The following is a 288,358-nucleotide window of genomic DNA, read 5'->3' on the forward strand; positions in this document are numbered from 1 at the left end:
ATAACAAAAATGACCTATAGGTTTCTCTGCAGGAATCCCTACAGTCAGCCTCTACTTTCCAACCCTGGGCTGCTTCTGTGTCTCCCCATCTCCCTAACCATGGCAAGCAGTATTTTGGATTTTCTCTTTAAGGGCTAGATGCTAATACCCATGCTGAGTAGGATGTTGCTCCACTGAGTTCTATGGGATAATTCATGGAGTAAGGGTGGCAAGGGTTCCAAGTGATTTGGTAATAACATTTTATTAAGTTAGGGGAGACAGAATTTTCAGTGATTTTTAGACTCCCTTTCCGGGCAGGACCTGAAGAGGGGCAAGGAGCCCCAAAAGGGCCAGGCATCCTCCTCAGAAGGAACAGGGGAACCCCAAAAGACCAAACAATATTTTGGAGAGCATGTTCCGCTTGCAACTTGCCTGCTAATTCTCAAGTGAGTGCACAGTCTGTGACTATCATCTAGTTACAAAAAAGAAGTCTTCATTTCATTTCATTGGCTCAGCTTTCTCCCCTGATGCTCAGCAGAAAAACAAACATTAACAGAAATAATTTCTGGACAAAAAATTAATCGGAAAAGGAAGTCATTTCTCTATTTATTAAATTTTCCTCTCTACTGGATGGGCCCCCTTTGTCTGTTGATAGGTGTTCTGGACTGCCCTAAAAGCTCCTGTTTGACATTTCCCCTGCCTTGTTTTCCCACTCACTGAGCCAGCAGAGACTGGGAATGCAGATTAGGCAGCATTCTCAGCACCTGGAGGAGAAGGGAGTGGCTCACATCACTCAGCTGTTGATCCTTTTGCATGATTAGGGAGCATTGCTGACAGGCTCTGCAGGCAGCTCTGACCCATTCTCTTTAGCTGGAAGCAAGGACTGTGAGGACAGGAGGGAATGAATGCAGTATCAAGTGGGCGATTGAAGAGAGGATCCTCTGAGAGTGGGGGCTTCCTCTGTTATTTTTACAACCCATAAAAATACACATGCTTATTCAAAAATAAAACTATTCCATTAAAGTGTAAGCACAAGTGCCTGAGTGTGGGACTATTATCACCAGAGGTTCCGTTTGGAAACAACTTGCAGCCCTCTCATTTTTTCCTACTCAGAGTTATAGGCCAGCGTTCTCCAACTTTTCCATTAGAGAGGGTCCCACGCATAAGCCACGCATCAGAACTAGACAACGAGAAGCGGCCTGAACTCCATCCTCGCCTACGCAGGCCATGCATTCTACAACAGAAGTTATACCACAGGTGACGATGGAGGCATAGAACAGCTGCCCTTGATAGTCAGATTCCAAGCTCCGTGTGGTGCATTAGCTCTTAGAAAAAACATCTTCGGCTGGGAGTCCTTGAGGGAGAATATGCCGTCATGTGATGTCCAGTTATTTTCTTTCTTATCGAGTTTCCTTTTGGACAATTGCCTCTTTTTGCTGAAGTCAATGCGAAGTTTTTTAGAGTCTGGACCGGGCTCTTAAGAGAAGAGAGAGAATTAATTTTTGAAAGGGAGCTACAAATGTCTTAATATGGACTAGACACTTGATATGGTATTCACTGAATAAACTCCCACCAGGAAGCGGTGCACAGCAGCTAACCAGTTTCAAAGCACACGTTGGAAATGCAGCTGACATGACGCTACTTTATTCAGATTGTTGCTCTAGATATGACGCTTTGGGTACGTTTAAGCCACTCTTCGTCCTCTGCTGTTGATGTTACTCTGCACACTGTAAAATGATTAAGCAAGGGGTCACACAGGGAATCTTCATGTCTCAAGAAGGCAATAATTCCAAATGCTCAGAAATCACATGTAGCAGTTAGCACATGCCTCGTTACTATTAGCTGCTTTAGGGTTTTTAAACTAAATTTAAACTATATTTAAACTAAAGGCTTACACGAAACCAAATTAATGCTGCTTTAATTCTGAATGAAGGTGTCCGCACAGGGGTTTAATGCAGGGTCTAACTTTAAATTCACACCTTTAGTGAATTCGGATTAATTTTCCTGGCTGTCCCAGTGTGGACAAGCCCCTAAAGAGGAAGTCAGTTTACAACAGACATGTTTGAGACACAGTCCTGAGCTCCTTTCACTTCTTGCGAGTGACTGCAAGAAGAACAAAGGAAAACGCCAGCACAAATGGAGAGTGGGACTTTTCCATGCATCAGCGGCACTAGGTATGTTCAAATAAAATGGGTGGAACTGAAGACACGCATGGGCAAGACTGAAAGAAACCAATGCCTGAACCAAAGAATCCTTTACACTGTTGACTTTTATTCCAGATTACTTCATTGTGATGTGAAAGCTACGCCATCATTCTGGAAAAGTCAGCAACACAGCTATGTACCTGATTTGTTTCTTGGCGTATTTTCTCACTACTTGGGCTTTTTATAACTATGTCTCTGATCATTTATACTTTATTTTGGATTTCCTCCAGTGCTGGCTGCTCTGTAATGAGAATGGAAGCTAGCATCCTATTTTAAGTCTGATTTTTAACCCTTCCCTGACTTCCCCCAAAAGACAGCCATCATATGCCACATATCACCCCATGATCTTTCCATTCTTCTACTGTCTTTTAATAGTTTAGATCTTGAAAAGCCAATAGCTTATATTACTTTTTTGAAAAATAAAATGCATATATGTTGCAATAGCACCCCAAATATACTAGATTTTGTACAGACATAATAAGAAGGGCCAGTCAGTCAGTTGGTGTAAATCAGCATAACTCCACTGGCTAAACTGGTTTACACCAGCTGTTTATACACATTAGGAAGATGTGGAAAGACCCTTGTCCTGAAAAAACACATTCTAGAAAAGACAAAACGGATGAAGTGTGTGGCAAAAGGCTAGGGCATTGAGGCAGCATGATGTAGTCACAATGGACAGGACATTGGACCAGCAGTTAGGAAACCTGGATTCTATTCCCAGCTCTGCCACTGACCAACTGTGTGACCTTGAGCAAATCACTTCCCCTCTCTTTGCCTCTGTTTCCCTTTCCATCATTTGTCTGGTGGGAAAGCCAGGGTAAACGCACTTCTGTAACAGATACAATAATACAGTCAAAGAGATCAGGCCAATGAGTGAAACACATCCTGCTTGTGTGACCCACACCCCTCAGTGTGGTGCTCTCTTCCCCTCTAGAGGTGGCTACATCTTGTGTAGCAAGATGTCATATGAGGTTTATGAGCCTGTTACAGCCTTGGTTAATGGAGCTGGGCCTTTTAACTCAGGCAGCAGAGGCTCTTGCTTTAGGTCTAAAACCTCTACTGAATCCTGGACAAAAAAAGGGAGAAACAAGATGCTGAGTTCTTCTCTAGGCACAATCTCTCCCTAAAATGCCATAAGTTGTCTCTGATTTAGGGCTTGTCTACATGGGGAAATTGCTGGAAATAAGCTAGGGTGTGAATTTAAAGTGCAATTGTTATTCTGGACTAAATCCCTCATACGGACATTCTTATTCAATACTGAGGAATGGCGGTTTTAGGTTAATTCCCTTTAAAGTGGACCTAAGCTGCACTGCACAAATGTACTCTTAGCATGGAATAAGAATGTCCAGACAAACCTTTATCTCTCGTCTACGTTTGGGGGTTTTAGCCACCTGTGCTTCCAGCTCAGTGGAAATGCCTAGCGTAGATTTGCTACACTTTTTTTTAACTGACTTGCTCCAGCTTATCTTGTCCTGCTTTGAAGCCTACCGTGTTTCCCTAGTTCTACAGATGCCTTGCACAGAACAGAAAGCTGCTCTCAGGCTCTCTCCTGAGCCAGTCATGTTTTGGGTAGATATTGCTTATTTCAGGGAAATCTCAGGCACTAGCTTGGAATTTATTTATTTTGAGGTAAATAATAACTAAAGGGAGGCTTATCCAAGGCTGAAAATCCAATACCACACCATTAACAGTACAATTAATCTCAGTAAAATAATCAATTCAAATCGGAACTCAGCCAGCCAGTCACTTCCAAGAACTCCTTTCCATCCTTTCATCACCTGGGACTCAAACCCTTAGGTTTGTCAAACAGATGTCCTCTGCAGTGTGCCTAGAAGGTGGCCAAATTTAAAATATTTCAGATCAGGGGAGAGGTGAGAGCAAGTTCTGGAGTCCCAGACCCCCTCAGAGACCATCTGAGCAGCTGCCCCCTCTCTTTTATAACTAGAGGATCCAGCTCGAGTGCCTTGGCTGACTGCAGCTTTGGCAGTATGGCATGGTGGGGTGGGGGAGAGGAGATCCTTCAGGTAGCCTGGTCCTGGGCCATTTAGTACCCTATAGGTCATTGAACTGAGAGAACACACACACCAGGGCACAGTTTTCACCTCTATAACCTGTAGTTTTGTCGCTACACAAAACTGAGGCAGGCGAGGCTTTGTTTAACAAGGAGTGACTCATGCAGAACTGGTTAGTGGTAGATAAGTGGCACCATGGAGACGGAAGTCAGGCAGCATTTCTACAGTGAGGTCTCAAACTGCTCCAGGCTTCTCCTGTGCCATCCAAGTTAAGTATGACTCCAATCTTCATCCCACTGATAAGATCAGGCATTGCCGCACGTCAGGATATGTAGCAAGATGTCAGAAAACCTGGATTAGAGCTGTTGGTGTGTTTGCAAACATGAGCCTCATGATTAATCACTGTTTCTCCTTTAAAAAATGCTATCTGCACTCTCAGGAAGATGATAATTAACATTGTCTGCTATTACTTTAAAATAATACCAAGCATTAGTGTGAGCTGTAGCAGGAATGTACTGCAAAATGACAGGTTTCAAAGTTAATCCACCTCCTTTCCTGCTAGGGTATTCTATCCCTGAACCAGTTTAACATATCCTAACACCCATAGGTCTAAATCCAGGGCTGGTGGTCCATGGAGCAACAGCACCTGAACCTGTAAGAGGTGCAAAAATTGGCTTTAGAGCTCTGAAGGAGTAGAATACAGCAGGAGCAGCTGTAATAGTAAGGGTTAAAATAAGGGGGAGCAGGAGGGAGCACAGGGAGACCTAAAAGCAGAGGGAGATCTTCTCCCAGATTCACCCTGATTTGGATACACAGTGCTCCCCACAGCTACCCCTCCTTTTGGCTGGTTCACTGAGAGCTCTCCCTCTGGAATTTACTCTTAACTACTGCTGAAGGGTATGTTTGAACTGCATTGTAAATCCAGGACCTGACTCATGTTTGAGTCCAAATCCCGCTGCCATCCACACACAAATCTGTTTGGCTCAGGTCAGCAAGCACTCGAGACTCAGTTCCTGGAACCCACCCGAACATATAACATAAGAACGGCCATATTGGATCAGATCAAAGGTCTGCCTAGCCTAGTATCCTGTCTTCCGACAGTGGCTAATGCCAGGTGCTACAGAGGGAATGAATAGAACAGGTAATCATCAAGTGATGCATCCCCTGTCACCCATTCCCAGATTCTGGCAAACGGAGGCTAGGGACACACCCCTGCCCATCCTGGCTAATAGACATTGATAAATCTATCCTCCATGAATTTATGTAGTTCTTTTTTGAAGCTTGTTATAGGCTTGGCCTTCACAACATCTTCTGGCAAGGAGTTCCACAGCTTAGCTGTGCAATGTGTGAAGAAATACTTCCTTTTTCTTTGTTTTTAACCTGATGCCTATTAATTTCATTTGGTGACCTCCGTTTCTTGTGTTATGTATGAGAAAGAGTAAATAACACTTCCTTATTTATTTTCTCCACACTAGTCATGATTTTATAGACCTCTATCATATCCCCCTTAGTCGTCTCTTTTCCAAGCTGAAAAGTCCCAGTCTTATTAATCTCTCCTCATATGGAAGCGGTTCCATACACCTAATCATTTTTGTTGTCCTTTTCTGAACCTTTTCCAATTCTAATATATCTTTTTAGAGATGGGGCGACCACATCTGCACGCAGTATTCAAGATGTGGGTGTACCATGGATTTATATAGAGGCAATACGATATTGTCTCTCTTATTATCTATCCCTTTCTTAATGATTCCCAACATTCTGTTCACTTTTTTGACTGCTGCTGCATATTGAGTGGATGTTTTCAGAGAACTATCCACAATGACACCAAAATCTTGCTTTTGAGCGGTAACAGCTAATTTAGACCCCGTCATTTCATATGTATAGGTGGGATTATGTTTTCCAATGTGCATTACTTTGCATTTATCAACACTGAATTTCATCTGCCATTTTTTTGCCCAGTCACTCAGTTTTGTGAGATCCCTTTGTAACTTTTCGCAGTCTGCCTTGGACTTAACTATCTTGAGTAGTTTTGTATCATCTGAAAATTTTGCCACCTCACTGTTTACCCCTTTTTCCAGATCATTTAAGAATACGTTGAACAGTACTGGGTCCCAGTACAGGCCCCTGGGAAACACCACTATTTACCTCTCTCCATTCTGAAAACTGACCATTTATTCCTACCCTTGGTTTCCTATCTTTTAATCAGTTACTGATCCATGAGAGAACTTTCCCTTTTTTCCCATGATGGTTTACTTTGCTTAAGAGCCTTTTTTGAGAGATCTTGTCAAAGGCTTTCTGAAAATCTAAGTACACTATATCCACTGGATTCCCCTTGTCCACATGCTTGTTGATCCCCTCAAAGAATCCTAATAGATTGGTGAGACATGATGTCCCTTTACAAAACCTATATTGAGTCTTCCCCAACAAATCATGTTCATCTATGTGTCTGATAATTCTGTTCTTTGTAAAAAGAAAAGGAGTACTTGTGGCACCTTAGAGACTAACCAATTTATTTGAGCATGAGCTTTCGTGAGCTACAGCTCACTTCATCAGATACATACCGTGGAAACTGCAGCAGACTTTATATATACACAGAGAATATGAAACAATACCTCCTCCCACCCCACTGTCCTGCTGGTAATAGCTTATCTAAAGTAATCGTCAGGTTAGGCCATTTCCAGCACAAATCCAGGTTTTCTCACCCTCCACCCCCCCACACAAATTCACTCTCCTGCTGGTGATAGCCCATCCAAGGTGACAACTCTTTACACAATGTGCATGATAATGAAGTTAGGCCATTTCCTGCACAAATCCAGGTTCTCTCACTCCCTCACCCCCCTCCAAAAACCCACCCCCATACACACACAGACTCACTCTCCTGCTGGTAATAGCTCGTCCAAACTGACCACTCTCCAAGTTTAAATCCAAGTTAAACCAGAACATCTGGGGGGGGGGGGGGAGGAAAAAACAAGAGGAAATAGGCTACCTTGCATAATGACTTAGCCACTCCCAGTCTCTATTTAAGCCTAAATTAATAGTATCCAATTTGCAAATGAATTCCAATTCAGCAGTTTCTCGCTGGAGTCTGGATTTGAAGTTTTTTTGTTTTAAGATAGCAACCTTCATGTCTGTGATTGCGTGACCAGAGAGATTGAAGTGTTCTCCGACTGGTTTATGAATGTTATAATTCTTGACATCTGATTTGTGTCCATTTATTCTTTTACGTAGAGACTGTCCAGTTTGACCAATGTACATGGCAGAGGGGCATTGCTGGCACATGATGGCATAAATCACATTGGTGGATGTGCAGGTGAACGAGCCTCTGATAGTGTGGCTGATGTTATTAGGCCCTGTGATGGTGTCCCCTGAATAGATATGTGGGCACAATTGGCAACGGGCTTTGTTGCAACAAAGCCCGTTGCCAATTGTGCCCACATATCTATTCAGGGGACACCATCACAGGGCCTAATAACATCAGCCACACTATCAGAGGCTCGTTCACCTGCACATCCACCAATGTGATTTATGCCATCATGTGCCAGCAATGCCCCTCTGCCATGTACATTGGTCAAACTGGACAGTCTCTACGTAAAAGAATAAATGGACACAAATCAGATGTCAAGAATTATAACATTCATAAACCAGTCGGAGAACACTTCAATCTCTCTGGTCACGCAATCACAGACATGAAGGTTGCTATCTTAAAACAAAAAAACTTCAAATCCAGACTCCAGCGAGAAACTGCTGAATTGGAATTCATTTGCAAATTGGATACTATTAATTTAGGCTTAAATAGAGACTGGGAGTGGCTAAGTCATTATGCAAGGTAGCCTATTTCCTCTTGTTTTTTCCTCCCCCCCCCCCAGATGTTCTGGTTTAACTTGGATTTAAACTTGGAGAGTGGTCAGTTTGGACGAGCTATTACCAGCAGGAGAGTGAGTCTGTGTGTGTATGGGGGTGGGTTTTTGGAGGGGGGTGAGGGAGTGAGAGAACCTGGATTTGTGCAGGAAATGGCCTAACTTCATTATCATGCACATTGTGTAAAGAGTTGTCACCTTGGATGGGCTATCACCAGCAGGAGAGTGAATTTGTGTGGGGGGGTGGAGGGTGAGAAAACCTGGATTTGTGCTGGAAATGGCCTAACCTGACGATTACTTTAGATAAGCTATTACCAGCAGGACAGTGGGGTGGGAGGAGGTATTGTTTCATATTCTCTGTGTATATATAAAGTCTGCTGCAGTTTCCACGGTATGTATCTGATGAAGTGAGCTGTAGCTCACGAAAGCTCATGCTCAAATAAATTGGTTAGTCTCTAAGGTGCCACAAGTACTCCTTTTCTTTTTGCGAATACAGACTAACACGGCTGTTACTCTGAAATCTGTTCTTTGTGATAGTTTCAACCAGTTTGCCTGGTACTGAAGTCAGGGTTACTGGCCTGCAATTGACAGAATCACCTCTGGAGTAAAAATTGGTGTCACATTAACTATCCTCCAGTCATCTGGATAGCTACCTAGGGGCAAGAGGAGGCTCAGCCAGAGTTCTGCTGAGTCTCGGGTCCAAGCCCGATCAGTTTGCAGTGTGGATACAGCTCCAGCCACAGACCCACGTTAGAAGGTCTGCGTAGTACAGTATGGACATGTTAGCACAGTTGTAAAACTCAGGTCCAGCAATTGAAAACCCAGTTTACAATGCAGCATGGACACTCAAGTGTGGGTCCCCCCAGACCTGGGATTATAATGAAATGTAGACAGACCCTAAGGGTAATTCCCTTAGGCAGATGGGTCTGGTGGAAAGGCTGGGGAGGGAGTAGCTTTGGGGAAAGGGCCCATGGATTAGGTTGTTGATGGCCACTTCACCTCCTGCAAGGTACGTTAAGGGAAAGAGCTCAGCTCATTAACTCCAAGCTAGACATGAACAACCACATTGCCAATGGCAAGCGCTCAAAAATTGCGAGTCAAGCCTCAAAAATCATGGAATTGGCTTAAAAACCATGAGATTAAAGAAAATAAATATTCAGTTCTTTTTTATTTGCCTTCTGGTTTCTTATCCGTTCAAGTGGGCTCTCTTCCCATTTTCAAAGTTTTCTCTGCAGGTGTGAGGACTAGAAATGTACTTTTAAATGAAAGCTGAGATTCCCATGCAGCCTGCAAAGTGCAGTGGATGGGTCATCAAATATTGCGAGACTCACAATAAAATCATGAGTGCTGGCAACAAAACTCATTTTTTTTCTGATGGTGCAAGTGACACCTGCCTCCACTTCTGCCCATGCAATGTGAGAATTTCTGTGCTGTGCTGGGAGCAGAGACGTGGGCTGACTGCCGTGGCCCTGCATATCTGCTATGCTTCTTCACACTCTGATGCATGACGTGCCCACACTGCTTATTTAAATTCACATAATGCATTCAGGGTGGATTTGCATAACATATAAAACAAAGTAATGGTGGCTGTAGTTTACTCAGGATTTTGCTTCCGAAATTACTTCTATGGCTCCCATTACCATAGCATCCGAGTGCCTCACAATCTTTTAATGTATTTCTTCCTCACAACACTATAGGAAAATACCATTGTACCCATTTTACAGATGTGCCTAAGTTAGGGACAGAGAGATTAAGTGACTTGCCCAAGGTCACACAGGAATTCTGTTGCTAAGCAGGGACTTGAACGCTGGTGTCCCAAGTCAGCGACCTAGTTACTGGATGATCCTTCCTCTCTAGGAAGGATTCCAACTTAGAAACTGCCTCGAGCACTAAATCTATTCACAGGTAAGCCTCTTTCCTATGGGAGTGTCATCAGATTCCTAGCACTGTAAGAAATCAACATTCAAAATGTCCTACTCCTGGACATGCTTCAGCAAACCAAATGTGTACACCAAATACCTGTCCCCACCCTCCCATCAGAAGCTGAAGCACAAGACTGATCTAAAAAGGACTGAATGAGTTGCCAGGGAGTTGTGTGTGTCTGAAGGCATGAGTTATAATAAGGCTGAAAGAATATGAACTGCAGGGCAACCTCAGAACATTTACACAGCTCCTTTGCAGTGCAGATTCATAAGTAGTTATAAGTGTGTCACCTCTGAACAAAGTTAGGAGATTAACTAATGTGTGCTATTGCTACAGGTCAACATTGATTTATTTGGGACATCTATGGGGGTAACAAACAAGAAGTCATAGGAAATCATTTCACCTGCTTCCTTCCACCAGAATAATTTGCTGTACTCCATCTCCCTTCTGGCCTGGACATGCCCTAAGAAAGCAGTTCAGGTGTAGGATTTCACAGGAATTCCACCTGCGCTTACTACAGCTATTCTCTCTTAGACAGACTCTAATTAGACAGGGCCAATAAACTGTACGGCAAATGGATGATTTCACTTTTAATTACATTTTCCAAAGTGTAATGAATAGCTCCATTAAAGTGAATACGAAATCCAAGGTGCCATTTCACAAAACACTGTTAAGTGTCACTTTTAGAGGCAGGCCATTTGCACAGCCCCACGTCGGCAGGTCTAAACACCGAGAAATGCAGATTGCCTCTTGCGATGAACTATTCAATTGCTATTTATTTGTTGCAATTATGTGCACATAGCATTGTTATTCATGACTTAATGCACATGGTAATTTTTGTCTCTGATGGGCTCTTCAGTCTAGCAGAGAAAGAGGCTGGGAGTTGAAGTTAGACAAATTCAGATGGGAAAGACGCTGTACATTTTTAATAGTGCGAGTAATTCACCATTGGAACAATTTACCAAGGGGCATGGTGGATTCTCCATCACTGGCAATTTAAAAATCAAGAGTGGATGTTTTTTCTAAAAGTTATGGTTTAGGAATTATCTTGAGAAAGTTCTATGGACTGTAAAAAGAAAAGGAGTACTAGTGGCACCTTAGAGACTAACCAATTTATTTGAGCATAAGCTTTCATGAGCTACAGCTCACTTCCTGTAGCTCACGAAAGCTTATGCTCAAATAAATTGGTTAGTCTCTAAGGTGCTACTAGTACTCCTTTTCTTTTTGCGAATACAGACTAACATGGCTGCTACTCTGAAATCTATGGACTGTGTTATTCAAGAGGTCCAACCAGATGGTCACAACGGTCCCTTCTGGCCTTGGACTGTATGAATCAATGATTCATGTGGTTGTTTTTCTCCTTGATCATATGAAATATTTGTCTGAGGAAGAAAATTTAAAATAGACACCAAATCACATTCATTTACTAATGTTTGCAGTGTTGTTGTAACTGTGTTCGTCCCAAGATATGAATGATATTACTAAGACACTTCAGATGGGGTTATCAGAATCATTTGAGTTAGGAACACAAGTCCCATTGGCTTCCAATGAGACGTGTGCTCCTAATTCACTTAGGTGCTTTTGAAAATCCCACTCATTATGCTTAGAGAAGTTTTGCCATCTCAGATTAGAACATCAGATTAGTCAATACCTTTCATCCTCCATGGGAGAGCTGTGAAACAGGCCCTCAAAAATAATACATTGGGGGGAGAGGGCGGGTCAGAAAATGTACTTTCTTTTTTCAAACTTTTCGGGTGCACTAGGGTCATATTTGCAAGCTTTTCTCCACAACAATGATATAAAAACCTACAGGCTGGAACCTGGGACCATGCGTCACCACTGGAGGCTGAGGTGGGGCTCCCATAGGAGGACCCTGTGAGGCTGGGCTTGGCAGGAAGTACCACCAACAGGACCTAAATGACAGCCCCTTGCAGTCCACTGAATGGCTGGTACCAGTACTTAAACCAGGAAGTCATGATAGGAAGCTGTCTTAGCAACAGTGAAGACTGCCTGCCTGCCTCTGCTCCAAACCCTGCCTGTGACAGACCACAGACTCTAGCTTCTGACTCTGGTTTATCCTTGGCTCCTCTTCGATTGCTGTCTGTAACCTGGTGCCTGACCTTGATCTCTTGGTAACCTGACCCTACCTGCCTGACTCTTGATTTGCCCTGTAGCCTGTCTCAGACTCTGACCTCCCAGTACCTCACTCTCGACTCCTGCTCTTACCACTAGGTCTGACTGCCTTCGTCCCGGTCGTGACACACGGGCACTCAAAAGTTACTCTCAAAAGCAGAGACTTTCACAAGATCTCTTGATTCCACCAACTCGGACTTTAAGAAGTGAACCAAATAGTGCAAGACTCACGATAAAATAGCAAGAGTTGGTCACACTAACTGAGCATAAGGCAATCTCCCCAGCTGCGCTCCATAACGTCTAATCAGCTTTCTATCTAAGGTACTTTTATGGCACCTATCGCCATAGCATTTGAACACCTCACAATATATTTATTCACCCAACACTCTTGTGAGGGAGGGATTTGCTATTATTCCCAATTTACAAATGGGTGACTGAAGCACAAAATACCTCTTGGCCAGAGAGGCTAAATTACTGGCCCAAGGTCACATGGGAATTCTATGGCAGAGCAGGGCCTTGAACTCAGGTCTACCCAGGCTAATATCCGAACGACTGGACTATCCTGTTTCTGTGTAAAGGTGGCCAGTTTGGACTGTCACCTGCAAAATCTTAGCACGTATCTAACATTGCTCATGTAAGTAATGGGGCTACTTACATAAGAAGAGTTATACACAGGCTCTAGCATTTTCAGGGTCTGAGTGTCTGCAAGCTTGGAACCCTTATGGCATGAAGCAAGAGTTTTAAGTAATAGTATTATAACCATCACAAAATTACACTGTAACTTTGGAAGAATTGTACTGCGCTGTCAGTTACAGCAACCAAAATCCAGCATAATGCCACTGTCCTCAGTGGAGTTACATTAGTATAAATCTAGAACAGAGCAGAATCAATGAGATCCTGGGCAGGCCCTGAGGTCTTCTTGCATCGAGCTCATTGCTGGGTTGGAGCCCAAAATATTAATGTTCACGTTAGACAAGTTAAACAAGTTCTTTAAGGTAACCTTAAGGGGCCAAACCTGAATTCACTTATGTGTAACCCCCTTGACTTCAATGGAGTTGCATGCCTGCATGATAAACAAAGGCAGGATTTGGCCCTTAATTGTGAAGCAAAGCTCCCTTTACTTTTTCTACCTCGTGAAATTCCCATTTTTTCCAGGGGAACGAATGCTCATGTTTCATGCAACTACTCTGATAGACTGGGGGGGAAAGATGGAATGAAGGGCCTTGATCTCTTGTAGAATCTCAAAATATCTCATTGGGCTTCCAAGGAGTTGGAAAGCAAGGTCACTATAAACAATTTTGTATCCCAATGCTGTTTAATGAAAACATGCTTGTGTTTACCAGCCTGCTGCTTAACAATGATCCTATTGACATTGTGCTAACTGGAGGATCCTATTGACATTATGCTAACTGGAGAGCAAGGAACTCCTGTGTAACGACTCCAGACCCAACCGAATTTCTGGCCAGGTATCTAGGTCAAACTGAGGGTCTTATTTACCCTTAATCCATCCAAACTTTACCCTTTCATATTAAAAGTCTCCCCTTCCAGCCGATACTCTATATTTTAAAATACATGCTAGTATTTTTTTAAGTGTTAACTGTAAGGACGTGACCACAAAACCCCAGTGGAGTTCTTACTAATGGGTGTCACTCAATCTGTACCACATGCATACACACTGAGCTGTTACGGCAGGGGTCTCAGAATTAAAGGTTAAATCACCTACAAAAATGAAGCAAGTCAGTGTCATATCTGTACTGAGAGAGTGGAATTCAGGCGGGAGGAAGCTAACTAACTGAGTTGGAATCTAGCCAGATGACATGGGCAGACGGTGCTGATCTCAGGACAAAAAGATGGCTCTCACCACAAGCTCGCACAAGTTCTTGTCATGGATATGAAACTCTTTTAGGTACAACCACAGAGTCTAGTTTTAGTATGTGAGAATAGTGCCTACACATAGTGCAGTAAAGCCAGTATCACGTAAGCCCTCTGTACACAGAGCTCCCATTACCATCAATGGATGTTCCACTCATGGAGGTCTTGAAATGGCAGCTTATGTTTAACACAGTGCCAAGGAGAAAGATTTTGTTTTGGTGGAGTGCAATTCTGAAAATGACAGCCAGCATTCTGTTCACTAATTTGCAAGCTTTATTTTAAAATCACTGGTCACATAACATCCAAATCGAACTGTTTAGTTACTTAGAGTTAAAGCTACCAATAACATTTCTGTGACTTTTGACTTTATAGCCTCAGCAGGATTGAATCACCTCAGATTCTCAATTACCCACTAACAATTTAAAATTACAAGACAAAAGACAAGTTTGTTACTCTGTCTACACAAGCTTTGACCTCGCTGACCTTTTGCTACTTAATCATCAGAGAGTGCTGCAGGCCTGTCTGGACTGTATTCCCAAGAATTTACAGTGCAAAAGACTGAAACAAAAACCACTTTCTGTATTCGTCCTTTCAGCTTCAAATCCTTCTCTTCTTATGTCATGAGACAATTAATGTGGCTAGGCAGGTTTTCCCATGCTTTAAGATTTGCAAAAGAGAGGTCAAGCCTTGGAGAGAGAGACGCTTCCAGATTTCTGAGAAGGAGGCTCGTGTGTATCAAATAATTATGTTTTGTTGTTGAGATAAAATAAATCAGTTCTCATGTTTACTCTGGAGCACCGTAGTAATTACTGTGTACTGAGAAATAATACACCATTCTAGAGTATCCTTGCTCATAATCTTCCATTGCCCCACATACCACCTAAGGGAGACCTCCAGCCGCCAGAGTAGACTCCCTCCATCTCAAGAACCAACAGCAACCCATTCCCCAACTGACCACCCAGCTCAACACCATAGGAGGACCTGCTTCCCAAAGCTAGAGACCACGGTGCAGGTTTCCTGCCATCACTCCTGCCAGCATGGGCCTCAGGACAACCCCTCTACTGCAGCTGCTGTGAAGAATTTCAGCCATCCTGTGGCAGTACACTGATCCTGGTGGGTGCTTGCTCTTTCCATCTCATTCTCTCTTTCTTTTCCATATTTGGCAGTCCTACCAGGGGGATCAGTGAGACACAACAAAGGAAGAGAAAGAGAGGCAGCCTTCTCTCCAGCACACCAGTGGCCCTTTGGTGACTGGGAGGAGGATCTGTGTTCAAAACACTGCTCAAACTGATGGAACAGAGGCTGCTGCCCAGGTGAAAATTCTGTTCTCAGTTACCCCTGAAAACCCCCAATTACATGGGTGCAAGAGAGAACAGTATTTGACACAGTGAGCTGAAAATCAGGACCATCCTGACCAAAAACAGGACCATTGCCAATTATTTTCTTCCTAGTTTTGCTTGCTGCTAGTCATTTCTGTATCTGGAACAAAGTCAAATGCAGGCTTACCCTGTTGTACAAAGTAAGGTGTGTCACCTTGGATAACAAACAGGGACGTTAACAAGAAAATGCTGTATCTATTATAGCTAAGAACCGATTAATCATTTGGTCCATCCTGTATTAAAAATATAGTTAACTTTCAATTGCAATATTTATCATGTTAAGCCAAATGCTCTCTTCTTTAAGTTCTCACCACTTAATTATAGCGCCTGCTACCACTTAGACAACCATTTCCCTCCCTCATCCAAATTTGGAGTTGTGAGAATAATTAGTAATGTGTGTGGGCATAATTTTGACCACTGCTTTGTTAATGTTTGGGGACACTTAAAAACTGATAAACTTTAAATGTTCACACTTGGTGTGTAACTAAACTGGGCCAGATCCTCAGCTGGTGTAAATCAGCATCAGTCTGTTGATTTAAAACTGATTTCCAACCCTGAAACAGACAAGTCTTATTTCAATACATCAGTGGTCTTCAGAAATACCATTCTACTTTTTGCCAGTGGTGAGTTCATTTAAATGCTTTGTTAAACTGTTTCATTAACAAGTTTAAAGCCGACTATCTGGAGTTATATTAGCAGTTCAGCACAGTAGTTGGGGTAGGAGTATTTGGAGTTATTAAAATATATTTATTTTTGTACATGAATACAAATGTGAATGGTTGGTAAGACTTGTGACCTTTTTATGCCCATGTTTCTGCAAAATTTCATAAGGCTTTCATGGAAGCCACTTCCTGCCTTCACAGAAAGTTGATGTGCCTTGTTATTTCCCCTATTGAACTATATAGTTTGGCATCAATAACTTCAAAGTGATAGCTGCTGAAGATCACCTTTTAACCATTTCCTTTCTGAGGAATTTAATCATTTGTTGAAACAAAGTCACCAGAAAACAGCTGAGAACTTCTGCCATCTCTCAAGTTATTTTCCATGAGGAGTAGGTTTGCGTGTTCATATAATCATTTGTCAGAGAGGAAAGAAACAAGTTTTGAATGGATTGACTGTATCAGGGCAAGGAAGTATTTCAGATGCATGTTGTAAATTTAACCATTGCATATGTAACTCCCCTTGGCATTTTTTCCTCCCACTCCTCTATAGACAAATAATTAAAGAAAAGCCAGCCTCTCTTTCAGAGCCCATTAATACCTCTCGTTGACCTGCCAAACTGAGTCATTGTTGAATGAGTTGAGGCACTCCCTCCTTCCAGGAATGAAAGGAAATGGCCCAAGGGTGAAAGACTGGAGACTTACTGAAGTAAGGTGCTGATACTCACAAGTACTTGGCCACCTGGCAGCCAGGCTTTTCTTTATTTGTTTCAGCGTTAGTATGATTTTTAGTGGGGTTGTGAGTGATGGGCAGATAGCACTGAGAAAAGCTTGGCAGGTTGGATCCAGACAGCATGCCCCAGTTCCCATACAGCTCAGTACCAAGGCTCTTCTGGCTTTGCCTGAAATATCCTCTGCTGTTGTGGGCCTGGTCCACTCCTAAGCAGAGTCTACCAGACTGCATGTGGTGTGTATAATATGGACTTTAACAGGTGTTTACACTGAACCCAAAGTAAGGAACATACCTCACCCCACTGCCAGAGCTCCTTTGGAATGGGGAAAAAGTGGTCTTTACCTACCTGCCTACTAACCCCATATCAGAAGTTTGGAGAACAGCTATCTACCACCTTCTGAAGACCAGTGAATGGGCCACCAGGCTTTAGGAAGGAATGGGAGGGTATTCTGGGCATGCGGCCTGCTGAAAGGTAAAACAGAATCCAGACTTCCAAGGGTGCCTGCCAAAACCCATTAATAGGCTTTGCTAGGACACAGCTAATCCATCCCAATAGGGTAAAGTCAGTGCCTTTTGCATGTGGATACATTAGCTCAATGACCCATAAAGGCATCCCATGATTTGTCACAGCCGACAGCTTTCAGCCAGAGGAGGCTGAGAACAAGAACAGCAGAGGTGCTGCTGGTAAGGACTGAACTGCATTTGGCAGAGTTGTCTGCGCAATCTTGTACAGCACCTAACTTCTGCTGTGCGTGGCTGTAGGCAACGCTATTAGTCCACCCCTGCAATGAGCATTAATCATCACCAAAAATAAAACAAAGAAACCAAGCATTTAGACATGCAAAAAGGGCAGAGCAATAAACAGATGAGAGAGAAATTGCTCTTTACATAAGGTGATTGACTATATTTTTGCAAAAAGAAAAGGAGTACTTGTGGCACCTTAGAGACTCACAAATTTATTTGAGCAAAAGCTACAGTATTTTTAACTGCATGCATCTGATGAAGTGAACTGTAGCTCACAAAAGCTTATGCTCAAATAAATATGTGAGTCTCTAAGATGCCACAAGTCCTCCTTTTCTTTTTTGCGGATACAGACTAACACGGCTACTACTCTGAAACCTGACTATATTTTGTGCACTGGGGCAACGGGATGGGATTGTTGTTATGCCACAAGACGTATTCTATGAGAAGTTGCAGGTACATTTCCCATGGCAGAAAAGAATAATAATAATTATTGGAATTTTTGAAGTAGGCCAACCATTTGTCCACAGGGCAAGAAAATTCCTGTTTAACTGGCTCCCACCTGAGACAACCTTCAAGTTCTTGACCTATGAACATCCTCCCCTGAAAGAAATAAAAGAAGCAAAAACGAAAGTTCTGTTTGATAGCTCTGTTGCTAAAATTACATTTTTAAAAGCGGCTGCATGATGGTTTAAAAATAAATACTGTGCAATAGAGGGGGTTGTTGGCTTTCATTAATAGAATCAGAACAAGTTATTATCTGTATTCCAGTACCACCTCAAACCCTTATCCACGTTTGGGTCCTATTGTGCTAATACCTGTATGTACACAGAGCAAGAGGCAGTTTCTGCCCCCAAAGAGCTTACAAGAGGGTCAGTACTTTTATCCATAGCACTGAAATTGTAACCCCTTAAAGTGTAATTGTCTGAGTTTTCTTGTTCATCATTTCCCTTCATGAACTTAGCAATATTGGGAGACTTTTTAAAAACAGTTTCATTTTTCACTTTGCCCCTCTGTAAATTCTCCAGAGAGTGACCGTAGCAAACAGTAAAATGAAATGAAAAAGTGGAAAGAAAAAAAATCCTCACAGTGGCTCATTTTATTGCATTCTGTGGAAAAAAGTGTGTGTCAGGGTGGGGTGAGGGGGAATGGAAGAGAAAGGGATGAAGACAAAAAATTGAAAATTTTAAGTTTTCCAAGAAGACAAAAACTTGAAAATTTTAAGTTTTCCAAAAAGGATTTCACTAAAAAGTTCTAAAAAAATTGTTTTGTTTTGAACCATGCACAACTGAATCAACTTTGATGTTTCAACTTATTTTGAAAATTGCTTTCACATTTTTCAATCAGCTTGGGTAATTTACTTCTACTTCACTTCCCTGCGCCTCAGTTTAGCTATACTTAAAATAGGTATAAAAGGGTAAACCAGTAGACCAACGCACCAGCCTATGCCTCATGGAACTCTCAGTACCCACTAGATTTCAGGCCCTTTCCTCAGGATTTGGCTTATTTTCCCAAATAAGACAGTTGAACGGACATTCCACCTCTAAACCACAGCCTTTCCCCTGACCTAGGGTCTCCCACAGGAGCCTCTCTACACCCTGCACGGCTTAATGCCTGAGGGTTAAGGAGAGTTTCTCTTCTCCCTTCTGCTGGAGTTTTCCTCTAAAAAACTGCCTTCCAGCCAGCTCCTTGCAGGGTTGCACTCCTTAGCTGCCTACCTCAGCACTAAAGAGATCCTCTGCTCCTCTCTTGTCTCTAACTTGCTCCATGAACTCAGGCTGCCTTTTATATCCCAGCAGGCCTGGTTCTGAGTCACAATCATTTACTGCGGGACCCCAAGGCTTATTCCCTTTACCTCAGAAGTTCACTTGATGCAGTGAAGGGCCTGCTCAGCCCATGAGAGGGAGGCTTAGCAAATATTTGTGAAAATGGCTCAAATTAATAGTGTTGTGTAAGTAGCATTTTACAATGTGCAAAATATTAATAAAGTTAGCTGGGAAATAGGGAGAAAAGCCTGGATTTTTTTTTCCTTTGCCAACCACATTTTAGAAAGCTGACATATTTCTAACTAGCTCTCATTATTATATACCAGGGTGCCATCAATCATAGAATCATAGAATATCAGGGTTGGAAGGGACCTCAGGAGGTCATCTAGTCCAACCCCCTGCTCAAAAACAGGACTAATCCCCAATTTTTGCCCCAGATCCCTAAATGGCTCCCTCAAGGATTGAATTCACAACCCTGGGTTTAGCAGGCCAATGCTCAAACCACTGAGCTATCCCTCCCCTGAAATCAGTGTCTACTGCATATAAACCTGTGCATGCAACAGTGTCTCAGCTACAAGGTTCCAGATGCAGTTGGTTAAGTAACTCCTTTCCTCTCAGGTGTTTCCCCCCAACTCTTCCCCTTCATAAAGATGTTTCATGGCATATTGCAATGCTTCCACCTCTACTCAACCAAGAGCAAAACTGTATGCATGGATGAAACAGCCAACCCTGCCCAGGGATGCAGTGAGTGACCAAAAGCTGCCAAACTCTTGTGCCTGTTAGGTGAACTAAGTGGAATGAGTTTTTTTTCCCCAGTCCACTTCATCATGAACAGGTGCTGACCTGTGAAAAATCCACCACCCACCTCAACTAATACTGTTTGCTGTTTCAGCAGAGGTAAAAGTTCTAAGGGGCCAGACCCAAAGCCCGTTGAAGGCATTGTTTTCATTGACCCCAAGTCTTCTCACCCCAAGTGCTGATTTCTTTTGGACAAGGTTGAGGCCGGGTGATATGGAAGTTGCTGTTGCCATTTCAGCTCGTCTGTTGAGATCAGGTGTCTGTAAGCTACCTCATTAATTCCTCATGATTGCTGTGGGGATGGACACAGGTGAAGCTTGGTCCTTCTTGTCCTTTTTATTGAAGTTTCCCTTGGTGTGTGGGTAAAGTAGAGGCTAATCGTTTTATGTGAGAAAACAGCTGATGCAGCCAGCAGGCCTTCAGTATATGAGATGCATGGATGGCAGATTGTGCTGTGACTGATTATCATGACTGATCATTGTCATGTTTTCTTTATTAATATTCCAAATGATTTAACTGATAAGTTTCTACTAGTGGCAGATACAGCAGCTAGGGGCTTCTGTCCAGATCTAGATATTTCAATCATGTAAGACTAGCCAGGGGCACATTAATTACCGGTGCTTCAGAATCTATGAATCCCTTCACAAACTAGGCCCAACGGAATTTTTCTCTGCACTCTACTGGTCACCAGTTCTTGTTAATTGATAGATATCTCTACTTCGGAGCAACTGTGGGTCACAGATGTCCACATCTCTCGCTCTCACACCCACTCACGCCACCAATGGTACCCGGCATCAGCCCCCGCAAGGCCAAGTTTTCAACAAGCATAAAGACTGAACTACCTCTCACTCCTCAAGGTGATCTTGCCAGGTCAGGTGTGAAACATATTGGAAGAACCATGTGGGAAAGACTGCATCCTCATACTGTACTTGCAGTGTGGACAGAGGACTTGAGTCTCCAGAGCATTTTCATAAGCACTACACTGAATTGTCACATTATTTTGCCAACATTAAAATAGCTAAAATGATTTCATAGTTTAACGAAACTCCAGTTCTTGTCTCAGTCCGGACCCTAAGTAGAACACCAGATTAAGACAAGGAGTTTTGAATCTTACGATCATGGGAATAGATTACTCTTGTTTCATTTCCTCTGCTCTTTACACTAACCAGAAAGAATTCATGCTGTGCTATTTCCTCTTCTCGTCACAACCTCTTTCACAACAGGGAGTTCTCAGAATTTTAATGCTTAATAATATATTTGACCTTTTCATTAGTCCACGTTTTCATTGGCTCTCCTCTTGACCTCATCCTTTCTGGTGTCACAAGCTGTAAACAGGAGAAGCAGGTGGATGGCCAACGATTCCTAGTAGAGAACACTGAAAAGGTCTAAACAACACAGTGAGCAATTAGCTTTCAAAGAATATAGGAGTTGTTACAATTCAAAAAACTTCATCCTGCTGACACAGACTATCAAAATAGAAATGGTGCCAGCAGAATGCATTCCTTTGGCATTGGCTAAAATCAGAGGAACATAGTAAAACCGTTAAAATCCATTCATTAAAAAAAAGAAAACAAAAAAAATTACAGGTTTCAGAGTAACAGCCGTGTTAGTCTGTATTCGCAAAAAGAAAAGGAGTACTTGTGGCACCTTAGAGACTAACCAATTTATTTGAGCATGAGCTTTCGTGAGCTACAGCTCACTTCATCAGATGCATACCGTGGAAACTGCAGCAGACATTATATACACACAGAGATCATGAAACAATACCTCCTCCCACCCCACTGTCCTGCTGGTAATAGCTTATCTAAAGTGATCATCACTTTGATTGTCACTTTGGATGGGCTATTACCAGCAGGAGAGTGAGTTTGTGTGTGGGGGGGTGGAGGGTGAGAAAACCTGGATTTGTGCTGGAAATGGCCCAACTTGATGATCACTTTAGATAAGCTATTACCAGCAGGACAATGGGGTGGGAGGAGGTATTGTTTCATGATCTCTGTGTGTATATAATGTCTGCTGCAGTTTCCACGGTATGCATCCGATGAAGTGAGCTGTAGCTCACGAAAGCTTATGCTCAAATAAATTGGTTAGTCTCTAAGGTGCCACAAGTACTCCTTTTCTTTTTAAAAAAAATTACGTATACTTGGGACTTATGGTTTGCCACTGGTGGAGACTGTTCTTTAGCCACAGAACAGATCTAGCACAAAGAGCAGCAGTGCAAACACTGAATGATATCAGGATTACAGTAACACCAATTCCTACAATACCCCATTGGGCAGCCCACAGCGCAACAGTTTACGATTCATCATTTTCTTTCTTTACAGTCCTATAACCTGTTTTCAGTCCCCACGACCGTGTCCTTGTCCCCACAAGCTGAATTCATTTGACTAGAGGATCTCCAGGAGTTGCTGTGTTAAGTGCTTTACAACAATCTACCACTTTCCTTTCATCTACCTTTCAGGCTAGATTTTTAACTGTTGTAAATCAACATAATCTCATTGACTCCATTAATATTGATTCACACTCCTACAGAATCTAGCCCTTTATTTTTTATCTAGTGCAATCAACTGTATCTGGCAAAGTTTATAATTCTTTACAAACTCAGTTTACTTGTGGCTCATGGTTCCGTTAACTTTTAGATGTTTAGTGATTTCCCTTCTGCCCGCTTCATTTTCCATTTGTTCCATTACTGTAACAGGAATAGCAGCGTGACTTACCGGATACTTGTCACTCTTCCGTCCAGCTTTATTTTTGAAGATCCTTTTGTAAAATCCATTTTGCCTTCTCTGGTCTTTTGGTACCTCTCAATTTTTCCATAACTTCTCATTAAAGTATAGGACATCCTTACAATGGAGCAATTTTCTGTCAGGCTGCAATTTATACCTGTGCATAGGGCAAATATGAGGCCCAGGCATCAACTCAAGTGCCACTAAAGCCCTCAAAACAATGAGATTTGAGTGGTACATAGCCTCTCTAGGACCTTGACACAAGGGCAAATTTCTTCTCCAAAAATAAAAATATATCCATACTATCTTCCGTCCTTGGGGCCGTTGATTATTTTTTATTGCGTTCAATATATGTATCCCCAATCCAGAGAGTCTATTGTCCTTTCATACCTCTGAAGAAAATGTACAGAGTTTCCCAATTTTACCCATTTTGGTTATGTCTCTATGTAACTAATAATAGTATATTTTCCTCAGTTTCAATATTTTCTATTAGTTCAACATGAGTCTATTTTAATACCTGCTTCTGTGTGCACCCTCACCCTTTCCTCAGACAAAGTATGTGAGCTGAAACCTATTCCAAAGGGTTAGTTTTTACTTTATTTTTGTTTGTCTGAATTAAAATTAAAATGGTTTTGAAAAAGAATTTTTTTGTAAAAAAAGAATTGTCAGCGGTTCCAACAGTTTGTTTGGCAATTCCCCTGACACCATAGCATGAATGTTATCTGGCTCTGTTGCCATGTGTGGGCCAGATCCAGTGTCATTGACTCCCCTCGTGTTGCATCATACCCTAGCTGCTGAGAATTTTTCCCAGTATTCTCTTATGTTTCCATGAGCTCTGTTTTGATCCCTGTTTGTTGTGTTGGTGTGTTCCAGTTTGCTGTGCCTTTCAGTATATCTGCATGAATACTATAAGGTATTGCAAAGAGATAAAAAATGGTGAAGAGGGTAGAGAAGCAGCATGGTGCCAAATAAGAAATTAAAATTAGTTTGCATTATACCATGTGACACACTTGCCTTGGGAACATGGTAAAAGTGCAGGCCTAGATCTAGTCACCACAGGCTTCCAGAGGCCTCAAGGACCTTATTCACCTTTTATATTTTCTGTGGCACAACAAATGGAATCGGTTACCTAGGTAGGAGAGGAATTATTTAAGCTCAGTACCAATGTGGACACAAGAACAAATGGATATAAACTGGTCATTGGGAAGTTTAGACTTGAAATTAGAAGTGAAGTTTTGGAATAGCCTTCCAAGGGAAGCAGTGGGGGCAAAAGACCTATCTGGCTTTAAGATTAAACTCAATAAGTTTATGGAGGAGATGGTATGATGGGATAACATGATTTTGGCAATTAATTGATCTTTAAATATTCATGGTAAATAGGTCCAATGGCCTGTGATGGGATGTTAGATGGGGTGGGACCTGAGTTACTACAGAGAATTCTTTCCTGGGTATGTGGCTGGTGAATCTTGCCCATATGCTCAGGGTTTAGCTGATCCCCATATTTGGGGTCGGGAAGGAATTTTCCTCCAGGGCAGATTGGAAGAGGCCCTGGAGGTTTTTTGCCTTCCTCTGTAGCATGGGGCACAGGTCACTTGCCGGAGGATTCTCTGCTCCTTGAAGTCTTTAAACCATGTTTTTAGGTCTTCAGTAGCTCAGACATTGGTGAGAGGTTTTTCGCAGGAGTGGGTGGGTGAGATTCTGTGACCTACGTTGTGCAGGAGGTCAGACTAGATGATCATAATGGTCCCTTCTGACCTTTCTATCTACGAATCTCCTTCCTTAGAGGTTTTTAAGATCAGGCTTGACAAAGCCCTGGCTGGGATGATTTAGTTGGGGATTGGTCCTGCTTTGAGCAGGGGGTTGGATTAGATGACTTCCTGAGGTCCCTTCCAACCCTGATATTCTATGATTCTATGAAATGTCTATTTCAAAATGTTCCAGCAGTGGTTTGAGGCTTTCTTGCTTTGGTCCCTTAGATAAGCACTTTCCCAGCTACTGCACTGACTGTGAACAAATAGCCCGGCAATATACCATTGCTTACCCAGTAATGGATACCAACTGAAAAAGGAACTCTCTCCTGATCTTATCCAGCCAGCATACGATATGTTAAGTTACTCCACATTCACATCCTATTTCCCAACATTGCAAACATCCTTGCTGCGTATTCCTTTCTAAGTCTCTGACCGATGTTATCTTCAGCTTATCTTTTTGTCATGTCAAGAGAACTGCATGTGTGGATTGAGGCACAGAAAGGCCATAATGCTTTAACTGTTACCGTTTCCATTTTTGTGGCTTTGGCTTATTCAAATGGATATTTTACTAATGCGCTGCCATGCATTTCAAGGGGAAGATTTTCCAAAAGCACAAATGGGAACTGGTTCTCTAACTGCGTATAGTGCCTTTGAAGCTCTCCCCCTAAATTAGTTTTACAAGGCACATTCAACTGCTAAATGCCAAATATAATGAGACACGCTCAGGAGACATGCTCCTTCAGCTGATATTCTCATTATTATATGAATGACGGTAGCATATCAGTAGCCCAAGACATGCATCTGGACCCCATTGTGCCAGGTGCTGCACAAAAACAGAACAAAAAGATGGCCTCTGCCCCCCAAGAACTCCTTATCTCTTCCTGCTTATCTTTACAGACAAAGGTGCAGTGCAATATTTGGATGACTGTCCAAAGAGTTCCCTGCTTTGTTAAATACTTCATAGAAGATGGTATCAATTCTATTGATTTCTATGCATAATTTTTTAAAATAAAACATCAAGCTGTGCCATGCTTGCAGAAGATATAGGGCTGTTGCTGGGAGGAGCAAGTGATTAGCAACAAAAAAGGGCAAATAAAAGGGTGCAGTGACAGAGAGTGGTAAGACCTTGGGAGGTAGTGAACAGGGCATTTGTGACACATGACTGCAACTCAATGTGCTGGGATGGTGATATAATGACTCTACAACTGGCTAAGGACAGTTTCTAAAAATGGAGCACATGGAAAAATCAAAACTGACAAGAAGAGATTATACACGGGAAATGGAGGGTGGAAAGGTGACAACCTCAGAATATGGGGTAATATGATAGTGTGAAAGGCCATGTGTCTTCCCAGGACATTCATTGGTTGCAACTGACTGGGTTGCTTGCTTAGTTTTCTAATTGCCCTCTCTCAACTGCTCATCTTTGTTGTAAGAAGTTCTTTACAAACACGTCAAAACCAGAGCTGGGTGAAAACTAGCGGTGGGCAGGTAAATTCACTTTGCTATCTTCCCCCCAACCCCCATCCGTGTTCCCTTAAATGGTAACCCTAAAGTGAATTTAGTGTCTATAAGCCAGATCCTCAGTCCATGCTAAGGTCCTTTAAATCAGCTTTTGAGGGAAAAAAAAATCCAACTTTCAGGCATGAAAAATTAATTGACGATATTTTTCACACAAATGTTCCACCAGTTTCATCTAGCTCTCCTCTTATGACTTTGAAGAGTCAGACAGCCAATTGTGACTTTTAATTCAACTATAATGTCTGTACTGATTCAGAACCACAAGATAATCATGTTGGTAGAGTGAGAGAGTCCATATTTACAAGCTATGTCCAGCCCACTTCATTCGTACGTTCACTTCCCAGCTTCAGCTCCAGGCACCATGATGAGTCTCTGAGTTCTACATCCAGAGTGTCCCAGACTTTAGGGGTTTGGTAAGCACACACAGTCACCCCACATTTCTGATAGCTTCATGCACTACAAACATGCGCTCCCCTAAGCTGTGGTGGTACATATTACCTCGGAAGTTACTTAGATGGCACTAGAATCCTAGTATGTTTTACCACATTGGACTACAGCCCATTCTGTATAGCAAATTTCTCAACAGATGATGCTGTTGGTCTGTCCTAATTACAATATATAACTATTAATCTAAGCATATTTAGGGCACCCATCACCACTGGCCTGAACAAAACACGTGACTCCATCATCATTCTTAGCCCATAAATCACTCCACAACATACTAATATTTTCTTGCCTTCCCCATTGGTCAGGTGAAGAGGGGAAACCAGAACTATGGTCAAGCCAAAGCAGGAGAACAATATGAATTTATTACCAAAAGGACAGGTTTGAAGAAACAGGGAAGTGAATCACTGGGAATAATATCCGTTCATGTCATTACAAAGTGTTTTATTATTTTTAAAGAAAAATATTCAGGCTGAGAAACTGTAAAATTTGTAAAGTACTTTGAGATCTAAAGATAAACAGTCAGAGCCTCGACTGTTGTAAATGGTGCAACTATATTGACTCTCATGGAGCTATGCATATTTACACCTGGTGAGGATCTAGTCCCATATTTACAATGTAAGGTCCCAGACCCATACAGATTCATGCACATGCTTAAATGTATGTACTATCTTCAGTGGGGCTACTCTGATGTGTAAAAGAAAATATTTGCCTACGTTATTGTAGGATTGGAACCTATGTGTTAAATATTATTAAATATAAATTTGATGGGGGACACCAAGGTTAACATCACCTTTTTTGTTTTTAAAGTATGGTGGGGGTTTTAGAAACCACAACGAGTCAGAACCTTGTTTTTTGTCAAGGGAAGTCATGCTTCACCAATCTATTAGAATTCTTTGAGGGTGTCAACAAGCATGTGGATAAGGGTAATTCAATTGATATAATGCACTTGGATTTTCAGAAAGGCTTTGGTAAAGTCCCAAATCAAAGGCTCTTAAGGAAACTAAGTAGCCATGGGATAAGAGGAAAGGTCCTTTCATGGCTCAGTAAGCTCGCTGAAAAAAAATAGGGAACAAAGAGCAGTTATAAATGGTCAGTTTTCAAAATGGAGAGAGCTATACAGCAAGGGTCCTCTAAGGATCTGTACTAGGACCTGTTTTTTTCAACATATTCATTAATGATTGATTAATTAATTAATCAATCAGTGATCTGGAAAATAGGGTGAACAGTGAAGCGGCAATGTTTTCAGATAATACAAATTAGTCAAGATAGTTAAGTCCAAAACAGACAGTGAGGAGTCATGGAGGGATCTCACAAAAGTGGGTGACTGGGCAACAAAATGGCAGTTGAAATTCAATGTTGCTAAGTGCAAAGTAATGCACATAAAAAATAAAAATCTCAACTATACATATAGTGATGGGTTCTAAATTTGCTGTTACTACCCAAGAAAAAGGTCTTGAAGTCACCAAGTTCTCTGAAAACTTTCTGCCCAGTATGCAGTAGAAGTTAAAAAGGTTAACGTTATGTTTGAAACTATTAAGAAAGGGATAGATGATAAGACAGAAAGTATCATAATGCCACTATATAAATCCATGATATGCCCATACCTTGTATCATGTGTGCAGTTCTGGTCTTCCCTCCTTAAAAGGATATAGTGGAACTGGAACAGGTTCAGTGTAGGGCAAAACATATAATCAAGGATATGGCACAACTTCCATATGAGGAAAGACCAAAAAGATTATCACTGTTCAGCTTAGAAAAGAGACAACTAAGGGAAGATATGATTGAAGTCTATAAAATCATTAATGATGTAGAAAAGTGAGTAAAGAAGTGTTATTTACTCTTTCACATAATACAACAACCAGGAGTTATCTGCTGAAATTAATAGGCTGCAGGTTAAATACAAACAAGAGGAAGTACTTTTCAAATAATGCACAACCTACCTGTGGAATTCATTCCCATGGGATATGGTGATGGTGAAAAGTATAACTGCGTTTAAAAAAGCATCGGAGAAGTTGATGGAGGATACGTCCATCAATGGCCTTTAGCCAAGATGGTCTAGGACATAACCCCATGCTTGGGGCAACCTTAAACCTTTGATTACCAGAAGGAGTGGAAGGCAGGTATGCATCACTCCACAATTGCCCTGTTCTGTGCATCCCCCTGAAGCTCTGCTATGACCACCTTTGGAGTCAGGATATGGGGTAAGATGCCCCATCGTCCGACCCAGTATGGCAGCATTTATGTTCTACTCTGTGTTTAATGTATCATCCAGTGTGACAGCACTCTCGCAGTACCATACCTCTCATCCGGAGTTATTTATTCCATACAGGCCCCGTGGGGAAGAGTGGTACTTATTGAATCACCCATTCTATCTCTTGTAGTACCTGGGGTTTTTTTAATTGGAAGTCATGTAGTGAATCAGCTCCCACCATGCTTATATATCCATAAAAGGTAGCACATCTTCTAGTGACTGCAAGCAGTAACTCTAGTTAGTGCCGGTTGATGTAGCTGTTTTGTTTGGTGGAGAGCATTCACTGTGAAGTAGTCTAAGACCTCAGACTTAATGTCAGATGGGCTATCAAACAAGTATGTGCTGGCTACATCTTTCAGTCATCACCAAATGACATCCTAGAGAGTAGTGACCCTCTCTGTCTTATTATCAATGTCCAGTCCTCTTAATTTATATGTGAGGCTCAATGCAAGAAAGGCAGATCGTGACACCAGATAGTACATTGAATTCATGGAATCCATTCTGGATATCAGAAGGGGCAGAATCAATTTATTTAAACCCAGGCAAGGTTAAAAAACCCAACAGATGAATGTGCTCAAGTCCTATTCTTAAAGAGATTCCTGTTGTTTGAAAGTGGAGATCCAAAGGAGCTACAGAAAACCAGATTGTATGAACCAAAGCATGAGAGAGAAGTTCTTAATGGTTTCCCCTTTAGATGATTTCTCTGTTGATTATGAGTAGAGACTCTTTCCTGCCCCTCTCCTCTGCCCCAATGCTTGTAAGCATGGAGAGGCGGAAGAGCTTTTAACATTGCAAAAGAGAGAACTTATTCAGAAAGCAAGTTTTTTTTCACAAGTCCTCACAGCTCTGCTGAAAACAAGAAGTGAAATGGGTCAGGAAAAGAGTTATGGTTAACGCTGCAGGACAACAGATAAGCCACTAGGCAGTTAGGAGGCTAAACATTTTATCTAGAAGTGCAGGCCTGGCTTTGTTTCCATCTTGATAAACGTTAGATTGGAGATTCTGCTGATGTGCAGCTTGGGATAGGGGACTCACCGTGGAATTGTGGCAAACCACTAAAGGGAAGATTGCATCAAGGCTTTGTGCTTCCATGATCTTATTCAACCTCTGCCTCAATTGCCTTAGCTTAGGGCCATATACAGATCAAACTAAAAGAACAGCAAATGTTGCTGTATTCTCCTTAATAGCATGAGGCTCTAAACAGCCTGGAAACATTATATCTTTAATATGAGTATTTGTTGTGAAGTGCAGTGCACTGTTGATATTGTATTTGCCTCCATTTTGCCTTGTAGGAGAGTGAAAGAGCTATTGACGAATTAGTGACTGTAAATTTTGTAATATGTAATTAATAGTGTTGCAAATTTCAGAACCACTCCTTCCTTAACAGGTTGGTTATCTTTTACCAAAGATGACTAAGACTGTAGGCACATTAAACCCAGAATACCTTCAGCTTTTATCAGTTATATAAAGGTGTCTCCTAAAACTGGTTGAGGTATACTGTATGGGTTGCATCATTCTAGCTTAATGAAGAAACTCATCTTCCAGTTGTTTTCTAGCTGATCTGATCATTATAAACATGGAATTCAGGGTCAGTACCATTCTCACTCTCTCTAATGGGAGAGGACAAAATCAATGCATATATATTAAACGGATTAAAAACTGGCTTCCCTGATAGATCTCACAAAATCATTGGAAACTGGAAACCACCATCCAGTAGGGGATGTTTCTAGTGGGGTCCCACATAAATCCATTCTTGGCCTAATGATACTCAATATCTTTATCAATTATCTGAAGAAAATATGAGAGCATTACTGGTAAAGATTACAGGTGACAAGAATTGGAGGAGAGATAAATAATGACAGGACAGTTATAGAGACCAAACTAAATCTCATGGTAACCTGGGCTCACTTGAAGAACTTATGTTTCAATCCAGCTAAAAGCAAAGTCATATTTAGGAACCAGGAGCATAGGTCATACTTATAGGATATGGGAAAGCAGGGACTCAGAAAAGGATTTAGCAGTCATGGTGGATAATCAGCTAAACACGAACTAACAGTGTGATGCTGTGGCTAAAGCAGCAAATGCAAATGCAGGGGAATACTGAGTAAAAACAGAGAACAGTTTTTATCATTGTATATGGTATTAGTGAGACTAATTCTGGAATACCACATCCAGTACTGGTGTCCACACTTTAGAAAGGACATTGACATCTTGGAAAGCCTCAGAAAAGAGATACAAGAATAATCTGAGGTCTGAAAAGACTGCCTTACAATGAGACACTAAAGAAGCTCAATCTTTTATAGATTGTGAGCTCTTCAAGGCAGGGACCCTCTCTTTGTCATATGTTTGTACAGTGCTTAGCACAATGGGTCCCCTCGGAGCTACTGTAATATAAATAATAATATAGGGCAGTTTGCTCTTCTCTGTTTGGCAAGCTGTACTACAGAGCTTACTGCTAACTTCTCCATTCCCTAAGGAAGAAAGAAAGAAACCTTGCATGGCTAACAAGTGCGGAACAACAGGAATTGTATTACTTGGCTGAAGACATGAGTTTTAAAAGGCTATCCAGGGAAAGTATCATTTGCACCTTGCTGTAACAAGTAAATGGCAGCACAAGTTGGATGGGGAATAGAACTGAGGAACGGCTGGGCCAAAAATCACAGACTTCTACCACTTGAGCAAACAGACAATTTCCAGTAGCTAGCAGGAGAATTAGGGCTCCTAAATCAGCCTCTTTGTGGACCAACCATTGGAGTATGATATTATCATAAATACTGAGCAGGATCCATTCAGCAAAGAGAAATAGTCCAGATGTACATTAATCAGCACATTGCCTAGCCACTACAATTTCTGACCCTGCCAAGACTCAGTGACACTCCTTGCCCTTTTAACTCTCTCCCATTGTTATATGCAGCACTGTGGTAATTAAGTAAACAACATGCGGTCATTTTTATAGGAGACACATAGGCCTAGATCCTCAAAAGTATGTAGGTGCCTAAGTTCCAATGATTTCAAAATACCTCAGGTACCACAGTGATATTTTCAAGTGCAGTAAATGTGATTTTTACGTCGCTAGATCTGGATATACACATTGATGCTAGTCTGCATCTTTGTGCTTTTCAAATGATACTGGCCAAAATTTGCAGGTGTGTCCACTCGTTTTGGGTGTCTAACCTGAGATACCGAGAACATTGTTTTCAGAGGTTCTGCGAGCTGCAGGTGGCAAAACGCCAGGCAGTCAGGCCCTAGGTCTCAAGTTGAACACCCAGAAACTGAGCGTCTAAAACAAGACTTTATAATTTTTGCCTCTGCATCTATGACATAATCTTGATTGGAATCTAGAAGTTAAGTTCCATGAAAATGTGCAGCTGTGATCTCAAAAGGACCACTTAAGGAGCTCATATATGTGATATAATCCACATATACATCGTGCACAGATAAGAGGTCTTAATAAAGCTCATCTTGTAAGAAGTACACAGTGTTTGCAATCTGCATGTTGCATATGGTGCAATACTGAAAGAACGCAGCCTGTAAGGCACTGGGACAGAACGTCAGATGTGGAAATCGACACATTGCTATTGAAGTCAATAGAGCTACATTGATTTGAGAATCTGGCCCATTGTGTGAACTTTTCTCATTCACTTCCGTTATGAAGGCTCTTGATCTCACAACTGCATTACAATAACTATAAAACCATGTTATAACGCTAAGAAACATGTTTACTGGAAATGTGTCTAAAATTATTTTTGGGTAGATACTGGGACATAGAAAGTACCTCCTAAAATATATTTCAAAAGCTAATCTAAACATTCCTGTAAACATACTGATACTTTTAGACATGCCTAGCATAACTATTGTAAAGGAATAGAAAGTGAACTGGCAACCAAGATCAGCATCAAGAGAAGACTAGAAAGTTTCTTCTCTTGTATTACCCCTGCTTCTTACTAATTGTGACTAACATGCCGAGGTGATTTGTTTTTTAAAGTCAAGGGCAACTATTAAAATATATTGTTGTTGAGAAGCTTCAAGTTGAAGGGTGGTAGGACTTTGCAACTACCTGATAAAAATATACGATAGAAACAAGTTAATTTTATTTCAAAGAGGGTGAAAGCTTCAAATAAGATGTTTAGAGATGGACATTTTAGGGTCAGCTTAGTATTTATTTGATTTTATTTTAGGAATATAAGGCTTCTACTTGATAGATCTAACTCTCCTCTGCTGTGAAGATAGTGATCAGCTAGTAAAAGCCACAAAATAAACAGTTAGAAGGGTTGAAAACAGGAGTCAGACCTGAACAGCTACCACATCTATGCATAATGACAGGTTTCAGAGTAACAGCCGTGTTAGTCTGTATTCGCAAAAAGAAAAGGAGTACTTGTGGCACCTTAGAGACTAACCAATTTATTTGAGCATGAGCTTTCGTGAGCTACAGCTCACTTCATCGGATGCATACCGTGGAAACTGCAGCAGACTTTATATACACACAGAGATCATGAAACAATACCTCCTCCCACCCCACTGTCCTGCTGGTAATAGCTTATCTAAAGTGATCATCAAGTTGGGCCATTTCCAGCACAAATCCAGGTTTTCTCACCCTCCACCCCCCCACACACAAACTCACTGTAACTCACGAAAACTTATGCTCAAATAAATTTGTTAGTCTCTAAGGTGCCACAAGTCCTCCTTTTCTTTTTGCGAATAAAGATGAACACGGCTGCCACTCTGAAGCCTGTACAGTGTCACAGTGAACTAAACATAACCAGCCCTACAGTTGGAAGAGACGCTGATGTACGCAACCAAAAGGAAATAATAAGGATTAGCAAGTTGGAGCCCAGAAAGAAACTTGAGTGGCCACTTGATACTATTACAGCTGGTGAGAAAACAGCGGTGAATGGTGGTGGTTCCCAAGGACAATGTTGACTTTTCATTGAAAAAACTGAGAAGTGTCTGGCCAAAACCAGAAAGCTTTGCGGGTTTAATGTTTTCAAGTTTTTCAATGAAAGGTTTAATGTTTTCTGAAAAAACGCAGACACTTCACTTAACTGGGAAAAGAACTGAACAACAGTTTAGACAGAAAAGTTCAACCAGCCCTCAATATTAGAGAGGGCAAAGTTTTAGCCAATAAGAAAGCACAAGGGCTAAACATCCTTAACTAGGGATGGTGCATAAGGGTTAGAGGGGATGGATCAAGATCTTTCTCCCTTGTCTAGTTGGGACAGTCCCCCATGCCCTGGGATGAGTTTTGATGGCAGATTGTGGAGGAATGGAGGTTCTAGACTTATGTGGAAGTCTTGGATATCTTGTTCCTATTTCAGTCTGAATATGGGTTGTAATGTGGAGTTATAGGTGTGCGTGAATTAATAATAAACAACAATAATGAGATAATACTTAGCACTTCTATAGTTTCATCAGAGAGGTTAGCCTTTCTTTCTGCACTAAAACGCTGATAAATGTTTTATTCAGATACCTCACCAGTATTACTTGTAATAGGCATTAATAGGACATGCAAGTTATTTCATAAGCGTATTAATTTTAAAAAAAGCTTTCATTCCAGCCCCAAGTTGCAAGCAAACTTACACATTAATCCCTTCAACTCGTATTTCATTGTATCCAAAAGTCATTATAGCTCGCAAGGTACTCTGCTGTGAAAAATTATGCACTGATAATACCATGCTGGAAATCATGGTCCGCCCATATGATACAGCAGCAAGAGACAAAAATATGTTCTGAAAGGCAGGAGGGTAAAAGTGGAGTTTACTGAGGACTAAATACATTAGGATTGACATAAAAAAAACAAACAAAGAAGTTCAAATTGCAATGCAAGCTAAATTTATTTTGAGTCCTTCAATTATTCCAAATTTTGCAATACTGAATGTAGAGGGCATATCGGTCCCTTATATTAAAAAAAAATTCTGTCGTACTCCTTGCGGCGTCGTACTTAAAAATGATTCAATATAGGTACTCAGGGAGCTAATGTTCCAATAAAGAGATAAAATAAAGGAAGACTCTCTTTGCCCACTCACCACTTTTGAGGAGACAAATACACATCCAGGTTCAGTTCTGGTCATTTTCTTGGCCTGCTACACAACAAAGATACTGTCATGTTAGAAACATTGGTGCCAGAGGGAAGAAAGCCAGAGACTTAGCTAATTCTTATTGATTGGGACAACTATGCAGCTTTAGCAAAGCTGTCATGTGCTGGGTTGATCGTTACACTATATGGGTTTTTATAAGTCAGGATTCTAATCTCCTTATTTGTCTGAAGTGGCATGAACATATTTACTAAAAAAAAATAGCTCAGAAAGGCCTTGACTCATCGGCCACAATTGTGAAAAATTTCACGTTGATTCAAATATTCTGGATGGGCAAGCCAGACACGTATTATATATACGTACTGTGGGAGTGAACAATGGGACGGGATGGTTGGTGCACAAGAGCTCCCATCCATCAAGAGGAAGAGAGGAGGTTGGTTGGTGCAGGACCGAGCATGGTTATGTTTGATTCAAACAAGTAAAAGCAGACAGGGCCATGAGCTATAGCAAGGCTTCCATCCTGCAGCAGACAGAATAAGGTTGTGCTGAAGACACAAGTAGGTCACACAATGGCTCAATATTACAGTTGCAAACACTTCACAATACTTTTGCCACTATAATATCCTTTTGGGAGCAGAGGAGGAGCCATTTTTAAGTAGATTGAAAAACTCCTTGGTTCCCTGGAAAAGTAAGTAATGCAGAAAATGATTCAGTCCTACAGACTTTATTTCCATAGCCTATCTTAAGGTGGAGACAGCAGGGTTGTTCTGCTGCTTTGCTTTTAGCTATTGTCAGGGAAGGCATCAGAAAAGGGCACTCTTACACCATTATTTGAATCTCAGCCAAAAAACGTATGCAGGTGTAATAGTATACTGTACTTAAGGCATTGATAATAGACTTCCTCAAGCCCCTTCCTTAATGACCTGAGACCCTGCATGGAATCTCCTTTAAATAAGAACTCACCAGGCTTTCAGGTTTTTCTTTTCTCCCCCTAACCTCTTATAACCTTATCCAAAGCCCACCCAAAGTCAATGGAAAGACATCACGGACTCCAATGGGCTTTGGAGCAGGCCCCTATTTTGCCCCTCCCACCTTCTCCATCTCATCACAGTGTGACACGACTTCTCTTTCAGCTGTGAGGGCAACTGTTGAGTGAAAAATGTGCCTAGAGCGTAACAGTCCCCGGATCGTTGAATCTTTCAAAGTGAAAATCGGTAACTAACAGTAATGAACACACTATGAAAAAACACAGATGAAAACCTTGCTAATGAAATGTAAGCATGTGTCTCTGAGACAATATCCACCAGCAGCACTTAAATTAAGGTGCAGATTCATCCAGGGGATGCTCAGAGCTGTTACCAGTATGACAACATTGATGAGCTCCTTAAGGAGACGGGATGAATGCTTTTTATAAACGGAACCAACATTTTATAAGAACTTTAAAAACAAAAGCAACCCACAACTTATGGAGTTTCATGAAGTGGGCTTTTTAATTTTATTTTTAAAAACATTTATTTGAAAGTGAATCTAGTGCTTGTGAAAGCTATTGGATTGACTGCTCTGAAAACCAAAGTGCTTTATCATTATCAGGAGGAGTAAGGAACAGGTGCAGGCAATGCAAGCTTTCCCACCAAGACAACCTGGCAGGAGCACGTCTGGATATTGGAGTATTTCTACCTCCAAATCCAGTCAAGTGGCCTCCCTGGTGAGGATGCCAATATGGTGACTAATTTAAATGCGAGTCCAATAGGAATTGGACTGAGATAAACTCATATGAAACACTGCCAGCTAAACAACAATTGTCAGTTGCCACCAGCTTAGCTTCCATGTGAACTGTTGCTCTCAAAGGTGTGACAAACTTCCTGCTCTACCTTGGTGGGTCTTGCGCTTATTGGCGGATTTGCTTGCCTTGGAGTTTCACAGCAGCCCTCAGCTTGGCCGTTTTTCTGAACCCACAGTCCAGGTCGATTCCTCCTGCGTCTGACTAGGAGTTGGAAGGATTTGGGGGGAACTCGGGTCCACCCTCTACTCCGGGTTCCAGCCCAGGGCCCTGTGGAATGCAGCTGTCTAGAGCGCCTCCTGGAACAGCTGTGCGACAGCTACAACTCCCTGGGCTACTTTCCCATGGCCTCCTCCCAACACCTTCTTTATCTTCACCATAGGACCTTCCTCCTGGTGTCTGATAATGCTTGTACACCTCAGTCCCCCAACAGTCCGCTTTTTCACTCTCAGCTCCTAGTGCCTCTTGCTCCCAGCTCCTCACACGCACACCACAAACTGAAGTGAGCTCCTTTTTAAAACCCAGGTGCCTTCATTAGCCTTCCTTAATTGATTCTAGCAGCTTCTTGATTGGCTGCAGGTGTTCTAATAGCCTGTCTTAATTGTTTCCAGAAGGTTCCTGATTGTTCTGGAACCTTCCCTGTTACCTTACCCAGGGAAAAGGGACCTACTTAGCCTGGGACTAATATATCTGCCTTCTATTTCTCTCCTATAACCATCTGGCCCGACCCTCTCTCATATTCCCCCCCCCACTCTGCTCAACACTACGGGGTTGGGCAACTTGGAACGTCAGGCAGTGTACTCGTGACAAGCCATCTGCATTGCCATGGTGGCTTCCAGCCTGGTGTTGTATGGTGAATTGGAAAGGTTGTAGGGACAGGAACCATCTGGTCACCCTTGCGTTCTTCTCTTTATTTCGCTGCATCCACTGGAGGGGTGCATGGTCGGTCACAAGGGTAAACCGTCATCCCAGAAGGTAGTAACTTAGTGTTTCCATGGCCCATTTCACAGCTAGGCACTCTCTTTCAACCACGGCATACTTCTGCTCTCTCGGGAGGAGTTTCCTGCTGAGGTAGAGAATTGGGTGTTCTTCATCTCTGACCATCTGCGATAGGACAGCTCCCAATCCAACTTCAGATGCATCTGTTCGTAAAATGAATTCTTTGTTGAAGTCTGGGGCTATAAGCACGGGGTTACTGCAGAGGGCTGTCTGTAGATCCATGCATGCTTTCTCTGCGGCATCTGTCCACTTCACCATGTCTGGACACCGGGCTTTTATCAGGTCTGTCAGGGGACTCGCTCTGGTAGCAAAATGGGGAATAAATTGTCGGTTGTACCCCACCACACCCAGGAATGCCCAGACTTGCTTTTTCCGATTCAGCCACGGTCAATTTTGGATAGCCTCTAGTTTGTTTAGTTGGGGCTTGACCATGCCCCTTCCTACAATGTAGCCAAGGTACTTAGCCTCGGCTAGCCCTATAGCACACTTGGCTGGGTTGGCTGTGAGGCCAGCCTGTGTTAGCGTGTCCAGAACCGCTTCCACCTTTCCTAAGTGGGTTTCCCACTCGGGGGTGTGAATAATCACATCATTCAGGTATGCCACTGCATAACTGGTATGGGGCCATAGGAGCTTGTCCATAAGATGCTGGATGGTGGCAGGTGCCCCATGCTGTCCAAAAGGAAGAACAATATATTGAAACAGACCTTCTGGTGTAGAGAATGCCGTCTTTTCTTTCACATCTTTGGCAAGGGGAATCTGCCAGTATCCCTTTGTTAAATCAAGGGTGGTCAAAAATCAGGCATCGCCCAGGGGATCAACTCATCGATACGGGCTATGGGGTATGCACTGAATCTGGATATCTCATTCAGCCAGTGAAAGTCATTACAAAACCTAGTGGCACCATCGGGTTTGGGCACCAACACAAACGGGCTTGACCACTGACTGTGGGACTCTTCAATGACTCCCAGCTCCAACATCCTTTTTACCTCTGCCTTGATCTCCTCCCTTTTTGCTGCTGGGACCTGATAGGGCCTTAAAGTTACCTTTGCCCCAGGGTCTGTGATAATGTGGTGATATGCTTCCGTGGTCCGGCCTGGTTTGGTTGAAAACACATCCTGGTATCGGTTGATCATCTCAGTTTCTTCCTTCTTCTGGTTTGGTGTCAGATCAGTGGATATCTTGATCTGCTCCTGCATATTATTTACCTGGATCAGGATTTCTTGGGCCACTACACATGCCTCTCATTGGTGCCAAGGCTTTAAGAGGTTAATGTGATAAATTTGTTCTTGTTTCTGGTGTCCTGCCTGCCGCACCTTGTAGGTTACTTCCCCATGGGTTCAACCACCTCATAGGGCCCCTGCCATTGGGCCAAAAGCTTGCTTTCTGCCATGGGTACCAAAACCATCACCCGATCCCCTGGTTGGAACTGTCGGACTTTTGCCTGGCAATTGTAATGGGTTCACTGGGCCTCCTGCGCCTTTTCCAAATGTTCCTGTACAATAGGGGTGACCCGGGATATCCGTTCTCGCATCTGCAACACATGGCCAATTATATTTCTCCCCTCATTGGGTTCCTTTTCCCAGATTTCTTTTGCAAAATCTAGTATGCCACGGGGGTGGCGTCCGTATAATAATTCAAAGGGGGAAAACCCAGTTGAGGCCTGAGGTACCTCCCGGATTGCAAACATAAGGTAGGTAGCAGGGTGTCCCAATCCTTCCTGTCTCGACTTGCCACCTTCCTTATCATTGCCTTGAGGGTTCGGTTAAACCTTTCTACCAGCCCATCGGTCTGCGGATGATAGACTGAAGTTCTCAACGTATGTATATGGAGAAGCGTACAGAGGTCCTTCATTAGCTTCAACATAAATGGGGTACCTTGGTCTGTTAATATCTCCTTTGATAGCCCCACTCGGGCAAAGATCCCCACCAATTCTTTAGCTATAGTTTTAGAGGCCATGTTCCGCAGGGGGATGGCTTCTGGGTAGCGAGTAGCATAGTCCAGAACGACAAGTATATATTGGTGGCCCCAGGCTGTCTTCTCCAGGGGTCCCACTAGATCCATGGCTATTCGCCCGAAGAGGACCTCTGTGATGGGAAGGGGTACTAAAGGTGCCCTCAAGTGGGGACGGGGACTGTGCAGCTGACACTCCGGGCAGGACGCACAGTACCTCTACACTTTTTCATGTGCTCTGGGCCAGAAGCATCGTTGCAGGACCCATGTCAGGGTCTTCTCTACCCCCAAATGCCCCCCCCCCAAAGATGACTATGGGCCAGACTTAACACAGCATTCTGGTGTTTTTGAGGTACTTGGATCTGCTGTACCTTCTGCTCCTGTACTGGTGCCACCCGGTATAAGAGGTTCTTCTTCATTATGAGGTAGGGTCCTGGTCCCTGGGTTTTCCTTTCCACAGGGACCCCATCTATTTCGGTCACCTCCTTCCTAATGTTGTCGTACCTTGGGTCTTCAGCCTGGTCCCGTCCAAAATTTCCTCTCCCGGGGCTAATCTGCCCAAGATCTAGGAGGCCAGTCTTTGTTACCTCTACTGGTTCAGAGGCGTTAGGGTGTGGGTCAGACTCGGGTGCTTCTCCCTCTTGGGTGGCCTCCTTTTCAGCTGCTCGGGTCCGCCTACCTACGAGAGTGACCCTCTGGCTTTGGGCCAGTATTTGGGTTCCCAAGGCCTTAGCTGCCCTTCTTTCCCTTTTTGTCTTTCTATGCTGTCTGGGAGCGGAGAACAAATCTGGGGATATTTCAGAGAAGGTTGGGGGTTGACAGTCTACTGTGGATGCCTCACTACTTTCAGTGCTTCCCCTTTCTCCAATTCCCCTCCCGGGAGTAAGTCTCCAAATCCTGGAAAGTCCCTCCCTATGAGCACTGGGCATGGGAGTTTAGGGACTACACCTGCTGCTACCTCAGTAGTGTTCCCCTGAATCTCGATTTTTACTGGGATGGTGGGGTAATAACCAACTGTCCCATGGACGCATGTTATCCCTGTATGCTTAGCCCACGGCAGCTGACTATGCGTCACGAGCTTCCCCGAGACAAGCGTGATAGCACTCCCCGAATCAACCAGTGCTGTGGTCTCTACCCCATTTAGCTTCACTGGTCTAGTGTACATAAGTGGGGTTAGTGAGACCCCCACAAGATGGATCAGGGAGCATGGGTCTGCCCAGTTCCCCAGGTTACCCTGCATAGGCTCCTCGGCATTGGGACACTGTGCAGCTAGGTGTCCCCACTCCCCGCAGGCGTAACATCTGTATAGAGACCTAGGCATTCCCCGGTCTCTTGGTTTGGGTAGTCTAACATCACGATCCTCTTCCCCATCAGTGCTCTGATGCTTTGTGGCTTCTGGTGGGCTTTCAGCCCCTCTCTTTTTCCACCTGGGCTCTCCTGGTGGCCCAGTCACCCGAGCTCTAGGGCTTAGTGCTGCTAGTTTAACCCGGGGTGCTTCTTCCTTAACTGGTTGGGTCAGCTCCCTCGCCGTCCTTCGCCTTTCTACTAGCTCGAGAACCTTGTCATAGGTGGAGGGTTCGTTCTGGCTTACCCTGGCGCGAAGGTCTGGCAGTAGTCCTCTCATGTACCGGTCGATGACCAGAACCTCTAGTATCTCCTCTGGACTCCGGGACTCAGTTTGTAACCAATTTCATGCGAGATGGATGAGGTCATATAATTGGGACCGCGAGGTTTTGTTTTCCTGGTACCTCCACTCATGATATCGCTGGGCCCGCACTGTGATCATTTCCCCAGATCTGGACAGGATCTCTGCTTTCAGCTGGGGGTAGTCTGCCACAGCCTCTTCAGGCAAATGATAGTTGGCCTTTTGGGCCTCCCCACACAGGAATGGAGTGAGGGTGCCAGACCACTGTTCTCGGGGCCAAGCCTCCCGCAGGGCTGTCCTCTCAAAGGCCAGGAGGTACGCCTCTACATCATCCTCCCACGTCATTTTCTGCAGCCGATTGCTGGCCCGCATGATCTGCGTCCCATTATGGCCACGGTTCAGCTCTGTAAGGGCCTTTACCTGGTTTACCAGTTCCCGGAACATAGCCCGGTCTTGAGCAGTCTGGTCCATCAGCAGGCGATTAGTCTCTCGCTGCAGCCGCACTGCCTCCTGTTGGGCGGCTGCCTGGACACGAGTAGCCTCCTGCTGGGCAGCCGTGGCTTGTATCAGTGCCCGCACTACCTCCTCCATTGCGGTGAAAAAAATAAAAATAGACCCTCTTCCCTTTTATTTTATTCTTCCTTCCAAACACCCTCCTTCTTCCGCTGTGGACACTAGATCCCACTTCCGACACCAGTTGTGACAAAGTTCCTGCTCTACCTTGATGGGTCTTGCGCTTACTGGCGGATTTGCTTGCCTTGGAGCTTCACGGCAGCCCTTAGCTTGGCCGTTTTTCTGAACCCACAGTCCAGATCGACTCCTCCTGTGTCTGACTAGGAGTTGGGAGGATTTGGGGGGACCATAGGACCTTCCTCCTGGTGTCTGATAATGCTTGTACACCTCAGTCCCCCAACAGTCCGCTTTTTCACTCTCAGCTCCTAGTGCCTCTTGCTCCCAGCTCCTCACATGCACACCACAAACTGAAGTGAGCTCCTTTTTAAAACCCAGGTGCCTTCATTAGCCTTCCTTAATTGATTCTAGCAGCGTCTTGATTGGCTGCAGGTGTTCTAATCAGCCTAATTGTCTCCAGAAGGTTCCTGATTGTTCTGGAACCTTCCCTGTTACCTTACCCAGGGAAAAGGGACCTACTTAGCCTGGGGCTAATATATCTGCCTTCTATTACTTTCCTATAGCCATCTGGCCCGACCCTGTCACAAAGGGAACAGCCCTGAACAGAGGGGGCCCAAACCTATATGCACTGAAGATAATGGACAGACTATCCTTGGCTTTAATGGGCATTGGAGCAGGGCCGTAGTTACCTGTCTCATAGCCCATCCAGTCTTTTTCATGTTTTCTGTATCGTATGAGAATTTTTTCCAATTACTGAATACGATTCACCATCATGTGTGTGATTCCTACTACACGGTTATTCAGCTATTGATGTTTTCAGTTGTAGAAAGAAACGTATGTGAACACCAATGGCACCAGAAAGTTTGTATGGAAAACCCTTTCATGTCAGAAGTTTATTTTTATTGGTAAAATATTAAATAATATACAGAATTAAAAACTGCACTTACACTTCTGAGAAGAAATAAGTCTTGGACAAATTATATGCTTGTTCCTGAGATTCCCTATGTTTATTCCAGTAGCTGTGCACTCAGACAGTACAAACCTTTATAATATAATCCTTTTCACAAAGTATTACAAAGTTTCTGCAGCTTCTTCTTGTATTTATACACACATACAGACTCGCACTCTCACATTGCTGTACAACACTCACACACTTACACAGTATACACACACACAGGTATGATGGAACCATATTATGCACATACGCTAAAGGGAAGAAAAAGAAAATACAAGTCCCATATTTCAGTCTGCAGTGGCAAAACTGTTTAGCAGGGGTGTATAGATTTGCATTAGAGTGGCTCACGGGTACCACTGTTGTAAGGGTTGTTTCAGAACTTCTGTCATAAGGGCATATTCCCAAGTCCACTGAAGGCAGCAGGAAGATTCACAATGACTTTGAATCAGGCCTCAACCCTGATGTTTAGAGGTTTAAACGAGCTTAAACTTCTGCACAGAATTGGAACTCAACCTGGAGGAAAGCTGTTTGCCATACTACTCAATTGGTTTGCCTCTTCCTAAATGACAGATGTCAAATTCAGCCCTAGGGTAAGCAGGGTAGAACTCCACAGAAGTGATTAAAGGTGCATTCATATGCACCAAGCTTCAGGGTCAGATTCTGACACTCCTCCTCATGCTCAGCAACTTCTTGCTCAAGAATGATCCCATTGACTTTAACAAGACCCTCGTGGAGTAAGGGGCTATTCAAAATGCCTTCAGTATCAGAATCTGGCCCTACGAGCATGAAAAATAACCTGTGGAGCTCACGAGGTTGAACGTGTTTTGCTTCTTTTAATTCAAAAGCGTCTTGGAAATAGTTTTGACAATCGGTTGGAGCATGATAAAGTCTGATTGCCCTTGCTATTATTATAAGGAAACATCTTAAATACAAACTGAAAAGACAAAAGTGGCTCCTGTGCATGCACTGTAACTGCCTGTCCAAGAACTCTCAGAAGGATTTTTTATTTAGTACCTAAATACATATTTACACAACAGCGGCTTCAGTCTCCTGGGAAATAGACATTTAAAAATTAGATATAAATATGTATGATATGTAAAACAAGCCCCATCTACACCTATATAAGACAACTTCAGCTCTAAAGAAGCTCTTCTGGTCTCAAGTCCTGCACTTCTTATACAGGCAAAACTCCCACTGGAATCAGTGGGAGTTTTGCCTTAGCTAAGAGGTTAGGGTCTAATCCAAAGCCCATCATGAAAGTCAATAGGAGTCTTTCTATTGAGTAGGCTTGGGATCAGGCCCCACGTGTTTTATAAATGTCCAGGATAAGTGCTTTTCTTAAGAAAAACTGTATTTAAAAAGGAACAAGAGAAACAGAGGCAATAAAATGTCTGTCCTTAGTTCAAACCATTGTATATGTTTTGATGTCAAACAAAAGCAGGGAATAAAAAAATCGGTTTTAGCCTTAGCTTTTAGTTTCTCACCTTTTGTCAGTCTGCTTTGCAATTTTAACGTATGTAAATATTTGAATCTTATCCTTTAAGGGATTTAAGATAGAGCATTTTGGTTTTTTTAATTTGTGTTGACTGAGGAAAGAAAAAGAAACTACTGTACACTTTTAAGACGTCAGGAAAATATTGCACTTGAACAGAAAAATAACCAAAAGTTTTTGTTTGTCTTTTTTTTTTTTTTAAACTGAGTAATATAAGCAATCTTCCATGTTTGCAAGAAGCACGTTCTGAAAGCAAGGTCTAAGAATGAAGCATCAAGAGCAATTTTGTGGTCAGTGACCTCAACCCTGGAATACAACAGTAGCAAAACTTCTTTTAAAGCATTTTTTTCCAAAAGGAAAAAAAAAAGTTATATGACTTTTTACTTTACAATTTTAAATCTTTCCAAACATTTGCATTAAAAGTTTCCAGTCTCACATAAAAAGATATACATTTTAGAGGAAAAAATTACAACCCAAAAATAAAACTGACTAAAAAGGAAGGCAAATATACAGTATTACAAGTACATAGGTGTGGAGTCATCTCTTTAGGTACCCTAGTTTTGACAGTGTTACAAAGATTATGTACCTTAATATTTTTTCTCAAATCAAATATTTTCTTTTTTCCCCCTCTGTTTTTAATATAAAAACTACCCTTGAGTACAAAATATGTAAACAGCCTGTACAGCCAACGAACAAACAGAAAAAATAATAATAAACTAGATGGGCCAAAGCTATGGGAGATAAGAGTTGGCCCAGTCTTTAAGCTAAGAAAAGGAGGAGGGGAAGAGAAAGCAATAAAGAAAAAACTTTGCTACATGAAACAGGAAATGAAGATGTTCAAGCTCTGAGAATGCTTGACAATTAGTCAAATAATTGATCACAGTTTCAGAAGTTTGAACTACTACAAAAATAACCCAAAATCCTTCCCTTGTTACAGTGTGTTCAGAAATGAACATCCATTTCCAGTAAGTAATGTCAAATCTCAGTAAGTGCATAGTAGGGGATTCAGTAATCTCTGCCCCTTCACAAAGCTTTTCTTACTCTATGTCACTTGAGGTAAAAACTAAATGGCCCAATTCCCTGCTCCTTAGTTCCCACTATGGAGTCATGCTCTCGATTCTGCTTTTGCATTGGGCCTACATATTTTCCATTTGATTCACAATGAAAAGTACCGCCTACTAGTCATTCATGGATGGGGTGAAGTCTAGGACACAAATTTAAATGAATACATATTTACCGTAGAACCTCACTAATTTGTACTAGTGACTGAGGCCCAACGAGAGAGATTGAACTTTACAAGTTAGCAAATAAGGCTCTCATCCAGTAAAAGAAATTAAGCACATGCTTAACTTTAGTCCTCAACAAGTAGGCCTATTGATTTGAGTGGGACTGCTCAGGTGCTTAAAGTTAAGCATGTGATTAAATGTTTTGTTGGACTGAGGCATATGGGCTTCATCCAAAGCCCACTGGAGTCAAAAGGAGTCCTTTCAATTGTCTTCAATGGGTATGTCCACAATGCAGTGTGAACCCAGGGTTTGAACTCAGGCTGAAGCCTACCCCCCACTCCTGTCTACATACAAACTGTGCAAACCCTGGGCTGAAACTCAGGGTCCTAGAAGCCTGTGGGGGTGGAGGGTCCAAGCCTGAATCAACAGGCTTCAAGCCCTATTGCCTTGTAGTGTAGATACAGTTCCATTGGACTCATGCTCTGAGAGTATGCCAAAATATTCCACAATCCCATGGGCCAACTTTCTTTGTCCTTTGGCCAGTCAAGTCTGGTAGAAAGTCAAGTTTTTCCACACTGCACCATGAACAAAGTGGTACAGCAGCCACAATTTGGGAGGATGCCTCCAGTCTGGAATATCGGTGGTTGGACATGAGGCTGCATAATGCAATGTAGATTCTGGAGCCCCATTTCTAACTTGGTGTTACAAATGTTTGTAGACACTCAAGCCCTAGGTTAACAAACCCAGAGTCTGCTAACTCGAGTTCTACTAACCCTGGGCTTACATTGCAGTGTAGACATACCCAGTGAGTTTTGGATTAGGCCCTAAGTGAGCGATATAAAAAAAAAAAAAAGAGCTAAAGCACCTCAGAACATGCTTTGAGCATTTAACTTGACAGCTGTCATTCACTTGGACTTCATAATATTTCAGAACGTGCTAGTAAATACAGCATAGTATTTTTTTGTAAAAATATTGAAGGCTTGAGTAATGATAGACTTCACTGCAGCAACCTATTGTTACATTTTTGTTGAGCGAGAGAGAGAGTCTTTTTGTATGCAGGTTAGCTAGGTTCTATGGTATGTATGAAAGGGAAAAGATCCCATATAAGGATAGAGGGTGATGAATTTATTCCCAAATGGAATGCCTGTGTGAGATTACTTCTCTCCACCCTCGTAAGACTGCGAGTGAATTGTTGGAGGCAGGAACACACATTTCCATGAATACCAAGTGAAAGGTTTAGCAATTTACCCATTTATAGAGGTATCATTTTATTGTTACACTGGCCTAGTGTTAATAACCCGGCGTGGAGGAAAGTTAGCATATTACCACCTCATGAGCCTATTGTGCTCATTTCATAGTTTAAGTGTCATAGTTTAATATTGGAAAATAAATCATACCCTCCCAGGAATGCGTCATGTAAGTTCTGCATGAAGCTCAGACAACACCAAGTGATATTCTTTTTATACAGTACTACAGGAAAGTTCCCGATGGGATGTAAGGGCTCTAACTTTACATTCCAGGAGAGGTCAAATATTTGCTATATGGGGCAAACTCTTTTATTTATCTCCCACCCAGCCACTGTGAGCATGGAGGGTCCTGACCACAGGGGAACCTCTGCGTTTATTCTGTGTGGGGCCTGCTTATGTCCCAGCACACAGAGAGATTTGGGGCAGAGCCAGGGTAGATCAGCAGATCGGTGTCTACATGTTTCCAGTGGGAACTGCCAGCCCTTCGGGGGAGGGGGGAGTTACGTGGGGGCTGCAGATCCCTGAGGCTACCATAGCAGCTATGGAAAGCCCTATGGTGTGATGGAAGGACTGCTGCCTTACTGACCTCTGTGGCACACTTCAGTTATTCAGGCTGTGTGCTGGGACTAGAATCCAACCCTATAGCAATGCAGGGTAAACTGTTGGGAAAGTGGCAGGAATGGGTCAAAAGCTAGGTCACCGGTCCCATAAGGCAAGTACCAAAAACTACTGATTTTTTCACCAAAGTATTCTGCTAATACAACCCCTAATATGAAAAGGAGGACTTGTGGCACCTTAGAGACTAACCAATTTATTTGAGCATAAGCTTTCGTGAGCTACAGCTCACAAAATTGGTTAGTCTCTAAGGTGCCACAAGTACTCCTTTTCTTTTTGAGAATACAAACTAACACGGCTGCTACTCTGAAACCCCTAATATGACACACAGCTCCGCCTGACTTGAGAAACAAATCACACTCCCTAATGCCTTTCACAGATGAGTTTTGTTTGTTTTACTCTCTCATCTTATCTGAACAATCGGCATAGCAGTGGTCCCGTAGTCTTCAAGCTTCCACCCTCCTTTTTTTTTGTATTATTATTTTTTTTAAGCTAAGCAGACTTTTGCAATGATACACTACTTCAAAGTATATTCTCATTCCATCATGCTGTTTGATGCTGTGCAATATAGCACTGAAATACACGGAGGGTTAGATTCTCAAGTTTGCAGCCTTGGTGCAATAGGGTGCAGAGAAAGGAGAAAGGTGGTATTACACCAACTTTCTGCCCCAAACCTCTTAAGTTCAGGGGGCAGGCGGGAACTTTTTCAGCCCCTGGCATTGTTTAGAGCAGCATTAGAATCTGTTTCTAAACTATGGCCATTATCCATGGCCCCAAAAGGTGCTGCCTGCCAGCTGGGGATTGCTGGAGCACACTGTGCCCTGGACATTTCCCTTCCCTTTCCCAAGACCAGGTAGCGTAGAGCCAGCTACACCACTCAGGGATTTTCCTACTCAAGGGGAAACCCCAGCTTCCTCTGTCCCACTCCGTAACATTAGTGTTTCTTTTAAATGCATTGTGAAAGGCTATGATATGAAACAGCAGCTTTCAAAATGCATTTGAAAAAGGCACGTGTACAATAAAACTTATTTGAATGACATGATACAGTGTATATACTATTTCAGAATCATAAATCTCCAGATGCTTTATGCGACACATCATCACGGATGTTAACTTTTTTTAAAAAAAATAAGACTATATAAAACTAAAGATAAAAGCCAACTAAAACAGAGCCAGTTTCATCTCACTTTTGCAAGAGCCTGCGATATTGGCTACTCTGTTAACAAATATTATCCTTCTTCTTCCTGCATATCTTAATGAAATTACAAGAAATAGTTGCTTCAAAGTAGTGAGGTAAAAGGAAATTAACTAACTATGGAACCTTATAATTGCTACTCAGGCCCTTAGTTCAGCTCTCAAATCTTCTGGTAGGTACAACTGGAATAAATCACTTTTTGGAGTTAGAAGCTGTTTGTTCTTTTGTGGACTCTTTTTTCCCCTGTGCATCCATAAGAAAAGTGCAGAAGGCCAGCCCCTTAAGTCCTATAAAAGCCCAATTTCAAAGGACTGAATTTCATTCAGACTGGATCCTGCAAAGCAACGAGCATTCTAGCCCCTATCCAGCAAAGCACAAGTTTAAAACAGCAATTTGGAGAGTTAATCAAATGTTGAATTTCTGTACTTGGTGATGTATGAACTCTGTGACTGGTGCCCTAAAGTTAGATAGGCTAATACTGCAGGTAAGAGTCAGGGTGATTTACAAAAACAGGTTCTCTAAGTAGAGACCAATATAGGTTAATGTTGAGACATCTTTCATGGATGGAAGCACTTTTTAAGGAGAATGCAATTGCTTTAATCTCCTTAAGTATGTGGTAAAGAGCTGGTTTTATACAAAAATCCTATATATTTAGTTGTGGATTCCTAAATCAATTAAAAGGGCTTTGGCTGTAAAACTCATTAGCCACAATGATGGACAGAATCGTAACGAAAGCTCTGTGCACCCAGTCCTGGGTCATATCAAAACCAGAACTTGCACCTGTTTAGACCGAGTCTGAATCTGGCTCTCTTCCCCCTTACAAATCTAGGTAAAGAGTTTATTGGCAGGGACATTTGAGGAAAAAGCTACTTGTAACCAAATATGGGAAATGCTCACAGAAAGCAAATTCTGAATTTTTAAACACAAGTATTGGAATCGAGTTTTGAGTCAAAAGACTTATGTGTGTCTACCCACAACTAGCCAGCGTTTAGCACATACTTTGAACAAATGGCTAGTGATCAAGAGCAAATACTTGGAGCCAACTGCTCTGCGAGGGGATAATCCCCAGACTGCTGAAATTTCTTAGTAAATAATTTTGAATAACCATTGAATTTGATGAAGTCAATAGCTGCTCTTAGAAATCCGCAAACAGCAAAAGAGAAAAAATCATCATCTGAGGTCCCAGTCCTGCAGGCTCAGATTTGTGGGCAGACCTGTAAGTCAGTAAGGAACCCCACTGCAATCTCCATTGAGTCGTCCTTGGTATGTGAGCTTGCAGAACTGGAGCCTACATTATCGACTGCGTACTACTCTCTTCACTGTAATCCCCCATAGACATGCATTTGCTGATTATGCTAAAATAAGATTTAGCCCAAACCTTTACTCAAAACTTGAACTGAACTTAAACCATTCCCCCTAAAAGCACCCTGAAGAGATGAAAAACAATAGTGAGTTTTAAGAAAAAATGACAATACATATTAATGTGTTCCCCCCACCCCCCCGCGGTTTTGATCTAGACAGGAATTTCAACTATCAAAAGGTGATGACTAAAATTATGCTGTCCCTCTGACACTCCTGCACAACCCCAGTATGACAAAGATGTTCTCTGTGCGTCTCTGTGGTATTAGGGGCTAGTGCTATGTCATGGGGCGTTCCTGCCAATATGCACTTCTCCCTGTGACAGCTTCTAAAATGGCAGCACTCAGGGTTGATCTCACAGAGCTGCACTGACCTGTCAAGTGATTCTTGAATAGCACCCTATAAACTGCATTGACTGCAAAGAGGAAAAAAAAGGGTTAAGGTCACTGAAAGGGACAAGAGACACACTGGGCTGTGGAGAATGCATCATCAATTAAGAAGTGTACTGGCTCACGCTGGGTCAGACTATGGCCAGCTCCTGGGTGTGTACACAAAGGGATCTTCCCACTCCTTTCCCTCTCCTATGCCCTTGTGTTAGCTATCCCAAGGAGCCCACTGTCACCCTGGCTACAGAAGCAACCACAGTTTGCACTCCCTTAGAGGTGCAGCAATGGGCTTGACATCCTCCGTTCTTGCCAGCTCAGGCAGGGCATTTCTCAACGCCTTTCCATGCTCCACACCGCCCCCAGACGGGGCCAGCGACTTCGAGAACTTTTTATTTTACAGATTGTTCTTCAAGCAGCTGTCATGGTTGGGCAGAATTTACGATCACCTATTAAAAGAGAGGAGACCACGCCACAGCTAGGGAAAATGCACATGGGTCCAGGAAACCATTCAGGGAACATCCCAATTGTCACATTGGGGATAGGCGGGAGGGATAGCTCAGTGATTTGAGCTTTGGCCTGCTAAACCCAGGGTTGTGAGTTCCATCCTTGAGGGGGCCATTTAGGGATCTGGGGCAAAAAATTGGGGATTGGTCCTGCTTTGAGCAGGGGGTTGGACTAGATGACCTCCTGAGGTCCCTTCCAACCCTGATAATATTCTATGATTCTATTCTATTCTATGATTCTACAGAGGAGGCAAGGGACTGGTCACGTCATGAGAGAAATCACATGGATCTCAGGTTATGGGCAAAGGGTGGGGACAACCACATATAATACCTTTGTCAATGCCCTGCTTCCTAGTCCTCCCTCTCCACAATGGGAACATGGCTGCTTCTGGAGCTATGCCATTGTGGTTGTGCCCAAACCGTGCCCCTGCACCCCCAGCCCAGACAGTGGGGTTTTCAGAGTGTGAAGGGGGAACCCAGAGGACACAATGCTAACTTGATCACTGCCATCTCCAGCAAGGTAATCCCCATGGGTTTTCATGGGGAAGATGTCACAGAATACAGCCATCTCTCAGTTCTGTTCCTAGCGCACAACCTCAACAGCCACAGAGAATCAGTCCTACCGAGCAGAGGTGGGGCAGAGGAGGAACTGCTATCCTATTCCACATCCCCTGGCTGATTGCAGTTCCCTTCTTTTCCCATTAATAAAGGAGAATGTATGCCCTTTAATAACTAACCTTGGAGTCAAAGAAAGAGTTCAGTGGTCATGAGCAGGATATTAGCTACTCTGATTGTGCCAGGCACAAGAGAATGAGAGAAATAGGGGCAGCTAGTCTTGCCTGAGCTTTATCTGTATCAAAATTAATAAGGGCAGAAGAAAAAAAGATGTCAAGGACAATGTTGGAACCAGCTCTTTGTATCTGTCTCTTCAAAGTCCATTCTTTCCCATCCTTGATAGCTCTCACATTACATAAGGCGACATTTCTATCCATACTGTATTATAATTAATAGGCTACTGCTAAACTTTACCAGCTCCTACTTAATAGCATTTCAGTGCCGGGAAACAGTCATCAGGTAATCTGGCCATGATCTACTGTATCCTTTCTAAACACAGGTTCTAACTGCCAAGTGTGTCGCCATAAAAAGATTTCAATCAATACCACTCAGCTCCTACTTTCTAATGCTGCAGGTCTGGCAAGATAAGAAAAACAGACTGAAACGAGCAAATGGGGATTCATTATGGCCTCATCTTGCAATTGCGTATGCACTTAAGTAACTTTACTCATGTGAAAAGTTCTCATTGAACTCAACGAAGGTACCCACGTGGAAAATGGCTATGCACTTGTGCAAATGTTTCCAGGTTAAAGCTCTATTTTTGCAGTTCACTTTCAATAATGATTGATATAAAAAGAGTTGGGTTTCATGTTGGCTTTAAGCTTACTTTTTGTAGAGCTACTCAACCTACAGGATTTTGTCTGGGGCTTCTGTCTTGCATTGTCAGAAAAAGAAAAGGAAAAAAAAGAGAGTTTGCATTGTTCTTGTTTGGTCTGTACCTAAATGGCCTGATCACACCAGCTTTTTTTCCCCCTGCAGTGAAATTAGTAAGTGTCAATAATACTAAACCAAACTAACCTTAGTGCCTCTAGCTCATGTACCCATTTTCCTAAAGCGTGAAGTGATATCAAATCAAATTAGCAATTGTTTTTCTGCATGGCTTTTACACTCTCCTAGAGCAGAGGGTGTGCATCAAAATCTGCAAGGGCTTCTATCCAAAAAATAAAGAGGAATTAAGGATACTAGGTAGTCACTGATTCAACAAATCACAAAGCAAAGGATTCATTGGAGAGGTGGCTAGCTAGGGCCAGATCTTAAGCTGCTGTAGCTCAGAGTATTCCACTGAAGTCAATGGAGCTCACAGCAGCAGAACCTCTTGAGTAAACTGCAGAATTTGTATTCACTCCTAGGATATCTACTGCCCTAGAAGCTAGGTAAAAAAGTGTTATTTGTAAATGCTGTTTCTTAAAAACACATGGTGCCACTAAGTAGGTATGGATACTAGGAGGTCTATAAGAAGCCAGTGAGTCAACACAATGATGGAATAATAGCAAATCAGCAATTCTAAAAACGTGCTTCATAAGTTAAGTAAAATAACATCACAGAACCTCAAACCTACCACAGGAGGTCCCAAGACTTATGAAACTAAACTCTTGTTATGTGGTACAGTGTTACACATACATATTCTATACATTCCACAGGGGAAGTAAACACAGAAGCCATGGACATAGCTCACCCATGGAAGTAATTTTGCAAGGAATATTGACTTTGATTCGTGCTCCTAAATCCCTAAAATAAAAGAGTTTTGCTTTAAAAATAATTGTTCATTCTGTAGAATACAATTGTCCACTCCCCCCATCTTCCCCACCATAGCTATACATTTGAAAGGGCTTTCCTCTGAAATGTTTCTACCTATTTGCCTTAAATTATTAATCTACAATTGGGTGGCAACTCATTATGACTTTAAAACACCTACCAGAGTTGAGCCATATCCAACATATGACATGATGTACAGCTAACTGTGACAGATATGGACTGCCTTTCAATTCCCACAAAATATGCAAGACAGATCACCAAAACAGAATGACAGCAACAACACAAAACTCTCTCATCCCTTCCCTTCCTTCCTTCCATTCTTAAACTGGGCAGAGAGACTGAGGTTGGGTCCATACAATAAGGTTAATAATAATAATTAAACAACAGCAACAAACAAACAAACAAATAACAACAACAAAAAGGTGGGTCAATGAAAAGTGGGATTGTAAGTGCAGTACTTCTTCATGTGCAGTTCTTCTACTTCATAAGAGTCCCCTTTGGATGAGAAGGCCTAGTGGAATGTATGCTCCCCTCGAACAATGTGCGATGAGAACTCATAGCGGTCCTGGCTTCGATACCCACAAATGTTGCATTCTAATGGGTCCCGGTAGCCATGACAACCCATGTGGATGGTGTACATGACGTGGTCTAGGAAAAGAACTCGACAGTGCTCACATTTAAAAGCCCTAATCTGCTCCCCTTCTCCATTGAAGACCTTATAGATATCCTTTAAAGAGCCCTTAGAAGCCTTTGTGGCATCCAAAGCCTTGGTGTCCTCCTTCATGTAAGCTGGGCTTTGCTTCCTCTTGGGATTTAAGGCAGGGTTTCCTTGGTAGGATTGGCGGTCTTCATGGCTGCTCTCCGAGTCAGTAGAATCCAGGCAGCTATTGCTGGGGGAGGCCTCTCTTTCCTGGGGTCGACTCTTTGGTCTGATGAGGGAGATAGGGCCATCCATGTTGTTTTCATGACTGTCAGCTGTTTCCCTGCTAATGGGCCTTTCTATCCTGTTAGGATGATAGACCTGAGCATAAGCTGAGCTGATGACCGGGGCCACCTCTGCAATTGTGCTTGGTGTGTGGTGCATCAGGGGGTGAAGTGCGTCAGCTCCAAGGTAGTTGATTGCATTGTTGATGGCTTGGTCCATCATGTGAGACTGCATCAGTTCAGCCTCTTTCTCATAGGTTAAGTTCATATCAAAGTGAATATCTGGATAGCCAAATCTCATGATCTTTTCACCTAAAGGTAAGAACAAAATGAATGAGAAAAAGAAAGTCACCTAGACATTCAACTGTAACAGAGAAAAACCCTGTGTTAGGCACAGAGTTTAAGGCAAGAAGGAACCATCTGATCATCTAGTCTGACCTGTATATCACAGGCCATTACACACCACCCAACCATCTCCACACTAAGCCCAACAATTAGACCAAGGTATTACAGCCCTCAGGGGACTAAACTATGGTGGGCCACAGGCAAAAAACAGGAGGGAACAAGGTGCACCAGCGCCTAGACCTCTACAGTGGCAGGGAAAGGATTAAGTGAGATATACCAAGATCATCCTAGCAGGTGATCCCTGCCCCACGCTGCAGAGGAAGGCAAAAATCCCCCAAGGTCACTGACAATCTGACCTGGGGGAAAATTCCTTCCCAACTCCATATATTGTGGTCAGTTAGGCCCTGCACATGTAAGCAAGAACCAGCCAGATGAGCACCTAGGGGGAAAAAAAAAAAGCTCTGTACCACCTCAGAGCACCACCCCATTCAGCCCAGTGTCCATCTGTAGTCATGGCCATTTCTGATGCTTCAGAGGAGTGAGCAATAATCAAACCAAACCAAAAAACCAATCCAAAACCAAAGAATACACTGGAGAAAAAAAATCCCTCACTGTCCCCTGCAGATGACCGGCTGTGTTCTTGACTGAGGGTGAAATTCATCCCTGGGCAGAGGGACAGCACCAGGCACCATTCAAGTGCCACTTCAGCTCTATTTATGGTGTTTTGGTCTTACGTGAGCCCTCTGCCCAGAGATGGAATTGCACCCTCAGCGCAGGCAGTCTTGAGTCTTAACTCTAGATAAGCCTATGGCTGGTATGAATTCCAGACCTGCTGGAAACCATCAGATGATGTCCTCTGTGCTCCAAATGAGGAAATATGGGACCAGCTCCTCGACTGATGGAAAAGAATGTAATTCTATTGACATCAATGGAGCTACACCAGTTTATATCACCAGACTATCAAGCCAAAGGTGTTTTATTTTTCAACATAAGATTAAATCAGCCATGATGCAGAGGCACCTGCATGAGACACCCATCATGGCTCACATCTCACAGTGAGGCTGTATTGAGGGGGATGTCTAAACAATGGCCTTACAGGACAGCAATACTGGGGCCTAACAAACCTCCAGACCCGTAAGTGTGCAGCTGCAGTGGCCTGCAGAGGTGGTGAAGGGTGGTTGCATCTGCCCATAGACTGCAGTAGTGGATGCAGGAAGTGGGAGGCTGAGCTGAAACCACAGGTCCTAGGTTGGGGTTGAATTTTGCATTTCACTCAATTATTCAGGCAGAAAGAAACATCTCTTTTAGAGAACACAGTCTCTATATATCAGGTTACTGATATAACAAAAATAACATGTATTAGTTTAGTTTATCCACAGCAGAGGCTAAACGAGTATCACTTTTGCTGACATAAGTCAAGTCTATAAGGTATGATTTAGCACTGTGTTACTCCAAATGTAGACTTATATGACCCTGTTAAAACAGTTGAGGTACAGCAGTATAAAAATGGAACAACATAGTGGTGAATCATGCCAATTATGGGGCAAATTCAGTTCTGACACAAGGTACGTCTCCACTGATATGAACAGTGTTACTTCTAATTATACCTAGGCTGAATCTGGCCCCACTTCTTTTCCAATTATATTATTGTATGGCATCATATAAATGGGAAGGTCAATTAACAGCTCTTTAAAAAGTTTTGTTTCTGTTTTTTTAGTTGAAAAGTTAAGGTTATGTTTTAAAGGTACTGGATAGTGGATTTTATAAACTAAACAACTTTGTTTGTTTTCATTCTCTCACCACATCCCACTCTATCACCCGACAGAAACACATGTATCCTCACCACTGCAAATAAATTAATTCAGGCAGCCACAAATGTCACTACTTTGTCTGTCCAGGAACTTAAAAACCTCAAACTTCTCTTTCAATTTTTGGAAAATCTGCCTGGGGCAAAAAGCATACACACAAAAGAAACAGGCACAATCTCAACTCTCCTGAAAGGCATCAGTACCTTTCAATATAGCAACACTTTATTTTCATCACCTGTAATAATAAATACCAGATATTCCACTCCCTTTGCCTTGTCTTAAAATGATGTATATAAAGAGAAATGATTTTACATTATACATGGAACAATTAAGTTATATTCTCAGAGTCCGCACATCACTTATGCTTGGGAACTCAGACCCTGAGTCAGCAAACTACTTATGTATGTGCCTAATCTAAAGTATGCAAATAGTCCCACAGACTTCAATGGCATTACTCGTGTGCTTCAAATCAGGCAACAAGTTAAAGCATCTGGGGTGAATCAGAGCCTTACTATGGTTCTCCAAGGCTGACCACAGTGACATTATAATTTAGCACACAAATTAAAAACAAAAACAAAAAAACAGGAGCATAAAATACGCCATTTACTCAACAATGTAGATGTCAGAGAAACAGGATGAGGAGAGGTAAAGCACAGGAAAATGACTGGCTTAATTATATGCAATAGGTTTTAGGTTTGTTGGTTGCCATCAAAAAGTCTCTTTTTAGGCTTTACGAACTGCAGGATTTTCTAAATTGACATCATAGCCTTGCGCTGAAAGTGCTGCCAGTTGTGATTATTATCTTGCTCTGTGGTGAACTCCTCAGACCTCGTTTTTGTTCCTTTCACAGGCCTCATTTATTAACTTCACCAGACTTAAAGCAAACACTCAAGTTGCTTAGGACCTGCATTGCTCTGTTCCTTCAGTTACGAACCAGAATGTTTCACCATAACTGTAAAGATCTTGGGCTGAGTTTTAAAAAGGGAACGTGACATACAAAAATAAATAATAATGCAAAAATGTACAGGGACAGTACATTTTAATTCACCATATGCGCCACACAATACAAAAGAAACATTTGACACCCATATTTCAACACATGTTAACATGGCTTTCATTTTAAAATCATTTCTTCTTGGTCAAATAAGTATTGAAAAGTAACTTGTCAGATTTATCTGTTGAGGTTCTTTAGGACTATGAGATCTTTCATTCTAATTATGCTCACTCTACATTAACTGAAAGATGAAACAGTTTATCTTACTGTGTATTACCAAACAAACCATATATTTATAGCCAGATCAAGGAACATAAGAACTACAATACTGGATGAGATCTGTGCTCCATCTAGGCCACTATCATATTTTAGTACCAGATGCTTCAGAGGAAGGTGCAAGAAACCCTACATAGGCAATTATGGAATAACCCAACCACAGAAAAAGTTTCTTCCTTACTCCCATTAACTATAGGTCGGCTTATGCTTTGAAGCATGAGAGTTTTTATCTCTTCTGTATTATTTAATCCTTACTATAACTATGCTGGATATTATGTAAACCATACAAGTGCCCAGTTCTCTTTTGAATCCTGATTAGTTTTTAGTGCCAGTGACATCACGTGGCAATGAATTTTACTATCTAATTTTGCATTGTGTGAAAGTGTGTTTCCTTTCATCGGTTTTAAATGTGCTGCCTTTTATTTTCATTGACGACCCCCGCGTTCCTGTATTATGAGAGAAAGTGAATAGAAGTGTTCTATCTACCTTCTCCTTACAATTTGTTATTCTGTATACCTCCACTATTTCAACAGATCTCTCAAGAACTTCTGTGCCTCAACACTGGGTGCAACCATTCTCTCTCTCCGCAATTACTAGCACCATTTGCAGCATACCACTTTCCCTTCCTTCTGAAATTTCAGTCAGAGCGCACGTACTGTGGTCCATAACCAAGGCTCCTCAGAGACTGCTGACCACAAAAGTGCAGAAAAGCTGTGATAGATACAGCATGGGAAAATTCAAGCGTATGCTTTCATGACCTTCTCCTAAATACCACTGTACGTCCTTAAATTTCACCCAGTTACCCCTGTATTGAACCCAAAAACTTGTGTATGAGCTCTGAAGGATCAATAAATGTGCTGTTTCACTTGGAATACGGGCTTCTTTCAATAAAAGCTGCAACATATCACTTTCACACGCGTGCATATCAGGGAGGCAATTTCCATGTTGCCAATTCTCACAGTTGTATCACAAGTCTTGAGGGCGTTTTTTTAGCCTTCAGCTCCTGGAGTCAGGTGATTACATAAGAATCTCGGCTTTCACTACACAAGTAAGTCTCTAGCCCTCACAATGACTGAGAAAAGTTCGAAAATATGACCTAAATGCACCCTAAAGGCTCAAACACCAAAAGGTATCATTTAAAATCTCAAGATTTTGGGGGCCTGACTCATGAGTTTTAGGGATGACAATATTGTAATCCAGCTGCTTTCAGGTTGTTTTCTGCTTTGATTTAATCATCTCTCAATTGTTTCCCCCTTCCCCCTCCCCAATCATGCTCAATTCTGAGAGTGCAGTTTTCCCCTTAGATCTTTTGACTGTTCTTAGGTGTTAACAAATAACCTATTCCTACTCACTAAGAATAATAAAAATGCTCTCTCAAGCTTACCCACAAACTTCTGTGGGGTGGAGCTTTTACGCTTTCCCATGTTGCTTGTCAGCTTCTCTATAACAGCAGGTCTCTCAAAAGGCACCAGAGAAATATTGTTGTCCATCCCAGGCTCTCGTTCCTTACCATCTTCCATAGGAGGTACTACGTAAAACCAAAAAGTCACATCAGACAGGTCTGTCTACACTTAAGAGATGGCACTAACTATTTTGAGCCCTGTAGACTACAGTGCATATTAAAATACCAGTGAAACAAGGTGCAAGGAATACAATTGGCAATGAAACAGCATTAAAGTTTGAGCAGTTAGGGCCAAATTTTCAAACGTGGGCCTCTGATTTTGAGTGCTTCCTTGTGGGAGCTGTCACGTGCGCTGCACTTTTGAAAATCAGCCTTGAGACCTGATTCTCCGTTGCCTTCCACTTTGTGTATTCAGTGACACCAGTGCGTAGTGAGAGTGAATTGCTATCCTTCTGTCTTGATAGCATTTTATACTCCCTTTGCTCCCATGTCAAAAGGCGCATAGCAATGGAGATTCAGGCCTCTTCTGACTGAAGCTGAGCACCCAGAAATGGAGGCTTACAAAATCAAAGTCCTCTTTTGAAAATATGGACTTTAGTGTATATGTCCTTTTTCCATGCTACTCTTCCAGGCATAATGCATCTAATTTATAAGATCATCATCTCATAATTTTCCGGTTCAGGTGAATAGCATAAAACAGAGGTTCTTAAACATTCTCAATCACCAGCGAATGTCAAGATTCCCTTGTGGACATCTACCCACCCTTTGCAATCCGTGGACAACCTCCTTACCCACGGAATAACATCCCTGTGGCAGCTACCGGAACTACTTACATGGAAGAGGAATACTTGGAAAATAGGTATGTATTTTCAGCTGTCTTTGAAGCAAAAAAGAGACATTCATGACACCTTCTGTTATTGCTTATTTCACCCTCCATCTCATGCCTGGTCTGATTCTCTCCGCTGGAAATAAGGGGCAGGCACCAGAAACACATGAACAGCAAGTACTCCATGGACCACTAACTACTTTTATATGCCTAGCTGAAAAAAACCAAACCTTATGACTGCTCACCTAATACTTGAGTAATACTTGGTTTTCTTGGGGCTTCTTATTTACAAGCACAAGAAGCTAAGTTAATTTCAGTGGAACTATCTGACGGGCACCAGCTGAGGATCAGGCCGACAATTTCTGAATCATTCCAATTCATCGCAGTAGGCTGAAGAATTTATGGATGACAAAAGGCAATGCCAGTTGTTTCAATTGTTCCATAGCATTGAATCTAACAAATAGACTCATTGTCCCAGATTCATTCACAGAAGGTAGCTTTGGTTGAAAAGGTTCAACCATCAGTGTCCTTGTGCTAGTTGGAGGTTAGTAGGAGCTATGGTTATGATTTATACTTAAGGATTCCTGGGCAGCAAACCAAAACAGGTTTCTGGAATGGCAGAGCAAACAATTGCTCTCATCTGTATGACCTGTGGGCCCCATCCTGCTCTCCTTACTTAGGCAAAACTCCCACTGAAGTCAAAGGAAATTTTGCCAGAATAAGGAGAGCGGGATTGGACCCTAAATCTTGTATTGTTCCCTTCTTTTTCCTCACACCATGGCAACTTCCTTAAGACTCAGTTCCCAAGGACTTTATCGTGTACTCCTCACGCATGAGTGTAGTGTGTGTGGAGACTGCAAGATAGGGCCTGACTCAGCACTGCAGTACTCCACTGTGACTCCACTGACATCAGTGCTAATGAATCTCCTATTCTTAAACATGTGGCTATTTGGTAGCACAATACACATTAAAACGAGTTAGTCAAAGCATTGCCTTCGCCTCCTAAAAAGGAAGAGCAAATACCCGGCAATTACGAAATAAAAGACCTGTTCAGGTGAACTTCTCAACTCAGACATTCAAGAACATGGGACAGTTTATTCTGTTGATTCCATTTGTGTTTTGTGCTGCTAGAGAAAGCTCAATGCTTTGAGTCTCAGAATTCAGCATACGCTGTAAAATGATTTACTCTGCTGCCTTTTTATTTGTACAGGATGCTCCTACTGAGGAGCACAATGATTTCTCATTTACCAAGGAATCCTGCTGGCACCAGTGAAAATAATGGAAGAGAAACAGCACAAATACAAAATGCAATCAATGTTTACAAAAATGGTGTGTGGTATGCAAGTGACCTAATTAATAACCAGTGCAGACTTCAAGGCTTGGGGTAACAGTCAGCAGACTGGATTGAGGAAGACTACTTAGGTCACTTGGGCTGCTCCAAAGAAACCTACAATAGGCCTAGTTAGGGATGTATTGAAAACATGGGGAGATTTTCAAAGACACAAGTGGCAGCAAGGAGACCCAGTCCCATTGATTTTCAATGGGAACTGGGTGCCGAGCTGCTCTTTGTGCTAAAAAAAAAAAAAAAAAGTCACCATGTACACTACGGATGAAATCCTGTCCCTATTGAAGTCAATGGGAAAACTCCCATTGACTTCAATGGGACCAGAATCACACTCTCTGTTAAGATAAACCGATGACCGTCTGCCCCTGCTATACATTACACGAGACTTTCTTGGGAGAAAATCCTGGGAAGTGCTCAGTGCTCTCCATTCCCATGGTAAATGGGTGTTAAGAGCACTCTGCACTTCACAGGATTGCATCCACATAGGCCTGAAAGACTCCATTGACTTTAATGGTCACTTGAGTCCCCGGCTCATCACATTCATTGATATATCATATAAAGGCTAAATAGTAGCTAAAAAAGTGCCAACACCCCTGTCTTGGATAAAGGTATGTGAAATGTCCTAGGTGAAATTTGACCAACGTACAACTGGACTTCTTTCTTCCATGGAAAGCGAGAAGTCTTCACCGAAATTCCTTACAATTAATAAATTAGGCAAGGATTTTGCTCTGACTCCTCTGTGGAATATCACAGTCAATACAGTGCCTGCTTTCATATTTCTGAAACTGATAGTAAGAGAGGGTTGCTCCACATTTAACAACACGTGGCGACTATTATCTGGTTCAATACGAGACTAGGGGATGGGACCTTTGCCAATACAGTCAAGTTCCAAGTGGAAACATTACTGTTTCTGACCCTCTCCAATATTTATGTTACTGGGAAGATAAATTGCCAAGATGTGCTTGGTTATGTAGATTTCAGGAAAAGGAACAGCAACAAAAACAACCAATCCCTGAATTTGTTAAACCACAGACAAATCAAGATTAGATTGGTTAGATGTTGCCAGAGTGGAAACTTGAAGGGTGAAACTGAACATCATGCCATTGCACATATTTAAAATCGAGATTTATTATTTGACTTTTTCTTTAAAAAAAGGAATGCATCATATATGTTAAGAAACAACTGACAAGAGATTATGTCTATTTCCTATATGCTGTAACACGAGGCACCCTGTTTTGATTTGCTTTTAATTTTAGGGAAAAAAAATCAATACCTAAGTAAAAGCCAAAAACCAAAGTCCACATAATTCACCGAGGAATATCAGTGTTATAAAATAGAAAACCAAACCAAGGAAGATAACACACACTCAAAACTAAGGCCCAAGGTCCACAAAGCATCTCTATTCAACAAAGACGAAGTACTGCAAAGGATATGCTTAAGTGCTTTTCTGAGAGGGGATGGACTTAAGCAGGCACTTAAGTGCTTTCCTGACCTGGAGCCTAAGCAAAGATGATGAGTTTCCTCTGACATTTGCAAGAGAGGATATTCGAAGTAACACTACCTTGTTAGCCCATCCTTTCAGTAAACAGACCTAGACAGTGTTCAGGGTGACAAGAGTTGAGGAACACTGCTTCAGAGCCTCCATTTCCTTGAAACTAAGGGAACTGTAGATCAAAAGGCTGGACTCAAAGCAACTTTTAGTTTGGGGGTTTTTTTAGTTGTATGAAATCACACACATGTAATAAGAGTCTGTGCATAATTCAAGCAACAGAGAACACTGCATATCAAAAGTAAAAACAGTCACTCAGGAATTTTTTGGTCCCTGAATGTTGCTTGAAATAGTAACGCTATGCTGGTTTACATCAGCTGAGGCTCTTGACCCTAAGCCTTCTTTGCTCAGCTCACATTAACGATATTAAAAAATATGACAGGGAAAATTCTCATGGATCCTGGTGAGAAGAACTTCCTGGAGTCAGCATTGAAACCAGAATTCTACTCAATTATTTAGGAATAAAAGGACCCATCATCTGTAATGTGTCAAGCTGACTTTTGGGAGGTGCAGAGGACTGGACTCCCTCTCTCTCTTATTTTTGGGGTCCTAAATAAGCAAACAGAGTAACCATGAAGCATCTATTTTGAAGAATTTCTCTAGCCTTTTTCGCTGTCAAGATAAGAGCATAAGAACGGCCATACTGGGTCAGACCAAAGGTCCATCTAGCCCAGTATCCTGTCTTCTGGCAGTGGCTAATGCCAAGGGCCCCAGAGGAGATGAACAGAACAGGTAATCATCAAGTGATACTTCCTGTCACCCATTCCCAGCTTCTGGCAAACAGAGACTAGGGACACCATCCCTACCCATCCTGGCTAATAGCCATTGATGGACCTATACTCAATGAACTTATCTAGTTCTTTTTTGAACCCTGTTAGAGTCTTAGCCTTCACAACATCCTCTGGCAAAGAGTTCCACAGACTGACTGTGCATTGTGTGAAAAAAAAATACTTCCTTTTGTTTGTTTTAAGCTAGAATCATTTACTGGTGCAAATGTGTAGCTAGGGTTGAAAGTTTGTCTTTGATTTTTCTTAAAGATCACAGATTATTCATGATCACTGCTATAGACATCCAGCACTGGTCTCCATTATACTCACACAGGGCTGGGACCCAGGAAACCTAGACTTAGAGGTCCCCAGACCAATTTTTCACCTGGGAGGGCCAGCACTGCCCAGCCTGCTACCTCATGGCAACTTTCTTCTGGCAAGTTGTCTTCAAGTGAGCTATCTGCTTTGCTGTAGCAGGCTGCATGGTTTCTAGCCACAAGGAAGGGCACATCAGTGGCATGCTAGTGGACTAAGCAAGAGACTGAGAGCCAGAAACTTCTGCATTTTAACCCATGCTCTGATAACCTAACCCCCTTTGTGGCTTTAGTTAGGTGATTTATCTATCTAGAAAACAGAGATGATGATACTTACCTTCTTCACAGGGCTGTTGTGAGAATGAATGAGTAAATGAATGAATGAAGGACCAAATTGAGCAGAATGCATAAACACCCCTCCAAGGGGTGCCCCCAGCTTATTAGAACAGCTCACCTTGGCAAAAAAAATTGTTAATCGTTGGCAAGGATGCACGGGTTCCAGCACAAACAGCTGGGCTCCCCTTCCTCCCATAGCAAGACACTGGTGGGGACCAGAAAATCCCCACCCCCATCTTTTTATAAAAAGCTCATCGCAGGACCACCCCAGAGAATCACTTTGCTAATTGTAGGTAGGAGTCAGTTAGGCGCCAGTGGTTTCATAGATCCAGGCAAATATATTATGGCTCATTCTGGTAACATAAACTAAGAAAAGCACGGGGTAATCCCATACTGGGTATACCTCCAGAAACATAGTAAATGAGAAAACAAACAATTACAAAGACACACAAGAAAGCTCAAGTTCAGGGTGGTGCTGAGTAATTCCAAGATATCAAATGCCCCAATCAGTTAGCTCACAATAATACCGATCCTGAAAACTACACAGTGTGGCAAGGGACAGAAGGAAATATGGGCACATTTTTGCACAATACATTCTTAGGGGTAGACTAAGACCTAACTTTTAGCCCTTTCGTAAGGGGCACTGCATAGCTGCGACGCCTTCGGGGAGGCTGTGGGAAGGAATTGTGTCCCAGTCAGTCACAAATCCTTGGTTTTCCCTGTGCTCCAGGGAGGAGGTAAGTTGCTGCAGTCACTTTTATAGGGCAGTGATTACATCCCTTCTTTCGCTGGCTAAGCTACACTGGCAGGCATGTTGGTAGACCAGACTCTGCTCACTGTTGGGTCAAGCTGTGGATTCGAAGAGCCTGCTGACCCAGCTCCTCCCCACCTTGCCCAAAGCAGAAACAGGTTGGCCACATAGTGGGGTGGGCCTTGTACTCCCTTGCTCACTTGCATGGCAGGAGATTTAAACACAAGGGACTTGTCTACATGAGAAAGTTGTGCTGGATTCACTTAAGGTGTGATTTTAAACTAATTTAATTAAACCATTGGAAAGGTTGTGTGGATGCTCTTATTTGACTTTAAACCAGGCTTATTCCAGATTAATTTAAACCCATTAAGAACAGACAAACTAAATTAAACCAGACTAAGGGCTTGTCTTCACTACCACATTAAATTGGTGCCCCTGCATTGATGCAGCAGCGCCGATGTAGCGGGCCTGGAGAAGACGTATTATGTTGATAGGAGAGCGCTCTCCCATTGACGTAATTATTCCACCTCAATGGACAACAGTTTAGGTCGATGTAAGTTACGTTGCTCGGAGGGGTGTTTTTTTCACACCCCCTGAGCAACATCACTTACATTGACTTAAGCGGTAGTGTACAAAAGCCCTAAGAGTGTTCAGACAGGGGTTTGGACAGGTCTAACTTAAAATTGGTTGAAAAACTGATTTAAGTTAAACCAGTGAAACTTCTTGGTGTAGAAAAGGCTAAGAACTTGGCCGGCACAGTCTATGTTTCACCTTTAAGTAGTTCCTTCCAAGCAAATCTAAAACTGTCTCAACACTGGCAAAGATAAGTGTTTTTGACTAGAAGTGGAGTAGAATCTGGAGAGATCTCTCACAACACAATCCCTGAAGCACTTACTTGTAGCTTTCATAACTATGTTTTACGGAGAAAGCTCACTAAAGACCCAGTTCTCAAAAGAACTACACACACCGACTTAACTTTAACCCCTGAAAGAAGCCCCATTGAAGTCACAGGTGTGTATGCCTTTGCAGGGCTTGGCGCCCAAGACTCTTCTTGGGAATGGCGTAGCTGGGTAAACTCTTAGCTTCCAACTAAACACCATGAGTCCACAAAGATCATGTATGTCTGAAACTCAAGGTACAAAAATGCCCTGATCCAAAGACCACTGAAATCAGAGGGACTATTTCTACTGACTTTTATGAGCATTAGATCAGGCCTAAAATGTCTAGTCACAAACGTCAATCTTTCTGAATGTACCAGATTTTAAATGCTTATTTTCTTCTCCCTGGCATTTATGGTGGTGGTATATAATTGAATTTATTGAACAGAGCAGCTGAAATTTTTCCAGTGCAACTTTGTTGTGAAAAAAGAATATTTCATGAAAAAATTACCCATTTTGAAACATTCTTGGGGTTTTTTTCCACCAAAATTTTCTATTAGAAATCAATAATTTAAATTTTTGTTGTTGTTGTTCTTGGCTTCTTGTTATACATTTTTGAAAAAAATTCTTTAAATGTTTAAGTAAATGAAAATCCCACTGCCGGACGAAACTGACCAATGAAAAGTTACACAGGAGCAAAAAACAAACAGAAAGGGGAAAGCAGGCCGCTTTTAATTTCCTTCCTTTTTTTTCCATTTTGCAACAGTGCAAATTTTGACTGGTTAGCTCAGTCGCACGGCAGGGTTTTCTTTTTAAAACCAAATTTTTAAAATATTATACCAAAAATCAAAAAAAGAAAATTATCAATAAAAATATCTTTAAAAGGATAAGCCATTTCATGAACATTTAAAAAAAATCAAAAAATTCCACTTCAAAACCTAAAACCAAAAATAATTTGGAGAGTCTGAAAAAAATTATGTTTTTTTTAAATTTTACAACCCACTAAAGATAAAACTACATTCTCATAGCGTGTTTTTTATATCCTCTTTTGCAAGCTCTTTATACTGCGCAAAAAGCCTCAATCTTTTTCAATATACTATTTACACATCCAGCATGCCTATTATGTAAAAATATTTACATATACACATTTTATATAGATTGCATTTAGCAATCTTGCCAAATGCTACTTTCATACTTGCAACAGGGAAGCTTTGTTTTTACGAAGACTACAATATTTTTAGTTTTTCTCATAATCAGTTATGTTAAAGGGTGGGCAAACACCACATTTTATACAATTTTTCATGATAATTTTGCAGGGCTGATTTTATATATATACATATACACACATATATAAAATACACCCTCCCCCCCCATATAGGTACATGTACACACAATTATGAAAAATATAATATATATTACACACACACATACATATCCATATAGGTGTACACACCCACATACACATACACACACACACACCACACAGTGTAATCCCTCCCCCCCACACACGGTGAAATCCTGGCTGCTCTGAAGTCAAAGGGAGTTTTGATGTTGACTTCAGTGGGGCCAGGATTTCATGCACGGTTTCTGTCCTTAAGAATATTTAAGCGTAACTGTTCTAGGAAGAATGAGGTTATTTGAAATATAGAAAAAAAAAAAATGGAGAAAACCAAACATGAAATAAGTGCAGAAGTCACTCTAAGGTACAGGAGGCTCCTGAACATGGTTTCCACCCACCATGGTGACTCATGACCTGCCCAGCAGCCTCCATACTGACATTCTGAAGATAGTTGTGGCAGCGTTCCTTGTGTTCCTCCAGAGAACTGCGCTGTTTGTAGCTCCGGCCGCAGTAGTTACACTTGTGAGGCTTACCCACTGTGGAAAGAACAGAGCTTTCGGTTAAATTGTCATCTGCACCAACGTTACATCTCCGTTACAAGCAACAAAGGGGATGGAAAGACATTTACAAAGGTCATTTAAGTCCCAACCCTCTTCCCCTTGCCCTGTTTTCCCACCCCCCACACACCTCCGCCCATCTACCCCCCCACCCCCCCCACCCACACATCACCCTACTGATTATTCACACTGAAAAGGAGTATCACCAGACATTCACAAAAAGGCTGACTTGGTAGAAAAGTCAATAAGTAGACTGCACCCATGAGGAGAAACAAGCAGTTGAACCACAACCAGCCTATGACTGTGTGTCACCAACGCTGGTGGGAAAACTTCTAAACAATTTTGTCCATAGCGTCAGCATTTGCCCTCACATAAACTTGCTGGCCTACTGCAACATCAAAGTGGTGGGGACTGAGTTACATGACATGAGCAAGGTCACCTTTGGGTCAGCCTATTTTGCCAAAACAAATAAGGTAAGAATTAGAAAGAGACAACAGCAAGTGGGTTCCATTTTTTGAGGTACGCCAGAACCGAGCAGTCACCAAGGGTATATAAGGACTGGATAATTAAAAACAAAAACAAAAAATGACAAACACACAACCAGGGAGGCTCCACAGTAAAAACAGACTCAATGAAGGCAAGAGACAATTCCTATATTATCTTTAGTTTCACTCAGGAGCAACATGATCTGGCAAAGGTCTTAACATGCACAAAACCTGGCACCAGATCCTAGTACAGTGAAGTCCTTTCATAGCATGTCATGAAGAAACCACAAGAATAGCTTAATCCTAGAGCCAGAAAGCTAGCCAAATGGTGTATTTTGCCAAAACCATGTTAATAATTTTGTACAATACATAAAAAGGAAAGGAGTACTTGTGGCACCTTAGAGACTAACAAATTTATTTGAGCATAAGCTTTCGTGAGCTACATCCAATGAAGTGAGCTGTAGCTCACGAAAGCTTATGCTCAAATAAATTTGTTAGTCTCTAAGGTGTCACAAGTACTCCTTTTCTTTTTGCGAATACAGACTAACACGGCTACTGCTCTGAAACCTTACAATACATAGAACATGAACATATCCTCTAATAATTAGAGGGCTATTTATTCAGTACTGGAGGTCTGGCAATCACATTAGGCGGAGACTTTCAAAGCTGCCTGGGGGGGTTAGAATGTTCAATTCTCAAATGCCTTATGCAGCTTTGAAAATCTAAGTCATAATTTTTAAGACCTAAACAAAGACCAGGCAAATATGTTCTTTGGGATAATATATGTGTATTCAAAATATTTGTTCCAGTATAGGAGGGTGGATGTCTCCCGGGCCTGATAATAGGATACAGTCCTTCACCTTTCAATTACCAAATGAAATCAAGGTCCTACTAGTTGTAGCCAGAAGCTACTATTACCATCTCATGACTGTTGGGTGTCTCACATGAAGTACAATGGTGATCTCAGTCCAGTTCTTACTTAAAGGTATCCACAGCATAAAACCCACCTGCACTGGGTATTTGGGTGCGCGGATGTGTTGGCCTGGGTCCTTTAAAACTGGGAGCTGTAGTTGTAGGGCACATGACAAGGAGCAAGCATCTGTTCATTCGCTCTGAGACACCTGGCATTGGCCACTGTTGGAAGACAGGATACTGGGCTAGATGGACCTTTGGTCTGACCCAGTATTGCCGTTCTTATGTTCCCTACAGAAAGCCAGATAAAAGGCTTCCTGTCTCTGTGGCAGAGACAGCAGACAGAAGAGACACGGGGTCAGGAAGGTCATAGAGGGTCTCGCTCCATAGTAGCCAAGAAATAAAGGGAGTGTGTCCCCTCTCCCCTCCTGGCTGGTGGAAGCAAGGAAAGCTTCAGGTGGTCAAACATTTTCCATCAAAACTTTTCTTTTTTTTAAATAGAAAATTGGGTTTTCAATGAAATGAACATTTTTTTCAGAAAGTCTCTGCTTCCCTCAAATATATTTGTTGAAACATCAAAATTTTCTGCAGGGTAAAAAGAAATTCCAACCATCTCTAGCTAGTCCCCAGGACTGTGAGTTTGTTTGCCCTTGTGCTGGAACGCCTGTTTGGAATGTATCCGATGAAGTGAGCTGTAGCTCATGAAAGCTTATGCTCAAATAAATTGGTTAGTCTCTAAGGTGCCACTAGTACTCCTTTTCTGTTTGGAAATAAAGGCAGTTCTAAGGAAAAGGCCTTGGACTGAATGGTTGTTGACGGGCATTATTCTACTTACACCCCAGCAGGTGACTTTGCCCACCAGTTTACACCACCGTTGTAACAGGCACTTTTGCTGGTAGTCTCAGCTGAGACCAAGGATTTGGGGGCCGACCCTAAGCCTGCTGAAGTCAATGGAGCACACTGATTGAAGTCAATAGGTTTGGACCAGGCCGCAAATATTTATGGATACTAAACTAGCTTCTCACTCCTGGAAGCGGTTCTTATAGAACACCTTGGCTGGGCAGAATAGGAAAGCTTCTTTTACCACAACTCATACTATCCTTGTTGTGTAGGGAAGAGATTTCAGTTTCCTACACTCTGGTAACTTTCCTGAGAAATAAACTGCGCTCAGGGCCAACTGAAGTCAAAGGGATTGATTACATTGATTTGAGTTAGCACGGAGTCTGACCTCCAGTTTTTCAGAAGTTCAGATATCTAATCAATTACACATTGTAAAACAATTGGCTAATCCAGATAATCAGATTCCTTATATGCACTGTAAGGCACTAAGAAAAAGGCCAGGTACCTTCAACTCTCAAGAAGCATCAGTCTCTAGTATTCGTTAAATGTATTATTGCTTAGTGTATTCAATTTTTTTGCTATAATTCTGAGACACTAGATAACATGTCTTGACTCCTGTAATTATAACAAGAACAAGCAAAACTGACAAAGTCATCGTTTGCATTCCCCACTTTCATAAGGACCATTTGACAAATTGCATCTGATCAGTGAGGCTGAGATTTTCAACGATGTCTAAGATGTTTATGGGCCCAAATCCCATTGAATTGCAAGGCTTATAAAAGATGCTAAAAGCAATAGTATACAGTGGATTTCCCACTTAATGTCATATTGAAATCCAATGTGAACCTTTGGCTTGGGCCAGCCCCCATTGCGGGGGCAGGGAGGGAGAACTACCCAACCCCACTCTGCCCCTGGCCATGGTTCTGCTCCTGGCCACGTCGCCCAGCTCCTGCAGCGCTGGTCCCATTCCCGGCTCCCACTCCTGGCTATGGTTTGTAGTTCCTGGCCGTGGTTCCTGGCTCCTGGTTCCCAGCCATGGCCCTGCTTCAGGCCCCAACCACAGCTCTGGCCCTGGTCCCAGCACCGGTTCCCCATCTCAGCTCTGGCTCCGGCCCTGGCTCCCCACTGTGGTGCTGGTCCTGTACCCAGCCCCTGCTCCAGACCACAGCTCCGAAGAGGAGGGAGGCGCATGGACCAGGTAAGGAGGGGTGGGCAAAAAAGTTTGGGGACCACTGACTTAAGGAAATTTCTTTTAAGTCATAAAAAAGGTCAGCACAAGCAAAAGAGTCGGTAAGGCATTCACTTTGCATTTTGTTCTCAAATGAGCTGCAAGTACATAACAGAATACAAAGTAAGTCAAAGGGAAACTACTCATGGAAAAGAACAAGGCATCCCAGGTGCCATAAGCACAAATGACAAAAATGTATAGAAGATTCTAAAAGCAATGGTAACATGAGGGGTGAAATCCTGGTCCCACTGACTTCAGTAGGCCCAGGATATCAGCACACATATCTACATGTTGGCAACCACGTTCTGTTCTCTGCAGCAGCCTGGAAGAGGATTCCTTCCTTTCCACCCGTTCCTAGTTCTACCTGCTGTGCATAGCTCAGCAGTTAAGATGTGTGTTTGAAGAAGGCACTGGCCCACTACATTTGTTAGAGATGTAGGTCTCGACTGAAAGCCCACTGAAATCAATGGGACTCTTTCCACTGACTTCCATGGGCTTTGGATCAGGCATTTAAAGTCTGAAAAATTATGCAGCAGTCTGAGACAGGAATTAAGCTCCAGATTTCTGAATTCAGCCTTAACATTTGAAGTTGTCTGGCTTTTGGCTTGAGATGCTCTGCTCGTATCACATCCTGGTGGTGAAGTTTAAACTACAGCTGAAACCCTGACACCTCATGGAAGGTCTGCAGCTGCTATTTTATCATCACCATTGTTGAACCAGCCAAATACTGCAAAAATATTCAAGAAATTTAATTTTAGCAGCACACGTTGTCAGGGACAGGGTCACAGCTGTGAATTACTGTGATCATCATTTAACATTTATATTGCAGTAACACCTACAGGCCACAAGCAAGTTGCACCTCCTTGTGTTTGCTGCTGTGCAAATAGTAAATGATAGTCCCGGATTCAAAGAGAATAATTAAGTAAAGTGCTGAATTTTTAGAACCACATTCAAGGTAACGTGGCTATAGGCAATTCCAATAATGCTACTCAAATAGGCATATGTAATAGTTTCCATTCAGGAACGTGTCAGCATGAAGTGCATGATGATTAGTATCAGTTTATATTTAAAACAGAGCCTTTCATCAAACTTACTTCTACAGATTGTGTATTGTTTGAGAATCACCACTGAAATGTAGCTCTCTCAGATGTGGGATTTGGCAGCTGTTTCACAGCACATCAGAACTCTATACAACATGTCAGGGAGGAAAATGAAGGACACTGTTCTTACATACCCAAGTGTAATGTCTATATGACATCGTTGTTTGATAATTATAATAAATATCAGACATTCAGTTGTGTTCAGGCCCGGGCACTTCCTTATGAGACAGATGTTTACAATTAAGAGGGAGTTCTGATAAGAGGGCTTAACATTTTAGGAATGATTTGGACAGAATTCTGCACTCAGTTACACCCGTGTAAAACTAGAACTACTCTACTGAGATCAGTTTTTACCAAAGGTAGGAAGTACGGTTCTGTGGGTAAGGCCTGGGTCTGTGACTCTAGAGACCTAGCGTCGATTCCTGGCTCTACCAAAAACTGATTGTGTGACCTTGCAAAAGTTCCATGGTCTTTCCTTGCTATTGTTCCCTATATGGAGATAATTCTCTACCTCTCAGAGGTGTTATGAAAATAAATTTATGAAAGTTGTGAGCTGCTCACACACTAAGGAAACGGAGGTCATACAAGGATGTAGAAGAATTTGGACCATATCTACAGCTTGACAAATCAAGGACTTAAAAGGAAGGGAGAGAGATGACAACAATATACCGGATCGTGGAGTAAATGTCAAACAGAAGAGGAAATATTTAGGGTATTACAGTTGAGGGTAGGGCATGAGTAGGAGTAAGGGGATTGAATTAGAAAAAAAAAGAAAATTTAGGCTGAATAGCAGGAACATTTCCAGACACATTATCCTGTTAAGCTGGGAAGGGTCATATGGTTTAGGGGGTACTAAGGATTAGTTTGAAAGACATTGTCAAGATAAGACAACAAAGCCTTCCCAGTAATGTACAATATCTTTGGCCTGTAATTAAAACACACTTTATTTTCTTGAGCTGCATGTCCCCAAAGCTTCCCACAGACAAATATTTGCACGAATAACAGACCCTGAATAAATTATCGACAAATTAAAATCAAACCTGAATGCACTCAGGCTCTGAGAAGTACACAGTACACTCCTGCTTCCCCTTCACAACCAGCGCTGCTCCTTAATGATTGTAAATGTGTTCACTGAAATTAATGGGGGCTCTTTGATTTTCGCCTGGGAGATTACATACCCACACCAATCTGCAAGATCCAAGACATCGGCACCCAGAAGCTGGCGAGTTTACAGAAATAAATGTGAACATACAGAAATGTGACTAGTAACTTGGGGTGCCTCAATTTGTGAGCATCCAGTTTAACACATCCTTCACGGGGTCTGATTCTCAGAAAAGGGCTGAGCACCCACCCCCTGAATGTCAGGCCTTTTGTAAGGCATCTCGTGTTGAGCACCCAAAATCACTAGTCTGTACTGAAAATCTTGGCTGGTGATTTTTAAAAGGGTTAAAGTTTTGCACTTGTCAGTCCAAAGCGAGGCAGCAACATGTGGGATAAATTCTAATGTCTGATCCACCTGGCAGATCACTTTAAGGCTATTCTGTTCCACAATGTGGATCAAAGAGAAAAAACTTTAGCTCTGAACACATACTAGTCCCATCACTGCACAAGAGCATGAGTTGGGAATAAAAGACCTGCTTATTAATGAATTGCAACACAAAAAAGCAACATCATAGCATTGCTTGGGAAAAAAAGATAACAAAAATCTTATACCAGGTTCTAAAACATGGGCCAATTTTTCAAACTGTTACTCACGTGAGTGAGGCTTTGGAGGAACAAGGCATTTATATTTGCTTTTGTTGTTGTTCTCTTTTCATTCAGGAGAGTGGACAGATGGTGTTTCACCTTGGAAAGTTTCAGTGTTGTTCTAAGTTGGATGTATAATGCAGAGTTTCTCCACACTTGGGAAGTTTAATTCTAAAAGTACAGGTTCAAATTTTCTAGTGTAGTATTACAAAGACTGTAGCCCTAAACACAGTTTATACAGCTGCAACAACTTTCTTGACTTTGAGCTTGAAAGAAAAAGAGAACTCCTATCACTTCATTACTTCCTGGCCTAGTGTCACAGACCTGAAGGTTAATATCAATTACTTGGCTCACAAATGCTTTGCAAACTACAAGGCTGTTCTGTATTTCATGCCCTTGCTGGCAATTGAAAGACGGCCCACCCTAACTTTCAGTACCAGAGTCAACAAGTCACGATTCTGGTCTTTAATTACTACATGCTGTCCTAGCAATCCTATCCTGGAATAGTGCAGTCTGTCCTATAACACCATCCATAGACTTGTAGTACAGCAGCCTGTATTAAAACAATGATGGAACATTTACACTTATTTTCACTCTTTTGTTTTCTAGACACACCCACCTTGTCTATAAATACCTTCGGGGCACAAAACAGCAGCCGACACCTGCGCTTACCTGGCAGCTGTTTATGGTTTTGTAAACCAAGCAGGCTAGCAGTGAAATACTGTACAGCCAACATTTAGTCCTGCCTGATCTTTTGCAATGAGAGGTGCTAAACATCAGGTTATATATTAACTCTGGAAACTTTATCCCTGTCACAGTTTGGCAGAATGAACGGATAAAACAAAAATAGGAAAGAAAGTATATTGTTCAGAACACATTGTTTCACACAACAATAGTTTCTTTATATAAAATATCTGGGCCAGGTTCTCAGATGGTGTAAATCAGTGTGTGCCAATGCCAATTTATAATTCGGGATCTACTTACCCCCTTATTTATTTTTAAAGATACTTCCATCTACAGACATTCACGCTTTACTCTAAAATTTCGCTTGCATTTGCTATGGATTATTAGCTCTGTTATTTAATCTGATCAATCAGATTACATGTTTATTCATTAATTAATCTGCACTGTTTTAGAGGTACAAAAATGATCCCAACTACCCTCAGGAATAGAAACAAGTAGGTGGAGTGTATGCCAAAAGTAAAAAAAAAAATTAACAAACAAACATCCATTTCATTGGCACAGTTCCTCTAAGTATCTACATCTGTCTATCCATCCAGATACTTACATGGCCACTATCACCAAATCTCCAAGAACTCCATAAATATTTTAAAATAGAACACTAATAATCTCTTGCCACCTCTTTGTCCTTTCCAGGCCAAAGGAGAAATAGCTTGATTAGTTTCTAGGCTGGCTTGTTTGTATGCTGTGTGTTTGTATGTGATGTCTCTCTGTGAGCGGTGCTTGCAAAGAACTTATTGAGAGAAAGCTCAAAGAGATGAATTTTGCCATTAGTTCTGAAAATGAAGAGATCTGCTCTCATTCCTATCTGTTATGGAAGTAGGTTCCATAGCTTAGGTCCAGCTCTTGTGAAAGTTCTACCTCTCAAATTCATGAGTGGAACTAAAGGCATAGAAGCACTTTCTTTGTGGAGGGCGAGGACTATCCAGAGAAGAGTAACAAACATGATTACTGATCTAGAAAACATGACCTATGAGAGAAGATGGAAAAAAATTGGGTTTGTTTAGTCTGGAGAAGAGAAGACTGAGGAGGGACATGAGTTTTCAAGTACATAAAAGGTTATTATAAGGAGGAGGGAGAAACATTGTTTTCTTTAACCTCTGCGGATAGGACAAGAAGCAATGGGCTTAAATTGCAGCAAGGGCCGTTTAGGTTGGACATAAGGAAAAACTTCCTGTCAGGGTGGTTAAGCACTGGAATAAACTGCCTAGGGAGGTTGTGGAAGATTTTTAAGAGCAGGTTAGACAAACACCTGTCAGAGATGGTCTAGATAATACTTAGTCCTGCCTTGAGTGCAAGGGACTGGACTAAATGACCTCTGGAGGTCCCTTCCAGTCCCACGATTCTATGATTCTATCCCCAAAGTGTGTTTGTTTAAATCAAAGAATCCATTTTACCATTAGCTGTCACACTACCAGGTGAAAGAGGGCATGCAATGCTCCAGCTTTGGAGATGCCTGCTAACCTGCATTTCCTGAAAGGTCCTGCAGTTCCCCTCTGCGTCTGCCTTTGCCAGGTGGTGTCTGAGATTACACTGCCATGACCAGAGGGAAAATGTCTTGTGAACAGCTCAGGTGTAAATGGCAGAGAGCTCATCACAGGGATGTTCTCCATTCAATTATGCAGAATGGTGGACAGACAGGCCTGATGGCATGGGAAGAGCTGGATCCATTTGGAGGGGGGATGGGTTCTGTGAGAGCATATGGCAGAGGTCGGGGGGGAATTAAGTCTCTGCTGATCCCTCATGATGGAGAGGGGCAAGGATGCTCCCTCCCAGCTGGATACCTGCAAAGCATGATGGGAAAGGGAAGGAATAAAGAGAAGCCTCACAGTTTACTTTCTCCCTGTTTTAAATGACTGCAGGGGACCACAGAGGCTTTAAATATGATTTGCCATTGAAGGTAGCTACACTCATCCAACATGCCTTTTAATGGATAGAAACTCTTCCGGTGTATTTTCCTTTGCTTGTAATCCCTCCCCCGCCCCCGGGTATTAAGAGGGAGATTTTCAAAGCTGCCTAAAGGATCTCGATGCTCCTGTCTCATTCAAAATTAATGAGAATCAGGCCCCCAAATCCCCTATGTAGTTTAGGAAAATCTCAACCCAAAGGTTTAGTGAGTATGATTCAAACACACTACCTCATTCTTTGCCAGATCAGAACATTCTCCCAGTCTCTCAGGTATACCCAACTTCTGTAAAGCTCCCATGAATTTTATAGCAGACACTCAAAGGGTTAAATGCTATTAAAACCGCTGTTTAAATAGCACTAAGGTTGTGAGATAAACTAAGTAACTGGGCATTTTTCAGATTGAAAGATGACCGTTATTTAAATGCTGTGGGATTTCTTCTTCCTGGCTATAACTTTCCTTTGAAGTTGGAGAACCATTGCAGGGGATATATAGGATCATTTAAAATTTGGCATTCCCCACAGCAAGTGGCATCCCTATGTACAATTCTTAGGCACCAAAGGTGCATGGGAAGGAGTGTGTTAAGGATAGAAACGAAGCCTTAACAATTTCCTGGCTCTGGACTGTCTACTGCATTATAGTACTGTGGCATGACCGTTAGCATTATAGTACTGTGGCATGCTGCATGTAAATCTATTTACATAATAAACCTTTCGAAATAGACCAATGAGCTTCTTTTGGTTTTAATCCAGTTTCAGCAAAAATCAGCGAGGAAGAAAGGAAGTGCTTTGATTGTCTTATTTTTCTGGTCTGTGTAATTAGTGCATCCGCCTCTAAGGAACTTAAGGAGCTGAGTCTTTACCTCATCTGAAACTGAAGGTTTGCGTTTACCAATCCCAACTGGAGATGAACTGCTCATGCATGCAACACAGAGTGTGGAATCCGCAGATCATATCAGGAATGCTGTTGGACAAACACTTCTTGACAGGTGGTTTTCTCTCTCTCAGAGAAACAAATGTAGACTATGGCCCAGATACTCAGGCGACATAAACTGGCATAGCTGCACTGGAGTTAACTTACACCACTTAAGGATCTGGTTCTTTTTTCTTTAATCTCTTGTACACCTTACTGAGTCCCTTAGCACTTTACCATAATGTCCACAGCAAGTATGTTTGCTGTCCTCACAATTCTGGGCAGTGAATTGTCCCAAAGTCAAAAAGGAAAGTCAAAGGCCAAATTCTGTCACCCTTACTCAAGCTGAGTAGCATTTTACTCCACAAGCAGTCCCACTGACTTCAGTGTCAAGCAAGGTACCACTCAAGGTGAGTGAGGGTAGCAAAATCTGGTCCAAAGTGTTTTCAGAATACAGAAGGCCTATACAATGAGGCTATTGAATTGGTGACACAAGAAATGAAAGCTTGGACCACTGACTGACAGTGGCCAGTACCAGCTGTCTCAGAATAAGGTGCAGTAGGCAAATGTCGGATAATCTATCCTCTGTGATGGTTTTGTCCCTTCCAAAGTATTTTTTAAAAAAGCACTATAACTCTGGATAATCTAGTTATTCACAGAAATGCCCAATCCTTCCTTAGATCTTGCTAAATTCTTAGCTCCAATCACATCATGTGGCAATGAATTCCATGGTCTCAATTCAGCGTTCTGTAAGGAAAATATTTCATTGCATCAGTTTTGAACTTGCTGTCTTTCAGTTTCACTGAATGTACCCTTGTTTTTGTGTTCTGAGACAGCGAGAACAGACACTCTAGACCTATCCCTCCTATGGAGGGCAGGGATAGCTCAGTGGTTTGAGTATTGGCGTGCTAAACCCAGGGTTGTGAGTTCAAACCTTGAGGGGGCCATTTAGGGATCTGGGGCAAAAATTGGGGATTGGTCCTGCCTTGAGCACGGGATTTGGACTAGATGACCTCCTGAGGTCCCTTCTAACCCTGATATTCTATGATTCTATCTTCATGCTCTGGTTTTCATTTCAATAGCTTCGTTTCCCCTCTTCCCAACATTAAAAGATCAGTTTTGAAAACAGATTTTTAACAAGTTGTCATGGAGATGACAGTGACAGGGAAAATACTGCCAGATCCTCGTTTCTGCTAAGCAGTAGATTAGGAAGTTTTTACCTACTTCGATCAAGGGCGGAATCCAACAAAACCAGCACTGCTTCCAAAAACAGGAGAGACTCTATAGTTATAATTTCTCTCCTCCCACCGCCCAATGAGCAGCTTAGCACAAAGTTATCCTCACAAACATCAGCAGCTCAAGCATTCATATTTGTCTTCTCTTCCATATGTCAAATAAGGTTAAAGAGAACCCAATCTGATTGAGTCCCTCTGCCCTTAACCCACTATTCCGGTTGCCCTTGGCAAACAGATCTCATAAAAATACAATACAGGGAACTTTAAAAAAAAAAAAAAAGTGGAATATTCAAGAGCACTCAGCACTGGACCTAACTCAGCTTTTGAAAATCCCACTCTAAAAGTTCCTCCAGCAATAATTTGAGCTCTCTTATCTGCTGCTGGAAGCACAATTAGGATATAGCCAGTAGTTTACTGTTCCAGCTGGGAACAGTGCTCTCTAAATAGAGAATTAACGACTAACTTGGTCTCAAAGAACCCATGCGTGTGCTCAGAAGGCACAATGCCCACAATCATGAACCGAGGGCACAAGACTTTGGGCATTTCATTTTTAAAGTTGCTTGTTGCTTTGATCTTGCCAAGCAGTCTGTTTCTGAAAGCTCTTCCCTTAGCTGTAGGCATGGAAGTGCTCTCTGAGCACGCTCAGATGACTGCCCTGGGTATCATTACTGAGGGGTTCCCTGTTATGGGTGGGCATATGGCGCATAGGCCACAGACAGCTCGGGACAGAATCCCTCTGCTACTCAAAGGGTAGCCCCAGATGGGAACAGTGCTGGAGTGAGGTTGTGCCGCCCTTGAGAGAAAAATTAGGATCAGCTTTTGTGGGTCTAATTCTGTGGAGCCGCCAGAATGGAAACAAGAAGGACGTATTTTAAAAAGGGGGACAGGCTCTTAACTACATGAGAAATGAATCTGGGGTATCGGACAGCCTCTGTTCTACTGAAAACCTCAAGTGCCTACCTCTGACAGGAAGGCGCCATTAATCTGCGTCATAAGAAAAATGCAGCAATTCCTGTTTGCCTGAATACTTTTCCCAGTTCTTCTGGAGAATTTGCAGTTCCTTAAAACACACAAAGTTTGCTTGCTTACCAATGCAATTAGTTTTGCAATACAAGCACTAGATGAATTCAAACTGCAAAGGAAAAGGAAATAAGATACAGGTGTAAAATTAAACCAAAAGACTAACCCCCGCCTCCCACATGAAACGGTCTGCATTGAAAGTTAAGGCAGGGCAGTTACAGAAAACAAAACAGCGACCTCTAAACCCATTGGTACACTGTGTGGAAACAGAGAAGTTAAAACAGGGAATTTAGGAAACTCGAATGAATTAACGGAATTTCAGGATCATGGAGCAGCTAAAAAAATATGCACAGGAGACGTTTCCATGAGAAAGTTCAGAGCTGGTTGCTTCTTTCCTTAATTTTAAATGCAGTTTGAGGAAAAGTATAAAGCTTATCATTTCCTCAGTATGCTGAGGGGGTAAAACATCTTTGCTTTCACCAGGCTTTCTTTCCTCTTCTTTCCTATTCTACTTTTTTTTTTTAAAATTAAAGTTTGAGGAAAAGTAGTCTTGCACTTAAGGCATTCGTTGGGACTTAGGAGATCTGTGTTCAGTTCCCAGCTGTGTCACAGACTCCTTGTGTGCCCAAGGCACTTAATACATCTGTGCCTCAGTGAATCACCTGTAAAATGGGGATAATGAGCCTTCTTTCCTCCTATCCTTTTCCTGTCTTTTGTAGGGAGATCGTCAACTCTTTCGGCAGTGACCGTCTCTCACTAGGCGTGTGTACAGCCCCTAGCAGAATGGGCCCCTGCTTTCGTTTTGTGGACTTTAGAAATAATAATCACGATTGTAATGTAATAGAAACCGTAATAATTTAGTTAGTAAACACATTCAAAACAAAGGGCCTGATTCTCTGAGGTACTGGGCACCACCAACTCATACTGAAGTCAACAGTAATTCAGTAGGAGCTTGGCCTGTATTAACTCCACCACCCTGAAGAATATTTACACTGCGATTCTCTTGTGATCATCTGACTTCAGGAGCTGTGACTTTAAGAAAAAAACGCTCTTATATTATAGCTATTTACATTTTTAGGTGCTCTTATTACATCACCTTATTTCCTTAGCTGCAAACCAAGCCTGCCCAAGGACTAACTGGGCACAGCATGCCAAGGGCCAGTGGGCCACACAGAATTTGGATGTAGATATGCACTCTTCTTTTTATCAAAAACCAAGGCTCCTCACCAAAGCGTTTGCTCCTGCTTGTGCTTTCCTTGATAGGCATATAGAGATGCCTGGATGTTTCAGTTCATCGGCAATACAAAAATAAAGGCTGAAGCTGATCAGTCAGTTGCAGAGAGAGGGGGACCAACTGGCAGGGTCTGAGGAGTCAGATCCTCACTTGCACCAGGGCACCACTTGGTTCACTTAAGTCAAGGGGAGGCCTCAAGGCTGCTGTAGCCTATGCCAATTTCTAATGTTGGTTGAGAACTGTCGGACTATAGTGCCATCCAGGCACATCGTCCTCCTCCAGCGTGCCCCTGTCCTATCGCTGGCACAATGCTATGTTAAGTGGCCAGCAGATCATGGTGCTGCTGTCTCTATGGTGGACTGAGACTCATTCCCACCAGTGAGAGCAGGTTTAAGGCTGATTTGCCCTTCCTGGAGGCCAGGATCTGGCTCTTATATGAATATCTGAGAACCTTTAATTAGGGATGGATTAATTGGTTCTGCAAAAAGACTTGCCAATCCCTCCTTTCAAGAACTAAACTGAATGCAAACTTTTTGGAAGGTTCTGGATAGTTCCCATAGGTCTGTTCATAGACGTTTCAATCACGATTGGACCTGAAAGCCCCAAATAATACTAGAAAAATTGTTCTAATTGTATTTTCAGCATAGACTATAGCAGAAGCGGTGGCAACCTTATGAGAGAGCCTGTTCTTGCAAAATTTTCAGCAGACTCTGGAAGTTAGAATAGTGTACACAAAATTTGAATATGAAACTGAACTGAACCCAAACTCCAAATCCTTTGAGGCTCACTCATCACTACCCCTTTGGGACAAATGAATCCCTTACATAAGGCCATGGACATCAATGGAGTTGCATTCTCTTAGTATGTCTAATATGGACAGTTACACTGTGGTGCATAAAGGTTTGGCTATGTTGCTTTACTGAGAGATGCTCCACTGCTAGGAGTCAAGTGGTTTCGTTCCACACATCATGCTGAAAATGTATCCCTGCATTTTTCGCAGGGTTGGGGTAGCTACCTATATTGAGCCAGATCTGATGGCACTGTTGCCAACTCTTTCCAGTTGTACTGCAAGTCTCACAATAATTGGTGTTTTTTGTGAAGTTCCAGTTCCTGCAATTAGGTGATTATAGAAGAATCTCAGGTTTCATTTTTTTGAAAGGAAGTTTCTAGCCCATGGGATTGGGGAGAAGAGCTTGGAAACGTTAACCCTAAAGCTCCAATACCAGAAAGCCAATAAAAAGAACTTCAAATGCATTATTTTACAATCTCGTAACTTTTAAGCCCATCACTGATTTTAAGAGTCTTGACTCTTGATTTTGGAACACTTGGCATTTGCAGTGCTGCAAAACCAGAAGAATTCCATTGAAACCAATGGATTTTTTTTTCAGATTTGCCCAACCATAATAGAGATCAGAACCTCACTCCTTCTGTTTAAAAGATTTATGTAAATACCTTATCCCTTCCTTCCTCCTGTCATTTTAAGATGTAGCATAGTTAAGATTAAGTTTCTTAAATCTCCATGAATGTGCTTTACTTTTGTCTTAAATCATTTCCCCATTCCACACTGGCACTTTAGAGGAAAAAGAGCAGTGTTGCAATATGAAATTCAGAATAAAAAGCCTCTTCCAAAAGCTAGCTGTCTTTATTGAGCTCATTTTTTAAATCATGTATTTACCGTACACTGTCTTTCCTTTTACAGTATAGCTGTACAGGGATACACTGTGGACAAGAGTTTTTGTTTTCATAATCTATTCCTGACACCTAATAAGAATGACGAGCACTGTTCCAAGATTTGGCAAGAAGGGACAGGTTGTGGATGAGCAGGTTTCTCTGACTCTCCTATACGGATCAAGGAGGAAAAAGAAAGGGGAGAGGGTGGAGACTATAAAGAAAAGAGAGGCAACCTGTTCCTTTGGAGACAGAGTGAGTAATGCAGCTGGCACACGGCCTCGCCACTGCCACAGAGTTCCAAACATACCAATCCCGCAGATTCAGCTATTTGGACAGAAAGAAGACTGGGTGGACAGTTCTGATATTTGAGGGATGGGATTAGCCATGAAACAAACTCAAAACCCCACACGTCTAATGCGAAATATGCAAGATGTGCTAAGGTGGGATGAAACAGGGCAAGATGTTCAATAGGGAACGTTGTACCGAACTATTTTTGCTCTAATCAGATCGTACAAAAATTTCACTTTATGTCCGTTGCAAGTTACGGCAGCAGAGCTCCAGCTTCGCTCCCCTCCCACAAACTAGAAATGCCAGGCCTTCTACAGTCAAGGTTAGCTGTTCTGATGCAAGCCACAATCTCCAAGGAGATAAGCAAAATGCACGCAGATGAACAGCACACAAATGAGGAAAATTTTATGGACCCAAGGCCTTTCTATATAAAAACTCCATCATCAATTTCTCAGCAATGGATTCTTTACAGGTAATGGGCCGGTCTTCCAGTAGGAGTTTGAAGCCCAAAATAGCCTGGGATCGGCCTGTCTGAGAGAGCATCCGTCTTCCCCTGTCACACTAGCTCAGTTATAGATGGTCTTACAATCTGAATAGGCAAGAGGTGAGAGAAAAGGAAGTGCTATAATACCCATTTTACAGATGGGGGACTGAGGCACAAAGAAAGCGAGTGACTTGCCCAAAGACTATCCATGTCAGGTTCTTATCTGGTCCGCATCACCATCGTATATCTGCACCTCACAATCTTTTTTAATTTTCCCCCCTCTGGGAGGTAGGGCAGAGCTATTATCCCCATTGTACAGATGGGGAACTGAGGCACAGAGAGGCTAAGTGACTTGCCCAAGGTCACACAGGAAGTCTGTGCTAGAACCAGGAACTGGACCCAGGCCTCAAGCCCCACTCCAATGCTTTAACCACAAGGCTATTCTTCTCAGAGATCAGTAAGACTGCTCAAGCTTGACCTACCTCATTATAAGAGAGAGGTGGCAGCTTGTATTCTCCACGAAGGTCAACTGGCTATAAAACTCATTCTCCCACTCTTGAATCAAAACAGCTGGAATTTACCAAAAGTACAAAACCTTCTCTCTTCTGAGATGGGGCGTTATGCCGCACAGGCTGGTATGTGAGCTTTTCTCATTGTATTGTGCTGCTGGGTGACATCTTTGCTGAAAACTGTCAGGGTGCCTAGAACCCACATAAAGGTATTTTTTGTGTTTTATTCTTTTTTAAAAAAAATCAAAAGAATGAACATCTTTTAATGATCACTTTTCTGGAAAAAACAAAACAAAATCCACAACCATTTTGCAGCCTATGAATAATTGTCTGGTTGGTATAATCATAACCAGGTGCTCCTTGTGAAATTTCAATGGGGCATGGTGTAAGCAGTGTTCCTCTTGGTTCAGGAATGAAGATATCTATCTCACCACTCTGTTGCAAAGCATGGAGGAGAACTTGGTGCACTATATCTGAAATCAGTACTGCACAGTTATGCAAAACATCTGTGCAACTGACACCTCTTGTGTAATCCGCAGTGTAATCAACTATCAACCACCTCCAGGAAAGAAGGAGGGGCATTAGGTGGGGAGAATTCACAGTTAGATCAAACAGAAAATGGGAAACTAGCCAGAGAGGTGCAATCCGGTGAAAATATAGTTCCCCTGAGAGCAAACCTTCAGGATAAATTTCATTGCTTTTCACGTACAATTCCAAGTAGATATGCAGAGAGTCACACAGGGTTCACAACAGGTTCACTATAAAAAACTCTTCTCCCTCTCTCTCTCTCTCATTTTCCTTCGCCAGTGATATCCATCAATATCTTAGACCTGAGGCAATTCGTAACAGCAGGTTGCTGAGTGCATGGGAGAATAAATCAGTAGAAGCCTTGTCCAACTCCACCGTGGTATGGTGTTAACTAGGTTAATTTTTTTCTCCAATCTCTCTTAGCTTCCCTCAGAATGGCAAAAATACCTTGCTCACCTTAGCGGTCTTGCTTATTATCAGAGTCACTGACCAGTTTCTGGTCTCCATTTTACATGGCCCCATAAAACGGCTAAGTGATAGCAGTGAAAGCTGGGTCCAAAGACACACACTTCAGATCCAGAGCCAAAGTGTCCTAAAGTGAGCGGTTTTTCAGGTCCTTGTAAGAACTGTCAAAGCCTAGCTGACATGTTAGATTTGCTCCCAACGTAGGCCATGCTGAGAAAGGCTTTTCCCAGTGAAAATAATGTTTCCCTGCTTTCAAAGCAGCTGTAGCATCGAGCTGCTCAGATGGGACAGATCCAAGAAAATGTCTCGTTTTTCCTCCGCTCCAGCTTACTTAAGTGAAAACCATGTTTTATCAACAACAATAAGGGCAGGCTCATTAATGCCATCTTGGGTTGTCTCCTCTGAAAAAGTATCTGCAGCCAGCTAAGAAATTTGTGGTGTGGCAGGATTGTGTGTTGAGCCGATCACAATTTTAATGCAACGACAAACCCAAATCTCCAAAGAGGGCCCTATACAAGATGTTCAAATGCTTAGAGCAGCATTTAGGAGCTTAAATTCCTGCTTATGTGCTTACGTGCCATTTTGAGCATTCAAATACAACATTTGTGTAGCGGCTATCATCTTGGTTCCCACCAACGATTGACCCCTACATCCCCCAGAGCCTCTACAGCTTGAGTTAAAGGACTCAGGCCCTTTTAAAGTTTGTCCCTAAGTCTTCTAGCTGAGAGACTGTCCTTTATATATCAGGCACATGGAGAGACACGTAATATACAAATCCTCCTTCGGTGCCTATGTTTGCCAAGTGGGCCCTGTATGTACAAAGGCAAATGTTTTAAACTGGGATGGCTGAAAACTGGCCCTTAAATCCAAACTAAGGGAGACAAGCTGTCTGATTTTCAGAGGTGTTGAACACCCCCAGCTCCTCTTGAATTCAACTGTAGATGATCAGATCCTTAGATTTTCCAGTTCCATTTCCCCTATCTGCAAAAATGGGGTAATAATATGTATCTACTTCCCATGGGTCTGGTAAGGATTAAATAGTTAATGGTTGTAAAGTGACTGAAGATGAAAAGTGCAGCCTAAGTACTTTATTATTTAAAATAACTACCTTTACTATTTTGCCTGAGATAATCAGCCAGTTATCAGAGTATAATACTGAAGTGGTGAGGGTAACACTATGAAGTTCCTTCCACTTAGTAATTAACGCATATCACTGTTGCACCAAGGATATGTAAAACTAAGGAGATAATACATAGATCTTCATAGCCTTGGTGTAACAGACACTGAAATATTTAAGTACTTATAGGACTCTCCTTATCACAGAATCCATGCACCTCACAATCATGAGTGCATCTTACCCTCACAACCCTACTGTGATGTAGGGAAGTGATATTATCCTCATTTTTACAGACAGAGAACCGAGGCAGAGAGTAGATTAAATTAATTTGTCCAAGGTCACAGAGGAAGCCTGGGTCTGAGCTAGCTCTAGCTTAGCATTTACCCACAAGACCATCCTTCCTCCACGGTTACCACCTCTAATTTTGCTGCCCCACTCCCAGTCTCGGCTGGAAATACAAAAGTAGAGAAAATTTAAAACAGGGCAACAAAAAAGGTAAAAGGATTGGGAGATAAGATAGAAGACCAGATCAAAGAATTTATAGGGTGGAGAACAGAGATGACTGAAGGGACACAAAGGATATAGTCTGTAAAAGCTATCGAAATCACAATATAAACAAAGTAAAGGAATTATTCACAGTCCCAGATGATGGTATTACAGGGAACAGTAACCTGAAACTAATGAAGGGATAGTGTAAGTTAAATATTAGGAAGAGATTCATAGCTGCAAAAGCAGATGGGTAGGGGCCTGGCATCCCAAGGGAGCTGATAGAAGCCCAACCACTTCAAATGTTAAAGGTATGATTAGATATTCTGTTAAGAAAGACCCCTGCACCATAGGTAACAGTCTGATCACGTTCCTTTGTCTGTCTGTTCCCACTGAAATTACACATACTGTATTGGGGTAGCACAAAAGCCCAGAAGAGGAAGATTTAAACTGGTTTACAGAAGTCAACTCCCCCCGCCAACCCATAAGTAGATTTTAACATATGTTGGGCCTGGTTCACTACCGGGTTACAGGGTCCCACTGGTGTAAAGCTGATATAACCCAGTGGTGAGTCAGGTGAGGCCCCGTATTCTCCATCTAAACAGCAGCTCTAACAGTAGTGTGACAAAATCATGCAAGGGATCAAGGGCCAAGCTGTCTGCCCTGGTCACAGACCCTTTGTGCTGCTTGAGCAATGCAAAGTGGTCAGAATCTGGCTACTGCTGCCAGGCTGAGAACTGCCCAGGTGTGCGTGTGGGGGAACTGTCAGCTGGCACTAAGCTAGCAGAGACCACAGCCACACCAGCTGCCTTATCCCGTGCTGGCACAGGCGGTGGGGAGAGGGGAATGACATTTGAAAGGTAGTGAGTGACATGCTGGTGGAAGAAAAGAGTGCCGCTCCTCTCTGCCAAGTTACAAACGGCACTTAAGAGACCATATTCAGCTGTTGTAAATTAGAGCAGCCCCTCCTTAGATTGGGGCAACCTGAGAGGGAGCCATAACCAGCTCCTTGGATCTACCCTCCCCATGCTGAGCAGAACAGATTGCAGGAGAGAATCTGGCTTAGCATTACCAATGCACCAAGCAGCTCCATAACTCCCGTTTTGTGCATTGGTTGCTGTTCCCATCTATTCTCTGACCCAATGGCCTTCCAGAGGAGTTTTGGATTACCTGGCCTTTACCACACAGCCAGGTAAAACATGTTTATGAGCATGACCATGATCCTTAGAAGATTTGCTGGGGGGGGGGAAAGTGGGAAGAGGGGAGCGGTTGTTGGACTCTTGAATAGTATCAAGTATCTCTCCTTCAGCCCCCTGACCCTAAAGCCCAAACGTGCATGATGTTTTATTTTCTTAAAATCAACACTCATCATTATCAGACAGCGAGTGTTTGGTAAGCCCAGTCCACAGTGCACTGCCCGCATTTGCCAAGGCACTTCTCCTATTTGTCTGTCTTATCTGTAAGAAACAGATCTTCTGGGTTTAACAGCTGGCAATTGACTCATAACTTCTGCAACTATTAGGGAATCTTTAAGAAGGTTTATCTTTTTAAAAACACGATAAGCAAAATAAACTTTCGTCTTATAGTTTGGGGCGAAACTGTATCTCCTTCAGAAAAAGTTGTACAATAAAATCAAAATGTGGTTTTTTTGGGGCTGGGTGAAGGTTCCCGTAGCACTTTTAGAAAACAGTGGTGTGTGATGCTATGGTCACTCAAGAGAAAAGGCTCAAAGGCCCAGATCCTCCAACTTATTTAGGCTCCTAATTTCCGCTGAAAAATCAATGGGAGTTAGAAGCTTAATTGGTCCTTTGAGAATCTGGGAATGACTACAATTTAGTATGGGAGATATATCTCAGTACATAATGGCTGCTCGTGCTAGGGTAGTTGCTGCACTATGAATACTTACTACCATAAAAGTACTCTGAGGATGAAATTCCTCCTTGTGCAGAGGGTCATGCACCACTTAAGCCTTCAAAATTGGGTCTCAGCTGGAAATAAGTGAAGTATGAGCCTTGTTCTGGAGCTCTGCTCAGGAGTGAATTTCACCTTGGGATGCCGGAAGTATGGAAGGCCTTATATCAAATCAACTCCTCTTCCTTTTAACATAGTTTAATCCTTTCACCTTTTCAATTCATATTTAAAACAAGGAACCAGGCACACAGGGAACCTAAGGTTTTACAGACACTACAACTGAGCGCAAGGCTGACTGAAGAAGGTACTGCAAGCACTAATGGGAAAACAGCAGCCATCCCAATGCTGTGTATGAACTAACAACGTTTAAGACTCCAAAGACTAACAAGCAAATAACAAAGCTATTTCATTAAGAGTAAGAGATTAATTCCACTGACTTTAACCGAAACTACACAAGCAAAACAGGCAGAGAAGGAGAGAAAGTCCTGCCTCATTCTGCAGAAGCAGCACCCAGTAAATAGAGCTACATGCATTAGATCATCAAAACAAACTCTCAACAGGTTATCAAACCCGGTTAGTTGGTGGCGGAAGCAGTTCCTTAACGGTATATAGGCACCTACCTCCCACTGAAAGAAACAAGAGATAGACACGTACATAACTTGGAGGAACTGAGCCTTACAAACCAACCCCTGCATGCATATCACATATTTCTTCTCTTTTCCATAGGGCTGACTCTTGGCTCACGTGTAACTTCTTTTCCATCCATAATGTATTCAACGCAGGCAAGTCCAGCTTAAAATACTGGGCGAAATCCTGGCCCCACTGACGTCAATAGCAAATCTCCCACAGTGGCAACAGCACCACGGACTCAGAGACTTTAAAGTCAGAAGGGACCATCATGATCATCTAGTCTGACCTCCTGCACATCACAGGCCACAGAACCTCCCCCATCCACTCCTGTAACAGACTCCTAACCTCTGGTTGATCTATTTTTCAGTGCTATGCTTGTTCTTGCAATATTCCAGCTGGACTGATTGAGACACTAGAAAGCTCAGACTGAATCATTAGCTCAGGCAGAATTAGAATTCCTCCTAGCTCCTCGTCCACACATGCCCATACCCAAAATTTTACCTGCTCCGTTCCACTGTGAGCGTGTTCCAATGACTAGAGCCCAAGGTGTCACATAAGACTGAAATGGACAGCCCTTGCTCCTCCCTGAAGAATGCTCATGCAAGTAGACCCACTGGTTTCAGTGAGATTACTGGCATGGTGAATGTTCATCAACATGAGGAAGGGGTTCGCAATCAAGGCCCTAAAAAATGAGACTTCAACCCAAGAAGTGTAAAGCAGAGTAAGAAAACTGCCTTTCATGGCTATTTTCTCCATCAGTCATGCCATTTTTCTTGGATGCTGTATGTATTTTGCTAAGATGCAATTTTTTCTGGGCTGTTCTTTTTAAAACAAATGCTCCACTGGCTTCCTTTCGCAAATAAAAAGGATACCATTAGCTCAGTGCTATTGAACAGCTCTTGAATAACAAGCCAGCATTCAAGTACAACAAGGGGAAGAAAGAAAACAACAACAAATATTGTTACAAACAATCATGATAAAAATATTAAAAATGAAAAAAATACCTTGGAAGCATACTTTACATTTCCACCAGTAATCCTTTATGCTATAGACTTATCTATATCTCTCTATATCTATATAGTGCAAAGAATATATATAAAATGTTCTTTTTAACATAGGCTCTTTTGTTATCTATAACACAAAAAATTGAACATTATTTAGGCTGCAAAGTCAAAGCACTCAAAAGTTAGGAAAATGGCAGTATAAAGGCTGCCTGTGTAACCTTAATTCAGACCCCTTGTGCATATGCATTATGACACAGTCCGTAATTACATGATTGCATACTATTTCTTCCACAGGACCCGTCTTATTCAGTGCACAAGATGGACGCTTAAAAAGCAGCTATTTAATATTATATTTTCTCCTCGTTGCTCTATATGTGGCCCCAGGCCTTATTTACTACTTACAGTTTAAGCCCTACTCTGAAGACAGAATTATGAATTTCCTCATAAGCTCTTCTATGACATTCATCACTAGAGAATCTGAGTGCTTCACAGACATTAATGAATTTACTTTCACAAACACCTCTGTGAGGGAAGGGGTGCTATTATCCTTATTTTACAGATGAGGAACTGAGGCTCAAAGAGATTAAGGTCCAACGTATTCACTAATTTTGGGTGCCCAATTTCAGATGCCGAGGATTTGATTTTTCAGAGTACTTAGCACTGAATCTCACTTTATATGTTCAAAGTACAGTTCCCATTGACTTCAATTGAAGCTACGAGTGCATAGCACTTCTGCAAATCAGACTCCCAGAAAATGAGGAACACAGTGTTCGTGACCACCTGTGAAATGTTAGTTTAAGTGACTTGTCGAGCACCACTTAGGAATTTTGCAGCAGAGGCAGGGATAGAATCCAATTCTCCAGGATGGCATTCAAGTGCCTTAACCGTGAGATCGTCCATTATCTTCCAGTAATCCTCTACCTCATTCACTACTCACCTGCCAGCTTCTGCAACACATGATGCAGGGGTCTTAAAGACGACAGCCTCCTTCACTGCACAACCCTGATTCATCCCCGGAGCAAGTCCATCCACATACTGAATGAGACAGAATTCCTAACAGTATACGATCATGTAATTAAAAGACAGTATTATAATGTGTATGTCCAAGGAGGCCACATTAAGGTTGCTCCGGCAACCTTAATTCTGGTATTTCCTAATTTTTGAGTGCTTGACTTCGCAAACTTAATGCTCTTTTAACATATGAGTTTTTTTGGGGGGGAGGGGTAAAAATGCATAACACAAAGCTGAGGATCTCAGTGCACTAGGTAAACACTACTTTGGCCTAACAGCACCTTTGAGAGGTAGGAAAATATTATGCCACTTTGTACAAATGTAAACTAAGCCATAGGGAAGTTAATTATGGCCTGATTTTCAGAGGTACTGAGTATCCAGCCTAGCAAGTGAGTTTAATAGAAGTTCTAGATTTTCAGAATCTCAAAAATCAGGCTATAAACTATGTGCCCAAAGTTCTAGGAGAAGTGTGAGGAAAAGCCTGGAACAGAACCCAAGCTCCTGACTAGCACTGCCATGTCATCACCTTTGTTTCCTGTGAAGTCTTCCCTGGGTACATAAACTGTACAGAAAAGTACGTGTTTAGACTGTGCCCAGAGTCAGAATTCTTGGGCTTTATACCCAATTCTGCTGGACATCTTGGAACAACAAACCTCTCTGTGCCCCAATTTACTTAGCTTCAAAATGAGCATAGAACAGCATATACCTGTGTCACAGCGGTGTGGTGGGACTGTGGGTCCAATACTCCAAATAGTTACTATCCTATTGAATTCCCATGAGTCTCTCTAGTCCCAGTGAAATCCAGTGCATGAGTCTACTCCCATGCATAAGATTATGGATATCCTGTATGGACATCATAACCTTCCTGAAATCAAAGGGGCTACAGATGGGAGAAAATATATACACATAGTTTAGAAGAACTGCAAATGTCAGTAAAAGATAAATAATCACAATAGTATATAATTGTAGGCTCAAACCCCTAATTATTTAAGGCTAAATTATGCCAGTACTACACATGTTCAGTGGTACCTATGTGTTGAGTAATACTTTCATTTTGGGGATACTTGCATTGTAAAGTACTAGTGAATAAGGGTGGGACAGTATAGTTTTTAATGTTTTTAAGTACTCCGAAATCCATGGATGAAGATATTATGCAAGTACAAAGAAAACAGAAATGCCAAAAAAAAAAAAAAGGGGGGGGGGGAATAAAAGGGGAAAACTTTCAACTCAAAATCTATGTGCAGTGCAGTTGTAGCTGTGTCAGGCCCAGGATATTAGAAAGACAAGATGGGTGAGGTAATATCTTTTATTGGACCGACTTCTGTTGGTGAGAAAGACAAGCATCACAGCTAAATGCACTTAGGTGTGATGCTCTAAGTACCTTGCCCAGACCTGAAGAAGGGCTGTGTGTGGCTTGAAAGCTTCTCTCTCTCTCACCAACAGAAGCTGGTTCAATAAAAGATATGAACTCAAAATCTATTCAGTTTAAAAAAAGTTAAAAGAAGTTCCAGGTACTTTAGCTGCTGCTGAGATGCTAATTTCTATGGGTTTACAATCACATTTTCCTATTTTTAAAATGTCTTCCTTTCCTCCTTTGTTGTGTGAAAGACCCACACACAGAAGAGGGGAAAACTGACTAACAGACTACACAGGGGAAATAGTGAAACTGTCTAAGTGGTGTCATAAACACAAAGTGCCGCCAAAATTGCAGACTAAACAAGCTGAAAAACTAGGTGTTTAAAAAAATTCACCAGTCTCTTTCTCCTAAAGTACTCCTGGGTATTTCCTGTTATGAAAAGTATGTAAACAATATTTCAGAGAAAAATGTGATTTTAATTTGATGGTGTCCTTTTAATTATTAAAAATCATTTTAAGGGTTAAGAGTTTCACACACACTGAAATAATGGGCCAGATCCTCAGCAGTGCAAATAAATCACGAGAGCTGTGCTTAAGTGGAGCAGTGCTGATTTAAACCAGCCCAACTTGGATCTGTAGTGCTTTCACTTAAGACCAGACTGAGGTCTCATATTTCATCATGATCTTCATTCCCAGGTTTCACTTCTGATGTATCTAGTTTTATGACTAGAGAAGGGAAAAGAGGCAAAGACTCTATGAAGTCTACTAGGCTTCTGTTAGACCTTCTAGATCAGCTTCTTTTTCTAGACTATCAGGACAGTCTATTAACATATAGTTAATATGTTGGTGCTCATATAGTGCAGTGAGGGGAGCTAGTAAAAAACAAAATAAAAAAACCCACCTCTTAGATAGAAGACACTCCCTCAAATGAAGCTGGAGTTCAAAACTAAAAAGGCAGAACTTGCAAGTGCAAGTGAATCACTGAGGAGCACAAGACTTAGGCAATTTTTAAAAATCTCACCACTGAACAGCAACATTTCATTCTCATGCAAAAAGTACAAGATCCGCCCTATATTTTCACACAGGAAATGTGAAGAACCTATATCTAGGTAACAATATCTATAGTCATCTTATGAAAATGATCTTAAACCATAATGAGTGTGTTTTTGTAATATGGGTTATTTTTTGCCATGATTCATTTTTGAAAATAAAAATATTTGTTCTTTCTACTATATTTCAAGCGGTTACGGTCAGAACAATGTGTGAAATTCATCGCATGATACTCCATATGTATTTTTTGCTGGGTACTTCTGTGTACCAAGAATCACATATTACAATTCATTAAACAAGTTCATCAGTAAAAAGGTAAGTAGAACAGTTTCCAGACAGTCTAATTATCTCTGGTCATTCAGCAATTAAAACACAGTCTCCTGTAAATGATATCCCCCCAAAAGATGAACATTTTAGGGGGACAGATAATGGTGGGGGATTTTCACTTTTTTTCAAGGGTGAAGGGGTGGATTGTGTCTGGCTACCCCATAAGTGAGGAAGTTGGGCAAAGAGTGTACAAGTAGTCTGGCCCCTTGAGATGCCCATGTGCAGGGGCCAGACACAACATGCATGACCCTCAACACAGGGACTGCTACAGTCAAGTGCCACTGACAGCACTGGACTCCTTAGCGGGAGCCAATGGGGGTTTGAAAGGATGTGACCATAGCTCCAGTGGAGGTGGTTTGAGCGGGGGGAGCATACAATGCATTCTCTACAATGGGGGTGCAATTGCTGCATCCTCCTTATACTTTAGGAGGCATTGTGGCTTAATGGCATGCCTGAGGCCTACAAGTAACTAGTATCTATAAATCTTACCAACGTATGGAAGTTACTAGATGTCAAGAGGGAATGTGACATGAATAGTAAAATACATTATAAAAATGAACTAATTTGTTCTGATCCGTCTTTGAGATTTTACAGATGCTTAGGGCTTAAGATGTTGACGCAATCTAACGCTGAAGTCAAGATGCATCTAACGAGATGTGCAAAGGGAAATGTGTCAGCATCCATGCAGGAGCTCATTTGTACAAGAGGTAGGTCTGAACCACAAAGTTCTGATTTGGATTTTGGGTTTCCCCAGAGTTCAGGACTCGGTGTGTCGGGGAGCCCAGAACTAATTCACCAGGAAACGTGGTTGCAATTTCATAACCTACTTTGATTTAACAGTTACAAGGAAGAAAACAAGAAGGAAGAGGAGACATTCAAGGCTCACCAGAGTGCGTCCTGAGGTGTCCTGTGAGGGCGTCCCTTCTCCGGCAGGCATAGCTGCAGAAGGGACATTTGAACGGTTTTTCCCCAGAGTGCAACTTGATGTGCCTCAGCAGGTTCCCCTTCTGCGTAAAAGAAGCTCCACACTGGTTACAATGGAAGGGGCGCTCACCTACAGTGGAGAGAATCATCAAGAAACCATCGAACACAGAACACACAGACCCAATATCCTATTGCTTGTAACGGAATATAGTGTAGCCATGTCAAAGTCCACTCTATCACCCAATTTTAACCCACAAATCCTTTGTCTAATATCTTTGTAACATGGGACTTGCTGATGCTAGGGGCTCGCACTTCATGATGATTGTTGGCAATGTTTTCAAGAGTGGTTTTGGGCACTCAACCTGAGATGCTTTAAGAGGCCTGATTTTCAAAAAGTGCTGAACATCCACCCTCTAAAAAAGGTGTCTCAAGCTGGGCGACCAAAACCACTAATCACCATGGAAAATTTAAGCCCACTGCTATGCTGCTATCTCTCTGGCTTGTAAATATTTTTATTATAGGACCCATCCTCGGAGGGGTTTAGAACAGTCACAAAAATTTACTTTGGATAGCTATCACGGTCTCAATGTAAAACAAATTACACATTCTTTCTTATTTTTTAAAATAATTAAAACCCCCTTTTAAGGCTCCTCTGCACTGCTAGAGTCATGCAACGGGTCTCTGGTGTAAATGAGAATCCGGCCCAAATAGCTTTGGTAAGTAGCAAACACGGGGAGAAAAGCTGCACCCTAGAGAAATGAGAAGTAAACAGAGTTGGTTTTTAAATAACATTTATTTAAAAGTTATCTCTATTATGAGAGTTTTGTCTTAAAGTAGAAATTAATAAGGCTTTAATAAATGTATTTGTGTTGCCATTAAAGGTTTGATTTAACCTGGGATGGTTGTGCTTTTGTTCCCAACCTAAAAGACACAGTTTTTGATTAGATAAATAAATAAATAATAATAAAGTAGGAAACCTGAAAAAAACCACAAAGGTTTTGTGAAATGAAACACAAAACATACACTATGTGATCCACTTTGTAACATACTTAGTCTATCTCAATTCAACACGGCATTTAAGCATGTGCTTAACTTTAATCATATGCTTAAGCCCTATTGGTTATAAAGGAAGTCAAGGGGATCGAAGCATGTACTTAATATCAATCCTATGCTTAAGTGCTGTAGTGAATTGGGGTCTTAGACACTGAAACGCTTTTATTAAGGCCTTGATTCAACAAGATACTTAAGGATATACCTAACTTTCAGCATGCCAGGAGTATTGTTTATTTTTTAAACTCATCTCCTATTACAAAGCTTTGGCCAAATTAGTCCCAATGTGGTAAAGGCATGTTTGGTTCGATAATGAGCTAGCTAGAGAGGAGTATTAATCTTTTAAAAAAAAATTGACAGCATTCTGTAATCAATTGTCCAGTTTTCTAGTATTTTAGTTCCACAGTTTTGCCCCCTTTTGAGGCAATGATCTGTGACACAACCTCCTTCCCAGACATAGATTTAGGGCAGAATCTTGACTTTCATCTGTAAATGACAAAAGAGAGGGAAGGAACTCAACTATGCCATCAGCCACATTTCAGCTTCTTCTCCCCATTCTGGGCTCAACGTATGACCTTTGTATTTAGGATCAGTCATGTTGGCTAAGTAATGGAAATGTTCCATAGCTTCACTGAATCATTTTTCCAATTTTGCTGTGTGTGGTTCCATTTTGTTGTTGTTAATTACATTAAGACACATTTACATGGCATCTGCAACAGGACTGTCATCAACCTGTAATCTGTCACATCCCTTTAAAACCTTTGTCAATTGCTTTTGTAAGATTAATGGCCCCTCTTTGCATAAAATGCATGCTTTGTTTTCATCAAACTACTTCTTATGTCTACTGCAAATTCCATCATGTGTGTTGGATACCAATTTAGAAATGTAATCTTCCTGAGAGCATGACTGAGTGTTATTAAGAAGCTGGGCCATAAATCCTCATTTTTTCAGTCAACCAACCGCTGATGGTAATTGGGGACTCTTTTTTTTGAACTTTCACAATGTGCTTTAGGGACTGGGTTGGGTGTTACTTTTCTCTCAGCAAGGTTGAAATAGTGTGCTGAACACCCACAATTGAGAAGTCTAAGATTCTATTTATAAATGGCTTACGAAGCGTTAATAAATGAGTAATAGATGCAATAAACATGTTACAGACATGAGTTGTATATATTATTGATGGTTATAAACATGTCAGTAGAAGGCAATATCGATTGTTATAAGTAATCTCTTGACCTTTTGGACTCTATAGTTATGTATAATAATTGACTAGCCACTTATTAAAACCTCTATTCATTATTTAGTAACCCTTTATAAACTATTTAGAAATGGAACATTAATGTCAAGTGTAACCAAAAAAAAATTTCTAGTACGAAAAAACTTAAATATACATTATATTTTTAAAAACATCTCCTCGCTCTCATCCCAAGCAAAAAATTAAAACTCCTTCAAACCACTGGATTATTTTTTCTGAAATATTTTTTCACACCTTGGACATAGACCCCCCCCACCCCCCCAAAACACAAACTAACAATCCAAATTTCTGAAGTGTGTGGTTCCCTAGAAAAGTAAACTGAAGTGTCTATATGCTCTCGGATTAACTGTAGGTTCCGTACATTCATTTCAACCCCTTGGCACAAAGAAGAGATAGACTTGGTAATAGTTACAGATTATTCCTTTTTCTGAGGTCCTTCCGCTTGTGGACTAGTCTGATGATACCTCAAAAATTTCATAAATGATCTGGAGGATTTTGTGGATTGCACTCTCAGCAAATTTGCGGATGATACTAAACTAGGAGGAGTGCTAGATACGCTGGAGGGCAGGGATAGGATACAGAGAGACCTAGACAAATTGGAGGATTGGGCCAAAAGAAATCTGATGAGGTTCAACAAGGACAAGTGCAGAGTCCTGCACTTAGGACAGAAGAACCCAATGCACCGCTACAGACTAGGGACCGAATGGCTAGGCAGCAGTTCTGCGGAAAAGGACCTAGGGGTGACAGTGGACGAGAAGCTGGATATGAGTAAACAGTGTGCCCTTGTTGCCAAGAAGGCCAACGGCATTTTGGGATGTATAAGTAGGGGCACAGCCAGCAGATCGAGGGACGTGATTGTTTCCCTCTATTTGACATTGGTGAGGCCTCATCTGGAGTACTGTGTCCAGTTTTGGGTCCCGCACTACAAGAAGGATGTGGATAAATTGGAGAGAGTCCAGCGAAGGGCAACAAAAATGATTAGGGGTCTGGAAAACATGAGTTATGAGGAGAGGCTGAGGGAACTGGGATTGTTTAGTCTGCAGAAGAGAAGAATGAGGGGGGATTTGATAGCTGCTTTCAACTACCTTAGAGGTGGTTCCAAAGAGGATGGTTCTAGATTATTCTCAGTGGTAGAAGAGGACAGGACAAGGAGTAATGGTCTCAAGTTGCAGTGAGGGAGGTTTAGGTTGGATATTAGGAAAAACTTTGTCACTAGGAGGGTGGTGAAACACTGGAATGCGTTACCTAGGGAGGTGGTAGAATCTCCTTCCTTAGAGGTTTTTAAGGTCAGGCTTGACAGAGCTCTGGCTGGGATGATTTAGTTGGGGATTGGTCCTGCTTGGAGCAGGGGGTTGGACTAGATGACCTCCTGAGGTCCCTTCCAACCCTGATATTCTATGATTCTATGAATTCTTTGGCTTTTACAAAGGCAAAACTCAACCCAACAGTCATGTGGCTAAATATTTAACTCCTCACATGAGCCAAACTCCCACTGAAGCTTACTGCCCTATTCACAGTTGACCTGCAATTTACGTAAATCATTAACACCAGTGCAAAGTGGATATAAAATGTTACCACTCTTGATCTGTTACTGTTCTACACCCACTTTGCACTGGTGTAAATGACTGCACAAGGTGTAAGGTGAATTGGGCCCTGGGAATTTGGACCAAGTGGATTTGGCAGGCTGTGGCCCTTTGTAATGAATTTTAACTATATTATATATAGAAGGCGTGGCCAAACTGTGCCTCATGAGCCACATGCGGTTCTTCTACCGTTAAAGTGCAGCTCTCCGCCTACCAGATCGTGGCGGGGGAGCTCGGGGCTTGTGTCCTGCAGCAGGGTGATGGGGCTAGGAGCTTCTCCCAGAGATGACTGGTGCCTTCTGAAAGCGAGGGGTGGGGCACAATTTAAAGGTTCAAGCCCTATAGCTTGGGCCCACCCCAAGCATCCTCCCCCTCTTACCCTCAGTGGCCCCTCCCTGCAGCTCCCAGGTGCTAGCTCCCTGTGGACAGGCAGCCGCAAACAGCTGGGAGCTGCAGGGAGGGGCAGCTGCTTTAGCTTCCTGGGGAAAGGCAGTGGCAAGAGCAGCAGTTCTCCCTGCAGCTTCCAGCTGTCATGCAGGGAGGTGGCCTGGTGGTACCATGTCTCCGAGGGGGGCCAGCAAACCCTAGCAAAAATCTGAGTGGGCGTGCGAGTCCACATGCCCTCCTCCCGCACGTCACCTCTGGCTTCTACCCAGCAGGGAGGGAGGTCTCAGGGCTTCAGCCTTACAGAGCTCACCTCCTGGGGCTCAGCTGAAGCTCCGAGCCCTGGCAGGTGCACCCCGGCTCTTGAACTTCTGAAGATCATCATATGCAGCTCGGAGGGTCAGTAAGTTTGTCCACCCCGATATATAGCACCTTTGCTATAGACTTTACAATAGCACAAATTAGTACTGCTGATCATTTGAAATTATACAATCTGAAACCAGGACGATGTACTGATGAACTTCCTATTAATGTTTTCAATCTTTTACAATATAAATAGTTCAAACATTCTCAAGAAGCAAACCTGCTCCTTCTCTGCTTAACTGGACTGCTTCCACGTACAGTCATTCCCCTTAATCACTTCAGCACGCAAGTGATGGGCAGAAGTTTCAGTCTGAGTTATCCTCCTTTATATTTCATCCCACCGTGAAATACAACCATGACATTCTCAGCATCAAAACAGCAGTTTAACTGAGGACCAGGGGTATATCCAAAGCTGATCTGCTGCTTTTAGTGAGACTCCAGTCCAAACAGCTTGCAAAGTATTGAAGACAATATGAATAGCCCGCATAAGAAGACAGGTAAAATAAGTTTCCTTCAAATTCAATGAATTGCTTCCTGCACAGAACTGCCACTTGCTTTTTAAAAAAGCTCCATTCATTCTGGAGATTTTAAATGGGGAATGAATGAGATGGAGGCATGGCTGTACCAAATTGCTGTTATCTAGGTTTCCAAACACATTATACCTGCATACTCTGAGCCCAGTTTAGCGCTAGAGTCTAACCCCTCTGTTAACAATGAGCAACACCTCTCTCCATAACTTGTCTCACTGAAGTCAACAGAACTGTCTGCAAACTAAAGCAATGGGCTTAATTCTCATTTGCACAAAGGACCTTTTTACATTGCTACCAGCAGTGCATGTTAATTAATTAAAATTAATTGAAGTGAGTGTTAATGTAATTATTTTGCACCTGCCCTTAAGGCTCCTTTTCCCTACTAGAATGGTATAAAGCAGCCTTTGTGTAAATGAGCCTCAGGATCAAAATAGTCAGGATCAGACTGACTAAAGGTGTCAAAGTCTGGACCATAGAAATAAAGGGATTTTGATTTTGACAATTGTTTATTTTGCAGACAAGTTTGCTGTTAAAAGAATGTATTACGCACTGAAAGATGGATACTCACAAAACAGCCCTCTTCACCTCCTCATGCTAAATTGCTATGCCCAGGGAGGTATGAAAAAAAGTGTTCGTTTAGCGTTAATGATCACGTTAATTTTTCACATAAAGTTGTTTTGGGTTGTTTTAATTAAACTATCTGAAGAAATATTTCCTCTGGTGCGTTCGTTGCCTCAACTGCTCTGGGAGCACAAACAAAATGGTAGCTGTATTGCTAATCTACCAACAGCGAAAGCAATCAGCCTTAATCTGAGCAAAATAAAAAGTGGATGAACTCATTCCATTTCCATATTTGTTGTTTTGAATCCTTCTGAGCTTCTTGGTCTAGATGTTTACCTATTGGATTGTATTCCATTAGCTAGTTAAGCGAGGGGGCTAACCATCACTTTAGAACCCTGGTTAACTACAGAACAAGTACGGGAGTAAGGAAATTGAGGGTTTTATTTGCCTTTATTTTGGATAATCCCACCTCCGGGGCAGATTTTATTTGAATTCTGTTATTAATTTCTCAGTAATTCCTGAGCTCAAATAATTTAAGGGCCTAGATTTTCCAAGAGCACTCGGTACCCACATTTTGGGCCAGATTTTTAAAAGAGCTCAACTCCCAGTTAGTCCCTTAACATGAAGGGGAAACATTAAAAAAAAAAAAACCCACCAATTTTCATTGTTAACAATAAGAGCTGCTGGGCACAGAGCTATTTAGAAAATCCAACCTCTTCATTTAAATATTAAATGGGAGATGAGCTCTTCTGAAATCTGGCCATTTATTTAGATGCCTAAATAGAAGATGCCAAATTCTTGGGAAAATCTAGCCCTAGAACTTTTGCTCCATTTAACCAGTGCGAAATAATGTCACGATGCAAGAGGCAGTAGTCGGCAGTAGTCTAGGAATTAAATAAAGTTAAGCCTTTCTATACAAATATTTGACAGTCCGATGAAATTAATTCTAACCAGGGAATATGGCCATCTATTTAAATTTGTGTGTGGTTAACCATATTAAGTATGAATGTCTTGAATACCGAATAGCAAATTTGGGGTTTTTTTGGTCCCAAATCGATTGTGCCAAAACAGCCTTATCCCTGCATAAAAGAAAAAAAAGTTAAACAGCATTTTCAGTTGTTCCAATTTCTGTATGTGCATCTGCAATGTTATGAACGTGACAGTAGGATTTGGTAAAAATTCCTTCCCTGGTACATCAAATATACATTGCGGTATTAACATGCAGGTGGGATGAAACCAAAGGCTTGAGAGTTTCCTGAGGAGATCACCCAGAACAGCAGAAATGCAAAATTTCGCCAAGGTGGGCTAGATTGTGATACCCTCATCCACGTTGAATAGTATCTTGCAATATGAGTAGTCACATTGAAGGGAGGCAGTATGGCCTAGTGGATAGACCACTGGCCTGGGACTCAGGAAAACTGGGTTCTATTTCTGGCTCTGCCACTGGTCTGCGGGGTCACTTGGGCAAGTCACTTCACTGCTCTGTGCCTCAGTTTCTCCATCTATAAATGGGGAGAATGATACTGACCTCCTTTGAAAAGCACTTTGAGATCTACTGATGAAAAGTGCTAGATAAGAGCTAAGTGTTATTATGGTGATGGATTAAGTTACTATTCGGTGTGTGTAAGGGTCTCACAAACCTCACTGAGGCTATAGCATGGCTACAGAAGAGCATCAATGTACACAGTATGGTATCAGCTCTGCTGAAAGCGGGAAGATAAGAGAGGGTTTGGTTTTTTTCATTCCCATAAAGGGCCAAGCCTAGAGAGATGACAAATTCACTTTTAACACATTCGAATTCTTTGTTATTTCTGTAGACAAATTGGATTCTTAACCCTACTTTTTTTTCCCCCCCTCTCTCCTCGATGCCACCAAACAAGAATGCCTGGAGTACCCGATGACAATATTACCTGATTATCCAACTACTGCAGTAATACAAAACTCTTAGAAAGATGTTGCTACCGCCCCCCACCCCTGGTATGCAACAGCATGGAGAATGAGGTTACTGAAAAGAAAAGAAGAGGATGAAAGGGGAGGAAAAGAAATTAGCCCTGATGTGCTCTTGTGAAATGAGCTGGAACGCTGAAGCTCAGTGAAACTGTTCCACCTTCGCATCGCATCCCTATGCCGAATGTTACTGATACATGACAAACAAACGGGAAAAGCCGCCCTTGTACATTTGGAACTTGCTTTACCTGAGTTATTAATGCCTTAAAAAGTGCAGGGTTCTGCAGTAATGGTTGCTACCTCGGCAGGAGCATTATGCGCTCCATTGTGGGGATACCACAAGCCCTGAATCAGGGGCATCGTGAAACTGTGTGGTCACGGGAGCAAAAATCTGCGCCAGCCCTATGCCTGTCACAGCTTACTGCCCTTTTTCCACGTCTGTTCAGCCGCATTGGCTCGTGTGCCGTGGGGAGAAGGGACCTCATCAGTAAGGGAGGGGGAGGCTGTTGTGCCCTTTATGATTAAAGCAGACCATGCCAAAGAGTAAGGGGCCATCTTGCAACCCCTTCCCCTGGGCGAGGCACAATTTTGCCTTGTGCGTGAATTATGATTATTATGGTAAGCTGCAGTGTTTGGGACAGAATGGCATCGGGCTTTAGGGACGGGATCTACCATTTTCTGGAGGCGAAGACAGCTGAAGTTTCTGCAAGGCAAACAGCGGGCCAGACTGTGCCTTGCAGTACACGGGACATATCGGCCAGGCAGGAGAGGAAGGGGAGTCAGGCCCCCACGTATGCATTGGCCAGCAGAGCTGGCTGGGGGGCAGTGGGATGAGGAGCAGGCTACGTCATGGAAGGGCTGATACAGAACCCTCTGCCCCTCGCCAGTGGAAAAGGGGAGGTGTCTCTGGGGTACAGTTCCTCCCCAGAGTTCCCTTGGGGGCTGCACAGCCACACGTAGCTTAAGAGGGCTGAATCCAAAGGCTCAATCTAGCCCGTTAATAGCTACTGCTGATGAAATGGCAGTACAATGTTTTAAATACTAGCCTTGCTCTAGTATTTTTAACATTTGCTTTTTGCCATTAAAGACAAGGATGTGGACATCCAAGCAAATTCCTCCTTCCATGGACATGCCACTGTGGACAGTGAAGCAGCAGCATCTAAAATAAAACAGCGGGCCAGCTAGTTCACTAAGAGCAGCGTGCCCAGCTACATGGTGAAAGGAATGCCCATTTCTATATGCTCGAAATCATCTGTATAGAGCGGTTCATCACAGCCTCTCTGCCCAGGGGCAAAGAGCTGGAGCACTGCAGAGAAGCTCTAATGGCTTTACAAAACCAGCAGTGTGTTATGTAATCCTTAGCTACACGTGCCCATAACGTGGCATTAGTCTGCACAGTAGAAGGCAAATGTTGTTGTTTAAATGTGGGTGCCTAAAAAGTTAGGCACCCAAATCACCCATATGTTGAGGCACCTAAATAAGGACCTGCCAGTCCTCAACACCTCAAAACCTCAGGCCGTTTTTAAATAAGGAGCTTAAACTAGGGTTGCCAGGTGTCGGTTTTCTGACTGGTCACTAAAAGTCTGGTTGGTCGCAGTAACCGGCCTCCTCCAGCATTCCACATGGAGGAACTGCTCAGCTGCTGACGTCTGACAGAGACTGGTGGCAGGCTTCGGGACCGGGTTTGCAGAAGTAGGTGCCGCTGCTCGGGCGGGGGGAGGAGGGTGGGATCCTGTCCACCTCCCCCTCTACTCCACCATTCCCTGATTGCCCCAGGGACCAGCCCCCACTGTGCCCCAGCTGCCCTGGCCCCTTGGGTGAAGAGGTGGGGCGGGGCAGGGCCTTTGGGAAGATGCGGGGCAGGGGGTGGTCGGTTTTTAGCAGCTAGAAAGTTGGCAACCCTAGCCTAAATATAAAATGTAGGATCTCTCATTTGGGCACTCAAGGTAGACAGTGTAGCCTTTGACGTACCTACTGTAGATATACTCGCCTGTGTGCATATGCCACTGAAAACTTACAGGAACTCTTTAAAACCTGGGGGCTCAGTATGCTGCACTTTCCACTTGACCTTTCTAGTAGTGGGATGTCAAACTGTCAATCAATCAATCAAGATTTCAGTTCTCTAAGTAGGGCTTTTCCTCTGCTGTAGCTGCCAATCTGTCTGAAATCATGAATGCACCATATATGATACTGCAGTGCTTTGCATTATACATATATGCTAATTTTTATCAACACAACTTCTGTAAAGAGCATTAACTTATAATTAAGGTTAAGATTCTGTCACAGGTATTTTTAGTAAAAGTCATGGAAACTCGCAACCTGTCCCTGACTTTTACTAAAAATACCCTGTGGCAAGGGCTGACCACTGCTGCTCCAGCCCCAGAGAGACTGATCCAGCCCTGGCTGCTGCTCTAGTGGGCCGGGGATTGCTGATCCAGCGGCGGGCTGCCAGCCAGCTGTTCAGCGGCCCAGGACTGGCCACCGGACAACTGTTCTAGTGGCCGCTTCTCTGGCAGCCCAGGGGCTGATCGCTGCTCCAACCCTGCCCCAGAAGAAGACACAGAGGTCCCGGAAAGTCATGGAATCCAGGTCCTCCATGACAAAACCATATCCTTACTTATAATATGTATAGTATTGCTCTGTGCAAAAGTTCTATTGATCTCTTTGTCATCAGTTGCTCATTACTGCACTGCAAACTACTCAGTTCTTAAAGGGATAATACAAAAAGTCTTTTCTTACTCTTCCTAACCTCCCCGCCCCCCACTAGTTCCTAAGTACAATATCTGAGTGTGGACTGTCTGTCACACCATTAACAATATCAAAGGCATAAGGCAAGAAAGAACCTTCTTCTTCCCAGAATCTGTGAGGAAAGCATGAAGCACCTTATGTATGTGCTTAACTTTAAACATATGCTTAAGTCCCAGTACAGTAAGCACATGCTTTAAGTGCTTTCTGGAATTGGGGTCCCAATCTGAGTGTAACCCAAGGCTTTCCCCAGATACTTACACATGTCCCATCTTGAAGCCTAGTCACTTTAGCCACTTAGCTTTGAAGAAGAACGTATGGGATCACACACACATTAAAGACATGGAAAAGAATGACACCTGTCAATTCTATTTGTGCTGATCATTCACCATATTACTGCTAGGCAAGAATGATGAAGTCTGATTTCCAGACTTCTTTTCTTTGCTATTCCTAAGAACGGAAGGCCGGCACTCAATGCCAAGAAAGCTTTTTGCTTGCCAACAATAGAGTGCCACCGGAATTTTGAAAGAGCAAATCCACCCCAATCCCCCTACAGCACCCCACCCCAACATCCTCTATTGTCACCCTTGAGTACAAAGGCAAGAGAAGAGTTGTCAGGTAATATCAACATCAGATGCCACAGGCAGTCATCAGTTTTTCTTTCAGCTGCTTACCAGTGTGGCTCCTTTTATGTACCATAAGCACATTGGGCCCAATGCAAACCATGCCACAGACGTCACATTTCAGTTTACCATTCGGAAGCCGGATTCCTCCCTCGCCTGACAGCTCCTGGATCTTTCTGTTGTCCGCCATCTCGCTGTTCTCAGAGAGGGGTTCTTCCAAGCTGCTTCCTTCATCATGACCCCTGATCTCATCTTCACGGCTTAGGGGTTTCCTGTCAGACTCCTCATCGCTTTGCATTTCTAGCTTTACTGAATTTGCTGAAATGTTAAAAAATATATAAACAAAAAAAAATCAGTCTTTTCCTCATTACCAATTAACTAATATCGTGGCCAATTAGCATTATTGCACAGTAATGTCTAGAGGCCCCAAACATGATCAGGGCCCCGTTGTGCTAGGTGCTGTACATGCACATAGTTAAAGACGGACCCCCAACCCTAAACATATACAATCTATTTCAAACAGACAAACAGTAGGAGAAAGAAAGAATTTTTATTCCCATTTTGCAGATGGGAAACTAGGGCACAGAGAAATTAAGTGACTTGCCCAAGGTCACCCAGAAATTCTGTGGAAGAACAAGGAACTGAATCCAGATTTTCCACTGCTTTGACCACAAAGTCATTCTTCCTTTCATGGATCCACTGAATGCAAGGAATACAAAGAGTCGCGTACCACAGGGAATGAGCAGTTAAAAATATTTACTCCTCCACTCGCACCTAATTCTAGCGGTTGCACATCAAACTATATATAGCAGTCTTCCAGATAGAGAATGCTACATAGTCATTTCACAGAAATGAACTCTCCTTAAAGGGACACTTGTTCAAAACAAATTAGTTTAATGAAGAAGGGCGTACATGGTGCAAAGATAATCTCCAAGTCATAGTTCTTGCACAGACCTACTATGCCAGCTGTGTTCTGGTTTGCAGTTCACGTATACAAGTGGGGTAAGGGCATCCCATTGTCTGTATACTCTGTTAGAGCCTGACACACAGTCAGGGAGTCTTTCATTGACTTCAGCAGACTTTATTTTAGACCATTAAGGTGTCACCCAAATTCCATCAAAGCCGATGAGAACTGAAAAAAATCAGACCCCTTGCTGACGTGCCTCAATGCGAGTGTAGATCCCTAACCTTCGGCACCGACATTTGAAAATGTTGTCCAGTTAGCGAAAGCTGCTGTAAAGAATGCCCCAGAGTTTCACTGTCTATCCACAGAACAGACATAGGTGTGTCAGAACCTGAAGACCCAAAGAAGAGTTCTGTGGAGCTCAAAAGCTCATGTCTCTCACGAACAGAAGTTGGTCCAATAAAATGTATTCCCTCACCCACTTTGTCTCTCTCATATAGGCTATAGGACAGCCATCATATAGGAACAATTTCAGCCCCTACAGACTGAGGTTCGAGTTGAACAAGAGGGTAAAAGCTTCCTCCATTTCCCATTACAAGTACCCTGAGCTACCCAGTCCCTCAGCATTAACCTCATTAGTTACCCTTCTATGTCCCCACCCTAAATAGTTGATAGGTTCAGAAATCTGTGTTTCCATGTTGCCTAAGGCATGTACAGTGCTAGGAACAAAACCAGGAGATCAAAGGCCAATTAAAGGTGACTTTCTAATTGTACAATTGTCAAAATACATCTCCCACTGTTCACCAGGGCATTAATGGGAGCCAAGGAATGCATATACTGTAGTAAGGCCCATGCAGAAAAAGGAGACAGATCGACCATGGTAGCCGTACGTCATTGTAAATCCAGCCATCAAAACATTAAGCATTTTACATTATGAAATATTTTTGCTCTTTATTTGCTGAACGGAAATGATATTTTATTTCCACAAAGATACATTTGCTGATACAAAGATACCATGTCGCAACTGAGGGCTAAACGGTGACTTTGCCTCAAGTTCTGGGTCTGGGCTCCCGCTCATTTCCTGCCCCTTCCCCATGCACAGGAGAGAGCAGGAATACAGCAGCCCAAAGAAGCAGCTTTCTCCAGCACGCTGCTAGCTACGGTATGGGTAACTGGCACAGAGGAACAAGGGGAAGCCTTACTACTCTTTACTCACCTCTGTGGACATGAAGGACAAACCACAATCTGGCCCCAAATATGTACAATTCCTATGTTTTACACAGAGTTTTTCAAAGAAACCATGAAGATAGACATTTTCAAGAAAATTTTATAAACATCTCACTTTTTTTAATCAAAACTGCAAATTTCAATTTTTATTCTAACCTGCCCCAGTTTTGTTTGTTTGAATGATGTGAAATGATTCAAGGTAACAAATTAAGAGCAAAAGACCCGGGATCAATTCCTAGCTATGCCATTAGCCTCCTGGGAGACCTTGGGCAAGTCATTTCCCTCAGTGTGCCTCAGTTTCCCCATCTGTAAAGGATACTGACCTCCTATGTAAAGCACTTTGAAATCTACAGATGAAAAACACTGTATCATCACCATAATTATGCCGAGCTCTTACTCTGTACTTTATATCAGAGCTCAAAGCGACCCACAATCTTTGAATGTGTTTACGCTCTCATCACTCCTCTAAGGCAAGGCAGTGCCATGGTCCCATTTTACAGATAAAGAAACAGAGGCACAGCAAGGCTAACTGACTTTCTCCAAGTCACACAGGACAGTTTTAGTTTATTGCAAGGTCTTTGCTTTGGGAATGAAAGGGCCAAGGTTCTAATCCTGCCTTGTCTTTGAAAGTATCTGTGTATGATTTATGCGGAGCCGAATTATTAAAGGTGCTGAGAACCAGCAGCTCCCGTTGACTTCCACTGGAACTGGGGGTGTTCAGGGTATCAGCGCAACAAGCCCAAAGTAATTGTGTCTGCCGTCTATGTGGATTTGTTATACAGGAAGTCTGTGGCAGAGTGAGGAGTAGGACACTGCTCTCCTGACCCAAAATACTGTGTCTTAACCACAAGATTACCCTTTATCCCTGTAGAGTAGGAACAATATGCAAAATAGTCACAACACACTTTGCACCAAGTGAAGGGGTGTATGTCTATGTGAGTGACCGAGTGTGTGCGTGTGCACATGCAAGAGAGGAGTGTAATTTGTATCCAGGGTATATTTTTATATAAACTGTATCTCGATTGTATTTATTGTATCTGGAACGTTCATTGGTGCTGAGCCTTCACAGTTCCCATTCAAGTCCATGGGAGCCCTTGTTGCTGAGCACCTCTGAAAATAAGTGACCTGAAAATAAGGTCAGAAGTGCTTAGAAACTGGGAGATTGTTGTCAGTGGCTTATTTTATCTTAACCGAGTGTTGCCTTCTGCTGAATGCTGGCTTGAATCCAGTAGGATAAACAGCAAAGCAAAACAGAGCGAGTTGTTTGCTGCAAAACAACCTTCCAGACACACAACCCTCTCAACTCCTCAGAACACAGCTCAGTAGAACCCTCCAAAGGCTGTATACGGAGAGTTGCTCATTCCATCTCATCACTTAAAAGCACTCTGGCTATTGTGCAGAATTGTTCAGCCTGTTGACAAAAGTTCATACCCGCACCCCCTTTGACTCTGTCCCTGCTGCTTTCAGAAACCTGGCATCATGTGTTTGTTGCTCTGTGAAGGTTCCCTCTTCAGCTGGGACTAGGGAGAGTTGCAGGTCTCCAAGGAAGGGAATGCTGCTACTGTGGGGATCACCTCAGCTCTTCATGAGGACTTTGCTAATCAAGTCATCCTTGCTGCTTTACTTCATGTTTATACATATACCAGATATGTACAATATTTTACAAACACACACAGTTCAGGGGGTGTATTTATTTCTTCTATTTTATTCAGCCCGAAGACAAGAGCTATTTACATAACCTTTTCTGTGATTTCACCTATTGCCACAAATTTAACAAATAAAAGAATTATGTTAAAGAGAGAAAGGATGTATAAAGAAGAGTTTGGTGCTATCCTGTACTGTATAATGTCTGCAGGTAAACTGCACCACAAGGCTCTTCTTTGCATACTTACTGAAAACTGCAATCATTCTTGCACTTGACTATGCAATAGATAAATACATATGCACAGAACAAAGTTGAAACTTTTCAGCACCTCTTCTACAAATCACAACAATACAGCAAATGAGTCGAAAATGTCAAACACAATCCAGAAGGACAAGCTGGGTGAGTAATCTCTTTTATTGGACCAACCTCTGTTGGGGAAAGAGAGAAAACTTTTGAGTTTATACAGAGCTCTTCTCCAGATCTGAAGAAGAGCTCTCTGTAGGCTTGAAAGCTTGTCTCTTTCCCCAATGGACGCTGGTCCAATAAAATATATTACCTCACCCACCTTGTCTCTTTAATATCCTGGGGCCAATACAGCTACAACCACACTGCAAACTAATTATTAAAAAAAAACAAAACAGATTTTTTCAAGGAGCATCAAGCCTGAAGCCAGAAGTTTTTCCAGTTTAACTTTTCTTCATTTTATCACCATTCACTTTATTGTACTGTTCAAGACCTCCTGACACAAACTGAGACAATCACCCACCATAAAAGCACCATCCATAAACCTGATGCTAACAGCATGCATTCAGTGGGGCATACAACTGCTTTTCTTTCCTTCTGAGTATCAGTATTCAACTGACCCTAGCTTATACTTGGAGTAATTATTTTCTACAGGGAACTCTAGATAATGCAATCTTGTCTCATGTGCTAATTAATCAACAATGCCATATTAAGCAGTGCTCTGGTAAGTCCTTAGCACCAAAATATTTTCTTTATCCATGAATAAGCATAACAATCACCAGCAAAAATATTAGCAGATGTTATGCTCCTATTTTAATGATTTTTCGAGCTTGAGTATTGCAAGATGATCCTGCTGTGCATTTTATCCTCTATTATGGAAGTTATCTCCCCCAAAAATGAGATTTAGAAAATCCCTAGTGTCTCATTAAAAGTTTTGATCCTCAGCTGGGGCTACAAGGTACAGTACTGAAAAGTAAAGGTCATTATTTAAAAAAAAACAAGGAGGTAGTAATGCACAGTGGTACCCCACTGCAAGACAAAGGGAAGCACAAAAACTCCTGCTGATAGAATATCATGGGGCAGACACAGTGTAACATACAAAATCAAAGAAATTCTAAGTTAATGCTGACAAAATGTGTTCTTAACTCAGCATGGATCTAAACAGTGTAGAGCAGATGCCAAATTAGCTCACCCAGTGTTTGTTCTAAAAACCCTTGTCCAGGCACAGTGAACAAAGTCATGGATATATTGCTCGCCTTATCTCAATATTTCAAAGACCTGAAGAAATAAGTAAAAGTTAGTAAATACAACTACTCGGGTAAGACAGACTCAAAGCACTAACTAGAGAAGGAGATATTACAGGTAGGCACAGTGGGAGCTTTTCCATAAAGTCCGGTCAATGATCTATAACAGGGGAGGCCAACTTACTGATCCTCCAAGACTTATATGACAATCTTCAGATGAAGAACCTGGGCATACCTGCTGGGACTTGGGGCTTCAGCTGCTGCCACTCCCCAAGGAGCTAAAGCAGAGACCCCTCCTTGGAGCTCCCAGCTGTTTGCCACTGCCTCTCCCAACAAAGCTAATAGCTGGGAGCTGAAGGGAGGGGCTGCTGAGGGAAAGAGGGGGAGTGTGCCTGGGTGTGTGTGACTCAAGCTGTTGGCAGGGCCAAACCTTTAAATTGTGCTGCCGCCCTCCCCACCACTCTTACAGGCAGCAGTCGTCTCTGGCAGAAGCCCTAGCCCCACCACCCCGCCACAGGGCAGAAGCCCTGAGCTCTGCCCCCAGTCTGGTAGATGAAGAATGCTGGGCGAGGAGGGCTCCAGGAGCCACCCTTTAACTTCAAAAGAGCTGCACGTGGCTCACGAGCGGCAGTTTGGCCACCCCGATCTATAACAATTGGTCTGTTCCACTCCCAGCTTCTCCTAGGTATAATTCACGTGTAGTAGTTTGGGGATATGGCCAGCTGTCCGCTATGGATGATCATGCAATGACCTAACTCCTTCCGCATCTGAACCTGGGCTTATGGACTGAAAGATTACTACATGAAAGCACTGTGCCTCATGTCCATCCAGTTGAGAGGGGGTGTATGTGGGGGAGAGGTAGGTTTAACTTTAGAAACATGGGCGGTGGAACGGCAAATGGTTTTGACACGAAAGAAAGACAAAAAACAGTTTTGCTAATTACCTTAAATTTGAAGAAGAAGAAGAAGAAGAAGAAAAAAAGAGCAAGTTTCAGCCTGAAATGATTCTGAAAGTTCAAGGTAAAAAAACGCCACAAGTATCTTTTTTTTCCATGGAAACAAACAATAAGGCCTGATTCACAATTAACTCTACAGTTATGTCTACACTGCACAGTTAACTCAGGAGACTGGAATCCGGATCCAAGCACCTGAGTCAGCCCAGCCGGAGTGTAAGCATCCCCACTGCCAAACCTTACCTGAGTTACTAGGTCCTCACTGTTTCTGCACTCACCCATGTGTGCCTGGGAGCATGTGCCCTGGTTCTTTGGGCAGAGACACTCTAGGCTTCCTTCCCCAGTCAGCTGTGTCCATTTTAGGAGACCTTGTCCATCCTTTGAGTATGGAGGGGAGAACTGTCAGAAGGGGACTGGAGGACTAGCAGAACTTGACTGGTCTCTAGCCTACGTCCTCACTGCAAAGTAGATGGGTTCCGGCCTGAACTAAAGCAGAGCCTGGGCTCTGACCCACACCCCAACTGGGAAAGCGAGCCTGGGTTTAATGCACTTCCAAACTGGGTCAGAGGATTTTCTGTGTGGGCAGCAGGAGCAGGGTGGATAAAAATCAATTTTTAAAAATAAATGGATTTTTTATTTAAATCTGATTTTTTACACATTTTAATCAAATACCGTTGTGGGGTTTTTTTTAAAAAGAAAACCTATTTAAAATTACATTTGAAATTGACTGCCTATGTTAAGACCTAAACTTACTATCTATTAAAATAATTTAAATTAAATTAAAAATATGTTAAATAGTACATGTTTGCTTCCAAGTTTTAAAGAAAGACAAAACCATGGAACTGGTGAAAGTCACTGGCTAAGCATCTGGAGGAACCAGAGTTTGTTGATGTGCTAAACTACTTTTGACAGCAGTAGCCTCTTGTGCAGGTGCAGAGAGAATGTTTTCTTCATTTCAGTTTATTCAACTAGTTCAGTTCAATGATTAGTTCATTCAAAATTAAATAATCAATTGGGAATTGAAAAAGCAGGCAAGCTTGTTTTCCCTCTTCCAATTTATGAACAAACACTAGATGCACGTTGATCAGATGTTTTCAGAGAACTATCCATGATGGCTCCAAGATCTCTTTCTTGGGTAGTAACATCTAATTTAGACCCCATCATTTTGTATGTATAGCTGGGATTATTTTTTCCAATGTGCATTACTTTGCACTTACCAATATGAAATTTCGTCTGCCATTTTGTTGCCCAGTCTTGTGAGATCCAGTCAGCTTTGGACTGAACTATCTTGGAGTAAATTTGTATCGTCTGCAAATTTTGCCACCTCACTGTTCAACCCCTTTTCCAAATAATTTATGAATATGTTGAACAGCACAGGTTCCAGTACAGATCTTTGGGGGACCCCATTACTCACCTCTCTCCATTGCGAAAACTGGCCATTTATTCCTGCCCTTTATTAACCTCTCTTTTAACGAGCTACTGATCCATGAGAGGACCTTCCCTCTTATCCCATGATTACACTGCCAGAATGGCAAAGAGGCTTTAATGCTAGTGTAAACATAATTTGATGCTGGAGCAATGCAAAGGGGTCTCATTATAAAGAAGAGCCATACCCTGAGCTTCTTCTTCAGGACAGAATTTGGCCCTTAATTAAAGAGGCTTTATAATCAACTTTGGTTCTAACAATAATGTGTTGCCAAAGGTTTAAACAAGGAGCGCCCACAAAAATTCTCTCACTTAGAAAGTCATGGGTATCCGGACAGAGCAGAGGGATAAGGGACTAGGGAATCTATTTATCTGTTTCCGCATAGTCAAGGAGGGAGGCAACTCCACTTGGCAAACAGACGTATATTAAAAAGTGTACTTACTGGAAACTTTGCACTTTGTTCCTGAAAAATGCACGGGGCCTGATTCTCCTCTTGCTCACACCTGTGTAAATCAGGAGTGACTCCAAAGTCAGTAGAGCTACACTGGTGAATGCTGACAAGAAAGGCGAATCAGGTCCACTGAATGTATGGATAGTATACTGCAGCGTTCAACATATCCAATGGGGAAGAAGGGGCAAATGAAGATATTTCAATGGTGTCTATGGGTGGTATCTTCCTGCAGGAAATTTTCTGGAAAAATATTTTGACACTTGTGCAAATTGGTACATTCCAAAGGGAAGTCCAGTTGCTCTTGAATAGTATTTTTTTTTTTTAAAAAAAGCCCCAGTGATAAGTCACTCCTGATTTACACAGGTGTAAGCAAGAGGAGAATCAGGCCCCATGCATCTTTGGCTGAATTGACTGAGCTGTATCCAGGGAAAAGGGTGAACTCCATGAACAAAGGAAGAGGAATTACCCCTCTCTCCCTTCAGTTTTCAGTAGAGGCTCTTGTACATGCACAAAAGCCTCTCCCACTACATTACTGAATGTCAGATTTGTTCACCAGCTGACACAGCATGAGCTACCAAGACGACACTTTTGTGCACATGACAGCCCAGGTCCTCAGATGGTGGGAATCCATGTGACATCACTGATTTCAATAGTGCTTTGTCGAGATATACCACAACCCAAATGCTCCTTCACCTGTCCACGTTGATTCAAATGGTTAGAAGTAGATTACAAAGTTTTTATCTACACTATTGCTTGGATTTAGCAATAAGTGTAAAGGGACTAGGTGCTCATAGTCCATGGGAATTGGGTGCCTAATTTAGGCACCTTTCAAAATCCCAGACGACAAAAGGATTTTATAAGGACATTGAAGAATCACGGGTTTAATCCTGCTCCAATAAAATCAATGGCAAAGCTTCTGTTGAATTCAAATGGGAACATGATTGGGCCACGCATTTCAGGTCTGTGAGAGGGGATAGTTTCATTTACAGTTCTGTTATACCCAGTTGGTTTAAACTGGTTTCTCTGCAGTGTCGAAACAGAGTTTTGATTGCTCTGTTTTTAACACCACCCTCTTTCTCCCAATTGGATTTTCCAATGCCACATACAAGTGGTGGGGACAGTGGTAGTGAAACCAGTGGAACAACTTTCATAGTGGTCTATATAAGCTTATATAACTATTCCAACTGACATGAAAAAACGTTATAGTCATGGCAAGTATTCGGACTCAAACCTACAAACTCCCAACAAGTTCAGCATTGAGATGAAATGCCATTTCTAAAAATGGGGCCAAATGCTGACACCTTTACTCACTATGAATAGCACTTTATTCAGTGAGTAGTCCTACTGAAAGGGATTACTCAGGAAGAAATTACTCAGCACAAGTAAGGGTGGCAGAATTTGTCCCCAATTTTGGACCTGACCCGAAGGCCTTCAGAGTCAATGGGACTCTATCTATTGACTTCAATGGGCTTTGGATTAGACTCTCTGTGCCTGGATTTTGCAACTCATACGACAGGATAGATAGATAATCACTCAGTGTTGGGCAAACCTTCCATAAAAGATCCTGAGGTCAAATTTTGCCCTTAAATGCACACATGTAACTAGATGAATGAAAACTGCATGTTCATATCCAAGGCAAGCCTTTGGACCTTCTACAATATGTGTAGTGAACCCAGCAGGCATGATTCCCCTCTCAGCTCAGTTTAACCTTCGTTACTTTGGTAGAGTTACTCCTGATTTACACCAGAGAATCAGCCCTAATATTTACAGTGAGTTTTCTCGAATCTCACAGCATTGGTCTAACATTAAGGACTTCAAACACTTTATTTTTTTTTAAGAGGTTGGTTCTGAGCTATAATAAGGAGCACTTACTCATTGACCTGTGACACTGTCTGCTAACGTTCACTCCCAAGCGACTTGTTAAGATCCTACTGTGAATTTTATACCCCAAAACTTAGAAATTTGTAATGGAAATGTTGACAGATTACAGCTATATCGGGATCATCAATAAATATATATAGCACCACTTCAAATTACCAAAACCTCATAGTTTCACTTATCATCATCTCTACTTCTCAAAGAGCGTGTGACTTCCTAAATGCTTTCTAAAACACGCAATGCATAATAATTATAACAATAACAAGGATTTCATTTGTAAAGAGCCCTGTCCACCAGGGGAACTGCACTAAATTAAAAAAAAAAAAATTAACAGAAACAGTGATCCAAAGCCAAGTGAAGTGCCTAAAGAGATTCCCATAGTCTTTAATGTGCTTTGGATCAGGTGCTTAAATAGCGGCTGCTCATTTTCTGTGTCTACTATTGTATATGTTTTAAAACTAGTATTTTTAAGAAGTGTAAGGCTTTCATCACAAGTTACACCCTTTGGGCTACTTAAATGGTCTTAGCTCATGGAAACAAGCTTGCTTTGTTTTTAATTACGAAACTCCAAGTGCTCTTAATACAACTTGATCTATCGGTGTCCTCTTCTAGGAAATAACTATAAATGACACAGCAAAGATACTTCTCCCCAACAGGACACACCTCGACTGAGTCATCCAACCACGGAAAAATTTTTGGAGAAGCACCTGTCACAATCACAAATATTTTGTATGCCTTCATCTATGAACTGCAAAAGGAATCTTAACATTTTCATTTTGTTTCTTTATTTTAATCAATGCTTTTCCTGCATCTTGTCAACGTCCCATTTAATTGACCATGTTGGAGTAAAAATAATGGGGCTAGATCCTTAGCTGCTGTAAATCAGTGAAGATCGAGTGACGTCAATTGAGCTTTGCAGATTTCCCCCAGCTGAGGATCAGGACAGCGACATGACAAAATATGAGCAAATTAATTTATTACACACCCTGTGCTCTCTTAAAACAAATTTCTGTGGGCCGCTGAAAATCCTTGAATGGTTGTATCATTAATGTGTTAACCCACCAATACGATCATTATGCATTGTCTTACTTTTTTCATTCTGTATAAGTAGCATGATGTGGCTGAGTGTACTACTCAATTCTTGTGGAAAAGTTTCCAAAGTCAGTTAAAACATTTGTTTTTTATTTGCAGAGTTCAGACAAGAAGTTGTGCTGCTTTAAGAGACCTGTTTCATTGGACATAATTTAAAAATGTGTTTTTCTCTCCGTTTTCACTTTGTTGGTTTCAGACAGTCCATGAAGGTCAAGGTACTGGACTCTTGGGAACTAGAGAGTTCCGCTTATGCTCTGAGACCCTAGTAACACATACAGTCAGAACAATGTAACGTGCCAAGGATGGAGTACAACTACCAAGGGCCAAATTCTTCTACTCTTCCTCAGTTATCAAAGGGGCTATTCACAGAATGCACCACTGCTGAACCTGAGTAAGAGTAATACAATCTGGTCCTGAATTTCCTTGCTTTTGCAAATTCAAAAGGACAAAGCGTGACTATAACTGTTTACATCCTTTTACCCTTGAACACTGTTTTAAACATAACTTCAGTTATCTATTTACATCAGAAATTAGATATTAAAGGTTCAACTCCTTTCTACTGCATGATAGATTCTGATGTCACAGCAATAGAAATCTGGAGTAACTAAGCCACTGAAGTCAATTTAAAAAGAAAAGGAGTACTTGTGGCACCTTAGAGACTAACAAATTTATTTGAGCATAAGCTTTCATGAGCTACAGCCCACTTCATTGGATGAAGTCAATTTATGAGCCACAGGTTCTGATCTCATTTATACTAGTTAAAACTTGACTAACTACTCTACTACAGAGTATCCTAAACTGCTATAAATCAATGTAACTCCAGTGGATTAGTTACACCAGCTGAGGATCTAACCCAATATTGTTCACAGATGTAAAATTGTCTAAGTGAAAGGAGAATCAGACCTGCTGAGTCTAATTTTGAAAATTCTTATATACACAGGTAATTCTTGCCCATGACCGAAGCCCCATTGAAATCAATGGGATGTTCATTTGTGCAAGGATTATTTATGATTGCGGGATTGGGCCCAAACTCCACCAACATAAAACAAACCAGATATTAAACTGGAGAAATATTTAAATAAATATCCCTTAAAAAAATCTAGAAATGTTACGCTTTCACCTGTATTATTAATGTAGGCAGTGACAGATGGCAATGGAAAAAGATATAAAATAACTCTCGAAGTATTAACTTATTTCAGTAGCATGTGTGTCAGATTCTTTAGCATAAAAACTGGCATTACACAGTCTCATTAAATCTATGCATCTGTGTAGCAACTTGCAATTTCTGGATATTTTCTGACAGTGTTCAAACCAAAAGCTTTTGCCTCACATTTCTTTTCTCAAGAAAGGCAAACAAAAGCAAAACCTTATGGTAAATATTCCTGAATAACTCTTAGAGAAGATTTGCTATTCATCATCTGTACATTTTTCCCTTTTAAGGAAAGATGAGGGGAAGGGCAGGTGATTATATACATGGAAATCTAAATATTTGTCAGATAAAGAAATGGTTACTGATTTTAAAGCGAAAACAATCATTTTCTCACTTTTTATTGCTTCCAGAGCCAAACTGTACATCATATTATTCAACATTGTGCCAATAAAGTGGCATACAAATAGTCCCATTGACTTTTATAGGACTACTCAGAGAAGTAAGGATTATATGTTTAGGGGACTGGGTCCAAAATCGGAGACATTTTAGACTACTGTAGAGGTGCAATAATGTACAAACAGATGAAGAGTTTGAGAAAATTGGAACCCCCTTAAAATTCTACCCTGAGTGTTCTCCCAGGGGGCTCAGCATTGCTCAGGAAGGCAAAGAGCTAGCAGATTTATGCAGACTAAAGTTCCTGCATATTAATTACAATCTTCTCCCTGCCGCATCTGTTGTTTTCTATTGCTCCCATCCCATGCCATTGATGGAGCTGCTGCTGCCATCAATGGAAGTGTAGCAAGCCCTCCACCCATGCATACAGCCCCTGGCTCAATGAGGCCCTGATGCTGATTGAAACCTGGGGGTACTACAACAGCACAAATACGATACAACAGCAGCATGCACTGCAGTCACTACATATTCACTAGAAATTGACAGGGAGAAGAAGAAATCAATAGTAGAGATGGAAGACCAGAATTTTACCTGGAAGAAACACAGCAGCTCTGCCGGTATTTGCATATTCAACTCTAACCTCACAAATGGTCATTTCTTTTCAGCTACTCTTATGGTATCTTAGACAGCACTGATCTCTGAAAGACCTGGTAATATCTCATGGAAAACTAAAATCTATGTACTCAGAAAGATTTCTGCCTAAATGCCAAGCCATGCTGTAGGGCCAAAGGGCCAAACTCAGGCCTGGCATAAGTCATTTCGGTGTTGAAGTATTTTGTTTCCTTGGGCTATGGACTTGTCTAAAGCTATTTACATGCCAGCACTTATTACAGGCAGGCTGGTTGCATCACCTATTATTGCCTGATACTTCTCATAAGTCCCGCCTTTTGAGTTGCTTGTAACTTTGCCAGACTTCAGCTGTTTGAGCTGAAATTCTCCATGCCAGGTATCTGCCTCAGGCTGAATTTTGGGGAAAAAATAAGAAATCAGTCAAAATGGTTCATTTCCAAGAACAAGGCTAGGGAAAATAAATATGTTGTTTTGCCATGTTAAAACAATTCTGGCAACCTTTTCTTTGAAAAGCTCCAGTGCCCCCATGATTTGGAGAAGGAACATGGAATTTGGCAGGGGGAGAGCGAAGAGGGGCGCTATGCATCAGGGATGTGTCTTTTGCTGCGAAAATCTGCCCAAATTTGGCTAAGTTATAAGACTTTGGCAAAATCACAATTTGCACATGCTCAGCAGAGACTTTTGATTTTAAGAGCAAAAATCTCTTTAGTTCCCATCTTCACTGTGTGTGCTTTAGCCTTTCACAGCTCCTACTAGTGACGATGCACATGAACCATCCCTACAGAATGATTGAGAATGCTTCCTCCAAACCAGGGATATAGTGTGTTAAGCCAGACTTTCCCTGCAATGTCTGCTTCCAGCCAGAACCAAGACCCAGGAGCCCATCTCTCCTGTGCTCTCAATGACTTCTCTGCTGATGCCCAAGCAGTGTGGAAGAGGAAGCTGCCTGACTCATATGCAAAACGGACAAAAGCCCTACCTGTGGGGATAGGTGGTGAGGGGGGAGGCCAAGAGCAGTAGCTTAGGATAAAGAGACTGGGAGGTAACTGGGACTAGAAGATGGGAGGAGAGAGAGACTGGGACTGGCTGGGCATGGAAACTAGGTCTGGGAGCCAGGGATGGAATGTGGTGAGACTAGGAGTCAGTAGGTGAGGGGAGACTGAGATCAGGTGAGGAGCTGGAGGGAGACAGACTGTATGGGCAAAGAAACTAGGAAGGGCAGGGGAAGTGGGTGGTGTGGAGAGGGAGTTGACATGGGGCCAGGTTCTGGGGAGACAACTGACAGTGGCTGGGGAAAGAAACAGGGGCAAGAAGCCAGGGCATGAGGTGGGACTGGGAATGGCTGGGCAAGGAGAGTTGGAATGAGTGTGTGGTGTGAGGACAGCAAGAGTAGGATGGGGAGTTTAAAGAGGTGAGATGAGAAGCCTAAATTGTGGAGACTGGTACTAGGATGAGGAACCTGGGATGGGAAAAAGATAGGACTTGGAGATTGTGGAGGGAACATAGTAGAAGAGCCTGCGCCCTCCACAGCACATTCCTGAGCCTCACCATTCCTCTGCTGTCAGCAAATATCTGTGAAACTTATTGTTAAAGTGTCCATCCCTCTCTAGTGCTGGTTCTCAATGAGGATGACAACCTACTGCTGCTACTCCAGTTCCTCCATTAACGCAAGTCAGAGGCAGTGGATCGAATGGTTGTAATCCATGCTTATGAACCAAATGAGTGTCACTATGATACCATATAATGGAATTTCTGGTTATTTTAGTTTTCTATTTAAAAAAAAAAATCTAGGAAATTACACACAAATCTCCTACTTTAATTACTTGACCACATAGTATTTGTTCCACAAGACCCCCTGCTCTCGTTCGATGTACAGAAAGGACTTGCTCTGGGGATGGATCAGTGTTGCGCAGAAAATGAGGCTATTCGCTGTAGGAACTCCTGACTCATTTGTTGCAGAAGTTGGAAGGTGTGTGATACATTAGACGGGGGATTGCAGGAAGGAAAAGTATGACACTTGAATGCTGCTCTGGAGAACTGAAGTCTCTCTCTGCCTCTACTGCGGAGTTCCTGGGTAAGACATTTAGACCAAACTTTTCACAGATAGTCACTAAATGCGTGTTCATCATTTTCTGGGTGCCCCACTTGAGACCTTGAGGTCTGATCTGAAGAAGAGATGAGGACTCTTAGCTGCAACTGAAGGAACATATAAAGTGCTTATCTAATGCCAAGTGCTCTGGAAAACAAAACAAAAACAGGTCCTAGCTATCTGAGATTGGACACCCAAAATTAGTGAATTTTTTTTAACTTTATCTCTCTGTAACTCAGTTTCCCAACTGTAAAATGGGGATAACAGCACCCCCATCTCTCACAGGGGTAGTGTGAAAATAATTTTTTTTATGTTTGTGAAGCACTTGGATACTATTGTGATGAGCGCCATTGAAAAGCCCAGCAGGAAATTAATCATTCTGTCTTCAGCACATGGTTTGAGCGGTGTACAGCCAGGGTGCCACCAGAATTTTCCTAAGGCGGGGATCCAGGTAGCATGCGCTACATTCCCAAATTTCCTTATTGGTGGGATCTGCTTTATGCACATGTTGCGTTCTGAGAGACATGCAAGCATGTCTGGGGCTCCCCCCTTTGCATTGCCACATGTATGTCCTTGGCTGGAGCAGATCTGGAAGTGGAAGAAGTGGGGGAAGTACCATGAGGAAATGGCTGTCTGGCGTTCTGAGAAGAGGAGAGCTGGGTTCGGGCAGTCCCAAGGGCTGAAGTCCCAGGAGGAGCCTCAACTCCAGCTCCAAGCAGCACTGGTCACTGGCAGCTTCAATTGTCACTTCTTCCCTGTCTCTGCGGGCCATGTCTGGCTGAGAAGAGACTGGACGGGGCCTCTCCCTCCCTCCATTTCCTTCCCACTCTCGAGACTGGGACCATGAATTTGTATTAGCATCTATGGCCAATGGAGAGGGGCCTGGACCTCCCCTTTGCTGAGTTCCTGGTGTGTATTAAATAAGGCCTAGGGCCACACAATGAACAAAGAGAAAACAAAATATTGAATTAAGTGAGCGCTGTCAATCCTGTGTGCTGAATGAGGCACAGGTCCTGAAGAAAAAGTAGTGTATGATCATGGAATTAAAGACTGTATCATAAAGCATACCCACAAGCGGGCCGAATGAAGGTTACACAAGCTACCCTTAATTCCATCATTTCCTTGCTTTTTGTGTGCTTGACTTTGCAACCTTAATAATGTCCTTTTAATGTAATTTTTGTGTAATTATATTAAATGTAATTAACTGTGCGTGATTTGTATCTAATATATTAAGCCCTATTCAGCCAAGCACTTAGGCACAGTCTTGAATTTAAGCATGTGAATAACCCCCTTGCTATCGGCACAATGCTTAATCATGTGCTTACGTAGGGTGGGAATTGAGACAATGCTAAAGTATAAGTGCAGGTGTAACGCCGACAGACCCCAGTCGTCAGTGGGCAGGATCAAACCTGGGACCTCTGGAGCTTAGTGCATGAGCCTCGACTGCATGAGCTAAAAGGCAACTGGCTGTTACCTAAGGCTGTAGAGCAGACTCATATTTCTCTCTCTCTCTAAGTGGTCTCAGTGCCACCAGATGGGACAGAACACCGCACCCAGAAGGTGCGTGGGTTACACACACTTAAGTGTTTTGTGTATTCTGAGGGGCAACGTCTGCTCACGTGTACACTGGTGTTACTAGAGCAGGGTTGGGTCCTATTTTCACGTTTTTAATTCTATAAAGTATTGAATCCCCTGTACAGAGTGTGTTTTTCACTGGTGCAGAATAGGAGATGGAGCGTAATAAACAGTTGGAATAATTTTTGTCTCTCGTGTTTCTTTTGTTTTATACTATCTAACGCTGAATTACCTTCCTTCATTTTTCCCAGCCTGGGGATGGGTTGCGTGCCTTTTAAAATGGTTACCTACTGCCCTGAGAGAGAGTTTGACATGCTCACTAAGGCTCAGTTAAGTGCCTCATTCCATCACCACACTGTACACAGCACACAACCTCCATGAGGTAATTATCCATGGATTGGAAAGCAATGTGAATACGGGCACAGTCGGTCAATAATACGTTGTGCTTACTTTTTTTTTTTAAATCAATTTTAATTGTTTTGGATCTCTTTCTGCTCATAAAAGAGAGTGAACTGATTCCGCTTGGATAGATTTCTGGGTACAGAAAATGAGCGAGTAAAACATGGGAAAGTACTTACTGTTTTACCAGAAATATTTATAAATAGCGCCTCTTTCCCTGGGCTGTCAAGATATTAAAGCACTATGGAAGAAACATGTATGACTTCTGAAGGGGGAGAAAGGGAAAATCCTGTCATTCTCCATCTACCTCCTCTACCGAACAGAAGGAGCAACACGGAAGGGCTCCATATAAAGCCACGATCAGAATTTCCCATTGAGGGTGAAGGTGACCACCCATATTAAGTCCCACTTTAGCCCTATTTTGGAATGTCCTCTGAGTTAGAAGGGATCTCATAGGACCCCTTGGAAGAGAAAATAGGAAAGAATGTGTTACCATTTTGGTATCATAATTTAAGACACCCATTGTTTTAACAGGGGCCCCAAACTTTCTTAATTCAAATGAGATCCCCAGGACTAGAACCTGTTTACTACAACATTAACTGGATTAGGGCATGATATACATACACAGAGACCCGAACTCTTCCTACATTGCTAGGCCTTGAAAGTAATTTTCTCTACACGTTCTTGGATTGGACCTATAATGCATAGGATGCATTAGATATCTTCGTGCTAATAATATGCAGTGAGGAAAAACATCACATTTTTAAGAGAGGCATATGGAACAGCGTGCATGCACTTTTGTGTGAACTCAGCTCAGGCCCGTGCAACCCCCAGTGCAAATACAAGCTGGGTTTGCATGCATGCACTCACACACACACACACACGCGCACACGCGCGTGCACAGCTATGAAAGGATGTAAATCCCTGGTTTGCATGTGCACTTTTGAATAACCTGCTTTGCAAATTTGGAGCTAAATCTACTTTATATTTTAAGATTTTGCTTTTGGGGGCTGGGACCATCTCTTCATTCTGTGCTTGTACAGCATCTCGCACCCTGGGGCACTGGTCGATGACAAAGGCTCATAGGCACTACAGTAATAGAAATACTGTAACAACCACCACCAAGAGTGACAGAGCTCTGAGTTGTTATTTGTTTGTAGCAGGGCCCATGCTGTGCTAGAGGATTTCTGGACAGGAGTCTCATACCGTGCTGTGCGAAAACCTAAGAGGATGACATCACTATGTCTCCCACCCTAGAAATGGGAATGCTGGGGTTCCCAAGGTAATTTGTGTTCAAACTGGTACATGCCTGGAGCCCTGAATCAGGAAAACATCCCTATTCAGGACAATCCTTAGGCAGCTGCCTAACTTTAAGTATCTGCTTATGTCCTTAAGGACATGGTTAAAGGACCACTCTGAATTTCTCCTTGCTGCGCTCCAACTCTCAGAAGTGGTGGAAGGACATGGTATGGGAAGAACTAAAAGCCTCCAGGAAAGGAGTAGTGGAGTCGAACGTTAAATATCTCTGCCCTGATGATAACACGCAAGAAAGGGTGGTGAGATTAGGACACCCCAGTCATTCAAAGAAGAAGAGTCTAGTGTGATCTCAGAGACTATGCTAGTCTGCTCATGCTGATGTCTGTAACAGAGTTTTAGATAACTAGTGAGCATTTATGTACAATAAGAGATAGTTGTAACAATTTCCTGGTATGTAAAAAGTGTTTTCTTTCTGCATTAAGTACATGCATTTCCTCGTCCAGGATCTCATACACTGTCTCTTTTTACTTTTTCCAGCAGACTTGGGTATTATAAAAAACAATAAACGTCTTTTTGTCATCAAGCCCTGCAATCTTGTGAGTATAAAAACCCCATAGCCAAGTAAGGATACAGCCTAATATCAATGTGGGTGCTGTAAACACTCCATTGAATTCAACTAAGAATATAAAAGGATCCGAGAGGTAACCCTTTGCATTCACTAAGTTTATTCAAAAAAAGAGAGTGTTCTGGTGGTGCCAATAAATAAATTTCAGTTACCTTCTAGTGAAAACCCAGCCACAAGTAAAAATCTCTATTAGTAGAACGCATTAATTTCTCAATTTGTCTTAAATTCACACTAAATATACAAGTGCCTCAGATGAGTATGTATTCTTTTAAGTACAGGATTTACAGTAGGTCATCGAGTACACTAGCTTACAGCAACTACAGGACAGGCCTAACAAAGAAAATAACAGAACGCCACTAGCCGTCACCTTCAGCCCCCAAATAAAACCCCTCCAACGCATTATTAAGAATCTACAACCTATCCTGAAGGATGACCCAACACTCTCACAAATCTTGAAAACAGGCCAGTCCTTGCCTACAGACAGCCCCCCAACCTGAAGCAAATACTCACCAGCAACCACATACCACACAACAGAACCACTAACCCAGGAACCTATCCTTGCAACAAAGCCCGTTGCCAACTGTGCCCACATATCTATTCAGGGGACATCATCACAGGGCCTAAGAACATCAGCCACACTATCAGAGGCTCGTTCACCTGCACATCCACCAATGTGATATATGCCATCATGTGCCAGCAATGTCCCTCTGCCATGTACATTGGTCAAACTGGACAGTCTCTACGTAAAAGAATAAATGGACACAAATCAGATGTCAAGAATTATAACATCCATAAACCAGACGGAGAACACTTCAATCTCTCTGGTCACGCGATTACAGACATGAAAGTTGCGATATTACAACAAAAAACTTCAAAACCAGACTCCAGCGAGAGACTGTTGAATTGGAATTCATTTGCAAATTGGATACAATCAACTTAGGCTTGAATAGAGACTGGGAGTGGCTAAGTCATTATGCAAGGTAACCTATTTCCCCTTGTTTTTTCCTACCCTCCGCCCCACCCCTCAGACTTTCTTGTTAAACCCTGGATTTGTGCTGGAAATGGCCCACCTTGATTATCATACACGTTGTAAGGAGAGTGATCACTTTAGATAAGCTATTACCAACAGGAGAGTGGGTTTGTTTGTGGGGGGGGCGGGGGGGAAACCTGGATTTGTGCTGGAAATGGCCCAACTTGATTATCATACACATTGTAAGGAGAGTGATCACTTTAGATAAGCTATTACCAGCAGGAGAGTGGGGTGGGGGGAGAGAAAACCTTTTGTAGTGGTAAACACCCATTTTTTCATGCTTTGTGTGTATAAAAAGATCTTCTATACTTTCCACAGTAAGGTGCCACAAGTACTCCTTTTCTTTTAGCAACCAGAAAGTATTTCAGCTGGCACTGAACTAATTGTCAACTAAGGAAGAGATAAAGACATAAAACAAATTTATTAACTGCCTAGGAGACTTTACGTTCAATTTTCTCTTGCCACTTTCACATCAAGTGCGTGTACCCGCATGATTCCAGCTGCAACCAGATCCCTGTCTGACTCAACTGCTGTGGTGCTCAAATCTGAGCCTCCCCAGGGTTCAGGGAGCTGGTGTGTAGTGCCCCATGTACAACGCACCAAATGGAACCAGTGGATCTAGTCCAGGCACATGGCAGATGAATGAAGTGGTGTGTGTGTGTGTAAGAATATGTGTGTTGTACATGGGGCACTACACACCAGCTCCTGAAACTGGCCGATCCTGAAACGAGCCACAGCTTGTCAGCTCCCAGAAGGTGGTCTTTATCCAAACTATTCAGGACCTAATACTCTACATCAGGAAGCCGGAGCACAGATGGGTGTCAACGTTAAAAAAAAAAATCCCAAACATTTGAAATACATACACACCATCTGAAAGCACGGAAGTGTAGAATTTAGAAAGGCACCCCAAATAACCTTAACTCTGTCCTTGGATCCCCACTACCACGTGCACCCATCATGTAAGAGAAAGGACAGGGAGGTCAGTCCTGTGGTTATAGCACTAGACTGGGACTCTGGATACCAGTGTTCATTTTCTGGCTCTGCCACAGACTCCCCATGTAACCTTGGAGAAGTCCATTAAGGCTGTATTTACAAAGGCAGTTAAGGCACCTAAAGACAAAAATAGGTGCCCAGTGGAATTTACAAAAGAACATAAGCAGGCTAGACACCAAACTCCCATTGAAAGCCAGTTAAGCTAAATCCCACTGCCTGAATCTTTAATCACTTAAACAGCGTTGTAAATCTGGTCCTAAACCCAGTTGCCTATCTATAAACTGGGGATGATACTTCCTTACCATAGTGGGAGGGAGTGACTATAAAATCATTACTGTTTGCGAGACTTTCAGGTGATGAAGTCCGTAGGAGCAGAACCAGGTCCTCTTTCAGTGTAACTGGTATTCGCTGCTTAGAGGAAACTCAAGACTAGAACAGTAGGGGTTTCAGCCATCTGGACTTAGATGCATGTGCTCACACTAACGAGAATTTGTTCAAAACGAGTAGGGTAAAAAAGAAAAAAATCCAGTGTTCAAGTCTTATAAACATGGCCATGCCAGCACATGCAGAGGAGACACATGTCTTGCAAAGGACATGCCACATGCTGTTGTATTCATGACTCATTATTTCCACTGAGGCTTGAGGAAAATCACGCCAGATACGGTGATGAATAGGAAAATTAATTTGCGTCACTATAGCAAGTCCCTTTTACATTGCAAAGAAGAAGTCTGAGTCTGATTTTTCTTCGCATCGCAAGTTAAAACAAGATATTGATCTTAAATGACATAATCTGGGGGCAAAGGAAGGACAACTAATGAATATATCCTGTAGAATAATTACCTCAATGGATGCAAAAGCAACAAAATATGACCAAGTATATTTGATACACGTTTTATTAAATTCTTTGGTAGATAAGCACAGTCCAGTTGACTAGCAGGATGACAGGACAAAATGGTAATGTCCTATTTATTAAACTGTTTTCTGGGAAATCATTTTTGAGGATGGTTTTTGCTTTGTTTCTGTTGGCGAGGCTGGATTTCTCACCCCCTTCTTTGGTTTGGTTGGCATTGTTTTTAAATATAATGGAATCTTAATTGCTTGTGAAACCTGTGTGTATCAAGCAACAAGATGCTAAGTCAGGTAACATCCCAATTGCCTTCTTTGGTATTTACGTTGGTAACACTCCCATCGACACCAATGGGTACGTCGCTAAAGTAAGTTCTGCAGAACTGGGCCTTGACTGAACAAGATCAGCCAGCTGTCCCGTTTTATAGCAGAAGGGGGATTATAACAGCTTTGCTTTTATGATGTCTTCTCCATCACTGGTAGGAGGATTTAAGCATCCTGTCTGAACCAGCACTAAAGAACCCTGAAGAAAATAAAATTCCACTATGCACCAACTTAACATGCTACTGGCCACTTGATGTCTGATCCAACTACCACTCAAGTGAATGGCAGTTATGAAATGGGAGCTGGAATGGACACTTATCAGGTTTTTGAAATATTAACCCATACCACTGGTTAAACTGTTCACACGACATTTTCTAGGTCAACTGGTCTGTTTTGCAATCCAGGAAATGGGATCATCGCCTTCCCTCTGGCTTTTTTTGGAAGGGGATGAGGGTTAGGTTTACTTTTTTAAAGGGACAGTCATCTTGCTGTGTTCCAACTTTTAGCTCTCAGAGAGAACTGTGGTTTCCTGCCAAGCTGCAGCAGCTGGCATCTTTGCCAGTCATAAACTCGCATCAGTTAGCCCACAGTCCTTTGCACTGGCTGCCAGAGCGCGTCAAAGAGACCCTGTGCACCAGTATCTTCAGGATTTAGTTGTGAAACATGATCCTTTTCATAAGAGAAGCCATATCAACAAGTGCAAAGGAAACTGGGGTATGCAAAAGCCAGTAGATCCTGGATACCATCTCAGCCCAGAAGGTAAAAGACCCTCCTGTAACTTATAACAGGCAAATGGAGGAGACACCTGAAAATCAGCTCCCTTTAAGGTGTCTCCAGCTGGGCATCCAAAAAAAATCACTCAACAATTCTGAAAATCGTGCCCATGATTTTTAGCTGAACTGTTGCGCCTTGAAATGAAAAGTGATTTCTAGTGGCAATTACCATCATCATCCAATCAATCGGGTTTTTTTTTCAGCCCAACTGGCAATGCTCTGCACACTTCGGTTCTGATCCAGACAGGTGCTGAGCAGCTGCAATTCTCACTGATCTCAGTGGGAGTTGCAGGTACTTAGCACTTCTCGGAATAAGACACTTTGCTTCTAGTCACTACTGCCTGATTTCTATAGTTATTGAACACTTGCAAACCCCACCAAAGACACTGGGAGCTGCTGGTTGGTGCTCGGCGCTTACAGCACTTGCTAGCGACAAGCAAAACTATGCATTGTAGGTAAAATTCACCACACAGCAAGGGCCCACCAAACACCCACTAAACCCTGAATTTACCCTAGTGTGTATGGGCATATTGAATGGGAATGCGCTATGACAATTCCAAACAGGGTGGTGTCGAAGGCAGAGGTTATGGAAGTGGCTCCTGGTTTCACTATAAGCAAATCCAGTGGCTGTTAACACCCCATGAAAGTGGCACCGGATATGAAGCCGACAGTGTGCAGTCTGTGCAGCTTATGGCATTTGACTTCAGAGAATCAATTCTCAAAAAATTAATTTGACAACACGCACCCCCAAATCCTCCTTGGATGCTGTCGTGAGACAGCCATACATCACAAACTCACCAGGGAAATGACAATTCAAAATCACCGCTGAATGTCTTGAGGCTTCAGCAATCACATCGTCAGCCAAACACTTTAACTCCTTTTGGAGTTGCAGGGGCCCATTCCTCAGGATCAGTCCATCAGGATATCCTTCCTCCTAGATTTTATTTTTCAAACATCAGATACTGTTTGGGCAAATTTAGTACGACTAGTTATTTGCATTACAGTAGTGCCTAGAGACTCCAGCTGAGATTGGGGGCCCATTGTGTTAGGTGCTGCACATATACATAGTCATGGGGGGAGGGATAGCTCAGTGGTTTGAGCATTGGCCTGCTAAACCCAGGGTTGTGAGTTCGATCCTTGAAGGGGCCATTTAGGGATCTGGTCAAAAATTGGCAATTGGTCCTGCTTTGAGCAGGGGGTTGGACTAGAGGACCTCCTGAGGTTCCCCTCCAACCCTGATATTCTATGATAATAAAATACAGACCCTGCTCCAAATACCTTACAGTCTAAATCGACAGACGTAAGGTAGGAGGGGAAATAGAGGCACACACGGAGGAAATGACTCACTCAAGGTCAGAAAGCAGGTCAGTAGCAGAGCACAGGTCTCCCGACTCCCAGTCCAATGCCTCTTCCATTAGACCACGTTGCCACACAGTGCAGTGCAAAATACATGTAACAGTTACCAAGCTCCTGTTTCCAGTCAGCAAAAGCACATCTGTTCTGATTCTGCTGTCGGCTGCACTGGCATAAAGCTGAAATGATTCCACTGATGTCAGCAGAGATGTTCTGTATCTAAATGGTTCTAACATTCTAAAGCAGAATTCGGCCCAAGGCATGAAAGAGTTATTTTTAGGAATGCTTTATTTTATTTTTTTTCCCCCCTTCAGTTGATACCAGGAAAAAAGGTAACTTGGAAACAGAATACCCAACTGCCTGAGGTGATATGCAAGAAGTTCCTTAGAATTCTCTGACTTTTTCCTGGTTCAAACCAGTTTGCCTGGGGATGAGCCAGCTAAGCTGCTGCTTCTCCTGCTTTCCCAACCTTCCAGAGGAGGACATGACCTTCGTTAACTCCAGGCTACAACTGGATCCAGCCAACAAAATCCAACACATGTAGGCACTTGTCCCTCCATTCTCTACAGTCTTCAAGGGCAGAGAAACAAGGATTCACTTGTTCCAAACCTGTCCTTGTTGTCTCCCAATCCTTTTTTTTAGATGATAAAAGATTGCTAATCACTGATCAAGAGCTGCAGTGACTTCTTGGAAAACTCACAATGCCTTGCGCTAGCTCTGCTCATTTTGGAAGAACGAGCTTTCTCACCCTCCTGAGGGGCTGTGGAGACAACTTGGGAGCTTCAGGCAAGGTAGTTTATAACCAATGTAGTAGTCCCAGGAAGCCAGTTGTTTATTTGTCGCGGCTGGGCAGCAGGGCATTTGCCAGTAGAATATGGATGTGTCCCAATGTGAAAAAACAAAACAAACCAAAAAAACCCTCAGTGCTGCAGCAATTTGGATAAACAAAGTTTAAGGGATTGGAGGAAAGGGAAGAAGACACTTAAGTCATTTTGTCTGTCTCCCATATACATATTACTAGAGATATGGCAAAGATGGTGGGAAGTGCACTCAACAACATTAAAGAGGTCATCCTCCTCTCTAGATTTTTATTGGATCCTTTTCACACATCTGGAGCAAAAATGACACATACAAAATGTGCTGTATATGCACAGGCAGTGAAGGACACAATGCAGGACACAACAATGTATCTGAATCTCACTCTTTCGGAATTCATTCACTAACAGGACCAAAGTTTGACACTCTGTAGATTCAGTGATGGCAGTACTACCCCTGAGTGAATCAGCCGCTTTCCATTGCGTTATACCTGATTTGCACCGGACTGAGAGACAGGAGATTCAGGACTATCATCTCCAAGTTTGGAATCTCAGTCTGACCTACAGAAGCCACAGCTGAGTGTAGAATACAGAGCTACAGAGTGTAGATACAGTTTGCTTTATCATTATGAGCTGTAACAAGAGGATGTTGTTATTATTTCTTATGGGCCAGATTCTGGTGCCCTTACTCACACTGAGTAGAATCTTATTCCACAAGTAGTCCTACTGACTTCAGTGAAACTACACCTGGTGTAAGTACAAGAGAGCATGAGTAGCACCTGGAGGACCCATTGAGGATCAGGGCTTCACCCACTGATTTATGATCGAGGTTGTAACTTGTGCTGGTGTTCTTTGCTTAACCAATTGAAGTTCTTAATGTGCAGCTCCATGGAGGTACTATTTCTGGGTTTCTGTACCAACACAACACAAATAGGCATTGCTCTGAAGACATATAGACCCTTAACATACGTGTAAATCTATCTTAACATTAGGATTACAGAACAGAGGCATTTGTTATGAAATGCAGGCTCAAGGCAGCAGAAAACACCAGCTTTGGATCACACCGCCTCTCTGTTGTGGGGAACTACAGTATATCCAGATGTCAGTATGTCTTTAAGAGACCACACTCAAAATATATACACTGAGAGGAGCTGACTTTGAGTTATTGCGGCAAAGGATGAGTTAACATCTGACTAACTCCTATAAGATATCAGGACATGCCACACACAGGAACTTGATTCGCATAGAATAGTATACGATACTGATCAAGACATGGCATATCACTGAGTGAATCATAGAATCATAGAATATCAGGGTTGGAAGGGACCCCTGGAGGTCATCTAGTCCAACCCCCTGCTCGAAGCAGGACCAATTCTCAGTTAAATCATCCCAGCCAGGGCTTTGTCAAGCCTGACCTTAAAAACCTCTAAGGAAGGAGATTCTACCACCTTCCTAGGTAACGCATTCCAGTGTTTCACCACCCTCTTAGTGAAAAAGTTTTTCCTAATATCCAATCTAAACCTCCCCCACTGCAACTTGAGACCATTACTCCTCGTTCTGTCATCTGCTACCATTGAGAATAGTCTAGAGCCATCCTCTTTGGAACCCCCTTTCAGGTAGTTGAAAGCAGCTATCAAATCCCCCCTCATTCTTCTCTTCTGCAGGCTAAACAATCCCAGCTCCCTCAGCCTCTCCTCATAAGTCATGTGTTCTAGACCCCTAATCATTTTTGTTGCCCTTCGCTGGACTCTCTCCAATTTATCCACATCCTTCTTGTAGTGTGGGGCCCAAAACTGGACACAGTACTCCAGATGAGGCCTCACCAATGTCGAATAGAGGGGAACGATCACGTCCCTCGATCTGCTCGCTATGCCCCTACTTATACATCCCAAAATGCCATTGGCCTTCTTGGCAACAAGGGCACACTGCTGACTCATATCCAGCTTCTCGTCCACTGTCACCCCTAGGTCCTTTTCCGCAGAACTGCTGCCTAGCCATTCGGTCCCTAGTCTGTAGCGGTGCATTGGATTCTTCCGTCCTAAGTGCAGGACCCTGATCACTTTACCTCATGAGTAAAGTGGAGTTAAATCATGTAACCTATGGAGTCGTGTTTTTGATTTGCTTCGTAAAGCCCAGTGGGGTGGACAGACAAAAAAGTGTTTTGTAGCTTATATTTACTCGTACTTAAAAAGGCATCTACTCCAAACCGCAGTATTTTCCAGAATGGGTCTAATAATTATTTCTCATTATTTGTATTCTAGGAGCACCAAGAGGGTTCATTCAAGATTGGGGCCCCATTATGATAGGCACTATAAAAACACAGACCGAGAAAGACACCCTGGCCCAAGGAATTTACAATCTAAACAGACAAGGCAGACAAAGGGAGAGGGAGTGGCATGCAACATAAAAATAAAGTGGCCGACATGATAATAGGCATTAGGAATTTTAGTTCCATTATCCCCTCACCCCCTTCCAAAAGACTAGCAGAATATGAAGGTTGAGGGAGAAGTAGACAATCAAATTATATTCAATTTTATACAACATTTATTATAGACACATTTTATATATTAAATGTAAAGAAGCACACATCAATACCTGAGCCTAGATAGAGGCTTCCGGGCATTACAATGATATAAATAAACAGTCCCAACAATTTCTCAGCCTAATTATTACAGCTTTATTATCGCCACCCTTATGGTAGCTAGACCTCTGAAGCTTGTGCAATAAACTGTCCTGTGTGAAATTATGTCACCCCCTAGTGGCTGTCTGCAGAACTACAACAGCCTGCTACTGTCTCACACATAAAGGAGTTCTCCGTTAGCTTGAGTAACAGAAGCCAGTAGTTGTGGTGTCTTGGTTGTTCCTCGCTGATGACCATAGTGTCTGCATACTGCCATGTTTCATTACACTTGGTTGAAGCTAATGCCACAGTATTGCTCTTGCAAGTTATCAATATTAGAGAGATTTTCACAGTATCCCAGTTCCATGAAAGTTTTCATGTATACCTTTTTCTAATCAATATTTTTACACATGAAAAGTTTTCCAGCCATCAGTCTTAACCTGTCATCATGGTCATTTCATCACCACATCACAGTTTGCTACTCATGGAGAGAGTTCCATCCAACGCAGAAGGCCATAGACTATCCTGTAGTAATGGCTTAGACAATGTATTACTGGATGTTTTAACTAAAGCCATTGACTATAAAGAATATAGCCCTGCAGTCTTGTCCAGAGTTTGGGATAAAGCACATGAACATCCTGTAATGCGTTCGCCTTTAAAGGCCTCTGAATGGGAGGTTTAAATGAGCAGTTTACACTAGTGGGAGGTTTAAGCTTGAACCTTCCCCTACTTTGCTTTCATATCAGTGTTTTCACATGATCTTGCAGTCCTATGATTCCTATAATGCAGAAAGCCCTGTCTGAACTTCACAGGCTTTGGGGCACACTATGTTAAATTACTAGAATTCCTTACACCAGACTCTTTCACAGATGGTGAGCTCACTTATGTGCCATCAGAGAATTTGCCCTGCCATACAAATTACTGTATTGATCCTTGGATTAATTAATACATATTTAAAATTGTAGGGGATGGGGGAGGGGGATGAAGAGGGTTGCAAACTGCACTGTTCTTCAAAATGCAGCTGCACCATTCCAGTGCTGGCTCTAATCATGCCAGAGACATATTCCTGCACTCTGCTGTGGTAAAAACAGAACTTTGTAAGTGCACAGCTCCCCATGTCCATGAGGAGAAAGAACCACATAGAAACAACAGGGGTGAGACACACACACACACACACACACACACACGAAAAAGTTCCTAGGAAAGCCCTGGTAATATTGTACCTCTGCCTCAAAATGAAGACTTTTATGCAATCTTTTGCAAAAATCAAACAACTCCTACCACTGGTCACTGTATAAACAAGGAAATAAAACTATACATCATGAGAGGAATTATGTGGGGAGAGAAATTCATGGGAAAGGTAAGATCCATAGACTTCTAAGGCCAAAAGGGGCCCAATATGATCGTCTAATCTGACCTCCTGCATAACACAAGCCAGATAATTTCATGCAGGGATTTCTGTATTTAGCCCAATAATTTGCAGCTGTTATCTTTGTCTGTCCCACTGAAGTCCTGATGTGCAGCTCCCTGGATGTACTAGCTCACAGTTTCTATCAGTCCATTTCACTCCATGATAAATGACAAACACATTAAGTGCACAGCTCTCCCCAGGGATAGAGCTGGGTATCTTATGGCAATGGCTGCTGTAATCAATCCAGGCTTCATACAGCAGTGATGTGATTGATACTACCTTGGGACTGAAACACAAGGGCACACATTGTTGCACTTGGCTCTCCACTGTGTTGAGTCTTTCTTTCTGTCACACAAGCTTCCATGCTGGAGATCAAACTCAAGAAAAATAAGGTTTGCCCCCGGTTTTGAGTAAATAGGGTGCTCCTGAAAGGTGTCAGATTGACAGCCTGGGAAATCGAAGTCATCTGTTTATCCAGAGTACAGCAAAGGCAATGGGTCTGCAGATGACACACACCACAGTGCTTCAACCAGCACTGGAGGAAGCAGCCCAATAGAAAAGGCCTATAAACTTTGATAGAAAAAAATAACTTCTCTAAAGTTTTTTTTTTAAAAACAACCCATAGAAATTAGTCAGGGAATTATATCCCTGCTAGCGTATTCTATATGGTACTTCAAAAACATGTAAAAAAAGAAGAAGTCCTCTTTATTAAATTATATGGGGTCTTAAGAATAATTTCTATAGATCCTAAATGCAAGTGAATCCAACTAGTGAAATCCCTATTAAATACTGCAGGACATTTCCATAAGGAAGCCCTAGGGATAGGCCCGCAGCACAGTCTCTGTGTTCCATTCACTCCTTCTGCAGAGATTGTCAATAAGGATGTCAGTCCTGGTTGTGTGTGGTGCTATTTGAAAACAGGTCACCAGCCTTCCACGAGGCCCGAGCACAGAAGGCCTTGAAGTACACCCCGCTGACCAAAACCCTGAGAGCCCAGGGCTACAGGGTCCAGATTCACGCCCTGGTCGTGGGAGCCCTGGGTGCATGGGACCCCCACAACAAGCCGGTACTGAGAGCGTGCGGAATCGGTCGACGCTACGCCCGGCTCGTGGGACAGCTCATGGTGTCCGACATCTACATGGTCTACATCTACATGGTCCAGAGACATCTACACGGAACACATCACAGGACACCACCAGCACCAGGTCGAGTAACCGAGACTGCCGACCAGGGAAATAACCCACTTCCTTCCCTGACAAACCGAGGGACACACCCCACCCATGTACTTATTCTCTACACCAATACTGATTTGGACTCTTAATACGTTCCATGGGTGGCGTACCTGAGCCCATTTATCCACTGACGCTTTAAAAACTCCCACACCCCAATCTGGATCTATGCTGGTTCTGTGATATGTATATACCTCATGAACCTTGTAGCCGATACTTGCAATCCCCCATAACCCAAGCCTGACCCCAGATGTACAGTATCCTCCCTCTTAATGTTTAAAATCAAATTCACACAAGTTAACTTTAATAAAATTTTTAAATCTGTTCTTAGATCTCCTGGGAACTGTACTCAGATCATCAACCCATTTATACAGACCACCCCACAGCCGCGGTGTGGTAATGAGTTTTGGTCACTACCAGACTTCAGCCAGATTCTAACAGGACGTCTCAAGATGAAAGACTCCATATGCCAATACCAATTCCATAAAGGCCCTCCAGCCCTCCAACCCATGCCAAAATGTTAGTGGGTTAAGGACAGGCAGTTAGTTTAACCCCTAAAGGAACATCAGTCAAATTGACCTGCAAGAAGCATAACATAGTGGCAAAGCAGGAATAAGGGAGCAGTTTGTCTTTTTATTTTTAAAATAGCTCTACTAAATGCTCCTTCCTGCAACAAAAATGAAGAGAGGGCTCTTCTCTGCCACATTTTTGTTTTGTTTTTGAAACGTAGACTGTTTAGTTGATGACAGCAAGGATTGCTCTCTGGTTCAGTGACAATTCCAATCGGCACGATCATCAATAGGTTTGAAATTTTTCATTGTTGCCTGAATGAATGGAGTTAGAAGAGAAATTTGTACTACCTACAATAGGAAATGAACGACAATTATTATTCTCAGGAAGGCCAAGCCGTGGTCCTTATCAGCAAGTTTTAAGGTGTCTTGTTTCTCCAGACTTTTTCCAACAGGAGTAAAAGGTGCTAATAAGGTAAACTGCAAATGAAGCAAGGAACAATGGGTGATAGCTAAGATTCCCCCAAGTGAATGTTCTGTATTCAAGGACATGTGGATTTCCAGCATGCTGAACAATCAGTGCATCCAGAACAACTGGAAAGAAATGAGAGAGGCTGAAAAGTCAAGACTAGATTCATCTGTACAAGGGAAGCTTGGGCAGGACCAACCAGCCTTTGTTATGGACATCTCTTAATCCAGAATTGTATGTGATAAAGATCAGACAGATGGAAAGCACAGAATCAGTATGCACTATACAGAAGCTATGGTACACCTAACGATACACAGCCAATTGTTAATAAGAATATTTAGCATTTTTATCCTGTAGCCCTTTACAGGTTCAAAGTGCTGGACAGGCAAGGACTAATTGATTATCCTGACAACAACCTTGAGAGGCAGGTGGGTAAGAGGAAAATGAAACAAAGTTGAATCAACTTGCCCAAGTCTACCTAGTGAGTCAGTGGTAAAGCCGGAATTAGAATCCAGGACCGCCAGACTCCCAACCCAGTGCTCATTATTCCAGACAGTACTGCCCCTCAGCTCAGCTCTATTCTAGTAGATAAGGCAGATATAGTTAATACTGCACCAATGAAACAGTCCTCATGAAAATGACTCAAGGATTCAAAGACATGGTTTGATTTTAAATGAACCACATGGGAACACTGGAGGTTGACTACATCCGAAAGTGAGTAGGCAAAGGTGTAAGATTGTGTTAAGACTGGAGTTAATATGCAGCAATATGTACAAGAAAGCACCTGACTCAAAGCAGTGGCTTTCCCCCACAACAACACCTGAAGAAGCCTATCGTGTGTGAAATTAGAATCTATTCACTGGTAACAAAACCATACCAGCAACTTAAACCACTTCTGTTACCAAATTGCTGTTATGAATTTCAGAAAATCTTCATCAAGGTTACTATTTGCCAGGGTATTCACATAATATATCCCAAGGCTTGGCTGCAAGACTAATGCTTCATGGCAATAAAATCTTTAACTCTACCAATATTTTACAGATTTCTTTTGTCACTGAAAGCATCTGAAGGCAAGGCTGGATCATCACAACAAAGGCAGTTTGTAGAACAAGATCATCAACTGGTGTTGTAGCTTCACTGATTTTAATGGAGCTATGCTGATTTACAGCTAATCTGTAATCTCTAATGTAACTACTGATTCCTCCTCTTTGGAAATATCAAATTTAATTAAGATAGCCACGGCACATAGTGAATTTATTATGGAAAAGAGAGTAGAAAGAGTGTGGAGATACACACAATAGATACAGTTTGTTGTCTACAGTCTTTTTCTACACTACTTTTCACAGAGTGAGTTTGTGTGTGTATGGGGGTGGGGGGGTAAGAAAACCTGGATTTGTGCTGGAAATGGCCCACCTTGATTATCATGCACATTGTGAAGACAGTTGTCACTTTGGATGGGCTATTACCAGCAGGATAGTGAGTTTGTGTGTGGGGGGGGTGGAGGGTGAGAAAACCTGGATTTGTGCTGGAAATGGCCCAACTTGATGATCACTTTAGATAAGCTATTACCAGCAGGAGAGTGGGGTGGGAGGAGGTATTGTTTCATGATCTCTGTGTGTATATAATGTCTGCTGCAGTTTCCACAGTATGCATCCGATGAAGTGAGCTGTAGCTCACGAAAGCTCATGCTCAAATAAATTGGTTAGTCTCTAAGGTGCCACAAGTACTCCTTTTCTTTTTGCGAATACAGACTAACATGGCTGTTACTCTGAAACCTGTATATATAGTGCAATTCCAAAGTGGTTTAGTCTGGTTTTGTAACTAAAGTAACGGTCCATTCTTTCTACCAAATTAGCAGGATTCAGTATTAAATTAAAATTTAGTAACAACCCCAATGCAGACTTGTATAAACTGTGACACATTTTTCTCAACTGAAGTCTGAAAATGGAAAAAGACTCTTGGCAGAAAATCCTAGTTTCAGTTTGACTTGGATGAAATCAGAAGTTATTAGAGTCAAAAATAAAACGAGAAACAAATCCACCCAGTTGTGCACAAAACTTCAAAATTCAATACATAACAGATGCAAAGAACAGTTGACAGTGCAAGTCTTTTTAAAAAAACCTAAGTACTAAAAGGGGGGGGGTAGATATGGAATATCTAAGGAATATGGCAGAGTTGAGTCAATATAGTTGAGATTCCTAGATACGGTAAGTCAATGTATTGTTCTAAACTACAAAACTCAGGCTTTTACATTTTACACAATTGTAAAATGTAGGATTTTAACAATAAGCCTTAGGCGCCAACCCTAAAAAGACTTACGCATGTGCTCCTGAACTCATTGAGATATCCTGTGTACACAGACTAGGGTTGCCAACTGTCTAATCACACAAACCCAAAAACCCTTGCCCCACCCCGCTTATTCCATCCCCCCTCCCTCCGTCGCTCGCTCTCCCCAACACTCACTCACCTTCACCAGGCTGGGGCAGGAGTGCGGGAGGGGGTGTAGGCTCTGGGGCCAAGGGATTCAGAGTGTGGAAGGGGGCTGAGGTGCAGGAGGGAGTGCAGGCAGCACTTACTTCGGGTGGTGGTGCAGCAGGGCTAAAGCAGGCTTCCTGCCTGCCCTGGCCCGGCACCGCTCCCAGAAGCGGCTAGCACCTCCCTGAGGCCCCTGGGGGGAGGCAGGAGTCTCTGCGCGTTGCCTGTGCCCCGAGTGCCGACTCTGCAGCTCCCATTGGCCGGGAACTACGGCCAATGGGAGCTGCCAGAGCAGAGCCTGCTTTAGCTCTGCTGCACTGCTGTCCAGGAGCTGCCTGAGGTAAGTGGAGCCACGTGACTCCGCGCTGCCCCCTCCGTGCAACGCTCCTGGAAGCGGCCAGCACATCCCTGCAGCCCCTCCGGGAGTGGCAGGGGCTCCGTCCGCTGCCCCTGCCTGCAGGCATTGCCCCCGCAGCTCCCATTGGCCGCAGTTCATGGCCAATGGGAGCTGTTGAGTTGGCGCTTGGGGCGCAGACAGCGCGCAGAGACCCTGTGCCTCGCCACGGACCTCAGGGACGTGTCGGCCACTTCCGGGAGGGGCCAGGTCAGGCAGGGAGCCTGCCTTAGCCCCGCTGTGCCACCAGACTTTTAGCAAAATAAAATCGCCTGATTTGGCTTCAGTAGCCTCTGGGAGATAGATCCCGATTCCTGGAGATTCCCAGCAAAACCGGGGGGTTGTCAACCCAGATTTAGACCCTGACTCAGGAAAGCACTTATGCGTGTGCTTAAGTCATCCCTATTCAGCAAAGCATTCAAGCACTTGCTTAAAGTTACACACATGTTTAAGTGCTTGCTGAATCAGGACCTTACAGTTATACATGGGTGTAAATCTTTGCAGAATCGGGTCCTTAATTTGTTCCGAACCAAAGAAACGCAAATGGCTTTGCCCAGGCCTCATTCTGAAAAGGGATCCACTCAACCATGAGTCTATCCACAGGTTAAGGTTTGCCGTCTGATTGATACTTGTGCACGTGTTCCCCTGAAAAAAACAGAAATGGCCCATGCCCATCCAAAAGCAGAACTTAGTCCATGTATGCAACAAGCTGAACACACTAAGAGCCAGATGTCCAAAAGCATCCCTCAGCCTGCGGCTGTCACCCCCATTGCTTTCAATGGCAGTTTCCAGATGCTCAAAACGCTGGGAAACCTGGCCCCCTTGTCCGGTGATTAAATAGCATCTATGTGGCAGGGAGCTCTTTGGAAAATGTGGCACCCACGGCTCTGTTTTCAAAGATGAACACTGTCAGCCAATCTTTTCTGAGAGAGCTGAGAAAACTGTGGACTTCCATAGGTGTGACATGCCAGTGGGAGTTTTTGACACATCCGGGCTTTCTATACCAATGGCTCTCTCCACGTTCCTAGAGAGAACATCACCCTAGCTGTATGTTTGGCGGGCTGAGGCACTTGAGGGGACATGCTAAAATTTCAGATTAAAACTGCAAAAGAACAGGAGTACTTGTGGCACCTTAGAGACTAACAAATTGATTTGAGCATAAGCTTTTGTGAGCTACAGCTCACTTCATCAGGTGTCCACTGCATGCATCCGATGAAGTGAGCTGTAGCTCACGAAAGCTTATGCTCAAATCAATTTGTTAGTCTCTAAGGTGCCACAAGTACTCCTGTTCTTTTTGCGGATACAGTCTAACACAACTGCTCTCTGAAACCTGAGATTAAAACTGACCATCTCTCAGATTTGTTGACTGTGAAATTTTAATTTCCAGGGTTTGGGTTTTTTTTTTTTTTTTAAATTAACTTATTTTTGTAAATGCTCTTTCAAGGGTTAGGAAGTCTCTGCCTCACAACCCCAGCAGAGCGGAGTTCTCACTGGGTGCATAAAATGGGATGACTGCAACACAGAGAATGCTCCTTGAGAATCCTGAATGTCATCTAAGGAGAAGTGGCCACATTCATTTCTTTTCTAAAACTTCTACCCAGCAACTTTTTGTCTTTAATTTCCACCTTGAGTGCCTGCATCTCATTTCTGTTCCTTACGAGTGGCGGGGAGCTAAGAGTTAACGCTGTGCATTCAGAACAAAAACCACAGAGCTGAGGCAAACTGTAGGCATCCAATCCATTCCTTAACAAACTTGTCGCTAGTCCTGTCTGCACCATCCCAGATCTCCCAGGTTTCACTGGCCTCAAGCCAAAAGTGTCATTTTACTCTCATAATGAAGAGGGGCAGAGTGTTTATTTTTTCTCCCAACCCCTCCCCATATTATATCCATCCCTGCAGTGCAACCTTCTTGTTTTTCCACATTTTCTAGCAGTCGAAAACCCTCCCAAGGGCATATCCCCAAGGATCTCCTGAGACCGAGGAGTTCTCAGCTTACAGCTTGTACTGACAACGCTGTACTTAGCTCATTAAATTCCCAGTAAGGTTACACACAGAAACTCCTTCAAAGCCTTTACCCTCACTCTTTGCTTTCTGAGTCGAGTTACACATTATTTAAAAATCTTTAGAAATTGTGTCTGGAGGAGCGAATCACTTATTCTGAGGTTTTAAAGTGATATACATAGTATAAATAATTTTCTCCCAATCCAATGTATATTAAACAAGGAAATTCAGTCCCACCTTAAAATTTCCGCATGAAGAGAGTGAAGTCTGTAAACTCAATGTGTTGTAGGCAACACAGTAAAAAAGGGAAGGCTGCTTTACTGTTTGTTAAGCACTGACCATATATTCAACAGTCTACAGGAGAAAGCAAAATATGGTCCCTGTCCTGTAATATACAATTAAACAGACAGGCAAAGTTCAGACACCAAAATGCACTAGGGAGGAAAACTTTTCATTATAAACTAAAACGTAACCGCAGAGGTTGGTGCTAATTTAGGGTGAGATTCTTACCGCTTTCCTACATTGAGGAGTTCCTTACTCCATTAGCGCTTGCACTCAGCAGAGTGAGCTTTTTGAGTAGTAAGATGCTACTCAGCATGAGCAAGAAATATACAATCTGCCCCTTAAGAGCATTTTTACCAATCTGGGTTAGTATGTGTGATCATTGCAGGTTGCCCAAAATGCAGTTATACCCTGAAAAGTGACTAAAAATTAGCACTGGGTGATTCTGCATCGGTTGTTCCTTCCCAAAGGACTTCGGCAGCAAAAGTACTCAGCTCACACATTACTTCTGGGCCTGGAAGCCTATCCTAGAATTGGAGATTCAAACCGGATTGTCTCTGGCATATGGACCACCTCCAGTCATAAATATTCTGCAGCTGGAACTTAAACAATATTGTCCATGGTGCCCAGACAAGAAAATAACGTATACACTTCTAATGCTTGAGTTCACTCCAGCATCTATAGCTGCATTAGCTCTGATAATACTCTACCTAAAGTAAAAAGCTCTCTTTTTTATGAGTAAAGCGAATAGGGCTCAGAAAGCAAAAGGAGCAGACTGTTAAGCAAGAAGAGGTTATTTCTACATAGTCACTTTTTCTGATATAACCGCACTTGAAGAAGAATGTATCCATCGTTTCCTATTGCCATGGTCTTGGGACAGGAACCTTGGCTAGAACAAGCTTGTCCTGAGTTTACTTTGTTTTTAGATGGCAGCTTTGATACGGTCACACCTTAAAACAGCCACCTACAGTAGAACAGATGGGAATAGAGCTGGCAGCTCTATTCCCATACTCGGATAATAGCCTTTTAAAAGAAGGAAATCAGAATTCATTTGCATATATAAATAGGTTTATAGTTTCAAGGCGTTTGTTTTTATAGACCACCCCCACCCACACTAGAAACATTTCTGCTGCAGTGAAGACAGCAACATCGGAAAGTGCAGAGGCAAATAACCCGCTAACACGGGCGAAACATCTCTCGCAACTCACTCTCCCTGACAAAATGAGACCCGCCCCCTCCCAAGTGCCATCCCCTCCGGTCCAAAGAGAACTGCCCCACACTGTGAACTGCAGAAGCCACCCAACCAACTCCCACAAGTGTCAAAAAACAGTTTACACTACAGCCTTCCTTTCCCCCAAAGGGCCCAATCACCCGCCTAACGCAACCGCGTGGCTGTTTGCACTCCCAGCAGCTCCTCCAAAAATCCTGTCTTCCCCCATCCCGCATGCCTCCAACAGCTCCCTAAAGAGTCAACGCCTCTTATTCCTTTTACTCCTGACATCTTCCCATACAACCCAACTTGGGTGTGATTAATAAGAAGGCAACAGTGTGGCAGATAGACTACTGGATAAAAACTAAGGGTGAGGTAATGGTGACCTAATTTCCTAAAGTGGCTGTCTGCTAACCACAACTTTAAGGTTTCCGAAACTTTGGCTCACGATCAAGCTTGCTCTAAAGTGCTCTCTCTGCAAACCAGAAAATCGGCCTAGGGCGCTGTTTTGGACGGTATCATTCACAAAACCCCAAGGAATGTCATGATCTTACATCCCTCCGGAGGAGCAGACCAAAAGTCATTTCATAAGTCATTTCATCCATGTCAACCACAGCGCTCGAAAAAGACAGAGCTTCATATTAAAAGTGTCTTCTCAGCTGTAACTCTTGCATCTCAAGTGTGATGCTATGCTTCAAGCTACCCCTGCAACACAATCACTGCATACAGACTTTCAGCTTTAGTGAACTACATTAGAAAAAAACCCCTCATTTTACTTATTCCTCCCCCCCCACCCCAACAGGTTCAACAGTTAAACCATAAAGTTAGTAACAAGCATGTTTAAAATCCATTGTGGGGAGAAAGTTTTGGAAACTGCAGTCTCTTAAGAGCAATGTGCTTGGAGAACTGTGGAAAATCAGTTTGATCAAGGCACAAGGGGTCATGCTTAACTAACCTTCTGGAATTCTTGGAGGATATTACTGCCATGAGAGATAAGGGAAATCCAGGGGATGTTGTGTACTTAGATTTTAAAGAAAAGCATTGCTCAAGATTCTGCACCAGAGATTTACAGCAAAGGTGATGAGTTTTGGAATAGGCTCTAAAGTAGAAGCCTGCATAGTAAACAGGGGAAGCAGCAGGAGCTGAAAGAGAGCCAGAAGTCAACATTTTTCACGTTGGAAAGGGACGAGAAGTGGAGCACCTTGGCAGTCAGTTTCAGTAAGTCTGAATATAGGTCTCTATGCATTTATTTGGACAAGCCCTTGTTATTTGGCTCCGAGTTTAAACACAGATAAAAGGAGTTTTCGTTCCCCCCACTCGTATTAGAAAGTAACAAGATCTCCAGAGTTCATATATGACATTACAACTGTTAGCAGGGAAAACAATGCAATCAAACTGAAAAAGAGTTGGATCATTTAGGGAATACAACAAATGACATTTAATGGCTATGTGTGACTAAGCATTGTGACGGTTTTTCTTTTCTCTAGAACCCAAACTTACAATCAATCCATACTCCAGCACACTTTCAGGAAAATGAGGTCAAGGCAGAAAGTTAATTAAAGCCACCAGCCTACTACAAAGAGGCAGTAAAAAGGCAAGCAGGGTGTTTGGTTAGATCATCAGAATACGAAGTAGAGATAGTTACTGTATATAAAGCTCCATTCAGCAAAGCACTTAAACACCAGCTTAATTTTAAGCACATGCTTAAATCCCATTAAAGCCAAAAGGGACTTAAGCATGTTCTTATGTGCTTTTCTAAATAGGAATGGAATTACTTAAAATTAAGCATTCTGCGTAACTGTTCAGCTGAATTGGGACCAAAGGCACTTCCTAGATCCCCATCTTGATTGCCACATGCAATCTTAACCGCCTCACAGGAAGAACATATTTGTCTTGGAGGATGCTATGTAGGACAATGAGGAGGATACCAGATTTCAAGAATCCCAATCATGGAGAAAGATTAAAAGACCTGGAATTATTTCCCAGTGGAAAAGAGGAGATTCCAAGGTGACCTAACAGAAGTTTTCAATAGTGTAAAAAAGGATAGATACATTTAATACCAGCAACTGTCTCCCAAACTAAAGGCCAGCCTACAAAATTAGGAAACTAGGAGTAAACAGCAGCTCAGGCAAATCTCTCTTACACCAGGAGAAGTGACCAGGGGAAGGAAACTGAAGTAAAGCTTTTCAGTGAGTTCATCGAAACTCGCTCTCCTGTAGACATGTTTCCAGCAAAGGAGAGGGTTGAAGTGTCTGGAGTAAAAATAAGAAGCTGACAGCAAGGAAGTCCAGATGGCTTTTTCCTGTCCCTAAAACGTATTGAGCCTGGTACTCTGTTGTCTTGCACAGTTTACACCCAATGCTCAGTGGGTGTAAAATGCCACCATCCTGAGTTGGATGCGTGCAGAGGACTATACAAAGTGCAGTGCAGCAGAGAGCAAGACCTATTACATAGTTCTTCTTATACAGCACTTCTTACATCCACGCTACAACCTAGTAAGCCTTTGACCTCCCCAAATGACCTTATATAGAAGTACAGTTTTGAGCTCCTGTATAGTGCCACTGCATTTTGCCAAGTGACTTTATTCAGCGGAGATGTCGTGAGAGCCGCAAGTGGATCTTTAACGTGTCTCCTACAGCTCTTTTCAGCACATGCGATTAAAACACTGTGTGATTTAAACAACCACCAATCAGGAGGCTTTTACTATGTTATTAACCAATTGTAGTTAATAAAATAATAATACTTAGTCCTATTTAAGCAGTATGATGGGAAATATTTAGTTTATATATTATTCTCACAGCAAAATGATTGACCATCTAGTTCTATAACCAATGAATTCACACTACTGGGGCTCTTTCAGGTAACGCTGATTGCTAATTTGGCTCCCGAACCACTGAGGTTTGAGTATCACTGGATTAGGGGGTTACTTACATGGGTACAGGTATGAAAGATCAATTCCCCTCTTCTTTACACCAAATAGGAGTTATCGAGCTATAATAATCTGAGATCTGACTCCAGTGTAAGCAGCTACCCATCTGCAGTGACCCTAATCTAGGGCCGTCTTACAAAAAAACATCTTGCTGAAGAATTGCGTTTCAGAGGTTTGCGGGACACCAGCTGTCACTCTGTTTGAACAAGACTCACCTGGTCTCAAGTTAATGATGCTTTGAATTGCTTTTCTATTGAAGTTAACAAGCTCACAATACAGGTTTATTCCTATTCTCTTTTCAAATCAGACATCCTGGAAGTGGGTTTTAATTTAAACTTCAGAACCCAGGACAATTTTTAGTTAGCCTGTTAATATAAACAAAATTCTGAAATGGCTTCCAGAGCAGACTATAAGTGCCTCTGCAATTTATAGCATCAGGAAGTTGCTATTCAGAGCCTTTAAATAAATTTGTTAGTCTCTGAGGTGCCACAAGTACTCCTTTTCTTTTAAAGAATTAGCACATCTTTAACATGTTTCCGGAAAACTTCTGACACTTGAGGGTATGTTTTCAAAGCAGTACATGGGAGGTACACGCACAAATCCCATTATTTGTGAACAGGATTAGTGAACACTCCTTTGAAAAATGTATCCCTCAGAGTTAACACACACACACACACACACACACACACACACACACACACACACATTTAGCAGTCTCCAAAATCCTAGGATTAAATCATTCCAACCAAACACTGAGCAATAGATTATAGTCCAAAATCTCCAATTAATCTCTTGCCTGGTTTAATATCCAAAATGCATCTGTCACATGTAATACATACTAGACATTACACCATCCTATTTAATATTACAGGAGTACAGGATAGAAGAGATTATTCAACAGCAGTTTGAAAAAAATCATATTTTCATTGCTTGAATCAGTTCCTTATTTCAAACATTCTAAACATCACACGAAGAAAAAGAACATTATTCTTTATTACTGAAGAAAGGAAAACAATTGTTATTCATGGTACTGGAATTTACACAGTTTTCAAGGCCAGAAGGGACCATTTTGATCATCGAGTCTGACCTCCTATATAACATGGACCATAGAACTGCCCCAAACGAATTCCTAGAGCAGATCTTTTAATAAAACATCCAAGGAGTTAATTAAAAGTGACTGAAACTTAATGGGCCAAATTCTCAGCAGATGTAAATCAGCATTGCTACACCCATTTCAATGGAGCTACCCCAGTTACCACCAGCTTATGATCTGGCTCAATAAATGGTTTCAATTTATTTTGGCTCTGAGCCTACAAAAATGTGTACAAGTGAATAGTCCCTGGAACTATGCATTACATAAAATTATCCCGCTCCTCCACATACATACATAGAGTAATTTATAATTACATACATATATTTTATATCCAAAAAATAAACACACTGTCCCATAAATTAATTATCCAATAAACCAAGTGCAGTTTTCTAATTCCATTATCCTCCTAACTTCCCTGCACCCTCAGCAGCATGGGAGCCTTCTGTACATATTGGAATGATACTTTGAAAGGGGAGTGACTAGGGCCCACTCACTAAAATAAAATTCATATTGACTAGAAATTATATACCTAGTCTACAGTACAGGACTTTATAGCAAAATTATTTCTGGTTTTGGCAAGATCAGAGCGTTCACTGAAATTTTATTTACTATATGCAGAATCAGACCTATGATTTATGGTGTCCAAAGTGCAAACTTGAACCCTGATCTATACAACTACTTACCTTCCTAAAGTCAAGTATTGGGCGTATTTGCAGTTCTGAGGCAGGGCCTGATCTTGCTCTCAGTGATGGCAAAAATTCCCACCAATTTCGGCAGAAGCAGGATTTAGCCCTTAGGTTAGGTATTCAGAATGTGCATCTCTGGCCATGTGACAGAAGTGATAGACACTAAATCCTCAGACCTATCCTTTCAATCTAACCTTTTTTAGGTATGTAGGGCACTCATCACTGTAATTTCTGAGCGTGTGGGTGTACGTTATATACGAGAGATCACGAAAGTAGGACTTACACATTTGTAATTGTGAGGGGGTATAAACCAAACAATTTTCATCTGGTGAATTACCATGGAAACTATCAGGCTTAAAACCATATATGTAAAAAGACAAAAAGAAATGTCTTTCGTATGAACACTGGTGGATTTTTACATTTACTTAAATTCACTAATTATGCTTTCAGAGTATTTTTCGTTTGTGGAGTGGATGTCCCTGGATTTGGACAATGAAACAAAATACTGCAGAAACAAGGGTATGTCTCACGCTGTTCAGTAAGGCTTATAAAGGAGTGACACTGACAAACAACAAAAAGGCGGGAGCCTATCCAGCCTCCCATGGCAGGAGCTTTGAGAGACTCCTTTAGTCCTCCCCCGCTCACTTAAGTGAGCTAAGGGGAGAAGAAGGCCTGAATCAGACTTCCTGCACTGCATGCTTCCACCATCTCGCCTTGTGGCATAGTACCAAGTGACATGACCCACAATATCTAGAGGCCAGGCCAGCCCTAGGTACACTACATTATATGAAGTTCCTTAATGTAGCTCACTCCCAATTTATAGCGATGCCCCCAGGTACCACCATCAACTGCTTCCTCTCTGTCTTTCTGTTCTAGTTATGCTGACCCCCCCCCACACACACACACACACACACACCTACCCTACACAGACACACCTGCCTGTGAGGCTCTGCAGCCTCTGGTTTTCGTGGACCAGACAACCAGGAAGGAGAGCTGTCATGCAGCGTTCCAATCAAGTAGATGAGTAGGGCATTTATGGTAATGAATATGATAGCTGCTCTTTCCTTCTGAGCAGAATGGGGGCATGGACAAGGAACAGGGACCATGCTCCTGCTAGAATGTCATTCACGGGGTTCAAGGAACTGGTAAAATCAGGGCCTTGTGTAGCTTCACAGATAACACTGGCCCTTAGACTGATACTGACTCGTTCAATGTAGACAGAGCTTGACACAGGACTTGACGTATGGCTTTGAAAAGATGGGGAGAGAAGTCCTCAGGGATCCCAGCAGGGATGCAAATACTGTATCTCCAAATCCACCCACGCTCAGGTGGAAAAAGTTGTCCTTGTTCTGAGAAATGCCAATAGATTATTTGCCATCTCTGCAAGTGCTAAGCGGGTATTTATTAAATTAAGCCTTTGCATGGGCTTTTATATCAATTGAACACAAGTTCCCATTAAACAGTACTAGCTAAGAGGAAGTACATACAGTTTAGTTTATGGGGAAGGGCATGTTTTGGTAACCAGCTAGTCATACTCAGAAAGGCATAAAACTTCCTGGTAAAAATCGTTGCTGTCACTATCAGACAGTCACTAGAAAAGTCCGTTTCTGTTACTCTCTCTTATTCCCCCTCTGTCAGATCAGAAGGAACTGGGTTCCTATTTTAAGCAAATTAGTACTTTGACCGTGCACCAGTGGGTACTGCAAGCTGGCCTTCCCCTTTCCAGTGCATGGTCAGGTGGAAGTTAAGAGTCCCTGTGAAACTATTTGACAAGTCATGGAGGATAATCCTGGAGTCCTGCCCAGCATTCCTTCTCTTGCTTTCATAATCAGACATAAATTAACTGGCACTAATGAAATGTTCATGACCGTATGCGGCCTACTGCTGCACACCTAATGCCTAGCTGCAGATATGTAATTAATTGTGCAGTGAGGCATTTGGAGGTAAGGGAAATAAAAGCACACCATGAATGCTGATACAACCGTCTGTAACGTTACTGGACTGGAACAAAAAGGTCTTCAAGATCAACTAAGACTCCCAGGTTTTTTGTGTAGAGAACTAATTAGTGCTTACCTCTAACCAAACTGAGGGGCAGCGTACGCTAATCAGCTGCTGAAATCTAAACTGATTATGTCTGAAGTGTCAACAGATGCAGAAGCTCCCTGAGTGAAGCAGGAGCATGTGTCAGCTTTCTTGTGACAAGCCAAGGGAATACTTCTTGCTTAGAAAACCCAACCCAATCACCACATTACTTAACATTGTGTAACAATCATGTTCAACTGGAAAATACCATCTGGGGCACAATGTGACAGAAGGTACCAATTTAACAGTTAAAAAAAAAAAAAGTGCATAGATATGTTCTCTCCCCCCTTAGGATAGAAAGGGGAGGAGAGCGCCAAATTCTGCCCTCAGTTACCTGCTTACTTTAATGGAAAAGTAAGGGTATAATTGAGGGCAGAATGTATTCCAATGAAAAGAACAAAAGGGAAATCTCTAATGAGAGCCAGCAGAACTGCAAGATAAATTGGTTGGTATAATGTGCTTATTAATGCCGTAATTTAAACAAGTGTTACAAAGAAGGTCTTTTTTTTACTCCTATAATATTGAGCTCAAATCCGTTTTCTGCAATAGGGAGTAGCTTGTGTAACTGCCTCCTCCTGCAAGAGTAAATGGTTTGAGAGCCACCGGCAAGCTTTTTTGATTGTTATTTATATTGTCTAACAATCTCGACCAGGGGGCAGAGGCACTATACAAACATATGACAAACTAGGGGGCGCACACTTTGTTGGTAGAGTTTATTTCACGCGGCAGAGGCTCTTAGCATCCCAGCATTTACCCCCAACCTCCTTATGAGCCACCCAGTAGTGGAGGGACAGGTGAATGGGTTTTACCCATTTCTCATCTGGGGAATACTAAATTCAATTTAGGTCAGATTACCCCCCCCCTTTTTTTTTTTTGAAACCACTACACCACTGGGGCCACCCCACCCTCTTCTATTTCAGGGACGTTAACTGTCCTCACCTCCTCCATTCGCCCATTCCCTCCTCCCCCATGCTAGGGACTCTGTGTGACCCTTTCCCCCATATTGTTCTCCCACCAGAAGTTCTGTGTGCCCCGTGGCCCCCTTCCTTCCATTCAGAGTCCTCAATTCTCCCCCCACTCCCAATGCAAGGCTGTGTGCATGCCCCCAATCCTCCCCACAATCATTCTTCTTTCTGCCTGGGAGATCAGCCATTGAATAGCTTTAACATGCCAGAGCCTATGGGGAGGACAGGAAGAGATGAGCAGGGAACTATTATGTTGGAAGGTGTTAATGGGTGCCACCAACCCTTGGATCTATAGACCATTGTGCAGGTGCTTGAGGCGGTGGCACTGCTAACAAGCTGACGGGGGCTTCATGCATCCCCCCTCCTCCCCCTTTTGGTTTCCTGATTTACCCCAGAAATCAACAGAGCTCTGGCCACCGACGCTCAGAACATTCTCTGACACGCTGGCATTGTTTGGATGCAGCATTCAAAAGTTCTTGTGCTCTGGACAGAGATAGAAATGCTGTCGGACTCAGTCGAAGACCTGCGCGAGCTCCGCCAATGACACTCTTTCCCTTGAAGAGTTTATCATCTGAAGGCTCCAATCCTGCCAATGTTTATGCAGGAGTTTGAGGGTGAAATGCTCACTCCTGCTCCCGGTGAAAGGGTGGGAGCGGTCTGAAGAGGCCCTGAATGGCCTGGTTTCAGCTGGGGGAGGATTCCCTCAGCCCAGGAACTGTGGATGACAGCCATAGGGCTGCTTTCTGAGGACTCCCTAACACAGGGGACATGCCTGAAGTGGGGTAGGCATGTTGAGGCTCGGGCTGCAGCCCACAGTACTGGCAGTCTGGGGAGGGGGGACCGGCTGTAATTTAGACGGCACCCCAGGGCTGTTTAGATTGTGCTGGTGACCTCTTCAGCCTCCAGAACAGTCCAGGATTGGTGGGGTGCAAAGGTGGCTTTGAGTCACCTTAATTCCACCTCCTCCTGGGATTGAGGATTCTCAACCCCAGTGTTTGCATGGTCAGAGTGTCTGGCACCCTGAAGCATTGAGCCCTCATTGCATTAAGTTAAGCAAATGTATTAGCGTTTGTGGGACCAGGGCCTAAAGAACAAAGTAAGGGGAGGAAGAGGTAGGGGACAGCTATAAAAATAATAGTTGGTTTTGGCATAGATTAGCTGTGAACACAATGGCTGGGTGCAATAAACCAAAGCAGTAGCAGCAGTCACAGCCTTGCATTAATTGCACCAATGAACAGCGCACTCATCTCAGCTACGCTTTGCTGGGTTTGGCATACAGCTGTAGTATGCACGTAGCCAACCCACTCCCTCATTTCTAAACTTGCTTTAAGAGCATCATTATTTCTATTACAGTAGCATCCAAACCGGGCAAGGGGCAGAACACAGGCAGGGGAAGACCCGGTCCGAGGAGCTTTAATCCTTCTAAAAATTTAAATATAAGCCAACGCGTGGGCTTTAACTGTCACTGTTGAACTTCACAGCTGAGAAGAGCCAAGGAGATATTTCTTTCAGAGTCTTGAACCATCTGGTAAAGCATCAAAACAGTTTGAAACATCCAAGTATCTCTCTCAGCTTAAAAACGCATAATAGTGTCATTGTGCACAGCTCCCACTGAATGGGAGGAACACCTGCTCGAGAATTTTGTCTTCATTTTTTCTTTATCCGATAAAATATGAATGGTGTGAACCGGCCAGGGTGAGATTTATTACAATTGGTTTGGTCTGGTGGAATGAGGTTGTGGCTGGAAATCAGTAAATCCAGCTTCTATTCTTAGCTCTGTCATTGACTCACAATGTGTCCTTGGTGAGTCACTAAGGCCCAATTTTCAGAAGGGGCCTGTGATTGTGTGTGCCCAGTTTCTCTCTCTCACACACACAGTCTGAATTTCAGAGGGGCTGAGAATCCACCTCTAGAGCTGAGAGAATACTTGACTTTTTGGTTCTGTGACTATACTAAAAAATTCATTTCAGGTCAACCAAGACTGGAAATTTTTCCATTTTCCCCCTCACCAAAACGGGAAAAAAAAATTTTTCCTGGATTGAATGAAACTTTTCATTTGACCTGAAAGAGAGATTTCCCCCCACACATTATTTAGTTGAAGGTTTTTTTAAACTTCTTTTTGTTTTCTTAAAATTTCCAAATTTTCAAAACAAAACGAAAAGTCAAAATGTCTCATTTAGAAAGTGGTGAAAGTATCTATGCTGCCTTTAAAAACAAAATTATATCTGGGCAAACTATTCCCCAAATTTGACTGAAATTCGCTAATTTTGTTACCTCAAAACTGCAGTTCTTGGCGAATAAAATACTTGTCTGAAAAATGTTACCCAGCTCTATCTAGGTCACCTCTAAAAACCAGGCCCAGGATGTCTGACGTCAGGCACCGAAAAAGTCAGTGGCCACTTTTTGACCATCTGTCTGGTACCACTCTCTCTGCTTTGATTCCCCCTGTGTAAGATGGGGAGAATAATTCTTGCTCACCTTTAAAATGAGCTTGGAGCTCTTTGGGATAAAAGGCCTGATCCAAAGCCCACTGAAGTCAAAAGGAGTCTTTCCACTGACTTCCATGGGATTTCGATCATGACCTATAAGCACAAAACTGCTTTAGTAGTTCAGACAGTTTGACATGAAACTCATTTTACCAGTGGCCTCACGAGACCTTAGAAAGAAAGTTCTAAATTTACTCTACACAAACTTCAGAGATAAGTAATTAAAAAGTACATTGTAGAAAGTCAGTTATCCCCTCAATTAATGTTAAATTAACGAGTTATCTGTTAATCATGCCCTTTGTTAAAGCATTTCCAGGGAGGAATTCACGTTGGTCTTTACAGCGTACTTTTTGTGCCTAGAACAACAGGTATGTGGTACTTTCTCTTCCAGTAGCAGCTGGAAATTGATCACTGGAGACAGACAGACAGACACACACACACACACAGAGTCTGCTGAACGTTATATAAATAACGGTGAGCTTTTAATACTTCAACTTTTTAAAAACAACAAGGTTTGTCTTTGAAAACCACACTGGAAAATAATCTTTCACAGGTAACTCAAACCAGAGAGTTCTGAAGCAAAGGCAAACAACTGAGAGTTAATAAAGCCCTATCTGTTAGACGCAGCATCCTGTGAGCTGATCTCGGGTCGCTAGCACTGCCATTCTACAAACCGCTGGAAAAAAGTGGTCATGGGTAAAACCCAAAATCTTCCTATTTCGCTGAAAAGCCACATGTCATTTGCATCTGTTTGAGCGAATCATTGCAGAACCACCACCTATCAATATAGCTGCTTCCATGTCACAAGTCTTCCAGAGGGAGAAAGGTGATGTTTCAAGAATGACAAGCCTGCTGGTGCAGGAGACAAATTGGTAGGGGTGAGGGTGAGATGATGATGATTGTTTCAATGTCTTTAGTTCAAGAGCCTCTTTGCATCAGAGCTGGCAGACAGGGAGATCTGCTACTCTCCGGCTTCCCACACCTGGGAAAGGGGAACGTTTCAGGTTAATGAGGAAGTTCTCTAAACTGAGGGAGAAAAAGGGAGAGACTTACATTTGATGGAGTAGGCAGAAGTCTAAAAAGATCAGGTAAGATTCAACAGACAGCAAAGGTCACTAGCATGAATGAGCCCTGAATAGAAACCTACAAAAGACAGTAGGTAGGACCAATTGTTCTTCCTTGACAGGCCTTTTCCCACGAGTACCAAAACTCTGTGTGTTTTGCTGTAAACCAGTAAACTCAAGCTGTTCAACAATCAAGTCACACACAAAAGCTCTCCTCTTACTGGCTGCAAAAGCTGGATACAATGGGCAAATCTACCATGATAGGGGCCTAAAGTAATTTTAGAATAAGTAGGCACTTGAGAACTTATGTTCAGCCTCAATATATCCAGTTTCTTCTCATCACCATTTCTTCTTTTACTTCACTCAAAATTCCACCCTGAAAACACTGAACTACATAAATAATTTTAGTCATGTGAGTATTCAAATTCATATAACCCAAGCTATGCACCTGCTTAAACATTTGCAAGATCAAGGCCTTAAAGACGTTTTCTCTCTGTGCCTTGCCAGATGGCTTAACTATGCCTTGAGATTACCAAATCCTAGAAGGAAAGTTGTGTGAAGCACAAAAGCAATGAAATGCCTAACGTTCCCTTGAAAAACTGAAAAGGCTTGTACAACCTCGCTGTTGAATGTCTATGCAATGCTCTTCTACATGATGGATTCCCTAGAGGAACAGGAGGACGTTGACACTTCTAGCCATCTCAAGTCAGTAGCAAGGTCACCATGACATGGGGCCTTTTATGGAGGCAGGTGGAGAAATCTGGGGTGAAGTTTAGAGCCAGTTGAGTAATATCACTGAAATAAAAGGGTCCACATGTTTGTGAAGATGTCCCATTTTTTGACCAGCTGGAAAAAAAAATTGAAATTAAAACAAAAAAAAGGTTCTCACTATTTTCATGAAAATTTTGACCTGTTTTTCAACCAGCTCTAGTGAAAATACAGGACTATTCCCATAGGACAGCTCAGTAATGAAAAACAAAGATGGAAACTTAATCACAACACCACTTCATACTTCTGGGCCTAAGCAAAAGCTCACTGAAGTCAAGGGGAGTCTTTCGACTGATTTCAGTAGACTTTGGATAAGGCCCATATAGTTAATACTTGCCCTACCTCATCCTCTCCTCCCCAAAACTATTTTGGAAATATCAAAACCAGACTAGCCCAGTGACTTAGTGGTTATAATCTAAGCTTCCACATGAGAAATGCATGTTAGTCAGTCAGTCAGTCTCTCTTACACACACACACACCCAATTCCTTTACTTTAGGATGATACTGGTTTCCAGATCTCTAGGCAGGGGGTGACTCTCAGTGGAGGTTCTGAAGGACAGTTGCACATCTAGGGAAATTCAGAGAGAAGAGGGGAATTTGGGGGGGGATGTATTAGACTTCCGTATTTAGATCTTTGTGAAGTTATGTGGAGAAATGATACTGAGTGAAGTTGAGGATTTGGAAGAGGAAATCTGGAAAGAATACTTAGCCCTTATACAATACTTCATCTCCAAAGTTCTTTACAAACAATGTATTGATTGTCACCACTCTCATTTTAACAATGAGGAAACAGACGAAGAGAGGTGAGCGAGTCGTCCAAGACCAGAGAAGGAGCGGACGTAAGAGCAATGATTAGAATTCAGAAGTTTCTAGCTCTCAGTCCTGTGCTCAAAGCACCAGACCATTTCTGCCTCTTAAACAGGAAAACCAAATCCTGTCATTTATCATTTCTCCAATAGAGCCAAGGACATTGAAACAGAACTTCAGGAAAAAAGAAAGGCATACATAGTATCAAGCCTTCAGTGTGCATTTATAATGCTGTGCAGAAACTGCATTTCAGGATGAAATGATTATTGATTTCTTAATGGATTACTGCTGCACAAATTTACACTCCCCCCCAAAAAACATCAATCTTAGGATAATAATTATAAACGTATCACAGTGCGTAGAGCATTGTGATGGAGTAGAAACATATCGCTATCTGCCGGGAAATGGCCAGTTTTCTATATCTTCTGCTCCGACCACATTACAAGGAGCTACTTAAAAATAAATGCTAGTAGAAGGCATAGTTCGTAACAGGCCCAATACATACCTTCTGTCAACTTCATTAGACGGACCCTTTTTTGAAAGCTCATTAAAGTAAATAAATCTGCTGTCTTTAAGATAATGACCCACACATAAATTACAAGTTGATTGGGATGAGAGTAATTTATTATGTATTTATTGTGTGTACTGCAGTAGTACCTAGGAGACCTAGTCATGGAGCTGTACAAACATACATTTTACCAACTTAACAACAAAGGTCTTATAACAAAGGGGGTTTTTTTTGGTCCACAGAACAACTTTGTTAAAAGCAGAACTGCATGGGGTGTTTGGCACGTCGCAAAGCACTTAGGACCAGATTTAAAGCCCACTGAAGTCAGGGGAAAGTCTCCCATTGACTTCTATGGACTTTGGATCTAGCCTCCAAACCATCTGAACTTTATATAAAGTAAAAATGGACCTGAATTTTTTTTTTTTTTTTTTACAGTAGATTGACCGACCCCTTGAGCTTTGGGAAGGGTCAGATCTGGATCTACACTTTGAATCTGTCCTCAACACCTGATCTGGGCTATCCACGATAAGCAACAGGTGTCAGCAGCAGATGCAGCCCATGGTTTTACTACAAACATTCTATAGCTACGTATCCCATGGGGCATCAGTTCCCAGTGTTTCAATTGGTGGTTCTCTTAGCCCGGTGGTGCCTCTCTCCTCTCCAGGAACTACAAGCTTTAGACCAGGACAAAACATGACCAGCACCATTACAGAAGGCATGGGTTCAAACCTACACAGAAGAAAATTTTCGGAAATGCTGCTCAACACCTAGCTGCCCTGGTGTACATTTGCAGTTAAATCCTGTCCAACATCACTTCAGCTACACCCAATGCGGATACCAACTGTACGCAATAAGTAATATTTGCAGTGTAACTCGGGCTTTAGACAGGCTCAGAACAAACTCTTCAGAAAAGTTCGAATGTGAGTTTTGCTACTCCCTCTCTCCTGTAGACAAAGTTTCGCTGTATCAAAGTTCACAGAAAGTACGTTGTGCAATGTAATGGTCAGATATTTCCTCCATCTAGTGTTACCACTGCATATGATTTCCCTGCACGTTAAGGGCCTGATCCAAAGACTCCCACTGACTTTAATGGGCTTGGAGGAAATGTACAGTCCCAAGTTACTGATAAAGATGCTACCCAGCCACACAGAATGTCATCAGCATCCAACAACTATTCCTGTTGAAGAAATATATAAAGAAGCGTCAACGATTTAATTTGGTCAGGTGACTTTCACCCAGAAAGGCAATTAGGCACAAATGCAATAAAAAATAACAACTTCTCAAATACTGTAAGCTACTTAGTATAGTATATATATATATATATATATTTTAAAAACCCCCAAAGAAAGTATCTTTATAAAGTGCCATAACTGATGGAGTACAGAAAATATAACCAAATAACATGCCTGATCTGCAGCTCTTTCAATTGACTTCACTTAGCGGTGGCTGCAAAGTGAGGTTTGGAAAAATATGGATGTAAATTGAGGAAAGTTGGGGGTGGGGGGAGATCTTCAGAGCTGCAGTAGGACAAGAGATGATATCCAAGAATCAAAACCAAAACCTCAACACACATGCACGCATTAATATTCAAAAGACGTCTCAGCTTCAAGTCAGCCAACATGTATCTTACTCAGTAGTTCTTAATGCAATCTTGTTTACAATTGGAGATGTATTATGTCTCAGCTCCACCTATTCATATAGTTCACAGCAAACTGTCAGGCATAAAATGACAAAATGGTTATTGTCAGGGATCCCCTTCAGCATAAGAATTAATTTGACCTATTTTATTACTAAATTATTACTCCTACACAAATTTGCTACTGTAGATATCTATCAGTGCTGACATTTGCATTCCAGTGAGGTGCTCTCAGATGCATATTTTCGTTTCTTCAATCTCAAAAGTGTATTGAACAGATTTGATGTAAACAGCCTGCTGCCAAGCTAGTTAAATTCTTTAAACTTTATACATATAATTATATTGGGGTTTTTAATAGAATTCAGTGGGCGTTTCAGATCAAGAAACAACCCATGTTATGAGTCAAAGCAAAATTAGCCTTAATTTCTATGGGACCCACAAATCTTTGTACTAAAACTTGCACTGCTGGGGCAGTGTGTGTTGATTGCCACCACACAACGAGCTAAGTGGATACAGTATAGCGGTTCTGATTAAGTGGGTGTTTAAGTCTCTCAAAAGTCAATGGGAGTTAAGTACATGTTTAAGTGCTTTGCTAAATCAGGACCAGAATGGGCTATATTTTCAAAACTTGGGGCCTAAATTGAACACGTACTAGTATATGTTTAGGCTTGGCAGAATTTGATTTTTTTATGGATATATATATATCATTTCTATGGATAATATCAATGTTTATTTTTAGGAGTACTTGTGGCACCTTAGAGACTAACCAATTTATTTGAGCATAAGCTTTCGTGAGCTACAGCTCACTTCATTGGATGCATACTGTGGAAAGTGTAGAAGATCTTTTTATACACACAAAGCATGAAAAAATACCTTCCCCCACCCCACTCTCCTGCTGGTAATAGCTTATCTAAAGTGACCACTCTCCTTACAATGTGTATGATAATCAAGGTGGGCCATTTCCAGCACAAATCCAGGGTTTAACAAGAACGTCTGGGGGGGTGGGGGTAGGAAAAAACAAGGGGAAATAGGTTACCTTGCATAATGACTTAGCCACTCCCAGTCTCTATTCAAGCCCAAATTAATTGTATCCAATTTGCAAATGAATTCCAATTCAACAGTTTCTCGCTGGAGTCTGGATTTGAAGTTTTTTTGTTGTAATATCGCAACTTTCATAAACCAGTCAGAGAACACTTCAATCTCTCTGGTCACGCGATTACAGACATGAAAGTTGCAATATTACAACAAAAAAACTTCAAATCCAGACTCCAGAGAGAAACTGTTGAATTGGAATTCATTTGCAAATTGGATACAACTAACTTAGGCTTGAATAGAGACTGGGAGTGGCTAAGTCATTATGCAAAGTAACCTATTTCCTCTTGTTTTTTCCTACCCCCCCCCCGACATTCTTGTTAAACCCTGGATTTTTGCTGGAAATGGCCCACCTTGATTATCATACACATTGTAAGGAGAGTGGTCACTTTAGGTAATCTATTACCAGCAGGAGAGTGGGTTTCTGGGGGTGGGGGTGAGAAAACCTGGATTTGTGCTGGAAATGGCCCAACTTGATTATCATACACATTGTAAGGAGAGTGATCACTTTAGATAAGCTATTACCAGCAGGAGAGTGGGGTGGGGGGAGGTATTTTTTCATGCTTTGTGTGTATAAAAGATCTTCTACACTTTCCACAGTATGCATCCGATGAAGTGAGCTGTAGCTCACGAAAGCTTATGCTCAAAAAAATTGGTTAGTCTCTAAGGTGCCACAGGTACTCCTTTTCTTTTTGCGAATACAGACTAACACGGCTGTTACTCTGAAACCTGTTTATTTTTAAGCATTTTGGGAAATCAGACAATTATTTACTGACAGGAGAAACTGAAATTCAAAAATTTAAAGCTTTGCAACCATTAAAACATAAATTGTTAATGTCACATGTCAAAATATATAAAGCAAATATCCCTAAAATCAAACTATAAGTTTCAAGTAAGAATTTTTCTTACTCTGCCTATCTGTAAATCATCATCATCAATGGAAATATTCTCTCATCAGTTTCTGTGCATACAGTGAAATCAATATTTATCAACATTTACCAACACAAATCTAATCCTTCCTATCTTATATACATTACACATATATAATACACACACAAATAAGTCATTAGGGATGGAACACAGCTGTTTAGTATACACAAGTGCTTGCTTTGTGCAGAAGCCTTCAGAAACAAATTCTATCATTCTGTGATAAGCACCACAATACATGGCACACCATGGAGTTACCTGTAGTTGAAGGAGCAGTTAAAAACAGTTAATATTTGTCCAAACCCTACAATGCATTCAGATCCAACACCACAACTTTGTCAATTTGACATTTTGACAACATATGAGTGCTCAAACTATCATCAAAATGCTCGTTTTAAAACTTTATATTTTCCAAAAAATGAATCTCAGATTTTATAATTTGCACTCTACCTTGTATTGATTAGCTACATAAGTCATCCAGTCAGGAAAAGAACATAAGAACGTCCATACTGGGTCAGACCAAAGGTCCACCTAGCCCAGTATCCTGTCTTCCAATAGTGGCCAATGCCAGGTTCCCCAGAGGGGATGAACAGAACAGGTAATTATCAAGTGATCCGTCCCGAGTCGCCCATTCCCAGCTTCTGGCAAACAGAGGCAAGGGACACTGTCCCTGCCCATCCTGGCTAATAGCCATTGATTGACCTATCCTCCATGAATTTGTCTAGTTCTCTTTTGAACCCTGTTATGGTCCTGGCCTTCACAACATCCTCTGACAAAGAGATCCACTGGTTGACTGTGCATTGTGTGAAAAAAAATACTTCTTTTCATTTGTTTTAAACCTGCTGCCTATTAATTTCATTTGGAGACCCCTAATTTTTGTGTTATGAGAAGTAGTAGGTAACAGTTCCTTATTTACTTTCTCCACACCGGTCATGATTTTATAGACCTCTATCGTATCCCTCCTTAGTTGCCTCTTTTCCAAGCTGAAAAGTCCCAGTCTTATTAATTTCTCCTCATATGGAAGCTTTTCCATACCCCTAACCATTTTTTTCTTGCTCTTTTCTGAACCTTTGCCATAGGCATACTATGGATTTATACAGCGGCAATATGATATTTTCTCTCTTATTATCTACCCCTTTCCTAATGATTCCCAACAATCTGTTCACTTTTTGACCGCCACTGCACATTGAGTGGATGTTTTCAGAGAACTATGCACAATGACACCAAAATCTCTCTCGAGTGGTAACAGCTAATTTAGACTCCATCATTTTATATGTATAGTTGGGATTAAGCATTCCAATGTGCATTACTTTGCATTTATCAACACTGAATTTCATCTGCCATTTTGTTGCCCAATCACCCAGTTTTGTGAGATCCTTTTGAAGCTCTTTGCAGTCTGCTTTGGACTTAACGAGGTTGAGTAGTTTTGTATCATCTTCAATTTTTGCCACCTCACTGTTTACCCCTTTTTGCAGATCATTTATGAATACATTGAAGTATGTTGAATAGTACAGATCTCTGGGGGACAATATTATTTACTTCTCTATTCTGAAAATTGACCATTTAATCCTACCCTTTGTTTCCTATTTTTTAACCAGTTGCTAATCCTTGAGAGGACCTTCCCTTTTATCCCATGACTGCTTACTTTGCTTAAGAGCCTTTGGTGAGGGAGCTTGTCAAAGGTTTTCAGAAATTCTAAGTGCACTATATCCACTGGATCCCCCTTATCCACATGTCTGTTGACCCCCTCAAAGAATTCTAGTAAGATTGCTGAGGTATGATTTCCCTTTACAAAAACCATGTTGACTCTTCCCCAACAAATTATGTTCATCTACGTGTCTGACAATTCTGTTCTTTAGGATAAACCAATTTGCCTGGTACTGAAGTCAGACTTACTGGCCTGTAATTGCCGGGATCACTTCTAGAGCCTGTTTTAAAAATTGGCGTCACATTAGCTAACCTCCGGTCATTTGGTACAGAAGTGGATTTAAATGATGAGTGACAAACTACAGTTAGTAGTTCTGCAATTTCACATTTGAGTGCTTTCAGAACCCTTGGCTGAGTAGTACCATTTGATCCTGGTGACCTATTGCTGTTTTATTTATCAATTTGTTCCAAAACCTCCTCTAATGACACCTCAGTCTGGGACACTTCCTCAGATTTGTCAACTAAAAAGAATGGCTCAGGTTTAGGAATCTCCCTCACGTCCTCAGCCATGAAGACCAAAGCAAAGAATTCATTCAGTTTCTCTGCAATGGCTTTATCCTCTTCGAGTGCTCCTTTAGCATCTCGATCGTCCAGTGGCCTTACTGTTTTTTAGCAGGCTTCCTGCTTCTGATGTACTTAAAAAAAATTTTTTTTTGCTCTTAATTTTGCATCTTTGGCTAGTTGTTCTTCAAATTCTTTTTTGGCCTTCCTAATTATAATTTTTACACTTCACTTGCCAGAATTTATTCTCCTTTCTATTTTCCTCACTAGGATTTAACTTACACTTTTTAAAGGATGTCTTTTAACCTCTCACTGCTTCTTTTACTTTGTTGTTTAGCCATGGTGGCACTTTTTTGGTTCTGTTCCTATGTTTTTCAATTTGGTGTATACATTTAAGTTGAGGCTTTATTATGGTATAAGAAAACAACTTCACATAGATTTGCAAAACTAAATAACTGAGCACAGATTGTAGATTTTAACAATGAATTTCTTATAATCTGCAGACCAAGAATTAGTCAGAGAAGAAATTTCTGAATAATTTCAAACTAATTCCATTAAAAATTACCAGAGTTGCCACCTTGCTATTTTATTGCCATTATCATTTCATTTGATATTTTTCTTAAAGCTCCAGATTCTTGAGTCCAATAAGAACAAGAAATCTCAGCTTTCATTTTAAAATAAAGTATTTTCTCTCTCCCCTCTTTGCAAAGAAAATTTTGGAAACATGACCTTAGTGTACCCTAATGGCTCAGAAACCAGAAAGTGAATAAACAGAACCCCAAAATATATTAATTTTTAAAATCTCATGATCTTTAAGCCCATCATGATTTGATGCCTCATTCATGATTTTTGAGTACTTGGGATTGGCCCAATATTGACTTTCACAATCTATTCACGAAAGTACTTGGGTTCTAGAAATAGGGATGTCACCAAAAAGATGGTTTCTTTTCAGTGAACAAGGAAAAACCAAGAGGAGTTCATGTAAGGAAATCAAACTTATTTCTATGCTGAATGTCCTCTTACAACCTGGTTAGTTAGAACATTCAGCGTAATAATTGGAGTTTAACTCTGTGTTTTCCATTTTGCAATTCACCTTTCAGATAAGCAGTGACTGCTTATGAACCACGGAGTTTACTGTAAAGTATGACAATAAAAGCTATACCACACCTTATATTTGCTTCTTTGTTTATTGTTCAAAAAAGTTTCTTAAAAGAAACTCAACTTAAATTATATAGGACCTCTAGCAGGGTAGGTCAATTTATGAGCTAAAAAAATAATGGAGGTCATATGTGCAAGAGAACGGGAACAAAGGAGGGTTTGACAACTGTACATGTCAAAATATATTGCCCATTGACATTTTGATATAAAATTTTTTTTTAAATCCCTGGTATCTGCCACGTCTTAACAATTCCTTTGTTATTGAAATTCCAGATAGTACACAGGGAAGAGTGAGTGCAAATTATTCTACAGTAAATAATCCTTATGGCAGATCAAATGTGGTGAAACGGCATGGAATATTACTGGTTCTGCCTTTTTCATTATTATTATGAAAGTCACCATTCAGTTTTGACGGCCCCATATTCCCATACCTCAGAGCTTACCAATGTTATGACATATTGCCACTGGAGTAGTGTCCCTTGGCACAACCTCAAACACAAGCAGTGGCTTTTGGGGTAGTACTTCCAGATGCTTTCAGCTTTGGCCTTGCTCGTCTCAATTTCAATGGGAGCACAATTAAGACAATGCTGAGTGTTTTTGGGGAAAGAAAAAAAAAAAGGCCTGGCCTACAGCTAATTAAGGAGTCAACGAACACACACAAAGCTTCGCATTTCATTTCAGAACACTTCGCTCCAACAGTGGCTTTTGAATCTCCATTTTTAAATTAAATGCACAGTCGTTACAAAATTACTGCTACAATTATTCTCCTCACCTATAAGCTTTATTTGCAATTCATTTTAGTTAATTAGTTGTGGTTTTGTTGGAGAGGTAATAGAAGAGAATTAATAATTGCCTCACCCACACACAATTGTTTTTCACAGCATGCCCACATGTTGACAAAAAAAAGTTTTGGAACTCCAGCCAATAACAAACAGAAGATTTTCACTACCTGAAAGGGTAGTGAAAGGGTTACAAAATTGTATATAGTGGATTAAACGGTTTATATTATATGTTATAATTTATAAACATATTATAATTATAATTTCACCTCCAGCTTGCTAGGAAATTTCATCCCTTTCTCATGCATGAGGACCTGGCTGCGGATTTATCACCTCCAGGCTGGATTACTGTAACTCACTGTATCTAAAGATGAATGGGAAGATGTTGCACAGGCTCCTGCTGGCACAGAACACAGTTGCCTACCTTCTCCATCACTCATGTGAGCGCGAGCACATCAGGTTTATGCTCAAATCCTAATTTTCAAAACCATTAATGATCACACCCCAGCTACATCAAAACCCAAATTTTGATCTGTGAACCACCATGACAACTGTGCTCCTCTGGGACAACACAGATCACAAAGCCCAGGAAAAACCATGAGAGAGTTGGGAACAAAGTATTCTCTTACAAGGGGAGCCAACTATGGAACAGTCGTCCAGAGGAGATTAGACTAATCCCAAAACTGAACATCTTTAGAAAACACTGCCAAGCCTTCCTCTTTGAAGAAAGCCCTTCCACCATAAGTGACACTCACAATTCTAGCACTCCTTGTGTTCCCAAACTTCTCCAAACTCTGTAAAGCAAGCAAACAAAACCCCACGCCCACCTCAAGCAGAGTTCTGACCCCATAAAGGGAGAAGAGCCAGAGACTCCATGAAATCCTCTAGGGATTTTGCTATTGTTGATTTTACATGGAAGGTACTCAGAACTATGGCGATGGCATACACAAAACTGTAAGATAACTATCTGGATGGTGTTTTATTTTCTAATTCGTATTATTTTGGCACTATTATTTCTGTAGGCAATACAGCTGCAGCCATACCAATGGTCTTGGTGTCCTGTTGTTTCCTACAGAGGAAGCAGGGTATGTTGGGCTTGGCCAACACTTAGTTGGGAGATTTATAAAGGAATGCCTACATTTTACAGGAAGTGGGGCTGATCATTCAGAAGCGATACACACCCATGTGAGTCAGCACTACTGAACTAATAATGCTCCAGCCTGGTGTTAGGAAAGCACTTCGAAACTGGAGGTGCTATCTTTTGGCGGGGACGTAAGATCAGCTCTCTCCGTCTGTGATCACTAGTGATCCTCGGATAATTACAATCTGCCTATCCTTTGCACTTTTAATTAGAGACAATTATGATCAATTTCTTGCCTCAGATATTGTAGGACATTGCTCTGTGCTGTTAAATAGCTGTTCTGTTTCACTCCAGAAGTGGCTGCATTTGACTGGCAGGTACGGTGATCTCTACATAAAATTTGTTAAGCATGGTCTAGAATACATGTAAGAGTATTTATGGATTATTTCCTTCAACCCATTTGTTTTGGTTTTGTATTAACATACATATTTATATTTATTAATTACAGCAAAAAAATCTCACTATCATCTATTAATTTTTATACGTAAGAGCGATTAGTCAAAAGGTATATTTAAATAACCATGATACCAGACTCATGCAAATGACAACTTTAAAGTGTGAGGAATAAACTCAAACAAGTTTTACCACATTTTTATATAATTATAGTATGTAAGTGAACACAACTCACGTTATGACAATTGGCTGAATCATCTTCGACGCCATAACCCTACCATAAAAGCTGTTTTGCATAACTGTCTTTTAACCAGACTGCAAATGTTTAAAAATACAATCACTAAAACTTGGTCTTTAATATTATATACATAAAAGAATTGGGTAGTGCTGGTAGCCCCACTTATAATGAAGATTGCCTGACACTTCTCATTATCAGATGCTTTTTTCAGTTGCCTATGCCTTTGCCAAACTTTAACTCTTTGAGTTTCCCAGGCGATCTTAATTCTGCCATTTCCTAGCTTTGGCGTGCTTGACTTTGCAACCTGGACATTCTTTCAACGTAGTTTTGTGTGTGTGATATTTAAACATGTAGCTCTGAGGTTTTGCATAGGGGTTTTGTAGAAATGAAAAATAAATAAATTCTTGTGTGACTGACCAAGTATAAATGAAAGAAAAGCTCTGAACAACATTACATACATTTCTCAGAAGTCTGTCATGTCCACAAGCCACTTAACGCCCCCAGACGCATGGCTGTAACAATGTTCTCATATCCCCGTCATGTCTAAGTTAGCCTCAAAGCTTAAGATATGCAAGGGTACATTGCATTTTTATTTAGATATATAAATCAACGAATGATAAAGTCCACTAGGAACCTAGCCATGCAAATTTAATTTATCTGGGTAGCATACAAATACTATAGTGTTGGGTGTTACATGCTCTGGTTTCTCTTCAAAGCAGTGTGGCCAAGTAGACAGAGCACTGGGCTGAACTCAGGAGAACTGTTCCATTTCCAGTTCTGCCCCACTTGCCTGCTGGGTTCTAGTCCAGTACCTTTCTGGGTGACCTTGGGCAAGTCATTTCAGCTCTGTGCCTCAGTTTCCCCACATGACCCATGCAGAGATGCACTGACCTCAGGGGTGCTTGTGGGCATGCTGGGATCTGCCCACACAGAACACGTCAGGATTTGGTCCTAACTTTGAGAATTTAAACCATACAACTATTACACAAATATACATACAGGGCTTGCTTACACACGAAAGTTGACACCCTAGCTTAATCGGAGTTAATTTAAGGTCTAATAGCTAGCTATGCCTGAATAATTCCATGTGTGGTTGCTCTTATTCCAGAATAAGAGTGTCTTGTTCCTGTTTAACTGTCAAAGTGGATTCCAGAATAAGAGCTATTCCAGAATAATTCCATGTGTAGACAAGTTCCTCCTCCAGCCCCCCAGCCCCCAACAGAGTTCCCAGAAGAGACTCCTTGTTATCAAAATACTGCATGTATGAATTATACATTGCAGGACATATCCAAGAAAAAGTAGCAATAAGCAGTAAGAAAAATGAAAATGTAGAATTGATAACTAGCATTCCTTACTGATTTGTTTGGTGGCATTATAAGAACATGACTAAATACACAGATTGATGCAGGACTGAAATAAACTATAATATGAGTTTCACATACAATCATGAGATGAATTTCAGAGGAAAAAACCCTCAAACTATCCTAATCTTCTCTCTGCAACTTCTTCCTCCTAGTTATCAAATAACTGCTACACTAATTACTTCAATCTTATGTAACTTGCCCTGGAAATTTCTGAACCATCCAAGAGAATAACCACGTTTCATATAAACAGGTTTGCTGTAATATAGTCATACAAAAAGAGTGGTAAATTCTTTCAACTTCAAAGAAGGGAATTCAAAGGCTACCATCAGGTTACTAATCTGTCAGCCTTTGGACAAATGTTGGTGTATAATTCATGCTACCAGAATTTCAAGGCTGCATGAACTCCCACAAACTGGCCATAAAACAAGAAAAGAGACATGTAGGCCATATCCCCTCTCTACTCTGGACACCACAGACAGCCCTCCGTGGGATCAAGGATCTAAACTCATTAAATCAAATAGGAGCCATGAAAATGGTTACCATGGCCTTCAGCACAGAGGGTGGATTCCTGGGGTAGAAGTGGTATCAATGTACTTTCAATGGAGTTATATTTCCTGGAAGCTGAACAGAGAGATCACAGCGCCCATGTGGATGCCCAGGACATATGGATTCTGAGGAAGAAACCTATTTTGTCCAAGTGGACGGGGTTGGAACGGAGAAAAAAGGTACATTCCACCCCACAAAATGTTTACGTTTAGTAGAGTGTATTTTTTAATTTTAAAAAACAACATCTCCTCCATAACAATTTTCCTAAATCATCCATTAGCTGGAGATAAACTGTGCACCAGGACAATCCCTGCTTGGGAGAAAAGATACACTCCTGAATTTAAAAAGTTACTGGGCCAGATGTTCACTGGTACAAGTCAAGTAAGGATCTTGCCTACAGAGTTTTCATGGAATCGTGTCATTAGAGGGCATATTTGCAATCCCTGTAGAGTGACCAGGGTCCATGATCCTCTAAAGCACTGGCTGTCTTGAGAAGCCAGCAGATCTCAAGTCCTCTGCACAAAAAGGATAGCCAACTAAAAGGGCTCTTTCCCTCTGTGCTACTTCCTAGCCCATCCCACTACATCCTTGTGTGGTGCCACTTAGGAAACCTTTTTCCACTGTCCCCAGAGTCATACCACACACCCCTCTGGTAATGGGATATAAGGTGCAGGGTCAGGTTTCAGTGATGTTAGCATCAACATCTGTGGAAAATTCTTCAGCATTTTCCACAGGCAAGCAGGAGATGCTACTGCATAGAGTAGCAGGGCACCTTCTACTTCCTATTACACATCACTATGCCTCCCCCCATGTAAAACAGAGCCAAAAATATGCACAACGCATGCAGAAATCTCTGTGCATGCTCCTGTGGACAATGTCGTCACTTAAGTACCACTCTCCCTTTTATTTTACCACTTCCTGGTATCTGCACGCATTTCATCCCCTCCAAACCTATAAGCAGAGCGAGCAATTTGGCATGATAAAGAGCTACGCATATTTACCAAATTGCTAAGAGCAACAGAAGAGAACTTGTTTGGCAAATTTAGTTTCAAAGAGAGATAACTACATCTGTGCATCAGAGGGAAGACCTGGGCTCCTACAGAGCTTAAGAACTATGGGAACTACAGAATGCTAATTACTGAAAAAGGCAGATCTAGGTATGACACAGACCAAATTCACTGCTATTGGGGTTCAGTTCTGTGGCATCCAAATGGGATCAAGCGCATAATGGAATTTAAAAAAACAAAACAAAAAAGAAGGGTGGGGAAAGTGAAATGCAGTTTAAAAAAAAGTGCTAAATTTCCATAAGATTTTTGAAATGCCCTTTAAAAATGCACCCAACTGTGCACACCAAGATAGAAAATGAACCAAAAACTTTTAAAGAATTTTTTTTTAAAATCTATTTTACCGTGTACACCGTCATTACAATGTATTTGTGTTACAGAGGCATCAATACAGATCTGGGCACCATGGTGCTGGGCACTGAAAATAAGGGCTTGTGTACATAGAAAAGTTATACCAATGTAACTACACCGTTATAGTTAAAGTGATACAACCTCTCGAGAGTGGAGACAGTTATCAGTATAAAGATACTTTATAACCAGTATATCTATTCCTGTGTGGGATGGGAAAGAAGATATACTGATATAAAGGTGCCTTATACCAGGCTAACTACATCCACAGTCGTGGTGGTACGTACTCATAAAAAAGATTAGAAATAATTATGCTAGGACAGTATCTGTGTGTACACCAAGCCTAAGACACACAACATGAGGCAGAGGCTGTCTCTGGAACAGTTTATATTCTTCACAATTCAGTACAAGGAAAAGCAGTGACACAGAGACACGGAGTGACTTGCCTACACACTGATCACTGGGAGAGCAGAGAAGAAAACTAGGTCTCCAGACTCCCAGATCCACCAACCCACACAGCCTCTCAGTGAGTTGTGATAGCATTTGGGGATTCTACTTCTGTTCAAAAACCTCATGGGTAGGGCCATAGAGAGACTGATTTTCAGCTTCCAAACTGATGGTGGTAGAGGGAAACCTTCTCTGCCCCAGTGAAAGAGAGACAACATGGAGCATGCGCAGCATAAGAGGCCAGCAATAAGCATGGCACCTTGCCGGAACAGAAGGGAATGGGGAAAGTATTTCGGCATGTTTTCCTAAGACACCAGTTCTGTGGTTACAGTTGAGTTGGACCAGACCGGGTAGTTCCATATTGGGAAAAAAAACCACCCTGATCCTACTAGCTACACTATACCGTGTTTCTTTTAATGGTATGGAATAACCTAGCCAATTAAACCACTCCCTGAGCCTCCACACACTAAAACCATGTAAGGTGAGAGGAAGTAGGAGGTAGTAGAGCCCTTCTTTCCCCCCCCTTAATTAAAAGCATTGGGGGCTCCCCTGCTCTCCTTAGCTTATATAAGTGCCCTGCCCTCAAAGTTCCCCTTCCTCCTTAGCTGGAAGAGACAGAGAGTGAGAGTGAGAGAGAGAGAGAGAGAGAGAGAGCGCAGCTCCCTCTACTGTTTCAATCTGTTTTAACCACTGCACCGAAAGCGATGGCCAACGCAGAGAACTCCAGTCCTGCGTCTATAAGGCCCAATCCTGCAAGATGCTCAGCACAGAACTTTCCATTGACTTATGGAAGTAGAGGGAGCTCAGCACCTCTCGCAGGATTAGGAAGCCGGCGCTTGATCCAGTCCCCATTCAAGTCCATGGAAAGGCTCCTATTTACTCCAGTGGAAGCTGGGTCTTGCCCCAAGTTTGTCTCTGGGAAAAATGAAATGCTGCCTACTGAATTTATATTAATCCGGTTTTGAGAAACACCAGACAACTACTATATTCCACAGAAATTGAGGGGTTTTCCTCTCATGACTGTCTGACAAGAAACCAGAATGAAGTATTAAAACCTGCTGACTACAGCTCTCAAGAACTTTGAGTGCTGTAACAGGGTGTGTGCTGGAGAGCTAACTGAAGATGACAGTCAAAGGACGTTACAGAAGCTCCAGAAGGAGGGCGTGTCCGGTAACAAAGCTGGGGTAGGTGACTTCTCAAAAGAGTCCACTGGCGTGAATAAAATAGTATTTAAACAAGATTAGCTGATAATTCCACTCCACCCTCACTATAACACTCACCAAAAGGGAGGAATGCTTTTACTGCCAAGTATGTGATACGGTAGGGAGTGATACTGGGAAAGAGTATACATAGGTGAAGCTAGGTTCACCTGCCTGCTAGTTACAGACCATACTCGCTCAGGATAGTTCAGGGTGTGACTAAGGTCCGCTCTACACAGTACAGTATGACCATTTTGATTAGGAGTGTGATTTTTTTTTTTTAAACAAAATAGTTTTTACCAGTACAACCTCTACTATGGATTAAGTTACACCAGTATAAAGATGCCTTATACCATTATAGCTTATTTGCCTTCTTATAGAAGCACTTTCATACCAGGATAACCGTGTCCAGACAGGGGGGCAAGGTTTTCGACAACTTTAACTATCAGTACTAAAGCAGTACAACTTTTGTTTGTAGACAAAGCCTAGCTTTATGTCTAAAGCATGAGCTTTTCCCCCCCTCTAACCGCACCAACATTCAACTGGTTCGCCTAAAATTTCTCGTCAGTTTGCCTAAAATTTCACGTCTGTTTTTCTGCCAGGGAGAATATTTCTTGAGAAGTTTGAGGTTAATTGGATGAGGGATCTGGGTGGTGCAAATGTTTTTAAAAATGAGGATGGTTAATTTTTTTCCAAAATGTCTTTAAAACAACAACAAAACCAAAACCTTCCTCTCTCTAAAATCAGCTTTGCCTAGAAACTTCATTGGCCGACATCCTGTGAAACCAGAACTACTGCTTTATGTTGTTCAGCATTGGCCATCCTGTAGAACTTAATGGCTGTGCGCATTACCTACAAAAGACTAAATAAATAAAAGTTCCAAGGTTGTATCATGATGAAATCAAAGCTGATTTAATTTCAGGAAGTTTCATTGCAAAAGATAGGATCCATGGATGTGTTTATTTATTCAAACAATTGTGAGTGGGAAGTGAAGTTGATACACCTACAGTAAATGCAACATTTTGCTCAGGGAAAATGACTGAGGTGACACAAGCGTTGTACTAAAATTTCCAGTTCAGAAGGAAAATTAAAGCTACCAAGCAAGATTTTGAGCTTTAAGGTTACAAAAAAGGGACACAACTGATGGTGCAAAATAGTCTTCTTTGATTGGTTGGACTATAATATAGGTTATTTTAGAATAATGTCTTGTCTGAGTTCTCTATAACAGAGTCTAACTTAACACTCTTTTTAAATTCCTTTCACTTGGTACAATCATCCCAAAAGCTTTCTAATCAGCTACTGTTATTATTTCCCAAAGCCAAGGACTCTCCTAGAGTCATTATGTTCAGCAACTGACTCAGGCAACCGTAATTATTTTCTTATCAAATTACTTCTTATTCTTTAATACTTTTCCTGCATTGTTATACAAACATTTTTTAAAGTGCATTCACTTTCAAATAGCAAAATTGTTGGATTTTAGTACTTATTCTTGTTCTTACTCTGTCTATTTTAAGGCGTATTTTAATCTAGACCTGGAAATAAGAAAGCCATCTGTAACACCCATTGTAGCACCATTTAACTCTCTAATTTAAGTGGAACTTTCCTCTGCCATGGTCAGATGCCAATAGCTGCCATTATTAATTTTCCACACAGTATCAGACAATGGATTTAGTGAAATATCCTTCATGTTACACAGAGTGGTCGTCAAGTCAGCTAAACAAACAACTGAGCCCTTGTATTACAGTGGACTTTTTCTGAGTCCATTGTAACCTGGAAAAAGTGTTTCCTCTCAGGCAAATTCTATAGCAAGAATGTAGTGTGGGAAAACATCGGAATTGTTTTGTTTCTTTTAAAAATTGCTGTATTTGTCTGCTTCATCTGCTTTTACATTAGTACGCTGGTCCCTCTCCTGAGAATCTTGTTCAGTTTTGACAAGTCCCTGCCCATTTTATTTCCAATTCAAAGTTTGCCGAAGTCAACGGAAAGACTTCCACTGACTTAAATGGGCTTTGGATTAGGGCTTTTGGTCCCTGTTCTACAATGTACTTTGGACGGGTGGTATTGAGGTCGGTCAGTGGGGCTCTGTCAAGCACCGGAATCCATCCACACCAAGTTCATGCATGATCAGAGCACTTGTGAGAGTTTACCCAAGTAAAGACTGAGTAGCCAGTGAACTAGGACTTCCAGATTTGGGCCAGTGTAAACACGTAGTTCAATGTAAGCATGCTACTGGATACAGTATTTCTTGAACTGGAGATGGAGGGAAACAGTCTGCTGATCAACTGGCGACTTACAATTTAGTTACAATAAGTTACTTAGAATTATTTGAGTATTTGCCAATATCTGTCTAGTACTTTGCTAAAGGGAGATGCATATTGTAAGGTATACGTAACATCATTAGTTAGCTATGACAGGCAATCTACTCTGATTTATCTTTTAGCATCACCTCATTTGGAAGAATAGTGGGTCTCTGCCCCATCTATAACCTATGCATGTAACTTTGATATTGTAAAGTGATACTATGTTAAGGAAGCAATAGACTCTCTTCAACATGAGCCAAAATATTTAACCTGCAACCTTTTGGAACAGAAGCTGACAACATCAGTGGCCTGGCCAAAAGTCTTACTAACATGGAATTGCCACAGGCTAATAAATATGAAGAACTCTTCACCAAGCATTTTACTACTGTTGAGTGAGAAGTGCTTAATTGTTTCAGAAGTCTTGCACTCTCCTGTCTGCTCTATGCACTCTTTACTGCACATAAAATATCCAAGAAGATTGCCTTGTCATGCCTTGCCTTTAATCTCCGTTTAAACTGGACATAGCTGAAATAAGAGCTGTGGCTCAAAATGATCCAATCAAACACAGGACTGAGGACCTAATCCTGACCTTCACCCCTCGGACCCAGAAGAACTAATGCAGGTTCCACTTCTTTGGGGGATCAGTGGGTAAGTCTGGGAGTGAAAGATTTGGGGGCGCAATCCACCTCCCACTGAAGGCAACAGCCCCAATACAGCACTGCCCAGTACAGTTGTGTCGCCACTTACACCAGTGCAAAAGTAGTGCAAAGCACTACCAAATCAGAATTACACACACTTTGTACCAAGATAAACAGGCAGGCCAGCAGTGTACCAAGGTCTTTCCAGTGACTTCTACTCAGACCCAAGGTCTGTGCACACAGAGTACCCATCACTCCTTCCCTCCCTACTATGAAGCCCACCTTCATGGGATCTGCTTGCATCCCAGCAGCAGGAATTTTGAGAGGCAAGAAAATCCACAACTTAGCAGTTTCCAATAGCCATCCTCCTCCCTGCAGAGGGAAAACGTAGAGGCCCACGGGCTACTAAAGCGCTCTGGCTGTGGAACATATGGTGGACCCCAATGCACAGCCTCGTTATTTGGCCTGTATCCACTGGGTTGAAGATTTGGCCCTACGTGTAAGTTAACCAATCCAACTGCAACAAAAGCCTGACAGCCTCTAATCAACATCTTTGATTTTTTTGACATGGGATAAAGCTCCTCGCTCGAAAACATTTGAAGTTTGATCAGAAGAAAATGTAGTTTTGTAATGAAAAGAAGAAGAATTCTATATGAAAAAAAGGGGGTCATATTCCAAGGTTCCAATCACACAGGCAAAAGCCCTGCATCCAAAATCAAATTTTGCCTGCCTCCAGAACACTGGATAGAGCCCTACATTTGTCCACACCAACATATCTTTAAAACAGGCCAACAATAGTGGAAGTTACTGCAAGAATAAATGCAAGCACATGCAAGAATAAATATTCAGGAATTTTCACCAACACCAGTAGCCATGTGCATATGCTGAACTCGGAACATGCATGTTGCAGGCATGAATGAGATTAAACAAGAAGAATCATTGCAAATCGTTGCACAGTGAAATTAGATGCTAAAATATTTTCACATGATCTCAGCAGACAGCTTTACTCCTTAATTAGACCCTGTTTTTTAGTCTATATGTTAACGAAAAAAACCCACTGGTTTAAATCTTATCTCTGATGAAGACTTCCCATTAATAAAAATGTAAACAAAGAGAGTAGTAAAACGTTGATAAGATCATTAAAAAAAAAAAAAAATCAGAATCCCAATGCAGCAGGATTGGAATTGTCTAAAGCTGCTCAATTAGGACAGGGTGTCACATAAAGTTCAGCCCAGAGTGTTAGCAATCACATTCTCCAGCAACATGTATATAATTGGAGATCTTCATAAGAACCCTCAGGTTTAAAGGCTCATAAAATCTGTATTTTACTCGTAATTTGCAGGAGACAAAGAGAAATTGTTAAGGACAAGTAACATTTTCCTCCCAGTGAAAAAGGCTTTGAAGATAATACTCTTATGATTACAAACAAACTAATTCTTAATGCCTTATTTTTCTTCCAGAATATTTGGAGAAATGTATAACTTTTTTTTTTTTTACTGTATATATTCACACACACAAGAGGAAGAGAGAGAGAAAAAAAATGAGTATCACAAAAGTATATTGGAAACTATACATTTTAAATTACTTTTGAATACAAATAATAAAGCACTTTGTGATAAGTATCTTGATAAAACATTGTAATCAACTGTGAGACAATCTATGTTCTTCAGATAAAAGTATGTATAGCCTCCAAAATATAGCTGAAAGGTGTTATTTCATTTAAGGGTGAAAAAAAATCCATCATCAAAAATATTAAGTACACCTGACTCTCAGTGTTAGACTCACAGATCCCTCTGCACTTTCTCAGTTTCTCTTTTGCCATTCTAAAACAAAACCCTTTCAATTTGTTAAAGACTCCACTGGTGAGAGCGTTCCATAAATTACCAATTTATACTGGCCATTTTCTGAAATGTTCAAAGCAAAGCTAAGGTAACGAACAGGATGCTGAAGTTTCCATTCAGAACAGTAAAATATATCCTGCCATCAAGCCCGCATAGTGTAACTTTAGATTTTGCTTGAGTCAAGCCTTTTGGAAATAAAAGCTTGTTGGCTTTCTAGATAAAGCCATTTCAGACTGCTTTTTGGAATCCTGCTAAAAAGCTGTTTGGATCTCAAAACCTGTCAAAGCAAAACAAAGACTAGTAAAACCTAGCATTTCCTACCTGGTACAGGTAAGGACCACCTCTCAAAGGCCACCTTGGGATACTTCAGACTAGTAATCAGACTCATGTTTAGAAGAGACACTAACATGAACAAAACCAAATCTGTCCCGTCCTTTTCTTCTTTTGTTAGCAAAATCTACGGCAGTGGCTTGGTCGAGTGAACAAGATGAAGACCCCACAGACTAAACTAGTCCAAATATGCTGCTAGAGAGAAATACACAAAAAGAAGGCTTACTGCTTGTCATGTGACTCGGTGAGATATGCTGCCCATTGGGTGTGCTTGAAGTGAGGTCAATAGCCATGTTGGAGTGCTCCCTTTCGGGCGAAAGCTCATTGTCACCTGTTTTCACAAAATAAAACACTTAGGTTTCTGTCCCATGGCTCCATAAAATAATTCAATTATACAGCATTCAGACTTGCTAACTTCTTTTCTACCCACCCGCCTTCCAATTTTAATAGATTCCTCCACGGTCAACTAAAATTGGCTTCCTAGTGACCACAAACATGAATTATTATTTTTGAGAATCAAAAAGTATCCTCCAATCCCCACAGATTATAAAAAGTACACGTGAAAATCTTGCTCTGGCTGCTTTGCATGAACAGAACTTAGAATTACTTGCCCATTTCTACATACTTTGGTGCTAACAGACTAGAGACTGAACTGGAGCAGAGTGGAGTATCATTCTTCTGTAAGGACCTTCCACTCCAATTTTGATTCATGGTTTTCAGGTAGCTGGCCATTAAGCTATAATAGTTCAACAAAGTAAAGTATTTTCCCTTAATGGACAAGAAGGGAGCAATGTATAGTACTAAAAAGCCTCACAGTAAAAAATGATTTAGTTTCTGTCCTGTTTCTCATTTATGTTTTATATAAAATAAACATTGCTCTCTTATGAAAATATTTAAGCAAATATTTAAGCTTATAAGATAGTGGGTTTTTTTTAAAATAACCACTCAAGTTTAGTGTTAAATGGTATCTCTCCACCGTTCTCTTACAATATGGAGTTTAATAACAGCACAAATGAAAGTTAAGAGTTTCGGGGGGGGGGGTAACACTTTCTACAGAGATATTGTGAAAAGGAAAGCAAAGGAGACTTCACAAGTAAACCAACAAAGTTAAATAAAAGTACTTACATGTTATATATCCATCAGTAGCCTCTGCTTCCATAGTCAAAGTGCAGTGCTACAAGGCAAAAGAATACAGCCTCAAAGATGCCTGCAAGTATCAGCCATTAAATGCTCACACTTATTTAAAGCCATTAGTAGTTGCCTCTTTTGCTACTGCCGCTGCAACCAGCACCTAAGAAACATGCAAATGAAGTGGTGCACCGTGCACTGGTAAGTTTTTGAACTCTTTTGGCAAATGATCTAAAGCTGCTGCAGACAGGGGTAGAAAAGGTAAGTCTGCATCTTGATGAGCTATGTTGAGACTATAATTTAATTTTTAATTACAGTTCCCCCTGCTTTCATGATTTTTTTTTTTGGAGGATCCAGTTGGACCAGGTATGTTTTCACTGGGATTTTAATGCTTTATCAATTATCAGTTCTCACAGCCACAGCAGGCTTCTAAGATGTTGATACTACAAAGATTGCCCCTTCCATACTTATTCCATGATGGCTATCATGTTCTGACTAAAATAAAACCCTTCAGTGTCCATATTCCTTTCAGAGTTATTACAGCCTTTTGTCTTCAATTGGCCATCGAACACCCTCACTCACACACCCGGACACCTGTGCATGCACCTGTTCATTGTAACCATACCTATCATACTATGGGCTGCATGTCATATTTAATATTTCTAGACCATGCATTTTGTGGTGTGTGCCAATCTCAAAGTTTCTGGAAGCACTTTGCTGACATAGAACAAGCTATTACTTTCCAGAAACTCAAGTAACTGTATTGGATGACACCCCCAAGCTTTCATTTGATTAAAAGGGAGGGGGGGGAAGGAATCAATAATCGTAACTATATTATTTTAAGTGGAAAAGTTAAGAAGCTGACATGATCAGAGGAGAATTTTATTTCCTCTCTCCATCTACGGCCCCTTTTTTGCCTTTAGTTTCAAAACTCTCACTGCACCAAGCAGCTAAATTATTCACATGAGCCATTTCTGTATTGATCGCCAAGTATATTTAGCCCTGGCTCCTGGAATTTCTCCATTACTTACTGGAAAACAGGCAGCTTCACTTCTTGTCTCCAAAACCACTTCCCTCTCCCCTACCCCACGGCCCCTAAAAAAAACAACTTTCCTCTGTGTTCCTCTCTGGTATAAGGCAGATCAAATTCCCAAGGCACTCAGTACACATAACACATACATTTCAAACTGAAGAGCTGCCATCAAACTCTTTCCATTACTGATTTGTACACGATTGTAACAACTTTTAGAGACCACTTTAAAAAAAAAAAAAACAGACAAGCAGCTCCCTCAAGCCCTTTTAATGTTACCTTATCTTTCCCCTAGTACAGGTAGATGGGGGGGAGGGGGGAGGAGAACACGTCAGAAGCAACAGGGAAAGGAGATCATCCTAGCCAATGAAATGGAAGGAAAGAAAGGAAAGGACGGGAAGGGTGGAGGGGGAAGGAATGAAATATACATAAAAGAAAATGTTCTTTGATTCTTTGAAATAAAGAAAAAAAGAGAGTTTGATCACAATGTCCAGCTGTAATGGCAAATCCCCAGCTGCTAACCCCCTCCTACCCACCACCAATGGAGAGATAGTTATGATCGTATTGAAGATATAGCGAGATGGGAAAAGTTAACAAAAAATAAATTAAAATCCCCTCTCCCCCGCCCCGTCTGTCCCCTGAAACTTACAAGTAGAACATTCAGAGCGAACGGATCGGTGGGGAAACTGAACAGAAACAAAAAAAAATGAGCGAGGACTCCCTCCCTTGGGATGGTCTTGTTGAGAAACTCACTCAGGAATGGCACATACTTTCAGGAAAGATGAAGAACAAAAAGAGAGAGGGAGGGAGGGAGAAGGGGAGAGAGGTCAGCCAGTGCTACAGCAATGCGATTAACCAGGAGAGAGAAAAACTTGATCCACCGGTTCCTTAAGAATCGACAAGAAAACTGGAGGAGAGGAAGAAAGGGGGGACTTGGAGGGGGGGGGAGGAACAGAGAAGTTAAAAAAAAAAAAAAAACCACCCACACAGAGCAATAAACCTAGGCCAACTTCACAGGATTGTTTTTGGCCCCTGGCAAAATGAAGAGATCTTAATTTCATCTCTGTCAATCCCCGCCCAGAGCACAACCTGTCAAAGTAATTTAAGTCCTGCCTTATTCAATATCGTGTCTGTCATGCCAGGAATAATACCAAAAATAACACTAAAAAGGGATGTAGAGCACTTTCTCCCAGGTAGCTGCAGCTAGAATAGGAAGCTGCTGCAAATTGCAATTCAAACCCTTGTTGTCAGTTTCCAGAGCGGAGAACTGATTAATCGATTCACAGCCCAGAAAAGAGCATTTTAATTGTAAAAAAAAAAAAAAAAGAAAAGAAAAGAAAAAAGCAGCACCCCAAAAGGCTTTGCCAGTCCTACCCCGTAGAGCCAGTCACTATGCTAAACCTACAGCAAATAATATTAATCTTCCCCCCCCCTCCAACCACACGTATGCAGACCGATTGATTAGTATTAATTCGTATTATTGTTGTTACTGGGTAACAGCAACAAGTCATTTGATCGCACCACAGCGCGAGGGATGCCCCACCATTAGACTTTACTTTGAGACAGCCCCCCCCCAGCCCTTGGCAAAAGCAGAGACGTTCACACACACAGAGAGAGAGAGATTTCTGTGAGCCATCATCACACAAATAACCCCCCGCTCCCCCCCCCCCCGTCCCTCCCCCCCATGGAAACCAAAATGCCAAGCGAAGATTCACCTCAGCAGCGCATGCAGTACCTCACTTCCATCACCCTCGCGTGTGGTGTTTTTATTCGTGTCTCCTCGCCCTTGCTCTCTGTGCCTAGTGCGTGTGCGCTGGGGCGCCGCAGCGGGCTGTGGGAACCGCAAGCGGCGGGTCTGTCGCTAAGGGTAATCCTGCTTTGACTTCCTCCATCTTCAGAGCGCGGGGCCGGCCCGGGACAGCTGGTCAAACCCCGAGAAACCGATCCGGCAGAGACACCCTCGCGCGCGCACCCCCCCCCCCCCCCGCGCCCCCGCCCCCGCCCCCGCAGCGCATCTCGCCCAGGCGGCCTCTCTCAGAGGCCCCCCCTGCGCCGGGCAGGCCGCCGGGAGTGCGCCTCCGCGCCGGCTGGGCTGCTCAGCGCGCTCGGCAATCGATTACAGGGCGAGCGCTGCTCCGGCGGCTCGCCGGCGCGCGCCCTCCCGGCGAAGGAGCGGGAAGGGCGGGGGAGGGGGCTTCGCCGCGCCAGAGGGGGCCCCCCGGGTTGCCGGCGGGGCGGGCAGAGCCCTTCCGCTCCCTCTGCGGCGAGAGCCAGAGGCAGGAGCGGAGCCGCCGCCCGGGGTGACCTCACTGTGCTGCTCTCGGAGTCATGATTCAGCAGTTCTATTTCTGAACTTTCTTTCTCACACTCTGCCCCGGTGCCATCACAGGCGCAGCAGCAGGAATAAGACTGTGTTTTGTGCGCGGGAAAGGACGACCACGAGGCCTTTCCGGGGTATAGATTCAGATGTTGGATTTAGGGGCATAACTTCCACTGAGATGAAGACTTGTGGCACCTTAGAGAGGAACCCATTTGTTTGAGCATAAGCTTTCCTGAGCTGCAGCATCGGATGAAGTGGGCTGTAGCCCACGAAAGCTGATGCTCAAATAAATGGGTTCGTCTCTCAGGTGCCACAAGTCCTCCTTTTCTTTTTGCGAATACCGACTAACCCGGCTGCGACTCTGAAAGCTGCCCTTGAAATGAGTGTGAGTTATGTGTCTCAATCCCCTAAACTGCTGTGAAAACCTCAGCCAATCAGTGCCGAGATAGCACTGTGCCTATAGGGGTGTGTCATAAATATAAGGGGAAGGGTAAACCCCTTTGAAATTCCTCCTGGCCAGGGGAAAGCTCCTCTCACCTGTAAAGGGTTAAGAAGCTAAAGGTAACCTCGCTGGCACCTGACCAAAATGACCAATGAGGAGACAAGATACTTTCAAAAGCTGGGAGGAGGGAGAGAAACAAAGGGTCTGTGTCTGTCTGTGTGCTGCTTTTGCCAGGGACAGAACAGGAATGGAGTCTTAGAACTTTTAGTAAGTAATCTAGCTAGGTATGTGTTAGGTTATGATTTCTTTAAATGGCTGAGAAAAGAATTGTGCTGAATAGAATAACTATTTCTGTCTGTGTATCTTTTTTGTAACTTAAGGTTTTGCCTAGAGGGGTTCTCTATGTTTTCTAATCTAATTACCCTGTAAGATATCTACCATCCTGATTTTACAGGGGGGATTTCTTCATTTCTATTTACTTCTATTTTCTATTAAAAGTCTTCTTGTAAAAGACTGAATGCTTTTTCATTGTTCTCAGATCCAAGGGTTTGGGTCTGTGGTCACCTATGCAAATTGGTGAGGCTTTTTATCCAACATTTCCCAGGAAAGGGGGGGGTGCAAGTGTTGGGAGGATTGTTCATTGTTCTTAAGATCCAAGGGTCTGGGTCTGTAGTCACCTAGGCAAATTGGTGAGGCTTTTTACCAAACCTTGTCCAGGAAGTGGGGTGCAGGGTTTTGGGAATTATTTTGGGGGGAAAGACGCGTCCAAACAGCTCTTCCCCAGTAACCAGTATTAGTTTGGTGGTGGTAGCGGCCATTCCAAGGACCACGGGTGGAATACTTTGTACCTTGGGGAAGTTTTGACCTAAGCTGGTAAAGATAAGCTTAGGAGGTTTTTCATGCAGGTCCCCACATCTGTACCCTAGAGTTCAGAGTGGGGGAGGAACCTTGACATGGTGGCATAGTGGTGGGATTAACCTGAAATCATTTTGAGATCCAGTTGAGATTTTTTGAACTAGAAATACAGATTTTAAAAAGGAATTTTTTTTTCCTGTGGCTTTGAAGCAGCTTTGAAACTGAAAGCATCTTGGGTTTTCCCTGCTTTGTGGCCAAGCAGAGACAAAAGGGGATTATCTTGTGAATTGCAGGTTTTCTTTGCCTGGAGGCAGGGTACTTAACTCCTGCAGGGAAATTCACAGTCTTCCAACCCAGAGGTTTTTTTTTTTTCTTTTCTTCCTAAAAGTAAATAGGGGGTGTGTGTTCTACCCATTTGCTTTTTCTTTGGGCTGGGTAAGCAGGTTTCCAAGTAGTTTGGAGGTTTTTTGCTTTAAGTTGGGCCCAGAACAGAGACAAGGGAATTGTCTTTTTCTGTAGGCTGACAATCACTATCAGAGAATAGGTATTCTATTCCAGCACAGCAAAATTTTACAGCCAAGTTTTGTTTGTTTATTTCTAAACCTCGGGTGTAAAGTTAGTTAAAAACAGAGAGGTTAGAATGACCAAATCCTCAGCTCGACTACAGCTGGAATTAGCCAAATTTCAGGCTGAGGAAAGACAAAGGGAACATGAAAGACAGATAGAACTCATGCGGCTGAAGAAGGAACAAGAAAGGGAGGCAGAACAACACCAAGCGGCTGCTCACAGGAGAGCTATGGAAGCGAGGGACAAAGAACTGGAGGAGAAGGAAAAAGAGAGGAAGTATGTGGAGGAGATGGAGAAGATAAAGGCTCAGCAGAATATCCCAACAAACCCTAGTAATCCTTCTCCAAGTACCACTTCCCATCCCAGAAAGTTCCCCACCTACAAGGCAGGCGATGATACTGAGGCCTTCCTAGAAAACTTCGAAAGGGCCTGCCTTGGGTACAACATCTCTACTGACCAATACATGGTAGAGCTGAGGCCGCAGCTCAGTGGACCCTTAGCTGAGGTGGCAGCTGAAATGCCTAAAGAACACATGAACAAGTATGAACTGTTTAAATCCAAGGCGAGAGTCAGAATGGGGATAACACCCGAGCAGTCTCGTCGGAGGTTCAGAGCCCTAAGGTGGAAACCAGACATGTCATTTACCCGACATGCCTACCACATTGTGAAACATTGGGATGCCTGGATATCAGGAGCAAGTGTTGAATCTCCAGTAAATTTGCCCTTCCTAATGCAAATGGAACAATTCTTAGAGGGTGTTCCTGAGGAAATAGAAAGATACATCCTAGATGGGAAACCCAAAACTGTAATCGAGGCAGGAGAGATTGGAGCCAGATGGGTGGAGGTGGCAGAGAAGAAGAAAACTGGTCGCAGTTGGAGCGGAGACCAGAAGGGACCACCCCAGACCACACCCTATTACCGGGGGCCGCCCAAGGCCCCACCTACCTCCCAAAGAACCCTCCAGACCCCTTATCATCCTGCCACCCCGTTCTCCAGCAACCCTCCTCGCCCCAGTGACCCGTCAGCTGGACGATGTTTTAAATGTAACGAGCTGGGGCATGTAAAGGCCAACTGCCCTAGGAACCCCAACAGATTACAGTTCATTGCACCGGAATCACACCAGAGGTCCACAGGCCCAGATACCTCCCAGATACCCTTGGAGCGGAGGGAAACTGTGAGTGTGGGCGGGAAGAAGGTCACCGCGTGGAGGGACACCGGAGCACAAGTGTCAGCTATCCATGCTTCCTTAGTGGACCCCAATTTAATCAACCCAGAGATCCAAGTGACGATTCAACCCTTCAAGTCCAACTCTTTCAATTTGCCTACAGCCAAGTTGCCTGTCCAGTACAAGGGCTGGTCAGGAATGTGGACTTTTGCAGTCTATGATGATTATCCCATCCCCATGCTGTTGGGGGAAGACTTGGCCAATCATGTGAAGCAGGCCAAGAGGGTGGGAATGGTCACCCGCAGCCAGGCTAAACAAGCCGTGAGGCCTAGCTCTGTTCCGGAAACTTCTATCAGGACCCAGTCAGAGGTGATGGACCCGGACCCCAGGCCAATGTCTGCAACAGCAGTAGTGGATCCAGTCCCAGAGACCCAGACGGAACCAGTCCCAGAACCGGAACCAGCCGAACAACCAACACCAGACCCCGTGCCAGCACTGAATCCAGTACTTGCAACCTCAACACCAGAGGGCCCCACTGAACCTGAACTGGCAGCAGCCGATAACCCTACACAAGAGGCTCAGCCGGAGCCTGAATCCCAACATAGTGCACCAGCGGAGAGCGGTTCACAGTCAACAGAAACAGCTCCATCCCCTATATTGCTTCCAGAGGGACCATGCCTAGGTCCACAATCCAATGAGGGACTGATGTCTCCAGCATCAAGGGAACAGTTCCAGACCGAACAGGAAGCAGATGAAAGCCTCCAGAGAGCTTGGACGGCGGCACGGAGCAACCCACCGCCTCTCAGCTCTTCTAATCGATCCAGGGTTGTTGTAGAAAGAGGACTTTTATACAAGGAAACTCTTTCTGGTGGATACCAGGAAGACTGGCATCCTCAGAGACAGTTGGTAGTTCCAACTAAATACCGGGCCAAGCTCTTGAGCTTAGCCCATGATCACCCTAGTGGCCATGCTGGGGTGAACAGGACCAAAGACCGTTTGGGGGGATCATTCCACTGGGAGGGAATGGGCAAGGATGTTTCTACCTATGTCCAGTCTTGTGAGGTGTGCCAAAGAGTGGGAAAAGCCCAAGACCAGGTCAAAGCCCCTCTCCAGCCACTCCCCATCATTGAAGTTCCATTTCAGCGAGTAGCTGTGGATATTCTGGGTCCTTTTCCGAAAAAGACACCCAGAGGAAAGCAGTACATACTGACTTTCATGGATTTTGCCACCCGATGGCCGGAAGCAGTAGCTCTAAGCAACACCAGGGCTAAAAGTGTGTGCCAGGCACTAGCAGACATTTTTGCCAGGGTAGGTTGGCCCTCCGACATCCTCACAGATGCAGGGACTAATTTCCTGGCAGGAACTATGAAAAACCTTTGGGAAGCTCATGGGGTAAATCACTTGGTTGCCACTCCTTACCACCATCAAACAAATGGCATGGTGGAGAAGTTTAATGGAACTTTGGGGGCCATGATACGTAAATTCGTAAATGAGCACTCCAATGATTGGGACCTAGTGTTGCAGCAGTTGCTCTTTGCCTACAGAGCTGTACCACATCCCAGTTTAGGGTTTTCCCCATTTGAACTTGTATATGGCCGTGAGGTTAAGGGGCCATTGCAGTTGGTGAAGCAGCAATGGGAGGGATTTACACCTTCTCCAGGAACTAACATTCTGGACTTTGTAACCAACCTACAAAACACCCTCCGAACCTCTTTAGCCCTTGCTAAAGAAAACTTACAGGATGCTCAAAAAGAGCAAAAAGCCTGGTATGATAAACATGCCAGAGAGCGTTCCTTCAAAGTAGGAGACCAGGTCATGGTCTTAAGGGCGCTCCAGGCCCATAAAATGGAAGCATCGTGGGAAGGGCCATTCACGGTCCAGGAGCGCCTGGGAGCTGTTAATTATCTCATAGCATTCCCCACCTCCAACCGAAAGCCTAAGGTGTACCATATTAATTCTCTAAAGCCCTTTTATTCCAGAGAATTAAAGGTTTGTCAGTTTACAGCCCAGGGAGAAGATGATGCTGAGTGGCCTGAAGGTGTCTACTACGAAGGGAAATGTGCTGGTGGTGTGGAAGAGGTGAACCTCTCCATGACCCTTGGGCGTATGCAGCGACAGCAGATCCAGGAGCTGTGCACTAGCTACGCGCCAACGTTCTCAGCCACCCCAGGACTGACTGAACGGGCATACCACTCCATTGACACAGGTAATGCTCACCCAATTAGGGTCCAACCTTACCGGGTGTCTCCTCAAGCTAAAACTGCTATAGAACGGGAGATCCAGGATATGTTACAGATGGGTGTAATCCGCCCCTCTGAAAGTGCATGGGCATCTCCAGTGGTTCTAGTTCCCAAACCAGATGGGGAAATACGTTTTTGCGTGGACTACCGTAAGCTGAATGCTGTAACTCGCCCAGACAACTATCCAATGCCACGCACAGATGAACTGTTAGAGAAACTGGGACGGGCCCAGTTCATCTCTACCTTGGACTTAACAAAGGGGTACTGGCAGGTACCGCTAGATGAATCTGCCAAGGAAAGGTCAGCCTTCATCACACATCTCGGGCTGTATGAATTTAATGTACTCCCTTTCGGGCTGCGAAATGCACCCGCCACTTTCCAAAGACTTGTAGATGGTCTCCTAGCGGGATTAGGAGAATATGCAGTCGCCTACCTTGACGATGTGGCCATATTTTCGGATTCCTGGGCAGACCACCTGGAACATCTACAAAAAGTCCTTGAGCGCATAAGGGAGGCAGGACTAACTGTTAAGGCTAAGAAGTGTCAAATAGGCCTAAACAGAGTGACTTACCTTGGACACCAGGTGGGTCAAGGAACTATCAGCCCCCTACAGGCCAAAGTGGATGCTATCCAAAAGTGGCCTGTCCCAAAGTCAAAGAAACAGGTTCAATCCTTCTTAGGCTTGGCCGGTTATTACAGACGATTTGTACCGCACTACAGCCAAATCGCTGCCCCACTGACAGACCTAACCAAAAAGAAACAGCCAAATGCTGTTCAGTGGACCGGAAAGTGTCAGAAGGCCTTTAACAAGCTTAAAGCGACACTCATGTCTGACCCTGTACTAAGGGCCCCAGACTTTGACAAACCGTTCCTAGTAACCACAGATGCATCCGAGCGTGGTGTGGGAGCAGTTTTAATGCAGAAAGGACCTGATCAAGAATTCCACCCTGTAGTGTTTCTCAGCAAAAAACTGTCTGAGAGGGAAAGCAACTGGTCAGTCACTGAAAAAGAATGTTATGCCATTGTCTACGCTCTGGAAAAGCTACGCCCATATGTTTGGGGACGGCGTTTCCACCTGCAAACCGACCATGCTGCACTAAAATGGCTTCACACCGTCAAAGAAACTAACAAAAAACTTCTTCGGTGGAGTTTAGCTCTTCAAGATTTTGATTTCGACATCCAACACATCTCAGGAGCTTCTAACAAAGTGGCTGATGCACTCTCCCGTGAAAGTTTCCCAGAATCAACTGGTTAAAATCGTCCTTAAGATGTGGAAAATATTGTTAGTCTTTATGTACTTGGTAGTATATTTAGAGATGCATGTGTCTTATTAACTCTGTTTTTCCTAGAGCTCCAGGAAGAAATCCCAGCCAGTGAGATTTGGGGGGCGTGTCATAAATATAAGGGGAAGGGTAAACCCCTTTGAAATTCCTCCTGGCCAGGGGAAAGCTCCTCTCACCTGTAAAGGGTTAAGAAGCTAAAGGTAACCTCGCTGGCACCTGACCAAAATGACCAATGAGGAGACAAGATACTTTCAAAAGCTGGGAGGAGGGAGAGAAACAAAGGGTCTGTGTCTGTCTGTGTGCTGCTTTTGCCAGGGACAGAACAGGAATGGAGTCTTAGAACTTTTAGTAAGTAATCTAGCTAGGTATGTGTTAGGTTATGATTTCTTTAAATGGCTGAGAAAAGAATTGTGCTGAATAGAATAACTATTTCTGTCTGTGTATCTTTTTTGTAACTTAAGGTTTTGCCTAGAGGGGTTCTCTATGTTTTCTAATCTAATTACCCTGTAAGATATCTACCATCCTGATTTTACAGGGGGGATTTCTTCATTTCTATTTACTTCTATTTTCTATTAAAAGTCTTCTTGTAAAAGACTGAATGCTTTTTCATTGTTCTCAGATCCAAGGGTTTGGGTCTGTGGTCACCTATGCAAATTGGTGAGGCTTTTTATCCAACATTTCCCAGGAAAGGGGGGGGTGCAAGTGTTGGGAGGATTGTTCATTGTTCTTAAGATCCAAGGGTCTGGGTCTGTAGTCACCTAGGCAAATTGGTGAGGCTTTTTACCAAACCTTGTCCAGGAAGTGGGGTGCAGGGTTTTGGGAATTATTTTGGGGGGAAAGACGCGTCCAAACAGCTCTTCCCCAGTAACCAGTATTAGTTTGGTGGTGGTAGCGGCCATTCCAAGGACCACGGGTGGAATACTTTGTACCTTGGGGAAGTTTTGACCTAAGCTGGTAAAGATAAGCTTAGGAGGTTTTTCATGCAGGTCCCCACATCTGTACCCTAGAGTTCAGAGTGGGGGAGGAACCTTGACAGGGTGTAAGGATAATGAAGGCAAATCTAAACTGAGCAATCTCTGGTGCCCATAATCCCGTGCAATTTCAATGTACTGTCCTAGATTGGATTTTTAATTTTGTAACTATTTGGTCTATTGGCTTTGCCCCCATTACAGTCTACATGAGAATGCATGGGGAAAAGACAAAAGGAAACAAAGAGGAGAGAACTGCTTCAAATCCATTATTTTTATTTAATTGGACATTCATTGTAAGTGTGAGATACATTATTTATTTAGCATCCTCAGGTCATATATGAAGGAGTCGGTTTAGCTGGGGAATTGGTACTACCATCATGTGAAGCTAAAATAATATGTGAAAATTTGATGCCACTCACCCTGGACTTGATATGGAGCCTGATCCAAAGCCCACTGAAGACAATGGGAGTCTTTCCACTGACTTTAATGGATTTTGGGTCAGGCCCAACATGATCATTCCTTTTGTTCTTTCATGCTTTGATCAATACTGAATTAGTTAATTTGATGATGGACTTTGAAATATCATCATTAAGTGTCAGGGTTAATGGTCCAGTGAGATGAAAGGAGGCAATTCACACTTACTTTCTGAGCTATTGTTTATATGCCATCTACACTGTATTATATATATTGTATTACACACAAAACTGCATTAAAAGAACATTAAATTTGCAAAGTTAAACACTCAGCGTCTTGGAAATGCCAGAATACAGGTGGCCCGTGCACCCTCGGCCACTTGAGCTAACAGAGTAGCTGCTATAGGAGTTGGTTGTCAGACCTTATGTACACCAGAGGAGGATTTTGCCAGAGGGTTTCACAGATATTTCACACATTTGCAGAGCAATGTGAGACTCTATTCCAGGGGAGGCCAACCTTGCTCTAGTCCATTCTATTTAGGTTCTCAGACCGTGCTCAGCACCGTAGTATTATCTGTGTGTTTTCCAGCGGAGAATTCGGCAATGGGACTACCATCTGTCACGTGATCTCTCTTCCGTTCCCCACGAGATGAAGTGTGTGCAGGAGAGTGTTTTATTTTGGAAATATTTTATTTATTTATGTGTGTGTGTGTGTGTGTGTGTGTATGTATCTCCCTCTGTGTGTGCATATATACAATACACACACACACACACTGCTGTATGTTTCCGGAATGCGTGTTTATGGACTCAGGAAGCTTGGGTTCCATTCCAGGTTCTGGAGGGGACTGTTCGCTAGCAGTCACAGATACCTGTGCCCATATCCCTCAAGCCTGACCCTTTCCCCCTCCAGCCTGCCCTGGCACAGTCCTCTATTTTCCACCCTTCCCCTGCTGTGTCTTTGGCCCAGTCCCAGTTATCTCCTCCATGGTTCTGGACTGGGTCCCAGGCTCCCCTTACCCCCACCTCCTGACCCCCTGTCCCAGTCTCAGTCTTCCCCCACTTGGGCTCCTTATCCGATCGCAGTGTCCCAACCCGTTCCCCACCCTACCTTCCAGTCTCCTTGTCCAGCCAATCTCAGTCCCGTCACGCCTCAGTTTCCTAACCTGGATCCTGATCACAATCTACTCCCTCTGCTGCCTCCCCCTCCTCCCACAGGTGCAGCTCTTGTGCCCTCTGCATTGTGGTCAGGCAAACGTCTTCCACCACATTGCCTAGGCAAAAGCTGGTGGAGTTCTGAGAGCACAGTACAGATACTCTCCCTGTGGTCAGTTTTGGTGCCGGGCCCCCCAGCAGCCAGGAGCAGCAGTTGCAGAGAAGTCTTGCTCAGCCCGTCGTTCTTGGCTGAAGCATGCTCTGTGCAGATGAAATCTTCAGAGAATTTAGCTGTCAAACAAATGTGTACTGAGCATGAGTGAACAGAGACTTTTTCAGAGACTTATAACTTGGCCAAACTTGGGCATCTTTTCATAAGGACAGCAAACGGCATATTCTGGACACCAGGGAGACTTCCCATGCCAAATTTCAAGTCCCCACTCGTGCTTCTCAACGAAACAGTCATACGAATTATTTCCAATATGAGCAAAACAACATATTATCCCCAAATTTCATTCTTTGAAACTTTGAACAAAAATCAGTCTGAGGCAGACACCTGGCATGGAAAATTTCAGCCCAAATGGGGCTGAAAGCAAAGTATAAGCAACTGGAAACAGGGTACCATAATGGGAAGTGATGGGCAATTGTCAGCGGTGCTATCAGTGCAGCCTATAATGCATATAGAGATACATTAATTATAAGCAATAAAATAAAAATGCAAATTAAATAATGTTTTCTTCATTTTAAGGATCAAATTCTGTTTGCCTTATACATGTATTCTCATTGGACCAGATTCTGCTGTCATTGACACTGGTGTAAATCAGAGAGTTATAATGGTACTACTAAAAAGAAAAGGAGGACTTGTGGCACCTTAGAGACTAACAAATTTATTTGAGCATAAGCTTTCGTGAGCTACATCCGATGAAGTGAGCTGTAGCTCACGAAAGCTTATGCTCAAATAAATGTGTTAGCCTCTACGGTGCCCCAAGTCCTCCTGTTCTTTTTGCGGATACAGACTAACACGGCTGCTACTCTGAAACCTATGGTACTGCTACTGTAATATCGGAATATGGCCCATTGACTCCAATGGCGGGACTCAGGGAAGGGAACAGAATTTGACACTAGGGGTAACATGTTGGCCCTGTTGAAGTAAATAGCAAACCTCTCATTGATTTTAGTGGGGCTAGGATTTCACTTTAGGGGTGAAAATACATTGTGTGTGTGTTATGAAAAACTAAATCAGAGAATATAAAGGCATTTGATGCTTGATGAAATAATACCATACACTATTCTAAGGCAATTCAGAAAATGTTCAGCTATTATCTTCTGTACAGTGAGAGGGAGAAACAGCTTATTTAAATATAATGAAGAGCGTCTCATAAAATTTCTTTCAAATTATGTTTATATACATCTTTTAATATAACATCAGAAATAATTCTTTCCTAAGATTATTTGGGCCAGGAAGTCAACATGCACCACGATCAGAAAGGCGAACTGTTGCCCAGAAAAAAATCTGGATGGTGCACATTCAATGACATCAAGGACATCCTCCAAGGAAAGATCAGCAAAACAACTTGGGCAAATCTTTTCAACTCGACCGTGCTTCCAGTGATGTTATATGGCAGCGAAACATGGTTGCTGACAAAGATTGAAGAACATCAACTGTCTGTCGCACAGAGGGTGATGGAATGAACATTTCTGAGCATTTCGCTCCGCGATCACATCTCCAGTGAAATAATTAGGCAGCAGTCTGGAGCGTGAGACTTTGTTGTTGAAAGTAGGCTCAATGCGGTGGGTGGAACATGTGGCCTGACTCAGCGACAGCAGCTGGACCTGAGCTATTTCTGAGTGGTATCCGTGAGAACAGAAATGGCCTCCAAAGAGGTGGGATGACTTCCTAATGAGGAGATATGGACAAGCATGGCGAAGGATGGCCAGAGAGAGAGAAGATTGGAAGATGTGTTGTGATCGTCTCAGTCTCAACTGATGAAGGACTGACAGTCTACGCAAGATATCTTGGATTTTCTTTTATTTATAACTGAATTACATTTTCTGGTTGCAACATATGGATTTTCACTCCGCCTGTGTTAACAGAAGGCTGCTGTTATCTTACCAAGACAGCCAAAAGCGATCACTCTTTCATGTTGCATTTTGGGATTCTCTGGTGCCTAAAACTCAGTAGTTCATGTTGAGTTGGTATTTCCATTCTCAATCCTAGTCACCCAGATTTGATAGCACAACTATCCCACACCAAATCAAGCTCCACTTTTTAAAATGATAGTATTACAAAAAAATCACTATTACCCTGTAAAGCACCTTGTTGTCTAGCTCTCTGAATCAAGATAAGTTATTGACAATACTTCAGAGAAGCGATTACAGAAATCAAAGGCACTAAGGCTAACGTCTATATATAGCTCTTTACACCTCCAAAGCATTTTACAAATATTAACTAATTAATCATTGCAAAACACCTGTGAAGTAGGTAAGTTTTACTGTTCTTTTTATGTAGGAAAAGATAGAGCGATTAAGTGACTAGCCCAAGGCCATGTTGAGTGTCAAGAGATAAGACTAGAAAGCAGATCTTCTGACTGCCACACCTACAGACTTGTCTTGTCTACAAAGGGAAATTGTCTACATGGGTATAATTATCCCGCTATAGCTATGCTGGAATCTCTCTCTCCCCATGTGGACACTCTATTCCAGAATAAAAGTGATTTATAAAGAGCTGATCTTATAAAGTGACTTACAAAATCACTTTTATTCTGGAATAGAGTGTCCACATGGGGAGAGAGAGATTCCAGCATAGTTACAGCTGGATAATTATACCACTATAGGTCTGCTGGTCGGTTTCCCTTTGTGGACAAGCCCTACGCTGCTTCTCCAGATGGAGAAGCTTTATACTTTAGAGTGGGTCAAAAAACGGATGAGGTGGGTTAGGAATTAATTTTTTCTCAGTTTCTAAATTAGAAATTTTATTAGCATTTCAAAAACTTTGATCAGCTCTGCAGGGCATGAAATAAATATAAGTGAAAAATTCGTCATAATTTTGTTGTTGTTGAAATTTTGATGAAAATTAGGGCCTTTTATTTAATCATTTTAAATTTTTTCTTATTTTTGCTTTTGATGCCCTGGAACTTCTCAAACATTAAGGGTCTTTTGAACAAGTAAAGAATGGCAAAAGTAAAAGTAAAAAAAGAATAAATGTGTCTTTAAAATCAGTTTAATCTAATCTGGGACCATGAACACTAAAATCTTTCAAGTCATAATCCTATAGTTATTGCCTGGCATCACAGGCTGAATCCATGCTCTAAATGCAAACCTCAACTCAGCCTTAATTTAGGAGCTGAGACTGGAGTTTCCATAATATTCTACACCAAGCACTTATAAATATTACTGAGTGGAGCAGTTGGAATGATCTTTTGGTTAAGGCACGAAACTGGGACTCAGGAGATCTGAGTTAATTTTCCATCTCTGCCACAGATTCCCTGTGAGACCACGGGCACTTACTCATCTGTGCCTGAGTTCTTCATCGTCTTTCAAATGGGGATAATAGTATTTCTCCATTACACAGGATTGTTGTGAGGATGAGTTCATTAAGGCATTTCAGGAATGCACTTAATATTCCATTGATAGGCCCGGCATAAGAACCTGAATAGAAGAGACAATTTCACCTTTATATATATATATATATATATATATATATACAGCAACACTCACAAAATCGTTCCGAACATCTGTCAAAATACTTTCAGATAAATCCCCAAATGCTCCTTTGCTATGCAGCTACGTAAGGTCAAGGAGTTCTTGGAGTCACTCTTCAAAACAATAAGTAAAATATCTATATTAGAATTTATGTCAGCCCTCAAATTCAGTGTAATAGGTATTAGCCCTCCAAGCAACCACTTATCACAACAAAAGGTCCAGGTGTATTTTGGTTTTGCTCACTTTGAAAAATAAAAGTATGCGGTTGAATTGGACAACTACAAACATGCAACAACAGACCAATGGATCGGCTTTATAGTAATACCAAGCTCCTATCAAAGTGCTCTGAGATCCGTTGATGAAAATCACTTAGAAAGGGGAACCCGAGACACGGAGGGAAAGTAACCTGTCCAAGTCACCAAGCAGGCCAGTGGTGCCTAAACATAGAACCCAGTCCAGTGCTCAATCCACTGAGACATACTGCCTCCCTTATCTACTATTGGACTGAATCATCAATCATCTAGTCACACAAGGGCTATTTTGAAGACAAATTGCTTCAAGTCCTAATATATTTTCAAGAGAACATACATAGACTATTATTTACCTAATTCTGCAAAGACTACCTAAAACTACATAAACACTAATCTATTTATTACGCACTCCTCTCTTCTTACAACACAAAGACACTCGTTTTTATTTATATGCACCAGCATCAATAAAGAGACCTATAAAGAAAATAATGATCATCCTGGCATATCTGCAAGCTATACCCTGTTAATTCTGAGAGAGGCACAACATACTGTACTCGTTGTAGTCACGGAAATAAAACCCAATAGATTAATGCCTATTAAAAACAGTTGATATTTTCCAGACCAACATATTTAATTTATGGTGAAGCACAATGCTCATAATAGCTCAAAGAACTCAGAAGCTGCAGATCTGTGTTTGTTACTGTTGTACGGGCATACACTGTATGTAGAACTGGGGAAAAGGTAGATTATGGAATCTGAATCCTTAATTTGTGAATAGTTCCTCAGCTCCCCACACTAGAGGTAGTTAGGCTTTCAAGGGCAATGGACGCTTTGTGGGGAACTTTGTAAAACACTCTGCTAGCATATCCTGTGGTTTCTGTATTTTTCTTCTCGTCTCTTTGCAGTTAAAGGTTTATTCATGGAGACTCAATATTTGGTTCTTAAAAGTACACCGGCTTCTGCTGCATTTTCCTCACCTGAACTCAACATCCTCTGTGTAAGACACAGAAAATGCATTATTGCTTGTCAAGTGGACAAGATAAAGCACATAAATATACATATGCACACTGAAATGCCTTTTTCCTTGTACCTCAATGCCCAATCAAATTGCTTGTCAGAGATGCTGTCCCTATGGTGCTGTATTTTATGTTTCATTATCAATAATAAAAACCTACATATTTGATGTTCTACTATCAATATATAAACTTACATGCATAGAGCATCTTTCATGTAAAATGATCCCAATGTGTTTTACAAATTTAAACTACTGTACTAGTTATAGATACAACACTTTGGGGCAGGGAACATCTTTTTGTTTGTACAGCACCTAGCACAATGTGCTTCTGGTTCATGACTCCAGGCACTACCTTAATACAAATAATTAAATATAAAGATCACTTTACCCTTGAAATGTTACTATCATAAGGGTGAAATATAGTTGGCATTTTACTGTTCCCAATAGGGTAGCACAACAGATCACACAGTATCTGATATGAAAGAGCACAAACTCCATTTAGAGTTCCAGGAGGCATTTTGTGGTAGGCGGACAATTATTACCAAATCTGGAATTTGGCCAAATCATAGATGTCAACATGTATACTCTTGCAGAAAGTACAATGGAAATGTTTAATGGAAACTGAACTGAATCACAACTTTGTCTCATCTGAAAATTCTGTTTAAGGTGAACTCCTCTTCTATTGACAGGATGACTTCTGGGTGAACCTGAAAAGGTTAGGAGTTCAGATCTGGTTCAGATAAGCATCCAAAGTCACAAAGCCTTTCTGAACTTCTCAAGTCTACCAAATTGGGTTGTTAAGACAATGAGAATTGACTTTCTTGCAAGAAATCTGGCACTTACTCTTCTGGCTGCAGAGAGAAATACTGCAAGAATGACCACATTTATGGTTTTTCACCACTTTTGGTCCTGATCCTGCCTGGAAACCAGAATTGATAAGACCACCTGCTGTACAAACATTTCTGACCTGCAAAAAGAATTGCAATTTGAGTTCTGCTCTAAAAGTGGGGAAAAGTTTAGGAAGCAAAGTTAAATTTCTCATTGACTCTAACCCAAAAGGCCCATTACAACCCTGAAGAACATTGTGGATAGTTCTCTGAAAACATCCACTCAGTGTGCAGTGGCAGTCAAAAAGTGAACAGAATTTTGGGAATCATTAAGAAAGGGATAGACAACAAAACAGAAAATATCACATTGCCTCTATATAAATTTTGAATACTGTGTGTGGATGTGGTCACCCCATCTCAAAAAGATATATTGGACTTGGAAAAGGTTCAGAAAAGGGCAACAAAAATGATTAAGGGTATGGAACGGCTGTCGTATGAAGAGAGATTAATAAGAATGGGACTTTTCAGCTTGGAAAAGAGACGGCTAAGGGGAGATATGATTGAGGTTTATAGAATCATGACTGGTGTGGAGAAAGTAAATAAGGAAGTGTTATATATTCCTTCTCATAACACAAGAACTAGGGGCCAGATGAAATTAATAGGCAACAGGTTTAAAACAAACAAAAGGAAGTATTTTTTCACACAGTGCACAGTCAGCCTGTGGAACTCCTTGCCAAAGGATGTTGTGAAGGCCAAGACTATAACAGGGTTAAAAAAAGAACTGGATAAATTCATGGAGGATAGGTCCATCAATGGCTATTAGCCAGGATGGGCAGGGATTGTGTCCCTAACCTCTGTTTGCCAGAAGCTGGCAATGAGCGACAGGGATGATGATGACCTGTTCTGTTCATTCCCTCTGGGGCACCTGGCATTGGCTACTGTCAGAAGACAGGATACTGGGCTAGATGGACCTTTGGTCTGACCCAGTATGGCCATTCTTATGTTCTTATGTTTCAGAAATCAGGAGGACCTTCCAGATAAGGCAGTTCTCTAGTAACTGGATACAATTGATTTCCTACGGGTACATGATTCCCCTGTTGCTCAAGTGAAAAGTCAGTTTGTCCACAAAATGCTCCTATTGTTAGGTTCTGTCAAATGCAACATTAAGAGAACCAAAAGATTTCCAACTGCATCAACATGGCTTACACAGTCACTAATCTTGATCTCAGTCTTAGATCATTTGAAATGCTTTACAACTTGCCATCTGAAAATGGTCTTCCTCTTTGATCAAAACTATATTATCACTCATGTAACAAAAGACTTCTATGAGAGGATTTCACTCATTAAAGATGATTCCTAAATTCAGTAGCTCTCAACCTTTCCAGACGACTGTCCCCCTTTCAGGTGTCTGATTTGTCTTGTTTACCCCCGAGTTTCACTTTGATTAAAAACTACTTGCTGACAAAATCAGACATAAAATACAGAAGTGTCACAGCACACTATGACTGAAAAACTGCTGACTTGCTCATGTTTATCATATGATTATAAAATAAATCAATTGGAATATAAATATTGTATTTACATGTCAGTGTATAACATATGGACCAGTATAAACAAGTCATTATATGAAATTTTAGTTTGTACTAACTTCGCTAGTACTTTTCATGTAGCCTGTTGTAAAATTAGATGAGTAAATATCTAGATGAGTTGATGTACCCCCGGAAGACCTCTGGGTACCCCCCAGGTGTACACATACCCCTGTTTGCGAACCACTGCCTAAGTTGGTTCTTTGACCTCTGAGAATGGTCTCTAACCCATTTAGTTAGGGGAGGGGCAGGAGAATTCTGTATTCACTGAACAGCCACTTTATTAGATGACATTCCAGCCGGAACCCCTCCCCCCAAGAGTAACCCTAATAAATGAGCATACCCCAAAGTAACAGTAATAACATCAGTGACACCATATGAACATGGGCTATGTCAGAGAAGAGACTAGAAGGCCCCTGTACTGCACAAATCTGATGCATAAGAGAGCTGTCTACAGACTTTTAAGAGACATACCAATAAGTCCTATAGTCAGGTTTCTGAATTCACTTCTAAGACACTTCTCTTCTCCCCTGCACTGTGTCCAGTTTTGGGCTCCACACTACAAGAAGGATGTGGATAAATTGGAGAGAGTCCAGCGAAGGGCAACAAAAATGATTAGGGGTCTGGAACACATGACTTATGAGGAGAGGCTGAGGGAACTGGGATTGTTTAGTCTGCAGAAGAGAAGAATGAGGGGGGATTTGATAGCTGCTTTCAACTACCTGAGAGGTGGTTCCAGAGAGGATGGTTCTAGACTATTCTCAGTGGTAGAAAAGGACAGGACAAGGAGTAATGGTCTCAAGTTGCAGTGGAGGAGGTTTAGGTTGGATATTAGGAAAAACTTTTTCACTAGGAGGGTGGTGAAACACTGGAATGCATTACTTAGGGAGGTGGTAGAATCTCCTTCCTTAGAAGTTTTTAAGGTCAGGCTTGACAAAGCCCTGGCTGGGATGATTTAATTGAGGATTGATCCTGCTTTGAGCAGGGGGTTGGACTAGATGATCTCCTGAGGTCCCTTTCAACCCTGATATTCTATGATTCTATGATTCTAAGTTCAAGTGACCATACCTTCCAGTTTTACTTGGACAGTCCCACTTCTTCAGACAATATCCTGGTGTTCCCGGAGCATCTTTCAGGATACCTGAAATGTCCTGATTTTTTATTTCATCATTCAAAATGTTTCTTTTTATGTCGACAAAAACATTTGGTCAAGATGTATTGCTCTAGAGAATAAAATTTACTCTGTTTACCTGAAGCAAATGGTGCAGTGTAGCAAGTGTTTGGTGTGATGAAAAGTGTTTTCAGTGAAAAGTCGAATGAGCGTAGATGCTATCAAAGCCATTCTTTTGCTCAAAGGGAAGGATAATGACACTTGCTCAGTGTTTCAGGACAAACTCATTCAGAACATAAAATTAACGGAAAGAAAACACTCCCTTCTGAGAAACAGGCATATGTCACTGTTGACTCAAAAGCTGGCAATCATGACACCACCTCATGTAGGAGAGGAAGGATGGTCCAATAGTCAGAGTGTAACTTTGGGACTTGCAAGACTTAGATTCATTAGATTCTCTGTTCTGCCACAGACTTCCTGTGTGACCTTGGAAAAGTCATTTTGTGGCTCAGTTCCTCAGTTATAAAAGGGGGATGATACCCCTTCCCTGCCACAGTGGAAAGATGTTGAGGATAATTAAACACATGAAAAAATGTGAGATGCTCAGATAATAAAGTAAAGGGAGCCCATACAAGTACCAAGATAGACTTTTTTTTTAAAGTATTCTTTTGCATGAATATTTCATGCCAGTAAAAAAGTGTCACCGCAAAAGTGTTCTGGCATTTGATTGTGAAGATACGGTCACCTTAAATTAAATGCACCAATCATCCATTTTTAAGTGAAGCCACATTAATGCTAATTAACCATAGGCAACAATTCAGATCCTGAAAATTAAACATTTATTAACCGCTTTTGACACTTCTGCAGATAATACATTAAAGTATATTTGACCACAGCCTTTTAAAGCTGCATGTTAATTTTGTGAACCATTCAGCTAGCTCTCTGTAACAATGCAGTTGGTGGAATGGTTCAGAGCTTTTGTTACGAGACTGAATCATGCTGTGAGAAGGATTAGTTTATTTTTTCAGAGGATTTTTTACAATTATTATTATTTCAGAAAAGAAATAAAATTTGCCTACATCCAGACCTTACCCACAGACAATTTTCCGGGAAAAGAGCACTTTAAATCTCATTGTTGTAATCATTTATTTTTCTAAAGGCAGAAATTCCTTCTTTTAGCTTTCCTTTGAGGACAAATCAGAGAAGAGCATAAGTCCATCTCTATTACTCTAAAACAAATCTTTTCTTCCTGACTTCTGCCAAAATCCTATCATGGTCTTTGATGTCTGGAATTGCAAGTAGTTTCTGTGTATTGACAGTAGTGGTGATTTTCCTAACCAAGATCTTGTCCATCTTTCCTAGACTTGTAGGGTCATTGATTAAGTGCAATTTCAACACTTCAGAAATCAATTTTTCTATGCAAGATCCTGATCCTGCAACATTAAAATCAACAGGAACTTTACCAGTGATTTCAGCAGCAGTAGAATTGATCCTTAAGGACCTAATTTAGAGTCCATTAAGGTCAAAAGTTTCCTGTTGACTTCAATCGGTAATGAATCAGAACCTAAATAAAAAGACTTGTGCCTTTGTAAATGACCTTCATTGTGCTTGGAAGGCCATTTATTTGGTCTTTGAAATTCCTCTTTGGGTTGCCTGTCTCAGTTTATGGCTATCAGGACCTCAATATCAAACTCAGGCCCCAAGGCATCACCCTTAGCCACCATTCCATGGCAATGCAGACTCACCACCCCTGACCAGCAGGGACTATAGCTTCACAGCAGCCACAGCCCAAGTCACTGATTGGCTGGACAAGCAGCATTCCCATTGGATAACTGGACTCTGTAAAGACCCCAACAGGAAAAGGAAGTTGCTATTGCCTGCTGGTTGCTGCCTTGCCTGACCATGCCTTGCTGCCTCAGCCCCCTAACCTGCCCATTCAGCTCCTTGTATTGAATCTCTTAGCTACTGACCTCCTCTGAGAATGTTGACCATTGCCTTGAACTGCCTCCAATACCAATTAATCTCCTGGCTACCTGACCACTCACGCACCACTTGATAACAGCTCTGGGCTACCCTTAGCCTGCTTCAGCCATTGGGCATTCCAATAACATCCATCCATTGCTGAAGAGTATTCAACTTACACAAGAGTTTCCCATACGGATAAGCCGAACAGAGTTTATTAGGGCTGAAACCCTGTAGAAAAGCAGTCTTACAACTTACACATCTAAATAGAAATGAAATCTTTGGGGTATTTTTAACTCTTCTGTAGCATTTTCTAGCAGTGATGATTGTATATTAAATTCTATATGATGATTTTAAAAAAAAAATTAAAATTGTAATGTTCTCTGAAATGCTATAGAACCTTTCCAGAACAGTTGTCCAATTTTGCAGACAAAGCAGCTGCAGGTACATTCAGCTGATCTGGTTTTAAACTGATTCCCATCTTATACTGAGTTAACTTGACAGGACAACAACAGAATCACATGCCTCCAGTGAAGTTATCATATATGGTGTCCTATGAAATTTTGCACAAGATATTTTCACTTCAGGATTCTCAGGGCTCTTGTTTATTTTAGATTGTGGCATCCTGACTTCTATATAGCGAGCCACCAGATACAGATTTTCAAAAGCATGCATCTTTGGCTTAACTTTGTTTCCATGGAAGTAATTTTGAGATTTACTGGGGACTTCAATGGGAGCAGTTTAGCCATCAATGAGGTGGTTTTTTAAAATATCACCCTGAGGCTATGCCTTGTTTATTATTTTATATTAAAATGGACACAGCCATCTTCTCTGAGTCGGGACTTGGCATCTGGTTGACCATTCCGGCTGGCAGCAAGCTCCCCCACATAAAATAACATGCCTATCCTGTTTTAAAGTTGTAATAATAACAACAATTCTCATATCTGTGATTGCATGGCTCTTGTAACGAGCAGGGCTAGCCAAAAAACGATCTTCAGAACTATTGGCCTAGCCCCATAGTTTCTTATGGGAAACGCTTCACTATCTTCAGTGGGAGCTGAATCATGTCTGATAGCCTTTAAGAGTAAGTTTCTTAACTCTAGATAAGTGGTGCTCCAACAGCCTTTTGATAGAGCAAAGATGCCACCCAGTGGCCATCTACAGTGCTGTTAACTAATAATTAATGCTTTACAGTAGGACCATAGAAATTAGAGATGGGAAAGCCCTATTGCTCTTATTGTCCCCCTCTTCTTCACAATGCACAGGCCCAGTCATCTTATTAGATGTATGCACACAACTCCTGTTGACTTGGACTGGAATTGCGCGAGGCACAATCATGCAGATGACTGGTCCTTGGATTCATTCCTTACACTGTATTCTTGAAAGCATGTCTCCTCACACACCCATTTTAGATGACATATTATGGGGCTTCTATTGCTTCCCTTGGGAGGTGATTCCAGTCAAACTGACCTCATGATTTTTCAGCACAAAAACTTGCATTTGTTCAGTTTGATCCCATTACCCCAAGCAGGGTCTGTTACACTTACACACATCAAAAACTTATCTGCCTTCAATAGTAACTAGCCCAGCTGAACATATTTCCCAATATCACTCTGCCCTCACAGGCAATCTCTCCAGACCAATCATCGTTCTGTTTACTCTTCTGTGAATTCCCTCCAGTTGTGGACAGCTTACCGTCAAGGTTCCCCAAAGAGCTTGCCTTACATTGGGTGCCCTCTCACCAATGCAGTACAGAGAACCATTCTCTCCCAGTTCTATGATGTGAGTCACAGTCCAAAATTCCATTGGCATTTATCTATGTATTCTGCAATTACACTGCAAGTACATATCTGATTTGCTGTCCACTTAGGTATCTTTTTGGCATTGTTGCTTCCTAAGTAGCTCCCTCCCGCTGAATATCTGTGCTTCAGATTATATTTATTCCCTCATGCATAACTTCCATTCCCCTCTTCCCCCCCTCCACCTGAATCTAATTTTCTTATTTCCTGCACATGTCATGTATCATCCGACTGTAGCTCTTTTTGTTATTTCTTGGTCCTGGTGGGTCTTTGAAACATTTCCCAACACTGTTATATGTTACTGATTTCATATTGTGCTTTATAATCTATCTGGAACATGTCACTTTGCTGAACAGTACTGTATTATATTTTATGTAACCAGTACACCCTTTTAAGCTTGTGTGATTGGTGTGCACTTTAGCTATTTTAAAACAGCCTGATAGTACATTATTCAAAATTTAAAGCAGGGCATCTTTAAAATGCTGTCCTGTTTCTTATCACAGTTGCCAGGCAGTGTAGCGCATCTTAAATTGTTATACTGGGCAGCAACAAAATGTTACCCGTACGTATTAACATTCTGTCCTCTTTCATTCCTGCCTACTATCTAATTTGACTCAGCTACTGAAGAAAAAAGAAGTTCAAGTAATCATTCTCTCCCTGTCTGTCTCTCATGTTCAGATCTGCGCATAAAGTTCTTACCTAGGAGAGCGGGGCTTTACTTTTTCAGTTGTATTATTTTTAACTAAACATTTATTCAGATCTATGGTTCCTATTTAAACTCATGCTGTTACCTTTTTTTAATATTCGCAAATGGCTTTCCATTTTAATTTGTAGATCTAATCAAAACGCAGTCACGCTTTATATTAAGGGAACATTTATAATTAGTTTATAAAGGGCTAATAAATTATTACTAGATATTTTAATAACTGGTTAATGAATTATTATAGAATCCAGCAGGTCAATAGGTTGTTTATAACCATGGCTGATAATTCTCTACTAATGTGCTTCTAATCATCTGTAACATGTAATGTACATGACTGTAATATACTTACAGTAGCTATAAGTCATTTATTAACCCTTATAAGCTATTTATAAATGCACCCATAAATATTATAAAATCTGACCCAGAAGGCAGAGGGTGAGATCTGGTGCTGCACCACTTATCACAACAAAAGTTCCAGGTGTATTTTGGTTTTGCTCACTTTAAAAAAAAAAGTATATGGTTGAATTGGACAACTACGAACACCGCGGCAACAGACCAATGGTTCAGCTTTATAATAATATCAAGCCTAGGGGTTGGGGGGATTATGGTAGCTTTAAACCACCTTTGTGTCCTCCCAGTCTTGGGCTGCTCTGGGGACTGGAGCAGCCATTGGAGTATGGATATACTGCCTGACAAGCCCAGGCTCTGACTCAGGTTTGAGCCCAAGCCCGCCTTTGGTACACACACAAATGAGTCTGACTTGGGCCAGCAAGCCCTCAGGACCCAGGTCCTAGGATCCTGCTGGGGGTGGGTCACAGCCCGAGTCCTGCTGTGACTTAGATCCAAGCCCTCTCATTTTGCAGTGCGGATGCAGGTCAATCCTCAAACCTGACTCAGAAGGTCTGTGTAGCGCAGTATGGACATGTAAGCACAGCTGTGAGAGCCAGGGCCAGCAATTGCAAATCGAGGTTTACAATGCAGTGTGGACTCTCAAACGCGGGCTTGGAAACACTGAGTCCACAAGCCCAGGTCCCATACACAGCATGGACCTACCCTTAGAGAGCTCTGGGGACCTGTCTAACTTATAGCAGCTTCTCTGGACTATCCTATGGGCTGCAGCATTGCCCAGAATCTCCTCAGTACTGCCTGCTGTCTCCTGCTCCCCATCATGCCCCTCCTGATGACACCCCTTATGCCAGGGCTTGGGACGGACTCCTGGGAAGACAGCCTGACTGTCTTCTGCATTGCCTGGGTGAGAGGAATCCTCCCAAGACCAGATACAGTGCTTTTAGTGCCCCTTTAGACCCCTCAGGCCCTTTTACCCAGTGTAAAGGAGCCAGGGGTGGTGTGAGGATTTCACCCAGATTCTCAGATGAGGTAAATCAGCAGAGTTCCACTGACTTGAATGGAGCTAGTACAAATATTTTATTTTAATTTGGTTTCTGCCACTCATTAGGCAGTTCTTGGCATGGGCTGAGCTGGAAGAGGTATCGCGCCTACGGTAGAAAGACGATCCCCTGTGCCCATTCTGGGTGTGGCTATATGAACGTTATTTGCCTTCACCACAGAAGCCAAATCGGCAGAGAGCACAGATGGGGAAAGGTAGTAGTTGGGTTTGACAGTACACCAGGGGGCAGGTCTAGCAGGAACTTCAGTGGAGCTATGACAGTTTACACCACCTGACAATCTATAGCAACATGCCTTACTGTAACAAACTTGATTTTTCTAGGGTTGCTTGATTTTGAGTTTACACTGAGAGGAAAATGTGTAACCACGTACAAAGTATTGGTTAAACAGCGGCAGAATGTTGAGACATGAATTCCTGTCCTAGGTCATTTCACAAAGGCAAGGGCCACCATGTTTGATTGAGACAAATAAAATCTCTTCCTCTTCACAGTATTATTATTAAATTAATATTAGGCCACCCTGCACACCCTACACATCATTTATTGATTTTCAGTGCTTAAAGGTAGTCATGATTTCAGGCATATAAAAAAATCTGTCACTTTGCAGGCTTTCTGCTATAAATTGCTTTTATGTTAAAAAATATGACGCATTCTGTAGAGTGGCCTGGGATTTTCCATATGTACCTTAGGAGATCATGGGTTATGATTAGAATATGAGTAAGTCCCCAGCTTAGTACATGCCCACACACATGCTGTGGGTTTTTGTCTATTGGATTGCTTTCAGTATGAGGAATTTCTTTGCTTGTTTTTGGAGATCTCTCCCTTTGGTTCTTGGTTATTTTGGTTTCATATTGATGAACATCTCCTTGTTTAACTTGGAGGATTTCATTTTCAAAAGGGACTTCTGAAAAACCAATCCACAAAATTGCACAAACATGGCATTTGCAGATGCAAAATCCGCAGTTGTGCCTGTAAATGAGTGGTTAGGTGCTCGGGTCCTCAATGCCTGTGCACAAACATGGGTTAGGTGTGTGTAAATGGGCATATGTGGAATTTTATGGGGCATTTTTGAAAACTGAGCTCCTGGCAACTACAGGACTCAGGCCACTGGTCTGGGTGCAAGTCATAGCACAGAGCCACATTTGCACAAACTGAGCTCAATTCCCAGATATATAGGAAGCGGATGGTGTTGACTTAATATTTGACATTTTAAAATATTGACCAGACTGAATCCTTTTAAGACCTCTGCAAAGGCACAGTGAAAGTGAGGTCTAGTCGGTATCTTACCAAGCAATTATTTCAGCTTCTTAGACTAATATCGCGATAATATGTCTGCAGCCATGTAAGCTGTTATGTGCCCTGCTTTGTGGTATCCAAATCCACATACCATCAGGCACATACAATATTCCAAGTCTGACTTGTACTGGGCCTGAATAAGGCTAAGATTCTGGAGCATCCATTGGATGACATATATACTTGGCAATGAAAATATTCTTAAATGAAAATATTAAATGTTGATTATGATGTAGAGCAGCGGTTCTCAACTGTGGTCCACCATTTGTTCAGGGAAAGCCCCTGGCACACCGGGTCAGTTTGTTTACCTGCCATGTTCGCAGGTTCGGCCGAGCACGACTCCCACTAGTCGCGGTTCACCGCTCCAGGCCAATGGGGGGTGCGGGAAGCGGCGCGGGCCCAGGGATGTGCTGGCCACCCTTCCTGCAGCCCCCATTGGCCTGAAGCAGCAAACCGCGGCCAATGGGAGCCGCGATCAGCCAAACCTGCAGATGCGGCAGGTAAACAAACCGGCTCGGCCCGCCAGGGGCTTTCCCTGAACAAACGGTGGACCACAGTTGAGAACCACTGATGTAGAGGGAAACAATACGGTGAAAATTCCTTTACTGGATAAAAATTTATTATGTACACGCTCTGCATGTAGGCAGAAAGTCCAGGTTTTACACATGTCTTCAATATTAAATGAGAGGGACCCGAAGATATTAAAACAGTTTTAAAATGTCAAGATGTAGTCACTGTGATGTGTTTCTAATTTTTCACACATTCAGTGGAATATCTTAAAACTTACATAAAAATTCAATCTGATATCTTCCTTAAATGGTCCGAGTTTGGGGAAGAAATATTTTATTTTCCTTGTGGCACCTTAGAGACTAACCAATTTATTAAATTGGTTAGTCTCTAAGGTGCCACAAGTACTCCTTTTCTTTTTGCGAATACAGACTAACACGGCTGTTACTCTGAAACCTGTCTTTATTTTCCTTAATCAACGGAATAAGTCCCAATTTTAACCACATTTTCCATGCAAGCTTCCCTATTATGGAGTCACTCATGACCAATGCTTCCATAATTGCCTCAACACTTACTTTTCTAGTGTGAAACTACATTGGTCACCTTTGGTATTAGACTGACCAGCAAATTATCTAAATTCTTTGTCATGTGGCATTCCTCCTAATCGTGGGGCACATAGACATTTTTCTCTAATTTTTCACTTTAATGACCTGATCCAGCAAAGCACTTCAACCCTTATTTAAGTGTTTCGCTAAATCCGACCTAAACCCGCAGTTAACACACATGAAAAGCCAGCACGCTAAACTCTGGCTCAGGGTGTCCTAACTGGCAACATCCTTCCAACAAGGCAAGCTTTTATTTTGGACACAAAAGTGACATTGTTGCACTGCCCCGAGAGCGGACCAGGAGTCAGAGTCAGAGTTTGGTTCCTCGTGGCTCCTGCTCTTTACCTAGCACAGATTGCTTGCGATTTCATGCTGGCTCCTGTGTGCTGGGCATCAAAATGGGGGGATGGGAGAGGCAGATGCAAGGTGCCACCCACCTGAGTGGGAGTAGTCCCACGGAAATTGCCCTCCTGCTGATACCCAAATAAATAATTATTTATTATTTGTATTTCACTAGCACCTAGGAACCACAATCCTGGACCAGGACCCCATTGTGCTAGGTGCTGTACAAACAGAGAACAAAACGCAGCCCCCACCCCAAAGACCTCGCAATCTAAATATAATGCAAGAGATGATAAGTGGATACAGACAAATGAGGACGCGCAAGAAAACAATGAGACAATCCTGCACATCATGCCAGGCAGTGGTCTCAGCACACCTGCTGCCTAACCGTTGTGTAGGTCTTCATAGGCATCATGGCAAAGGAGAGTTTGAAGAAGCGATTTGAAGGAGGAGAACATGATATGTTCTGGGTCGCAAAGGTCACAATTGTGTCCTTTAGGAATATTTATAACTCACAGAATATTTTCACTCTTTCATCAAATCAATTTTTTTCAGAATTTGGTTAAAAAAAAAAAGGAGGCTAGCTGAAAAAAATGACCTATCAAAGGCCTCGTGAAATTGGAGTTCTGTTGTGAAAACTCTCTGCCCATTCAGAAATAATAGAAATTTGGAGCTCAGACATCATCGGTACGTCTACGCTGCAATAACCCACCCGCAGCTGGCCCAGGTCAGCTGACTTGGGGTCACAGGGTTCAGGCTGTGCGGCTATACAATTACAGTGTAGATGTTTGGGCTCAGGCTGAAGTCCAGGCTCTGGGACCCTCCCACCTGCAAATTTATAGGCTTCTAGCCCCAGCCAGCTGACGCAGGCCAGCTGTGAGTATGTTACTGCAGTGTAGACATAACCCACAAGTATGGCAGTACTATGTATTGCGTTCCTTGGAGGAAAATAACAGGAGTCATTTCTCTTAAAACTACTACGGTTTACGTTCTAAAATGTGTGGGACTGTAACACTTGCAGATGTATGTGTGGGACTGGAACACTTGCAGATGTATATTTTGAGAGTTGGCTTTGATAATTCATTCACTCACACCTCCAGACAACATGAGATTTTTAAATTATCCTCTTGTACAACAATACTTGATGTTCACCTGGTTCCAGACACTCACTCACAAAACAGAAAAAAATGAAAACCTATAATACCCATGAATTATGATATTTTCAGATCAGACAGATACAAAGATTACATAACTCTGCTCTCAGTAACACATCATTCTTTTCAGTCTATATTGCACCAAGCATATAATTGAAGAAAATGAGGGCTAGTGAGAGATTTAATATATTTGTCATTACCCTTAGCTTGGAAATAGAGAAATGAAAAAAAAAAACAGCTATGCCAGTTTACACTAGCGGAGGATCTGGTCCATAGAGGTTAGGTCAACAGATAGAAAGGTGTTCATTTAAAAAAGAATCTAGTTTCATCTTACATACATCATATATTTTAAAACTATTTACCCTAAAACATTGAACTACCTCGTTGCTATTGTAATAAGCTGGTTTCAATACAGGAGTAACTGGATGGAATTCTCTGGCACAGGAGGTCACACTAAAATCGATGAAGTTTGCATCCATATTGAAAAAAGAAAAAAGAAAAACAGAACTTACATATAAAGTAACTCTAAGGGCTAGATCCTGCAGCCCATACAGGTAAGTAGCTCTTATTTAACTCAAAGTTGTATTGAGTCTGTGCATTCTTTGGGTCAGAGATTCTCTCTTATGATGCATTCGTACAGTGCCTTCCACGATGGGACCCCGATCTTAGGAGGGAGGAGCTCTAGCCCTGCTGTGATATGGGACTTTTGTGTGTTCAAGGGTGGTACCATGTTGGCATGTAACATATAGTAAATTAATTAAATAAATAAAATTAAAATGAATAAATAAAATTAAAATTAATTAATAACATTAAATAGTGTCATTTTTTCAAAACAAAGATAAGTTTTAGGGAAAAATCCTCCTTTTCTGTGGGTTTCTCCATTGCCTGTGAGTCTCATTTTGACTGAAATTCTGCCTCGGAGGTGGGGGAGATTCCAGAACGGCACTCCCCTTCTACATCAGTGCCCAATGAACAGTTAGAAACCTATCTCTGCATAGATGTAGGTGACAGAAGATTCCCAGGGGGAAATTTTCTAAGGGAGAAACGGCAGTGAGGCAACCTTAGTGCCATTTCTGCCGAGGAAAATCTCCCTCTCTGTCTCTTATTTTCGCAGGCAAATGCAGACCTCACTCCTTAGCTCCCCTCCACCGGAACAAAGGAATACGTCTTCACATATGTGAGGGTGTCATAAATATAAAGGGAAGGGTAAACACCTTTAAATCCCTCCTGGCCAGAGGAAAAACCCTTTCACCTGTAAACGGTTAAGAAGCTAGGATAACCTCGCTGGCACCTGACCAAAATGACCAATGAAGAGACAAGATACTTTCAAAGCTGAAGGGGGGCGGGGGGGAGAAACAAAAGTTCTCTCTGTCTGTGTGTTGTTTTTGCCAGGAACAGAAAAGGAATGGAGTCTTAGAACTTAGTAAGTAATCTAGCTAGATATGCGTTAGATTCTGTTTTGTTTAAATGGCTGAGAAAATAAGTTGTGCTGAATGGAATGTCTATTCCTGTTTTTGTGTCTTTTTGTAACTTAAGGTTTTGCCTAGAGGGATTCTCTATGTTTTGAATCTGATTACCCTGTAAGGTATTTACCATCCTGATTTTACAGAGGTGATTCTTTTACTTTTTCTTCAATTAAAATTCTTCTTTTAAGAACCTGATTGCTTTTTCATTGTTCTTAAGATCCAAGGGTTTGGGTCTGTGTTCACCTATGCAAATTGGTGAGGATTTTTATGAAGCCTTCCCCAGGAAAGGGGGTGTAGGGTTTGGGAGGATTTTGGGGGGAAAGACATTTCCAAATGGGCTCTTTCCCTGTTATATATTTGTTAAACGCTTGGTGGTGGCAGCAATAAAGTCCAAGGGCAAAAGGCAAAATAGTTTGTACCTTGGGGAAGTTTTAAGGTTTTTCATGCAGGTCCCCACATCTGTACCCTAGAGTTCAGAGTGGGGAAGGAACCTCAACGGAGGGTAAGTAATTCGACAGCTGAGCAGTGAATGGGATGGGAAACAGATACAAACAAAAAACCAATAATTTTCATCTGTATTTTCAATGGAAAATTCTGATTTTTCATCAAAAAACAGCCACCCCATTTTGTTTGTTTTGCCAACCAAAACCAGAAGATTTTCAGCCAAAAACTGACAAAAAAACAAACAAATCTCTTTTATTTTTAAAGCCACACATTTTTGGTTTTCTAATGAAAAATCAATATGTTTTGGGGAAACAGTTGCTTTTCATAAAAAATTTCATTGAAACCCTAGTTTTCCTTTGAAAAAGAAGTTTTGGTGGAATATTTTCAACCAGTCCTAAATATTTACTTTTTCTTTAAATGCATAGCAGGAATCAAGGGGATCAGGTGGAAACTAGAGAAGCTTCTAGACTGGGGTGTTCAAACTGTGGCTTGTGAGACACATGTGGCTCTTTTACCATTAAAGTGCAGTTCACAAGCCCCCCCCCCCCCACCTCCCTCCATTCTCCACCTACCAGACTTGGGGTGGGGGAGGTTGAGACCTCTGCCTTACAGTGTGGTAGGAGCTTCTGTCCAGTGGGGAGGAGAGTCCTGGGCTTCAGCCCTGCAGGGTGCACCTGCTGGGGACTGGGGCTTTAGCAGGCATGGGGCTGAAACCCTGAGCCCTGGCTCCCAGCAGGTGTGCTCCAGCTCTTGAACTTCTGAAGATTGTCGTATGCAGCTCAGAAGGTCAGTAAATTTGGCCACCCCGTTCTAGACAAAAGATCAATAGTGAATCAGAGAGAGAGAAAGACACAAAGTAGCTTTAGGGAGAATTTTGTTTCCCTTATTCTAATAAAGTCCTTTGTTTAATGTTAGAAGAAAGCAATTTTCCATGATTCTTTACCATTGTTACATTACCAGTGGGACTAATATTAGCTAAAGCACATTTATAGCTCTGTTGGAAGGCCAAAATCATAGACTACATCAGGCAATTTGCCTGCAATATTGTATATCAAATATAACCCAAGGATCATGTAACAGCTTTGCTTTTGCCTCTATCAAGAGACAGCAGTAGGAACTATAGAATTTTATGGCCTCTTGTGTATTTGCCAGTGGTGAAAACAAACACGACACATGGCCTTGGCCCATAATATGCCCACGAGGATATATTATGTCACAAGCTTCCTATGGCACGGTGAAGGTCATAATTACAATAGCTCAGATGTGTGCTGTACCTTATGTTTTACCAAGAGTCTTGCCATGGAGAATTACTGACAGGCCCTTTTAGGCTTTTCTGCAAAGTGTGCATTTTTCAAGGCAGGATAGCAAATTATTCTATGTGGTTTTGAGATTTCCCCTTCTGTTAGACAAGTCACTAGAAATTTGTAAGGAATATAGTAAATGCTCCTGTAATTTTTTGCATGAGATGCACAGGAGTCCTGGTTCAAATCTTTGCAGTTTTACCTTGCAGAAGTCCAAAGGCTGTAAACTTGTTGAAAAAAAAGGAAAAAGGTCAGAGGTCAGATATGGGTGAATATCACCCACTAGAGATAGGTGGCCTAAATACCTTTGAAGATCTGGGCCGTAATATATATAGATGAAATCGTGGCCACACATTGAAGTTAATGGGAGTTCTGCCTTTGACTTCACTGCGGCCAATATTTTACCTTATATTAATTCAGCAACCGATGACTGCACCATTTGTCTTTACTTGGCCTTTTGTCAATTAAAGACCAGTCAATCCAGGGTATTACATGGCCCACCCTCCATCACCATAGTATCTGAGCATATTCATGAGTTTATCCTTATAAAACCCTCTGATAAGAAATTGCATTCACAATAACTGTGTACATGCTTCTTTTGTGAGCAAAGCAGAATTATGTCTTGTGTGGGCTGGTTGCTGTATTCTCCAGTCTAAAAAAACTTTCCCCACTGAAAGGTTTAGAGTAGGGGGGAGGCATGTAATTATTTTTAAGAAAAACAAAACACTTTCCACTACACTTTATCTTTTCTTTTTCTGTGGTGAGAGTCAGGTAATTTAGATGTCTGTTATCAGTTTTTCCTATTGGAACTGCACAGACTCAGTGTAACTGATGTGCAATAATAATATACATCTGCTCTTTGAAATGCACCGAGGAAAGTCAGTTAGACAGTAATTCATGCCTTTTATGGTAGCAAAGTAATTAACACCCTATGCAAACTTTCTTTTTTAAAGTATGTAATGAAACAATACAGTAAAGATATCCGTAGAATAGACTAATCAACAAAGGTTATAAACTCCAGAGCATCGCAACAATTATAAAGATTAGGGCCTGAATTCAGCAAAGCACTTAAAAATATGCTTAACTTTAAAGACATGCTTAAGTCCCATTGAAGTTGGTGGGCATTTAAGCACGTGCTTAGGTGCTTTTCTGAACAGGAAGGGAGGTAATGAGGATATTATACTATACACAGAATTTTAAACAGTGATGGACAAAACTTAAGAATATGGAGGTTAAATGTATGGATTCCATGAAGCCAAAATAAGAATAGGTCTAAATGAAACCCAGTGCTTAGATCAGTTCAGTGAAGGAGGCCTATCCCATTGCCAGGCCTTCAGAGACCTTGGCACTCTTCCCCCATGAATTACTCTGGCCTCTAGCTCTCCGTAGCATTAATAGAATCATAGATGATTAGGGCTGGAAGAGATCTCGGGAGATCATCTAGTCCAATCCACTGCTCAAAGCAGAACCAACCCCAACTAAATCATCCCAGCCAGGGCTTTGTCAAGCCAGGCCTTAAAAACATCTAAGGATGGAGATTCCACCACCTCCCTAGGTAACCCATTCCAGTGCTTCACCACCCTCCTAGTGAAACAGTTTTTCCTAATATCCAACCTAGACCTCCCTCATTGCAACTTGAGACCATTGCTTCTTGTTCTGTCATCTGCCACCACTGAGAACAGCCGAGCTCCCTCCTCTTTGGAACCCCCTTCACGTAGTTGAAGCCTGCTATCAAATCCCCCCTCACTCTTCTGCAGACTAAATAAAAGAACTGTAGGGACAGATCTTCATCTACCTAGATGGGTGCAGCTCCATTTACTTCAATGACCCTACAACTCTTTTCAGAGCATTCAGACCTTGTGGTCTGGATTCCTTTAGATGCCAGAGCCCACAAAAATTTAACATGGCACTGAGATGCAGAGACCCAGTGGGGCCTTACAGCCCAAATCCTCACTACCGGACATTAGTTTCAAGTCTCTTCAGAGAGGTCACGGCCTGAAGCGCTGATTCAGGCAAACAGCCCTCTTCACGACAGTACTTTAAGCACATGCTGAAGCCTCAGTGAAGCCAATGGGACTTAAGCATGCACAAAGGTGCTTTGCTGATTTGGCACCTGAACAATAATGGAGGTCAAAGCATCCTTTCTCTCATGGAGGTGGTTCCACCAGGTCGCCACTGAAACACGTTGGCTGGACAGAATAGCAAATCCTGAACTAGCCACACTGCTTAAGTTGTGGTTGTTCTGTGGATATGCAAAAGACAACTGCTTCCTTTGATGTCAATTCAGGACTTGAAGTCAATCCAGCATCTGAAGAGAAAAGAGGAGAGAGATGTGGGGGGAAAGTAGCTTTTGTGCATTACATGTTTATTTTTCGTTAATCTGGGTACACAAACCCCCATCCCCCTCATCCTGCCAAGACTAATAAGCATGCTATACTTTATGCAGTGGGAGCATCAGCAGGGCCACTCCCAGCCTGTATAGCTAAGCATGGGCTAAAGTCTTTGCTGAATTGGGGCCTTAGTTTTGCATTATAGTAACCAAGCACATGTAGCATAATTATGGAGACTGATTTCAACATTTGTCGGAAACTCAAGGGTTCATATTTTACATGCCAAGGCACTACAGCAATTGATGCTGTCTGTGGAATCATCTCATGTTCAACCACCTCTGCAGTAGGCACACTCGGGAAAGCAATGATTTAAGGGCTCTAGTTTTGCTCTCTAGGGAGGTAAACCACTTGTTGACGCTCACAGGATTCACGGACGTGTGCGAAAAGTAGAAAAGACTCCCTTGCAGTTCTACTTTTAACTCCTTGCACTTCCTTCATCATTTTAAGCCAGATCCTTAATACGGTTTATGGCTTGTGAATAACTAAGTAATAAAGTGAGGGACTGGATGCAATAAATCGTGATGTCCTGTCATAAATTAGCATATGATATTGTACTCTGGAGTTCTGAACTCATGGTGCATGAGTTACTTTGATTTCTGTTTTCTGTGACCTACTTGTCCACCCTAAAAATCTCTTTTTTCCCTCCTTCCTTTAAATTCAATACAGCACTGAGTTTCATTAAATGTTTATGATCCTATTACAGGATACATTTTTTTAGATCACTGTAATAAAAGGGAGTTGATAAAACTTCATTATCTGCAGTGCCAGAGGATGAATAAAATCTTATATCTACAAAGTTTGTCCATAATATTTGCGGCAATAACTCTTCAAAAAACCACCGTTGTAACTAGAATTAATATCAGAAAAGGACACAGTGTGGTCCTTAGACATTGATAGCACAAAGGAGGGGAAGGAAACGCTATACAGACAGACTTCTATTGTCATTGCATTAATTACATGCAGGCATCACTTTTTTTAGTGCATTATCCTGGTGGAACTATCCTAGTATACTTTGCCGCAGGCTAACAATCATAAGAATAGATTTACACTGGGTGCATGGCTGCAGAATTAATGTGGTCCTTTCATTAAAAACAACAACAACAAAAACTGCCATCATTTAAATCATTTACCAAAGAGAGGCTGGTATTGTTTCAAAGGATCAAAAAAAAATCAGGGCTATAAAATTGCACTTGGTTCATCTTGAAGTTCTAACTGGATGCAGAAGTAATAAGATTTCAAAGACCTGAGGAAGGTTGTTTTAATACCTTTACAGTCTCCAAGTAAAGATTACTTCAATTTTTTCTTCTAGCCGATATGAAAGAAGCGCCATTTTAATGAAATCCCATTCCCAGCTTTGCTTTCCATAAAAATTATAGCATTGCAAAAAATGGTATGAACTGCAGCTGTAAAACTCACCTCAACCCCACCTCTGACATTTTAAGACACCTAAACCCCACCTCTGACATTTTAAGAGTCCAGGTTTGTTCAGAAAGTGAATTGGACTGGGATATACCCCAGAGGCATTTAATCGTAGACTAGGGTAATTAACAACAGGCAACAGCCTAACTTGCTGCAGTTGAATCCCTGCACTTCTGCAGACAAGGGGTGGAGCTACTGGAGAGCGTAAAAAGGAAGGAGGGTGGGAAGGAGAGGAGTTTAGAGCTGTGCAGTGGGAAATGGAGAGGGAGTTTTAACTCTGCCCCCTCCACTTCCTAAGTTCTGCTCCCCTTCAAAAAATGCCCCTCCTGGCTCCAAGCAAGAGTGAGATAAACCAACGCAGGAAGGGGCAACAGCAAGGAACCAGAATGGGAAGTGCGTAAGAGGAAAGAACATAGGATGGGAGACAACAGGTAATACAATGAGAAACTAGATATTAAGAGTTGCATTCAGAAGGCCATTTGCTGTGCATAACAATAACTTTATTGAACCTTTGGGTTCCAGAGTAGCAGCCGTGTTAGTCTGTATTCGCAAAAAGAAAAGGAGGACTCGTGGCACCTTAGAGACTAACCAATTTATTTGAGCATGCTGTAGCTCCCGAAAGCTTATGCTCAAATAAATTGGTTCGTGTCTAAGGTGCCACAAGTCCTCCTTTTCTTTTATTGAACCTACAAGTTTATGAACAATGCAACAGATGATATTGTTCCTATATACCACTAGATGCTGATGTTTAGATATACTAACCACACACACGCACACAGATATTGCTTTTCATACCCAGCCCTTGTAACACTAAGGAAGATGGGTTTGCATCCCCTGTTAGCAACTGGTTCGCAAAAGAGGTTTGTGTTTGCTAACGCTTCCAGCTATAGGAGTTAGGACACATCTACACTACAGACTTTTCCTGGCATAGATATGTCAGTCAGGGGCACGACGAGGTGTGATACCTGACTGATGCAGCACTGCTAGCAAAAGCCCCTTAAGTAGACGCAGTTATACCAGCAAAACTGCATTGTTGCTGGTATAGCAAAATAATCTGACCTACCAGAAGTCTAGTTTTGCCAATATATGCTCCGTCCACACCAGGTATGCCTGGCTGCCATAGTATACAGTTATGGTGTAGGCTAATGCTTCTCATGTGTTAGGTTTGGGGTTCAGTCACTGACAGCCCAAACAAATCTGAGGGCTTGTCTACACTACAAAAAGTTGTTTATCTAATTCGACCTCGAGCCCCCGAATCAATGAAGTCAATTGTGCGTGGCCACACCATGCTCATTGTCTCCATGGAGCGCGTCCTCACTAGCAGCACCTGCATTGATGCTCAAAGCAGTGCATCATGGGTAGCTATCCCAAGGTGCAACTTGCCGCAGTGTGTTTTGGGAAGTTTGTGCATGGGACCAAACCATTGTCGCAGAGGAGAATGGGACCATTGCGTTGGCATCCCATGATGCACTGTGCTCCCTCCCTCATATCCACTGCAAACAACCCAGTGGTTTTCGCGTCTTAAAACCGCTGCATGTACACCATATCCCCAGAAGCATGGCGCCTGCTCAGCTGTGCACTCTTGCTGTGAGCATCTCAAACACCTCTTGCCATCTCCTGCAGTATTTCCAGAGCCAAAATAGGGCCCGCCGCACGGAACACAGCGATGTCCTGCAAGCAGCACTGTGGCAAGCCATTGAAAAAAACAATTCACAGTTGCTGCTGGCAGTCACAGAGCAGCTACATTCTACTGAGCGCCATGTCTGGTCCCGTGAAATAAGCACTGACTGGTGGGACCGCATCGTTTTGCAGGTATGGGATGACGAGCAGTGGCTGCAGAACTTTTGAATGCAGAAGGCCACCTTCCAGAAACGTTGTGCAGAGCTTTCCCCTGCGCTGCAGTTCAGCAACATAAAAATAAGAGCTGCTCGGACAGCGGAGAAGCGAGTGGCGCTCGCTATTTGGAAGCTTGCAATGCCAGACAGTTACCGGTCAGTGGAGAATCAATTTGGAGTAGGTAAATCAACCGTAGGAACTGCTGTGCTCCAAGTGTGCAGGGCCATTAATCAACTTCTGCTACAAAAGGTAGTGAGTCTGGGAAATGTGCAGGACATAGTGGATGGTTTTGCCATGATGGGGTTCCCTTATTGTGGTGTTTCAAGCGTTGATGGATCACAGGGGGCGTTTCACCGACATCAACTTAGGATGGTCGGGAAAGGTTCAAGACGTGTGCACCTTGGGTCTGTTCAAAAAGCTGCAATCCGGGACTTTCTTTCCAGACCACAAAATTATCATTGACGATATTGAGTTGCCTATAATTATCCTGGGGGACCCAGCCTACCCCTTGCTCCCATGGCTGATGAAGCCATACACCAGCCATCTGGACAGCAGTACGGAACAGTTCAACTATAGGCTCAGGAAGTACAAAATGGTGGTTGAATGTGCCTTTGGTCTTTTGAAAGGGCGCTGGAGAAGTCTACTAACAAGGTTGGACCTTAGTGAGGAGAACATCCCCATGGTTATAGCTGACAGCTGTGTGCGCCATAATATCTGTGAAAAAAAGCGGTGAAATTTTCCACAGGGGTGGGCAGTTGAGATAGATCACATGGCAGCCATTTTTGACCAGCCACACACCAGGGCAAGAAGAAGAGCACAGCAAGGGGTGCTGCGTCTCCTCGAGGCTTTGAAAAGTTGTTTCAATAATGAGTCACAGTAATGTGAGCTGCTTGTCTGCAATGTGCTTTCCCAAACCTTCACCTGGCTTGTATCACTGTCCCTGTTAAAGCCAACCCCCCACCCAAGCCCACTGCTTCTACTCAATAAAGAACATTTATTTCTCAAATCCATTTACTTTATTTAACAAACTTAAGTAAAGAGGAAGAACAGAAAGAAAAGGTAACCTTGGGGAAAGGGGATTGTAAAACGGGAGCTCACGAAAGCTTATGCTCAAATAAATTTGTTAGTCTCTAAGGCGCCACAAGTCCTCCTGTTCTATTTTCAGCTGTGTAACATAACACTGCATTCCAAACCATCAGAGGTCTGTGAATGGGTGCCGTCTATTCCTTGTACCCCCCCCACACCCCACCGAGTTAAGAGAAAGGGATAATGGACTTTTTGCCCACACGTCATGGACTGCTTGGGGGAGGGTGATTCTGTGCCAGGTGTTGCTGGCTGGCTGTCCACCAGTGTCTGCAGAGGAACTCTACCCTCATGCTTCTCTTCCTGCAGTTCAACCAGATGCCTCAACATGTCTGTTTGGTCCCTCATAATCTGAAGCATCTCATCCTGCACCGCACGCTCTCACTCATTAGAAGCTTTCCTGCTCTCCGTGTCTGTCCATGTCTAACTTTTCGGACAGTGAAATCCTCCATGGTCTCAGCTCTGTGTCAGCTGTCCCTGAGGTGTTCATTCTCTTGGTCAACATATCCTCCCGCGCTCTCTTTCTCCTCCTTCTAATCACCGAAAGTCTGCTTTCAGGTGTTGATGACCGGCTGAAGGACACACTTCCAGCTGTCAGTCAGGGGAAAAAATAAAGGAGCCATTATACATGAATCAAAAGTTTCCATAGCAAGGCCATTTTCATAAAAATAAAACAGCTTATTACACTCGGTGCAGCCATAACATAATCAGAATCCATAACCGTTCACTATGCCGTTTTGCTGCTCCAGCCATGGTGAGTAGGTCCCCCAGGTCATGGGTGACCACACTTTTAATGAAGTTTATGGCAGGCTTATGTCGGGAGCAGAGGTAGCTAGTCGAACAATGGCCCTTCCTCATAGCACCACAGGAAGCTGTTTGTGAATGGGGTGTGGGGGAATGTGCGGAATCTCTCATGTGGGGCCCCAGTCCCCTATCAGCCACTTTAAACTACTTGCCGACCATGCCAAGCACAGTAAAGGCACATTAGCAGTCGTGTGGTTTGGCGATCTGGAATGTGGCAGGGCGGGGTGGGCCGACTTGCCCTTTTTTCCCCATGTTAGAGCACTTTTAATGAGAACTTCCCCCGTTTCCCCTCGGCCACCCTATGTGATATCAGTCTCCTGAGGGTAACAGAGGCGGAAAGGAAGGAGATGCTGCAAGTGTCTGGGTATAGACCCGGTCCTTATGCTGCCATGCTGTGTACTGCATTGATGCCAGCAGAATTAATTCAGGAGTTGTGTGGGAAAGTGTCCCACCATGGTGGAAGAAATAAGACTGCCCTGCCCAGAAACCTTCTGCAAAGGATTGCAGAGTACCTCCATGAAAGTTTCCTAGAGATATCGATGGGGGATTCCCGGGCTGTCCCAGTCCACATAAACAGTCTTTTCCGGGGGCCACCCTCTGCATAGCTGGAGCAGCCTCTTGTAAGCAGAGAACCGCAGCACCTCGCTTTTTCTTCACAGTAAACATGCAGTACCACCGAATGTGTGCACCTGCTAAAGTTTAACTGGACTTTCACTGTAACTGTATACTCACCAGAGGTGCTTTCTCTGGCATCACAGTCAGCCACTGTGATGTCCTGCAACCCACAGGGCTCCAGGGTTAAAAATATTTCCTGGCTCTTGGGGAGAACAGATCCACCACTCGCCTGTCTCACATTCTCCTCCTCTTCCTCACCCACCATATCATCCTCCTTGTTGTCCCTAGACTCACACGCCTGTGAGGTGTCCATGTTGCTTGTGGGGGTGCTGGTAGAGTCACCCCCTGAGAATCGCATGCAGCTCGTTGTAGAACTGACATGTGTGGGGTTCAGCACCAGAACGACTGTTCGCCTGCTTTGCCTTCTGATACGCCTTCTGGTCCCTCATGTAGCCCTTCTCCCCCATTCCACGAGCGATCTTTGCATGGATGTCAGCCTTCCTTCTGCTGGATCGGAGCTCTGCCTGTACAGACTCGTCTCCCCACACAGCGATGAGATCCACCGCCTCCCGTGCAGACCAGGCTGGAGCGTGTAGTCTCCATGATCAGCTGTGCTCAAGATGGCACACTCCCAATGCTGATCAAACAGGAAATGGGAAATCAAAAGTTCCCAGGGCTTGAGCAGGGGAGGGGCTGTTTCCTGTGTACCTGGCTGCAGTGCAGCAGAGTTGAGAATGATCTCCAGAGCGGTCACAGATGAGCATTGTGGGACACCACCTGGCGGCAAATTAAATCGAATTACACAACGCTGCATCTGCACTGAGCAGAGTCAGCCCATGAAAATCGAACTAAGCGCTATGCTTCTCTCAGAGGTGGATTACAGAAGTCGACATCAGAGGCGACTTAGGTTGATGTAAAGGACCCGGTAGTGTAGACACATACATTAACACGTTGACTTAAGGCTGCTTCCTTCAACCTAACTCTGTAGTGTAGACCAGGCCTCATGCTCAGAGAGAAAGAAGAGCTCTATGCTAATTGGGTGGTAGAGACTTCACCTTTGTTCTTTCTTGTTTTCTTTAATGAACAATGAGAGAGAGTTTAGACTAAAAGTAAATGTTCTACTCTTTCTTTGTGGAAATATAACCTGACAGCTACCTTACCACGGATGCTTGGTCTGTGTGATGCTCAAAATGGGCTCCATGCAAGTCAATAAAGTGGGTTTCTTTTGTTTGGATTAGCAGCACTCAGCACTGCCAACCACAGACATTCAGAAATCACGAGTCAGACCCCAAAAACCATGAGATAAAAAAACAAAAAACAAAAAACCAAACCTGATTTTTAAGGCAAAATAGTTGGCCTTCTGGTTTTAGATGTAAGCTCAGGTCACATTTTCAGATTTTCTCTGCAAACTTACTTTTTATTTAAATGAACAGAGAAATGTTCCCATATTCACATGACTTCAGGAGCCGAGGTTTTAAGAAAAAACAGCTACTATTGCGAGACTTGCAATAAAAATCATGAAAATGAGCAAAACCTGGAGCTCCCTGGCCGCTGCATTTTGTACTAGGGAGATATAAAAGTGAAATGTACATGACTCCTGATGCATGAAGTAGCAGGTGATCACATAAGAATAAGAGGATGATATATTATGGAAAATTTTGACCAGCTGAGTCATTAGCATTTTGAACTAATATGTTAGAATTTGCGGGTTTCCCTCACCACCCTCAAATGATTGAAAGATGCATTTTAAAACAAACCTTGGAGCAATTTTTATATGAATTACAGGATTGGACTGTGCCTCTAACTCTTAACCGTTTAACTTTTGTTCAGTTTAGCATTGTTTAAGCCGTGCAGGGTGGGGGCTGGAAAGGAGGCTGCAGTGAATATGTGTGAAGGCCTTTTGTGAGAGCACAAAGGGTAAAAATTAAGTTAGTGTCTAGTATTTCTGACACCACCACAAAGCTGCTATGGTAAAGAGGATGTTGATCTCCCACATATGTTATTTCACACCTGTTAGCTTGCAATGCTAACTGTATCCAATTAGTTTCTTTCCCGTTGCATTTGTGGTTAGCAAAAAAACACCAAACCCTCTTAAGCAGTGGCTTCGTGCATAGACTTTAAACTCTAACACATGTTGCTTTGAGAACTCCATCAGGAGGGACAGTAACCTGAGTACCTTAGACTCAATTGCAGAATTCCTCAAGGAGCAGGACCTAAGGGGATGCATGAACTGCTTTCTGAACATTTGTAAAAAGAAAAGGAGTACTTGTGGCACCTTAGAGATTTATTTGAGCATAAGCTTTCGTGAGCTACAGCTCACTTCATCCGATGCCACAAGTGAGGTGCCACAAGTCCTCCTTTTCTTTTTGCGAATACAGACTAACTCGGCTGTTACTCTGAAACCTGAACATTTGTGTTTCAGGAGGAGAAAGGAGTGGATTATCAATGAGGATGGCAGGTCAGCGAGTGAGAGAGAGAAACAAGATGAAAATGAGGAGTGAGAAACAGAAAGAAAAAAGAGAATGCATTGCTTACAAGGAATTAAACATGCTTGCTAGACATTTAGGTTTACGTTTTCAAAGGAGTCTATAGGACTTTAGCACCTGATTGTGCTAGCTCCTTTTGAGATCAGTTCATTTAAACACAGCTAGGTGAAGGAGGGTGTTTGAATTAAGCCCCATCCATTCTAAAGCCTTGTCCAAAACCGATAGTATTTTGGCACTGCAAGCCCCTTACATACCTCTTGCACATCTTGTATCTATGCACAAACCTCCTTGCAATAGGGAACATGTCAAGGTTCACCACTGTTGCAAGCTGTCGGGCATCACTCAGTGCCTTTACAGAGCCAAAGGGGCCAGGAAACACAAGTGTTGCAGCTGTAATGGGGCAATCAGTTCTCTCACTGAAGTTCCCGCTGTGGTCCCGCCATTGCATTGGTGACAGCTCAGAGCACTGTCACTGTCACCTATCAAGCTATTCCTCTACCAGCTGCTGGCCAGTCTGACAGCATCTGAAGCAGTCAGCTGCTCTCGGCTCTGCCCAGTCCCAATAACCTGTTCAAGGCAAGTTTGAGTTCAGGTGAGCAACTAATCGGCTGGTTTTGTTTCTTCAGTTCTCCATTTTCCCCCTCATACAAACCACAGAGCAGCAGAAACAGACACAGAGTAATAAGTTAAATCCAGCATTGTTAATAATGTTTCTAGGAGGAAAACAAACAGATTCAAGCTTCCTAAATCTTCAAGCACGAGCACCGTGGAATAATATAAGTCTGTCTGTCTGCCAATAGCTTGATGACCACCCCCATGGCATCTGTATGCATCAGGCTGCAGCAGGTAATAGGCTCTGCCCCTCAACATATATAAGTGCTTGTGTAGGACTGAACCTTTCTGAAAAATCCATTGGACCAAACCAAACAGTGTGAGCAGATCCAGATACACCCCGTGGGCCACAGACTTGGTGCACCTGCTCTAGAGAGAAGTGCTGGAATATGTGTAAGACTCTACAGGCCCTGCAATGCTTGCAGACAGCACGCTGGACAGGTGTGGTCCGTTGTCTGCATCTGAAGCAGGGTGGGCGGTTTGGGAGCACTACACCAGTCACCAGTTCAGTTCTGCTGGGGCAATTTGTAACTCTGCAGTTCTGAATGTAGGCAAAGCTTGAAAGGAACATGCACATTTTATGAATAGTGAAAAGAAGTAGAGCATGTACAGATAAGCAAAGAGCAACAACAGCTGATGAAGGCCTGCGTAGCAGAGTACAACAATATGTTTCACTCATCTCACTCAAACACCATGTGCTGCTTTTAAAGTTGACATTTCGTTTGTTATTATAATAGTGTGAGGGAAAGAGACTCACGTAGGTTCTACTCTGAAGTGCAGCCCAAGACACAAAGGTATGTGTGAGGGCTGGGGGAAGAGAGAAGAACAGTGGAAGAACTCAGGAAGAGAGTAAAAGCTGGTCAGTTGCAGAGCATCATCTGGGGATTCAAATAAAGACACACTTCTCCAGACAAAGGGGGTTCCAAAGAGGATGGATCTAGACTGTTCTCAGTGGTAGCAGATGACAGAACGAGGAGTAATGGTCTCAAGTTGCAGTGGGGGAGGTTTAGGTTGGATATTAGAAAAAACTTTTTCACTAAGAGGGTGGTGAAGCACTGGAATGTGTTACCTAGGGAGGTGGTGGAATCTCCTTCCTTTGAGGTTTTTAAGGCCAGGCTTGACAAAGCCCTGGCTGGGATGATTTAGTTGGGGATTGGTCCTGCTTTGAGCAGGGGGTTGGATGAGATGACCTCCTGAGGATCCTTCCAACCCTGATATTCTATGATTCTATGATTCTATGATTCTGATTGCTACAAGGTGACAATAGTTAGAAAATACATGCTTAGGTTTAGCTTCTTTCTTGCTCAGAGATCCATAAAAGGGGGAAGAGCTGTCAGGGAACTGGTTAAGGTTCCCTGATTCTGGTCCTGATTCTCAGATTGCCCCTGAACTGATGTAAATTAGAGCAGCCTTGGGGCCGCTCTAATTTGTGACAACTAGCTGCTCTTCCTAGGGAACCCCATGACAGTTATGACTTGTCAGAATTGGCTGTGCTTTGCTCTGCCCTTAGCTTGCCCCCTACATTAAGGGGGCAGCGATTGGCATAGAAACTGGTTCTGCCATGTGTATGTCAGTGGATGGGTCTCTTTCCCTCCTGCTGAGGAATTTCTCAGCCAGGAAGCTGTGACCAGATCCTAGTTCTTTTGTGCTGTTGGAGCCCGTGCAGAGAATCTGACCTTCCATTCCAAACAAAAAGAAAGTCTTTAAATTTGATAAGATTTTGTAGGTTTTTAAAGAACACGTCCCACAGTTATGCAGAGTTGGAAATTTTGTTATGTTCTTCTGTAATAGGTCTGTCCCGCATTCCCTTCTCATCACAGACACTAAGGTCTGGTCTACACTACACCGTTAGGTCAACGTAAGCTGCCTTATGTCAACCTAAGCTGCCTTATGTCAACCTAATAATGAACGTGCCTACATTACCAGGTCCCTTCTGTCGATGTAACTCAGCTGCTACGTCGATTTAATTACTCCATCTCCGCCAGAGGCGTAGTGCTTAATTCGATGTTGTTAGGTTGATGTAGATGCAGTGGAGACACTGTGTTGCTTACATCGACTTAACTGGCCTCCAGGAGGTGTCCCACAATACTCCGCTGTGACCACTCTGGTAAACATTTTCATCTCTGCTGCACAGCAGTCAGGTACACAGGAAACAGCCCCTCCCCTGTGAAAGGACTGGGGACTTTTGAATGTCCATTTCCTGTATTTTCGCCATGGAGAGTTCGTCTGCCCCGTTGATCACGGTGGCTCCATGCGGCAAGCGTGCTCCAGCCTGGAGTACATGGGAGGTGGTGGATATTCTGGGTCTGTGAGGAAAAGAGGTTGTACAGGCATAGCTCCGATCCAGCCACAGAAACGTAGACGTCTCTGAGCAGATTGCGCAGGGCCTGGGGGAGCAGGGCTGCACCAGGGACATGCAGCAGTGCTGTGTGAAAATCAGGGACCTGTGGCAGGCGTCCCAGAAGGCAAGGGAGGCGAACAGTCACTCTGGTGCAGCACAGCACACACGCCACTTCTACAAGGAGCTACACGTGATTCTCAGGGACGACCCCAGCAGGACCCCCAAGAGCAGCGTGGATACCTCTGAAGAGCCAGAGTCCTGGGCCAGTGCAGGCAACACTAAGGACAAGGTCTCGGACTAGGAAGAGAAGGAGGAGAATGGGAGACAGGCCAGCAGAGGATCCATTCTCCCGGAGAGCCAGGAGCTGTTTGTAACCCCGGAGCAGTCCAGCCAGTTGAAGAACAGCATCGTAGCCAAGCGTGATGCTGTTGAAGGAACTTCTGGTGAGTATTCAATTCCAAGTAATATTTTGGGGTCACACATTCTTACATTTTATTTTTAATTAAAATTAACAAGGTGAGGTAAAGTGGTTATCTGCTTCCAAAGGGCCACACCAGCTAGGCAGAGGTGCCCACAAAAAAGACTGTTTATGCACACAGGGATGGCCTGGGAATTCTCCAGAGAGATCTCCAGGAAACTTTTGAGGAGGTACTCTGCAATCTGGTGCAGAAGGTTTCTGGGGAGGGCTGCCTTATTTCTTCCACCATGGCAGGGCATTTTCCTGTGCCACTCCTGTATTAATTCGTCCGGCATCATCGCATCATGGCAGCATAGGACCTGGTCTATACCTGGGTGCTTGCAGAATCTGTTCCCTTGCCACCTCTGTTACCCTCAGGAGATCGAGGTCAGTGAGGGTCACCAAGGGAGATGATGATACTTTTCATTTCAACTGCTCGAATCACAAACACCAGTGCCTGTGCTCCCCCTTACCCATTGCGATTTTCTGCCCCTTCACCCAATTTCCAAAACATGGCTGTGGTTTGAGGGGCAGGGGGCAGCGGTGACCTTAGTAACTGCAAGCCTTGGGCGATGGCTAGCAGCAGCAGCACTATAGTGGGGGAGGAGGGAAGCGAATTTTTGTGGTGCCCACTCTCTGCCACAAGCACCCCAGGGTGCTTCCTCTGCCAAGGCTTGCAGTTTGGGAGGGTCAACACTGGTCTCCGATCTCCAGATAATGTCCATGTTACAAAGGGAAGGTGGCATGGCCCCTTGCCCACCTCTGGTCCTGCTGCGGATTGCCCACCCAGTGCTGCTGAAGGTCCAGCACCCAGGGCCCAGGGCTGTACTCACAATGGCTGGGACAGTAAACTGGTTCAATGAAAATGTTCTGCCTTAAACTTCCGTAAAATAAGGGAATGATTTCTATATCGCAACTCTGCATTAGACCCTGGCTCTCCACTGACAAGCTTGCTTTGTGCTTTCCATGGCTTACAGCTGAAAGTGTGGTCTTCAACTCTTCCTCGACACTGGCGGAGAGGTTCTCCCAGATAAGATGAAGGTGAAAGAGAATGCATGAGGACATGTTTAATGAGATTATAAACGCCTCTGGGACAGCAGACACTGACCAGAGAGTGTGGAGTGAACATAGCACGCAGCAGAAGATGCTGGAGATTCAGAAGGGACAAACAGACGTGTTGAGGCGTCTGGCTGACCTTCAACAGAAACACCTGGAGGCGAGGCTCCCTCTGCAGCCCCTGCAGAACGGCATTCCAACATCAACATATTCCCCCTCTCCCGCTCTCAAATGTTCCAGGAAGTGACGGGGGGAAATGCAATACCCCTTCCACTCAACCCCGGGGGAGGGTCCTAAGAATAAAAGTTGCACATACGATGATGTGTGACTGGCAAGGCCACTGTGCTTTTAAAGACAAGATGAATGTGTTTTTACCTCCCTAATTTTATTCCACCTTGTGTCCAAGGTTAAATTCTTTTTGCGATCTTTAAGTTTCAGTATGTTTGTGCAATAAAAGTCCATATCTTGTGAATGAAATTATCTTTATCTGGGGGGGAGGGAGGAGAGGAGACTGGGAAACTGAGGCAACAGAGGGGATGTGCTGGAAAGAAAAACCCAGCAGTCAGAGCTAGGTTCACACTATGGGAAGGCCCAATACAGAGAAGCAGCGCACATTACTGTGGGTCATTACTGAAACGGGTTTTCAAAAGCCTCCCTGAGAGTCAATGCTCCACGTTGAGCTCTTCTTATAGCCCTGGTATGCGGCTGCTCAAAATTAGCAAACAACCGATCTGCCTCCATGCCCCACAGCTGTGGAAACGTCTCTCCCTTTGCCTCACAGATATTATGAGGTACACAGCAGGCAGCTATAACCATGGGGATATTGCTTTCACTGAAGTCTAAGCTAGTAAGCAAACTGCGCCAGCGACACTTTAAATGGCCAAAGACACATTCAACCACCATTCTTCACTTGCTGAGCCTATTGTTGAACCAATCTTTGCTGCTATCCAGGTGTCCAGTGTCCGGCTTCATGAGCCATGGGAGTAAGGGGTAGGCTGGGTCTCCGAGGCGCACTATTGGCATTTCAATGTCACCCATTGTTATTTTGCATTCGGGAAAGAAAGTCCCTGCTTCCAGCTTTCTGAACAGACCTGTGTTCTAAAGAATGTGTGCGTGATGCACATTCCCTGACCATCACATGTTGATGTCGGTAGTATTGATGTTGATGTCGGTAGTTGATGTCGGTAGTGATTCACCAGGGCTTGCAACATCATTGAAAAGTATCCCTTTCTGTTTATGTACTCTTTGGAAAGGTAGTCTGGTGCCAAGATTGGGATATGCATGCCATCTATTGCCCCACCCCAGTCAGGGAACCCCGTCACGGAAAAATCATCCAGTATCGCAAACACGCTGCCCAGAGTCACAACCCTTCTTAGCAAAAGGTGATTAATTGCCCTGCACACTTGAATCACAACAACCTCCACACGGGATTTACCAACTCCAAATTGATTCCCCACTGACCGGTAGCAGTCTGGTGGTGCAAGCTTCCACACAGCAATCATCTCTTGCTTCTCCACTGTCAGAGCAGGTTTTATTTCAGCGTGGCTGCACTGCAGAGCTGGGGAGAGCGCCGCACATAGTTCCTGGAAAGTGGCCTTGTGCATGACAAAAGTTCTGCAGCCACTGATCATCATCCCATACCTGCATAACAATGTAATCCCACCAATCTGTGCTTGTTTCTCGGGACTGGAAATGGTGCTCCACCGTGTTCAGCTGCTGCGTGACTGGAAATACCGCGGGATAAGGGGCATGATGTTTGTAATGCTCACAACAATAGTACACAGCTGAGTGGGGTCCATACTTCTCGGGACATGGGCTACGCCCGCCTTTTAAAAAAAGTGTGAAATATTATGGGTTGCAGTTGAAATCAGGGAAGGGAGGGAGAAAATTGCATCATGGGATGTTGAAGCCATGTACCCAGTCCTCCCGCGAGAGAATGTTTTGGACCTATGAGGCAATGCAAGCCCTTCTCAAAACCCCCTGTGGCGAGTTGCACTGTGGGATAGCTACCTACGGTGCACTGCTCTCTGCGTTGATGCAAGCGCTGCTAGTGAGGATGCATTCCACTAACACAAGAAGTGTGGTGTGGACACGCACTACCAACTTAATTACTGTGGCTGGATGTTGACTTACTTGAAGTCGACTTAAGTTTGTAGTGTAGACATGCCCTAAGATACAGAGAACACACGCATGTACTTTGGAAACTTGCTAACATCACTGAAGAGTTAATCTGGTTTCATTTAATTTTGCTGTTTTTTTTCTCTCTTCTCACCACCTGGAATTGCACCTGGTGTTTAATTTACACACTGGTGGAACTTCAGTTGTGATTTGTGCCAGCTGATTACCCTGGAAGGGGAAAGGGTAGCAGCGGCTAACAAAGCTAAATCAATTAAAAAAATGTGATGCAAGGTGGAGAGAAGAGAGCGAATTTTCCACGTCCACACCCACTCCCACCCACTACCCCCCTTGTTAGAGATTTTAATGATCACCTTGGAATATTTGCAAACCTGTTTTAATTTGTGTCCGCGCTCTGTGCTGCTGTGCTGATTCAGCTGGGAACATCAATTATGTTTCAGAAATCGAGCCATTGGTACTTTCTTGTCTAGATGGACTAGTATCTGATACAGTATGGTAAATCCTATGGTCCTGGGCACAGCTCCCTTCGTTCTGAGGTGAACTGCAAAGCCAAAACTAAAGTATTTTGGTTTAGGGCTCTTAATGATGTATAAAGATGATGGCCTCAGATTTTATTTTGTTGAAGTAATGTGGCAGTACCAGTTAGAAATAAATGGATGTGAATATACTCATTATGAGACACTCTAGAAGCACAAAGTGTCTTCCAATGAGTCTTTGTTTTACACATCCCGGGCCTTTTCCGTATGGGTAAGTGATTGTACACAGACTATATACCAGTGTACAAAGTTCAACCCTGGAGTAATATTGCATAAGTGATGTTATAGGTTATACTGCATTCCTGTCTTTGAGTTGCCAGGTGAGCACTGAAGGAAGCTGCTTATCATATTAGCCAAGGCTTAAATTCAGCGAAGCTGTGTGGAGTGGAGCTCTGGTAAATATTTTTAAACCCACGGGACTGATGCCCCAAACCCCATCGCCTCCCAGAGGGGGCTCCAGGAAATACTCTTTGAGAATTTAAGCCCTCTGCTCAAGAGGAACCTGCTCATGTTTAAAAGCCGTTTTATTAAGGAGGCTACAGAGCTCCTAATTTGCAAGCGGTTAGATGGCTATACCGAAAAATTCAGATAGCCAAGTTTTCCATATCTGGGGGCTCTACAGTTTCATTCCTATGCCTTATCGACAAGCCTCAGCTATTGCCCAAGGCGAAATTTAACACTGTCATTACAAAATAAAAGCAGATGTGACCGTGAATGCTTCTTTGCCTCCTTTTTAATTATTTGACTATTCGCCTTCCATGAGACTAAAAGGGCCGGATCCAAAGTCCGATGGAAAGATTCCCATTGAGTGAGCATAGTTCTTTTCTTTTCTTTACACCATTAACTATAAGATTGACTGCAAGCGTATTGGTGTCTTAGACAACACCTGAATGCCACTGGTTTGTCATGACAGCTGCTGATCCGCTGTGTGTGTGACAAGTTGCCAAACTCAGTGCACTCTTCCATCGAAAGCCACACATTTTTAGCAGCTGTGGGATATAGCGCATGTAGCCGTGCTGTGAAACTCGCAAGTCTTGTAAGACTCAAATCTTTGTAACGTAGCACATGCATTGCACTGTATAAAAGAAGGAAATTTCAAAAACTACACAATGAAATTCTGTGACTTGGATGCTAATTTTTTTAAATGTGCATTAATTGCTTTTAGTAAGTTGGATACAGTGTCAGCAGTACCCCGTGTAACACTTCCTATTCTCCCTCTTTCATGCCAGTCTTTCTCTCACCTCACAAAAATTGGCTGGTTTTATATTAAAAGCAGGAGTGCGTTGCAGGGAGCAGTAATTCTCCGGGCCTCACAGCTTAATCCAGAGAGATTCTCTGCCTCTCTCTGGTCTCAGGATCATACAGCAATAGCATGTGGATGAAGACGGTCTGGTTTTCATTGTTCAAACATCTTCCCAAGTTCCTGACTCCCACCTCCCCGCACCTCCTCCCAGCGTTTAAACACTTTCCCCCTCCAAAATGCAAATATAAAACCGTGCTGCTCTGAGGAAGTGCTCTTTTCACCAGTTTTACTTGCCTGTTTCCCCTCCTTGTTCTTGAATCCAGCCACAGACAGTAAACACTTGTTAACAAATCAGACTTTATGTGAAACAATGAGTCTTGTTTACAACCACGGTGCCCCCTCCCGCACATTCAACACTGCTCCTAACCCCTGAAGAGAAACCCCGTTATTAGAAATTCTTCTATAGCAATTTTTTCCATTAGAGGAAATACAACATGGTGGGAGTAGTGCAGTTAGTGGGGAGGAAGGGGGGTGGCATGGTTTGCATGCCTTCCCCCCCAGCCTGGTCTCTCCCTCTTGCTGTACAAGCTTGGAGACATATTTTCAAAGCGGCCTGCTGTACTTCGCTGCACTCCTTGGTTTTGGCATGAAAGAGCACTGCTTGCTGTGAGGGAGAAAGGAAAGAGGAATCTGAGCTAGGATTATTAAAGTATCATCCTTCCAGTCTTAGTTATTCTCCTGAAACATTGGCCATATTTGAACCAGAAATAGAGGAGGAAAATAGACCTTTTTGGTGTATAAAATCCAACCCATAGTCTGCTGTCAATGAGTTACATTCCAAACCTTGTGAACGCTTACATAGTGTGAGACTTTTGATAAAAATCACAAGAGTTGGCAACACTGAATTTGGCTTGTACTGCCTTGGCAGCCTAGTCCTTGGGGGAGCAGGGTATACTGCAAACCCACCAGTCTAGTTTTTTCTGTCCCTTCAGTGTTATCATTGCTAGTCACACACGCGTCCTGCAAAAACACTAGGAGATGATCTTAAGACAAAAAAACCGTACAAGCGTAAGTGTGAGAGCACACTCACTCACTCCTACGCTCCTTCTCAAAAATTCCCCAGAGGCGGAAGTCAGGGACCCTGACTCATTATCATTATGAATTATTTGTAACACCATAGCACCTAGGAGCCTTTAGTCCTGAACCAGGACCCCAAGACGCTAGGTGCTGTGCAAACACAGAAAAAAAAAGACAGTCCCTGCCCCAGGAGGCTTACTATCTAAGTGTAAGACTGGTGACAACAGATTGCTATAGAGTGATAGTGGAGCACAAATAAATCATGAGATAATATTGATCAGTATGATAGGCTGAGCTCACCAGCAATCTAACAGTTGCAAGATTTTTGTAGGCATCATAGCAAAGGAGAGTTTGAGGAGGGATTTGAAGATGGATAATGAAGTGGCTTTGCAGATGGGTACAGTGCAGTACTTAAGCGCTTGCCTATAGTTAAGCATTGAGTAGTCCTATTGAGGACCACAGGGTTAATCACCTGCTTGATAGTTTCTCACGAAAGCTCATGCTCAAATAAATTGGTTAGTCTCTAAGGTGCCACAAGGACTCCTTTTCTTTCTGCTTGATAGTGAGGCATGTGCTTAAGTACTGTACTGAATCAGGGCCTTTAAGAGCACAAAAATCATACAGTCCCTGTCTCTGATGAAGGCTGTTGAAATATGAACCCTCTTATAGTGGTTGAATGTCTGTCAGAATTGGTGTTCAGAGTTGGATGTTGAAATCTGCTCCAGGAAACGTACAGCGGAGGCAATCATAAAATGCATCAATTCAAGCAAGGCTTGGGGACAGGAAACTACAGTGGGGAATGAAAGCATTGTGATGTGTATGATACCCTGTGGAATTTCTCAGATTCAGAGGCCTCTCCCTGCAGACGTTGCCTCTCTCTGGTCTTTTCTTTTAATAGAGAGAAGGGGATTTTCCCCATTTTGTTGTCGGTGTAAGAAGAAACAACTACAGCCCTGGTCCTCAAAGGTACTTAGGTGATTAACTGCCATTGACTTCAACGGGAGTTAAGTGCCTAAATCCCTTTGAGGATCTGCACCTATGTGAGTAGAGTACAGCTGCTCTGTACAATGCTGCTCATCTGTGCGACAGTCACCTGTGACAGCCTGATTTTGATCGTTTTTAATGATTTTTCTTCCCTTCTGTTCAGAAGATGATGAATTATCATGATTACACACTTGATTTTCCAATTGTAGAGACACGATGGGATATTCCAATGGCCAAGCTTAGAGGATCTCCTGGACTGAAACTCCTTTTACCTTTTCCTCATTATGACTATGATGTAACCATCTGGGGGGACAAGACACTACCATACTTTGTTACTTTGTTCTGTATGCAAGGAACAAAGTACCCAGGCATATTTCAATAAAAAAATAATCAACTCCAGAACCCTAGTTATGTACAATATGCATGCAAGTCTGTCTAAGGCCAGGTCTACACTACAAACTTATATTGGTATGACTACATCACTTGGGGTGTGAAAAATCTACCCCCCTGAGCGATGTAGTTATACAGACCTGACCCCGTGGGCAGATAGCAATATGTCGACAGGAGAGCTTTTCCCGTTGACATAGGTCCTGCCTCTTGGGGAGGTGGATTAACTATGACGTCAGGAGAAGCTCTCCCATCTGCACAGTGGTGTCTTTTACTAAAGCTACAGTGCTGTATGTGAAGACAAGTGTTCAGTCCTTCCTGGACACTTGTCTTCCATTCAGACAAACAAAACACCGTCAGTGAGGTTCTACCCATTCATACTAGCTCAGAATTTAGTCCACTGTCTCAAGTATTATTATGAACAAGGGTTAAATCAAGGCCTACTTCCTTAAAATAAGACAGCATCCTGTTCCAGAGACTGAAACTCCTGCTCCATACAAGGCGCACAGACAGTCATTTTAATGACTATACTTTTCTGTAATGTTGCCAGCTATTTTAAAGAGCATATCATTTTAACAGAAGCCACTGCCATCTGTGCTTTCCCAATTAGGAATGCAAACAAATATGTATTTACAGTAACATCAATAAAATATAATGCACAAGTGATGTATTTTTTTTTTAAAAAGACACAAATTAGGGAACCAGCTATTTTTGAAACTGTGGAATTCCCTGCTATATAGGGTGTTATAAAATGCTACCCATGCACAATCCTGGTAATCTCTGAAATAAATGCAGTTTTGTTGATTATGATGTGTGGATATTATCCAGCAATGTGCACAGATGTACATGTGTATATATAGAGAATTACACCCCACTCCTTTGTTAGAGTTACATAAAGTAATTTTCTGAGTTCATTCAATGCAACAGTTTCATAAGATCTATAATGGACCAGGTTTCTTCTTATACATCTCAAGCATGAGTCCTCTTAGAAGATCAAGGGCTGGATTTTCAAAGGTATGTCTGAATATGCAGTTAGGTGCCTAGTGGGTTTTTCAAAAGCATCTACATACCTTTGGCCCCCAAAGTGCTTAAGACACTTTTGAAAGTGAAACTTAGGGTAAAATTTCCAAAAAAGCCAGTCACATAGATGCCTAAGTCCAATTTTCAAACGTGTTTGAAGCACTTTGGGGGCCAGATTTTCAAAGGTATGTAGACACCCAAGACCGCAGATAGGCTCCCAGTGGAATTTTCAAAAGTACCCCACATGCTCAGTAGCTTTTGAAAAACCCACTAGGCACCTATCTGCATAGTCAGGTACCTAAATACCCTTGAAAATCTGGGCCCCAAAGTGCTTAAGACACTTTTGAAAATGTGATTTAGGCTCCTACGTTACTTTGGTACATCTGAAAATTTTACCCTAAATCCCTGCCAAGTTGGAAGTTTTGCAGAGAGACATTTTAATCAGAGTGCAAAAAGACATCTGAAAAATATCCAGAACACACTGGCTTCACCATTACATATAAGGCTATAAAGACAAGTGCAAAATACTTCACTTAGGAAGGGAAAAACCGAATGCACAACTACAAAATGAAGAATAACTGGCTAGTACTGCTGAGAAGGCTCACAAACTGAATATGAGTTAAATGTGACGCAGTTACAAAAAAGACTAATATAATTCTGGGGTACATTAAACAGGAGTTTCATATGTAAGACATGGGAGCTAACTGTCCCACTCTGCTCAGTACTGGTCAGGCCTCTGCTGGAGTAATGTGTCCAATTTTGGGCACCACACTTCAGGAAAGATGGGGACAAATTGGAGAGGGCCAGAGGAGAGCTACAAAATGATAAAAGAGCTAGAAAATCTGTTGTGTCAGGAAAGATTAAAAAAACAGGGCATGTTCAGTGTTGAGGAAAAAAAGACTGATAAGGGACCTGACAACAGTCTTCAAATACGTGAAGGGCTGTTATAGAGAGGTTTCAGAGCAACAGCCGTGTTAGTCTGTATTCGCAAAAAGAAAAGGAGTACTTGTGGAACCTTAGAGACTAACCAATTTATTTGAGCATAAGCTTTCGTGAGCTACAGCTCACTTCATCGGATGCATTCAGACTTATGCTCAAATAAATTGGTTAGTCTCTAAGGTGCCACAAGTACTCCTTTTCTTTTTGTTATAGAGAGGACAGTGACTAACTGTTCTCCATGGCCACTTAAGGTAGGTCAAGAAATAATGGGCTTAACGTGCAGCAAGGGAAATTTAGGTTAGATATTAGGGAAAACTTTCTAACTATCAGGGTAGTTAAACTCTAGAATCAGCTTCCAAGGGAGGTTGTGGAATCCCCATCATCAGAGGTTGTTAAGAACAGGTTGGACAAACACCTTCCAGGGATAGTCTAGGTCAGTGGTACTTAATCTGTGGTCCACAGACTCCCGGGGTCTGCAGACTACATCTAAGAGGTCCATGAAAGACTTAGACTGAAAACTGACTGTATAGAATTCAACTGTATATGCAGACAATAGATTTCCAAAGGGGTCTGAATCTCCATTTGAAATAGTTTAGGGGTCCGCAAATGAGAAAGGATTGAGAATTTACTTGGTCCTGACTCACCTCAAGGGCCTGGACTAGAAGACCTCTTGGGGTCCCTTCTAGCCCTGGATTTCTAGGATTCTGTATGGCCCTTTCCTCCCCTTCCATTCTAACATCAGAATAGGGCTACATAACTTCAGCACAGCCCACAGTGTGGAAATGCCCTTTTTTTCCCCTTTTTTCAGTGTGGATGAGGCAGCTTGCTGCTCATATTTTCTATGTCACAATTTGCACCAACCCCTTTCCTGCTCGAGGAAGCACCTGCAATCTGAAACTCTCCTTCTTCAGAAGAAGGGGACAAAGGAGGTCGGAAAGCTGCATAGGCACCTCCTAAAATTAAGGAGGAAGTGGCAGGGGAATGCTGGTGTGGCCATTCTGCTTTTCTCCTTTCACTAGTAACAAATATTTCCTTCTTTCTTCCCCAGTGGCCACGAAGGATGGATGGAACCGCAAGGTGCTAGTCTGTCCAGACATGCTGAAATGCTGGAGGGGAGGGATAGGCACAGAAAAATCAGACCCCTGTGAAATCCCTCCATAATCTTCCACCTCTGGATAGATGTGATAGGGCAAGAAGGCTTCCTTGGAGAGGTGGGTGTTATGATCCCCAGGTGTCCTCTGATGACCAGGAGGCTCCGGCTGTGAATAGACAGCCTCTGCCCCGAAGAGAAAAGAGACAAAGGATGGGAGAGGAAACCGAGGTGAAGTGACTCGCCCAAGGTCAGTGGCTGAGCTGAGGACAGAATGCTGACCCCCAGCTGAGTGCCCTTTCCCCTGGACCACACAGCCTCTCTCAGAATATTTATTAGCTGAAAGTGAGGGAGATGTGGGAAACAGCAGCAAGTTGCAAAACGGACTCTCTTCTCGCCAAGCAGCTGTAGCCTTAATTTAAAGGGCCAGTCCCAGTAAGACATGTTGGGGAAAAAAGTTCCTGTAAAAGGGCAGATGGGAAGATGAGTTGCTTCTGTGCATGCCACTGCTCTGAGGCAAGGGGGGCTCTCGGAGGGAGAGGAGCCTGCACCAGACCCTCTCATTCTAGATGATTATCAGACTGATAAGTTTACATTGTGGCTGCTCTTTGCACACTGGGGAGATGTTTGAAGTCGGAGGGGAGCCGTTAAAAACCTCCATTCTGCTGCACAGCTTCAGTCTGCGGTCAGTCGCTTCTTTATTTTTTTTTTCCATGCAACTGTATCTCAAACTGTTTTCTATCACACATGCCCCCCCACAACTACCACCACCAACAAGCAAAATAAAAACACAAAAGCACCCTGCCTGTGACTGCTAGTGAGCCAGCCCCTGCGTCTCTCGTGTTTAATGCTACCATGACTCTTCCCCTAGGAGCTCTTTGTGGTTTAGGACTTACTGAATAATAACGTAACACAGAATACACACAAAGCCACAGTTCTCTTTTAGAAATACACAACTGATCAGAAGCTGGGCTGCAATTAGAAACATAGCATAGTTTGTCGCTTTTAGGTGGTATTTCACTAGTGCAGTGAAGGCTGGAATACAGAGTAAATGTTTTCTGTGCAAAAGGAAAGGGCACAGTGCAGCTTTAATTATGTATTGTGTTTGTTTATAATACTTAGCAGTTATTTTAGCATTTTACATTGAAGCCCTTTAGAGATATTAACTAATAGTCCAGTATATAGCTATTAACTAATAATCTTGTGGAATATTGAAGGATTATCCCTGTTTTACAAATGGGAGGAGCAGCAGACACAGGTCTTGCCCGTAGTCAAACAGTCATAGGCAGAGCAGCAATTAGAACTGAGGAGGTCCATGGGTCCTGTCCTCAAGCCATTAGCCATACTGCTTCTCAATCATATTCATGCTGCATATAAAGATTAATGCTTTATACTACTACAGGCCCTTCGGAGAACCTCAAAGCACTACTAAGCTCCAAAGAGACAAGGAAATATTAGCCCCATTTTACAACTGGGGAAAGAGGGGCAGAGAGGTTAAATGGCTTCTCCAAGGAGCCAGAATATTGTAATGGCAGAGACAAGAACAGAAGAAAGCTATGAGACCTACTCTCTGTCCTATGACTACCTCTCTGTGAACATATTCAGGTGTTTTAAAATCCCCCTCAGAATATTTAAAGGTTGCACACTACCTAATGAAATCAAGGATGGGATAATAAACGTAAACGGACCAAAATTAGCCGGGCAGTGAATATTAGTGATTGTAAATATCCTCACTGAGAATACATTGCAGTATGCCTCATAGATACTAGGTATATTTATAGAGATGCTCTTCCAATAGGTTGAGATCATTGACTTTTTCACCTCATTTTAAAAAAATAGTAGGACAACAATTCACCCGACAAGCTAAACCGTTTGCCAGATCTTAACTTGGATGATCACAGTGCTCCCTTCCGGCCTTGGAATCTATGTTAACTCTGAACCAGAAAGACAACCCTTGATTTAAAAATGTACCTAGCCATATCTCCTCTTGCAGTAATTCCAAATCACATCAAATTGAATTAGGGAGTGGAAAAAAAACATGAAAGAAGTCTTATATAGCAGTTATCTAGAGATATGCACTTGGTTGTGAAGGCTACAGAAAGGGTTGCAAAGAAGATAATTGTTTGGTATCAGTGACTTTCAGAAATTTACTCTTTAGGTTGAATTTTTTTATGATTGATCTCTCTGGACCAGTGGTTCTTAACCTTTACTGCGGCCTGCACCCCTTTGGCTCTCAAAATATGTTCTTGCACCCCTTATCAAAAATCGTTGAAGTAGGTCACTTCCCAGGTTAAGAACCACTGCTCTAGACTAAGGTTATTGTTGTTGAAACTTTGAACAACCCCCCTTCAGCCATTTTCTTTTTAAATTTAGCTAGAGTGGAATATCTCTCTTTTCTTCATTCAAATATGGTACATATATAGCTACACTACCTCCTTGCACAGGTAACTCAAAGATGAATTTTCAAACTTGGTAAATAGTCCTCATATAAGTAGTCAGTACTGAGGAGTAAGTCCAGAACCAAATCTGAAAACAATAATGACTTGGCTAGTAATTTAAAGCTTCAGATAACAGAAAATTGGCTATGGTGTCTGAGCACCAGAAAATTACATCAAGTCAGAGTATTTGCCCACATTTAGGGTGGGATTGTCAAATGTGCTCAGCATTAGCCTAACTGACTTCAACAGGAGCAGAGTCAGGCCAATGCTTAACACTTCTGAGTATGCGACCAATAGAGATGCCCTGCACATGCCAGTGGCCTTTCATAGTAGCACTTTTATTACCTAAGGGGCCTGATCCTAGGAGGTTCAATAAGAGGTGTAGGTACTGGACACTATTCAGAATCAGAAACTAATGGGTCATATCACCATAAGCACCTTCAAAGGTATTTAGGCATTTCTCTGCTCAGCACTGGAATGTCTAACAGACGTAGGAGCCTAACTTCATTCTCAAAAGTGACATAGGCACTTAGGAACCTAAATGCCATTAACTTTCAATGAAACTTAGGTTCCTAAGCTAGTTCGGTATTTCAACGCTGAGCGGGACAATGCCTAAATACCTTTAAATATCTGAGCCTTTGACACTGATCCTGCAAGCATTTACAAACATGCCTAACTTTACTCATAGGAATAATCTCATGGAAGCCAATGAAATGTATGCAGAACTGGGGCCTTATTGCCAACTGGGGCCTTACTATGCTTAAATAGATGTGCTGCATTAAATCCCAAACACAGTTATTAGGGATTGTTAACCTTGTCCTTAAAAAAAAAAGCAGGGAAATTAATTGCAAAAAATGCTGATACAAAGTTTAAGTTACTGTTTCAATTGAAAAAAACGTGAAATGCAAAAGTTGAAGTTCCTCCAGTGAAATTTCCTGTCCTGTTTACCTTGTTGAATGTATGCCAAAGAGTGTGCAGTACAGTCTGGTTAACATATTAATGTACAAAGATCTCTTATTTAGTGAAGAAAGACATACTCACGAAGGATTTTTCTCTTTGTATCACCTTGGAAAAAATCAAAGAAAACATTAAAGAAAATCAGATCACTAAATCTTTACTCTTTGTGTACTTTCTCATATATTAATAGTTATTTCCTTCCTCCCAGAACACTGATATAATATCTCACTTAAACCTATAATAGGAGACACTCATATACACAATGAAAATTAATTACATAGCTGTAAAAATGTCCCTGAGCCTTGCTAATAAAGAAATAATTCAATTTGATAGCCATCTTCATTTCTATCTTAAACACAGTGTGCAAGATTAGTAATACAAGTGTTTCACTTCAGTTAATTACTGTGGGCACAAACACATAGACATGGGCTCCACTTCAATTAATTACTTTGAGTTCAACTAACTTATTAGGGAACACACCATGACCCTGGGATAAACAGAGAGCAATTCTGTATAATGTTTACATTACTGCCTTCATTTTATGTTGTTGCAATTTGCACTACACCATAGGCATAAAGCCGGTGTCACAAGCCTCAGGAGTTTCACCCCAGTAGAGGGGAATAGAGTCAGAGTAACTCCTTCCAGTCCTGCTGGCAAAGAGACATGGGCAAGGCTTCCTTGTTAACTTGTGACCCTTGGCCACCATAACAGCCCTTATGCCATTGGCAGCAATGGCAGGCAGCTTTAAGTTAAAGCATCTTCAATCTTTATGTTATTATAGGGGAAGCTGTTCTGAAGAGCCAACCCAGCATAGGGCTGCTCCAAGAATTGGGGGAATGCCATCGCTACCTTTCCACACTACCCTTTATGTGCTGCCCAAAGCTCTAGGCCTACAACTTCTCAGATGAGAAGCAGACATGGCTCAGTTACCATAGTAGCAGATATAGAAATATAGGCCAAAATTTTCAAACTTAGGTGCCTAAGGTTAGCAATGGGAGGTGCGCATGCTCAGCCCTTTGAAAAAAAGGCTACTGATACAAAGATGCCTATCTTCAGACGTGTTAGCCATATGATTGGCCATGCTGGATCAAAGAAAAGGGGTACTTGTGGCACTTAGAGACTAACCAATTTATTTGAGCATAAGCTTTCGTGAGCTACAGCTCACTTCGTCGGATGCATCCGATGAATTGAGCTGTAGCTCACGAAAGCTTATGCTCAAATAAATTGGTTAGTCTCTAAGTGCCACAAGTACTCCTTTTCTTTTTGCGAATACAGACTAACACGGCTGTTACTCTGAAACATGCTGGATCAGACCACTGGTCTATCTACTCTAGCATCTTGCCTCCGACAGTAGCCAGTGTCTAATGCTTCACAGACAAAGAAATTCCTAACAATGCACTACACCAATTTTTTAGTATGCTGTATGGAGAAATGTATCCAAACCAATATTGTCTATGCTGATATATATTGCCTTATTGTTTACTTGTACTCCCCTCATCTCTGGCTGTTGTCTCTTGTCGTGTACTTAGATTGTAAGCTCTTTGCACCAGGGACTGTCTTTTTCTTTTGTGTTTGTACAGTGTGTAGCACAATAGGATCCTGGTCCATGACTGGAGTCTCCTAAGTGTTACTGCAATTCCAATAATAAATAATTCCTCGCCCTTACAAGCCATTATTTTATGCTCCAAACCATTGTACTTAATGTTAGCTTAGAAAGCACAGCTAGAAATCTAGTTAGTTGGTCATATGCCTGGGCAGTTCATTTTGAAACTTGCTACTTCAATAAAATCCATATATCCACACACACACACACAAGATTATATGTATACACACATAAGTAAACATCATTTTTCATGTATATATATAGTTATGGCAATATATATTTAATTCCATGTATAATCAAGGAAATTCAATAGAAATCTGAAACATGATACATTAGCTGTTACATTATATTTAATGAGTGACACGTCACCAATGTGCACTGGTAGTTTGCTTTTTGTTTTCTTAAGTATACCTTTGTTTGACCGTATGTGGGTGTGTTAAGCATGAAAGAAGCATATTTATTTTCTCACCTACACTTTACTCACAGACCTAGGTCTGTGGGGACATCATGCGACAGTCTCAGCTTGTCAATGTTTCTACATAGCCATCCCTTTAAAAACAAAAACAAACAAAAACCCAACATTACCTTTCCCTTCTTTCACAGGTGGCACCTGGGATCAGGCAAGAGCAGGGACTAATAATTATATTTGTTATATTCAGTCCTGGAGCTGTAGCAGTTTTAAGGTCTGATCTCCATTGAGCTTCTCAGGGTAAGATATGTTCTAACAGTCGAAAGCTGGGATTTCTTGTGTGTAATATTACAAACCATATTTTTCTAGTACAGGTGATTTCTTAAAGCTAACCTTTTGTGGCTCCTTTTAAGGACAAGAAGGTAATTCAGTTTTCTTGCTCATTAAATCCCCTAAGCAGCAAGCTACACATACACTTAAGTACCTTCACGCTCATGAATAGTCAGTCCCTTTGACTCCAATGAGACTATTCATGTACTTTACGTTAAGCACCTGCTAAAGTACTTTGCTGAATTGAGGATCATTGACTTTTCTGCAAAGACTGACAACAATAGCCCTTACCATCAGTTTTCATGTGAACCATGTTGTAACATTTATAAGGCAATCCATTGTCTTCCAGGACCACTGTAAAGTAGCCCCATGTATTTTGACTTCTTGTATTATCTGTATTTTATATAACTAAAACTAATTACACACACACACACACACACACACACACACGCGTCTGGTCACCATTGCAACTTCTACTACATTTCCAAACCCGTCATTTTCAAGTAATTAGATAAACTGACTTTAAGATGCACTTCTGAACATTGCTAGCTACTCTCATCGAGAGAGTAATAACATCTGCTCTTTTTTTAAAAACCTTTTTCAATTTCAAAAATCACTAACCAAAACTGAATTTCATAGACATTTTTCAAAACCTAAAAAATTTCAACCAGCTTGTCAAAAACCATGAAAAAAAAAAGCTTATCAACCTATTTCAGGGGGGAGGGAAGATGGTGTATGTGCTTGTGACAGAATATACACCTGTATTCACACCCTACACACTATTATAATAATATCTGAACAAAGTATGCCTTGTAAAGTATCATTTGAAAACTCATAGTTGGCCGAACATTGTTTGTCCTGATAAAATGTATGTGGCAACACTGTAAGTGAAGTTATAAGATTTCCCTGTATGATGTTATTAACACATGTTCCAAACCCCACAGCCCTGCCCAAACAGCACTTGGCAAACAGGTCGACCCTGAATAAAGAAATGTGTGCTCTGCTTAATTTGCATTTAAGCAGTAAACAGAGTCATCAAGCAGGATGGGAAACAAAGGAAGCTCAAACAGGTGATAAAAAGCAGCAGGGAACATCTTTCCCACATAGACACTTTATCTCCTGAATCTCAGATAGAAATGTTTTTCAAGAAGGGGACAAACTATGAAAAGGAGGGACAAACACCCTAAGAGACCCCTCCCTCCCTCTCTCCCTTCCCATCACATTCACGGCACCCGAAATGACAAAGAAAAGATTTGTTGGATTTTGGGAGAAGGGGACCTGACCTACAGGGTTTCGTCAGTAAGACTGCTAAAAGCATGTGGTGAGAAATGTTGCCTGAATCTGATATAGTTTGTTAAGCGAGGTGTTAGTAAATGTCTTATCTTTATGTTTCTTGAATTCATTTCTGACTTTTCTGCCTCATTACTGGTACTCACTTAAAACCATCAAACAAGTTTATTAACTACAAAGAGGGAGATTTTATCTAATCCAGTGTGTTTGAATTGAAGCATCTGGGAAACTCCATGTGTGGTAACAAGCTGTGTGCATACTATTCTTTTAAAGAAATAAGACTTAATACAACTTGTATTGTCCAGGAGAGGGCTGGGCAGTATAGGACATTCATGTCTGGGGGGAAAAATCTAAGACTGGGATGTGTTGGAGTCACCCTGCAGTATAACCAAGGCTGGCGAGAGCCAGAGTGTAATCCAAGAATGGTGGGCAGGCTACAGTTACACAGAGACACTCAGGATGTGGCTTGCCTGCTGGAAGGCTGTTTGTGAGCAGCTCAGGTGGGAGTTACTTCAGCAAGGCATTGTAAGGCACCCAAAGTTGCAGGCAGGGGGTAACACAGCTGCTCATTAGTCTGGACTGTACCCTGGTAGGTCACAGTGATGAAATACCACTCTCTAATGAAAATTTCAATCTAAAAATTAAAGTTCAAGAAGTTTTGGCTAGTTCTATCTGACATTACTGGCAAACTATGGCCAGTACCACCTTTTGGCCATTAGGAATGTGCAACTCAGGAGTTACATTGCATTACTTAGCAGGGAAAAAAGCCAAATAGATTTGACATTTATTTTGAATGGAGCAATTTCAATTTTCCTAATTTAACTGTTTCATTTTGAGTGCAGCACTATTCCTTTGTGGTGTTTTTATATTAGGTCAGTCATAAAACTTCCATTTACTTCATCACTGCAGATCAGGCACTTAATGAAAGGTGAATAAGGTTCAGGATTTTACTGGCCCCACTGTTCACTCTCTACCCCTCTTAGAATATGAGTTCAACAGTAGAAAATCTACACTAATTCTACTGTTTACATAAGATATGCGAACACACAGAGGGCCACGTGTACTTTCATAGATTCATAGAGTTTAAGATCAGAAGGGACCATTAGAACATCTAGTCTACCTTCTTGTATAACATAGGGCATTAATTTCATCCAGTTATCCTTATATTGACCCCATTAACTTCAGTTACGCTAAAGCATTTAATTCCTTGGGAGACTAAATGGTCATGCGCCAAGGCAGAGAACAGGAGAGATTGATGTGTCACCACCAACACCTGAGGCCCCAGCAATGGCAGGGAATTGATTAGATAGGATATGCCCAGAAGAACCTAGCAGACCCACAGGATCATATTATCCTCTCAGGTTTATAATGGAGTGGAAAGACTTCTCCAGTAACTTGCTACAGAAAGAGTCTGAAGACGCCTTGTGTGGGTGAAAGCAGATTAACCACCCTGCAAGACTGACACTGCAGTCAGCTGCCCAGGTAGGAGATCCCTGGGTCATGCCCAGGTTCTAACTGGGAAGGCTCAGCCCACGCAGAGCAGTGCTCCATTCCCAAACTCCCCCAGCAGCACACACGTTACACTGGAAAAGCCAGTTTATAATATTGCCAAAGGCAGCATTAAACTTCCATGACACGGCCTCAGAATGTCATCCAAGAAGTACACAAGCCCTTCTAGTAACATCAAAGCAAGTGAGCCAGCTATGGTGCTCGCTGTGGATAGGTGGCCCAAGGTCTGTGTGGTTTGGGATCTGCTTCTTCCACCACATCCTCTGCATCCACATGTTTGACAGGCTACAAGCCCTGCCAGTTCCCTCTCAACTCCAGCCTGGCCTCACAGAGGGAAGAATGTAACACCACTTCCAGGCAAGAGAAGCCCTGCATGTTCTGAGGCAATCCTCCCTTTCTATGTGATTTTACTCAAGGCAAGGCTGGCTGTGTCTCATAGTATTTAGCATCTAGTTAAGTTGTTATGAACATATTGTGTTACGCATTTTGTGATCCCTGCCCTGGAGGTGTCTGAGTTAAATCACGTTGTCTGAGTTGAATCACAGAACGATGCCATTTCTGTGCCGTACTCTTGCCAGGGGGATGGGGCGGGAAGAAGGAACAATCTCTCTCTTTCTTAGCACATCCAAAATTGATAACCTTTGAGGTTTATCTCTTACTAAATTTAAATTTTCACAATAGCTTAGCAAGAGTAGTGGGGGGTGGGGGTGGGGGTTGTGGGAAAGGAACAGATACTAGTAACTTTGATTTTTCCCTGTAAAGACTTTCTTCTGCAGAAATTATCACCAGGGTACGAATAGGTCTCAGAATGTATTTGCATGTCCGTAGTATCCATTTGATAGCAAATCAGGCTGTCCAGCAAATGTTTGTAATGAGATAGTCTTGAGCTTGGCCCAGAGTGAAAGAGGGTGGAGGTTTATTATAATGCTTTCCTCTGATGGCTGAATATTCCCAACCAGGAGTCCTGCCCCCAACCTAAAAACCTATAAGCAAAGAAGTGATCTCATGGTTTGTGCCCATGTCTGTTAATCTAGCTGTATCATCACTTTCATGTCAATGAGCCAATTTCCCCACGTTATAGATGCTAAATAAGTGTGTCTGAAAACAACCAGCCTCATCTTGCCCCTCTGGCAGGAGATGTACCTCCTCTGCAAAAGCAACATGACATTATTGCCAAATGACAGTGTTTCATTGCTGGAGTAACTCAGTCCAGACTTCAGCAAGAATGTGATGCAGTTGCAAAAGAGGCTAATATCTTTTGGGGTGTATTAACAGAAGTGTTGTAAGAAAGAAACAAGAGGTAATTGTCTATTTGGCAGGGGTGAGGCCTCTGCTGGAGTACTGTATCCAAAATTGGCCACCATACCTTAGGAAAAATGTGGACAAATTGAAGAGAGCCCAGACGAGAGCAACAAAAATTATCAAATGTTTAGATAACCTGACCTATGAGGAAAGGTTAAAAAAACTTGAGAGAAGACGACTAAGGGGGGGTAACCTGATAACAGTCTTCCAAAATGTTAAGGGCTTTTATAAAGAGGACCATGATCAATTGTTCTCCATGACCACTGTAGGTAGGACAAGAAGTAATGGGCTTAATCTGCAGCAAGGGAGATTAAAACTTTCTAACTATAAGGGTATTTAAGCTCTGGAACTGGTTTCCAAAGGAGGTTGTGGAACCCCCCCCCCCCCAACCCCATTGGAGGTTTTTAAGAACAGATTGGACAAACCCCTGCCAGGGATGGTCTAGGTTTATTTGGTCCTGCCTCAGTGCAGGGCTGGATTTGATCACCTCTTGAGGTCTCTTCCAACCCTACAATTATTATTATTAAGAATCAATAAGAGATAAAGTAGGTTGGATAAAATTTGAAGTTATCTCCATCACAATTTTTACTGGCCTAATATAATGTTTGACTCAGGGCTTAAGTGGAACATAGCGTTGAGAGGTAGTGTGATCCAGTGAATAGGTCACTGGCCTAAAAATCAGGAGATCTGGATTCTATTCCCAGCTCTGCTCCTGAGCCATTGCATGACGCTGGGCAACCAACTTCTCCTCTGTTTCTCCTCCCACACTTTATCCCTCTTGTCTGTTAGCAGAAACTCTCTTAGTATATGTAAGGTACCATACCTAGCACAATGGGGCACTGATTTCAACTGGTGTCCTCCAGCTCTACCATAATATCACTAATAAGGTTGATAGCCACTGACTATGTACAGCCCTGAGCTACGAATGTCTGGCCAGCAAACCAAATTTATTTGTTGTCATCCTGATAAATCTTCTCTTTATCACAGAGACCTTCAATGCTCAGTGGGCACGCCAAATATTCCAAGTGCTCTGAGCTAACTCTCCACATAGGTGATCAACCAAGCGTGGGATTTCAGAAGATTTATGACTTTGTTTAGGATCCGTGTGACTTTCTACCTGGACTATAATTGGACTGGAATGTCATCCAGCTGTGGGGGAAGGTGAATGCCCTATTACTGAAATCTGGGCAGGTTGGACAAACTGCATATTTGTGAAAATGATCGGGGCAATGACTAATCCAATATTGCGAATAGAATCCTCCTAGTACAAAATTATAATAATAATTATTATTATTACAGTAGCATCTAGAGGTCCCAGCTGAGATTTTGGCCCCACTGTGGAAAGTACTCTGCAGACTCATGGCAGGAGATAGTCCCTGTTCTGAAGAGTTTACAGTCTAAATAGGCAAGACAGATAGACTGTTGGAAGGGAAACAGAAGTAAAGTGACTTGTGCAAGGTCAGATAGCAGTTTAGTAGCAAAGGTGGGAATAGAACCCAGATATCTCCCAGATCTGCCCAGTGCTTTATCATCCAGACCATGCTGCTTCCACAATATTAATGCTGATACAGGAGGTTTAGAACAGAAATACTTCTTCCTTTATGGGCAATAGGCTCTTGGTTGTTGTTATTTCTGGCACATTATTTACTGCATCAACAGTGCGCTTTACTGAATATTAAGGATGTAAGTCCTGCCCTCTAGGATCTTACAAACTAACCAAATGATAAAATATTACACACCAACAGCACACTGGGTGATGAGAGGGGCAAAGTATCACAGGCTGCTACTATGCAAGGCCAGCTGGATTTGTAACGGAAAGCAGTTACCATGATAACTTTACACTGTTGCCAACTCTCATGATTTTTTTTTTAACAGAAAATCTCACAATTTTTTTTTCTTAACACTGTAGCTCATGGAGGCAAGAGGTTATGTGAGAATCTCAGCTTTCATTTGTTTAAAAATGTAAATTTCTAGTACTCATGTTTTACAGAAAAACCTGACAATGTGATCCATGTGTATCATAAAGGCTCAAAAATCAGAAAGGGGGGGGGGGGAGTACCCTTCTCTCTCTCAATCTCGTGATTTTTAAGACAATCTCACAATTCTAGGGGCCTGACTCATGATTTTTGAATGTTTGGGGCTGACAGTGCTACAGTAGTTGGAATCCATGGTCTAAGTCCAGTAAAGGTGACCTGCGGAGGATTTCCTTTTAAAAGTAGTCTTGTGCCTTTTTTTGGTTTCAATATTATGCACAAAGGAGGTTTGAAGGGTTGTTTTGGTTTTTTTAAAAAAAAGTTCCATTCCCTTTTTTGAGCCTTAGAAAAACATAATACCAGGAAAAATCAAAATGTTATTAATCACTCATGTGGGTGGCAAAGCCATTCATCCCACAGAGCAATCCGCAGCAGGCCCAAGATGTGTGTGTTTTCTTTCTCTCCCACATCCCCATGTTAATCAAATATGTATTTAGTTTGATTTGTTTGTCTAAACTGCAGGTAGGAGCAAGCACCCAGACCAAATCAGTGGGCACATTGAACCTGGGATTTCTGCATTCACTCTGTATATCTATTTGGTTGGGTGTCTTACCACTGTTTTAACTCTGGTGCCTCTTTCAATGCTCAGGGTGTGGAAGGTTGGGGGAGAACATGGAGTATTCTAAGGAGCAGTAAAGCCTGATTCTTTCCCCTATCTAGGGTATCTTCTTGATCAGTTCCTCCTCTGAGGCTTCAAGCCTACAACTTGTTCCTGTCCCTCTGCACTGGCTTTTATGAGGCTCTGCAGGAGTCCACTCTGCACTGTTCTCAGTTCAGGATAGGGACCTTACAAAGCTATTAGTGTAGTCATGCCAGTTTAGTAAGTTTGAAAAGTCTGCTATCCGTGAGACCCTACATCAGTTCTGCTAGCCAGAGGAGACAGGAAGGACTTCCCACAAGCAAAAAAACACAGATTGGCTTGGAGTCACCAATACTGGACTCCCACAGGCCTGGCTCTGCTCTCATTGAAGTTTATAGTAAAGTTCCTATTGATTTCAGTCGGTCCAGATACATTCTAGACTTCCATGGAGTGAATTTGGCTACAGGACAACAGCTTGAGTGGTCAGACTTATAAAGACTGAGACATGGCTACCCACAACCAGTGAAAATAGAATAGTTGTTTATTGCTCTCTTTTTTGGTCTTGGTTTTATATTTATTCTTGTATGTGTTACAGTGTTGCCAGCTCTTGTGATTTTAGTACTAGTCTTCTGACATTTAGGGCTTTTCTTCAAACCCTAGCCCTGGAGTTATGAATCTCAGCTATTATTTGAGCGTGCAGGAGGGAAAGTAAGTTTTTGCCCTCATAGTGGATGGAAAAGCTTGAAATTGTGATGGAAAAGCTTGAAATTGTGACCCTTAAGGGTTTGAACACCAGAAGAAAAATAACCCCAAAACGTATTGTTTAAAATGTTGTGATTTTGGGGGGACCTGACTTGTGTTGGGCAGTACTGCAATTCTGGGTAAGAGAGCGGATAAAAATATACATGAAGGAAACAAGCACTGATGCTCAGATGCTCTGGTGATGAGCGTGGCATAAAAACCTGTGTAGACTAGAATAGCACCATGCATGAAGTTCACACTGAACAAGATCTAAGCTGCCCACTGAATAATGACTCAGGGATTTCTAAGAGTATTTTCTTTCATATATGGTAAAAGTGGGCCAGATTCATTAGGCACTATTGATGTGCAGTATTGATCTGGTTGGTAACAAGGTAGTGTTCAATACCACACACACTCTCCTGTTTTTCGTATTAGAAAACAATAGATCGGGCAGCTGACACTGGAGTTCCGAGAGACGATTTTAACTGACGATCCGATTCCACTGAAGCAAAACTTCCATTGATTCTGAAAGGGAGTCTTGTCTGAGTAAGAACTGCAGATGGGGCCCTGTGTGTTGCTTACTCTGAAGCTTTGTCAACCTTACTTGCAGAGGGTGCAAGGAGAGCTGTGTAGGGTCCTCAAGTGTGTAACAATCCGCATACAAGCCAACTGTAGGATCAGTTTCTTTTGGGGGTATTCTGGGGAGGGTGGGCAGGTTTAAAGACTTTAACCATGCAATTCTGTTGTTTCCAGTGTGGCTGAACCCAAGTATTCACACTGCATTATATTAGCATAAAAATCATGGAGATTTAACACACACACACACAAATTAAAATTTGGGTTATCTTTCTTAAGGTTAGGTTTTTGAGCTTTCCTCCAAAACTTTTTTTTTCCAAAGGAAAGCTGAGATTCTTCATAAAACCTCAGCTCCTGGAGTCATGTAATTACAGAAACCACCAAACAGCAGAAGTTGTGAGAGTTGGAAATGCTGCGTTTGTTAAAGTGCTCTGAGGCTTTTGGGTGTGTACACCTAAAAACCTTAAAATGTACTTTACATTATTAAATCCTTCCTGAGCTTCCACATTCTTGATCAAAGATAAAAGGAAGAGGTGGAGAGACAGCAGGCAGGGTTGGTTAGTACCTGCAGTAGCCGTTCCCCATTTCCCACCTACCCCCTGGGAAAGCAGTGAGTGAATTAATGCTGTCACTGTCAACATTCATTTACCTGCTCCCCTTGAGGATGGACTGAGGGAAGAGGACACTGGGGGAGTCCAAGGGAACACAGTTCCTGTCAGTCATGTGCCACTGTGGGCTAAGTGGCAGGCTCTCTGCACAGAGTCCCTCCATGTCTGTTCCTTCTGCCTCTGTTCACCTCAACAGAAGAGGCTTAATGAAACTGAGTAAATGCCCGCAAAGTCTCCCATCCCATTTGCGGGGAAAAGCTGACAGAAGGGAGTGCTTGGCCCTCATTTAAGTTCCAGTCTCCCTTAGGCACACTCTTCAGCTCTAGGAAAAAAAGAAGCCCCAAAAGTTTGTACTTGTGGAGTTTCGTCTTCAGTCTGTGTTGTGGGGAATATAAACCCCTGAATGTCAGGGATGTTGCCACAGAGCTGAATTATCTACGGTGAGGCAATGCTCTTCCATACTGACTCCAAGCTCTCCTACATATCTCACTCTATCCCATGTCAACCATTGCTTCCAAGCACCTTCAGTGCTGCGGAGGTTATGTAAGGTAATACTGACACAGGGTTATTGTTAACTTGGCCTGGAATTTTCCATAGGGTACAGGACGGGGACAATGCCTTGGAGAGCTGCTGGCCCCTGCCTGTCTTGTTGCCTTTATAAGCACAGAGGGACTGCAGGAGAGTTGGGCTGGGGCAGAAAGGAGGAATATGCTTTTGAGGTGGAATTACTCGCTGGTTCCTGACCCAACTTGATTCAGTTGACCTCTGCTCATGAGAGTGGGGAGGGTATCATTGGATCCTGACAATCACCTTGCCCAATTAATAACTTTCCTAGCAACTCCACTATGGCATAAATCACACCCACCCACACACATCTACTCACTTAACTAACTAGAGTACACATCCATTAATTAGAAATCTGATAAATGAATATTTTAAAATCTGAACAGGCAGCAAGGAGAGACATGAGCAGGTACTGAGTTAACGTTGAAAGTATAGCTTTAAAAAAATTTCACCCTCCCTCTTTTCACCCAACCTGTTCTGCTTGTCAGGATACTCCCCCTTCTCATTCCATGCCCAACCCATTATCTTTCTATTCATACTTCAAAGGCTCTTCTTTTTATGCCCACTCCCAACATTAAACACATCCATTCTTTGAAGCACATGGGTCTCTATCATCACTAAGTAAAAGGTTATGCTTCACATCAAGTGTGGGTGGAAATTCATTTATTTGGCAAATGTCATTAGGGAAATAGCTGGCTACTCCCTGTTTTCCTGACACACCATGCCAGAATGCACAGAGGAAATCATTTCTTCCTCTTGGGTCTTGTACAGCTACTTATACCAGTGAAGAATGAATGTAGTGAGCTGGTAGCGTCATAACCTGCTTCTGCTCTTGTAAATGACTAAAGGTGAAGGACAACAGAGAACCAGGCTGCTTATTTTTATATATGTGAGCCTTTACATTAATAATACAGAGGAAACTATTAAAAAGGCAACATTTGCTGAGATGCTACAAAGTTGTCATTTAGTTATTCCACAATTACATCCTTTTCTAGGGGCCTGATCAAAAAAGCCCGTTGAAATCATTGTAAGGACTCCTATTTGCCACACTAAGAATGCATTAAGTCATGTCAAGTGCTGACATTTCTATCGGGATCACGGTTGCATACTGAATTTCACAACGTTGTCTCCTTTGCTTTGGAAAGTAGTGTGATCCTCATTGCTCCGCACAATACAATAGATATGCAGTAACTGACTAGTGTAGTTAAAAACTAGGCCAGACTTCTCTAATTTGACACTAAAGGGATTCAGATTTCAAACTGTCTCTTGAAAAATGCACTTTTATGCTGAAAAGCAGCATATATGTTTCTATATGGATAACGAGCTTTGCTGACAAGGACAATTACATCTCCAATAAGCATCTGTGGTCACTCCTCGTTCATGTTTTAGAGGAAGGCTTGCTTTAAATTACTCTGTATTTGGCTCCTGTGGTTGCTACAGAAGTTCTGAAGAATAGTGTTTTCCATAATTCTACTCTAGCCCTGAGCTACCCAGCTTTGCTATCTCATATTCGCAATGGATGAAGGTACAAATGGCTCAGATCCTCAAAAGATATGCAGGCACCTAACTGCCGTCTGAACCTAATTCCCATTGATTTCAATGGGAGATAGGCGCCTCAATACTTCTGAAGATCTGGGCCAAATTTTCCTGGGTATTTTAGGCCCTAGAATACAGTATTTTACCCTCTGTGCTGACTTCTGACCTATTTCCAATGTGAATAATGCCAGCTGGGATATAGCATTGTACAGTATGACTAATATATAGTGTAACTATATCTTATACCTCTATACTTTCTACATGGATTGCTCCTTCATCCAGGGATCTCAAACACTTTACAAGCATTTGTTAATTTGGTACTATCACATAAGAACAGCCATACTGGTCAGACCAATGCTCCATCTAGCTCAGTATCCTGTCTTCCAACAGTGGTCCATGCCAGGTGCTTTAGAGGGAATGAATAGAACAGGTAATCATCAAGTGATCCACACCTTGTCACCCATTCCCAGCTTCTAGCAAACAAAGGCTAGGGACACTTCAGAGCATGGTTTTGCATCCCTGCCCATCTTGGCTAATAGCCAGTGATGGACCTATCCTCCATGAACATATCAAGTTCTTTTTTGAATTCCATTATAGTCCTGGCCTTCACAACATCCTCTGACAAAGAGTTCCACAGGTTGACTGTGTGTTGTGTGAAGAACTACTTCCTTTTGTTTGTTTTAAACCTGTTGCCTATTAATTTCATTAGGTGACTCCAAGTTTTTGTGTTATGAGGAATAAATGACACTTCCTTATTTACTTCTCCACACCAGTCATGATTTTATAGACCTGTATCATATCCCCACTTTGTCGTCTCTTTTCCAAGATGAAAAATCCTAGTCTTATTAATCTCCTCATATGGAAGCTGTTCCCTCCCTGTAATCATTTTTGTTGCCCTTTTCTGAACCTTTGCCAAGTCCAATATATCTTTTTTGAGATGGGGTGACCACATATGTATGCAGTATTCAAGATGTGGCCATATCATGGATTTATATAGAGACAATACGATATTTTCTCTCTTATTATCTATCCCTTTCTTAATGATTCCTAACATTGTTAGCTTTTCTGACTGCCACTGCACACTGAGCAGATGTTTTCAGAGAACTATCCACAATGACTCCAAAATCTCTTTCTTGAGTGGGAACAGCTAATTTAGATCCCATCATTTTATATGTATAGTTGGGATTATGTTTTTCAATGTGCATTACTTTGCAATCAACACTGAATTTCATCTGCCATTTTATTGCCCAGTCACCCAGTTTTGTGAGATCCCTTTGTAGCTCCTCACAATCTGCTTAGGAGTTAACTAGCTTGCGTAGTTTTGTGTCATCTGAAAATTTTGCCACCTCACTGTTTACCCCCTTTTCTAGATCATTTATGAATATGTTGAACAGTATTGGTTCCAGTGTTCCCTCTAATTTTTGACAGGCCGTGTGCGCAAAAAAATTTCTTCTGTGCAAATTGTTGTGTTTCTGTGCAAATTTTTGTGCGTGTGGTGTTTTGCTGTGTGCGCAGGGTTTAGGATCTGTGCGCACGCGCAGACGCGCATAGCTTAGAGGGACCAGTGACGGGTTCCAGTACAGACCTCTAGGGGACACTGCTATTTACCACTCTCCATTTTGAAAACTGAGCATTTATTCCTGCCCCTTGTTTCCTATCTTTTAATGTGTTACTGATCCATGAGAGGGCCTTCCCTCTTATCCCATGATGGTTTGCTTTGCTTAAGAGCTTTTGGTGAGGGACCTTGTCAAAGGCTTTCTGAAAATCTAAGAACGCAATATCCACTGGATCATCCTTGTCCACATGCTTGTTGACCCCGTCAAAGAATTCTAGTAGATTGGTGAGGTATGATTTCCCTCTACAAAAACCATATTGATTCTTCCCCAACAAATCGTGTTCATCTATGTGTCTGATCATTCTGTTCTTTAATATAGTTTCAACTAATTTTCAGGGTACTGAAGTTAGGCTTACTGACCTGTAATTGCTGGGATCGACACTGGAATCTTTTTTAAAAATTTGCATCCCATTAGCCATCCTCCAGTCATCTGGTACAGAAGCTGATTTAAATGATGGGTTACATACCACAGTTAGTAGTTCTGCAATTTCTCATTTCAGTTCCTTCAGAACTCTTGTGTGAATACCATCTAGTCCTGGTGACTTAGTACTTTTTAAGTTATTAATTTGTTCCAAAACCTCCTCTAATGACATCTCAATCTGGGACATTTCCTCAGATTTGTCACCTAAAAAGAATGGGTCTGTTTTGGAAATCTCCATCACATCCTCAGCCATGAAGACGGATGCATAGAATTCATTTAGTTTCCCCTAAATGGCCTTATTCTTCCTTGAATGCTCCTTTAGCATCTCAGTCGTCCAATGGCCCTGCTGGTTGTTTAGCAGGTTTCCTGCTTCTGACGTACTTAAAAATTTTTTTTGCTGTTACTTTGAGTCTTTGGCTAGCTGTTTTCAAATTCTTTTTTTGGCCTTCCTAATGATATTTTTACACTTCACTTGCCAGTGTTTATGCTCCTTTCTATTTTCCTCAATAAGATTTAACTTCCACTTTTTGAAGGATGCTTTTTTGCCTCTGCCCACTTCTTTTACTTTGTTGTTTAGCCACCGTGGCACTTTTTAAATTTGGGGCATACTTTTAGTTTGAGCCTCTATTATGGTGTCTTTAAAAAGTTTCCATGCAGCTTACAGGGATTTCTCTTTTGGCACTGTACCTTTTAATTTCTGTTTAACTAACTCCCTCATTTTTGGCAAAGAGTCCTGTCGCACCTTATAGACTAACAGACGTATTGGAGCATAAGCTTTCGTGGGTGAACACCCACTTCATCAGATGCCATATGCATCCAACGAAGTTGGTTTTTACCCACGAAAGCTATATGCTCCAATACGTCTGTTAATCTACAAGGTGCCAAGGACTCTTTGCTGCTTTCACAGATCCAGACTAACACGGCTACCCCTCCGATACTTGGTCCCTCATTTTTGAGTCGCTCCCCTTAGTGAAATTAAATGCTCCTGTGGTGGGCTGCTTTGGTGTCTGCCACTCCCCCCCACCATCAGCTGTTAACTTTAATTATGTTATGGTCACTATTACCAAACAGTTCAGCTATATTCACCTCTTGAACCAGATCCTGTGCTCCACTTAGGACTAAATCAAGAATTGCCTCTTTCCTTGTGGGTTCCAGGACTGGCTGTTCCAAGAAAGCAGTCATTTAAGGTATCAAGAAACGTTATCTCTGCATCCCATCCTGAGGTGACATGTACGGTGTCAATATGGGGATAGTTCAAATCCCCCATTATTATGGAGCTGTCTATCTGTAACAGCCTCTCTAATATCCCTGAGCATTTCACAGTCACTATCACCATCCTGGTCACATGCCTGTGAGGCTGGTAAATATCTAGCCTCCCATTACCAAAGTGGAAAGTTAGCCACAGAAGGATTAGAACCAGTATCTTCAAGTGCTTGGGTGGGCCTGTCAAGCATTCCAGCTGGTGCTCAGCTTGTTAGTTGTGCCTAAGTTCCCCAAATGCTGTGTGGCAGTTTGGGCCATGTTTAAGGAGCTACTAGCTCAGTCAGCTATTTCAATAATGCTCAAGAACCATGGGGTCACCGAGGTGCTTCTGATTTAGCCATGTCAGGAGTAGGATTACATCTGCCGGCACAAATTAAGCCCCTCAGGCCAGGCACTCTATACTTGCTCTGCATAACACACAATCTCTGTATGTCTAAAAGAGTCCCCAAATAGAGACAGTGTAAAGAAACAGCCAGATTCAGTGAGAGAACAGAGAAGTGTTGGCGGGGGGGCAGAGGAAGGAGGGAAGGCTAAGGAGGAGCTGCAGTGTATGCAACCGGCCAGCCAAAACAAGTCAGGAGAAGACAGAGGGGTCTGAGTTCTGGGTTTCTGCATTGGGGCTGCATAACCTGTTCTTGCTGCTGAAATAAGCAAATTTCTGGTACATCCGTGTGGCCAGGAGAGTCATAGATGCAAAAGGCCAGAAGGGACAATTGTGATAATCTAGTCTGGTCTCCTCCATATACAGGGCATAGGCTCTCCACAAAAATAATTCCATTTGAACAAGAGCATATCTTTAAAAAATTCCAATCTTAAAAGTTGCCTGTGATGGAGAATCCATCATGATTCCTGCTAAATCTTTTCAATGATTAATCCCCCTCCCTGTTAAAAATTGTACTCCTTATTTCTAGTCTGAATTTGTTTAGCTTCAACTTCCAGTCATTGGATCTTGTTACACCTTTTTATCTTTCAGACCATCAGTCCTCCTTGCCTGACCATGGCTTCCTTCATACCCTCCTTTATTTCCGCTGTGATGTGGGCACAATCCTTTTAAACAACCTGTCAAGGTTCCTCCCCCACTCTGAACGCTAGGGTACAGATGTGGGGACCTGCATAAAAACCTCCTAAGCTTATCTTTACCAGCTTAGGTCAAAACTTCCCCAAGGTACAAAATATTCCACCCTTTGTCCTTGGATTGGCCGCTACCACCACCAAACAAATACTGGTTACTGGGGAAGAGCTGTTGGAAACGTCTTTCCCCCCAAATACTTCCCAAAACCTTGCACCCCACTTCCTGGACAAGGTTTGGTAAAAAGCCTCACCAATTTGCCTAGGTGACTACAGGCCCAGACCCTTGGATCTTAAGAACAATGAACAATCCTCCCAACACTTGCACCCCCCCTTTCCTGGGAAATGTTGGATAAAAAACCTCACCAATTTGCATAGGTGACCACAGACCCAAACCCTTAGATCTGAGAATGATGAAAAAGCATTCAGGTTTCTTACAAGAAGACTTTTAATAGAAATAGGAGTAAATAGAAGTAAAGAAATCCCCTCTGTAAAATCAGGATGGTAGATACCTTACAGGGTAATTAGATTCAAAACATAGAAAATCCCTCTAGGCAAAACCTTAAGTTACAAAAAAGATACACAGACAGAAATAGTTATTCTATTCAGCACAATTCTTTTCTCATCCATTTAAAGAAATCATAATCTAACACATACCTAGCTAGATTACTTACTAAAAGTTCTAAGACTCCATTCCTGGTCTATCCCTGGCAAAGACCAGCATACAGACAGACAGACACAGACCCTTTGTTTCTCTCCCTCCTCCCAGCTTTTGAAAGTATCTTGTCTCCTCATTGGTCATTTTGGTCAGGTGCCAGCGAGGTTACCTTTAGCTTCTTAACCCTTTACAGGTGAGAGGAGTTTTCCTCTGGCCAGGAGGGATTTTAAAGGGATTTACCCTTCCCTTTATATTTATGACACAATCTGAGTGCAAATTTGGCTGGTGACTCATTGAACATGGTGTAGAATGATTTCTGGCAGGCAGGGGAATGCTGAGTAGCATTGTCTGCAAGTAGCACCCAAGTTGTTGTTCTCTGGAAGTGTCAGTAAATAAGGGAAGGATAGGATATGAAGGACACTCTCCCCTCATTAATGTTCCACATGCAAAACAGTCTAGAATTTACCATACTGTGGGTGCCTGTGTGCCCAGGTTCAGCGTGATATATGCAGGTAATCGGTGTTTCCTGAAGCGTGTTTCCCATTTTATCGGACGTGTACCCTGTTTCAGACAAAGAATGCTGCAGTGGCCCCTTATCTGGTGTACGTTCCTTTTTGGCAACACTTCTCCTGCAGCTAGCCAGAGCAAGAGCAATGTGAATGATGTGAAGGATTGCCTTGACGCATCCTAATAGCATGGATATTTCTGATGTTTGTTTCCCGGGATGATGTGGGTTCCTCTTGTTACCCAGTGATCACTATCCAGATCCTGTCTGCCTTCCTGCTCAGCTGGTGAAGCCCAGAGCAATAGCCCTCTACTTTTGCATTTAGGGCTACCACAAGTTATGCCTGCTGCCCATGGCACCAAGAGGCCATACCAGCAGCTAGGGTTTGCTGGGATGTAGCAACTCCAGCCACACTTCTACAGCCAGGGCCAGGGGGATAGTGGTGACATAAGAGCAACTCCAGCAGCCCTATTGCACCTGCAGTCTCTTCCACATTGGGGGAATCCTTGGTTGACGAGATCCATTGGGCACACAGCCTATTTGACCAAAGAGATTGGCACAAAGGTGCCACAGTATAGTGGAGATCTGACCCAATGTATACGACCATCTAAAAACATGACCTTGTTCAGAATGTGAAAGGTGTCCTAGAATGAGGCTCAGTACTCCCAGCCAATCATATTCTTTTCTTTTTCATCAACACTCTTTCTTAGCACTATGACCTGTTTGGATGTGAAGCACGGTTAGAGCGAGTGCACTGGTTCTGGCCCATGGAACACAGCCTACTCTTCTATTTCAGACTGATCTTCCCTCCTTCTATGCTTTTCCCTCCTTTCTCTTTTGCTACATTCTTGGTATTTCGCCTCAAGGTGTCTGTCAAATTCTAGAAAGGAGAACAACAGGTTGAATCTACAAACCAACCCTTTATGCAAAACAATACAAAACATTGCAATATTCTACAATGATGATGCAAGAATGCAATTTTTTGTTGTTGTAAGAATTACTTTTTGGGGGGTCCAAACTGGAAAAAAATGTCAAAGCTATCCTAAGCAAAGATGAAAGCTGAATGCAGTGCTAAAATCACCAGAAATGATAGAAGGTTCCAGGTCAAGTTGGCTATTGAGATAAAGCGATTATCACCTGCTGTTAGTTACTGGAACTGAGAGCCAAGTGTTTTCAGTACACACTGGGTAGGAAGTACTTTATAAATCACAGTAACTTCTGACATGCAATAACATCCAGTTTTATTAATATAAACTGCAGGGATTTTTTTAAAGTCTGTTAGCAGTAAAACCACCCTTTTCATAAAAACCTTGGCATTCACACATGCCCTGCAGGTTTGCACAGCATCTTTAAGCACTAAAAGATGTTCATTACCCCACACACTAAAAACTATAGTGGGATTATATCACTGCCTTGAATTATCTGCTTCTTCACCAAATGTCAGTGAAATTGGAAAGCGCCTATGTAAATTGTAGGAGTACTGAATTCAGAGGAGATACCCTGACCTACAGCAACTCGGGATCTGTACCAATATTTTCCTCGTGTAGTCATTCTCCCATAACAATTGGTCAGCCTTTTTAAGATACTGTGGTGTGTGATGAGAGTTTGAGTGATATTTGTTAAAATATGGGGTGGGGGAGAGAAATGCACCTGTCTCGGTCTTTCTTCCTGTACTGTATTTATTCAACTATTGCTTTTATTTTAATATTATGATCTGAAGAGCAGGCCCTATCTGTTGCAATGATTTTACAATCACACTAGTTGTCATCTTGTTTCCTGGTGGTAGCACATCTGTTTCCTGCCGTGGGACACATAAGTACCCAGACTATTCAGCTTCCTGTGCCAGCCTAACTGCTCCTGTGTGTGAATGTTATTGTGAGCAGACTAAGGACTTGCTCCTTCTCTGTTGGTATTTGAAGTCCAAATTCAACCTCCCATGGAACTATCCAGGGGAAGGGAGTAGAGGTAAGAAGAAACTTCCTTCTGAAATGCCCTAAAAGGGAGGAGTCTGGGGCAGGGCCATGCAGCCTTCCACTCTGATGAAATCTGGAGATCCCACAGAAGATTGGGTTCTCTATGCTGTCTCTCCGCTCCTTCTATCTCCCTTCAGGAGTCATGCTCTTAGTGGGGAGAAGACAGCCACCCTATTCCTGAGCAAAATGTTTCCTCTGAGGGAGCTGCAGGTGCAACATCTGGCATTGTTAACTCAGGCATCCACGGGAGTTCCTTGACACTGGAAGTGTGAATGCTGTAGACAGGCCCTGCCCTCAAAACTCCACAGAGCCACCAAATCTGTGAATCTCCACACAGGAGCTCCTTCAGGCTCCCGTGGTAGCCCAGATGAAAACACAAAGCTAGAACTCCCCACTTCCAGGCTCCATCATGTCTGGATCCACTTCACCCACAAAAGCAAAGGGGATGAGTGGATCCTATATACACTGATGTTCAGACAGTAATGGACAAGTTCATGTATGCATGATAGATTGAACAAGGTCATTATCCCAATATCATTGTGACAGTGATTGGAGGGCTAGATTGTGGATGGCTCTCCATGGGTGCAAAAGTGGGAATGGGGAGAAGAGGACAGAAGCTATGCAACTCCATGCCATCTATCACACTGCCCCGTATGAACAGGAAAATCTCCCTCAGAAAATCCAGTCAGTCACTACCTTATCTTCCTTCAAATTCCTCCTTAAGATTCATATCTCCCATGGTGCCCACAAACCCAGCCTGATCATGACTAGATGGGTGACAAGCTGCGACTATTCCTCTTCCCCTTCTTTCCTCTCTCTGCCCCTGATTAAACCCGCACCTCCAAACCCCAATCCCTGTAACTAACAAAGGTGGGCCAATTCTTCACCAGGTTCATTTGCTTGTATGTCGTATCCTCATCCTTAGTTTGTCTATTTATGTTTTTAGAGTGTCTGACCTTCAGGACTGGAATGGTCTTTTCAGTGTCTACACCTCCCCCTACAATGAGGCTTAATTTCCAGTTAGGGGCCTGGGGTTGCTACTATAATATAAATACTTCTCCTTTCCTTGTGTAGGGGCTGGGCACAAATCTCATTGTGGAGCAGAGGCGGTGCTTTCAGCTAGCACTGAGTCAGTCTCCTGAAAAGGGTTGGGGGAGGCCTGAGGTGAAGCTCTGCCACCCCTTCTGTAGCAAACAGCAAAATAAGTCAGGTATACTGCTCCCTTACAAAGGCTGGTGGAGCTGCTGCCGCTTCAGCTTACACATAGACTGTAAGCTCTCTGGGGCAGGGACCATCTCTATTATGTCTGTACAGTGGCTGGCACAATGGTGTTGGGGCCTCTAAGCTATATTGCCATATAAATTAATAATAGTGCTGTGTCAGCTAGAATTTCTCCTGAGGCTCCCACCTTAAGAACATGAGAATGGCCATACTGGGTCAGGCCAATGGTCCATCTAGCTCTGTATCTTGTCTGCAGCAGTGGCCAGCACCAGCACTTCAGGGGGAGCGTACAGAACAAGGCAAGTGTGGAAATATTCACCTCTGGCTTCTGCTACTGGCTTCTGGCAATCAGAGGTTTAGGTTTGCCCCAGGCACGAGGTTGCCTCCCTAACCATCTTGGCTAATAGCCATTGATAGACCTATCCTCTATGAATTTATAGAATTATTTTTTGCATCCAGTTATAGTTTTGGTCTTTACCACATACCACGGCAAAGAGTTCCACAGGTTAATTGTGCACTGGGTGAAGAAGTATTTGATCTTGTTTGCATTAAGCCTGTTGCCTATTAATTTCATCAGGCGATGCCTGGTTTTTATATTGTAGGAAAGAGTAAATAACATTTCTGCATACACTTTTTCCAACACAATTCATGATTCTTTAGACCATTATCATATCCACCCTCAGTCATCTATTCTCTAAAACTGAAAAGCCCCAATCTTTGTAGTCTCTCCTTGTATGGAAGCTTGATCATCTTTGTTGCCCTCTTCTGTACCGTTGTCCAGTTCCACTGTATCCTTTTTTGAGATGGGGTGACCAGAATGGGACACTGTATTCAAGGGTAGGAGCCCCATAGATTTACAGAGAGGCATTGTGATATTTTCTCTCTTTTTCCTAATAGTTCCTAACATAGTGTTAGCTTTTTTGATCATTGCTGTGCATTGTGTAGAAGTTTTTAAGAGGATTATCCATGAGGACTCCAAGATCTCTTTCTTGAGTAGTAACAGCTAATTTAGACCCCATCGTTACATATGGGTAGTTGGGATTATTTCACCCCCCAATATTCAATTTCATCTGCCATTTTGGTGCCCACTCACCTGGTTTTGTGAGATCTCCCTACAACTCTTCACAGTCAGCTTTGGACTTAACTATCTTGAGTAATTTTGTATCATCTGCAAGCTTTGCCACCTCACTGTTTGCTCCCTTTTCCTGATCATTACTGAATATTTTGAACAGCACCACGATTTACCTCTCTCCATTGTGAAAACTGACCATTTATCCTACCCTTTGTTTCTTCTCTGTTAACCAGTTACTCATCCATGAGAGGACTATCTTCCTTATTATCCCATGACTACTTAGTTTCATTAAGAGCTTTTGGATCTTAACTATATTGACTGCATCACCCTTATCCACATGCTTGTTGAGGCCCTCAGAGAATTCTAATAGAGTGGTGAGTACCCCTTACAAAAGCCTTGTTGACTCTTGCCCAACAAATCATGTTTAATCTATGTGTATGAATGCTGTTCTTTACTACAGTTTCTACCAATTTTCCCAGTACTGAAGTTAGGCTCGCTGGCCTGTAATTGCCAGAATCACCTCTGGAGCTTTAGCATGGCTCACTCCCATCTTCCTCCAGCATGGACCATGGGTTAAATCGACAATTGAGTCCTTACTTTGTTTCTTTAAAATAGTAAATACACTTTATATCTGGATACAATAAAGTTGCTCCCAATTTACATAGCTGTGCATGAGAGGAAAACCAGGCCCATAACTTTTCACAGGGATATGGGTTGAGTTAGAAGAGAAAAACAGTCTGCCCATCACAGAAGACCATTCACAGGGTGCTATCTCAGCATGGTAACTCCCTTTCTTTGATGTGTAATTTGGCAGCAATTCCTGAGAAATACTCGTGAAAATAATTGTTACTGCCAGTTAATAAATTGCTCATAGCTTCAAAATGGCATCTCAAAAAGCAATTAACTATCAATAAAAAACAAAGAATTTGAACAATCCATTTTCACCACTTCTACCCTCCAACAATAAAATAAAACACCCCAAACCCAGAAAGCAAAGAATAAAAAGGACAGTGAGGGACAGAATCATGTATTCACCACATACAAACTCTTCTATTTGATGATCTCAAAAAATCTGAGAAACTAGCAGATTTATGGTTATTGTTATTTGGAAGAAAACTTTGAGGAATGAAATGGACAAAATAAGTAAAATGATATGCTCAATATTGTGGGTGGCATTAAAATGTGGCATGTTCTTTAACCTCCACAATGCATACATACCCATTAGCTCTACCAATACTGTTATTTGCCATTCCCTCCTTGTGTTCTCTTCGGCCTGCTGCTTCAGTTTATCCTCACCATAAGATGGTTAAGAAAACGTACACAATAAGGGATTCACAATTTCCACTTAAATGTCATTAATGATAGTGATACCACAGCAGAGTCATGAACACATTTATAATCTTCATTTGCAATCTTTTTTTTGGGTGGGGTGAGTTGCATCAGTTTCTTCCTTTTCTGTTTCAGGAAATAAAACATATTTCCTATCTGCTCATCAAGTCTCTCGGCATGAGAAGCAAGATTTCTGTACTAAATTGGATGAAAGGAGCAGTTTAAAACCTAATCAGGGAAAAAAAACCCTAAAATCTAGAAGGAAATTAGTGTTTAAGTGTCCTTAGAGGTCTCCCAAGAGAAAGAAAATGTTCACCTGTAATGAATGTTTACAATTTGAATGTACCTTTGTTACTGTAACATATTAGATTAGCTGAGTATAACCTTCCATAAATGTGTTTGCACCTAAAATTCACTAGGGCTAAAATATCTCAGCATTAGTTAAATCCTTTAGTTTATTACGATGCCATGTTTGTGTTCAGATTGTTATAGTGCACACAATTGTTAATAACTTAAGTACAAAGGAGAAGTCATTTGAGGTTAGCACTTACTTAAGCAGTTCTTTTTCTTTGAACAGTAGATGTCACCATTGTCATTTTCCTAACAGGAAGAGGAAAACTGTTTAAAAACCTCTTGCAAAGTATGCTGTGTGAGAAATTTTAGTTTAAGAAACAAAAATCTTGGAACCTATTCAGAGATAGAGGGGACACAGAAAAGTAGTTTAGTTTAAATAATCTGCTATAGCATTTTATTTCATCTACAGCACTTGAATACAAAAAAGCCATTAGAAATGTTACCTAGAGCATTTACAATCTGTAGAGATGGCCCTGTGAAATCCTTTACAGTTAATTATATGCTGTCAAAAATATCCTTAAGGTTCCTCTTTCATGACTTTTCAAAAGCCATTTGCCTTTGAAAAGAATAATAAGAAATCACTGTTTCTTCTCCTGATCTGTTTTTCAATACTAAAACTGATGTTCTCTCTTCCTATTCTTCTTTAACTATCACTGTATATAATTAATTCTCTTTCCAAAAGCTTTAACAACACAGAGTTACGGTACACACCAGCCCCACCATGCTGCAATCTTAACTCTGCCCAGTATAGCTGGCAAGAGTCACTGGGAATATATTTTAGGTCTGTATCAAGCAGGGCTGCCCTATGATAAGACAGCCATGAAGAATAATTATGTAAATGAACCATTTTATGGGGAGTGATATATTCCATAGAATTGTGTTCTGTCATTTTGTGACAGATTTATGTTACCAATCTGCCTGGGGCATCAGGTGATCAGGCTGAGGCTGCAGGATCTTTAGGGAGGAGATGACAGAACACACCAGTAACTTAGTTTTAAAGCTTTATTGATAAAATAATAAAGTAACAGTGGAGAGTGATGGGTGTTCCCCGGGTTACTTAGAGGAAGGAAGAGGGCGATAGTGCCCCACGGCCTAACCCACTTTCATACTCATACACTCACTACCTGAGGCTGACCAGGCCTGGGTGTAACATAAGAAAAAGAGGGGGAAGGGTGGACGGGAGTTCTGTCCTGTGCGCACAGGTTGTTTAGGGTCTGCTGTTGATCTCCAAATTGCTCCAGCGCTCAGGAGGGTTTTAAGTCCTGGGTTCCTTTGGGGGTGTTCTATTCCACCACCTTTGGTTTTGGTGTTCTTTGTACCAGTCTAAACCGGCTTTCTGTGGTCGTCTTTGCTTTTTTAAAAACATACCAGCTCCAGGGACGTGAAGCTTTGCTCCCCTCCTCATAGTCTTGCCTGTGTTTTCCATCTCTGCAGCCCTGGTTCAGTGTACTTTTTCTTTTCTAATGGCTGGCTGTGGCTGGGTGAGAGATAAATGCATCTGCAGACGTTTGGTCTAGCACCGTGACCCTGAACTGCGCCCAGCGTCTTATTGTCGGACTGAGCTTGCTAGCTGCAGTGTTGAGTTAACCCATTCTTTGCTCACTTCCTCCTTTGGCCTCTTGCAGCCTGCAAAGGAATCTTCCACTCCCCAATCACACTTTTGACCCTCCCCAAAATGCTTTGCGATGCTTGTAACAGTGTTAGCAACATGCAGTGCTGATCTGCCTTCCCAGGGAAACCCCGGTGGGGGGGGGGGTCCTGGGGGTGTAAGAATTTGTCTTCACACCACTCCAAATGCCCTTCACCATGTTAGGGACAGCTGTATCAGCTGGGGTAAAGATTAATTGTAGGAGGTTGCCACAGCTCATGCTGAAATAAGAGGAGAGGTGTGTCCGCACCCAAAAGAATCGGGAACCCCTCAGTTCTGTGTTGAGTTACGTCTGTTGTGCAAGTAGAAGAGCTCAATAGTCTATTGTAGCTGTGGGGGATGTATAGCTGTCTAGTATATTCAGGGCTGGGGAGAGTAAAGACATGGGATAGGATCTCCATGAAAATTTAGGTTGCACCTAAAATTTAGGTTGACCTAGTTATGTTGCTCAGGGGTGTGAAAAATTGCATGCCCCAAATGCTGTAGTTAGGTCAACCTGACCTATCCAGATCTAAACTGGGGTTGTCAGAAGGATTTTTCCATCGACCTAGCTACTGCCTCTTGGAGAGGTAGATTAACTATATCAGTGGAAAAATCTCTTCTGTCGATGTAGGAAGCATCTACACTATGATGCTACAGCGGCACCGGTGTGCCACTATAGCCGTAGACATGCCTTAAGTTAGCTTGCGCACAGCCGATGAAGTGGTCAAGTATAAGCCACTTGTAGCCAGCTGGTGTTCTTTAAGTCCACCCTAAATATAACTTTTGCTTTAGGGAGGACCCAGCCGGAGAGTTTCCTGCTATTCCTGTGTGCTGTGTCCCCACAGCGCTCCTATCACCTGGCAGGATAGAGTGCTAATGTGTCTGTCAGGGGCATCAGTCAAAGAGGGCAAAGAGACGGCTTCAGGGCAAAGTCTTCCGGGCAGTGAATTTCCCTTGGTTTTGGAGGAAGGGGTGGTTGTGAAAGGGACGCAGGAGGATTACAGAAGGGTGAAGTGGCCCAGTAGCACAATGGGATGCTCTCAGACGAGTCTCTCATGGAGGTCCTATCCCATGGAATACCCCTGACACAGTATCTCAGAGGTGTGAACTAACCCATTCAACTCAGTGGATGTTCTCCTCCCACTCTCCTAAAGTATATCACAGCCCCTGTTGCAGAGTACCAATTTTCAAGAAAAATCGCATTATGCACATGGGCACTTTGATTATTAAAATCAGCTCTTATTGGGGAACTCTGCCTGAGGAACCCCTAGACCACATGACCCCAACTTGCACCACTAACTCTACTCCTAGACCTCTTGTGGCACTGCAGTATTGGTGGTGGTGGGGAAATAGAGTCACCACATATAAAGTTAAATCAGGATTTCCATTTTTACAGAGGCAAGAATGGCCAACAAAAATAGTCTTTTGCATTAGAGTATCAGTTTTAAATGTGTATTGTAGTTTATGCATTACTTATTTTTTCCATAGCAGTTGGGGGTGGGGAAAGAGAGGGAGAACATCTGAGGTTTGCTATGAGTGTCTTTAAAAGGACCGTGTGACTAACATTTTTCTAATGTCTGACATTTCTTTCTTACTCTTTTTTCCACAGAAACTACAGCACTCTGAGGGGTGAAATTGATATGCGTGACCCTTCGGTTTGGGTAGATTGGATGAAATGTTGTAGAAAGTTGACCTTTGTTTTCTGTGTTTCTTTTTTCATGATAAACAGAAAAAACACTGTTCTGGCAGTATCCTGGTGCGACAGGGTGCTCCTGTCATCTGCTCTGTCTATGCAGACTCAGACACCTTCCATTGTTAAACTGCACTAGTGTTGATTTACATTTGCTCTTCCCACCAAACTACCGATCCATACACCATATTACTCACAGTTTCAGTTTCTGCTCAGTTCCCTGGAGAGAAGAGGAAAAAAGCTCTCTATCCAGCAGTCCTTCATGGTTCTGGCTTTGCTAGCCTGCTTCTCTCTTTCCAGCACTTCCTTTCTAAGCCTTCTTCTACTTACTGTGTTACTGGGCCAATTTGCTCATTAGTCCACCCCCAGCCCATTATAATGTACTAATTAGGCCCCAGCAGGTCCATCATGGAGGGAATTAATTGGCATTTAAGTGACCAGAGTCCTGGCCCAGCTGTTGATTCCCAGCACTGTCACACCTGGTAATACATTAGTCACTCTCCACCATATACCAGTCCTTTCCAAAAAAGAATTTAGATACATTCATGGAGGATAGGTCCATCGATGGCTATTAGCTAAGATGGTCAGGGATACAGCCCCATGCTCCAGGTGTCCCTAAACCTCTGAGTGCCAGAAGCTAGGACTGGATGACAAGGGCTAGATCCCTCAGTAATTGCTCTGTTCTGTTCATTTTCTCAGAAGCATCTAGCACTGGACACTTTTGGAAGATGGACCACTGGTCTGACACACCATGGCCATTTTTATGTTCTGTGTTATGGGTGCTCTTGCTAATGTTCAGCATCCCCTTTTGAACATGCTAAGACTCCTAAGAATCATGTCCACTAGCTTTTCTTTGATCATACTCAGTCCCATTGTTCAGAAAATAGGTACATACAGAGGTCCTTTTCAAAACATTAATTTGACTTTTCTAAGGATAAAATACACCCCAGAGAACAAAACAAAACCCCAACAATTCAAAAGTCATTTTATATTGAAACAGGGGGACGGGGAAATCCCATTTTTAAAAAAATCTTTTGCAGATCATCTTTAAGGAAATGTTGATATTGCTAGAAGATGGAAAGACATGCTAAAATGACAGTGTCACACAGCAAGGAAGACAAAAATCAAAAGGAAGAAGCACCGGAAATGTTTGACTTCCTCCTTTAATATATTGCTACAATGATGTCCGGTCCTTGTAAATGTTCTCTACTTGGGCAGAAGCAGCTAGCTTCAACAGAGAACTGATCCTAAGACCATTGAAATCAACAGGAATCTTTCCATTGATTTCAGTGTGCCTACATGCATGCCCCTGATGGAGGAATTGCTGATATGCTATTTATAAATCAACACAGCTGCAGTACAGATTCCTTATGCAAATGAGGATTTTTAAAAATAATGCCTAATTAACAAAGGACAGTTTGGACAAGATAATAAAAAAAAAGTGTCCCATTTATGGCCCTTGCTACTTAAAAGATAATCATGGAATCATAGGAAACTTAAGGTTAGAAGGGATCCATATGGCTAAATCCTGCAGTCTACATATAAGCAAAACAACATTTGAGGATGAGACTGTAACTGAACAAGGACTGTGAGCCAACCTATCCTGTTTAGCTTGAGTAGGGGTGGGGGTTCAAAGCCATCATGCCTGTTCCATTCTTTAAGAGGGTGCTGGATATACTCCCTTTCATTACCTTGCATGGTGACAGGTTTCAGAGGGGTAGCTGTGTTAGTCTGTATCAGCAAAAACAAGGAGACTGTGCAATGCCTCTCTGCCATGTACATTGGCCAAACCGGACAGTCTATATGCAAAAGAATAAATGGACACAAATCAGACATCAAGAACTGTAACATTCAAAAACCAGTAGGAGAACACTTCAATCTCCCTGGACACTCAATAACAGACTTAAAAGTGGCTATTCTTCAACAAAAACAAAAAACAAACAAACAGACTTCAACAAGAAACTGCAGAGCTGAAATTAATTTGCAAACTTGACACCATCAAATTAGGCCTGAATAAAAACCAGGAGTGGCTGGGTCACTACAAAAAGTAATTTTCCCTCTGTTGAAATTCACCCCTTCTTGTCAACTGTTGGGAATGAGCCACATCCACCCTGATTGAATTGGCCTCATTAGCACTGACACCCCCCCACACACACACTTGGTAAGGCAATTCCCATCTTTTCAAGTGCTGTATATTTATACCTGCCTACTGTATTTTTCACTCCATGCATCTGATGAAGTGGCTTATAGCCCATGAAAGCTTATGCCCAAATAAATTTGTTAGTCTCTACGGTGCCACAAGGACTCCTCGTTGTTTTCCCTTCCATTACTGGCCAGGCTCACATGTTACTATGGAGGTAAGTTTGTGCCTGACCTCAGCTTCTTCCTTTTCCCTCCCCTGACACTTTTGAGGTGGTGTGCACGCCACAAGGCTCTAGCAGGGAGTAGTTCCAATGGTCAGGAGAGCACATGGACTGCAACAGCAACTACCCCATATGTGCTGAAGTGTCAAGGTAGCTGTCCCAACTATGGACCACTGCAGGAGCGTCCAGAGAGGTCTCAAGCCATCACCTGTCTTTGGGCAGGGACCTCTATCCCACTCCTTTCCAACCACGTTGTTTTAAGTTCCCCCCACCCCACCCCGCCGCTGCCACTAACAGCGATACCCCAAACAAGTAAGTTTGCTTTCAGGCCAACAGCTGGTCTTTGCTTTCTCTCTGAGGACAAATACAATGTGTTCATCATCAGTTACAAGTTACCACACAGCTGTTTCTCAGCAGAGTAAATTTATTCAGGTTTAAAAAAAAATACAGAGAAAACAAAAAATGATAAAAGTTCCTACAGACTTACTAACCATACCAGAAATCACCCATTTTCCACATGGGGAGTGTGGTAGCCAGCATCCCTTCCAACCGTTCAGCATGGGTTGGGGTCTCCTTTGGACCAAAGGGTCCTGCCTGTTTGCTGAATGAAAAGGAAAGCCCTGAGCTTTTTAAACTCAGACTTTTATACCAAAAGCCTTTCTTTGTCCCTTGTTCTCTGGAAAACGCAGTTTGAACCAGCATATGCAAGCCACTCCAAGGGGTGCACCTCTCTGGAGTTGAGTGACTTGCTTTAATTACTGCTCACTGTTTTTAGTCCCTATAGGATCTGTGATAACACTTCCCCATGGAGTAGAACACAGTCATACATAAACTATTCAGAAACTTAATACAGCGGTCTTCAAGATGTGGTGTGGGGTTGCAATATCAGTCACAGGTGCCTCCTGTCCTTCCCACTTGTATGCACATGCAGGGATTGCCAGAAGCTGGTCCTGAGTACTGCAGAATTTCACTCTTAATATAGTGGATCATTCCATCCAACTCTGGACACTGATGAGAGAGAGATAGGGTGACGCAGCACAGGAGATGTACACTTGAATAGGTACAGGGAGTAGAAGGGATGTTATAAAAATAATTAACAAAATAGTCAAAAATGGTGTACATTTTATATGTACCAACACATTTATGATGTAGTAGGTACATGATTAACTGAGGTGGCTAAGTTGTGGTGAACAAAGCAGTAGCATAATATCTCACGACTGCGGAGAAGAAATCACATTTCCAAGGAAATATGGTCACAGTTAATAGTCTAAAGATGGGCCTGAGCTGCAAACCTGTAAAGTTACAAAGCTATACATTCTGGATTTACAGATGTGTACACAAAGGTTCAGACCTGGGGGGAGGTTGGTTTGGTTTGTAGACTATGACTGAAAAATTTGGATCCAGCTCTAGTTTCAAGATTACACTCCAAAGTTAGGAGTGTTCAGAACTAAGTTTGGTTCTGGACCGTCCATGCTACTGTCATCCCCCAGTAGTAAGGCCAGCTTTACTGGTCAGTTCTTGATTTTTAGAGTCAGTAATAACCAAAGTTCAAAGTTAACACCACCAATTAAGCAATAACAAACAGGTAACGTATTTTTGCGAATACAGACTAACACGGCTGTTACTCTGAAACCTGTGTAGTTATGGAGCTGATGAAGTGGTTTTAAAGGGAATAATACCTAGAATGCTTCACTTACTTCAAATACTTTGATTTGAAGACCTCATAGTGCTTACAAAGTTGGAGAAGCATTGCTGTCTCCATTTTACAGATGGGGAGGTGTAAATACTGTGAGGTTATGGCTCAGAGAGGTTATTCTCTAAAGTGTCCATTAATTCTGGTTGTCTCTATTTTTGGGTGCCCAACTTAAAAAAAAAAAAAAAAAGTAGATGTCTTAGGCTGGGCTTCCAAAAACAGGAGCACATATGTGTTAGGATATAGATATTCAGGCCTGTCTGTAAAGGCCTATGCTCTAAGAATGTAGGTGTATTCTTATCACTTAGCTAGTTATAGAGGTATAAAAGAAAGAACCAAAAATCACTGTCTGCCGGTGTAAGGGCCTTCTCTTACTGTCACAGCCTGAGGCCTTGTTCTTAGGCTAAGGCCTTTGGCTAAGCAGCAGAGGCAGCCATAAGCTGGGAAGCGACTGGTCACATCTTCACATTCCAAAAGAGTCACATTGAAATTAGGTGCTCTTGGGCTGTTACGAATACAATCCTGTCCTGATAGTGCCTGTCACCTCCAGAGAAAGGGAAGCGCCTAGAAGATGTAAAAGGAAACTTAGGTTGATAGCATCCTGTCTGGCAAGAACTCACTTATCAATAGCTGGGATGTGAAATCCTCATGTCTGTGTTGTTCTATCACTGTAGTCCCCATTTCCCTATTGTTTGTCTGTGTAGTCTCTGTCTGGTTCTGTGATTGTTTCTGTCTGTCTGTGGTATAATTAATTTTGCTGGGTGTAAACTAATTAAGATGGTGGGATATAATTGGTTAAACAATCGTGTTATAATATGTTAGGATTGGTTAGCTAAATTTCAGTAAAATGATAGGTTAAGGTATAGCTAAGCAAAACTCAAGTTTTACTATATAGTCTACAGTCAATCAGGAAGTGAAGGGGGGGGGGAAATGGGAACAGGGAATGGGAGTGGGGAAATTGGAGTCATGTTTTGCTAAGGGGGCGGAATGGGAACAGGGACACAGGTAAGGCTTTGTGGTGTCAGAGCTGGGAAGGGGGACACTAAGGAAGGAAACTGGAATCATGCTTGCTGGAAGTTCACCCCAACAAACATCGAATTGTTTGCACCTTTGGACTTTGGGTATTGTTGCTCTCTATTCATGCGAGAAGGACCAGGGAAGTAAGTGGGTGAAGGAATAAGCCCCTAACAATATGGATCGACATTTTTGAAAATGTGGCTCTAAGTGACTTGCCCAAATAACCACAACAAGCTAGTGGCAGAGGTGGGCATAGAAACCAGATATCCCAACACCATATGCTTTGCTCTATTGTAGATGTCACTTCCCCTAAAGCCAAATTATTTAAAATTACCTAAGAATTGAAATAATCCTTTAGCATACAACATTTAGGGCTCACCCCATGCATTCCTTCCAGGGCATTTTGGGACAGCAAGAAATGAAGGATTGGACCTTAAGAATAGTCATCTATTAAGATTTCTGGACAGCTTCAACATTCTAAATCAAGTTTTAATACAAATCGTGTTGTTCTGTGTAACTTAATTGCTGAAATTGGAACTAGAACTATTTATTTAATTCAACCAGGAGTACTTTTGGAACATCATACATATGTAATGGAATGGATCCCTTGAATTGTCTAGAATTGCTATAAAATAGAATTTCATGCATATGTAATGCGAAAACAGACTGATTCATGCATTTACTAGGCGTTATTGACATGGGTAAAAATAACATCATTAGCAACCAGTTAGAAAGCCTGTTTGTGTCTGGATTTCTCAAGAAGTCTGTAATTTATCTACTAATATTCATTTCATACAATGCCCTGTGGCTGTTTAAGAAAAAAAAATGCTGATATTTTCTGAACGCTAGTAAAATAATGTGTGCTCAGTGACCGAGAATTAATGGGAAGAGAATTCTAACATGCCAGTGATTAGTGGGAGCAGCACTGGATCTAAAGTCAAAATTCCCATTAATTTCCAAGGGAGCAGGTTTGGACCCAAAAGTCTGTTTTCCTTCTTCTAACAGTGACAGAGAAGGGTGTGCCAGCATGGTACACAATAGGTTTTTAATTTGTTAATTCGGTGGTCAGCAGGTCTCCTAAGGCTCATTCAGTGTTTGGAAAAAAAAAATTGATTCAATGAACAAGTTTGTTCCTTTCTGAATTATTCATGAAAGAATCTTCCACTGGTAAAGGAGTAAAGCATGTGTGACATACATGACCTGACCAAATACCCGCTTGAGTGACTACACTTGGCCAGATCACTGAGAAACCTGCAGGTGGGGGCCAAAGCGTGAACAAAAACTCAGCAAAATTCTCTAGTATGGTGACTGAAACTGGAGAAAGGGGGCCAGGAAGGACCAAGGTTGCAGGCTTGGCGTGACACCAGGCATTCTGCAGACACACAGGCATCTTAGCATGTACCATGTTCACCCTGCCAATCTGTCAGGCAATTGTTCCCTTTAGCGGGAAGGACTTGGACTACATGAAGTGGGCAAGGGAGAAGAAAAACATCCCATTTATCAGATGATGGAGCTGTCCTGCATTGTCACCTGCATCTCCATAGAACAGTGCTGGTTGGGAAACAGGGGGAGGCTGGTGCCCAGATACCCACCCCAGAGTGGCTGAACCACATGAGGTGCAGGGAAGCCAGGCCTGTCACCTAAGGGATATGCTTGAGCGGGGATGAAAGGGTCCAAAGTGTAGTTTGAAACCACATGATCACTTTGACATACAAAGTACACCTTAATAAAACACTAAAAATAACAACTCAAATGGTTGTATGCTAGTGTCATGTATGTATTGGCATTCACTCTCATACACATGCATTTGGGGGAAAACTTTAAAATATCTTCCATTACATACATTTGAGAATATTTACTGTTATATTTCGACTTTACTTCTATTCTCTTTTGGTGTTCAGTTCAATTGCAGTATTGCACCATATTTACATTGAGGATGGCAAACAAACTGTTTTTTTCTGTAATCTGCAGTGATGGAAAGCTGTGGTTTAACTTTCCAGCATTAGGGGCTGCATACATAAGAAGTGCAGCCATGTAGTTCCTGAAGAAACTGAACTTATTTCCTTTGTACTCAGTGCTTATTTACAAATATCTCAAATACAGTATGTGTTACTTAGGATTGCTATTGTGTTCAGCTAAAGTTTAGCTGAACAAAGGTGACTGGTTCTTCAGTCCTTCTCCTGCTGTGACTGGCTACTCATGCTAGGTCTTATTCAAATATTTGTTTGGTTCCCAGTGATTTAAAAAAAAAAAAAAAAAAAAAAAAAGACAGAATGTGTACAACATCATTAATGTGAAAAGTTTAAGGTCTCTTAATTGGTATCTCTGGTTTCACAAGTAATATACATATACATAATTAAATATCAGTTTGGTTATGCAAGTCAATATATATTTTAAAGGACAGCACATAGGTCTATATTGGTATTAAAAAGGTAGAGATTATATTACAGCAGTAATAACACTTGATGAGGTACTTAGCCAATCACTCAGAGTGTGGGTTAGTGGCCCATGAGTTGTACTTGGTCAGTCAGGGAATAAAAATTAGCAGAGTTGTCCTTTTAATAAGAAAAAAAGTTTTCTGAGAGAGAAAGGAAATAAAAATCTTTATGTTCCCCTTCTGTCTTAAAAGCCACAGAAAGGAATGAATTAATCAGAAAACCATGCCTTGGATCTATCCTCCTCCTCTTCCTCACCCCATGGGAACTCTGGCAGTTTGTGTTTGGGGGAGGGAGGTGGGGCATGAAGGACCATTACCTCCAAAGTGTGCAAAGGCTCAGAATATGCAGAAGTATGGTCCATAACCACATGGCTCTTCAGTCCACCAGCTCTGTAGGAATGTTGCAGAGGGGACAGTAGTGGCTACAGAGCACATCTTGCATAGGTACCTTTCTGCATACTCTATCCCCAACCATCTCCTCCCCTGTAGGATATGGCTGCTCGGCACCATGCCACAAAGGGAATGTGTGGTGATCCGATCCTGTATATTTATTCAAAGGGTAATTCTTTAGTATCATTTTCTCCACTGGCACCACACTCCAATTAGTCACTGAGGGGGTTTCAGGTTGTTTCCATTCAACTGTTATGGATAATTGACTTCCATCCCAGCTGGATCTATGAGAATTGGACTGAGCCTATAGGGATGATCCTGCTCCCATTGAAGTCAATGACAAAACTCCCATTAACTTCAGTAGCACTTAATTGGGCCTGTACATACTTTATAAGGTAAATTCATTGGCTAAACTCTTGGCTATGAAGAGTTTGCTTGGCATTAATTACAACACAACCAATGTCTGTAGTCTTCTCATACTTTACAGTATGGGTGCAATAGTGATTATTAAAGGTATACTTTTCCACACAAGGTGCTCCGTTTATTTCTCTGGTAATGATTTTTTTCCTCAACTGAGCATTTAATTAGAATCTGAAATCATTCGACAGTGGGCAGAGGATGATATTTAAATCCTTTGGTTTCCTGCAGTCATATACTATAATATATACAGCCTAGTATATTATATTCTACTCAGACAGCAGAGTGGAGTGCAGGACGTTGTTGTTGAGAGCAGACATAGTAAAGTGCGATGGGCAGGGCATATAGTGAGGCTCAATGACAATCGATGGACTGCAGCTGTCACTGAGTGGTACCCAATGGAACTGAAACGACCACTCAGCTGACCTCCATAGAGATGGGAAGATTTTAATTGTGAAAAGACATGGCCACACATGGAGAAGGAAGGAGAGGATACGAAAAGAATGGAAGATGTGTTGTGATTGGCACAATCTATACAAGGGCTGAAGGACCTATCGATCAAGGTGATACTATATTTGGCATGTAGTACACTCGAGCCATATCTAACTTTTTTTCTTGTTCGTTATCTAAAGATGAAGAAATATTGCTGGTTTGTAGCCTAAACATCCTAACTTAGAAGAATATGGATGGTAATTAGGCTGCAGGTAAAGACACCAGCAAGCGCACAGATCATACTCAGAGCCTCTCCTGACAAACAGCATCTCCCCTGGATGATGGGCAGTCAATCAAAAAAGGAAAAAAATATTTAAAGGTGCTGCATGGCCTCAAGCAAATCTCCCTGAATGACAGTTCTGAAATTGAACTCTGTCAGATAGAGGAATTGGGGTTTATTTAGCCAGAGGGTGTAATGCTTGCAGTGGTAACTGGGAGGTTGGGAAGAAGGGGGGAAAGAAAGGATGGGAAGAGATCCCCTGAATCCCTCTACAACAGCAATGGAGGTATCACTGACCTGTGGCGGAAACTCCATCTATTTTCCCCCCAGCCAATCATATCTCAGTCTGAAGGAGACTTACCCACCTTTCGTGTGCTGAATAGAACCCAACCGTAATAAGCAAAGACATTGTTGTCTGCAAGCAATTATGTGCAAATAGTTTTAAAGATAATAAATTTGACTTTCTGTGCAAGTAGGGTCTATGACCATCCTTTGTCAGATTTTTGTCTGAAGCTCCAGCTGATAAAGGCCCAAATGCCCTTTGCCATGAGAAACAAGGAGAGGGAGGGGCGAAAAAAGCAGATCTGGCCTGGGGAACTGTGAAAGGGGTGTATATTGACTGCACAGCCTTCTTCCCCTTTTTGTCCAACCTAGTATGCCCCCACCAGTGGGACCTCTAGGGTTTGGATTCCCTGGAACCAGAGAGTACACTGTAAGGATATAAATCTAAAGCCACTGTGGAGCATATGATTCTGCCCTTTGGAAACACAGAAGTTTATGCAGCCATCTATGGTCAAAATTGGCATAAGCGATCACTTCTGAATGGAAGAATCCCCTTCAAATAGGAATCAGCCTCCATAATGACATAGCTCAGGAGACTTTGAGATCCTCTGTAGATTAGAGGATGGATAGACAGCAGTCATGGCAGCAATTTCTGGTCAGTGGCAATACAGGACTTATGTCAATATACAGTCAAATCTTGTTCAAAATATATTAAAGAAGAATTTAACTTAATTCAGTAAACTAATTCTTTCTACAGAGCAATGATAAATTGCAAGCACTTCTAAAATGTCAGGGGAAAGCTATCTTTTGCACAGCTTGATTTTTGTTTCAAAATATATGCTGCTATCTAAACATTTGGGGCTTGATTGCACAGCCTTTTAACATGTTTAACACCCACTGAAGTAGAGTGCAGTTAAAGAGCAAGAGCAAGTTACTAAGATTTAGATAATGATTAAGAAAAGCTGAATCTCTAACATTTACTGTACCAAATTGTGCCACTGAATAGAATAGCTTCAGAGTCCAAAATGATGACCACACTGTAAATTGCAAAGGATAGGAAACCAAAAGCAGAGGAGCTTAAACTTTAACATTTACAGATTTCCACTGTCTGTGACACTTTGATATTTAAACAGAAAATATAATGAAGCCACATTGCAGAGGTTTGACATTTAAGCATACAATAGCAATATATTGTATTGTAGCTGTCATCGGAGATACATGAAAACAAAAACCACAGTGTTTCATCCACCCACACAAACTATAATCAATAGGATGCATCAAAGGGTTACATGAAAAGAGCTTTTTAAAATGGTTATGCACGATACAAAAGGTAGGATTTTTCAGAATCACTACTCTAAAAGCTACAGTTTATTAACAACAAGAAGCAGGAAGACTGCTATATGTACTTTGCACTCTGTAGTCTGACTTCCTTTATACACAATTGGCCAGATGCTCAGCTGGCGTACATTTTTGTAGCTCTTAGTGACATCAATTGAGTTAAGATGATTTACATAAATTGAGGATCCAGTCCCATATCACTTATATTTTAGCATAATTTATCTGACAAACTGGCACTGCACTAAGAACAGGCAAAAGAAATTCCATCCTGAACCTCAGTCAGCATGATAATCCTGAATCTCAAATAAATACTTAATAAAAAATCATTTGTGCTCCCAACTGGCCCTCCTGCCTTAATCAATAAGCCACAAAACCTCACCACTGGTTCCCTGAAGGCTCAGCAGTGTCTTTTGGATTGGTTCACTCTTTCATCTATTTTCCTAGGACCAGGGAGACACCATACATTCTAGGGTGCTTCTAGGTGTGCCTCAGAACAGATAAACTTTGAAGAAATGTCTGTTCTATCAGCTGTTGCCAGACCTGCTAAGACCCTGTGGAGGAACTAGTGGGATCTAAGAATAGGTGTGTCAGGATCAAGAGGAATTGATTTAAGTCAAAGTAATATAACTCACTGATTTAAAGCAGCAAGCAGGAAAGCTTGATTGTAATTGTGCTTTGCATTTGTGTCGTTTAGTTATTTTCCTAAAGAAAGGTTGATTCTCATTGGATGGTATCCATTAAAACATGTTGATTTCCAACTAAATAATAGTCTTTACACTAAATGCGGTGCTTTTTTAATGTCTATACACATTTAAACAAATACAGAGTTTAACAGATAAAATAAGAATCTGAATAAATGTATTTATTATTCTAGGAAATGGTGAATGATACATTTTTTATTTGTATCAAGCTCCATTTGAATGGAAATTCAAATTCAGTTAAACTGTACAAAAAATAAAAAACTACTTTATGTGCTGGAAATAAGAAATAAGTTTATTAAAAATCATAACATGTTTTGCATTTAAAACCAATTGATTAAACAAACAAATTAAGTATTATCTGTAGCTAGCAAACTGAACTGATTGTTTCTGGTCACTATGTCTTTCAGTATTTTAGAATCATAGGACTAGAAAGGACTTTGAGAAGTCATCTAATCCAGTCCCCTGCACTCATCGCAGGACTAAGTATTATCCAGACCATCCCTGACAGATGTTTGTCTTAGCTGTTTTTAAAAGTCTCCAACGATGGAGATTCCACAATCTCTCTAGGCAGTTTATTCCAGTGCTTAACCACTCTGACAGTTAGGAAGCTTTTCCTAATGTCCAACCTAAACTGCCCTTGCTGCAATTTAAGCCCATTGCTTCCTGTCCTATCCTCAGAGGTTAGGAAGAACAATTTCTCTCTCTCTCCTCCTTGTAACAACCTTTTATGTACTTGAAAACTGTTATCACGTCCCCTCTCAGTCTTCTCTTTTCCAGACTAAACAAACCCAATTTTTTCCAATCTTCCCTCACAGATCACGTTTTTGAGACCTTTAATCATTTTTGTTGCTCTTTGCTGGACTTTCTCCAATTTCTCCACATCTTTCCTGAAATGTGGCACTCAGAACAGGACACAATACTCCAGTTGAGGCCTAATCAGCATGGAGTAGAGCAGAAGAATTACTTCTCGTGTCTTGCTCACGACACTCCTGTTAATACATCCCAGAATGATGTTTGCTTTTTTTTCTCCCCCTTTTTTTTTTTTGGCAACAGTGTTACACTGTTGATTCATATTTAGCTTGTGGTCCACTATGACCCCCAGATCCCTTTCCACAGTACTCCTTTCTAGGCAGTCATTTCCCATTTTGTAGAAAGTCCAGAGAAGAGCAACAAATCCATGCTGACTGTTATTTATCACCTTAGAACTAGTAGCTCTCATCCTCTCACAGCTAGTTTTGTAAGAGGAAAACAAGCTATCCTGCTTTTTCAATCCCCAGTTGATTTTTAACTTTGAATGAGCGTGTCATTGAACTGAACTAATTGAATAAACTGAAATGAAGAAAATATTCTCTGCACCTACAGAGAAGGCTACTGCTGTCAAAAGCTGTTTTAGCACTTCAGTTGACTCTGGTCCCAGGTATTTAGCCAGTGACTTCCATCAGTTTAGTGGTTTGACTTTCTTTAAACACTGGCAACAACTATGTTCTACTTGTATTTAAATTCAAAGAGTGTAGGCCTTATAATAAGTGTAGGCCTTAACATAGATAACCTATTTTAAAGTTAAAAAAATAAACCTGTAAAAAAAAAAATCTGTTTCAATTAAATAAACATGGATTTTTTTTTAAAAAAATCCATCCTAGTCAGGTTGGAAAGTATAGGGGGGGGAAGTGTTCATTCCAGTCAAAGTGATCAGCAAGCAAAACAGGATGTGGGTTGGGAGAGGGGGAAAAAAAAAAGAAATGATATCAAGGGAAGAGAGAGGATCTAGATGGGGTGTGGATTATGGAAGGAGAAGGAGTGGGTGTAGAGAGAAGATAACTTCAAATGGTTTAGCTAAGCAGCCATTTTTTTGTTGGTTTTTTTTTTTTTTGGCCTTTGCATCTACAGTTATATGCCTCTTAAAATTGCCAAGGATGGGGAACACAGGGATTGGGCTGTAAATATCTAAAAAGTGGCAGAAAAACAGGAAACCAGTCCAAATTATTCTAGAATGCGATATTCAGTGTGTGGATGGGAGTTCCAAAGTGAAGGTACTTCATCTGGCTGGTAGATGCACGGAGGCATTAATGTGAGATAAATAAGAACTAATCCACATTTCTGTTAACCGTCTTTTCCCTCTGTGTCATCTGAAAGAATCTTAATGCTTGTGTGTTACTTAAGCAGCAATAAGGATATATATTAAAATGCAGTATTGCCCCTTCTTTGTGTTGTTTAGCATTATGAATGTGTGGTTTTCCTTTTTGTAACCTGTGAACATCCTTATAAATAAATATTTTCTTTCACTTCTAATAAGAGTGTTGGTTTAGCTATTTTTTCTTTAGTAGGTTTCTCATGACACTATGATCTGTCTGTTAAAGAAATGTAATAGCATAAGGAGGAAAAACAAAGATGTAGGAGACTAGCCTCTAATCAGAAACAATCTCTACTGGTTACTAGCTCTGTAAAATATAATGATGTTCACAAAACTAGTTTTGTACAGGGCATGGGTCTGTGACACTTGTGTAAGCAAAAGTGACTCTAAGTCAAAACTCTTCTGTCTCCCACCCTCATTAATTCTTGCCAGCCATGTAGAGCTACCCACAGTTTGGCATGAGGAGATACGGACTACATCAGTCGGTCTAATTCCCCTGAATTTGCAACAGCAGAAGATGTGGAGGCTGCAGCTTTTGGGGCACCAGAAATAGCAGCATCGGCATAGATAAAAAAAAAGAGAGATATGACCATGTCAGAGTCTATCATGCATCAGAATAGCATTTGTGTGCCACCTACAACTGGAAAACAACTCATTCTTGTAGAAGGCCATAAAGTTCAACACTGTGGAGTCACACCATAACTAATCCATTCTACTGTTATGATTGAAATATTTTGAATTCTCATGGCCAGATTTAAAATGTGTACACATATGGGGCCAAATCTCTCTCAGTCCAATGTGTAGACACACAGCATGGATGTCCTTGAACAGAATATTGGTTATTAGGTGCACCTGTCCCTGTCACAGGAAAGATTTACATTCATATACACACATTCAGTGCTTTCTAGTCAAAAGAGCCAAGATAAAAACATTCATTAAAATAAATAATAAAAAAAACCCACCCACACTTGGGTCTGGCACTAACTGACTGAATTATGGCTGGTGTTCAAGGCGCTTTGTTAATGCATTCAGTAAAAAGCTGTCTGCAGAAATAAGAATTCGCAGGTGTACTGATTCATGTGGAAACAAGTTTTGTTTGGAAGATTCAGTCTGGAACCCTATCTTCATTTCAAGAAGAGATTTTACATACATAACACAGTCATAAGGGCAACAGCCATAAAAAGGTATGAAAATGGAATAAAGACCAAAATGTTTTATGCTCTACTGAGGGGTAAAGAAAAGACAATGTGGGTTATGTTTAATAATCTGTGCTGGAATCTTCATGTGGCAAATCACTAAGTAACCAGTTAAAGGGAACAAGTAAAGTACATTGATTGTATCTCTATCAGTATTGTTGTTGCATCAGTTCTGGAAATGATTAATGAATTGCTCATATTTCTGTATTTTAGATTATATTTTTGTCAAAATAAAATTATGGCTCAGGCTTGTGATTTGTATTAATGATCCAACAAGACAAAATGATCACTCTAACTCATGTTTTCTGTATTTGCATTGGTTGAATGTTCCCTCCCTCCTTGTGTAACTGGATAGAAAGTGTATTGGAAGCTGCTATTCTTATTAGGTGCAGAAATGGAAGTACTCAGGCTTCCCAAATCATGCCAAAAATGTTACTTTTCATGAACGAAAGTTGTACTGTTTGCAATATTCACATATGTAGGGAAAAAAACCTGATGACTTCATTAGATGCCTTGTTTAGCCGTCTTAAAATAAATGCTGTCTGAAATGCTTTGTATCCTCTGTGATGTTCCAAAATATGAAGGACCAAATTCATCCAGGGTGGAAAGGTATCACACTCTGTCTGTGGATTATACTTAAATGATGTGATATTTGTACATCGCTCACTTTTGATTTCTCCTGTAGAGAATTGTTTTCCCATATTATCTCTATGCATACAGTGCCATGAGCTAGACAGTAAAGCTCTTCATGCTTCAGAATCTGGATCTTTCACGTTCTCTTGATATGCTTCAGTGAATAACTGTTAGCCAAATTCAACATGCTATCCTGTTGTCGTACAAGCAGGTGCCCAATGGTGATGCACAGAAAACACAATTGGTGTCAGTTGCTTCATCTAAGATGGCTGCCAACTCATCCTTACTTCCAGTCATGGTTCTACACTCCAGCTACGGCTATGTAGATGATAGCTCTTCCAGTCCCATGATGCTCTCTGTATACTGTACTATCCATGCTTTTGTGCTTGTTCAAAAAGAAAGCAGTGTGACTTTCTGAATGTGTCCCGATGTTGAGGAAACACATGTGTTTAAGTTAGTGAGGCAGAGAATGCTATATTGGCTGCATGTCTGTTGCAATGGAATGCACAGGATGCGCCTTCTAGGAATTTACCTGAGGTGGAGTGACAGTCTATGAAAGTAGTATGGGTGGATGCTTTGGACTTGTTTCTGTGCCCAGGGAAATCAATGGTAAGAGTCTCATTGACTTCATTGGAAATGGGATTGGACCCTTTTCTGAGAGTGGAAGCAAAGTCCCATGCTCCTCTAGTGAGCATATTGAACGGCTGTAGTATTTAGCTTCCCCTCCCAGAGGGCAAATACTACGTCAGGCTGTTTAACTGACTGCTGAAACTATGAAGCTTCCATTTCTCAAGAGCGGTAACAGGATAGAGTAACAACGTTTGTGATTTTACCCAGGGACAAAGTAATCATTAATAATTCAGTTATAACTGTTATGCTGTTGAGAACCAGGGTGAATCGGTCTCCTAATTTATTCTAAATTCCGTTCATTAGTGTTTGGAATTCAGTATTGCAATAATCAAATGTAGTATTTGCATGGGGAGTTCTCAGGTTGGTATAGAAAAGGCATGATGGTTTGTGATGTGTGTTGATGAAAGATTATTGTGAAATCAAGTCATTCATGTAACAGGAGCTTGATGTCCTAATCAGCTCACATCATAAAACTGCCAAGCAAAGCCTCCTAGCTATTTCCAAACAAAGATTAACACCGGTTGCTAGCAACATAAGAACGGCCATACTGGGTCAAACCAAAGGTCCATCTAGCTCAGTATCCTGTCTTACGATAGTGGCCAATGCCAGGTGCCCTAGAGGGAATGAACAGGTAATCATCAAGTGATCCATTCCCTGTCTCCCATCCCCAGCTTCTGGCAAACAGAGGCTAGGGACACCATCCCTGCCCATCCTGGCTAATAGCCACTGATGGACCTATCCTCCATGAATTTATTTAGTTCCTTTTTTGAACCCTGTTGTCGTCTTGGTCTTCACAACATCCTCAGGCAAAGAGTTCCACAGGTTGACTGTGCGTTGTGTGAAGAAATACTTCCTTGTGTTTGTTTTAAGCCTGCTGCCTATTAATTTCATTTGGTGATCCCTAGTTCTTGTGTTATGAGAGAGTAAATAACACTTCCCTATTTACTTTATCCACACCAGTCATGATTTTATAGACCTCAATCATATTCCCCCTTAGTCATCTCTTTTCCAAACTGAAAAGTCCCAGACTTATTAATCTCTCCTCGTATGGAAGCTGTTCCATACCCCAATCATTTTTGTTGGCCTTTTCTGAACCTTTTCCAGTTCCAATATATCTTTTTTGAGATGGGGCAACCACATCTGCATGCAGTATTCAAGATATGGGCATACCATAGATTTATATAGAGGCAATATGTTAAAGAACAACAAACAGACAGACACTGAACAAACTTTAAAATAAATACTGAATTTTTTTTTAAATTAACCTTTAGAATACCACTTAATCTCCATACAGTGGGCCTGATTATGCTCTCAATTATCTTTTTTTTTTTAAGTAGATTGCAGGTCAGCTTTTTCAAAACATTTGAGTACAAGTTATCTGCACCTGCTGATTTTAAAAGATCTAACTTTTGTATCTACTGTTTAATATTCTCCATTACTATTGTCATGCAAGGTATGTAGTCAAATACATCACAATCCTTTTTTCCTAAATATGGAACAAATATTTATCAAACTTTTGCCTTCTCTGTGTTATTATGGACAATTCTACCATTGCCATCTAGTAACGGACCAATATCATTGTTAGCATTCCATTTGTTACTACTAAAAACCTCCTTCTAATTATCCTTAATTCTGTTGATCACAAATTTGTCCTTGTGTCATTTTGCTTCCTTCATCAATTTTCTACAATTCATAGCTTCTAATATATATTAATTGCTGTCAACTTTCCCTTTTACCCATTTTATACAGTTTTCTTATTTTATAGCTGCCTTCATTTCCCCTCTAAGCCAGGTTGTTTGTTTAACCAACGTAACCTTCTTTCTTGATTGTGGCTTTTGGGGCATCTAGTAACATGTTCTTAATTATCATAAACATTTTCTATTTAAATTGTTTGTTCCAGGTGATTTGGCTTTGTGAAACTAGCTCTTAGACCACCACATATATTATTGGATTGGATTTTTCTGTTTGCGCACACCAAATGTGAGGACGTCATGATCATTTTCAGTGCTGAGAACAGAAGGCTGGATACTTCTAGCACTGTGAAATTCCTCCTGGTTCTCTTTTTTTCCCCTTAGAAGTAACAATCTACCCATCTTCTTCTGTGTCCAGGGATGTAAAATGCCAGCTAGCTACACAAGTACAACTCCCTGGCTGCAGTGGAGTTACTCCTGATGCATACTAGTGGAAGTGGGAAGGGACTCGGGCACCATTTCTTCAATACTTTGGGGACTAGAAAGTTTCCGGGGGGATGGAAATGGCCACTGTTGGGATGAGTTTTGCTGTGATGTTCAGGTGAGAGGCTGTCACAGTTAACAGGCTAACTGTACCTCTGACCCCTCCTGGTTTCTCCGAGTGCACCTGTTCAGGTCTGGGCCATCCCCTCTCCATAGTCGTGGAGTCACACAATTCTCCCACTGTCATACTAAGCACTGGACTCTTGGGGTCAATTGTGATCACCTCAGCAGGCCCGATTTATCTTCAGGGCCTGTGGTTTTGTTCCCTGGGGGAGCAATGACCGTGGTAACGAGTGATCAGACAGCCTTCTTAAAACACTTATTTAGAAGTACAGCACTTAAGGGAGAACAGATCTTTAAATAAAACACTAGTCTATATGCATGTTTGTCTCTCCCTAAGGCTACCATACTCTAGATATGGGAGAAAACACAGCTTCTTTAAACTCTTCCCAGAGTCCCCTGAACAGGCTCAGGCACGCAGACACACCCTACCTACCTATCTCTTCCTGTCCTAAGAGGGTTCCCAGCCTAGCTGTCTCACTTTGGCTTGGAGCAGAGAAGTAGGCTATTATCCTGTCAGTGCCCCCTCACATGGTTTCTTGGGAAGTTTGCTTGTGTACAGCTATTGTGTTTCTCTCCTGCTGGTCTTTCCCACAACCCCCTATTAGGCTAGATCAGTGGTTCTCAAACTTATTTGATCAGGCCTCCCTTCTTTGCATCTGTAGTCATTTACATCCTCCTCCTCCCCGGCTCCTCCACCAAGTATATCTACCACCACCAGGGTGGAGAGCAGTGGCTGCTGGCCGGCCGTCTCTGAAGGCAGCACCACACCAGCACAGAAGTAAGGGTGACAATATGAAAAGTGATCATCATTATCACTTTTCACAGCAGACTTAGCTCCCCATTACCACCCTTACTTCATCGCTGCTGCTGCCATTTTGGGACTGACAGCCAGAGCCCCGCCAACTCCAGGTGAGGGATTAGGAGTGGGGGAAAAGAAGAGCCCGAGCAGCGGGGCTACGGTTGTCTCCTTTATCCCTGCCTCACAGGTGCGCACGGCCCTTCTGCACAAGCCCCAGCCATTTGGGGCTGACAGCCAGAGCTCTTTTAAAAAACAAAAACAAAACAAACAACAAACAAACACATCCACACACAGCTCGTGCCTCCCTTGACACATTTCCACATGTCAGACTTGGGAGGCCCACCCCATCGTTTGAGAGCCACTGAGCTAGATCAATATGTTCTACAGGAAAGTTTTATAATCCAATATACAGTAGTAAATTCACCTCACTGACCAGATCATGTACAGTGTTCAGAAGAGTATTAAATCTAAAAATACTGAGATGAATCACAAAGCTGCTCCACCTCTGTCAGACACATTCTAGCTATTGGCTAAAGAACAGGTTAGAACTCCTGGGAGGGCCCAATCCTAACCCACTTGGCTTCCTTCCTACCATAATCTACCTCCCACACAGTTTCCTCCTCAAATGACAGCCTCTTCCAAATGGCTGCCAATTCCTGACCCATCCCCTAAAATAAGAATGAGTAGAGGGAGATTACACTGGTGACAGTGTAGGAGAGAGCCTGGGAGTGGAACCTAATGCCCTGGGGGGGGGGGGGGGGAAAGACAGGATCAACTGTGAAGGGGATGAAGGTAGGCAGAAAGCAAGACGCTTTCCTCTCATATACAGTGGAATTCTTCTGATGCTCATTGGGGAGGGTGGGTCTTATGGGAGGCAAGGGTGGTGAAAGTGGAGGAGAGAAGGAATTGGCAGGAATGAGGAGGTAGGTGGAGCTCCAGTTCGGGTGGAAGAGCGAGGGTAGGATATGGATGGGAACTGGATTTGTTCAACCTCAGTTTGTCAGTAAAAGATCACTAAGAATTAGTCAACTAGTCTTCAATATTCTAAGCATTGAAAGCACTACAGCAGCAGCAAATAAAGAGACCTTCTGGGACACCCCCCCCCCCCAAAAAAAGCAATATTAATTTATGTGAGCAAAAGTAGCTGCATCTCTATGACCTTTACATATGTGCATACTCACTCACCTGTTGCCAGCTGTCATGATTTATAGCATACAGTGTTGTTCCAGGATATTAGAGACATGGTGGGTGACGGAATATCTTTCACTGAACCACCTTTTCTTGGTGAGAGAGAGAGAGTCAAGCTGACACAGAGCTTGGTCCAATAAATGATATTATCTCACCCACCGTGTTATGATTTATAGGGTTTTTTTGAACGTCCCAATTGCTGAAATCAAGAATTTCTAGGAGAATTGCAGCTTTCACTAAATTAAAAAAAAAAAAAAAGAAAAAGAAAAAAGTTGTTCACCCTCCTCGTCATGAAGAAAAGCTAGAAAGCATGCAGCAAGTACACCCTAAAAACTCAGAAACCAAAAGGCAAATAAAAAGAACCTCACATTTAAAAAATATCTTAAGCCAATCATAATTTTGGGGGTTCTGGCTCATGATTTTTGAATTCTTCCATTTGGCAACACTGTGTACCTTTTATTCCTTCAGGTGCTGCTTCACTCAAACAGCCCAGGATTGCATCCTCATCCATATTCGAGGCAGATCATTTCCTCCTCAGGGAAGAAATAAAAAAACCTTTTCCTGCTGCAACACAAGAAGAAAGCAACAACACAGTCTGAATTCACACACTTAACACCCTGCAATTTCCAACCCTTACTTTTAGAGAAGTCTTCTTAGC

The 288,358-nt window shown here is 42.3% G+C and overlaps 1 protein-coding gene across 2 annotated transcripts; it reads right to left on the reverse strand.

Moving 5' to 3' along the window:
* Window positions 1-52,902: 52,902 nt before the first annotated feature.
* On the reverse strand, window positions 52,903-180,665 carry IKZF2 (IKAROS family zinc finger 2). Of its 2 annotated transcripts, XM_077829758.1 has the most exons (8): window positions 180,524-180,665; window positions 177,776-177,824; window positions 176,877-176,981; window positions 105,751-106,017; window positions 94,624-94,791; window positions 67,383-67,520; window positions 58,862-59,005; window positions 52,903-54,366 (listed from the first exon to the last, which is right to left on the reverse strand). In XM_077829758.1, exons 2-8 carry the CDS (start codon window positions 177,807-177,809, stop codon window positions 53,642-53,644), a joined length of 1,581 nt encoding a protein of 526 aa, XP_077685884.1. In that variant the 5' UTR covers window positions 177,810-177,824; window positions 180,524-180,665; the 3' UTR covers window positions 52,903-53,641. The 2 variants fall into 2 exon arrangements, with proteins under 2 accessions (XP_077685884.1, XP_077685885.1); XM_077829759.1 differs by lacking the exons at window positions 67,383-67,520; window positions 176,877-176,981; window positions 177,776-177,824; window positions 180,524-180,665 and adding an exon at window positions 93,064-93,086 and having other exon boundaries at window positions 58,862-58,973; window positions 105,751-105,872.
* Window positions 180,666-288,358: the final 107,693 nt, after the last annotated feature.

Source organism: Eretmochelys imbricata, chromosome 11, assembly GCF_965152235.1.
Source record: "Eretmochelys imbricata isolate rEreImb1 chromosome 11, rEreImb1.hap1, whole genome shotgun sequence".
Lineage (NCBI taxonomy): Eukaryota > Metazoa > Chordata > Testudines > Cheloniidae > Eretmochelys > Eretmochelys imbricata.

What these genes read in the sequence shown, in the direction of transcription:
- IKZF2 (XM_077829758.1), bottom strand. Translation starts at nt 177,809, where the DNA reads ATGGAAGCAGAGGCTACTGATGGATATATAACAT. An exon ending in ACCGAGTCACATGACAAGCA is followed by an intron (nt 106,018 to 176,876) that starts GTAAGCCTTCTT and finishes TTAACATTTCAG; the next exon opens with CAAATTCAGTAAAGCTAGAA. An exon ending in ACACCTCAGGACGCACTCTG is followed by an intron (nt 67,521 to 94,623) that starts GTGAGCCTTGAA and finishes TTCTTTCCACAG; the next exon opens with TGGGTAAGCCTCACAAGTGT.